The following is a 263,153-nucleotide window of genomic DNA, read 5'->3' on the forward strand; positions in this document are numbered from 1 at the left end:
CCTCTCTCGCGCTCTCTCGCTCCCTCTCTCGCGCTCTCTCCCCCTCTCTCGCGCTCTCTCGCTCCCTCTCCCTCTCTCGCTCCCTCTCCCTCCCTCTCTCGCTCCCTCTCCCCCCCTCTCTCGCGCTCTCTCGCTCCCTCCCTCTCGCGCTCTCTCGCTCCCTCCCTCTCGCGCTCTCTCGCTCCCTCCCTCTCGCGCTCTCTCGCTCCCTCTCTCGCGCTCTCTCGCTCCCTCTTCCTCCCTCTCTCGCGCTCTCTCCCTCCCTCTCTCGCTCCCTCTCCCTCCCTCTCGCGCTCTCTCCCTCCCTCTCTCGCGCTCTCTCCCTCCCTCTCTCGCGCTCTCCCTTCCTCCCTCTCTCGCGTGCGCGCTTTCTCTTTTTGCCAAAGTAATTGTGAAGTATTAAGTAAAGACCGAGTGCTGAATAAAATTCAGTGTAACCTTTTTGTTTCCGTTCGGAGTGTTTCTCTGTCCAGTAAATATCCTGTGTTTCATTGGGCTCCTGTAATCCCGCCAAAGGAAGGCGCCTGTATATTGACCTTCTGAGTCAGCGTTATGTAAGGTGGCCATTAACGTTTGGGTTTGGGTTCGGGTATTTTATCCTCCACAATATTCCGCGTGGGAATTTAAACTGGGGGTGGCAGCGTTTTTTTTACGAGGTCGAGTTGCGAGCTCGATATCAACCCTTCATCTCTGGCCGGCAACTCCTTCACCACTTGTGGAATCAGCCGGGGCTTATCTCTTGGTAATCCTGAAATTTTTGTTTTAGAAACATTTCGCAAGTCAAGTAAACTGTTAAATCAAATATACAACCCTCAGATTCATTTCCTTGTGAGCATATATAATAAATATAGAATAATAACCAAAATATGTTTAACGAAAGACCGCCCAACTAGGGCGTTCAACCAGAGTGCAGAAGACAACGAGTTGCAAATACAAAAGAAAGAAATATAAATAAATAATCAGTAAATATTGAGAACATGAGATGAGTCCTTAAATGTGAGCCCATTGATTATGGGAACGTTTCAATGGTGGGGTGAGTACAGTCATCCCCTTTTGTTCAAGAGCCTGATGGTTGAAGGGTAGTAATTGTTACTGAACCTGGTGGTGCGAGTCCCGAGGCTCTTGTACCTTCTTCCTGATGGCAGCAGTGAGAAGCGAGCATGTCCTGGGTGGTGGGGATCTCTGACGGTGGATGCTGCTTTCCTGCGAGAGCGTTTCATGTAGATCTGCTCAATGGTTGGGAGGGCTTTACCCGTGGTGTACTGGACTGAATCCACTACCTTTCGTAGGATCTTCCGTTCAAAGGCATTGGCGCAGCCAATCCATGTACCCTCCACCGCACATCTACAGAAGTTTGTCAAAGCTTTCGATGTCATGTTGAATTTGCAGAGACGCCAAAGGAAGTAGAGGTGATGACTTCCGTGCTTTCTTCGCATGCTGGGTCCGGGACAGGGCTTCTGAAATAGTAACACCCAGGAATTTAAAGTTTTTGACCCTTAGGTGGGAGGGAATTGATGTTCCTTCACGTCTGGCTGGCAACTCCTCATCACTTGTGAAATCTGCCAGGCCTAATCCATGCATCTTCCCGTAATTTTTAACAATTCAAAGTACATTTATTATCAAAGTATAGATGCAGTACAGAACCCTGAGATGGGGGGGGGGGTGTTGATGTCCCTGAGCAGAGCTCAGGGTCTCGCCGGGTACCGGTCTAGACGGTGACTGCAGTCTTGAGGGAGTGGTGCTGCACCAGCGGGAGGTGTCGCGTAAATCAAGGCTGGGGCGCCAAGCAGGCAGCTTCCCCCAGTGAACCGCTCAACTCCCATCTGCAGAAATAGTTGTACTGGTTACTCTCTGTGTGATAGTATAAATACAATAATAAATAAACAGGCAATAAATATTGAGAATATGAGATGAAGAGACCTTAATTCCTGGGATGTCCGGACTGTCTTACGCAGAGAGGTTAGAGAGACTGGGCTTGTACACGCTGGAATTAAGGAGATTAAGGGGGGATCTGATTGAGACATATAAGATTATTCAGGGATTGGACAAGATAGAGGCAGGAAATATGTTCCAGATGCTGGGAGAGTCCAGTACCAGAGGGCATGGTTTAAGAATAAGGGATAGGTCATTTAGGACAGAGTTGAGGAGGAACTTCTCCCAGAGAGTTGTGGAAGTGTGGAACGCACTGCCTCAGAAGGCAGTGGAGGCCAATTCTCTGGATGCTTTCAAGGAGGAGCTAGATAGGTATCTTATGGATAGGGGAATCAAGGGTTATGGAGACAAGGCAGGAATCGGTTATTGATAGTAGATGATCAGCCATGATCTCAGAATGGCGGTGCAGGCTCGAAGGGCCAAATGGTCTACTTCTGCATCTATTGTCTATTGAAAGTGAGTCCATAGGTTGTGGGAACATTCCAATGATGGGGCAAGTGAAGTTATTCCCTCTGGTTCAAGAGCCCGAGTGTTGAGGGATAATAACTGAACCTGGTGGTGTGGGTCTTGAGGCTCCTGATGGTTGAGGGGTAATAACTGTTTCTGAATCTGAAGGTGTGGGTCCTGAGGCTCCTGTACCACCTTCCCAATGGCAGCAGCGAGAGAAGAGAGCATGTCCTGGGTGGTGGGGTCCCTGATGATGGATGCTGCTTTCCTGTGACAATGCTCGCTGTAGATATGCTAAGTGGTGGGGAGCATTTTACCCATGATAGGCTGGGCCATATCCGGTACTTTCCTGCAACAATGTTCCATGTAGATGTGCTCAATGGTGGGGATAGCTTTACCTGTGATGGACTGTATCCACGACTTTTTGTAGGATTTTCCATCATAGGTACAGGTGTTGATACCTGAATTATATGAATTGTAAATAAGACAAGTTATTATGAGCCAGCCAATCCACTATTTATTCAACTAAACACTTTAAAATTAGTCATAGTCATAGTCATACTTTATTGATCCTGGGGGGAATTGGTTTTCGTTACAGTTGCACCATAAATAATAAATAGTAATAGAAATAGTAATAGTAATACTATTATTAGTAAATAGTTAATAGTCATAGAAATAATAAATAGTAATAGAATAGTAGTAGAAAATAGTAATAAATAGTTAGATAGTAATATGTAAATTATGCCAGTAAATTATGAAATAAATCCAGGACCAGCCTATCAGCTCAGGGTGTCTGATCCTCCAAGGGAGGAGTTGTAAAGTTTGATGGCCACAGGCAGGAATGACTTCCTATGACGCTCTGTGTTGCATCTCGGTGGAGTGAGTCTCTGGCTGAATGTACTCCTGTGCCCAACCAGTACATTATGTAGTGGATGGGAGACATTGACCAAGATGGCATGCAACTTGTACAGCATCCTCTTTTCAGACACCACCGTCAGAGAGTCCAGTTCCATCCCCACAACATCACTGGCCTTACGAATGAGTTTGTTGATTCTGTTGGTGTCTGCTGCCCCAGCACACAACAGCAAACATGATAGCACTGGCTACCACAGACTCGTAGAACATCCTCAGTATCGTCCGGCAGATGTTAAAGGACCTCAGTCTCCTCAGGAAATAGAGACGGCTCTGACCCTTCTTGTAGACAGCCTCAGTGTTCTTAGACCAGTCCAGTTTATTGTTAATTCGTATCCCCAGGTATTTGTAATCCTCCACCATGTCCACACTGACCCCCTGGATGGAAAGATGGGTCACCGGTACCTTAGCTCTCCTCAGGTCTACCACCAGCTCCTTAGTCTTCAGAGATTTGGTAGATTTTAAAATAATACAAATTATGTATAAAGTTAAAAAAATGGACAGCTACCACAAAGTATCCAAAGGTTGTTTAAAATGAGAGAAAGTCAACATGATTTGAGAGGAACATGTATATTTCAAAAACAAAGGATAAGAACAAATGTAAAAAATCATTGTATTTCAGTCAGATGGGTGAATCTATGGAACAGTTGTAGTGAGAATTTAAAAACATGCACCACACTTAACGAGTTTAAAAAAACTATTTAAAAATAATTTAATGAACAAATATATAATACACGAATGGGAGTAAGGTAAATAAATGATATTTGGAATTGGATTTTATGTTAGAAGATTATTAATTTTTTTGTTTTGATGTGATGATTGACGTCAAATAAGTTATTGTATAAGTAAGGGGGTAGGCGTAATAAGCTGTAGCTTCAGCCTACACCCTTTCGGTCTGTTTTAAAGAATATCTGTTTTTTTGTTATAATTTTGTCCTATGAAATCATCGTTATAAAAATAATCGTTAAAAATTATGCTTTTTGTTATGTTTGTACTGACCAAAATAAATTTCATTCATTCATACCAATATAACCACTAGGGGACATACGGAACTTGTAGCCACTCTACAGACTGTGACTACTAGGGAACATACTAAACAGTTACATGTATGTAAGAACTACTTAAAATACAAGTAGATGATAATTGTTAAAACTGCAAAGAAAATAACAATTAAACAGTTTAATCTAAGAATTAAAAAGTTGGATCCAACACTCCCATGTTACAACTGTGAAGACATTGGCTGTGATAGAGTACAGGAGCAGAGACTACATCCCACCCTGTCTGCACAGGCCCGGCAGTAAATAGTCCCCATCAGCCATTACCTGGTGTGTGACAACATTGAGAAGGAATTGGAGTCCCAAAATGAAAAGTACTTGGAATATTGTTGTCAGTTCTGGAGATTTACCAGGATGCTGCCTGGATTAGAGAACATGTCTTCTGAGGAAAGGGCTTTTCTCTTTGGAGCTTAGTACAACAAGATGATAAGAGGCATAGGTAGAGTGGACCGCCAGCATCTTTTTCCTCAGGTAGAAATGGCTCATACAAAGGGACATTTATCATGACATCTAAAACTTTGACAAACTTCTACAGATGTGTATCGGAGAGTATATTGACTGTCTACATCACAGCCTGGTGTGGAAACACCAATGCCCTTGAATGGAAAATCCTATAAAATGTATTGGATACAGCCCAGTGCATCACAGGTAAAATCCTTTTCACCACTGAGCACGTCCACATGAAGCACTGTCAAAGGAAAGCAGCACCCATCATCAGGGACCCCCAGCACCCAAGACATGCTCTCTTCACTCTGCTGCCATTAGGGAGGAGGTACAGGAGCCTCAGGACTCACAACACCAGGTTCAGGAGGAGTTATTACCATCCATCCATCAGGCTCTTGAACCAGAGGGTGTAACTTCACTCAACCTCACTTGCCCCATCAGTTAAGTGTCCCCACAACCCATGGACTCTTCATCTCACCTTCTCGATATTTATTGCTTATTTATTTATTATTTTTCTTTCTTTCTTTTTGTATTTGCACAGTGATTGGACGCCCACAGTGGTGCAGCCTTTCATTGATTCTGTTATGGTTATTCTCCTATAGATTTACTGTGAGAAAATGAATCTCAGAGTTGTATATGTACTTTGATAATAAATTTACTTTGAACTTATGAACATAATTTCAATGTGGTTGTAGGAAAATATAGGGAACATGTCAAAGGTAGGTACTCAGAGCGGTGGGTGTGTGGAACGCCCTGCCAGGGGTGGTGTAAAGATAGATATATGAGGGGTATTTCAGAGACATTTAGATAGGTACGTGGATGATAGAAAAATGGAGGATTATGTTGGAGGAGGAGAAAGTGATTAACCTTGGAGTAGGTCAATAGGTTGGCACAAGGGGTCTGTACCGTGTAGTATCAGGTTTCTCTTGTGATGCAGAGAAATTGCTGAACCGCAGTGTTGAGTTAGAAACAGTCCTGCAGCTGTTACCTACCTACACCTTCCCTCGACCTGTTGCCCAGCAACCAGAGTCAACAGTGAGGCAGCCGGAGGCGGGAACCTTCTGCTCAGGCGGACTGCTCGTTCAGAAGTGAAGTGAAGTGAGAATTACTGACTGATCTGTGAAGAGAGTTCAGTGAACGTTCTATCAGACAGTTGTCACCCCCTCATGTTTGTCACAAACCCTCAGCAGACACCAGAAGGTCTGCTTTGCCTCAGCTGGTGACAGGTGGGAGGAATGGCAGCTGGAGAACCTGGAGGCTGGCCAACCTTTGAGAAGAACCCCCTTGAACTCACTGTTGACGATGTCTATGAAATCTCCTACGATGTTGGTTGCCAGTTCAGGGAAGTGAACGCCTCGAATAGTTCAAGGGCGGTTTCTGAGTTGAGTTTCAAGATACTGAGAGTTTTAGAAATGTTAGAAGCTCTCGTCAGTAAAGGACCGGTGACTCGAGAGGAACTGAAATTGGAGCGGGACCACCTGAAGGTCGAAGCAGAGAGACTCGTCAGAGCAATACAGGACAGAGAGACAGACACTGAGCACGAGGTATGGACAGACTTCAACCCCTGCCATACCTGAGCTTCAGCCAACCCTATGTTTAAACCCATGTCGCTGGCCAAGCTCTGTACGTGAGCAGCTCTTTGCAAAGTCTCTGAACCCTGAGAATTGGACAAATACCATAAGATTTATGAACAACAGCAGAATACAGCAGGTTTCCCTCTCTAACACAATGATGGAGTTCCAACAGTCATGTCTGTAACTCATAAAATCACTGGGTTAGAGGATGTGCTATAACGAGAGGTTGGACAAACTTGTGTTGTTTCTCTGGAGTGGTGGCGACTGAAGGGAGATCTGATTGGGGTTTATAAGATTATGAGAGCCATAGATAGAGTGGACAGGGAGTATCTTTCTCCAAGGGTTGAAATGTCTAATCCCAGAGGGCGTGCATTGACGGTGAGAAGGGGTAATTTCCAAGGAGATGTGGGGGTGTTTTTCACAGAGAGTGGTGGTACCTGGAATGCACTGCATGAGGTGGTGATAGAGGCAGAAACATTAGAGAATTTGAAGAGACATTTAGATAGGCCCAGTCCATCACAGGAAGAGCCCTCTGCACCATTGAGTATATCTACATGAAACGCTAGTGCAGGAAAGATCTTGAATCAAAGGGGATAACTTGATTTGCCCCGTCATTGAAATATTCCCACAGCCAATGGATTCACTTTCCAGGACGCTTCCTTTCATGTTCTTGATTATTTATTGCTTATTTATTTATTATTATTATTTCTTCCTGTTTGTATTTGCACAGTTTGTTGTCTTCTGCACTCTGTTTGAATGCCCAGGCTGATGCGGTCTTTCAATCCTGATGGCAGCAGCGAGAAGAGAGCATGTCCTGGGTGGTGGGGATCCCTGATGATGGATACTGCTTTCCTGTGACAGAACTCCTTGTAGATGTGCTCAGTGATGAGGGAGGGCTTTACCTGTGATGGACTGGGCCATATCGACTACTTTTTGTAGGATTTTCCTTTCAAGGTCATAGGTGTTTCCATACCAGGCCATGATGTGGCCAGACAGTATATTCTCCACTATACATCTATAGAAGTCTGTCAAAATTTTAGATTTCATGCTGATTCTTCACAAGCTTCCAAGAAAGTAGAGATGTTGCCATGATTTCTTCATAATTGCACTTATATGCTGGGCCCAGGACAGATTCTACGAAATAATAACACAGGGGAATTTAAAATTTCTGACTCTCCCACCTCTGATACCTCGATGAGGATTGGTTCAAGGACCTCCAGTTTCCTCCTCCTGAAGCCAATAATCAGCTCTTTGGTTTTGCTGGCATCGAGTGAAAGGTTGTAGTTGTTGTGGTACCACTCAGCCAGATTCTCAATCTCCCTCCTAAATGCTGATTCATCACCATCTTTGATTTGGCCAATGGCAGTGGTGTTGTCAGCAAACTTAAATATACCATTGGCGCCTCACAGTCATAAGTATAAAGTGAGTAAAGTGGGGGGCTAAGCACACAGCCTTGTGGTAAATCTGTGCTGAGGGAGATTGTGGAGGAGATGTTGTTGCCAATCCGAACTGACTGGGGTCTGCAAGTGAGGAAATTCAGGATCCAATTGCACAAGGAGGTATTGGGGCCAAGGTCTTGAAGGTTAGTGATTAGTTTTGAGGAGATGATAGTATTGAATGCTGAGCTGTAATGGATAAAGAGCATCCTGATGTGTACACCTTTGCTGTCCAGATGTTCCGGGGTTGAGTAACGAGCCAATGAAATGGTATCTGCTGTGGACCTGTTGTGTTGGTGGGCAAATTGGAGTGAATCCAAGACGTTCCTCAGGCAGGAGTTGATATGTTTCATCACCGACCTCTCAAAAGACTTCATCACTGTAGATGTAAGTGTTACTGGACCATAGGCATTTGAATGAGCAAGGCACAGAGGGAGATGTCTTAATGCAGTCAGTGGGATTAGTGCAAATAGGCACAATGTTGGATCAGACATCATGGATTGGTTCAATAAAAGTGGAACCCATCCTAGCCCTGACTAGCCAATCTCCCTGGCCTTTCCTCAGAGTTCTTTGCAATCTCTTACAAATATTCATTCCTTTTTGAGGGTTCCTTTGCATAAACAGGTCCCAAGACACAACAGGTCTCTGTGTAAAACTTTCTCCTTCCCTCTGGTTCGTTTGCAACCCCTGTCCTCTGGTTTAAGACATGAACTGAGTTTCAGCTGCCTTGTCTGTGAAATCAGCAGCTCCCATCTGCACTCTGCTGGCACAGGCTGCAGGGTCTGACAATCCATCCAGCAGGGACTGTGGGGGAAAGTACTTGTCTCACGTCAGAGGCCTCGCTGGACTCCACAGAAATCCCGACTAGGGTCTGTGCTTGGGATTCAGGTTTGGGCATTTGAGTTGACTGTGTAAGGGTCTCGTGTTCATACAGTTTAAAGTAAATTTATTATCAAGTACATACTACCGTATATATGTCACCATATACAACCCTGAAATTCATTTTCTTGTGGGCATTCACAGCAAATAGAGAGAAACACAATAGAAAAACCATGCACGACAGAGATGGCCAAACAACCCATGTGCAAAAAACAACAAACTGTGCAAATATAAAAAGAAAATAATAATTATAGAGTGATAGTCATAGAAAAGTACAGCACAGAAACAGTCCCATCGACCCGCACCACAGCCCTCCATACCCCTACATCCATGTACCTATCCAAGCTTAAACATTGAAATCAAATTCACACACACCATTTGAGCTGGCAGCTCGTTCCATACTCTCACAACCCTCTGAGTGAAGAAGTTTCCCCTCATGTTCCCCTTAAATGATTCACCTTTCACTCTAAACCCATGGCCTCTAGTTGTACTCACACCCAACCTCAGTGGGGGAAATATCTACTTCCATTTACCCCTCATAATTTTGCACACGTCTATCAAATCTCCCCGCAATTTTCTACACTCCAGGGAATAAAGTCCGAACCTACTCAATCTTTCTTATAACTCAGATCCTCCAGTCCTGGCAATATTCTTTAAAATTTTCTCTGTACTCTTTCAACCGTATTTACATCTTTCCTGTAAGTAAATAACCAGAACTGCAGGCAATACTCCAAATTTGGCCTCACCAATGTCTTATACAACTTCAACGTAACATCCTATCTCCTGTACTCAATAAGAAAATAAGAATATTATACAATATTAATTGTCCAATTACTTGTTTACAAATTATATATAAAATAGTAACATAATGCATCTCCCAGCTAAACACCACTCACTTGGATAACCAGATCAGGCTTACAGAAGAGCAGAAAGGATGCCCATAGGGGTATGAGAGGATGTGAAGAACAACTGATGATAGATTCCATAATGCTAAATCAAGCCGGGTGGAAAAGCAGAGATAATTCATGTTGCTACATTCACTAGCAAAAGCCATTTGATTCTTCCCCACAGTCATGGTTAATAGAAGTTCTTAATATATATAAATTAACCCCAATACTTGTGAAATTCTTGCAACATCTGATGAAGCCTTGGCATACTATAATCACTCACCAAAAAGAACAACTACCATTATCAAAATTAACCGAGGCATTTTCCAGGGCTACTCCCCAAACCCACTATGGTTTGTCTAGTTTTAAACCTGCACTCTAATTTACCTAATTTGATGAAAATGGGGTATCAAATCAGACAACCAAATGAATTATATCTTGACACATCTTGTATACATGGACGATTTGAAATTATATGCTCCTTCATCTGTAAAGCCAAAGCAATTAATTGAAATAATATTAGAGCTATTATCTAAAGATATAAACATGAACTTTGGACTAGATAAGTGCAGAACGTTAAGCATAAAGAAAGGTGCCATAGAGCTAGTAGAATACAAAGCAGAACAGCAGGATACAGTACAACCGATGGATGAATATGAAACATATAGGTATCTGGGATATCAACAAGCAAAGAAAATAGATCATAGTGCGATAAAGGAAAAACTTCCGACAGAATTTACTTCAAGGCTTAAGAAAATCTGCCAAACAGAGCTCAATAGTAAAAATATAACCAAGGCAATAAACACTTTTGCTACACCCATATTAACGTATTCTTTTGGCAGAATATCTTGGTCCGAAACCAATCTGGAAAGTTTACAAAGAAAAATAAGAACTAAAAAGACAAATTTCAGAAAACACTATGTGCACTCGAACACACTTAGATTAACACTACCTAGGACAGAACGGGGAAGAGGAATAACAGGCATTTACAAATATTTACACAACAATCAGATAAAACTTCTAAGGATAGATTTTCATCAATAAAAACAGGATTCAGCACTCAACGCGAGCATGTACAACTCTGATAAGTACACACTGCTAAATGAAAGCACGGCCCAGAAAAATGAAGAAATTATCCAATAGTTAACCAATGGAAGAGCATGAGTCTCCATGGAAGACATCCCCACATTTCTCAGCAGACAAGATATCGACGAGGACACGTCAAATGCCTGGCTCAGAGTTGGAGATCGCTTCCCAAAAACAGAGGTGTTCCATGTGGCAATACAGGACCAGGTGGTTAACACAAAAAAATGTCAAAAATACATAATAAAAGACAAACAAATTCATGATGATAAATGCAGAAAATGCCAAGGGAAACCAGAAAGAATCCAACACATTACAGGGTCCTGTAGCAGTTTAACTCAATCTCATTACTTACACCTGGCACAATCAAGTAGCAAACTTCATTCACCAAAAACTTACTTTAAAATACAACTCAATAAAGACACCATACCTTACCATAAATACAACCCTGAACCTGTTTTAAAGTCACAATCCTGCAAATTATATTATGACCTATCCATTATTACAGATAGAACAATCCATAATAACTATCCGGATATAATATTACAGGATTATCAAGCAAGAACAATTTACTTAATAGATATAGCCATTCCAAACACGCATAACATATAGAAATCAGTAAGTGTAAAACAACAGAAATATGCTGAATTAAAAACACAAAGCTGTATACTTTGATAATAAGATGAACCTTTGAATACCAAACACCACTGGAATAGTCTGAAAGTTCCTAGCAATTAAGAAATGAGTATGCTTGGCTATGCCCGTACCTCAGGTTTTAGACTATAAAACATAGGAGCAGAATTAGGTCATTTGGCCCATCGAGTCTGCTCCACCATTCAAACATGGCTGATCCTTTTTCTCCCCTCCTCAGCCCCACTCCCGGCCTTCTCCCTGTAACCTTTGAGGCTGTAGCCCAACGGTCCCCAAGCACCGGGCCGCGAGGAAACGATATGAGTCAACTGCACCTTTTCTCATTCCCTGTCACGCCCACTGTTGAGCTTGAACGCACACGAGGACATTACGCACGCGAGGACATTACGCACGCAAGGTCATTACCCACGCGTCATCCATGTCAGCGCGGGAAGGAGATCAACTCCTCGAGCTTACAAATGACGGCGGGCTGAAAAGTATGTTTGACGTAACATCTCTGCCAGCATTCCGGATCAAAGTCAAGGCTAAATATTCTGAGATAGCCACGAAAGCACTGAAAACGTTGCTTCCATTTCCAACATATCTCTGCAATGAATACAACAAAAACTAAACTGCCGTATAGACTGGACATAAGGAACCCCCTTCGAGTATCGCTGTCTCCCATCACCCCTCGACAGGACGGTGTTGTTGCAGGGAAATAAGTCCACGGCTCCCACTGATGCAGCGATATTGGTGTGTTGCAATGATTTTATATGTTCTGTCATGAACCCCGTGATAGGAATAAAGAACCAGCAGAGATGGAAAACACTTTGGAGTCCAGTATTGCTATAAACTAATAATATTTATTAGTGACTACGCAATACAGTAATATAAATGTAGATAAATCAAACAGCTTAGCAATAATTATATATATAAGTAAGTATATCAGTAAGTGTGGAAATATGTGTATGTAAAACCAAGCTTCTTTAAGTCTCGGGGTAAAAAGATACAGTCTTACGATGATGAGTAAAGTTCAGTTCAGTTCAGTTCATGGTATTGAGTTGAGTGGCGATGGAGAGAGAGGGAGAGATTTGAGTCTTCAGGTGAGCTGACACCGTCAATCTTCTCGTTGTCCTTCGAAATCCTTTACAAGTCACTGACTGTGACTTTAACAAGGGGGACCGGTTTTCTTTGGTGGAGCGATCCCCCAGGCGAGGGTGGACACATGGACAACTGCCCACCAGTCAACCACTTTTCCTTCCTTCCACTGTTAGAGCGATGGATCGATATGCCTGATCGATCCTCCAAACCCCACTTTTTCTGCGGGCACAACAATGCTCATTCAGTGTCCAGATCATGTGTCTGAGGTCTGTATCATCTGACCTCCTATTTATCTCACCGTACTGGGTACCACCTGTCATTCAAATAACTCCTCCTTCCTCTCTGTGAAGAAATGCGCAAGCAGGCGAACTGTCCTTGAACAAGTATCAACAACCTGCCTTCGGTTACCATAGCAACTTTCCAGCTGCTCAGTGCTGTCTCCAACTCCAAACTCAGTAGAAATCCAAAGTTACTTCCAGTGCCTTAAAGTGACAGTCCAACCGTTAATCTTCATCTCTCTCTCTCTCTTTTACAAACAAGCTGTTAAATAGCTCTCTCTCTCTCTCTTTTCAAAAGCACAGTTCATAGGGGTACCTCAGGATCTCCTCACAGTTCATACTGGGAAAATATGCGCTGTGTGTTTAATATCCAAACGTTATTTAAAATCTTACGATGTTATTGACCTATAAGTGACTTATAATTGACTTATCACTACATTCATGCGAGGAAAATATGCGCTGTGTGTTTAATATTAAATTCGTTAGATAAACTCTTTTAGAAACGAAATTGAGTGTATTAGCCACTTATCACCTATTTTCCGGTTGTGATTAACACCCCCCCCCCGAACAGAATCGCCAAAAACGATTTGTAGCAAAAATCGGCACGTACACGCATGCACACTGGTGCTCGCGCAAGGCTTCATGGTCATGGTAGTCTTTCTTGGGGTAAACACAACGTATTTGACTGCTACTCTAGTCCATTGGCAACCCTACCCTCCTCCCCCACCCCTCGGTCGGCCGGTCCGCAAGAATATTGTCAATAATAAACCGGTCCGCAGTGCAAGAAAGGTTGGGGACCCCTGCTGTAGCCAATCAAGAACCTATCAATCTCGGTCTTAAATACACATAATGACCTGGTCTCCACAGCTGCCTGTGGTAACAAATTCCACAAATTCACCACTTCAGGCTAAAGAAATTTCTCTGCATCTTTGTTTTAAATGGATGCCCCTCTATCCTGAGGCTGTGTCCTCTTGTCCTCGACTCTCCCACCATGGCAAACATCCTCCCGTGCCTACTCTGTCTAGGCCTTTCAACCCTCCTCATCCTTCTAAGTTCCAGCGAGTGCAGGCACCTGAGCTATCAAATGTTCCTCGTATGATAACCCTTTTATTCCCTGAATCATCCTTGAAAACCTCCTCTGAACCCTGTCCAATGCCAGTACATCTTTTCTCAGATAAGGAGCCCAAAACCGTTCACAACATTCAAGGTGAGGCCTCACCAGTGCCTTATAAAGCCTCAGCATCACATCCCTGCTCTTGTATTCTAGACCTCTTAAAATGAATGCTAACATTGCATTTGCCTTCCTCACCACAGACTCTACCTGCAAGTTAGCTTTTAGGGTGTTCTGCACAAGGACTCCCAAGTTCCTTTGCATCTCAGAGTTTTGGATTTTCTCCCCATTCAGAAAATAGTCTGCACATTTATTTCTTCTACCAAAGTGCATGACAATTCATTTTCTTGCCCATTCTCCTAATCTGTCTAAGTCCTTCTGCAGCCTTCCTGTTTCCTCAACAGTGCCTGCCCCTCCACCAATCTATCTCTCTATCAAGTTTCAAATTGAACTCAATGATATTGTGATCACTTGCTTGTAAGTGTTCCTTTACCTTAAGCTCCCTAATCGCCTCTGGTTCATTACATAACACCCAATATAGCTGATCCCATTGTAGGCTCAACAACAAACTGCCCTAAAAAGCCATCTTGTAGGTACTCAACAAATTCAGTCTCCTGAAATCCATTACCAACCCGATTTTCCCAATCTACCTGCATGTTAAAATCTCCCATGACTATCATAACATTGCCCTTTTGACACACCTTTTCTGTTTCCCATTGTAATCTGTGGTCCACATCCCAGCTACTGTTTGGAGGCCTGTATATGAATGCCATCAGGGTCCTTTTATCCTTATCGTTTCTGAACTGAAACCTCAAGGATTCAACCTCTTCCAATCCTGTGTCACATCTTTTTAATAAATTTATGCCATTCTTTACCAACAGAGCCACGTCACTCCCTCTTTCTATCTTCCTATCCCTCCAATACAGTGTGTAACCTTGGACATTCAGCTCCCAACTACAACCATCCTTCAGCCATGATTCAGTGATGGCCACAACATCATACCTGACAATCTGTAATAGTGCAACGAGATCATCCACCTTATTTCTTATACTCAGTGCATTGAGATATAACACTCTGAGTGCTGAATTTGCTACCCTTTTTGATTCTGCTTTCCTAACACACTGATACTCACCCTGCTGGCTGCAACTTTGTCCTATCATCTGCCTGGCCTTTCTGACAGTCTAACTGCACACAATTTTTGTTTTGTTACCAACCATCCTATCCTTGAGTCCTTTCACTCCAGTTCCCATCCCTCTGCCAAATTAGCTTAAACCCTCCCCAACAGCCTTAACAAACCTGCCTGTGAGAATATTGGCCCCCTCAGATTCAGGTGTAACCCCGTCCCTTTTGTACAGGTCATACCTCCCCCCATGATCCAAGGACCTGAAGCCCTGCCCCCTGCACCAGCTTCTCAGCCACACATTTATCTACCATGTCATCTTGTTTCTACCCTCAATGGCACGTGGCACAGGTAACAACCAGAAATTAATACCCTGGAGGTCCTGCTTCTCAGCTTTCTACCTAGCTCTCTAAATTTTCTCTTCAGGACCTCTTTGCTTTTCCTTCCTGTGTCATTGGTACCAATATGCACCAGGACATCTGGCTGCTCTCCCTCCCCCTCCCATGTGTGGACACAATCTGAGACATCCCTGAACCTGGTACTTGGGAGGCAACGTACCATCTAGATGTCCCATTGGCATCCACAGAATCTCCTGTCCGTTCTGAAGTTGCAGAACCTGGGCCTCTGTAAATCCTTCTGCAATTGGATCCTCAACTTCCAAACCGAAAGACCACAGTCTGTGTGGATTGGTGATAACATCTCCTCCTCACTGGCAATCAACACTGGTGCACCTCAGGGATGTGTGCTTAACCCACTGCTCTACTCTCTATATATACCCATGACTGTGTGGCTAGGCATAGCTCAAGTACCATCTATAAATTTGATGACAATACAACCATTGTTGGCAGAATCTCAGGTGGTGATGATAGGGCATACAGGAGTGAGATATGCCAACTAGTAGAGTGGTGCCACAGCAAGAACCTGGCACTCAACATCAGTACGACGAAAGAGCTGACTGTGGACTTCAGGAAGGGTAAGATGAAGGAACACATACCAATCCTCATAGAGGTATCAGAAGGATACCTGCAAGGAAAAAGGGAAACTTAACAGAAACTTGCCTGGACACTCACCCAGAGCCAAAGCCTCTTCTGAGCCAAAGCCTGACACTCCCACTCTCCCCACTGGCCCACTCCAACAGAGGCCGCTCCACTTGTCCCTTCTGTATTTTTATTTACTCCCCTCTGCACTGCTCCAGCCACTGACTGGGCTGCCAGAATGACACCAAGTGCCTGCGAAGCTCTCCTTTTAAGCAGCTTTACCAGCTTGAGCTGAGAAAAAACAACAATAATAAATAAATACGCAATAAATGTCGAGAACACGAGTTGTAGAGTCCCTATGAGTGAGTTCATAGATTGTGGAATCAGTTCTGTGTCGGGGTGAGTGAAGTTGAGTGAAGTTATCCCTCTGGTTCCGGAGCCAGAATGGGACGAACACAACAGTAGTGGTCTCCTGTACCTTCTGGTTCCGTCACTCTTGATTTCGGTGTCTGGTTTCTCCCAGGAGATTCAGTATTCCACCACTGTGCTCTCTGTTTCACTTCTCAGAGATTGTTCGTCCATGGACTGCTTCACCCACTTAATGTTGTTTGGTTTCTGAAAACAGACCGGTGGAGTGGCCAAGAGCATCACAAGTGTAGAGGATCCGAATAGCCCACGGTTCACCTTCCAAGAACTGCGCGACGTGCTGGAGGATCGCAACAACCTTAAAGCTCGGCTTCTGACTACCCAAGCGGCCATCCAGGGTTATAAAAGGTGGGTCTAGTGAGGGAGATTTCCCTCCAGCTACACGATAGGCTCATGTAGACAAACCTCTGTCAGGAGCGTCTCCTGAAACGTCGACAACCCAAGAAGTTTCCCTCTCCACCATTTTTACTTCCGATATTGACATCTGCAGCATTTTAGTTCTGAGTCAGGCTCTGTGGAAGGGCCTGTGTTCCCATTACCAGGACCACATGTCCCAGTGAAAGGCCTGTGTTCTCATTATCGGGACAGCACGTCCCAGTGAAAGGTCTGTGTTCCCGTTATCGGGACAGCGCATCTCAGTGAAAGGCCTGTGTACCCGTTACTGGGACAGCATGTCCCAGTGAAAGGTCTGTGTTCCCATTACCAGGAGGGCGCATCCCAAAGAAAGGTCTGTGTTCTCGTTACCGGGACCACATGTCCCAGTGAAAGGCCAGTATTCCCGTTACCGGGAGGGCGCGTCCCAGTGAAAGGTCTGTGTTCCCATTACCGTAACGACATGTCCGAGTGAAAGGCCTGTGTTCCTGTTACCGGGACAGCGCGTCTCAGTGAAAGGCCTGTGTTCCCGTTACTGGGACGGCACGTCCCAGTGAAAGGCCCGTGTTCCCGTTAGCGGAACAGCACATCCCAGTGAAAGGCCTGTGTTCCCGTTACCGGGAGGGCGTGTCTCAGTGAAAGGCCTGTGTTCCCGTTACCGGGACAGCACATCTCAGTGAAAAGCCTGTGTTCCCATTACCGGGGCGGCGTGTTTCAGTGAATTCACTCACAGGACGTGAGCCGAGCTGGGAACCGGGGCAGTGATTGGTGAAGGTGCCTGACGGGAGCAGTTCTCATTCCTGATCACTGCCACACAGTCACAGAGCTCAGAAAAAGGCCCTTTGGCCCATCCAAGTTAGTCCCATTTGCCCATGTTTGCCCTCCACCCCCCCCCCATATCTCTCGGAGTCTGTCCTATCCATATACCCGTTGAAATGTGAGACCATAAAGACTTAGATCAAGTTTTCTCCTATTTGATTGTGACTAATTTCGTCCACCCCCCCCCCCAACCCTATATTCAATGGGTTTGAATGAGATCCCCTCCAGCGAGTATGGTCCCAGAGCCGTCAAGAACTCCTCATACGTTAACCCTTTCATTACCAGAATCGTGAAGTGGTGGGGTTGCGACAGGGAGACTGATCAATTGTCTTCCTCCTGAGGGGCAGAGTGGAGTGTTATTTGAATGTAGGATGTGACCAGAGAAGAAGCATGCCATGTAGCAGGAGACAGGCACCTCTGATCAGTAATGTAGAGCTGACGTGTTTCTGCCTCTTCCAGTGGAATCCCCATTCAGGAAGATCAGCACGAGGCGGAAACTGAAGACAGACCACGTCCGTGAGCTGGAAGCAGCTAAGCTACATCCACAGAGTCATACAGGACAGAAACAGGCCCTTTGGCCCATCGTCTGTGCTCTAGCCACCGAGCATACATTTACACTAATGCCATTGTCCGACACACCACCTGGCACTTCATCTGAATGACGTGAGGGTCACTCCCTCAGGCAGTGAGTTCCTGGCTTCAATCACCTTCTGCAGGGAGAAAATCCTTAAATCAGAATCGGTTTAATATCACTGGCATATGTCGTGAAATTTGTTGCATGCAGCAGCTGTACAATGCAATATATAGCACTAAAAACTGTGAATTACAGTAAGTGTATATATACCTTTAAAAAGTTAAATTAAATAAGTCATACAAAAATAGAAATAAAAAGTAGTGAGGTAGTGTCCAAGGGTTCAATGTCCATTCAGAAATCTGATGGCAGAGGGGAAGAAGCTGTTCCTGAATTGTTGAGTGTGTGTCTTCAGACTCCTGTACCTCCTTCCTGATGGTAGCAATGAGAACAAGGCATGACCAGGGTGATGGGGGTCCTTAATGATGAATTAGCCATGATGGAAATGCCAGAGAAGATTCAATGGGCCAAATGGCCTAATTTTGCTCCTATGTCTATGGATCAAAGGGCCTGTTTTCATGCTGTAAGACTATAATTCTTCATGTGGAGGATCTATCGCCAGGGCAACTTCAATAAGCAAAAGACACAGCGGAAAGAAGTTCTGTGAATCTGCTCATCTTCTCCCCCACAAATGGGAGAGCTGCCTTTAGCTGGGAAATCATTTAATTTGCATTGAATGTGTGTGGGTTTCACTTGTTTAAGACGAGTTGGCATAAAATCATTGTATAAATGTGGTAGGTGTGAGTTAATTTCAACAATTACTAATATATATTCAGAAAAAAAACCTAATATCTTGAAAATGGCTCATATAAAATAAAAACTGTACCTGCTTCAGGAAGAACTGCTTTTCTACAGAAACAGAGAAATTTCTGAATCTAAATTGGGGATTTCAGAGCAACACACTGTGGATAAAGATGGACGTGGATGAAGATGGGACATAGATGAAGATGGGATGTGGATGGAGATGGACTGTGGATGAAGATGAAACGTGGATAAAGATGGGATGTGGATGGAGATGGACATGGATGAAGATGGGATGTGGACGAAGCTGGGATGTGGATAAAGATGGGATGTGGATGGAGACGGGATGTGGATGGAGACGGGATGTGGATGGAGACGGGATGTGGATGGAGATGAACATGGATGAAGATGGGATGTGGATGGAGATGGACATGGATGAAGATGGGATATGGATGAAGATGGGATGTGGATGGAGATGGACATGAATGAAGTTGGGATGTGGATGGAGATGGATGAGGATGAAGATGGGACATGGATGAAGATGGGATGTGGATGGAGATGGATGTGGATAGAGATTGATGTGGATGGAGGTGGATGTGGATGAAGATGGGACGTGGATGAAGATGGGACATGGATGGAGATGGCCATGGATGAAGATGGACGTGGATGGAGAGGGACATGGATAAAGATGGGATGTCGATTAAGATGGATAAGGTCTGAGGATGTACCACAACTGGTCAGGACATAAGATTGTTTGTACTTTCTGCACCAACCTCCCCAGCATAGAAACCATTCACATTCATCCACATTCACAGTGGTAGATGTCACTGATGATGATATTAATAGTCCTTTATACAGAGACTTTTTCCAGGGCTACTATGTATTACAAAAAGCATGCACTTTGGTAGAAGAAATAAAAGTGTGGACAATTTTCTAAGTGGAGAGAAAATTCAAATATCAGAGGTGCAAAAGGACTTGGGAGTCCTTGTGCAGGATTCCCTAAAGATTAATTTGCAGGTTGAGTCGGTGGTGAGGAAGGCAAAGGCAATGTTAGCATTCATTTCTAGAGGACCAGAATATAAAAGCAAGTATGTAATGCTGAGGTTTTGTAAGGCACTCATAAGGCCTCACTTGGAGTATTGTGAGCAGTTTATGCTCCTATCTAAGAAGGAAGGTGCTGACATTGGAGAGGTTTCAAAGGAGGTTCAGGAAAGTGATTCCAGGAACAAAAGGGTTACCATATGAGGACCGATTTATGGCTCTGGGCCTGTACTCACTAGAACTCAAAAGAATAAGGGGGGAGGCTCTCATTAAAACCTATCAAATGTAGAAAGGCCTTGATAGAGTGGATGTTTTCTATGGTGGGGGAGTCTAGAACCAGAGGGCACAGCCTCAGAAAATGAGATTTATAACAGAGTTGAGAGGAATTTCCTTAGCCAGAGAGTGGAGAATCTGTGGAATTCATTGCCACACGGCTGTGGAGGTCAAGTCCTCTTTTAATTTAGCATATTTCTGGTATTTTTCACTTACCGATTTCTGTAAGTTGTGTGTGTTTGGAATAGCTATATCTATTAAATAAGTTGTCCTTGCTTGCTTATCCTGTAATATTATATCCTGATGGTTATTATGGATTGTCCTATCTGTCACAACTGATTGGTCATAATATAATTTGTGGTATTCTGACTCTAAAACTGGATCAGGCTTGTATTTATACTAAGGTGTGATTTCATTTATGAGTTTGTATTTTAAAGCAAGATTTTGGTGAATGTTGTTTGCTACTTGATTGTGTCTGTGTAAGTAATCTGATTGAGTTAAACTGCTGCAGGATCCAGTAATGTGTTGGATTGTTTCTGGTTTCTCTTGGCATTTTCTGCTTTTATCATCTTGAATTTGTTGTTCTTTAATTATGTACTTTTGATAATATTTTGATGTTACTCACCTGATCCCGTATTGCCACAAGGAACCCTTCTGTTCTGGGAAGTGTCTCCAACTCTGAGCCAGGCATTTGATGCTTCCTTATCAGCATCTAGTTTACTAGAAGTCTTCCATGGAGAGTTATGCTCTTCCCCTGGTTGACTTTTTGTTCTATGGTGATAATTTCTTCACTTTTCTGGATTGTTGTCTCATACAAGTTTACTGGTGTGTACTTCTTATCAGAATTGCATGGAGAACTGATTCCAGTTTCCGATGATGAAAGCATATCCTTAGAAGTTTTATTAGACTGTTATGTAGATTTTTAGTCTGATATTCTTCTTCCCCTTTCTATCCTAGGTAGTGTTAATCTAAGCACATTCAAATATACATAATGTTTTCTGAAATTTGTCACTTCAGTTCTTATTCTTTGTAAATTTTCCAGATCAGTATCAGACCAAGATATTATGCTGAAAGAATACATTAATATGGGTATAGCAAAAATGTTTATTGCCTTTGTTATACTTTTACTGTTGAGCTCTCTTTGGCAACTTTTTTTTAAAGCCTTGAAGTAAATTCTGTTATAAGTTTTATTATTATTACTTTTTGTATTTGCACAGTTCATCATCTTTTGAACACAAGTTGATTGCCCAAGGTGTGGTCTTTTATTGATTCTGTTATAGTTTTTATTTTTCTATAGATTTATTAAGTATGCCCACAATTAATCTCAGGGTTGTAGATGGTGACATATGGAGTTTGATAATAAATTTACTTTGAACCTTGATTGACATGATGAGTTGGGCTGAGGGGACAGTTTATGTGCTATAGAGCTCTACAAGTCTATATTCTCCAAGGACAGGGTGCTAGCAGAGTACAAAGAATATTCTAGAACAAATTGCATTTAACGCTTTCTCAACCTTGCTTGTATTCTCAGTGTCATTTGCTCCATCTCCTCCCCCTCAACGAGATGGCCATCGTCACCATCTACTTGCCCTGCACTCCAACTATAAATGCAACACAGGACTCTGCATTGTTTTCTTTTTTCTACCTCGATACAAGTACGTACCACAGGCTCAGTAAGAGCTGCAGCAAGTTGCAAATTCTGCCAGCTTCTTCATTGACACTAACCTCCCCTGCATCAAGGAGATCTTCAAATGGCAATGCCTCAAAAAGATGGCATCCATTATGAAGAACCCCTATCACCCAGGACATGGTCTCTTCTCATCGCTACCGTCAAGGAGGCAGTACAGGAGCCTGAAGATGCACACTCAAGGATTCAGGAACAGCTTCTTCCACCCTGCCAGATTTCTGAATGGACAATGAACCCATGAACACTACCTCAATATTTTTTCTTCTTTTTGCACTATTTGTTTTTAAATGTCTTATTGTAATTTATATATTATTATAACAAATAACAAATCTCACAACATATGCCTGTGCTTTTCACTGTATCTCTGTATGTGTGACAATAACAAAACAATTCCAGTCACCTCTCACTCACTTCCTCTGACAGAAGTCTATGCTGATACACAGCACTTGGTACAGTGGAACACCACAGCAGATCAGTCCCAACCCACCACTGAGCACATCTACACGGAGTGCCATTGCAGGAAAGCAGCATTTATCATCAGGGACCTCCACCACTCAGGAAATGCCCTCTCCTCCTTAAATTGCAGGCTGAATTTGATCACATGGCTCCTGAGGGTTCCTTTACCTTAAACTCCCTAATCAAATCTAGTTCATATCACAACACCCAATCCAGAATAGCTGACCGCCTAGTGAGCTCAAACACAAGCTGCTCTAAAAAGCCATCTTCTAGGTATTCTACAAATTCTCTCTCTTGGAAACCATATCAGCACTAACCTGATTTTCCCCAATATATCTGCATATTGGAATGCCCCATGACTGTTATAACTTTGCCCCTTTAACATGCATTTTCTGTTTCCTGTTGTAATTTGTAGCCCACATCCTGGTTACTGTTCAGAGGCCTGTATACAGCTCCCAGAGTCTTCTTACCCTTGCAGTTCCTTAACTCTGCCACACCGTTCCATACCTTCTGATTCCATGTCACCTCTTTTGAAGGAGTTGATTTCATGTTTACCAACAAAGCCACTCCATCCCCATCCCTTTGCCTACCTGCCTGTCATTTCAATACAAGGTGTATCCTTGGATGTTACGATCCCAACAATACTCTTCTTTCTGTCACAACTCAGTGATTCCCAAGTCATACCCACCAATCTTTAACTGCGCACAGTCTCAAGGCTGTAATTGCATCTACTCAATATTGATTTGAAAGCTGGAGGGAGGGGTGAATACTTGTGCAATCAATTATATTGTGTTTCATATTTGTATTCAAAAATCTTTTTTTGATGATCAGTGTCAAAAAAGTCAAATTAAATCCACTGTGATTCGATGTTATAAAACAATAAAACATGAAAATGCCCAAGGGGGAGGGGGAGAGGAATACTTTTTAAATAGGCATTGTACAACACTTTCAGTCCTGCGTTTGTCACGGCCATGTTAAACACCACATCAGATCTGCTGCTGTGCTTGTGTTGGCATTTGCTCATTCCCTTTGGAGACAGTGAATCAGCTCTGCCAGATCCTCTTTATATTTCCACTTCCTCTTCCAGTGAATCTACACCAGCTCCTAGCACAGCTCTGACAGGAAGCAATCTGGAGTTATGTGGATATTAATTCAAACAAGAGGCAGTCTTCACTTCTTAATGTAAACGTAAACAAGTTCAGTACACTTGCAATTAGCTTTCATTTTTCATTGTTTACTTCAATTTACAATGTCACTGTAACCATTGAAATTGTATTGCATCACCTGCTGTTGTTAACTTTGATCTTAAGGGTGTAAAAGATGTGCTACACCTTGGGTTTGTGAGCCTCTCCTGCCAGTCTCCAGAATGATGCCTGCTTGCTATGATGAATAAATACTTTTATATCATTAGCTTCAATGTCTCTCTGATCACAGTCACAAGCACCATCTCCCCCATTCTCACCTGCATACCCACTTACCATTCACCTACACAGAATTTGCCATTTAAATACCAGTGTACATTTTTGGGATGTGGGAGGGAATTGGAGCATTTGAAGGTCCCAGGGAGAACGTACAAACTCCACACAGAAAAGGGGGTTGGTATTGGGTACAGGAGGCCAGCACTGAATCTGTTGCTCCCAGAGGCCAGCTCGACTTGCTGCTCTGGAACGGTCCTTCAAATCGGTCTATTCCAAAGCCTGAAGGGCAAAGCCAGACGTCCAAGTGCAGAGCTCAGAGATTCCAGGGGCAGGAAGCTTGAAGACCGGTCAGCGAGTCTGGAGGCAAAGTTTGCGACACTGGAGGTTGCCAAGTTCCACCGTCTGCTGGTTTGAGGGGCCAGAGTCAAAGACTGGAGGCCTGTAGGCAGCCTGCCAGGGGTTGGAGGCAGGTCTGTGTGAGCGAGGGAGAGGGTGGAAAGGGGGCTCGAGTTGTTCTGCTGAACACTCTGGGCACGCTATGTTGGTAATGGAATGTGTGGCAACACTTGTGGGCTTACCCCCAACAATCCTCAGGTGTGTTAGTTAAGGCAAACAGCACACTTCACTGTATGTTTTGAGCTGCACACAACTAAATCCGAATCAACAGTTGCTCATTTGACCACAAGACAGAGCAGAATTAAGCCACTCGGTCTGCTTTGTCATTCCATCATGCATGATCATCCCTCCTCCTTCACATAACCTTTGATGCAATAACTAACCATGAACCTGTCAACCTCCGCTAAGACCGTAAAACACTGAGTGTGTTCCTTCAGGTTCCTGTACCTTCAACAAGCCCCCACTGCCCAGTTACACCCCTGGGACAAATTAACCTCCAGTACCAACCCGTACATTTTTGGACTGTAGGAAGAAATCCACACAGTCACAGGGAGAATGGACAAACTCCTTACAGACTGCAGCGGGAATTGAACCCCAGGTTGCTGGCTACTGTGGAATCCAGTGCCTGTGAAAGGCTCATTAAGTTTCCCCATGTACAACAGTTAACTATGGCCTTTGGCCCACCCCCACCCCCACCCCCACCCCCCCAACCAAAGGGTGTCAGAAGTTAAAAGAAAAAATGACCTGGGTATAAGATGTGGCTGACTCAGATTTACTGTACAGGAGGAGTTGGGGGTCTTGCGTGTGTGAGGTGCAGGAGTACAGAGTGATTGCACTGAGAGCAGGACCCTCTCCCTGGGGTAGTACAGAAGAGTATCACTGAGTTTGAGGCCTCTGTTGGTTGCCAGTACACAACCCCAATTGTCAGAGGCTATTTGAGGTAATAAGTTGTGTTAAAAAGTTGAAGTCTGTCCCAAGCCTTGCGGTCCAGTTTCTGTGGCGTGAAGCGACTGAGGGTACAAGACTCCCAGCCACCCCCCTCCCCCCGGATAGGACGCCAGTCTATCGCGAGGTTAACCCCAGCATTTGCCAGTACTCATTCTCAGCTGGGTGGACTGGAGCATTGTGTGGTTAAGTGCCTTACTCAAAGACACAACACACTGCTGCCCTGGCTGAGACTCGAACCCACAACCTTCAGATTGTGAGCCCAACGCCCTAACCACTTGTCCATGCGCCACACCAATAAGTAGTGTAAGGAGCCATTATTAAGGAACCATCACTGAGGAATCTTTCCAAAACCCTTGAATAGAGGAGAGAAGACAGTCAGAAATGTTGCAGTGACACATCCGGCTTCCTACCCATGGGGTAAGACCATAAGAGATATGAACAGAATTAGGCCATTCAACCCATCAAGTCTGTTCTGCAATTTCATCATGGCTGATCCATTTCCCCCTCAGCCCCAATCTCCTGCCTTCTCCCCATATCCTTTCATGCCCTGACCAATCAAGAACCTCTCAACCTCTGCCTTAAATGCACCCAATGACCTGACCTCCACAGCCACCTGTGGCAATGAGTTCCACAGATTCACCACTATGGCTGAAGAAATTCCTCCTCATTTCAGTTCTAAATCAGCATCCCTCTATTTTGCCCTCTGGTCTTAGACTCTTTCCCCCACCCTCCCCATAGAAAAAAAATCTTCCTTCACATCCACTCTATCTAGGCATTTCAACATTCAATAGGTTTCAATGCAGTCCCCCTTCCCTCTTCTAAATTCCAGCAAGTGCGGGCCCAGACCATCATTTGATGCTCACGTGCCCCGTCATTCCCAAAATCATTTACGTGAAGCTCCTCTGGATCCTCTCCAATGTCAGCACATCCTTTCTTAGATAAGGGCCCTAAAACTGCTCACCAGTGCCTCCATCTTGTTATTTCATGCTCTCGTTATTTGTTGCTATTTTATTTATAGCTGCATTTCAACAGTTCACCATCTTCGATGCTCTTGCTTTCATTGATCCTGTTTACAGCTACTATTCTATAGATTTGCTGAGTATGCCCGCAGGAAAAAGAATCTCAGGGGATGTGTGAGGTGATGTGTTATGTACTCTGATAACAAATTTAACTGTGAACTGTTAACTGTGAACGGAACTCTTCTCGCTGGAGTCTCCTGCAACACAACTGGCTTCGCTATGACTAGGTCACAGAGTTTATTTAAATATTCTTCAACATGAAGCTTCTGTACACAAACTTTAAATATCCATTTACAGCCGGGGATCAGGCACGTAACGCAGAGACCAGCTTTAAAAATGCATTTCAGTGAAAGTAATCAAGCGCTCATTGGAAACGTCCAACTGCATCTCCCAGACAGAAGGGACATTGAGTTCAGCACCCGGCACACACTGAGGCCTTCTAAAATTGGTTCGTTACTTTAGAAGTGAGACCATTCAATATCACAGTTTCTTATGCAGAGCACGAAAGCCGGCCTCAGCTGCTACTATACAAAGGAAATAGTTTATATAAAATACCAAATCTGCTTTATGGCAGCAAGACACTAAAGCACACCTGTGTGCAAGGTTTATAAAGCATTAAGATTTAAGTGTTCCTAAGATGCAAGACCAGCTCCATGGTACTCAATGAAACGATGCTTCAATGCCAGATAGAAGGTTCAGACAGCTTGAAATGCTAAAAGTAAACCCCGCCTGCCTCAGTTCTTCAGCCAGGGATGGGCTGCAATTGATGCCTTGCTCCTGTCTCCGTAATCATAAAGCAACTCCTCGCCGTCTTTGATGTCCCGAGAGGCAACTAGTATAAGGTGGGGCTTCCCGTCCACGTCGTGTAACTTGGTCTGGCAGTTCCCATTCTTACTGTGATTGATCAGACGGCCCAGGCGTGTTGTTTCCTTTGTCGCATCCACACTGAAAACCAATTACAAAACACGAGAATCAGAGGGGCAGTTTCTAAATGGATGAAGCAGACATTTCAGTTGGATTCAGTACTAGTTTTATGGGAGAAGTCACTGAGTAGTAGTAAATGGTTGACTCCCTGACGACAGACAAGTAACTCCAGGAGATTATATTATCCTCAACTAGACAGCCGACATGCAAAATGGCTGTGACGGGTTCCCAACGTGGGATTCATGGACCCCTCAGTTAATGGTAGGGGTCCATGGCATAAAAAGAGGTTAAGAACCCAATCCACAAGACATAGGAGCAGAGTTTGGCCATTTGGCTCGGAGTCTGCTTCACCATTCCATCATGGCTGATATATTGTTGCTCTCAATCCCATTCTCCTGCCTGCTCTCCGTAAACTTTGATACCCTTAAGTAGTACCCATCAACCTCAATATACCCAATGACTTGGCCTCCTCTACTGTTCTAACAGTATGTCCTCCTGTTCGGAGGCTGTGCTCTCTGGCGAGAGGCCTGTCATTTGGCACAGGGGCAGCTCTCCCAGTGCAGGGCAGAGACTCGAGCCTCTGACTGTGGATGAAATTAGGCACACCATTCTCAGGTTCTGAGGAAGGATCAGACTGGAACTGTTAACTCTCTCTCTTTCCACAGATTCCATTTGACCTGCTGTGTCCACAGATGTTTTTTGGGAAAAAAAACCCACTGATGCTGAAATCCTCTGCACCAGGGAGCTTCAGAGTCAACACCTCATCGATGATCGTCATCAGAGAAAACATTACAGACCCTTCCGCCCACCACGTGCCCACACTTCTAACCTACTCCAAGATCAATCCAAACATTTCCTCCCACATAACCCTCAACTTTTCTATCATCCACGTGCCTACAAGTTTCTTAAGTGCCCTTAATGTATCTGGCATCTACCACCACCCCTGGCAGGGTGTCCCACACACCCACCACTCTGACGGCCTCCTGATACTTTCATCAAGCTCCTTAAGGTTAACCCCCCTCCTTGAATAAGCCATTTCCATCCTGGGAAAAAGTCTCTGGCTGTCCACTCGATCTATGCCTCTTATCTTGTACACCTCTATCAATTCACCCCTCATCCCCCTTCACTCCGAGTATCAGACTTGAAGAACACTCCTTCTACACAGAGGGGTATGTCAATTATCAGCATGACACTGATGTGCAAAACCTTCACATTGCATCGTGGAGTTTTAGACCGTCAGCGGCTACGGCCACAGCACGTCGTACACAAACACGGAGCCACGAGGGGCAGGTTCACTGGGAGGGCCGGCCGGCCGGAGGGAGGGGCTTACCAGTAAGTTTTACTGAGGTACTGGAAATAATACATGTAGCAGCCAGTGGAGGGGTCCTGTGCGTACTCAGCCTCGCGGCTCTTGGCATCGGCAAATTCGATGAGGTCCCCGTGGTATTCCACCACAAACTCGCCGCGCTGGAAAGGCTTTGTGGCCATCACACCGCGACCCTTCCCGTCAATTATACTAACCTGAAAGAACAGGTCCAGTTAGGAAAATCACTGTTGACTAGAAGTATTGGGTGATCATAGGCAAGCTTCACAGAAAGCATCACACGAACTAATACATCAGTTAATGTTATGCATTTGTATTCATTATATCTCTTTAAGTTCAACTTAAATTCATTGACATTCAACCATACACATGTAAACTACCAAACAAAACCATGTTCCTCCAGACCAGTACGTATAACTCATATACATAACACAAAGTAACGAGACAGAGAGAACTAGGGTGCCTAAGATTTTTATGCAGAACTGTGGTACTTTTACATATTGCACTGTACAGCTGACATACAAAAAAAAAATTCATGACATATGCGAGTGATGATTAACCCGATTCTGATATTGTGGACTGAGGGTGGGAAGGGGGCAGGGAAAGATAAAATATAGGAGCAGAATTAGGCCATTTGGCCCATCAAATCTGCTCCTTCATTTCATCATGGCTGAACCATTTCCCTCTTAGCCCCAATATCCTGCCTTCTCCCCGTATCCCTTCATGCCCCGACCAATCAAGAATCTATCAATCTCTTGAAGCCCAGTTCTTGTGTATATTTAAGGCAGTTGCCTGAGGCAACAAATTCACAACTCTCTGGCTAAAGAAGTTCCTACTCATCTCCTTTATAAATGGACCCCACCCCCCCCCACCATTCTGAGGCTGTCCCCTCTGGTCTTAGACACTCACCATAGGAAACATCTTCTCCACATCCACTCTATGAAGGCCTTTCACCATTCAATGGATTTCAATGTCACTCCTTATTCTTCTGAATTCCAGTGAATACAGGCCCACAGCCAAACACTCCTCATATGAAGCCACACTCAGGTTGGAGGAACAACACCTTATATTCCGTCTGGGTAGCCTCCAACCTGATGGCATGAATATTGACTTCTCTAACTTCCATTAATGCCCCTCCTCCCCTTCACACCCCATCCCTTATTCGTATTTAATTTTTAAAAATATATTTAATTTTTTCCCCCTTTATTCCCTCTTTTTTTCTCTCCCTCTGTCCCCCTCACTATAACTCCTTGCCTGCTCTCCACCCTCCAGGCTCCCCTCCCCCCTTCTCTCTCTCTCTCTCTCCCCAGGCTTCCCGTCCCATGATCCTCCCCCTTCTCCAGCCTGGTATCCCATTTTCCAATCAACTTTCCAGCTCTTAGATCCACCCCTCCCCTCCTGTCTTCTCCTATCATTTCAAAGCTCCCCCTCCCCCTCCCACTTTCAAATCTCTTACTATCTCTTTTTTCAGTTAGTCCTGACGAAGGGTCCTAGCCCGAAACGTCGACGGTACCTCTTCCTAGAGATGCTGCCTGGCCTGCTGCATTCACCAGCATTTTTTGTGTGTGTTGCTTGACTCTTCATGTGAGAATCTGTTTAATCCTGGATTCATTTTCATGAATGTCCTTTGAACCCTCTCCAGTTTCAGCACATCCCTTCTAAGATCAGGGGCACAAAACTGCTCACAATACTCTAAGTGAGGCAATTACATTAACATCAAAATTACATCCTTGCTTTTATAGTCGAATCCTCTTGAAATGAATGCTAACATTGCATTTGTCTTCCTCACCACAGACTCAACCAGCAAATTAACCTTCAGGGAATCCAGCACAAGGACTCCCAAGTCGTTCAGTGCCTCAGATTTTGTTTTTTCTTCCCCCCCCAATTTAGAAAATAGTCTACCCTTTAATTTCTTCTACTAAAATGTATGACCATACATTGCTAGACACTATATTCTATTTGCCACTTCTTTGCCCATTCTTCTAATCCAATTCCTTCTGTAGCTTCTCTACTTCCTCAGAACTCACTGCCCCTCCATCTATCTTCACATCGTCTGCAAACCTTGACTCAAAGCTATCAATTCCATCATCCAAATCATTAACATGTAACGTAAAAAGAATCAATCCCAACACAGACCCCTGTGGAACATCACTGTTCACCGGCAGCTAAGCAGAAAAGGCTCCCTTTATTCTCACTCTTTGCCTCCTGCCAACCAGCCACTGCTTTATCCATAGAAACCATAGCACAGAAACAGGCCCTCTGGCCCTTCTTGGCTGTGCCGAACCATTTTCTGCCTCGTCCCACTGACCTGCACACGGACCATATCCCTCCATACACCTCCCATCCATGTATCTGTCCAATTTATTCTTAAATGTTAAAAAAGAACCCGCATTTACCACCTCGTCTGGCAGCTCATTCCATACTCCCACCATTCTGTGTGAAGAAGCCCCCACTAATGTTCCCTTTAAACTTCCCCCCCCTCACCCTTAACCCATGTCCTCTGGTTTTTTTTCTCCCCTTGCCTCAGTGGAAAAAGCCCGCTTGCATTCACTCCATCTACTATACCCATTATAATTTTATATACCTCTATCAAATCTCCCCTCATTCTTCTACGCTCCAGGGAATAAAGTCCTAACCTATTCAACCTTTCTCTGTAACTCAGTTTCTCAAGTCCTGGCAACATCCTTGTAAACCTTCTCTGCACTCTTTCAACCTTATTTATATCCTTCCTGTAATTTGGTGACCAAAACTGAACACAATACTCCAGATTCAGCCTCACCAATGCCTTATACAACCTCATCATAACATTCCAGCTCTTGTACTCAATACTTTGATTAATAAAGGCCAAAGTACCAAAAGCTCTCTTTACGATCCTACCTACCTGTGATGACACTTTTAGGGAATTTTGCATCTGTATTCCCAGATCCCTCTGTTCCACTGCACTCCTCAGTGCCTTACCATTAACCCTGTATGCTCTACATTGGTTTGTCCTTCCAACATGCAATACCTCACACTTGTCAGTATTAAACTCCATCTGCCATTTTTCAGCCCATTTTTCCAGCTGGTCCAAGTCCCTCTGCAGGCTCTGAAAACCTTCCTCACTGTCTACTACACCTCCAATCTTTGTATCATCAGCAAACTTGCTGATCCAATTTACCACATTATCATCCAAATCATTGATATAGATGACAAATAACAATGGACCCAGCACTGATCCCTGTGGCACACCACTAGTCACAGGCCTCCACTCAGAGAAGCAATTCTCTACCACCACTCTCTGGCTTCTTCCATCGAGCCAATGTCTAATCCAATTTACCACCTCTCCATGTATACCTAGCGACTGAATTTTCCTAACTAACCTCCCATGTGGGACCTTGTCAAAGGCCTTACTGAAGTCCATGTAGACAATATCCACTGCCTTCCCTTCATCCACTTTCCTGGTAACCTCCTCGAAAAACTCCAACAGATTGGTCAAACATGACCTACCACGCACAAAGCCATGTTGACTCTCCCTAATAAGCCCCTGTCTATCCAAATGCTTGTAGATTCTGTCTCTTAGTACTCCCTCCAATAACTTACCTACTACTGACGTTAAACTCACCGGCCTATAATTTCCCGGATTACTTTTCGATCCTTTTTTAAACAATGGAACAACATGAGCCACTCTCCAATCCTCTGGCACTTCACCCGTAGACAGCGACATTTTAAATATTTCTGCCAGGGCCCCCGCAATTTCAACACTAGTCTCCTTCAAAGTCCGAGGGAACACTCTGTCAGGTCCCGGGGATTTATCCACTTTAATTTTCCTCAAGGCATGCTAGAATCTTTCCTGTAACACCATGGGCTCGTAGCTTTTTAAAGCAGCCTCATGTGTGGCACCTTGTCAAAGGCCTCCTGAAAATCCAAATACACATCAACTGATTCTCCTTTGTCTATCCTGCTTGTTATTTCTTCAAAGAATTCCAACTGATTTGTCAGGAAAGATGTTTCCTTGAGGAAATCATGCTGGCTATGGCCTATTTTATCATGCACCCTAAACCATATCCTTAACAATTGACTCCATCTTCCCAAACACTGGCCTATAATTTTCTTTCTTCTGCCTCTCTCCCTTCTTGAAGGGTGGAGTGACATTTGCAGTTTTCCAGTCTTCCAGAACCATTCCAGAACCTAGTGATTCTTGAAAGATTATTACTAATGTCTCCACAATTTCTTCAGCCATCTCTTTCAGAATCCTGGGGTATACACCGTCTGGTCCAGGTGACATATTTACCTTCAGATCTTTCAGTTTCCCAAGCACCTTCTCCTTAATAATGGTAACTACTCTCATATGTGAAGCCAAGCAGAGCTGCAGAACGGATGATGCTAATGAGAGAGATAATGAAAGACAATGGAGAAACATTCAAAATGCTAATAAGAGAGAAGAGAGAGATTAACGAGAAAGAGACACAATTCAGATGTTGGCATCTGCCACAGACCGTTTGCTTTGAACCTGAACTGTTTGAAGTTTGATGGACAGGTGATACCCCATCAGGGGGATAAAAATAGTGGGTTTGCTAAGGCACGACACATACACGCCACGAGACCCTGGAAAGAGCAGCGTGCCCCACAAGTTGGTGGGAGTTTGGAGGACCGGTTCGCGGGAATCGGTCAGAGGCTCACAGGGTGTAAAGGTACAATTGGTGGGAACCCGGTGTGTGTTCGCCCTTGCCTGGGTGCCAGGTTCACCATGGTAGAACCATCACATCCGGAATGGAGGGGTCACAGTCGGTGACCACAGCTGGATCAGAAGGCATCGAAAGGTTTGCCTGAAACCAACTGCATCTCTCACTCTCTCCCCCCCAACGGTACAACAACAGCGAATGCTTCGAACTGCACTAGACTAAACTGAACTCTGCTTCACCTTAAGACTGATCATTTTACCCCCAGACTGCGATAGAGCTTGGTTGATTCCTATTAACCTATTTCTGTGTATATGTGTATACTATCATTGCTAACCCGTTACATTTATATCCTTGCGGTTAGTGTACTGTATTACCTATTTCTTTAATAAAACTTTATTTGTTCCTAGTAATCACAGAGTGTTCCATTTCTGCTGGTTTGGCAACCCAGTTACGGGGTACGTAACACCACACAGTTCATGACACCTGGAACTTCCACCATCCTGCTTGTGTCTTCTACAGTGAAAACTGATGCAAGATACTTGCTCAGTTCATCCACCAATCCCTTGTTCCCCACTTCTACCTCTCCAGCATCTTTTTCCAGTTACCGATATCCATTCTTGCCCCTCTTTTACACTTTATGCATCTGAAGAAACTTTTGGCATCCTCTAATATAATTGGCTAGCTTACTTTTGTATTCCATCTTAACCTTCTGAATGACTTTTTAAATTGCCTCCTGCTGGTTTTTAAAAGCTTCCCAATCCTCCAACTTCCCACTAAATTGGCTTTTATGTTGGCTTTGACTTCTCGTCAGCCATGGTTGTCTCATCTTTCCTTTAGAATACTTCTTCCTCTTTGGGATGTATATACCCTGTGCCTTCGGAATTGCTTCCAGAAATTCCAGACATTGCTGCTCTGCCATCATCCCTGCCAGTGTTCTTTTCCAATCAATTCTGGTCCATTGCACGACACCTAATTCAGAATAGTGGATCCCCTACTGGGCTCAATCATGAGCTGCTCTAAAAAGCCATCTCATAGGCATTCTAGAAATTCCCCCTCCTGGAATCCAGCACCAACCTGATTTTCCCAATCTACCTGCATATTGAAATCCCCCATGACTATTGTAATATTACCCTTCTGAAGTGATTTTTCTGTCTCCCATTGTAATTTGTAAGGCCACATCCTTGCAACTATTTGGGGATCTGCATACATCTCTTACCCTTTTACTCTTGCAGTTTCTTAGCTCTATCTGCAATGACTCCACAGCCTTCCAACCCTATGTCACCTCTTTCCAGTGATTTAATTTTATTTTTTTTGAGCCAACAGAGCAATGCTGCTGCCTCTGCCCTCTTGCCTGTCCTTTCAATACAATATGTATCCTTGGACATTAATCTCCCAGCTGTAATCTTTCAGCTATGATTCAGTGAAGCCTATATCATACATACCAATCTGTAACTGTGCTACAAGATCATTTACCTTGTACCGTATACTGTGCGCAATCAAATATAACACCTTCAGTGCTGTATGCATCCTTTGCAATTTTGTCTGGGCTGTAGGAAGTCTGGGAGATCTCCAGACAGAGTACAGAACACTGCCCCTGGAGACATTCTTACTGAACGATTATGTCCTAATAGTTGAGGAATGAACAAATGTACAGAGAGAGAGCAACTTACAAGACAAGTTACCTCACTCAGGCCCAAGCTCGATGAGCCAAAGTCAATCTAAAGACTGGCACACTCCAAAACAATGGCCGCTCCAAGAACCATGGTTGAGAAAAGGGGAAGAGAGCAGGAAGCATGAGAGACACACATTCTGTAATGATTGATAAACCAATTGTTTGTAATCAAATGACCTTCCCCGGTGTCTCAGGGCTGGTTGTGTCTGGACCTTTACCATCCCTTGCCCCGGCACTCCTCTGCCAGCTGTCCCACAGCCCTCCTGTGGCACTCCACCCTCACCATTCCCAACATACTTTGCTCCTGCCAGATTTACAAACTCGCTCTCCGCTCCACATTGACAAATACAGTACCGTGCAGCAGCCTTAGGCGTTGTAGCTATATACATGTGCCCAAGACTTTTGCATAGTACCGCACAGCAAGAGTCAAAAGGTAAACCGTATGATGCCTCTGGTGTTTCATAAGTGATCAGACCTGGATGATGGCAGAGAGTTCAGTAGTCTCACGGCCTGGGGGAAGTTGTTTTCCATCCTAACAGTTCTTGTCCTAATGCTATGATACCTCCTGTCTGATAGTGGGGCGGGGGTGGCTTTAAAGAAATTGTTGGATGGATGGGGGGGGGATCACTGACAATGCTAAGGGCCCTGCATATGCAGCGCTCTGGATAAATCTCAGATAAGTGTAATAGATACTCTCAGCAGTCCTCGCAACCCTTTGTAGGGTCTTGCGGTCAGATGCCTTGCAATTCCTGTACCAGATGGTGATACAACTGGTCAGGACACTCTTAACCGTGCTTCTGTAAAATTTAGTTAGAATTGGCGGGGGGGGGGGGGGGAGAGAATGCCTTGCTCACCTCAATCTCTTCAAGAAGTGGAGATCCTGCTGTGCTTTCTTGACAAAAGAGGCAGTATTGAGGGGCAGGGTGAGATTGTCCATTACGTAAACACTCCTGATAAATATCTCCAATGGGTGGAAGACAGACCTCACCATTTCCCATCCCAACAGTCCTACGGTACCTCCTGCCTGATGGTAGGGGGTCAAAGAGTTTGTTATTCCTTACACTTGTGTTTTTTAGGGCTACATCAGATCTGGAGTAACGATTATTTTGCTCTTTACACCTTTGTACTGGAAACGACATTAGACAACCTTGACAAATAACTCCTGCCACCCAAAACAATCTGGTCTCCAACTCCGCAATAAAAAAAATGTAAACTGTGTCAGGGGGATGAGATTGCTCCCATTCCTGTTCACCGCCAGTGTGGAGATCCCAGCCCTGACTGGCTCAAATAACTGAACCCAGATGTGAAGCCTAGCCCAGAACGTCAAGATTAACATAATACCTTCATTCCTTCTTCCTTCCCAGTCCGAATCAACTCATCAATTACTTTCTTTTCTTCTGACTGTTGGCAGAATAGAAGTGAATAAGTCAACAGGTCGCTGGAGGATTATGGGCCTCCGAGCCAACAACCAGTGAGAGAAACACTCAATCTCACTGGGCATGTTCCTTTTACCTTCAGTACTTCACCTCTTCCACCTATCCCTTCTCCCCCAACCCGGTCTCAACTGTCACCTTAAGGCTCATTCATACTTGTGAGTTGGTGTGTCTGCGTCACTGCCAAAACGCTAGTTGGTGAAGGGGTTTCTATGCCACTGTGTTGAGTTTCTTCATGTTGAAACTCAACACGAAGAAACTCAAACTTCAAACAATGGCGACTGAAACTGAAGGAGGGTGAATTTTCTGTGTTTGTCCGGCCACAGAGACATGGACAAGGAAATACATTTCAAATATTTTCGGATGACGGCAGGTAGATTTGACGATTTGGTTCATCGTCTCCAACCATTTATTTCGCATCAGTGTACGCACAGTATACTCAGAGACTGGCAGTCACCATTCAAGTTTTAGCTTCAGGTGGAAGTCAGCAGGCTGTAGCAGCCAGCTACAAACTGGCGTCAAGCACAGGGTCCTCCATAATTTCGGAGGTCTGTAAAGCTTTATGGAAAGCATTGCAGCCAGAGTTCCTTCCCTGCCCTTCAGTCGCCCAATGGGAAGCTATTGCAGCGGAGGAGGAAATGCAATGCTACCAAGCAGACCAATCACAGTTGTTCGGTCTGCGTCGCCGCGACACGTAGTTACATTTTGGGAGAGGTGCACGTTAGGCTACAGCGTAGGGTTCATGGCTACGCCATACCTACGGCGTACATTTGACGCACAAGTATAAATCAGCCTTTAGAGTAACCCCATCCCTCCCCCCACCCTTCTTATTCTGGCCTCTTCCCCCTTTCCAGTCCCGATAAAGGGTTGCAGTCTGAAATGTCAACTGTTTATTCATTTCCATAGATGCTGCCTGACATTAAAGAAAGCTTTTGGCACATTGGCCTTCATAACTCATGTATTGAGTACAGGAGATGGGATGTTAAGTGCGTGGTGATAAACTGCGAGATGCAGGTTATAATTTCATATGTCGTTTGTAAGTAAGAGGACCATTAATATAGTATTTTTATTCTTATTGAGTACAGGAGATGGGATATTATATTGAATTTGCATAAGACATTGGTGAGGCCCAATTTGTCTGTGCACCAACCTAGAGAAAAGACGTGAACATGGCTGAAAGAGTACAGAAAAGAAGGTACAAGGATGTTGCTGGGCCTGGAGGACCTGAGTTATGAGGAAAGACTGAAAACGTTAGGACTTTATGCAAGGTTTTTTCCACTGACACTGGATGGGACTACAATGAGAAGTCATGGTTTAAGAGTGAAAGGTTTTAAGGGGAACATGAGGGGAAACTCCTTCAATCAGAGGGTGGTGAGAGAGTGGAACGAGCTGCCAGTGCAAGTGGTGCATGCGAGCTTGATTTCAATGCTAACAGAAGCTTAGATAGGTGTATGGAGGGCTATGGTCCCAGTGCAGGTCGATGAGAGTAGGCAGTGTAAATGGTTCTGCATGGACTAGATGGGCTGAAGGGCCTGTTTCTGTGCTGGACTTTTCTACGACTTTATAACCTGCCAAGTTCCTCCTGCACTGTGTGCGTGTGTTGCTTTGGGCAGATGCTGGAAATCCAATCTCGGCTTACCTTCAGCTGCCCTTCACACTTCCTATGGCTCCTCCGGATTGGGAAGTAATCAGTGACCTTGCGGTACCTGCCCCCTGGGCTTTTCACACTGGGAGAGACAGAGGAGAGCATTCAATCCCAAAGCAGCAACAACTCCGGTGCAGAGAGTAATCAGTAAATTTTAATATCAAAGTGCATGTACGTCACCACACACAACCCTGAGATTCATTTTCTCACAGGCATACTCAATAAATCCAATAACTACAGAATCAATGGCAGACCACACCAACAGGGTGCACAACTAGTCTGCAAAAGACAACAAACTCTGCAAATACAGAAAGGAAAAAATAATAAGCAATAAATAGAGAACATGAGATGATGAGAATTTGAAGGTGAGCCCATAAGTTGTGGGGACAGTTCAGTGACGGGGTGGGGGTGGGGGGCGGAAGAGAAGAAATTAAGTTGAGTGAAATTATCCCCTTAGGTTCAAGAACCTGATGGTTGAGGGGTGGTAACTGTTCCTGAACCTGGGGATGAGAGCCCTGAGGCTCCTGTACCTCCTTCCTGATGCAGCAGTGAGAAGAAAGCACGGCCTGGGTGATGGGGGTCTCCGATGATGGATGCTGCTTTCCTGCAACAACGTTTCATGTAGATGTACTCAATGATGGGGTGGGCTTTACCCATGATGGACTGGGCCATATCCACTACTTTTTGTAGGATTTTCCATTCAAGGGCATTGGTGTTTCCATACCAGGCTGTGATACAGTCAATATACTCTCCACCACAGTGCAGATGTTTCAGTCCTGCCTCCCTCAGCCATAGCAGCAATGACCAGAGCCAGTTCAGTTCAGCCACAGTCAGACAGATGGCACATTACCTGACTATTCCATGTTATTTTTATTAAACCCACAACCCACTTTCAATTCAAGATGTTACACTGTATCACAATAAATTGTCCCAGGAGCAGGTGGAGGGGGAGGCATGAGATTGGGGCCATTACCTTCAGAATCAGAGGCTAAGCTATCACTTTCGAGTCCAGGGGTTCCCAGTCTGGGGTCCACTGACTCCTCCGTTAATGGTCGGAGTTCAATGCATCTGAAAGGTTGGGAGCCCCGGGTTTAGACCACAAGACACAGGAGCAGAATTATGAAATTCAGCCCATCAAGGCTGATCTGCCATTCCATCACGGGCAATTTATTATCCCTCTCAGCCCCATTCTCCCCATAACCTCTGACACCCTGACTAATCTAGAACCCAGCAACCTTCGCTTTAAATATACCCAATGACTTGGCCTCCACAGCCAAAATTCACCACTCTCTGACAAAAGAAGTTGCTCCTGGTCTCTGTTCTAAAGGGACGCCCTGTATTCTGAGGCTGTGCCCTCTGGTCCTAGACTACCCAATGATAGGAAATATCCTCTTCATGAATATTCTATCGTGGCCTTTCAATATCCGACAGGTTGCAATGAGAAAGGGGATGTCAGAGGCAAGTTCTTCACACAGAGCGATGGGTGTGTGGAACACACTGCCCAGTGGAGGGTAGAGACAGATACCACACATTCAGGACATTTAAGACAGTCGAGGCACACGGATGGCAGAAAAATGAACGACTACGTGGAAGAGAAGGGTCAGGTTGACCTTAGAGTAGTTTAAAAGGTTGGCACAACACATGGGCTGAAAAGTCTGCACCGTGCTGCAGCTGGACAGATTATCCGAGTTTTACTCTACAACACGGGAATGTGAGAGCCCACTCTGGGGGAAAATAAGTGGACCAGACAGAGCACCAAGGGCTATAGGCCGAATACTGGTAAATAGGTGAGCAGAGATGGAATATGGGTCACCGTGGATAGGTGGGCTGTGCTATGATTATGAAAACGCAAGTTACTTAAAAAGAGAACGAGACAAACTGTTGAGTAGAAAAATACCCTGGGTACATTAGAAAAGCAGGAAGGACACCACAAAGAGCAGGGAGATTACAATCCAACATTAGAGGCACTGGAGAGATCACACTCAATAATGTGCACCATTTTGGTCCCACATTTAAGGATATTGTTATACTTAAGACGGTTGTGCAAAGCGACCCATGCAGTCCTGTGGATCACTGGAACGGAAGTGTTGAACCCACCCTCAACTGTAGAGACATGGGGAATTGACAAGGTGGTGTTCCCCCTAATGGGGGTATCTGATACCAGGGCACCGTTTCAGCTTAAAAGGGTGCCCATTTCAGAATGAAGAGGAATTTCGTCACTCTGAGATTTGTGACTCTACCAGAGAGCTTTGCGGGTGAAATCATTTGAGAGCTCGAGTGACTGGAAATTTTAAACTGCAGAGTGTCAAGGGGCATGGAGAGAGAATGGTGATACTGATGCCAAGGTCAGTCTCGATGGTACTGACCAGCAGAACAGGCTTGATGGGATGAAGAGTATTGTCCCACTGCTCTTTGTGATATGGTCCCTTTAGCCATGATATTGTCCTGACCCTTCAACCGACTCTGAGCTCAATCTAACCCTTCCCTTCCCCCTCAAACTTTTATTTTTTCCTTCCATAACAAACCTTAATCCAAATGATCAGAAACCAACTCGGCGAGGAGGAAGAGCCCAGGCACAACTGAGGTGCAGAATCACAGGGTGATGTAGTGGTTAGCCAATGACGCAGGTTCAATCCCCACCATTGTCTGTAAGGAGTCCGTACATTTCCCCCGTGGCCGTGTGGGTTTCCTCCCACACTCCAAAAGACCTACGGGTTAGTAGGCTGATTGGGCAGTGCAGGCTCATTCAGGAAGGGCCTGTTACCGACCCATACCTCTGAAACAAAAATACATAACAAAATCAATGTGCAGAGTTTAACTTACGGCGTGCGTTTCCGAGGCTTCCCGATACACTTTGTTGGGACACGTTTTGCATTTGCTTTTGTGCTTTTGCTCCTCCCGGGAGGTTGAGCAGCAGGTTTGCTCTTTTTCAGGGATTTGCCCCCAGCGAACGAGGCAGTCGCTGCAGTGTCTGCTCTTTCCTCACTGGCACTTTGCTCCCTGCTCGTCTCTTTAGCAGACTTTGTGGAATCTCCAGCAGTGGGTATACAAATCGTTTCTTCACCTGCAGTAACAGGGTATTTAAATACAAACATGTACTGTCTTTAAACTGTCAAACAAGGGTTTTCTCCATAAGTACAAGAGAACAAAACTAGACCAGTTGCAGTTGCCTGTAGGATATGAAGAAACGATTGATTACAGAGATTCAATCATGAATTTCTGTAGATGTACCATGTAACTGGCTACCTCACTGTCTGGTGTGGGGTGGGGCAGGGCACTGCACAGGATCATAAAAAAGCTGCAGAGAGTTGTAAACTCAGTCAGCATCGTCACGAGCTCTGCTCTTCCCAGTATTCAGGACTCCTTCAAGGAGCCGTGCCTCAAAAAGATGGCATCCATCATTAAGGACCCCCGTCACCCAGGTCATGCCTTGTTCTGATTGCTTCCATTAGGAAGGAGATGAAGGAGCCTACAGGCCCACACTCAGTGACTCAGGAACAGCCTCTGCCAGATTTCGGAATGGACACTGAATTCATGAACACTACCATACTATTTCCCCCTCTTATTTATACACACACAATGCAAGACATAATAAAAACTGTAAATTACAGTAAATATATAAATATGTACACAGACACTTACTGTAATTTAGTTTTATTATGTATTGAATTGTACTGCTGCCACAAAACAACAAATTTCACGACATATACCAGTGGTATCAAACTAGATTCTGACTGGTTCCGCTGAAGAGCCAAAAAGACACGCTGCGCTGATGGGCAGCTGCTGAGGTAATCAGATTCAATAAATTTAAACATTTGTACAAACGCAACTATCCTCTTGTGGACCCAACATGAAACCAACAGGCAAAATCTCAAACTGTTGTTCAGAGTTAGGTCACTCAATAGTTGTTGGTTTGAGCAGAGATGTGAAACAATTACAGGCACAAAAACAGAAGTGGACAGGCTGGAGGCGGGGGGCGGGGGGTGGAGGTGAGAATTATTTTACTCTGCAAAGATTTCTCAGACTAAATCAGTTACTTCACTTGCAGTGAGTAACAAAGTTTCAGTAGTCGTTATTACTGTCTTTGCGGGATCACATAGTCAAGCTAACACAAGTCAGTGCACTGCCCAAGGCCCAAGCAGGAATGTCAGCCTGCTTCTGCCTAGTTTCCCTGCAGGAGGTTAGGCCACTGTTTTTACTCATCAATCACTAACTAAACACTAATTAGCAGTTTGCAGAGATTTGGCATGACATCGAAAACTTTGACAAGCTTCTATAGATGTGTAGAGGAAAGTACATTGACTGGCTGCATCACAGCCTGGTATGGGAACACCAATGCCCTTGAAGGGAAAATCCTACAAAAAGTAGTGAATACGGCCCAGTCCATCATGGGTAAAGCCCTCCCGACCACTGAGCACATTTACACGAAACACTGTCACAGGAAAGCAGCATCCATCATCAGGGACCCCCACCACCCAGGACATGCTCTCTTCTCGCTGCTGCCATTGGGCAGGTGGTACAGGAGCCTCAGGACCCACACCTCCAGGTTCAGGAACAGTTATTATCCCTCAACCATCCGGCTCTTGAACCAAAGGGGATAACTTCACTCAACTTCACTTGCCCCATTATTGAAATGTTCCCATAACCTACGTGGGAACATAGTCTTTATGTTCTCGATATTTATTTATTTTTTGCATTAGCACAGTTTGCTGATTTCTGTACTCTGGTTGAACGCCCTAGCTGGACATCCTGATTGGTCCTGTTATGGTTATTATTCTATCGATTTATTGAGTATGCCCACAGGAAAATGAATCTCAGCATTATATATGGTGACATACAAGTACTTTGATAATAAATTTACTTTGAACTTTAATGAGCTGGAAATTGGATGAATGAATGTACTATCAATTGCTACAGAGCTGTTTCGAGGAACATGGCTGGGTAACTTGATTGTAAAGTGCGTTAGCTGGTTAGGGAATGTGTGAAATAGACCTCTGTTCGAAGTGGCAATGTTTCACTGCGCCAGTGCAGGTAGAACTGTGATCATTGCTCCAGGTTCAACCCTGTGTTGTGTGTTACTCCCGTGACCATGCATGTGTTAAACACGAGATTCTGCAGACACTGCAAATCCAGCACAACGCACAAGTCCCTCTGTTCACTACTATTTACTGGGCATGTCCTCGCCCCAGTTGACTCCCCAGATTCTACAGATGTTGGAAATCTTGAGCAAATCTGCTAAATTCCTCCAGCATTGTGTGCATGTTTCCCAAAATACATCTCCTCCTACTTGACAGAATTAAACCAGACTTCAAATTCACACATCACAATCCAGATCTTTGAAATGACAATGGGATTTCATGAAATAGAGACACTATTTCTCCCAATAAACCGGATTAAAAAGATTAAGGCGTCAAGGCTGAAGGCAAAGGACGAACCAGTGTTCCGCTTACTACTCCGCGAACCTTTACTTGCCTCAGTGCTGAACTGTCTGTTAGAGACTCTGAGGTTCACATTGTGTGCAATTTGCTTAGTTACTTTAAAAAAAAATTGTTTGCACGATTTGTTCTTTCTTTGCACATTGGACGTATGACTGTTTGTGGCATCGTGATTTCTATTGAGATTCTTTGTTTTTTGCCTGCCTTCAAGAAGGTGGATGGATGGATCTCTCACCCTCCCCCCAACTTACACCCCTTCCCCTGTCTTTGGTTCTGTCTTCACTAAGGAGGACATAAATAATCTTCCAGAAATAGTAGGGGACAGAGGGTCCAGTGAGATGGAGGAACTGAGTGAAATACATGTTAGTAGGGAAGTGGTGTTAGGTAAATTGAAGGGATTAAAGGCAGATAAATCCCCAGGGCCAGATGGTCTGCATCCTAGAGTGCTTAAGGAAGTAGCCCAAGAAATAGTGGATGCATTAGTGATAATTTTTCAAAACTCGTTAGATTCTGGACTAGTTCCTGAGGATTGGAGGGTGGCTAATGTAACCCCACTTTTTAAAAAAGGAGGGAGAGAGAAACCGGGGAATTATAGACCGGTTAGCCTAACGTCAGTGGTGGGGAAACTGCTGGAGTCAGTTATCAAAGATGTGATAACAGCACATTTGGAAAGCGGTGAAATCATCAGACAAAGTCAGCATGGATTTGTGAAAGGAAAATCATGTCTGACGAATCTCATAGAATTTTTTGAGGATGTAACTGGTAGAGTGGATAGGGGAGAACCAGTGGATGTGGTATATTTGGATTTTCAAAAGGCTTTTGACAAGGTCCCACACAGGAGATTAGTGTGCAAACTTAAAGCACACGGTATTGGGGGTAAAGTATTGATGTGGATGGAGAATTGGTTAGCAGACAGGAAGCAAAGAGTGGGAATAAACGGGACCTTTTCAGAATGGCAGGCGGTGACTAGTGGGGTATCGCAAGGCTCAGTGCTGGGACCCCAGTTGTTTACAATATATATTAATGACTTGGATGAGGGAATTAAATGCAGCATCTCCAAGTTTGCAGATGACACGAAGCTGGGTGGCAGTGTTAGCTGTGAGGAGGATGCTGAGAGGATGCAGAGTGACTTGGATAGGTTCGGTGAATGGGCAAATTCATGGCAGATGCAATTTAATGTGGATAAATGTGAAGTTATCCACTTTGGTGGCAAAAATAGGAAAACAGATTATTATCTGAATGGTGGCCGATTAGGAAAAGGGGAGGTGCAACGAGACCTGGGTGTCATTATACACCAGTCATTGAAAGTGGGCATGCAGGTACAGCAGGCAGTGAAAAAGGCGAATGGTATGCTGGCATTTATAGCGAGAGGATTCGAGTATAGGAGCAGGGAGGTACTACTGCAGTTGTACAAGGCCTTGGTGAGACCACACCTGGAGTATTGTGTGCAGTTTTGGTCCCCTAATCTGAGGAAAGACATCCTTGCCATAGAGGGAGTACAAAGAAGGTTCACCAGATTGATTCCTGGGATGGCAGGACTTTCATATGAAGAAAGACTGGATGAACTGGGCTTGTACTCGTTGGAATTTAGAAGATTGAGGGAGGATCTGATTGAAACGTATAAAATCCTAAAGGGATTGGACAGGCTAGATGCAGAAAAATTGTTCCCTATGTTGGGGAAGTCCAGAACAAGGGGCCACAGTTTGAGGATAAAGAGGAAGCCTTTTAGGACCGAGATTAGGAAAAACTTCTTCACACAGAGAGTGGTGAATCTGTGGAATTCTCTGCCACAGGAAACAGTTGAGGCCAGTTCATTGGCTATATTTAAGAGGGAGTTAGATATGGCCCTTGTGGCTACGGGGATCGGGGGGGTATGGAGGGAAGGCTGGGGCGGGGTTCTGAGTTGGATGATCAGCCATGATCATAATAAATGGTGGTGCAGGCTCGAAGGGCCGAATGGCCTACTCCTGCACCTATTTTCTATGTTTCTATGTCTCTTCCCACCGCCGCCCCCAACCTCACAGTCTCCTCCAGGATCTGCCAGCCCCTACCTGCCATCTTCCCTTTGCAGTTCCCTGACCCAGAAATCACAGCGCTACTGACCCACTGAGTTCCTCCAGCAACTTGTCTCTTGCTCCCAATTCTGGTGGTCTGTTGTCACGGAGTTATAGCTTGCATATCTAATTATACCCAATGCCTGCCCTGGCAGGTGAAATCAGCTCTGGCAGACCAGGAGGTCAGACCCAACAGCAGGAGGGCGGTTCTGCAACGCTCCGTGGAGAGCGAAAGGCACGATAAGGCGCATAGACATCCACTGCAACCAAGACCCCAGTTTGCGATGGCTACTTGTACCACTGGATCCGGACTTCAGAGGTCGAGGGAGTGCAGCTGTCCGCAGTCCATCGTTCTGCCCTCTTTAAAAACTCTCCCGCCCAGGTTTCCTGTCATCGTCGGATAGGACAGACACCCACTATCGAATTATCTAAAACATCAGAGACCGAACCTGCTTGTGAAAGATGCACAGGTGAAGATTTGACATACCTCCTTTCTGCCTCCCAGTTTCACATTCAACGGTGTACTTCACTTGGACCTTCATTTGATTCGAAGTTGCAGAGTTTTCATCTTGCAGTGGGACACGTTTAGAACGGGTTCGCATGGAGGTGAGGCGCAGGGTCTTTAGTTTATCGGGTGCAGGCAAGGGAGAGGAAAAGAAAAGGAACACTTATTAATCATTTCACTGGGATATTGCAAAGTGCCATGCCATCAATTGTCTCTTAATAATTTTAATGTAGATTACAGATTTAAATCTACATTAAAGATCAGCTTTTATTCTTTACAATTTGCAAACAGGAGTCACACCTTCACAGTAATAGTGTAAGTGAGTTGCACGTCTGAACAGCTGCAGATTGGTGGTCGTGAACGGAGCATAGTGAGGTCAGAAGTCACACTACACATACAAAAACTTTGAGAATGAGGTTTAAAGTGTATGGTCAAGCATTCTGATGGACGAAATGAAAGTGCAGACTATTTTCTAAATGGAGACAGAATTCAACAATCTGAGGTGCAAAGGGACTTGGGAGTCCTCGTGCAGGATTCCCTGAAGATTAATTTGCAGGTTGAGTCGGTGGTGAGGAATGCAAATATGATCCTAGCATTTATTTCGAGAAGACTAGAATATAAAAGGATGTAATGTTGAGACTTTATAAAGTATTGGTGAGTCCTCACTTCGGAGTATCGTTGAGCAGTTTTGGGCCCTTTGTCTCAGAAAGGACGCGCTGACACTGGAGAGGGTCCAAAGGGGGTTCACAAAAATGATTTAGGGGTTGAAAGGCCTGTCATACAAGGAGTGAGTGATGGCTCTGGTCCTCTACTCTCTCTCTGGAATTCATGAGAATGGGGGGGGGGGGGGTCTCATTGAAATCTATCATGTGTTGAAAGGCCTTGATAGAGTGGATGTGGAGAGGGTGTTTCCTATGGTGGGGGAGTCTAGGACCAGAGGACAGCCTCACAACAGAGGGACGTCCATTTAGAATGGACCTGAGGAAGAATTTCCTTAGCCAGAAAGTGGTGAATCTGTGGAATTTGTTGCCACAGGCAGCTGTGAAGATCAAGTCATTGGGTATATTTAAGGCAAAGGTTGATAGATTCTTGATTAGTCAGGGCATGAAGGGATACGGGGAGAAGGCAGGAGATTGGGGCTGAGAGAAATGGGTCAGCCATAATGAAATGGCAGAGCAGACTCGATGGGTTAATTGGCCTAATTCTGTTCCATATCTTATGGTGATACCCTAATGAGTGGCTTTTGTATGCCAAAGTTAGGACGTTAGGGTCCCACGATAGGTCACAGCACAAATATCAAGAAGTAAACCGGATGCGCATGAGGGTCAAACAGTAAGCAGCTTGCTAAAGTCATTTTGCCTAAATGTCAGCTTCCATTTTTTGTGGGGAGCACCAAACCAAAACACAGACACTTGGAACTTTATTGATTATATTCAAAGATTCAAGGTACATTTACTATCAAAATATGTATGCAGTATACAACCCTGAGACTCATCTTCCCCAGACAGCCACAAAACGAAGAAAACCACCAACTGTTCAAAGAATGTTAAACTCTTCCCCCACTGAACATGCAAAAAAAGCAACAAAACACAGTATAAAAACACAAAATCAAGAGAGTCCAGATATAATCAGTGTATCATAGTTCTAGTGCTGTCATGCACCATCGCCCTGACCAACACACCACGGCAATTTGCTAATACATGTAAATGTATCTGGCAAATAAAGGTGATCCTTAATAATTATTCTGAAGATCCTAGAATAATTATGTTTCAATGAGATTTTTTTTCAACTCCAATCAGCACAGACACAACCTGCTCAACTTTTCCCTTATGTCAACACTTTCACTTCAGGAATCAACCTGGTCTCTTCACCACCTCCAAAACAGGTCAGATTTCTAACCAGCAGTTTCAGTAACATCCTGTCATTGCACGTCATCTAAAACTTCAAACTTCTATAGCTGCACAGTGGACATCATCCTGACTGGCTGCATCATTGCCTGGTTATGTAAATATCAATGCCCAAGAACAGAAAAGCCTACAAAAAGCAGTGGATACAACCCAATGCATCATATGAAAAGCCCTCTCCACCATTAAGCACATCTCCAATGAGCACTGCCACAGGAAAGCAATATCCATCATCAAGGACTCCCGTCATCCAGAGGGCCATGCTCTCTTCTCGCTGCTGTCACTGGCAAGGACTTGGGTCCCACACTATAAAATTCAGGTACAGATATTACCCCTCTACCATCCGGCTCTTGAACTGGTGTGGATAGCTTCACTCAGCTGGTCACTGGACTCACTTTCAAGGACTCCACAACTCACGTTCTCAGTATTATTTATTTTCTCTTTTTCTGCTTGTCCAGTTTGTCGTCTCTATGCATTGGTAGTTTGTCAGTATTTGTGTACAGTTGCTCAAAGGAAATTTATTATCAGAGTACATAGACATCACCTTTTCTTGTGGGCATACTCAATAAACTTTATAGAATAATAACCATAAGAATCAATGAAAGACCGCCCTTCTAGGGCGTTCAACCAGAGTGCAGAAGACAACAAACTGTGCAAATCCAAATAATAACAGATAAGCATCAAATATCCAGAATGTGAGATAAAGAGTCCTTGAAACTGAGCCCATTGGCTTTGGGAACAGTTCAATGATGGGCAAGTGAAGTTACATAAGAAACAAGTGAGTGAAGTTATCCCCTTTGTTCAAAAACCTGATGGTTAAGAGGTAATAACTGTCCCTGAACCTGGTGTTGAGAGTCGAGGTTTCTGTACCACCTTCCTGATGGTTGCGAGTAATAACAGTCCCTGAACCTGATGGTGGGGCCCTGAGGCTCCTGTACCACACTCCTGATGGCGGCAGCAAGAAAGCATGTCCTGGATGGTGGGGGTCCCTGATGATGGATGCTGCTTTCTTGCGAAAGTTCATGTCAAAATGCTCAATGGTGAGGAGGGCTTTACCCATGATAGTTTTTCCACCGATGGTATTGTATTCCTTTGTTTCTACTGTGAACGACCACAAGAAAATTAATCTCAGGTGACATAATAAATTTACTCTGATCTTTGTAAGGTTGCTTCAAACCTTCCTTCAGTATTCCACAACCCTTGTATTATATTAGACTTAATTATATGTCAGCTGTACCACAGGTCAACCCACTGGGCTTCACACAATAGGCCTTCCAGATTCCTAGGTACCAGAACAGCTTTCATGTAGTGTGTACTGTTCCTTGAACTTACACGGGCTTTGCTGGAACAGTGGAGGAGACCAGACCAGAAGTAGGATGGGAATTAAAAAAACATTAGGAAAAGCTCAGGGTTAGTATCTTTACAATGAGCAGCATCCCTCAGTTGCTTACTTGAGGAACATTTCTATCTTACAATCAGATAATATTAGCTTTTACTTGTGCATTGAAACATTGTGAAATACATTGCCTGCACTGTATCAGCCAGGATTGCGCTGGGCAGCTGGCAAATGTTGCCAAGTTTCTGGCACCAATAGAGTTGCTCACAACTCACGGACCCGACAGAGTACATCTCCAAAAGGTGGGAGGAAACCCAAGTTGTCAGGGATGAGCATACCAACTCCTTACGGACAGCGAGGAGAATTGACTCCCGATCTTACAGCTACACTAACCGCTTGGCTGCCGCGTCACCTTATGTCTGGGTATATTGCCGCCCTTGGATTTCTACACTGAATTTGACCAGGATAGTGGTGAATACTGGTAACTCGGGTTGAGGCATTTGCCGAGCTTGACAACGACTTGCAGGTGACATCCTCAGGGTGAAGTTGTTGGTGTTTCTGTCTGGGAGTGCTGACATTTATTTGCACCCCTCCCCCCAATTCACTCGCTCCAGTCCCGATTCAGTTAACCTTTGCCAAAAGAAAAAGAAAGCCAATAGAATTCAAAAATCCCAGTTTGCATTAGGACTGGTCAGCTGTGTACCATCAATCTGGCCAATGCTCTCTGACCTGACCACCACCCTTTAATCTCACATTACCTTCAGCTGCTGGGTTCTGCGTCTCCAAGCTATGATATATTCTTTGCCTCATGTGAACTCCAGAAAGATCAGATTAACTACAGCACTCATTTCGGCCTCTTTGATGTGACTTAAAGCAAAGGTATCACCTGGGCAACCTTAGTCTCTACACCGTCACAGACACACCCACTGTTGTCTTCACTGACATCTTACAACTTGCTCAAGCTGTGACATGCATTCTCACTTGCCCAATTCTGACAGAGGTGACTGAACTGAAACATCAACTTTATTACTCACTCCACAGGGGCTGCCTGACCCAAGCACCACCCAGCATTCTGGTTTATTTTATTTCAGATTTCCAGGGCTTTTTTAATTGGTCTTTGCTGCTATTTGAGTCTCACTGTCCAAAATTCATCCAGAAGATATTAATTAGTGGATATAGATTAAATTTAAGCCATCACATGGGCCCAGACCTATCAAAGAAACAATTGCTTATGCTGGTAAGAAAAAAATATTAATGACAAAACTTCAAGGTATCAATCATTTCTACATCACATCAAATGAACTGAAGAACAAAGAGATCCCAACCATATAACCATATAACAATTACAGCACGGAAACAGGCCATCTCGGCCCTTCTAGTCCGTGCCGAATGCTTACTCTCACCTACTCCCACCGACCTGCACTCAGCCCATAACCCTCCATTCCTTTCCTATCCATATACCTATCCAATTTTTTTTAAATGACAAAATTGAACCTGCCTCTACCACTTCTCCTGGAAGCTCATTTCACACAGCTACCACTCTCTGAGTACCACTCCTCTGGGATAAAAATTGAGGCAATGCATGCCCCAACTGAGACCATTACCCCGACGCACCATTAAATCAGCAGACTAGCAAAGCATCAACCACCTCGGCTGCAGAACCATACTGGCACTAAATACCACTGCATCACATGTTGCAAGGTAGGCCAGGGCTGCCTAACAGCCAAATGTTCACCAACATACTTTATATAAAAAAAATATGGGGCAACTATTTTAGAATTGTTAATTTTACTAATTTTCCTAATGATGAAACTTTTGTGTTTAATGGGATTTCTCGTTTTGAGTGCAATTTTACCACACTGAAAAAGTCAGTGTCTGGACAGATCCATTAAGAGCTCACCAGCCTAATTTGACCTTGCTGCATGAACCAAGGGCGGGAGAGAGAAAGCAGAGAAACAGACCGCTTAGCCTGACAGCAGAGTTTATGAAAACACCACAAAAGAAATGAAAACAGGACAACTAGAGGATAATAATGGAATTGGGCAGAGTTAACATGAATTTAGGACCTTGGAGGATAATAAAAGCCACTGAGAGGATCACCAGGATCTCCCTCTTCCCCATTTGTGACATTTACCGGGATTGTTCTCTATGAACGGCACGAAGCATTGCTGAGAATCCCTACCCACCATTCACAATCTCTTAGACCCACTACTGTCTGGGAGGTGATACAGGAGTATGAGGACTAGAACTACCAGAGGTAACAGCTTCTTTCCTTAGGCTGAGGGAGGAATGATCACCCTGCCACCATCGAGATCTCGTCACTAGGACAGTGAGTGGCTTACTGGTTATCCGTGCTGTGCACTTCACATCCATTTTCAATATTTTACTGGCTTACTTGTGGTAATATTTTGTTTCACGTGCTGTGTGGGTGCACTGTAGTCCGGAGGAACGTTGCTTCGTTTGGTAGTATATTATGAACTTGAACTTTGAATGAAAACTGGTTACACAGTTAGAAACATGGGTCCTTGTCAGGCTAGAAACATGGAACTCGTGGAATATCCAGGAATCTGTTCATGGTTTTCAATTGTTTGCTAATTGCATTAATGACTAGGAGTCTGCAGAGATTTGGCATGACGTCTATAACTTCGACAAACCTCCAAAGATGTACAGAGGAGCGAGTATTGACTACCTTCAGCACCGCCTGGTTTGGATGCCCTTCAGTGGAAAATGCTACAAAAAGCAGTGCGATACGGCCTAGTCCGTCACGGGGAAAACCCTCCCAACCGTTGTGTATATCAGGGGTCAGCAACCTTTTTGCCTCTGTGGGCCGGATCGCGTATTAATGAGCAGACGGTGGGTCAGATAAATGCCATAAAAAAAAAACTCGAAATATGGGGAATTATCCATTTAAATATATCTAGTTATGTTTTGTCTCAAATTAATGAATAACGCATGCTAGAAAATAGTTTGTGCTTAAGGCTGCCTACCCTTGGTGTATATCTAATCGCAAGAAAAAAAAAGTTTGTCAACCTTTGAAATTACTTGGTTTTCTGCATTAACTACTCAAAACATGGTCTTATCTTATCTAACTCAATAGATAAACACAACTTGTCTAAACTAATAACACAAAACACAATTGTACTTTTCATGTCTTTATTGAACATATTGTTTGATCATTCACAGTCCAGGCTGGAAGTAGTAAGCAAGCCCTTGAATTTAGTAACTGGTAGAACCTCCTTTAGCAGCAATAACCTCCACCAAACCTTTCCTGCAGCTGCTAATCAAACTTGCACATGGCGAGGAGGAATTTTAGACCATTTCTCTATACAAAACTGTTTCAGTTCATCAATATTTCTGGGATACCTTGCATGAACATCCCTCTTCAGGTCATGCCACAGCATCTCAATTGGGTTAAGATCCGGGCTCTTGACTTTGCCATTCCAAAACACAAGTTTTCTTCTTTTTAAACCATTCTGTTGTTGATTTACTCGTGTTTTGGTTCATTGTCTTGTTGCATCATCCAACTTCTATTAAGCTTCAGGTAATGGACCACCACCCTGGCATTCTCCTGTAAAACGTCTTAATACAATTTTGAATTCATCGTTCACTCAACAACTGCAAGCTGTCTAGGCCCTCAGGCAGCAAAGCAGCCCCAAACCATGACACTCCTTCCACAATGGGATGAGGTTTTGACGTTGGTGTGTAGTGTCCTTTATCATTTCTGCCAAAAAGTTCAACTTTTTGTCTCATCTGTCCACAGAACATTGTCCCAGAAGAGTTGTGGAACATCCAGGTGGTCTTTTGCAAACTTGAAATGTGCAGCAATGTATTTTCTTGGAGAGCAGTGGTTTCCTTGGTGGTGTCCTTCCACAGACACTATTCTTATTCAGTGTTTTTCTTATAGTGGACACATGAACAGAAACTTCAAGTTCTAGAGATTTCTGCCATTCTTTTCCTGTTACCCTGGGGTTCTTTTTCACCTCCTTCAGCATTGTACATCATGCTCTTAGTGATCTTTGCAGGATGCCCACTCCTAGGGAGAGTAGCAACAGCACTGAATCTCTTCCATTTGTAGTCAAAATTTCTCTTACTATGGACTGATGAACAGTCATTTAGAAATGCTCTTGTAGCCTTTTCCAGCTTCATGCCTCTATAATTCTTCTTCTAAGGTCCTCACAAAGTTGTTTTGATTAAGACATGGTGAACATAAACAGATCTTTCTTGAGAAAAGCAGGCTCTGTCAGCAACCTGACTTTGTGCGTCTTTTTGAAAAAACTATAGGGCAGGGCACGTCTACAACCCATACCTCCAATCTCATCTCACTGATTGGAAGACTTGACTCCGAATAGCTTTTGTAGAAGGTATTACCCCAGAGGCTCACCGTGTTTTGAACCAATAATGATTGTTTAAATGATGTACTCAGTTATGACAAGAAGTACAATTGTTTGTGTGCTATTAGCTTAGGCAGATTGTGTTTGCTTATTGTGACTTAGATGAAAATCAGACCACATCTTATGAGTAATTAATACAGAAAACCAGATAATTGCAAAGGGTTCATAAACTTTTTTCTTGTAACTCTACATGAAACTGTGTCACAGGAAAGCAGCATCCATCAAGGACCCCCACCACCTAGGTCGTGCTCTCTTCTCACTGCTGCCTTCAGGTAGAAGGTACAGAAGCCTCAGGATTCACCATTAGGTTCAAGAACAGTTACTATCCCACAACCACAGGGCTCTTGAGTAAAAGAGGATAACTACAGTCACTTGCCCCATCACTGAAATGTTCCCACAACCAATGATCTCACTTTAAGGCACCTTTATCTTATTCTTGTTATTTATTGCTATATGTTATATTTGCATTTGCACAGTCTGTTGTCTTCTGCACTCTGGTTGATCTGCCTGTTGCAGTTACTATCTATAGATTTGCCAAGTATGCCCGCAGGAAAATGAATCTCAGGTGTTGCATATGGTGACATACGTACTTTGATAATTAAAACTTGATTGAACTTTGGAACATGAGGTTTCCAAGTTCGCTGATGAGATGAAAATCTTGGAAGAGCACGTTGTGATGAGAACATCATGACTGTAGAAGTGGATACAGGTAGTGACTGAGCAAGAAAATGGCAAACGGGAGTCAGAATCAGACTCATTATCGCTGAATTATGTTGCGAAATTTGCTGCTCTGCAGCAGCAGTACAGTGCAAAGACAAAAATACTAACGAAACAGAGCAGAACAGGATCAAGTAGCTTTCGTGGACCATTCCAAAATCGATGGCATAGGGGAAAGAAGCCATTTCCTGAATCTTTGAGTCTGGGTTCTCAGGCTCCTGTACCTCGTCCCTGATGGCAGTAGTAAGAAGAGGTCAGACCCCAGGTGGTGATGGATGATGCCCTCGAGGCATTGCTTCTCAAAGATGTCCTGTCCGGTGGGGATGGCTGTGCCCGAGCTGGAGCTGACTGAATCCACTTCTTGTGATCCTGTGCACTGGAGTGTACAAACTAGGCTGTGATCCAACTTCAGCTGCATTCCGCTAAAGATCAACGCGAATTTATCATCCACATACATTCACATCACCATACTCAACCCTGAGATTCACTTTCTTGTGGGCATACTCAAAAATGTACAGAAGAGTAACCATAACAAAAATCAATGAAAAACTGCCCAACTTGGACACAACCGGAGTGCAGAAGACAACAAACTGTAAACAAGATGAAAAATAAATACAGCAATAAATATTGTGAACACGAGACGAACAGTCTTTGAAAGTGAGTGCATAGGCTGTGGGAACAGTTCAGTGTTGGGGTAAGTGAAGTTATCCCCTCTGGTTCAAGAACCTGATGGTTGAGAGGCAATAACTATTCTTGAACCTGCTGCTGTGGATCCTTCTTCCTGAAGGGAGCCTGGCCTGAGTGGTGGGGGTCCGTGATGATGAATGCCAATTTCCTGCAACAGCATTTCATGTATCTGCACAATGGCTGGGAGGTTTTCCCTGTGATGGACTGGGCCAAATCTGCTACTTTTTTTTCCCCCTATAAATCTATAGAAATTTGCTAGTCTTTGGTGACCCACCAAATCTCTTGAAATTCTAAGTGAAGAACTTAACACATCAGCCTTTAGTAACTCAGTTTTCTTTCTCAGCATCATTTTCTTGTAAGAACTGAAAACTTCCAGTTTCTCCAGCTTGCACACTTAGTCAGAGAATTCCCAGGAATAACCACAATGAGTGAAAGGAAATTCCTCTTCAAGCCTTGTTTTCAAGGAACGAAATCTTCAAATTTGCTGACTATTGTTGTTACCAAACCACAGGTGGTGATGAACCAGCTGACTGAAGTGTGACAAGTCACCTAGTCGAGTGGTGCTACAATGACAACTTCTTGTTCAGTGTCAGCAAAATTAAAGAGCTGATTGTTAACTTCAGGAAGAGGAAGGAGGGCAAATGTGTGCAAAGCTACACTGTGAGTATAAAAAAAACGGCAGAGGAGGGAGACAGCTGCTTTCAATTCCTGAGCACCAACATATCACTGACCTGCCCCAGATGTAACCATAAGGAAAATGTTTTCTTACAAGGTTAAGCAGGCTTGGCTTGTCATTGAACAAACAGACTTCTACAGATGTATTGTATAACCTAGCCCTTCCCATTCCTTCTTGCTGATCCTTGCCTGCATTGGATATCCATCTCCCCTTGGACTTAAAAAAAACTTTTTGCTCTAATTGTTCATGTTTGATTAATGCATTTCTTGTGAATGTTGCTCATCAGATGCTCTGCACCTGTGATACTGTGACCAGTAAGTTTTCATTGCACCTGTGCATGTGCGGATATGGGCAGGTGACAATAAACTCCACCGTATCGTTTGGTTCTAGACATCACGGACTGAGCAGATGAGATGTTATGTTGAAGTTGTATCAGACATTGGCGAAGCCTAATTTGGAGTATTGTGTCAGTTTTGGCAACCTATCTACAGGAAAGGTGCAAATAAGGTTGAAAGAGTACAGAGAAAATTTTCAAGGACATCACTGGGTCTGGAGGACCCGAGTTTAAGGAAAGATTGAATAGATTAGGACTGTACTCTTTAAAACACAGAAGACTGAGAGGGGATTAGATAGAGGTATACAAAATTATGAGGGGTATAGATAGAATAAATGCAAGCAGGCTTTTCCCATTGAGTTTGGGTGGGATACAACCAGAGGTCATGGGTTAGAGGTGAAAGGCAAAATGCTCAAGGGAACAGAGGGGAAACTTCTTCACGGAGGGTCATGTGAGTGTGGAACCAGCTGCCAGTGCAAGCTGTACTTGTGATTTCGATCTCAACTTTCAGGAGAAATTTGGATGGGAGGGTTACAGTCCAGGTGAAGGCCAATGGGAGTAGGCAGTTTAAATGGATCAATACAGACGAGATGGGCCAAAGTTCCTGAGCTGTAGTTTTCTATGACCACGGTATCCTGAGGAGAAGCAAAATTTCAAGAACCATTCTGTCACACTCCACAGAAACTTTCTATGGCTTCCTCTACATGATTATCTTTCATTCTTCCAAACTCAATGGTGGGCCAGCTAGCCCAGCAGGACACAGCACAAAGCCAGCCTCCACCACTCAGGGTGGGGCGGAGAGAAAAAAAAAACACACACAGATCTAATCATGGCTCAAGATACCCTTCCCTCTTGACCTTAGAATTGCTTTGAACTTGGAATATCTTTTAAATGGCTCAGCCTTTGCAGCTGAAAGGTACACCTTCAAAAGACGATGCCTCAAAAAGGCTGCATCCATTACGAGGGACCCCCATCACCCAGGAAATGCCTCTTCTCGTTGCTACCATCAGGTGGGAGATACAAGAGCCTGAAGGCACACTCAGCAATCCAGGAACAGCTTCTTCCCCTCTGCCATTAGAATGGACAACGAACCCATGATCACGTCCTCACTATATTTCTCCCTCTTTTTGCACAACTGATTTAGACCGTAAGACATAGGAGCAGAATCAAGCCATTTGGCTTATCAAGAATCAGGCCATTTGCCTTTGAGAAGGTCCCGCATGGGAGGTTAGTTAGGAAAATTCAGTCGCTAGGTATACATGGACAGGTGGTAAATTGGATTAGACATTGGCTCAATGGAAGAAGCCAGAGAGTGGTGGTAGAGAATTGCTTCTCCGAGTGGAGGCCTGTGACTAGTGGTGTGCCACAGGGATCAGTGCTGGGTCCATTGTTATTTGTCATCTATATCAATGATCTGGATGATAATGTGGTAAATTGGATCAGCAAGTTTGCTGATGATACAAAGATTGGAGCTGTAGTAGACAGTGAGGAAGGTTTTCAGAGCCTGCAGGGGGACTTGGACTAGCTGGAAAAATGGGCTGAAAATTGGCAGATGGAGTTTAATACAGACAAGTGTGAGGTATTGCACGTTGGAAGGACAAACCAAGGTAGAACATACAGGGTTAATAGTAAGGCACTGAAGAGTGCAGTGGAACAGAGGGTTCGGGGAATACAGATACAAAATTCCCTAAAAGTGGCATCACAGGTAGATAGGGTCGTAAAGAGAGCTTTTGGTACATTGGCCTTTATTAATCAAAGTATCGAGTACAAGAGCTGGAATGTTATGATGAGGTTGTATAAGGCATTGGTGAGGCCGAATCTGGAGTATTGTGTTCAGTTTTGGTCACCAAATTACAGGAAGGATATAAATAAGGTTGAAAGAGTGCAGAGAAGGTTTACAAGGATGTTGCCAGGACTTGAGAAACTGAGTTACAGAGAAAGGTTGAATAGGTTAGGACTTTATTCCCTGGAGCGTAGAAGAATGAGGGGAGATTTGATAGAGGTATATAAAATTATAATGGGTATAGTAGATGGAGTGAATGCAAGCGGGCTTTTTCCACTGAGGCAAGGGGAGAAAAAAAACCAGAGGACATGGGTTAAGGGTGAGGGGGGAAAAGTTTAAAGGGAACATTTGGGGGGCTTCTTCACACAGAGAGTGGTGGTGGGAGTATGGAATGAGCTGCCAGACGAGGCGGTAAATGCGGGTTCTTTTTTTACATTTAAAAATAAATTGGACAGATACATGGATGGGAGGTGTATGGAGGGATATGGTCCGTGTGCAGGTCAGTGGGACTAGGCAGAAAATGGTTCGGCACAGCCAAGAAGGGCCAAAGGGCCTGTTTCTGTGCTGTAGTTTTCTATGGTTCTAAGTCTGCTCTGCCATATCATGGCTAATCCATCTCCCTCTCAGCCCCAATCTCCTGCATATTTAAATAGACATACTGCACACTGATACACTTATTTTAATTTTTAAACCTTGTATTGCAACACACCTCTGCTACAAAACAACAAATTTGATGACATATGCCAGTAATATTAAATCCAATTCTGAATTTATATTCGTGATCTTTGCATGAGTTCCTCTCGTTGCCTTTTGGACACACCACACCCTATTCTGACTCTGTACTTTCTATTCCTAGAACTCCCCTCAGGGACTTTCTCCCGGCAGGATGCTGGCTGCCGATCAGTCTTTAAAAAAAAAAGGAAACACAGTTCAAACTCCTCCAAGAGACACCACCTCCTGTAGCTACGATTTTGCAATGTGGAAAAGCCCCTGCAGCATTCCAGGGTCCTACACATTTACAGGGTGAGCATTTGAAGGTCTGAGCTGTGCAGACATCATCCGTCCCTCATCACACTTCACACTCCACATGAAATGCTGTCGCAGGAAAGTAGCATCCATCATCAGGGATCCCCAACACGCAGGTCATGCACTTCTCTCTGCTGCTGCCTTCTGGTAGAAGGTACAAAAACCTCAGGACTCGCACCACCAAGGAAGAGTTATATTATCCCATAACCATCAGGTGACTGAACCAAGGGGATAACTTCACTTCCCCATCATTGAAATGTTTCCACAACCCCTGGACTCGCTCTCAAGGATTCATCATCTCATGTTCAATATTTGCTGCTTAAAATTTATATTTGCACAGTTCGTCATCTTTTGCACTCTGGTTGATCTTTCACAGATTCTGTTATGGTTACTATTCCGTAGATTTGCAGAGAACACCCACAGAAAAATGAATCCCAGAGTTGTATATGGTGACATACATGTATTTTGATCAATTTAATTTGAACTAAAGGGATAATTAAGCATCAATCACATTACTGGCCCTGAATTACTGAGGTGGCGGCGGCTAGGCAAGGATGACTGATCCCTTTCCTTCAATTGCATTAGTAAATAAAACAAATTTTGCAGCATCCCAAAAGCTTCCATCAATGATTACTGATGACTGCTTTTGAATTCAGAAATTTGCTATTCCTTGGATTTAAACTGTCGAACTTACAATGCTGAGATTTGTTGTACATGAACACCAAGAGCAAGGGTTTCCAACCTTTACTATGCCAAGGACCAAAACCATTACCACTTTATGGTGGCAGAGGCAAATTCATTAGAGGATTTTAAGACATTCGGACAGGTTCGAGTGTGAGGAAGATGGAGGGATATAGGCATGGTGTAGGTGGGAGGGATTAGAGTTTGGGTGTTAGCTGGTTCGGTACATCATTGTAGGCCAAAGGGCCTGTTCCTGTACTGTTCTATAAATTCCCAGTACCTGTCATTACTTGAATTTAAATTGTTCAACGACAGTCAGATTTGGTGTACACACATATACACACACATCAACATTCACCTAGAGCAGGGGTCCCATCCTTTTATTAAAGCCATGAGGCCTTTAATGCCTGGTATGGGGGCCGAGGCAAATACATCGTAGGCTTTAAAGAGATGTTGAGAAAGGTGCATAAATAAGGGGAAGATGGATGGATATGGACATTGTGCAGGTAGCAGGGATTAGATTAAAAAAAAATACTTTTTAAACTGTACTATTCTATGCCTATGTCATTACTGAGGGATCCGTGGACCGTAGCTTTAGAAACTCTCAATGTCCGCTCACTGATTTTTCCCTTCAACTGCAATTCAGTTCTCCAACAACTTATGATTACCGATGACCGCTTTCGGATTCCAGCTATCTATCAGTACTTGCATTAAAATTATCCAACTACAGTGCCGCGACATGGTGAAAACACCGATATTCTCTCGATGCCCACGAACTTCGCCAATGGACCACCCAACCCTTTCACACCACCGTAAGGAAGCAGCTTGAAGCTAAACCATGTGAGAGCAGCTGGAAAACCAGAGGCAAGGGGGTGAATAATGGGTCTCCGAGCGAGGAGAGGCCACCGCCCAATCCCACGTACCTTGTTCATGGCTGACTGCAGATGCTGTTGCCTCTGGTTCTCCTTCACCGCCGCGGCCAGGCCTCTGGCCGGTGCTCTCGCTTTCCCTGAGGATTAGAACACATCAAAAGCAAACTCAAGCGTGCTGTGGGAGAGGCGGTGCGAGGCCGGGCTGGGCCGGGCCGGGCCGGGCCGGAGACTGATCGGAGCTTGGCTAACAGCAGGCCACATTCGCCATCTTCTCTACCGTATTCACTGTAAACACGCACCACTCTAACATCAACACCAATTACCACATAGGAATTAAATACATTACCCATTTTATTGAAAGCCAATCCAATAAATGCACAAAATATATAAATTAAAAACACAGCTTTTAACTACAGGCCAACCAACTTTTAAACCAATCCTCTCAGCCAAACTTCGGTCAATAATTGGGCGATGCATCCCCCTAATTTTGATTGGCCCTAATTTATCGGCAACGGTGCTGCCTTTGTACGCTTTCAATGTCTATTGGATTAGGAAGCTGCCAATCAAAACACTACGGCTATCAAGTTGGGATGATTCCACCGCGGGGCCCCAGGGATTTTAAATTACGCACTCGCTTTCTATTGGCCGCTCTGACGTCGGCACGGTCGCCAATTGGCTGGCCGGCGATGATGTTTGCCCTGCGGGGAGGAGGCAGGGTATAGGTCACGTGACACGGATTCTTCCCCCCCCCCGGAGATTTGGGGATTTAAAAAAAACGCAAATTCAATAAAATTATGCTAGATTTTCTACTTGTTTACAGCCTGGTCTGATTCTGGTGGTGAGCGCGAATCGGTCGTCAGGCAGTTGGAGGAGGCCCTCGGCCCGGGGGTCACGTGACGGGAGATGGCGACGGGGGCCTGACATGGCGGCGACTAGTTAGCGAGCTGAGTGCCGCGCCTCTGGTTCTTCCCTTCGTCTCAGTGCAGCGGTGAGTATGCGAACGCAGTAAACCCGCCCGTCGGCCTCTGCTCCTGATGCCCCTCCATCCCACCGGCTGCCCCTCTCTCGGTTACCGTCGGCCTGAGGTAAAATTTCCCGGGAAAACAAAGGCCGATTTCTACAGCAGCCTCCTCTCCTGGGAGCCCGGGGCGCATCGTGTCCGGCAGTGTATTTCTTTTAAATCCATCTCTTATTTAGGTATATTTTGAGTTTGATTTCAATGTTTAAGAGAAGTTTGGATAGGTACATGGATGCTAGAGGTATGGAGGTCTATGGTCCCGGTACAGGTCGATGGGACTAGGCAGTTCAAATGGTTCGGCACGGACTAGATGGGCCGAAGGATATATTTCTGTGCTGTTCTTTTTTACAGCTCTGTAAGGAACGATAGAGAGAGACGGTGTTGTGAGGAACGGTCAGGCGCCGGGATCGGACAGGGTCTGGGCCTCCCCGGTGCCTGAGTGTGGGAGCAGCAGCAACCGAGGGATTTTGTTTTATTTCGGTTTCTCTTTCTCCTCTGCCTTGCAGATCTTAGTTGTTTTCGTTCACACTTGTCGTCAAGCCACCATTACGCAGCCATATAATAACCCGGAAGTTTCTTTCTTAACTGAGCACGTGTTCCAAGCAGAAGGTTAAGGTTTCACTCTTTTTAAACCACCCCTTCCTCTCTCCCTGCGTTTTATTTTCCTCCCGCTCTGGCCATCTCAATGTAGGTTAAATTATTTCCCTTTCCTTCAATTAGCCGTTCTGAGAATCTCTCTGTCTTTGTATTAAAGTCTTGGGTTCCAGAATCAGGCAGCCGCTGGTGTTGTGGCAGGGCATGGGGGGGGGGGGGGAATACTTTGAAGGCCAAAGTGTAAAGTTTAAAGTAAATTTTTATTATCAAAGTGCATATACGTCACCATATACGACCCTGGGATTCATTATCCTCTGGGCGTACTCAGCATCCATAGAGTAGCAACTATAACAAGATCAATGAGCGATCACCCAGAGTGCAAAAGACAACAAACAGTGCAAATACAATTATAAGTAAATATTAATAAATAATGAGAACGTGGTATAGAGTCCTCAAAGTGAGAACATTTCAATGATGGGGCAAGCTAGTATAGTTATCTCCTTTGGTTCAAGATCCTGATGGTCGAGGGGTAGCAACTGTTTTTGAAGCTGGTGGTGCGAGTCCTGAGAAGCCTAAAACGCTTAATTTCTTTCTGGTAGTGAGATGAAGATCCTTTTCGGAACTCAATTTAGAACTGTCAATGCATTTCCGTGCTAGTTTTCACCTCATCTTGCACCCTGGCAAAGAAAATGCACTATCTAGCTGTAAAATGGCTTTTAGAAAGAAATGGGGGGAAGAAATTTCAAGGAAGGTCTGAATTTTGACAGCTTGGGCTTTGTTCACTTTAAACAGCATTTTCACTTCTGTGCCTTTGACCTTTGGAAGGTATGAAACAATGTGCTTCACAGAATATTGTAACAAACCAAGTTATTGAAGATCTTGTACTCAACATCGAGACCACATATTGTAATTGATTTGCTCTTTTCACGGAATTACTTTATCTGTGATCAGCTGGGCACTGGTTAATTTCAGTCCTTTTAAGTGATCAAGAGCCGGCAAGCTTTAATTGCAGTTGAGATGTTTTCTCCGGACAATAACTTAAGTTGCTGTTCCATCAATTACCTTTTGTTATTCTTTTGCTTTGGTGATTCTACAGCAGCTAATCTTTTTAGTTTTGTTTAATTTCTCTTCCCCGTTCCAAAACTTAAATGTCATTTTGTTTTAGAAAAGGCAATTCGGCCGATAACGCTTTGATTTGTGAGGGATGTATTTGATTTCGATGCAAAGTTTACAGCTGTTTGAGATGGTGACAGCCTGGGGTCAAGGGGAATTAGAATTAGGTTTAATATCACCAGCAGATGTTACCAAGTTTGTTGTTGTGAGGCAACGGTATATTGCAATACAATAGCATAATAATTGCAGTATGTGTATGTATAGTTAAGTAGTGCTAAAATAAAAGTAAAAGAAGTAAGATAGCATTCATGGGTTCAATGTCCATTCAGAAATCTGATGTCAGTGGAGAGGAAGCTTTTTCTGAATTACTGAGTGTGTGCCTTCAGGCTTCTGTACCTCCTCCCTAATGGTAGCAATGGGAACAAGGATTGTCCTGGGTAATTGTGGTCCTTTATGTTGGACGTCGCCTTTTTGAGGCATTGCTCCTTGAAGATGTCCTGGATACCACAGAAGCTCGTGCCCATGATGGAACTGACTAAGTTTACAACTCTCTGCAGCTTATTTCGATGCTGTGCAGTAGACCACCGCGCCCCCCCCCCCCCACAACCCAGACAGTGTTGCAGCCAGTTAGAATACTCTTCACGGTATGTCTGTAAAAATTTGTGTCTTTGGTGATGTACCAAATATCCTCAAACTCATGAAATATAGTCGCTGATGTGCCTTTGTAGCAAACTTAAGTCATCCTGATATTTTGGTGTGCGTTCTGCCATTTCCATTGTTGAGTTTCTGCCACAGCTGGTGTGGATTTAAAATGGTCTCGGTACACAATATTTGATCAGTCAATCTCGTGGATTGATGGGGTGATTCTTACTGTGGCTGGTTTTATTTGAGTTGGGTTTACAGTGTTTATATTTAAGTAAAAGTCAATTCATTGTTAAAATTTGCTCTGGGTGTTCCCTGGGGCTCAATGTTCAGTCCATTACTATTTCTATCAATGATTTTGATCAATTTGTATTGGGAATAGATGGTAAGTTTGGGGATGACAACTGTAACTTGATAGAGATGTACAAGAGGAAAGAGTGGACAGCCAGAGATTTTTCTCCAGGGTGGAAATGGCCAGTACCAGCGGGGATAATTTCCTGGTGTGGCCTTCTCTACACTGATGAAACCTGTGGTAAATTAGAGGCCGTTTCATTGAGCACCCCCGCGTCTTCCGCCACAAGTGGGACTTCCCAGTGGCCGAACATTTTAATACCCATTCCCAGTTGGACATGTCATTCCATGGCCTTCTCTTGAGCCAAGATGAAGCCACCCTCAGGAGGGAAGAGAAGCACTTTATATTCTGTCTGGGTAGCCTCTGGCCTGACAGCATGATATCAATTTCTCCTTCCGGTAAACTACACCCTCACCACCCCCCCCCCACCCCCATTCCCCACTCTAACTTTTTGCCTCCTCTTGCCTTCCTATTACTTTACCTTGGGTCCTCTCCTCCTTCCCTTTCTCCTATTGTCCACTCTCCTGTCCTATCAGATTCCTTCTTCTCCAGCCCTTGGCCTTTCCCACCCATCTGGCTTCACCTATCACCTTCCAGCCAGCCTCACTAGTCTCTTTGCCCTCCCCTATCTTCTTATTCTGGCTTCTTCCACCTTCCTTCTCAGCCCTGAAGGAGGGCCTTAGCCCAAAACGCCGACCATCCATTCATTTCCAGAATTAGGTTTATTATCACCAGCATGTGTCGTGAAATTTGTTCCATAGATGCTGCCTGACTAGCTGACTTCCTCCAACATTTTGTGTGCGTGTTGCTCTGGGTTTCCTAACACCTACAGACTTCCTCGTGTTTATAATTGAAAGGTGTTTGGAGGAAACTATAGGGGGGATATTCTTTACACAGACAGTGGTGAATGCCACTGGAACACCCTGCATTAGGAACATCTAAGAGACTCTTGTGCACATGAATGAAAAATGAAGGGCTATGTGGGAAGGAAGGGTGAGATTGATCTTTAGGTTAAATGTTTGGCACAATATTGTAGACTAAAGGGTATGTAGCGTTCTATGATGCTAAAATATAGGACTAGATGGGCCAAAGGGCCTGTTCCTGTGCTATACTTTTCTACGACAGGTAAGTGGTGTTTTAGACAGTGAAGAGAGTTTTCAGGGATTACCGTGGAATCTCGATCCGTTGAGTAAGTGAGCCGAGGTGTAGCAAGTGGAGTTTAATTTGGAGAGATGCGAATATTTCATTTTGGGAAGACAAATCTGCAAGGTCCTGAGTTGTGTGTTGTCGAACAGAGGGATCTTGGAGCACAAAAATTCCCTAAAGTGGTGTCGCAGCTGAAGCTGGAAAGAGTACAGATGAGATTTCTGAGGATGTTGGCAGGACTCAGATGACTGGGTTATGGAAAGATGGTCAGTCGGCTGGAACTTCCTTCATTGGAGCGTAGGTGATTGATGACCTTATGAAAATATATAATATCATGAGGTGCAAAGATAGGCTGTGTGCAATGCACACAGTTGTTTTTCCCCTCAGGGTAGGGGAATGTAGAACTAGAGGACAGAGGTTTAGGAGGGGCAATGTTTTCACCCGGATGGAATGAACTGCAAGAGGAAATGATTGAGGCAGGTACATTTAACAAAATTTAAGACGTTATAGACAGTTGCTTGAAGATTACAGCACAGGAACAGGCCCTTCAGCCCATCATGTCCATACCAAACCAAATATATCTTAAACATTGAAATTGAGCTCGCCCTAACACTTGTGCTTGCAGCCACCATCTGAGTGTATAAGTTTCCCCTATTGTTTCCTTTGTTTCACTTTTCACCCATAACCTCTGTTGTAGTCCCATCAGACCTCAGTGGAAAAAGCCTGTTTGCAGCTACCCTATCTGCACTCCTCATGATTTTGTATACCTCTATTAAATCTCCCCTTAAAATTTTATGTTCCAAGGATTAAAGTCCTAACCTATTCAACCTTTCCCTCTAACTCAGGTCCTCCAGGCTCAGCAAATTTCTTGTATATTTTCTCCGTACTCTTTCATCTTATTGACATCTTTCCTGTAGGTGGATGGCCAAACCTGCACACAATCCTCCAAATTAGGTTCACCAATGTCTTACACAACTTCAACAAGGCATCCCATCTCTTGTACTTAATACTTTGCTTTGTGAAGGCCAATGTGCTAAAACCTTTCTCCATGATCTTATCTACCTGTGATGTCACTTTCAATGAAATAGGGACCTGTATTCCTATATCGCTTTGTTCTGCCTCACACCTTGGTGTCCTGCTGTTCACCGTGTAAGTACAGGGGTCCATGGCATAAAAAAGGTTGGGAACCCCTGGTTTAGAGTGATGTGGGCCAATGCAGGTAAATGGGACTTTAATAGATGGGGGTCATAGTCATACTTTATTGATCCCGGGGGAAATTGTTTTTCATTACAGTTGCACTGTAAATAATAAATAGTAATAAAACCATAACGTTAAATAGTAATATGTAAATTATGCCAGGAAATAAGTCCAGGACCAGCCTATTGGCTCAGGGTGTCTGACCCTCCAATGGAGGAGTTGTAAAGTTTGATGGCCACAGGCAGGAATGACTTCCTATGACGCTCTGTGCTGCATCTCAGTGGAATGAGTCTCTGGCTGAATGTACTCCTGTGCCCACCCAGTACATTATGTAGTGGATGGGAGACATTGTCCAAGATGGCATGCAACTTGGACAGCATCTTCTTTTCAGACACCACCGTCAGAGAGTCCAGTTCCATCCCCACAACATCACTGGCCTTACGAATGAGTTTGTTGATTCTGTTGGTGTCTGCTACCCTCAGCCTGCTGCCCCAGCACACAACAGCAAACATGATAGCACTGGCCACCACAGACTCGTAGAACATCCTCAGCATCGTCCGACAGATGTTAAAGGACCTCAGTCTCCTCAGGAAATAGAGATGGCTCTGACTCTTCTTGTAGACAGCCTCAGTGTTCTTTGACCAGTCCAGTTTATTGTCAATTCGTATCCCTAGGTATTTGTAATCCTCCACCATGTCCACCCTGACCCCCTGGATGGAAACAGGGGTCACTAGTACCTTAGCTCTCTGCAGGTCTACCACCAGCTCCTTAGTCTTTTTCACATTAAGCTGCAGATAATTCTGCTCACACCATGTGACAAAGTTTCCTACCGTAGCCCTGTACTCAGCCTCATCTCCCTTGCTGATGCATCCAACTATGGCAGAGTCATCAGAAAACTTCTGAAGATGACAAGACTCTGTGCAGTAGTTGAAGTCCAAGGTGTAAATGGTGAAGAGAAAGGGAGACAAGACAGTCCCCTGTGGAGCCCCAGTGCTGCTGATCACTCTGTTGGACACACAGTGTTGCAACATCGCTGATCAGTTGTACCGCAGGGTTTGTGTCTTTGATGTATAACTCACCAAAAGGATTGGAGAGGACAGGGCTGTAGATAGGGACAACATCAAGGCATTTGACAAGATCTTGCAAGGTAAGATCCTGGCTTAGAATGTGAGATCACAGAGGATCCAGGGTGAGTAGCCAACTGGACACACAATACACTTGATGCAAATAGTCAGATAGTTGTTTATTATTCAGATTTTAAGCCTGGGATTGGAACTGGCTCCTCTGTTGTTGTGTTCGAAATGTAGTATGCTGCTATCACCGCAAAAATCTGCATTTTCATGCTCAATGGGTATGCGTGTTTTAAACATAACTTTGCTGGGTCAAATAACGACAGCACAAAAAGATTGTTACTTATCTTTTCACCCGTTTATTTCTTTGAGCTCAGCCAGGGAGTGAACTTGGACCCGACATCAGGGAGAGACCCTTTCTCATCTCCCTGGCGGTTCTACTGCCTGATGTCAGAATTGTCAGAAGTTATAAGGCCACCGATACAAAAGAACAATCAATTTGATAACCATTCCGGCCAAGTCAATGGACTATTGATACAAAGAACAATCAATTTGTTAGACACTCCAACCACCTTAATTAAAGAAAAGAATGTCCTACCTGGTTTGCTGGAGCCACAACTTAATTACAAAGATAAAAATATCCATCAAATTTATGCTTTAAATGAAAAGGAATGTTCTGTCTAATTTCCATCAGGTACTGCTTTTTGTCAAAATCAACAGGTGTGAAAAGCCCAGAGACATCTTATGTGGATCTGGGTGAACTTCAACCCTCATCTTGCTCCAAAGAAGGCAGCTGTGAGACATTATTAAAACACACTGCAGTCACAGACATAGTCAGTACTGAATCCATTGTTTACAGGAATCTGAGAATGCCCCATTCCCTTAAACTTTATCAGTGTCTATGACAATAAACTGGTTGTGTGTCATATATTTCATAATTTGAATGAGAATGAATTGTGGATGACACCAAAATTAGTGTTGGGTGGAATGTTATCTCAGACTGCAACGAGATCCAAATCAACACAGAAAATGAGCTAAGGGATAGTAGATGGAATTTCACACAGGCAGGTGTGAAGAGATAGGAAATGAAGCCAGGACAGCACATAGATGGTGAATGACGGGGCTCGGCGGAGTGTTCCAGAAGAGAGACACTGAGGGTTATACTGAAAGAGGCAACACTGCAGGTAAACTGGTGAAGAAGGCACACGGACAGTGAATGACAGGGCTCTGGGGAGTGTTCCAGAACAGAAAGAGAGATCTATGGTTATACTGTAGTTCCCTGAAGGAGACACCACTGAGGTAAGCTGGTGAAGAAGGCACTTGGCATTCTTTGCCTTCATTGGATGGGCATTGTGGCCAAGAGTTGGATTGTCATGTTACAGCTGTGCAAGATGTTGGTGAGACCACATCCAGTATTTTGTGTGCATTTCTGGCCTTTGGGTTGTGAATAATTAGAGTGAGTGCAGGAATGATTGACATGGATGTTGCTGTGATTGAGGCCTTCAGTTATTAGGACATTTCTCTGTAGTGAGGAAGGTTGAGTGGTGACTTATCAAACTTTTGAAAAGTAAGAAAAATAAGATGTATTGTCAGTCTTTTCCCCATGGATAGTGGGATCTGAAACTAGATGACATACATGGGTTTAAGGTGTGAGGGGGAAGATTTGATGGGGGGCTGACAAGTAAGTTTTTTGCACAGAAATTGGCCATATGGAACAAGTTGCCAGAGGAAGTGGTGGAGACAGGTGCGATTATGATGTTTGAAAGATATTTGGACAGGTATATTGACAGCAAAAGTTAATCTTTGTTTATGCTGCGAACCCCTGCCATTAACCAAGATTGGACCATGGACCCCAGGTTGGGAAGCAATGGTGTAGAGGGATATTTATTGTGGGACGGTTGACTTGGGTGGTGAAACTTCTTGAAATTTAAAATTAATGAGGAAAGCAACATAGTTGTGATTCAAAGCTTGGGCTGATGATTTAGTGTTTTGTTTACATTATTGTTTGGATGGGCTCATTGCCTTGAGAAAGTCGGGTTTAGTAAGTTGGTTCGTTATTGTGACTTGTACTGAAGTACAGTTTAAAAAAAAGTTTGTTTTGCATGTTGTCAATACAGATCCTTTAATCACATCAGTGCATTGAGAGTACCAGGGAAAACTGTAACAAAATGCAGAATAAAGAGTTACAGATATTAGATGAAGTGCAGTGTAGGCAAATTAATAAGGTGCAAGGATATAAGAAGGTAGATTGTGAGATCAAGAGTCCATCTTGTACTAGGAGACCATTCAATAGCTTTATCAATGAGACATAATCTCTCTCAGCCTGGTGATATGTGCTGTCAGGCTTTTGGTGGTTGATGGGAGGAAAGAGAAGGGAGAATGTGCATGATGAGTGAGGGTCTTTGATTAACTTTCAGTGGGGCAGCAATTAAATATTGGTGAGGGCCAAAAGGAGCATGCCAAATTTCTTTAGCCTCCTTAGGAAATAAAGGTGATGGTGAAGTTTCTTGGCGTGGTGTTTTTGTGGTTGGCCCAGGATTGACTGTTACTGACGTTCATTCCTAGGAATTAGAGGCTCTCAACCTTCTTGAGCTTAAGACCATTGATGTAAAACAGGACCATGTGCGCTGACACCTCCCCACTTTCCTGTACTCTAACATCATTATTAGAGATTCAGTCCACTATGGTGGTATCAACTGGAAGCTTACTAATGAGTTGGAGCTGAATCTGACCATGCAGTTGTGAGTGTACAAGGGAGTACAGTCAATGGCTGAGGACACAACTTTGTGGTTCACTGGTGTTGAGGATAATCCTGGTGGAAGTGTTCCTGCCTAGCTTTACTGATAACGGTCTGTTGGTCAGCAAGGCAGGGATTCAGTCACCAAGGGAAGTGTTGAGTTTCAGGTGTGGGATCCCTTCTGTAGGTATCTTACATTACTCCTTGATCTGCTTATCCCTCGCTACTCACTCCTTGACCCTGTCCCCTGCAAATGCAGCAGGTGCAGAACTTGTTCTTGCCCTTGCTTCCTTGCCACCACCCAGGGCCTTGAACAATCCTTCTTACTCCAGTCCCAGTCTGATCTGTCCGCCTCTGAATTGTGGAGACATGCGCAGACCGGGTGACCAATTTGCAGAGACCTACCTACGCCTGGTCTACAATGGCCATGTTGAGGTTGAGCTCCCTGTTGCGTGCCACTTCAATTCCCCGTCCCTTTCCCTTTCCCACATTGACTTTGGGTTTCTTTGATGCCAGGCTGGGGTCCAACACAAACCTGAAGAACTACATTTCATAGTCAGTCTACTACCCACCTCCCCCACCCACTTCTATAACTCAGTTTTGTTCCCGTCCACCTATTCCATTCACGTACTGGTGCACATTTCTTCCGCAGAAGCTGCCTATTTGCCCTCACAGGTTCCCTAATCATTCCCATGATCACCTTACTGATTGAATTCCAACATTTGTAGTCTGTGTTTCATCTATTATTGTCCTACAAACTGACAGCACTTTTTCTCTTACCTGACTTCATCTGTCAGGCCTCCTCCTTCTGACTTCAGTCTTATCATCTCCTGGCCCCTGATGCAATCTTCACTCTCCCCTCCTTCCCTCTCCATTCTCAGTCTTGATACAAGGTCTCTCTCAGCCCAAAACATTGACAGGGTTTTTCTACCCATGATATTCCTTGTCCCATTAAGTTATTCCTATAGTTTGTGTGCCTTTTTTTTGCCAATCATACTATATCTTATAATCAAATATCTATCATTGCCGGCACTTGTCTGTGTCAGAGGTTCAAATATTCATCTACATACTGTTTAAATTTTGTGGAAGTGCTGTCTCCGTCAAAGTTCAAGGTACATTTATTATCAAAGTACATACACATAAGAAGTGATAGACAGGAGCTACAGAGAGGTAGTCACCCCGAGGTTGCAGGACAGATAACTGAGTGACTGTCATGAGAACGAGGGGAAATGCACAGCCAGTGCAGAGTACACCTGTGGCAGTTCCCCTCAATAATAAAGTATGCAACTTTAGATACTGTTCAGGGATATAACCTACCATGGGGGAGCCACAGTGACCGGGTTTCAGGCACTGTCTGGTGCTGTGGCTCAAAAGAGCAGAGAGGTGAAGAGGACTGCAATTTTGACAGGAGATTCCTTAGTCAGAGGAGCAGAGATGAGGTTCTGTGGGTGCGACAGAGATCTACAGATAGGAAGGCATGTTGCTTCTCTGGTGCCATGATAGGGATGTCTTGGATTGAGTCCATGGCATTCTCAAGGATGGGGGTGAGCACCCAGAAGATTTGGTGCATATTGGCACCAATGACGGGTAGAAAAGGTGCAGAGGTCCTGAAGAGAGATTTTAGGGAGCTAGGTAGAAAGCTGAGAAATGAGACTTCAGGGTAGTTATCTCTGATTGCTGTCTGTGCCACACGCCATCGAAGGTAGGAATAGGATAATTTGGTAGGTGAATGCGTGGCTGAGGACCTGGTGCAGGGAGCAGGGGTTCAGATTTATGGATCTTCTGGAGAAGGTATGACCTTCACAAAAGGGACAGTTTACACATGAATCTGAGGGGGTCCAATATCCTTGTGGGCAGGTTATCCAGAGTTGTTCAGGAGGGTTTAAACTAATTTAGCAGGAGGATGGGAACGAGAATGATAGTGCTAAAGATAAGGTAGTTAGTTTACAAACAGAGGCGATGTGTAGTGAGACTCTTAGCAAGGAGAGGCCGAAGATAGGGCAAATTGCAGTCAACAGGATGAGTTGCAACATAAAAGGGATAAAATTGAAAAGAGTGAATGTATGACTGAAGGTGTTATATTAGAATGTGTGCAATATATGGAATGAGGGATCAACGAACTTGTAGCGCAGTTACAGATTGTCAGGTATTGTTCACAACAGGGGGATGGGAACGAGTGCAGAGAGACAGAGGGGTGTAAAATGAGGGTAGAAGCAAAAAGTAGTAAGGTGAAAAGTAAAAGTGGCAGGCCAGCAAATCCAGGGCAAAAATCAAAAAGGGCCACTTTTCAACATAATTGTATAAGGGCTAAGAGTGTTGGTAAAAGCGAGCCTGAAGGCTTTGTGTGTCAGTGCAAGGAGCATTCATAACAAGGTGGATGAATTAAAAGTGCAGATTGTTATTAATGAATATGATATAGTTGGGATCACAGAGACATGGTTCCAGGGTGACCCAAGGATGGGAGTTCAACATTTGGGGATATTCAATATTCAGGAGGGATAGACATGAAAGAAAAGGAGGTGGGGTAGCATTGCTTGGTAGAGAGGAGATTAACGCAATAGAAAGGAAGGACATTAGCCGGGAGGATGTGGAATCGATATGGGTAGAGCTGCATAACACTAAGAGGCAGAAAACGCTGGTGGGAGTTGTGTACAGGCCACCTAACAGTAGTAAGGTTGGGGATGGTATTCAACAGGAAATTAGAAATGTGTGCAATAAAGGAACAGCAGTTATAATGGGTGACTTCAATCTACATATAGATTGGGTGAACCAAATTGGTAAGGGTGCTGAGGAAGAGGATTTCTTGGAATGTATGCGGGATGGTTTTTTGAACCAACATGTCAAGGAACCAACTAGAGAGCAGGCTATTCTAGACTGGGTATTGAGCAATGAGGAAGGGTTAATTAGCAATCTTGTCGTGAGAGGCCCCTTGGGTAAGAGTGACCATAATACGGTGGAATTCTTCATTAAGATGGGGAGTGACATAGTTAATTCAGAAACAAAGGTTCTGAACTTAAAGAAGGGTAACTTTGAAGGTATGAGATGTGAATTAGCTAAGATAGACTGGCAAATGACACTTAAGGGGTTGACGGTGGATATGCAATGGCAAGCATTTAAAGATCGCATGGATGAACTACAATTGTTCATCCCAGTTTGGCAAAAGAATAAATCAAGGAAGGTAGTGCACCTGTGGCTGACAAGGGAAATTAGGGATAGTATCAATTCCAAAGAAGAAGCATACAAATTAGCCGGAAAAAGTGGCTCACCTGAGGACTGGGAGAAATTCAGAGTCCAGCACAGGAGATCAGTGTGCAAACTTAAAGCACACGATATTGGGGGTAAGGTATTGATGTGGATAGAGAATTGGTCGGCAGACAGGAAGCAGAGTGGGAATAAACGGGACCTTTTCAGAATGGCAGGCAGTGTCTAGTGGGGTACCGCAAGACTCAGTGCTGGGACCCCAGTTGTTTACAACATATTATTGACTTAGATGAGGGAATTAAATGCTGCATCTCCAAGTTTGCGGATGACACAAAGCTGGGTGGCAGTGTTAGCTGTGAGGAGGATGCTAAGAGGATGCAGGGTGACTTGGATAGGTTAGGTGAGTGGGCAAATTCATGGCAGATGCAATTTAATGTGGATAAGTGTGAGGTTAGCCACTTTGGTGGCAAAAACAAGAAAACAGATTATTATCTAAATGGTGGCCGATTAGGAAAAGGGGAGGTGCAACGAGACCTGGGTGTCATTATACACCAGTCATTGAAAGTGGGCATGCAGGTACAGCAGGCGGTGAAAAAGGCGAATGGTATGCTGGCATTCATAGCAAGAGGATTCAAGTACAGGAGCAGGGAGGTACTACTGCAGTTGTACAAGGCCTTGGTGAGACCACACCTGGAGTATTGTGTGCAGTTTTGGTCCCCTAATCTGAGGAAAGACATCCTTGCCATAGAGGGAGTACAAAGAAGGTTCACCAGATTGATTCCTGGGGTGGCAGGACTTTCACGAGGCTTGTACTCATTGGAATTTAGAAGATTGAGGGGGGATCTTATTGAAACGTATAAAATCCTAAAGGGATTAGACAGGCTAGATGCAGGAAGATTGTTCCCGATGTTGGGGAAGTCGAGAGCAAGGGGTCACAGTTTGAGGATAAGGGGGAAGCCTTTTAGGACCGAGATTAGGAAAAACTTCTTCACACAGAGAGTGGTGAATCTGTGGAATTCTCTGCCACAGGAAACAGTTGAGGCCAGTTCATTGGCTATATTTAAGAGGGAGTTAGATATGGCCCTTGTGGCTAAAGGGATCGGGGGTATGGAGGGAAGGCTGGTACAGGGTTCTGAGTTGGATGATCAGCCATGATCATATTGAATGGCGGTGCAGGTTCGAAGGGCTGAATGGCCTACTCCTGCACCTATTTTCTATGTTTCTATGTTGTAGGCATCACTGAAACATGGCTGAAAGAAGATTATAGCTGGAAGCTTAATGTCCAAGGATACACATAGTATCAAAAACTCCCACAGGAAGGGAGAGGCGGCAGCATTGCTCTTTTGGTTATAAAATAAAACTAAATCATGAGAAAGGTGACAGGATCAGAAGGCTGTGGAGTCATTCTGGATAGAACTAAGAAGCTGCAAAGGTAAAAGACCTTGATGGGAGATGTATACAAATCCCCAAGCAGTTGTAAGGATGTGGCCTACAAATTACAACGGGAGATAGAAAATGCATTCCAAAAGGGCACAGTAATGGAAGATTTCAATATGCAGGTAAATTGGGAAAATCAGGTTGGTGCTGAATTTCAAGGGGGGCATTTCTAGAATGCCTGTGAGATGACTTTTCAAAAAAGCTTGTGATTGAACCTACTAGGGGATCAGCTAGTCTGGATTGTGCATTGAACCAGAATTGATTAGAGAGCTTAAAGTAAAAGAACCAGAGGGGCAAGTGACTATAATATGATCGAATTCACCCTGCAATTAGAGATGGAGAAACTTGTCAGATGTATCAATATTATTGTGGAGTAAAAGAGAGAAGTTGGCCAGAATTGATTGGAAAAGAACACTGGCAGGGATGACAGCAGAGCGGTAATGGCTGGAAGTTCTGGAAGCAATTTGGAAGGCACAGGATATATACATCCCAAAGAGGAAGTAGTATTCTAAAGGCAATATGACACAACTGTGGCGAGCAAGCAAAGTCAAAACCAAAGAGAGCGCATATAATAGAGCAAAAAATAGTGGGAAGTTAAAGCATTGGGAAGCTTTTAAATACCTGCAGAAGGCAACTAGAAAAGTCATTAAGAAGGTAAAGATGGAATACGAAAGTAAGTTAGCCAATAACATGAAAGATGATACTGAAAGTTTCTTCAGGTATGTAACGTGCAAAGGAGAGGTGAAAGTGAATATTGGACCGCTAGAAAAGAATGCTGGATACGTAGTGATGGGGACAAGGAAATGGCAGATGAACTGAAGAAAGCATTAGTAATGATCTATCAGAATCACTAGATTCTGGAATGGTTTGGAAGACTGGAAAATTGCAAATGTCACTCCACTGTTCAAGAAAGGAGAGAGGCAGAAAAAGGGAAATTATAAGCCTGACCTTGGGTTCAGAAAATGTTGGAGTTGATTGTTAAGAATGTGGTTTCAGGGTACTTGGAGATACATGATAAAATAGGCCGTAGTTAGCATGGTTTTCTCTGGACCTGTATTCACCAGAATTCAGAGGAATGAGGGGTGACTTCATTGAAACCTATCAAATGGTTAAAAGCCTTGACAGAGTGGATGTGAAGAGGATGCTTTCTATGGTGGGAGTATTTAAGATCAGAGGTCACAGCCGCAGAATAGAGGGGTGTCCTTTAATAACAGATGAGGAATTTCTTCAGCCAGAGAGTGGTAAATCTGTAGAATTCATTGTCACAGGCAGTTCCGGAGGCCAAGTCTTTATGTATTTTTAGATAGCTAGATACTTTATTGATCCTAAAAGAAATTACAGGCAGAGGTTGTAGATTCTTAATTGGTCAGGGCATGAAGGGATACGGAGAGAAGGCAGGAGATTGAGGCTGATCGATCAGTTGGGATGAAATGGTGGAGCAGACTTGGTGGGCCAAATGGCCTAATTCTGTTCCTATATTTTATGGTCTTGTACAACCTTGAGATTTTTTCCTAACAGATAGCCAGAAAACAAAGAAAACCCGAAAGAACCCATCAAAAATAAAAATTGTCAAGCATCCAATTTGAAGGGGGAAAAAAAGCCATGTAAGTAATGGACACAAGCAAATAGCATTCTGAACTGAAGTCCACAAAGAGAATCCATCCACAGACCCTTGGGTCAGTGCAGAACGAAGCAGTGAGCCGAACTGGCTGGTCCTTGACCTTTCCAATTCGGCTGAGCGCGTAAATCATCATCCAGACATCGGGTTCAGTAACTTGGTACGCTCTGGGACCTGGACCCCCGCCTCCTCGATTCATCTGTACCTGACCTTTCCAATTCAGCCCGGTGACTTGCCTCACCTCAGTCTGGCACATCAGATTCCCTCTCCAGTCCAAAAGGAAGTTACAGACTATTGCTTGAGATGATTGTTTACTAGAAAACAAGCGATTAATAAAGTAATTAGTTGTTTTCCTTGTTTCATCGGCCACCAGCCTGAAGTTGCTGAGATTCACCAGCGCTATCTTAAACCATCTTACACCCACTCAGGCATGTGTTCTGGATAAGTGATGAGAAATTCTTGTTCAGATCCCCCTTAAACCTCTTTTTCCACTTCCCTAGACCTCTGGGCTTTAGTTTTACAGATCTCTGTTGTGGGAGAAGAGTTTCCTCCCATCTGTGAAACCAAGGTTGCTCATAATTCTGTGTACCTCTGCCAGGTCCATTTCAGCCTCTGCTTCAAGGAAAACAGATCTAGTTCCATATTGTTATTATATCTAATCTCCAACTTCTTTGTATATCTAGTTTTTCTAGGATGCTGCCTTTGCTTTTCACTTTGCACATTGACCTTAAACTCTTGCTGTTTCACTTTTAAAGACTCCCACTTGTCAGATGTGGACTTGCGTGCAAGTAGTTTCAATTGGTCAACTTTAGCAGGTCCTGTCTTATTTTGAAATTGGGCTTCACCTCTTCCAAATCTGGACATTGGACCGTCCTTATTCCTTTCCATAATTACCTTTAAGCCTGTAGAAACACACACAAAATGCTGGAGGAATTGGTCAGTTCAGGCAGCATCAGGTGGGACGGTACGGTAGCATAGTTGTTGGCATAATGCTTTACAGTACCAGCGACCCAGATTCAGTTTGCATGTTCTCCCTGTGACTGTGTGAGTGCTCTAGCTTCCTACGACAGTCCAAAGATGTACAGGTCAGTTGGTTAATTGCTCGTTGTAAATTGTCCAGTTTTTAGGCTAGATTTAAATCAGCGGTTGCTGAGCAGCGGGGTCTGAAGGGCCTATTCTGCATTGTATCTCAATAAATTTTTTTAAACATCTGTGGAGAGGAATAAACAGTCAATGTTTTGGGTCAAGACTCTTCATCAGGAAAGGTCCTCCAGCATTTTGTGTGTGTCAGTCTAGATTTCAAGTATGTAAAGAATCTCTTGTGTTTGTGATTTGAAACCTATAGAGCTTCGCCCAGAAGCCTGTCTGCTGCCCACACAAACAACTTCTTTGTTTTACCATCAGCAGCTCCCTTCATTTAAATCATTGATGTGGATTTGTATTGGTGGTGAGCAACCTCTTTGAACTGCAGTCCGTGTGCTGAAGATACTTGTATGATGCTCTTAGAGAGGAAATTGCATTAATTAGACCCACCAATAATGAATGAGCGATGATGTGCGGTGGATTCTGGTTAATTGGGCCATCAGTTTATCGGGGCAGGTGCTTATTTAGGACAACTCTTGAAAGAACAAGAACAAATCGAGAAAGTAGCTGGGATTCCCTTTGTTTATTTGGAACACTATTCCACTTAATTGTGACAGGTAGCTGTTGCCAAACAGTTTCTAACTAGCTTCAGTCATGTGGCTGCTGGACACTACCACGTTTAGAGTGAACAATAGTAAAAAGTAGCAACTTTTGTCATTGATGGTTGGTAAGTAATAAGCAGTAAGACAATTCAAGCTACACACATCAAAGTTGCTGGTGAACGCAGCAGGCCAGGCAGCATCTCCAGAAAGAGGTACAGTTGACATTTCGGGCCGAGATCCTTCGTCAGGACTAACTGAAAGAAGAGCTAGTAAGAGATTTGAAAGTGGGAGGGGAAGGGGGAGATCCAAAATGATAGAAGACAGGAGGGAGAGGGATGGAGCCAAGAGCTGGACAGTTGATTGGTAAAAGAGATATGAGAGGATCATGGGACAGGAGGCCTAGGGAGAAAGAAAAGGGGGAGGGGAGGAAACCCAGAGTATGGGCAAGTGGTACAGTGAGAAGGACAAAAATGAGAGACAGAAAGAAGGAATGTGTGTATATAAATAACGGATGGGGTACAAGGGGGAGGTGGGGCATTAGCGGAAGTTTGAGAAGTCGATGTTCATGCCATCAGGTTGGAGGCTACCCAGACGGAATATAAGGTGTTGTTCCTCCAACCTGAGTGTGGCTTCATCTTTAGTCTGTGGTAGATTGTTTCACTGAACACCGACGCTGTGTCCGCCAGAGAAAGCAGGATCTCCCAGTGGCCACACATTTTAATTCCACGTCCCATCCCATTCTGATATGTCTGTCCACGGCCTCTACTGTAAAGATGAAGCCACACTCAGGTTGGAGGAACAACACCTTATATTGCGTCTGGGTAGCCTCCAACCTGATGGCATGAACATTGACTACTCAAACTTCGGCTAATACCCCACCTCCCCCTCGTACCCCGTCCGTTATTTATTTATATACACACATATTCTCCCCCTCCCCCTCCCCTCCTCCCCCTCCCCCTCAAATTTTTCTGCAGAAGTGGTTTGTCATTGCCTTCTCCTGGGCAGTGCCTTTACAAAGATTGGCGACCCCAGCCATTATCAGTAGTCTGCAGAGATTGTCTGGCTGGTGTCAGTGGTCGCATAACTAGGACTCACTGGAACTCAGGAGTATGAGGGGTGACCTAATTGAAACCTACTGAATGTTGAAAGGCCTTGATAAGGGGTTTGGAGAGGATGTTTCCAATGGTGAGGGAGTCTAAGACCAGAGGGCATAGCCTCAGGATAGGGGGAGGTCCATTTAGAATGGAGATGAGTAATTTCTTAAGCCAGAGAGTGGTGAATCTATGGAATTTGTTGCAACAGGTGCCTGTGGAGGCCAAGTCATTGGGTATATTTAAAGCAGAGGTTGATAGGTTCTTGATATGAAGGGATTGGTCAGGGTATGAAGGGATATGCACAGAAGGCAGGAGATTGAGACTGAGAGGAAAATGGATCAGCCATGATGAAATGGCGGAGCAGACTCAATGGGCCAAATGGCATAATTCTGTTCCTATATCATATGGTCTTATATGGTCTTTTTCTACAGAAATAGTTTGCCATTGCCGCCTTCTGGGCAGTGTCTTTACAAGAGCCAATTATCAGTACTCTTTGGAGATTGCCTGGTGTTGGTGGCCACATCACCAGAACTTGTGAATGTACCAGTTGCTCATATGACCTTTCACCACCTGCTCCCACCATTTCACGTGACGGTGATCCGGGATGGCGGGGGGAGGTGGGTTACTAAGCTGGTGCGACACCTTGCTCAAGAGTGACCTGCAGGCTACTGGAGGGAAGGAGCACCTCCCACCTCCTTTGGTTGAGATGCATCTCCACCTCGCCACCTAAATAACTACTACCTCTTTACATCATGCCTGATAAATTCTGAGTTTATGGCAGTGCATATGAGAATAGAACCATGCGTAATGGAGGTGGAGAGAGTCATGGATAGAAATGATTTCACACTGGTCATTCCTGGCAACGCTGTTATGGACAGGTGCATGTTCAGCAGGTGGCCTGCACTATTTGCTGCAGACCCAGTATAGCATTTGTGTTTAAATTGTTAGTTACTTTAAGTAGATGTATTGAAACAGTTACGTATACTGCAAAAATATTGAGTAGAGAACTGAAAAGTAGCTTGGTGAGGCAAATCCCTTTCTCAAATTTCCCTAAACTTCACTTAGAAGCTTTGGAGAGGGTTCAAGATGCTTAGCAGGGTGTTGCCTGGATTAGTGGGCACGTGTTATAAAGAGAGGCTGGACGAACTCTGTTCTCTTTGAAGTGGCGAACGCTGAGCGGAGACCTGATGGAAATTTATAAAACTCAGAGGAGTCGATGACCTGGTATCTTTCTCCCAGTTCTGATGTCTAATACTAGAGGGCATGCATGAGTTGGAGGTAAATTTTGTTTTTCCACAGCAGGTCTTGGGTGCTTGGCATGCATTGCTAGGGGTGGCAGTGAAGACAAGTATAGAACTGTTTGAGGGGATTTTAGGTAGGCACACAAATGTGCAGAGAACTGAAGGAATATGTACATTGTGTAGGTGCATGGGAGCAGTTATGTTTCTCATAGAACGTAGCACAGAAACAGCTCGTAATGTTGTGCATTAATCAAATGCCCAACTGAAATAATTAATAATCAAATCCCCAACTAGATTCACTTACACCATCTTCCAGAAGAAGATGGTGCCAGCGAACAACGGAGACAAGGGCAACATCCACCAGTTGGTCAAGAAACTACTTCTTTTTCATTCAAATATGGTTCTGCTACTATTGGAGCCTAACTATCACTGACAATTTAGCGATATGTTTCCCGGGCCAACTGAGCAATCTGGCGCTTTGCTCTCTCTGAAGTTGTTTAGTGCAAAATGCGAGATCTCAAGGCCAAGAAGCCTGGAGATGGGGCTCGAGCTCATGATTGACTCCATTTCTCGCCAATCTCACCACTTAAAGCACCGAGAAAGATTGCAATCATCAAGGTAGTTGTGGAAGGTGAGCAGGTGTTCAGCGCTGTCTTCCAGCCTTTTAATTGATGCTGTGGGAGGAAGATGTCTGCATGTGATGTCTCTCTCTCCTTCTCACTTGCTGCTCCTGTGGAAAGTCCTTGCGTTCGAGTAATCTCTCTGTCCCTTGTTTTTGGAGGATGGTGCCGGAATCCTAGATTTAATCGACACAGTTTGTGGATTGGACTCGAGTTCATTTATGATGTGTGTCTGATTTCTGGTTGCTCCTTTTTTTTTGCAGTTTTAGGTGATTTCTGAATCAGGGCGGCCTGCAGATAATGAACACTAAGCTGAAATGTATATGCTTGGACACTTTTGATTCTGTGTTTTGCGCTCTTTTTTTTCGTGTTGCCGTTTGCTCGATTTGGTTTTTGTGTGTGTGGGGCGGGGGGTGCTGGTGATTCATGTTTATTCTTTGAACGGGTTCCATGGTTTTCTTTGTTTTGTGGCTGTCTGTGGGAAGAGGAATCTCAGGGTTGTTTACTGCATACATACTTTGATAATAAAAGTACTTTGAATCTTCGAAACTAACCCCCTCTAACTACATGATCTCCAAATCCTCCCATTTCATGCACATTCCTGTGCCTATCAAAGAGTTTTTTGAACATCTCTAACATACTTACTTTGAATGTTATCCCTGGAAGCACATTCCAGGCATCCAGCACTCTGTGAAAACAACAAACTTGTCCTGCACATCTCCTTTAAACCTGTCCCTCTCACTGTAAATGTGTACTCATTTAATTAGTTTGGCACATCATGGGTGGGCCTGTTCTTGTGCTCTATTGCTTCTTCATGGTTTGTCATCTGTGATTATAGTATTGTTCACTCATTATGTACTATGTTGTATGACGTGGCACAACATGGTCTTTCCATGAAAATGATTGCTCTTGGCAAATTTTTTCAAATTTTTCTACAGAAGTAGTTTGCCATTCCCTTCTACTGGGCAGTGTCTTGACAAGACAGGTGACCCCAGCCATGATCAATATCCTTCAGAGATTGTCTGCCTGGTCTCAGTGGTCACATGACCAGTACTGTGATATAACACCGTAAGATATAGGAAATGAGAGCAAGGCCATTTAACACCGTGTCACATGGATGATCCAATTTTGTCCTCAGCCCCAATCTCCTTCCTTCTCCCCGTATCCCTTCATGCCTTAACCAATCAAGAATTTATCAACCTCTGCCTCATATATACGAAACAACTTGGCCTCCACATCTGCCTATGGCAAAGAATTCCTCAGATCCACCACTCTCTGACTAAAGGAATGCCTCTTCATCTCTGTTCTAACAGGATGCCCCTCTATTCTGAGGCCGTGTTTTCTGGATTTAGACTCTCCCACCATAGGAAACATCCTCTCCACATCCACTCTATCAAGACCTTTCACCATTTGATAGGTTTTGATGAGGCCACCCTTCTTTCTTCTGAATTCCAATGAATACAGGCCCAGAGTCATCAAATGCTCTTCATGTGACAAGCCGTTCAATCTTGGAATCATTTTCATGAACCTCCTTTGTACTGTCTCTTTATAGTACTCGCAAATCTCAATCAATTCCCGCTGCTGCTTGTAAGGAGTTTGTATGTTTTCCCCGTTACTGCATGGGTTTTCTCACATAGTTGAAAGATGGTAGGCTAGTTGGTCATTGTAAACAGTCCCGTGATTAGTTTAGGATTAAATTGGGGGAACTGCTGGGGGCCGCGGCTTGAAGGGCCAGAAGGACCTATTCCGCATCTCAATAAGTAAGAACACCCTGCAGTAAAAACAACTTGCCACCATATTCTCAAGGGCAGTTTGAGTTGTGAGTTACATGTTTTCTGCTCACACATAGATTTAGAAAATCGCTTTGGTGTGAAGCAGACTGGTTGATCGTGCTTGCTTCCTGATACTGGATGCAGTGTTGAAGGGGTAAAATTCTTTTCAGATGAGATTTTACTAGAGACATAACGCTGGTTCTGGGCTTGGACAGTTATTCCCCAGAACATGTCAAGGAATGTGAAGTGATTTAATGTCTTGGATTGGTTATGTTCTGATGGAGGTTGGGGCTGCAGCAAACAACCATTTAGTTCCTCTTCCTCATTTTAGGAGAAGAGGAAACAAATTACAATATCCTCATTCAAAGAAAGCTGTGAGTTGGGTCTACATTACATACAAATGAGGCATAAATGTCAATTCGTGGATACTTAAAGACGGAGAGACCAGTAAATACCCAAATCTTGGTTGCAAAAAGTCCAGACTCCCAGCAATTAACCAAACCGTCATTCAGAAAAAATACGAAAGCCAAAAGTCGAATCTTAGCTGCTGTTCTGTGTTTTGTTAATCTCTAGATGACAGACCCAGGCCAAGATCTTCTGCTTGCTGCTTTGAGCGAAAGTGGGATTAGCCCTAATGACCTTTTTGATGCAGATCCACTTGACACTGGCTTGATGTCGCCTTTGTCGTCCAGTGGCAGCTTGCAGCAGGTAAGATGGTTTTTCTTGTTTTATAATTTATATTCCTTTCTCTACCTTGAGTGTGACTCTTTGCTATAATGTTTAGATTGTAATGTGTCTTTTTGCTGTAATGTATGTAATGGAAGTTAGGGTTGCATATATTCAAATTGAATGTTGCCTCTGATAACTGTGGACAACAAGCTTTTTTGAGAATGTCGCTTCCTCAGAATTTTTGTTTGTTCATTGATAGACTACAAATATAATTTCAGACTACTTGTATAATGTAGGAATTTGCAGGAAACAAGAAATTAACCTTTATTGAACATAATGTATTTAATTGCATAACAGTGCAATTGTTTAAGCAAAAATGTTTTGTTGGTAATTTTTGTTTATACTCAATGTCTGAAACAATAATCAGCTTTGATGGATCCCAGTTGCCCTGATACCGTTTCTCCATAACCACAATGTCCTGGGGAAACCTTCCACCATGCTCTTCACTGGTGGTGCCAAGATTTGCAGGGAAGAAGTCTAAATGGGAATTCAGAAAATGAATCTTTGGTGACATGTTGCACTTGTGTTGGGCACGTGGCCAAGTGGTTAAGGCATTTGTCTAGTGATCTAAAGGTCGCTAGTTCAAGCCTCAGCTGTGGCAGCATGTTTGTGTCCTTGAGCAAGGCACTTAACCACACATTGCTCCAGTGTCTGTGTGAGGAGTGGCGCCCCACACAGACTTCCAATCTGTGCCTTGTAAGGCATGAAAATGCCCAACACAAGCCTCTCATGGTCTGAGTCGACGTTCCCCCTCCCCCCTGCACTTAATGGTTTTGTATACTTGAAGCATGTTGTCAACCAGCTGTACATAGCTGGACATGAACATTTTCTGCAACATTCTTGAATGCGATTTTCTCCAGTCCCACTAGAAGTTCTTCGAATTGCCTGTCGTTGATGTCCTCTTTGTCTTGTGGATGAAAAAACAGCCTTAGTTATGGCATCAGTAATTCTGACTTGTCAATTGAATTGTCAATTGAAATACAAAGTATAGATGATTTCAAATAAATGATGTGTGATAGGGAAATTTCACGGTAATTTTCATGATCATTAGCCCAAAATCCATAAGATACCCCCAGAAGTATTCAGGAAGTAAAATCTTTGTTGTCCAGTGATATTGACACAGGATTCTTATGCTTATGGTGCAGAAGTGTTTTGGTGCAAAGTTGGGCTAAATTGTCTCAAACTTTAATGTTTTGTGTATTTCTTAGATTATACTGCTCTTTGTGTGGTTGCATTCTAAGGTTAAGTTTATGGGATTGAGCTTTTTATAGTTTGCTTCATATCAAGATTACTTTATATCAAGTGTTCCCAACCTTTTTTCTCAATGCCATGGAGCCCTACTATTACCTGAGGGGTCTGTGGACCCTAAGTTGCAAACCTCTGCTTTAGACATAGCTGTGGTTTCAAGTCAAGTTAAGTGAAGTTTATTGTCAGTTAACTACATACATGTATATAACATGTATAACCATATAACGTATATAGAAACGAGGCAACATTTCTCTGAACCAGGAGATAAAGCACTACTACACATGCCACACATTACACATGATAACTTATGAAGGTAAGGATAAAATCTACAGATGAATCACACATAAATAACAAACTGAAGTGCATAAACTAAATATTGTAAGGTACGGAACAGATTAACTAGTGATACTTCGAAGGGGGTGCGACAGGGAGTTCAGAAGCCTGTTGGCCTGAGAGAAGAAACTGTTTCCCATTCTGACTGTAACACACATCAAAGTTGCTGGTGAACGCAGCAGGCCAGGCAGCATCTCTAGGAAGAGGTACAGTCGACATTTCGGGCCATGACCCTTTGTCAGGACTAACTGAAAGAAGAGCTAGTAAGAGATTTGAAAGGGGGTGGGGGAGGGGGAGATCCAAAATGATAGGAGAAGACAGGAGGGGGAGGGATGGAGCCAAGAGCTGGACAGGGTGATTGGCAAAAGAGATATGAGAGGATCATGGGATAAGGACGAGGGAGATGTCCTCCTTTTTTAAAGAAAGGGGCTTCCCTTCCTCCACCATCAACTCTGCTCTCAAACACATCTCCCCCATTTCATGCACATCTGCTATCACTCCATCCTCCAGTCACCGCACTACGAATAGGGTTCCCCTGGTCCTTACCTACCACCCCACCAGCCTCCAAGTCCAACATATTATTCTCCGTAACTACCGCCACCTCCAACGGGATCCCACCACTAAGCATATCTTCCCCCCCGCCCTGCTTTCCGCAGGGATCGCTCCCTACGCAACTCCCTTGTCCATTCGTTCCCCCCCCCCCACCATCCCTCCCCACTGATCTCCCTCCTGGCACTTATCCTTGTTAGCGGAACAAGTGCTACACGTGCCCTTATACTTCCTCCCTTACCACCATTCAGGGCCCCAGACAGTCCTTCCAGGTGAGACGACACTTTACCTGTGAGTCGGCTGGGGTGATATACTGCGTCCGGTGCTCCCGAAGTGGCCTTCTATATATTGGTGAGACTCAACACAGACTGGGAGATAGTTTTGCTGAACACCTACGCTCTGTGTGCCAGAGAAAGCAGGATCTCCCAGTGGCCACACATTTTAGTTCCACGTCCCATTCCCATTCTGATATGTCTATCCACGGCCTCCTCGACTGTAAAGATGAAGCCACACTCAGGTTGGGGGAAGAACACCTTATATTCCGTCTGGGTAGCCTCCAAACTGATGGAATGAACATTGACTTCTCTAACTTCTGCTAATGCCCCACCTCCCCCTCGTACCCCATCCGTTATTTATATACACACATTCTTTCTCTCTCTCTCTCTCTCTCTCCTTTTTCTCCCTCTGTCCCTCTGACTATACCCCTTGCCCATCCTCTGGGTTTTTTTTTCCCCTCCCCCTTTTCCTTCTCCCTGGGCCTCCTGTCCCATGATCCTCTCATATCCCTTTTGCCAATCACCTGTCCAGCTCTTGGATCCATCCCTCCCCCTCCTGTCTTCTCCTATCATTTTGGATCTCCCCCTCCCCCCCCCACTTTCAAATCTCTTACTAGCTCTTCCTTCAGTTAGTCCTGACGAAGGGTCTCGGCCCGAAACGTCAACTGTACCTCTTCCTAGAGATGCTGCCTGGCCTGCTGCGTTTACTTGATGTGTGTTGCTTGACTTTCCAGCATCTGCAGAATTCCTCGTGTTTACCCATTCTGACTGTTCTTATTTTTATGCATTAGAGTCTCCTGCCTGATGTTAGAAAGTCGAAGGGGATGCTGGATGGATGGGTGGGATCCTTGATAAAGGATCAAAACTAAAGGCCCTGCATATGCAGCACTACTGATCAATGTCTCCGATGGGTGGTAGGGAGACCCCTATGATCCTCTCAGCTGCTCTCACAGTCCTTTTTTCTGGACTTCCGGTCCGATGCTCGACTGCTCCCATACCAGATGGAGATGCAGCTTGTTAGGACAACCGCGGTGCTGCTTCTGTAAAATGCAGTTAAGATGGGGTGGGGGTGGGGGGGGCCTCGCTTGCCTCCATCTCCTTAGGAAGTGCAGGCACTGATTATCTTTATTTGTCACATGTACATTGAAAGATACAGTGAAATATCTTTGTGTTAACAACCAACAGAGGCCGAAGATGTGTTGGGGCAGCTTGCTGGTATTGTCACGCTTCAACATAGCATGCCTCAACTTATTAACCCTATCCTGTCTGTCTTTGTAATGTGGGAGGAAACCAGAGCAACAGAGTAATCCCATGTGGTCACATGGAGAATGTACAAACTCCGTACAGGCAGTAACAGGAATTGAACCCCGATCGGAGTTGAATTGACTTTAGAGTTTTAGATTAATTGAATGACAATTCAAGTGCATATTTTTTTTAAAAAGCTGCAAGTACTGATTGGGTTCAGCAAGGAGCACGGTTGCGTAGCATAATGGTTTATAGCACCAACTGTAAGATCCGGGTTTAAATCTCACAGCTGCTGCTCTAAACCGTTATGCTATATAACTGTGCTCCTCGCTGAACCCATTCAGAACTTGCAGCTTTTTTAAAAAAAAACAATCTGCATTTGTATTGTAATTTCCTGCAACCTTCAATTGAGCCAGAACTCTACAATTTCTTCAGCTCTGTCCTTCAGAGAGTCTCCAGCTTTCTTAGATTGTGAGACTGTCTGAGTTGTAAGGTCTGTAATTTTGTACTAATGGAGGGTTTCAGTGTCCAAAATATACAAACGTTTGTAGATTGGAATTGCAACAGCACTGGAAGAAGAGAGGGGGTGATTGTCATCAGGAGGATCTTCCTGATCAGTGTGCATATGGCCAACTAAGGAAGGTGGTATTACTGGACTTTATTGTGGGAAATGATCTGGGTCAAATAGAGCAAGTATTAGTGGGAAACAACCAAGGAACAGAAATGATAATATCAAGTGGTTTGAAATAGCAGTAGAAAGGACAGAGACCAATCCAGAAACACTGAGAAAGAGGCAGTTTCAGTGGCTTGGGAACAGATCTGGCCTTTGTGGAATCAGAGCTTAACATGCAAAAGCAATTAAGCATTAGGAGGACTTTAAAATGGAGATAATTTTAGATATTGTGAGGCCTCCGTTGGTCAGGGTCAACCATGGATGTTGCTTCCTATCCATTTACATAGTTGACATGTAAAGCAGGGCAGTACGATACGGAGAGCGACCTGTTGCCCATACAGCTGGCTCCCCTTCTCCGTGCAGCTGATGACTGCGAAGGAACAGCAGAGACTGATACAGTTTGCCACCAGCGCCACCGCAGGAGCTGCCAGTCAGGTTCACCTCAGGGAATCCAGCTCCTGATTTTTCCCTCAGGGTTTACTCCCAAAGCCTTCTCCGTGAATGGGTATAGCCACAAGGGAGCGGAGGTTTGAGATCAGAGTTTTCCTTCTAGATGACTTGCCAACCACGGCTGATGAAACCCAATTGTATGAACTTTAGATACATTCTAGCTGTATTCCCATGAAGAATGAGAATAGGGAATTAAAGGTGGGCTCCCTAGATAACCAAAATTGAGAAAAATGGAAGAAGGGGAATAAAAGAGAGGTTGGTGTTGCGGGGGGAGGGGGGAGTGTTAACGCAAATCAGACCCAGACTGATTTACGGAAAGGAAAAAGGAAAATGAGATGAAGAATGAGCATGAGAAAAAACAAAAAAAGGAATCAATTTTGAAATGTGAAGATGAAATGATTGTAAGGGATAGGGGCTGAGATTTAGGACTGGAAAATCTATTTATTCATTGAGATACAGCATGGAATAGGCCCTTCCAGCCCTTTAAGCAGCACCACCCAGCAACTTACCCCAAGCCTAATCACAGGACAATTTACAATGACCAATTAAGCAACCAACTGGTAGATCCTTGGTCTGTGGGAGGAAAACAGAGCACTTGGAGGAAAATCCACATGATTACGGGGAGGTAGTACAAACTCCTTAAAGGCAGTGGCAGGAAAATTGCTAACATTATACCTGTGGGCATAAATCTGGATGTGACCCACTCAATCAATTTAACCTTGATAGTGGAGTAGTCCTAGAAACAACTGGGGACAAGATAAGCAGTCACTGAGTCAAGAATGAATTTATTAAAGTAAAATAAAAATTGGAGGAAATTTATAAGTTATCAGAATGTTGAGGTTGAAGGACTTGTTCCTATGCTGTACTAAATTCTAACCAGCATCTATTTGTTAAAAGCCAGTCATATTTAATTTAATTAGAATGCAGCACAGAATAGACCCTTCCAGCACTGAGCCATGCTTCCCAGCAACCCCCAATTTAACCCAAGATGAATCACCGGGCAATTTACAATGACCAATGAACCTGCTAACCGGTACATCTTTGGACTGTGGGAGGAAACCGGAGCACCTGGATGAAACCCTCAAAGTCGCGAGGGAGAATGTATAAATTCCTTACAGACAGCGGTGAGTTTGAGGAAAGAAATTATTTGTCAGTGATTTGGATGATGGACTTCGTGGCTTTGTTGCAAAGTTTGCAGACGATATGAAGATAGATGGAAGGGCAGTTAGTTTTGAGGAAGTAGAGAGGCTTCAGAAGGATTTAGATAGATCAGGAGAATGGACAAAGATATGGCAGCTGAAATACAGTATCAGGATGTATATGGTCATGCACTTTGGTAGAAGAAATGAAAGGGTTGACTATTTTCTAAATGGGGAGAAAATACAAAAAGCTGAGGTGCAAAGGGATTTTGGAGTCATTGTGCAGGATTCCCTGAAGGTTAACTTGCAGGTCAAGTCTGTGGTGAGGAAGGCAGATGCAATGTTTGCATTCATTTCAAGGGTATTAGAATGTAAAAGCAAGGATGTAATGTTGAGACTTTATGAAGCACTGGTGAGGCCTCACTTGGAGCACCGTGAACAGTTTTGTGACCCTTATCTTAGAAAGGACATGCTGAAACTGGAGAAGGTTCAGAGGAGGGTCACGGAAATGATTCCGGTATTTTGAATAGCTTGTTATATAAAGAGCTTTTGATGGTTCTGGGCCTCTACTCACTAGAATTCAGAAGAATGATGAGTAACTTCATTGAAACCTATTGAATGATGGAGTGATAGAGTGGATTTGGAGAGGATGTTTCTTATGGTGGGAAACTCTCAGTCCAGAGGACATAGCCTCAGAATAGAGGGGCATCCTTTCAGAACGGAGATGAAGAATTTCTTTAGCCAAAGTGTGGTGAATCTGTGGATTTTCTTCGTCACAGGTAACTGTGGTGGCCAGGTCTTTATGTATATTTAATGCAGAGGTTGATAGATTTTTGATTAGTCAGGACATGAAGAGTCAGGGGGAGAAGGCAGGAGATTGGGGCTGAGAGAAAGATTGGATCAGCCATGATGAAATGGCAGAGCAGACTCGATGGGCCAAATGGCCTAATTCTGCTCCTGTATCTTATGGTTTTATGGAATGCAGGTTGCTGCAATATGCAATATATTGACTTGTAAAAGACATTTGCTGAGGTGCCAAATTCGTCATCAAGATGGATGACTCTGGAATAAAAGTGGCTGTTGTAGTTTTAATCAAAAACTAGTTAAATACTAGGGATCTAGTCAAAGTGGAAGGTAGCTATTTCATACTCATGGAAAGTTTACAGTGGAGACCCTCAAGGAATGAAATTGTGAGTTATTGTTCCTAAAATGAACTTGAACATTTTCTAGAGCTGCAGTGACATCGGGGTGGGGGTGGGGAAATGAATGATAAGAATAGTGACAAACTATTCAAGGCGATAAGGCAGCTTGGCCAATAGATGCAGATGAAATATGACATTGAGAAATGTGAAGTGTTACATTTGAGTAGGAAGAGATGGTTTAACTAGAGTATTGTAACACACACAAAATGCTGGAGGTACTCAGGCTGGGCAACATCTATGGAAATCAGTAAACAGTCAAGGTTCTGTGCCGAGACCCTTCGCCGGTACTACAAGACTGGGGTATTGTTCCAATTTTGGCTACAGGATGTTAGGCTAGATGTGAAAGCTGAAGTGCATATATAGAATAGGTTCATAAATTACTCTGAGCATGTTGAACTTCAGTTATGTGGATAGAAACTTGAATTCCTCTCCCTAGAGCAAAGATTTTTCAACCTTTTTTATGCCATGGACTACTACCATCAAGCAAGGTGTCCATGGATCCCAGGCTGGGAACCACTGCCTTCGAGTCATTTGGAAGGAGGTATGATTAGAGTTATGAAGGCAATTGCCAATGGACAGAGGTAGTTTCCATTGGCACAGAATGGAGGTGATTGGCAAAGTACCCCATTGAACGTGAGCAAAAACATTGATACTTTTTGGGTGTTTGAGGTCTTGAATCTATACCCAGGTAAATATGAGAGTTTCTACAGATGCTGGAAAACCAGATTGTTGTGTATTTCAATCACAAACAAGAGAAAATCTGCAGATGCTGGAAAGCCTTCCGAGTTCCTCCAGCATTTTGTGTGTGTCGTTGTGTATTTAATTTTTCAGTAATATTTGAGTAATCTTGTAGTATGTATATTGATTAACCATTCTTGTTCATTTAAATAATTATGGATTGTATGTAAGAAAATATGTGAATTACATATGTCATCACGCTACCATGTGACATGTGCACACCTTGCTTAAAGTAAACACGAGTTTAGAATCACATTCCAGACTCTTGTGTCCTTCTTTGAATTAGTTTAATGTTTTGAAGTTACAGAACATGGCATAGAGTACCACACAAAATGCTGGAGGAACTCAGCAGGTCAGGCAACATCTATGGAGAGGAATAAAGAGTTGATATTCTGGCTGAGACCCTTTATCAGGACAGCCAGGGATAGTATTGAGTCATAGTATTGTGCAGCAGAGAAAAAAAACATTTGACCCAAATCACCCATGCTCACCATAACCTGCAAATGCTAGCCTCATTTCTCTGCTATAGGCTACATGTCCTTCCTATAGTGAGGTGACTCCAAGTTCAGTCTAACTATTGTTCTCGTGTCAAGGTGACTCCAAATGCAGCCTATCCATCATTCCTGTGTTGAGGTGATTCCAGATGCACTCTAACCAGCATTTTATAGAGCTGCAACATGACGCACTAAACTTATTCTCAGTGCCTTGGCTTATGAAATTAAGCACACTGCTCCTAAGGTTCCTACCATTGCTTCTGGATGTCCTACCAGAATGTGATTCAGTTTTATTGTACAAAAAAAACATCTGGACAAGGATGTAGAGGAGCATCACCTTTACATTCACTGTAGGTAGCCTCAAACATGATACCATGAACAACAGGAATTCTGCAGATGCTGGAAATTCAAGCAACACACATCAAAGTTGCTGGTGAACGCAGCAGGCCAGGCAGCATCTATAGGAAGAGGTACAGTCGACGTTTCAGGCCGAGACCCTTCGTCAGGACTAACTGAAGGAAGAGTGAGTAAGGGATTTGAAAGTTGGAGGGGGAGGGGGAGATGCAAAATGATAGGAGAAGACAGGAGGGGGAGGGATAGAGCCGAGAGCTGGACAGGTGATAGGCAGAAGGGGATACGAGAGGATCATGGGACAGGAGGTCCGGGAAGAAAGACGGGGGGGGGTGACCCAGAGGATGGGCAAGAGGTATATTCAGAGGGACAGAGGGAGAAAAAGGAGAGTGAGAGAAAGAATGTGTGCATAAAAAAGAGTAACAGATGGGGTACGAGGGGGAGGTGGGGCCTAGCGGAAGTTAGAGAAGTCAATGTTCATGCCATCAGGTTGGAGGCTACCCATACGGAATATAAGGTGTTGTTCCTCCAACCTGAGTGTGGCTTCATCTTTACAGTAGAGGAGGCCGTGGATAGACATGTCAGAATGGGAATGGGATGTGGAATTAAAATGTGTGGCCACTGGGAGATCCTGCTTTCTCTGGCGGACAGAGCGTAGATGTTCAGCAAAGCGGTCTCCCAGTCTGCGTCGGGTCTCACCAATATATAAAAGGCCACATCGGGAGCACCGGACGCAGTATATCACCCCAGTCGACTCACAGGTGAAGTGATGCCTCACCTGGAAGGACTGTTTGGGGCCCTGAATGGTGGTAAGGGAGGAAGTGTAAGGGCATGTGTAGCACTTGTTCCGCTTACACGGATAAGTGCCAGGAGGGAGATCAGTGGGGAGGGATGGGGGGGACGAATGGACAAGGGAGTTGTGTAGGGAGCGATCCCTGCGGAATGCAGAGAGAGGGGGGGAGGGAAAGATATGCTTAGTGGTGGGATCCCGTTGGAGGTGGCGGAAGTTACGGAGAATAATATGTTGGACCCGGAGGCTGGTGGGGTGGTAGGTGAGGACCAGGGGAACCCTATTCCTAGTGGGGTGGCGGGAGGATGGAGTGAGAGCAGATGTACGTGAAATGGGGGAGATGCGTTTAAGAGCAGAGTTGATAGTGGAGGAAGGGAAGCCCCTTTCTTTAAAAAATGAAGACATCTCCCTCGTCCTAGAATGAAAAGCCTCATCCTGAGAGCAGATGCGGCGGAGACGGAGGAATTGCGAGAAGGGGATGGCGTTTTTGCAAGAGACAGGGTGAGAAGAGGAATAGTCCAGATAGCTGTGAGAGTCAGTAGGCTTATAGTAGACATCAGTGGATAAGCTGTCTCCAGAGACAGAGACAGAAAGATCTAGAAAGGGGAGGGAGGTGTCGGAAATGGACCAGGTAAACTTGAGGGCAGGGTGAAATTTGGAGGCAAAGTTAATAAAGTCAACGAGTTCTGCATGCGTGCAGGAAGCAGCGCCAATGCAGTCGTCGATGTAGCGAAGGAAAAGTGGGGGACAGATACCAGAATAGGCACGGAACATAGATTGTTCCACAAACCCAACAAAAAGGCAGGCATAGCTAGGACCCATACGGGTGCCCATAGCTACACCTTTAGTTTGGAGGAAATGGGAGGAGCAAAAGGAGAAATTATTAAGAGTAAGGACTAATTCTGCTAGACGGAGCAGAGTGGTGGTAGAGGGGAACTGATTAGGTCTGGAATCCAAAAAGAAGCGTAGAGCTTTGAGACCTTCCTGATGGGGGATGGAAGTATATAGGGACTGGACATCCATGGTGAAAATAAAGCGGTGGGGGCCAGGGAACTTAAAATCATCGAAAAGTTTAAGAGTGTGAGAAGTGTCACGAACATAGGTCGGAAGGGATTGAACAAGGGGTGATAAAACAGTGTCGAGGTATGCAGAAACGAGTTCGGTGGGGCAGGAGCAAGCTGAGACAATAGGTCGGCCGGGACAGGCAGGTTTGTGGATCTTGGGTAGGAGGTAGAAACGGGAAGTGCGGGGTGTGGGAACTATAAGGTTGGTAGCAGTGGATGGGAGATCCCCTGAGCGGATAAAGTCGTTGATAGTGTGGGAGACAATGGCCTGGTGCTCCTTGGTGGGGTCACGATCGAGGGGTAAATAAGAGGAGATATCCGCGAGTTGTCGCTGTGCCTCGGCAAGGTAGAGGTCAGTACGCCAGACTACAACAGCACCCCCCTTATCAGCGGGTTTAATAATAAGGTTAGGATTAGTGCGGAGGGAGTGGAGAGCAGAGCGTTCCGAAGGAGTGAGGTTGGAATGGGGACAAGGTGCGGTGAAGTCGAGACGGTTGATGTCCCGTCGGCAGTTGGCAATAAAGAGATCCAGAGCAGGCAGAAGACCAGAGCGGGGTGTCCATGAAGAAGAGGAGGGTTGAAGACGGGAGAAGGGGTCATCGGTGGGGGTGGAAGAGTCCTTGCCGAAGAAGTAGGCTCGGAGACGGAGACGGCGGAAGAAAAGTTCCGCATCATGGCGAACACGGAACTCGCTGAGGTGTGGGCGAAGGGGGACAAACGTGAGGCCCTTACTGAGAACAGAGCATTCTGCCTCCGACAGTTGAAGGTTTCTGCATACCTCGACACTGTTTTATCACCCCTTGTTCAATCCCTTCCGACCTATGTTCGTGACACTTCTCACGCTCTTAAACTTTTCGATGATTTTAAGTTCCCTGGCCCCCACCGCTTTATTTTCACCATGGATGTCCAGTCCCTATATACTTCCATCCCCCATCAGGAAGGTCTCAAAGCTCTACGCTTCTTTTTGGATTCCAGACCTAATCAGTTCCCCTCTACCACCACTCTGCTCCGTCTAGCAGAATTAGTCCTTACTCTTAATAATTTCTCCTTTTGCTCCTCCCATTTCCTCCAAACTAAAGGTGTAGCTATGGGCACCCGTATGGGTCCTAGCTATGCCTGCCTTTTTGTTGGGTTTGTGGAACAATCTATGTTCCGTGCCTATTCTGGTATCTGTCCCCCACTTTTCCTTCGCTACATCGACGACTGCATTGGCGCTGCTTCCTGCACGCATGCAGAACTCGTTGACTTTATTAACTTTGCCTCCAACTTTCACCCTGCCCTCAAGTTTACCTGGTCCATTTCCGACACCTCCCTCCCCTTTCTAGATCTTTCTGTCTCTGTCTCTGGAGACAGCTTATCCACTGATGTCTACTATAAGCCTACTGACTCTCACAGCTATCTGGACTATTCCTCTTCTCACCCTGTCTCTTGCAAAAACGCCATCCCCTTCTCGCAATTCCTCCGTCTCCGCCACATCTGCTCTCAGGATGAGGCTTTTCATTCTAGGACGAGGGAGATGTCTTCATTTTTTAAAGAAAGGGGCTTCCCTTCCTCCACTATCAACTCTGCTCTTAAACGCATCTCCCCCATTTCACGTACATCTGCTCTCACTCCATCCTCCCGCCACCCCACTAGGAATAGGGTTCCCCTGGTCCTCACCTACCACCCCACCAGCCTCCGGGTCCAACATATTATTCTCCGTAACTTCCGCCACCTCCAACGGGATCCCACCACTAAGCATATCTTTCCCTCCCCCCCTCTCTCTGCATTCCGCAGGGATCGCTCCCTACACAACTCCCTTGTCCATTCGTCCCCCCCATCCCTCCCCACTGATCTCCCTCCTGGCACTTATCCATGTAAGCGGAACAAGTGCTACACATGCCCTTACACTTCCTCCCTTACCACCATTCAGGGCCCCAAACAGTCCTTCCAGGTGAGGCATCACTTCACCTGTGAGTCGACTGGGGTGATATACTGCGTCCGGTGCTCCCGATGTGGCCTTTTATATATTGGTGAGACCCAACGCAGACTGGGAGACCGCTTTGCTGAACATCTACGCTCTGTCCGCCAGAGAAAGCAGGATCTCCCAGTGGCCACACATTTTAATTCCACATCCCATTCCCATTCTGACATGTCTATCCACGGCCTCCTCTACTGTAAAGATGAAGCCACACTCAGGTTGGAGGAACAACACCTTATATTCCGTATGGGTAGCCTCCAACCTGATGGCATGAACATTGACTTCTCTAACTTCCGCTAGGCCCCACCTCCCCCTCGTACCCCATCTGTTACTCTTTTTTATGCACACATTCTTTCTCTCACTCTCCTTTTTCTCCCTCTGTCCCTCTGAATATACCTCTTGCCCATCCTCTGGGTCACCCCTCCCCCCCGTCTTTCTTCCCGGACCTCCTGTCCCATGATCCTCTCGTATCCCCTTCTGCCTATCACCTGTCCAGCTCTCGGCTCCATCCCTCCCCCTCCTGTCTTCTCCTATCATTTTGCATCTCCCCCTCCCCCTCCAGCTTTCAAATCCCTTACTCACTCTTCCTTCAGTTAGTCCTGACGAAGGGTCTCGGCCTGAAACGTCGACTGCGCCTCTTCCTATAGATGCTGCCTGGCCTGCTGCGTTCACCAGCAACTTTGATGTGTGTTGCATGATACCATGAATATCAATTTCTCTTTCTGGTAAACAAATTTCTCCCCTCCCCTCCATTCCCACTCCAAGCTTTTATCTCTTCTCATTTGCCTATCACTTGTAATTCTCATGTGGTCCACTGTCCTCTCCTATCAGATTCCTTCTTCTCCAGCCTTGACCTTTCCCACCCACCTGGCATCACCTATCACCTTCCAGCTAGCCTCCTTCCCGTCCCTCCACCTTCTTATTGTGGCGCCTTCCCCATTCCATTTCAGTCCTGAAGAAGGGTCTCAACCTAAAACGTGAACTATCTATCCATCATCAAAGATGCTGAATTGCTCCAGTGTTTTGTGTGTGTTGGTCTGGATAAGGATCTTGATCTGTAAGGAATTTGGGTTACTATAGAGAGTGGGCAGGGGTATGCTGCCACCAAGATTGCTCTTGTACAGAACTGATACAGACTTATCAGGCCAAATTGTTTCTGATTCTACTGTAATCGTTGTCAGTTCCCTCCTTTTATTATCCACCTCTGCCCTTTTTAAAGCTTCTGTTTAAGACTTCTGCGGCCTTTAGTTGAACCGTCTGAAGGTTGCCCAATGGGGGCAGCACGGTAGCATAGCGGTTCCAGCACTATGACAGCACCAGCGACCCGGGTTCAGTTCCCGCCACTGTCTGTAAGTATGTTCTCCATGGGTTTCCTCCAGGCGATCCAGTTTCCGACCAGATTCCAAAGATGTCTAGGTTAGTAGGTTAGTTTGTTTCATGGGTGTAATTGGGTGGTGTGGGCACGTTGGCCAAGAGGGCTGTCACTGTGCTGTACCTCTACATCTAAAATCTAAAAACTTAAAGCAATTGCTTTCATGTTAGTGTTTAACCGTGAAGCACCTTGCTGATTTTATTGTGAATATTCTCTATAAATGTAGCCACCATTTTGATTTAATTTTTTTACTATGATTCATAACTCCATGAACTTATTTCAAACTTATCATTCCAACATGAGCTCTGACAGAGAAGTTGACAAATATTCTGAAGTCGTTATTTCAATGAGCTGCATGTATTTTTGTTTTTCTCCAAGAGGAACAACTGGCAACCAGTAACTTTCCTCTCTGCAGTGTTCAGTGCTACGAAATCTTAATCAGGGATGTTTGTTTTGCTGGGGAAATGGTGTGGGAGAATATATTCATGGAAATATAGAACCACTTGTTTGATGAGCTCTACATTTAATAGCCTGTTATTACTTGACTTTGAGGTAATTTTAGTCTCGAGTGGTATAATTTTGATGAATACAGCTTATTTCCACATGTTATTTCTCTGACTGGCATGATTTTAACTTCTATACATTGGAAAAATGCGCTTTTTAAAATTTTATGGTTCTGTAACTTCAATATCAATCTGAAGTATGGTAGTGCATTTGGATTTTTTTTGTATTTGCATACTTTGTGATTATTCCAGTGCATTATTATCCTGGTACAGAAAATTTGTGCTTTCTCTTGAAATATAATACCTTGACATTTTCCTCTTATTGATATTAGCTCAGAGTATTGATTGTGGTGATGCTTGATCTGTTATTTTTAATAATTGCAGAAATTGAGCATGTTTCCCATTCTCCCTTTTAAGTGACAGTGAAGCATAAATCAGACAGGAATTGTTTGTAGGTGTGCCATTAAGTTTTTAATGGTGATGACCATTAACCATGAAGCCATGCGTGAGTTGCAAGAGCCAAGAAATTTTTCTATGTGGGGTTTTCATTTCAAAGGTTGCTTGTCATATTGAGCACTCCAAGTCTTAGAATGGTTATAGTAAGGTTGTCGATCAATGGCATCTGTTCCGACTGTTTGCTCGTCACACTCCCTGGATCTGGAACTTATTTCCTTATTAGGTAATTATCCACCTCCCGTTTGATGACTGAAATTGAAACCGCCTTCATTACTTTTCCTACTCTTTGGAACCAAACCATTGAGAACAAAGTGTTTCATAAACCCACTTAGAGTAATATGGCACAGTTTAATTTATTATTAGAATATTTATTCAATGCTTATCATTTCTAGTATAGCAGCTTTTTCTTTTCCCTTCAGACTTGTAGGTTTTTAAAGCTGTTCATTAATGACTGCGTGGCGGGATGGAGATATACTTCTACCAAAGGACTTCTAAGGGCTCCTTCCTCCACGAGCCTGCAGGACATCCTTGGGCAAGATGTAGCATCTGCTCTGCCCCCAATCAGGGTCACGTGAAGCCATGGGAGTAGGTGGTGGATGGTCGTTTGAGCAGCTGGTACATGTCACAAGTCCTGGTTATGCGACCACTGGCTGACAATCTCTGAAGAGTAGTGATAATGGCTGGGGTCACCCATCTTGTAAAGATGCTGCCCAGAAGAAGGCAATGGCAAACCACTTCTGTAGAAAAACTTCTCAAAAAAAACGATCCTGGTCATGGAAAGGCCATGGTTGCATATACGTCATACAACATGGCACATAATAAACAAGTGAATTAGTAACTAAACTGTGCTAATTGGTTTACTGATACTAGGTGGGCATTGTCTTGCATGCAGGTAACAAGCATGAATTATGATAACAAAGAAGCTTGACACTGATCTTATAGGAATAATTATGATGATGTTCAGTGATCTTTTTTGGAAGAGTAAATAAGGAGAAACTGTTTCCAGTGGCTGACGGTGAGATACATTCCAGGATGCACTGGGGCACATCAGACACCCTCGCCCAGGCAATCCAGCCAGGGTTGATCAGTCCCCGGCTTGTGTCCCAGCAGAACTGGTCCATGGGTCACACCTGTTGATCCATAGCCACCTGGATGCTCGCTCAACAGCCTCTGTGACAGTCTGGTTGGCTTTTTTCTTTGCAGCCCCCATAATGTCAAGGAGAGAGCAGGTTCTGCACAGTGAGCAGCCAGCAAAACCTCTACACCCCACCTCTATAGGCTCACATCATGCCCTCCAACTCTGTCTCTGGCCTGGCACTGCTCTCCCAGCTCCTGGGATTTGGCTTTCTTATGCTCAAATGCCTCCTCAATCCAATCTTCCCAAAGAACTGTCAGTCCTACCATGACCAACTGCTTCAAGGTTTCTGATAGAATGACCATGTCAGGCCTTGGACAATGATGCAAGGAAGTTGGGGACTTTCGCTACTTGTCAAGATTGACTTTCAGTTGCCAGTCAGAAGAATTAGTGGTACAAAGTCACATAGTCACATAGTCACATAGACTAAAGAACCAGTAAGGAGACAAGAGAAGGTGATGGGTGACATGAGGTATTATTTCCAAAGTATCGTGGTCAGCTGTGGATGGCAGCTCATCTTGGAGAAGAAAAACTGATCTCAGCCTCCACTGCCGTGCAGCTATATTCACTCAGGACAGCTTTGGAAGTAAACCACAAAGGAAGAATCCAGAGCTGGAGTCCCTAAGGCAGTCTTATGTTGAGTTCAATGCTGATAGATAACTCCTGTGGTGCTGCTGGTGCCAAATTGTATCTGTTTGCTGTTCCTTTGGCGTCATCAGCTGTGTTGAGATGGGAGTCTGCAACTTGGAACAGCTCGCTCTCCATATCTTACTGCCCTGCCTTGTCTATCTAGATGGCTAGGGCACAACAAACATGATCGACACCAAACGACTGATGCCTCGCTAAGTAGTTACAAAAAACTATTCTGGAACAGTATGTTTAGATCAAGAAGGCTTTTAAAAATATTGAGTTACCCATTTAAGGCAAATGACATGATGTTTTTTCTCAGACAAGGTTGATAATTTGGAATTCTCTAAGGATGGCAGAATCAGCTTAGAAGATTTTATACGTGTGTATGGATAGGTTTTTGATAAGGAGGTAAGGCGGTATTTGGGGTTCAGTAGCAGGAGGCCACAGACTTAAGGGTCCAGTAGCCTCCTGCAAATTTGTTTGTATGCTTCTGCATTTCAGTTTTGAGTTCCTTCCTCTGGATAGGTTGCCATTAATCCTAGTGCTGATGATTTACAAAGTATACACTCTTCATTTCCTGAACTGTGGTTCATATTCTATAAAATACAGCTATGTGCAACTCGACTATTGATTTCCCTGCACTGCTGAAAGTGTTATCTACAGTGCTGACGTTTTCAAGGTCAAATTCAATGTGAACGCGCTGTTTTTAGGATCCCATGCTCCATCTGCTCAAACTTGTAAATGCAATGTGTTGAAATGTTGGCTCAGAGGTAGACATTTGAATTCAGTTGAGTTGTTTGACATATGTGTACACTCTTACACTCACTCACACTCATACTCTTACTCAGAGTCCGATCAGAACCAGATTTTACTTATTGCAATCTTATGATGTGAACAGGTGGCGGATGGAGATGTGCTTTTACCAAAGGAGGTGTAAGGCGCTCCTTCCTTCCGCCCGCCTTCAGGTCACCCTTGGGTGAGGTGTAGCACCTGCTTAGTCCCCGATCAGGGTCGTGTGAAGCCATTGAAGCCATAGAAGCAGGTGGTTGATGGCTATATGAGCAGCTGGTGCATATCACGTCCTGGTTGTGTGACCACTGACACCAGATGGGACAATCTCTGAAAAGTTTTGATAATGGCTGGGGTCAGCCGTCTTGTAAAGACACTGCCCAGAAGGTGGCAATGGCAAACCACTTCTGTAAAAAAAATTTGCCAGGAGCAGTCAAGGTCATGGAAAGACCATGATCACCCACGTCATACAACCACGGCATATTATGGTGATGTGAAGTTTGCTTTCGGCAACAGTGGGGTAACATTAAATTACTATAAATTACAAAATAAATAATACAGTGAAAGGTATTAGGTTCTGTTCATGGAAAATTTAGAAATTTGATGGAGGAGAGAAGAAACTGTTTCTGAAACATTGAGTACGGGTCTTTAGGAGTGGAGTGTTATCCCCAAGCTTCCCCTTCCTGAAGCCCACAATCAGTTTTCTAGTCTTGCTGATTGTTGCTGCGATACCACTCAACCAGTTGATCCATATTGTTCCTGTATGCCTCCACATCGCAATCTTGAAATGTTACCAACTGTGACTTTATGGGTAGTATTTGAGCTGTGCTTCGCAGCACTGTCATGGGTGTTGAGAGAAAGTGAGTACAGCAGTGGGTTAGGCATGCATTCTTGAGGTGCACCTGTGTTGAGTGTCAGCAGAGAGATGTTATCACCAATTGCTGCTAACTGTGGTCTTGCAATAAGACAAATAGCATCAGATACAGGACATTAAGGAAAACACAAATTTCACATTTATTTTACAAGAAAGAACATGATTAGAACAAAAAGATCAGTGTATTGCAGATTGGTCAAAGTGGTCATAGTGTTGCGATACTGAAGTAGTGATTAAGGTTTTGCTGTTTGGTTCAACAACCAAGTGCTTGGATGTAGAGATCAAAGTCCTATGATTGGGGAGTCCTGGGAGCAAAATCAGAGGTCATTGAGGCTTGGAGATGTCGGGGACTTCCGGTAGCGCTCATGGAGTGAAGTCGCGTTCTTGACTCGCTCCATTACCTCTGAGTTTTTTTTTCTCTATGGTCAGCTATACTTTAATTAACCATTAAGGCATCAACTCTTACAATACTTTGAATTAAACTGAATTCTCCGACAACTGGATGGAACTTAGATCTGCTATGTCTAAGAACGAGAAAGACGGCAAGGATGGTAAACCTCCGGTTAAACCGAAAGCTACGGATCTCCCTCCGACTGAATCACCGGTGACTTTGAAAGCGATAGCGGAGTTAATTCAGAGGGAAATTTCAACCTCTGTTAGGGAGATGATTCGTACGGAAATTGCAGGCCCTGTTAAAGACCTGATTCATACGGAAATCTCAACTAATTTCCAGAAAATTGCCGATTTAATTGATAAGATGCAAACATGTATTGCGGAACATCAGTCGGCTATATCTGATCTTCAAAAATTCGCGCAACAAAGTGAGCTTAAGATGGGGAAAATCGAAGAAACAATTAATGTAATGAAGAAGAAACTTGACTTTTTGACTTTTAAAAACTCTGACTTGGAATCTAGAATGCGACGGCAGAATTTACGAATGATTGGCGTGAGGGAAGCCGCTGAAGGTAACAACCCCATGAAATATTTCTCCCAACTTTTAAAAGATGCATTCCCTACTGTATTTCCTGACCAACCACCGCTACTGGATCGTGTTCACAGAATCCCATCATACTCGTCTAGGTCAGATAGACCTAGGCATGTTATCTTACGTTTTCATTACTTTCAAGACAAGGAGAGACTGTTTCGATTCGCTCGATCTAAAGGCTTCATTGATTTTTCGGATCTTAAGTTCCGATTCGTGGAAGATTTCAGTAAGCCAATCTGGGACCAACGGGTCCGTTACAGATCCGTGATGTCGGAATTCTATAAGAGGGATTTAAGACCAGCGCTGCTGTACCCTGCACGTCTAAGGATTCGCATGTCAGATGGAGCCCTTCGTTTTTTTGATTCTCCATCGGATGCCCAGAGTTATCTGGATCAACTTTCATCTCCAACATCTTAATTGCTTTCTTTTTAATTTTCTCCGTTGATCGGAGGCTGTGAATTGGTTGGTTTTAACTTTTCTGTGCCCTATTTGGGCAGAAAAGTTTACTTTCGATTTCTTAATATGGCTACTAAACTTTCTTTTTAACTGCGTCATTTCTTTCTTTTCCCAGGGGATTCTGGGTGGTTACTTCCCTTTTGTCATCTTACGTATTTCCTGTGCGGCCTTAAATTTTGTAGTTTTTGTTTAAATTTTATTCTGTTTTGCTTTTTATAATCACTTTATGTTAATAATCCTATTTTTTTTGTTGCTGTGTCTATTCATGAGTTTGAGGTTTATTGTGGTTTTTTTTTTAATATATATTTTCCGGCTTTTGTTCTGTTCTGTGTGTATTCTAATTGAGCTAACTTTTTTTTTTACTTATTTTTTTACTGTTTTACAATTAGCTGATCCTTTTCATATTTATACCTTTTTTTTAGGGAGCGTATACCGGAAGTCATGGGGGTAGTTTTAGCGCTTGCTTCTTTCTGGCGGGTCTGCTTTAGATTTTGCCTTGGGGTGTGGGGGTGGGGGGTGGGGGGTGGGGCTTCACGTTTTAGTTTGTTTTTCTTTGGGCTATATACATTATTGAAGTACTGGTTGCGTCCTTTTCCCCGGTATCTTTTGTATGTTCTGTTTCCTCTCCGGGTTTGTGGGTCGCGCCTATTGTCAATCCTCCTTGTTGTGGGTTGACTTTAGGATTTATGGAGTCTATTATTAATTTTGTCTCCTGGAATACTAATGGTCTTAATCATCCTATTAAAAGAAAAAAAGTTTTTAAAGTGTTCCGGAGACTTAAAGCACAAATTTTATTTTTACAAGAGACCCATGTACGGAGGGGGGACAGACTACGTTTTTTCAAATTCTGGAAGGGACAACAATTTCATTCGAACTCCAATGCTAAGATTCGAGGCGTCTCTATTTTTATAGATTCCTCAGTTACTTTTATACAACAGGATATTATCTCTGATCCGAATGGTAGATTTTTATTGGTTAGTGGTTTACTATTTAATAAAAAAGTAGTTTTGGTTAATGTTTATGCTCCTAATATGGATTGTCCGGAATTTTATAAATCATTGTTTGATCAGTTTCCGAATTTGAACGAGTTTTCATTGATTTGGGGCGGAGATCTTAATACCTGTTTATCTCCAGCTTTGGACCGTTCGGCTCCTTTACGGACTTTACCTAATAAATCTGCAAATTTGATTAATTTTTTCCTTTCTGATTCTGGGTCGATGGATATTTGGCGTTTTCTGCATCCTCAGGAAAAAGATTTTTCCTTTTTTTCACATGTTCATCATTCCTATTCAAGAATTGATTATTTTTTTATTGATTCTCGTCTCATTCCTTCAGTGATTAAATGTGATTATGATTCTATAACCATTTCGGATCATGCTCCACTTAAGCTTTCTATTAAAATTATGGCCAATATACCAAACAATAGACAATGGCGTTTTAATTCGCTGTTGCTTCAGGACTCGGACTTTGTTAATTTTATGAATGAACAGATTGAGCTTTTTTTTATAATTAACCATACAGAAGATATTTCGGTTAACACTCTTTGGGACACTTTTAAAGCCTATATTCGGGGTCAGATTATTTCGTATTCCGTTGCTTTGAGGAAGAAACAGAAGCAGGAGGAGATGGCAATTGTGGACAAGATTAAAGAAATTGATAAGAAATACGTTATGGCTCCTTCTGAGGAGCTATACAAACAAAGAACTGAACTTCAAATGGAACACAGTTTACTACTCTCGTCCTCGATTGTAAACCAATTAAAGAAAACAAGAAGTGATTTTTATGTTCACAGTGATAAAATTGGCAAGCTGCTGGCTAATCAATTGAAATCTAATTATGTTAAATCTCAAATCAATCAGATTTATAACCAAAATGATCGATTGATATTGGATCATGTGGGGATTAATCAAACCTTTTGTGATTTTTATTCTTCTTTATATCAATCAGAGTCTCCTCGAGATTCTAAATATATGAATGATTTTTTAGATAAGTTAGACTTTCCTCAGATTTCACAGGATATGTCTTCTTTATTAGATACTTCCATTACAATGGATGAGATTAAGAATGTTATTTTTTCTATGAATCTGGGGAAAGCTCCTGGCCCTGATGGGTTTACCGTTGAATTTTATAAATGTTTTGCTTCTTTATTGATTCCTTGGCTCTATAAGGTTTTTGAGGCTTCTTTGAAACTTGGTAAACTTCCGGAATCTTTTAATAGAGCATCAATTTCTTTAATACTAAAGAAGGATAAAGACCCTGCTCAATGTGCATCTTATAGACCAATATCTTTATTAAATGTTGATTCTAAAGTTTTTTCTAAGTTATTAGCAAATAGACTAGAAAAAGTACTTCCTTCTATTATTTCGGAAGACCAAACGGGTTTTATTAAAGGTCGTTACTCTTTTTATAATATTCGTACATTGTTAAATATCGTTTATACTCCCTCACAAAATGTTCCTGAGTGTGTTATTTCTTTAGATGCCGAGAAAGCTTTTGATAGAGTAGAATGGCCTTATTTATTTAAGGTGCTTGAAATGTTTAATTTTAGCCTGAAATTTATATCCTGGATTAAACTGTTATATCACTCCCCTGTAGCCTCGGTTCGTACTAACTCTTTAAACTCACCTTTTTTTCCTCTCTTTCGTGGTACTCGACAAGGCTGTCCTCTTAGTCCCCTATTATTTGATATTGCATTAGAACCTCTTGCAATTGCTATTCGAGAATCTTCAAATATTACTGGGATAACTCGGGGATTAAAGTCCCATAAATTATCACTCTATGCTGATGATTTACTTTTATATATTTCTAATCCTGAGAGATCTATTCCTGCTGTTTTAGAGTTATTAGTACAATTTGGTCTTTTCTCAGGTTATAAATTAAATCTTAGTAAGAGTGAACTTTTTCCGATTAATAAACATCTTCCCTTATATTATAAATTTCCATTTAAATTGATTAATAATTACCTTTCATATCTTGGGATTAAAATTACTTGTAAACATAAAGATTTATTTAAGACTAACTTTTTACCATTAATAGACCATATTACTCAACTTTCATCTAAATGGTTTCCTTTATATTTAACTTTGATTGGTCGTATTAATGCAGTTAAGATGTTTTTTTTGCCAAAATTTTTATGTGTTTCAGGCATTACCAATTTTCGTTCCTAAATCTTTTTTTGATAAAGTCGACTCTAAAATTTCTTCATTTATTTGGCAGAATAAGAATCCGAGACTGGGTAAAATACATTTACAGAAAGCTAAGAGAGATGGAGGTTTAGCATTACCTAACTTTAGATTTTATTATTGGGCTATTAATATTCGACATATGAAATTTTGGTTACTTGACCGGGATATACTATCTATTCCTAAATGGGTAGCATTGGAATTACAATCTGTTCAGGGTTATACACTTGGTTCTATTTTAGGTTCATCTCTTCCTTTTGATTCGAAACGCCTTAAGCAGGTCTCTAACCCGATCGTTAAATATGCTTTGCGTATTTGGTTTCAATTCAGAAAATTTTTTGATCTTAATCAATTCGGGTTAGCGATTCCTATTTTAGGTAACATATTTTTTCCTCCCTCTTTTACGGATCGCGCTTTTCAAACTTGGAAGACTAAGGGTATTTTACGGTTTTTGGATTTATTTTTAGATGGTTCCCTTATGTCTTTTGAACAATTATCTAATAAATATAACCTATCAAGAATACATTTTTTTAGATATTTACAAGTTAGAAATTTTCTAAGTACTATACTTCCTTCCTTTCCAATGCTTCCTCCTATATATATTTTAGATTCGATAATTAACCTTAATCCATGTCAGAAAGGTGCATCGGCTATGATTTATAATATTATTATGAAACTCAGGAAAGCTCCATTTGATAAGATTAGGGTAGATTGGGAACAGGAATTGGGGCTTACCATTTCTGTGGATGATTGGGGGCAGATTTTACAATTAGTTAATACTTCCTCTATTTGTGCTAAACATTCCCTAATTCAATTTAAAGTGGTGCATAGAGCACATATGTCCAAAGATAAGTTAGCGCGTTTTTACTCGCATATTAATCCTTTCTGTGATAGATGTTCGGGGCAGATAGCCTCTTTAACTCATATGTTTTGGTCTTGCCCTACTTTGGAAACTTTTTGGAGAGATATTTTCAATATTATTTCTAAGGTATTAAATATAGATATCTCTCCTCACCCTATTACTGCTATCTTTGGACTACCTAAAATTTCTAGTAATCTTTCCCCTTCAGCCCGTAGAATGATTGCATTTCTTACTTTAATGGCGAAAAGATGTATTTTACAACATTGGAAAGAGCTTAATGCTCCAACTACCTTTTTTTGGTTTTCTCAGACGATTTTATGTTTGAATCTGGAGAAAATTAGAAGTAACCTTTATGATTCTTCATTTAAATTTGAACAGATTTGGGGACCTTTTATTCGATATTTTCATTTAATGTAATATTTACCCTTCTTGTTTTTTTTTCACTGTTTTAATGGAGGTCGGGATTGAGGACGTGATTTTAAGTTTAACTCTGTTTGGTTTCAAGTTAGCCCATTGCTTTGCTTTGCTTTTAGTTAGTTGCACGGTGGGTTTTTTTTGGGGTTTTTTTTTCTTTTTTTCCATTGATATATATAAAATCTAGTATACTATTATGTTATTTTGGTTTCTTATGCTTAAATTACATTGTTTGTAGTATTTTCTTTTTGGTATTGTTATCTTTTGGAATTTTATTATACTTTAACATTGTATTAATGTTTATATGGCTTACCTTTTTTGTATACTTACTCAATAAAAAAGATTTAAAAAGAAAAAGAGGCTTGGAGATGTCTAGAGATTGATGAGTCCAGAGGCCGAAGACCAAAATTGGCGAGTCCAGAGGTTAAGATCCAAAGATTGAAGCCCCTGGGTTGATGTGGAGGTTTGATGTCTGCAAGTTTGGGCCAGGGACTAGAGGTTGAAAGCTAGATGTTTAGAGTGTGAGAGTCCAGGGCTAATGATTGGATGTCGGAGGTGGAAGTCCTAGGGTTGGATGGCTGTCTGTGTGTGAATGGGAGGATAGGAAAGGGCTTGTCTTATTGTGTTGTTCTGCAGTTTGAGAGGGAGACGATCAAGTCAGATGTATGAGTATTAGAGAGGAGTAAAGGAAATTACAGAAGCATGAGAGAGGAGCTGGCCAAAGTTGATTGGAGGGGATGACGACAGAACAGAAATGGCTGGAGTTTCTTGAGCACTAGTTTTCCAAAGGGAGGATGAGGCAACTATGGCTGACAAGGGAAGTCAAAGACAGCGTTAAAGCAAAGGAGAGGGCATAAAATATAACAAAAATTGGTGGGAAACTAGAGTCACCTCTCATCATCGGTCATTCCAAGGAGAAAAGGCCAAGTTCACTCAACCTATTCACGTAAGGCATGCTCCCCAATCCAGGCAAGATCCTTGTAAATCTCCTCTGCACCCTTTCTATAGATGTGGTGGCATTGGAAAGGGCCCAGAGGATGTTCTTGAGAATGATTCTGGGAATGAAATGGTTAACGTATAAGGAGAGTTTGATGGCTCTGGGAGTGTACTTGGAGTTTAGACCATAAGACCATGTGATGCATTTCACTATATGTTTCGATGTACATGCGATAAATGAATCTGAATATTAGCGTGGGTCTTTGAGCTTCTGTGCATGGTAGCTGTGTAAAGGTGGCATAGCCCTGGGATGATAGTGGGATTCTTTGATAGATGTCGCCTTCCTGAGACAACACTGTGTGTGGATATTATCAGTTTTGATGAGGGAAATGCATGTCATGTGTTGGGCTGAGTCTCTTACTCTCTGGGACTTCTGCTCCCAAATGCATCCCATAGTTCTCCTCAATATTGTTATTCTGCTCAGTTCCTTCATTAATGGTTTGGGATCTTTCTGCCCAATGATGGTTTTATTTGTTTCCCTCTGCCAGGCTGTCCTTGATCAGAAAGGATGTGATTTATTGCTATCATGGCTATGAGAGATGCTTTCTGCTGTGTTCCTGATGTTCACCTGAACTAATTGAGTCTATTGGATGGCTTGAGCCATTGCAAATGAACTAGACGCTTGCTGGTTTTTGATTTGCAACAGGAGGGTTAGCAAACGCTACATTTCTTAGAGCATATTACAATGCAAATGTAATCCAGTCTGAAATTGGGACTTATCATGAAAAACTAGATTAACATGTTCTCAGGTGCTTTATTACTTTGATCTGTGTTCAGTAGTTTTGTTCTCATTCATGAAAAATGCATTTCAGTTATGAATTGAAAAGAAAATTCATTAATTGCATCTTAAGAACTCTGTGTGAATTAAGTATACTTAAATACAGCAACACAAACAAAATGCTGGAAGAACTCAGCAGGTCTGGCAATGTCTACGGAAATAAATAAACGTCGATGTTTCGGGCTGAGATTCTTCTTCAGGACAATTTAAGTAAAGTGTCGTCACTGTTGTAATGTAATTAAATTATGACCAGGGTTTTTTTTAAAGGCATTGGGCGTTGGAGAACTCTTGGCTCGGATCATCGAGGCATGCTAAGCTGGCGTCAGACTGTGTGGCAATGCTTTTGGGCAGCAAGTTGTGTTGGTTGTTAACGCAAACAACAAATTTCGCTATCCTTCAACGTACATGTGAAAAATCTGAATTTGAAACAAAAATCTCTAATGTTCTTTGAATAGGGCCATGGTAACTTTTACAAGGTTGTCATGTTATTCAAAATACAGCATCATACTGTTGAGATCCTCTGCACCACTGAGTGAAAAGTGGCATGGTGGTACTGCAGGTGTTGCAGCCAGTTCGCACCTCCAGCTGTTCTCTTTCTGTGTTGTGTGTGTGCATGGAGTTTGCACATTCTCCCAGTGGCTGTGTGGGATTTCAGTTCCCCTAGCTACTCTAAATTTACTCTTAAATGCCAGCATTGAACAACTGTAGTCTCCAGGGTATTGGTATACCCACAAAACTGTTCCAAAAGGTTCCAGAGTTTTGACTCGGTGACTGTGAAGGCATGGAGATATTTCCAGGTCAGGATGGTATGTAGTTTGAAGGACAACTTCCAGCTGGTGGTGTGCCCCGTGCTTTTCTGCCCTTGTCCTTCTACCTGGTCGAGGTTGAGGATTTGGATGATCATGTCGAAGTCTTAATGGTTACATCAGGGCATCCTATGTCCACTCCATCTGGGATGGGGTGAGTGAGTGGTTGTAGATGGGGTGTCTATTAAGCTGACTCTACTGTATATTGGTGGTGGAGTGAGTTGTGGTTGGAGATGTAGTGCCTATCAGGTTGACTTGACAAGGTGGTGTGCTTCTTGAGTGTGCTTGAATCTGCTCTTTTTCAGCTATCTCGATGTAGCTTGGTTATTCTAATGAATCAATACAAATGTAATTTTGTATGCCTGTTTTAGTTCTAGTATCAGGCAATCCATTTCCAGTATACAACCCTGCGAGCAGAAAGACTTGAGTTACAAAAAAATTAAAACAAATAATAATTTTGCCCATGTCCCTGAGCATCATGGTCTGTAGATCGAAGATGCATGGATGTTGTCCTGGAGCCACGTTTCTGTAAGAACAAGCCCACAGCAGTTTCTTGTATCATTTGATGCACTGTACAATTTTCAATTAATGAATGATTTTGAAACTATAATTCAATTTGTGTGGGGTTAGAATGAAGCCTTAGGAATAAATTAGTGTGGTGTTGAGCTGTTAACCTATCTTAAAGTATTCCTTTAATGAAACCCGCTACCTCTTGATAATTTAAGTGCTTCTTGGCCGAGGTACATGGGCCAAACCCGATGAAGCAGTAGCAGAGGAACACTTGGTCTTTGCTGAAAGGAAATTCCACATCATTGTTTTAAGTGTCTCAGATGCATGTTCAAATGTTATTAGCTTTATTTGTTGTAATGCAAGTCCTTCATGCTAAATGTAATGTATGATGTCACTCTAGTACAGATTTCATTTTCCACAAGTGAAAATTGGTTTTACTTGGACCCAGCATAAACAGAGGTAGAATAACACTGGGCAATAAAGATTTTGCTTCCTGAATACATTTGTATCTTATGAATTTTGGCCTGCTGATCATGAAACTCGCCATGAAATATTCCTATCAAGCACCATTTTTTAAAAATCACTTATTTGTTATTTCAATTCATAATTCAAGCCTGAATAACTGATGCCAAGATTAAGGAAGGCATTTTTATTGGTCCATATATCAAACAGGTTATCAATGACAGGCAATTCAAAAAACTTATATTGGGACCAGAGAAAATCGCATGGAAAGCATTCAAGGCTTTCGAAAATTTTCTTGGCAACTGCAGAGCACTAAACTACTGCAGCTGGTTGACAACATGCTTCAAGCACACAAAACCATGAAGTGCAACATGTCACTAAAGATTCATTTTCTGCATTCCCATTTAGACTTCCCTGCAAATCTGGGTGCTGTCAGTGACAAGCACGGTGAAAGGTTTCACCAGGACATTGTGGTTATGGAGGGAAGGGTATCAGAGCAACTGGAATTCATCAATGCTGGCTAATTATTGTTTGAGGCGAGAAGCCTCAGACACTGAGTACAAACAAAAATGATCAACGAAACATTTTTAGCTTAGTTGAACTATTGCAAAGCATCAGCACCATTATTCAATTAGCAACAATCACAACACGCTGGAGGAACTCAGCAGGTCAGGCAGCATCCTTGGAAATGATCAGTCAACGTTTCGGGCTGGAACCATTTGTCAGGACTGAAGAGGGAAGGGGCAGAGGCCCTATAAAGAAGGTGGGGGGAGGGTGAGAAGGAGAAGGCTGGTAGGTTCCAGGTGAAAAACCAGTAAGGGGAAAGATCAAGGGCTGGGAGAGGGGATAGGTAGGAAAGGTGGAGAAGGAATAGGGGAAAGCACAATGGGTAGTAGAAGGAGGCGGAACCATGAGGGAGGTGATAGGCAGCTGGGGGAGGGAGTTGCTCCTCCAACCTGAGTTTAGCCTCATCATGGCAGTAGAGTATGGACATGTATGGACATATCCGAATGGGAATGTGAAGCGGAGTTGAAGTTGGTGGTAACCTGGAGATCCTGTCCGTTGTGCCGGATGGAGTGGAGGTGCTCGACGAAGCGATCTCTCAATCTGCGTCGGGTTTCACTGGGAGCCCAGAGGAGGCTGCACTGGGAGCACCGGATGCAATAGATGACCCCAACAGACTCACAAGTGAAGTGTTGCCTCACCTGAAAGGACTGTTTGGGGCCCTGAATGGTGGTAAGAGAGGAGGTGTAGGGGCAGGTGTAGCACTTGCGCTTACAGGGATAGTGCCGGGTGGAGATCCGTGGGGAGGGACGTGTGGACCAGGGAGTCGTGGAGGGAATGATCCCTGCGGAAAGCGGAGAGAGGTGGAGAGGGAAAGATGTGTTTAGTGGTGGGGTCCTGTTGAAGGTGGCAGAAGTTCTGAAGGATAATGTGCTGGATCCGGAGGCTGGTGGGGTGGTAGGTGAGGACAAGGGGAACTCTGTCCCTGTTGTGGTGATGGGAGGATGGGATGAGGGCAGAAGTGCAGGAAATGAAGGAGATGCGGTAAGGGCATCATTGATGACAGCAGAAGGGAAACCACGATCCTTAAAGAAAGAGGACATTTGAGATGTCCTGGAATGGAAAGCCTCATCCTGGGAGCAGATGCGGCAGAGAAGGAGGAACTGGGAATAGGGAATGGCATTTTTGCATGTGGCAGGGTGGGAAGAGGTATAGTCGAGGTAGTTATGAGAGTCAGTGGGCTTATAGAAGATGCCAGTGGACAGTCTGCCTCCAGAGATGGAGTCTGAGAGATCCAGAAAGGGGAGAGAAGTGTCCGAGATGGGCCAAGTGAATCTGAGGGCTGGGTGGAAGTTAGAAACAAAGTCGATGAAATTGACGAGCTCAGCATGGGTGCAGGAAGCAGCAGCAATGTAGCGAAGGAAAAGTTAAGTACCAGTATGGAATAACAGCATTTTGGCATGAACATTGACTTCTCTAATTTCCGTTAATGCCCCTCCTCCCCTGCTTACCCCATGCTTATTTATTTATTATTTCCTTTTTTCTCTTTCTCTCTTTTTTCTCTCTCTGTCCCTCTCACAATCACTCCTTGTCTGCTGTCCATCTTTCTCTGGTGCTCCCCTCCTCCTTTCTTTCTCGCTAGGCCTCCCGTCCCATGATCCTCTCCCTTCTCCAGCCTTGTATCCCTTTTGCCAATCAACTTCCCAGCTCTTAGATCCATCCCTCCCCCTCCTTTCTCCTATCATCTCAGATCTCCCCCTCCCCCTCCCACTTTCAAATTTCTTACTATCTCTTCTTTCAGTTAGTCCTGATGAAGGGTCTCGGCCCGAAATGTCGACTGTGCTTCTTCCTATGGATGCTGTCTGGCCTGCTGCATTCCACCAGCATTTTGTGTGTGTTGCTTGAATTTCCAGCATCTGCAGATTTCCTCGAGTTTGTGTTGATTCCAAACAATTGGTTTATTAGTCATTACAGAATATCTTTCTGGTGTTTCCTGCTCCCTCTCCTCTCCTTTCCCCCTTTCTTAATCATGATTCCCCTTTCCTTACTACAGTGCAATGCATAAAATTATTGCAGTACTGTGCAAAAAGTCTTAGGCACCCTAGTTACCTAATGTACCTCAGCCTTTTGCACAGTACTCTACCCCTCTGTGTTTAAATTAAAGTCAACATAATGACAACATTCAAGTCCAGCAAATTAATCATTAATTTAAGTATTCAAGTTGCTTTTTGTTGTATATACAGGCATTGCTCCACTTTGCATTTGATTATTATGGCTTGAATTTCAAGCTTGTGGAAAGGTTTTTGTCCACCAGTGTTTGAAAACTCTTATGTAAAATGCCTTTCCTAGCAATAACAGTCCAAGTTCTGTGGAAGATGGGGTATTACTCTGGACAACAAATTTTTTCGAGTGTTGCTTCCTCAAATTTTCTTTTTTGGTATATGATAGACTGCTTGAAGCTGAACACAAATATAATTTCAGACTACTTGTTTCATGTAGGAATTTTGAAAAACAAGAAATTAACTTTTATTGAATCTAATTCATTTATTTAATTGCAGAACGGTGCTGACACTTTGCAGTAGTTCAACAAAGATAAAAAATGTTTTGATGATTTTCATTTGTACTCAGTGCCTGAGTCTTCTGTCTTAAGTGTCCGACAATAATTAGCCAGTTGTCCTCATACTGTTTCTTCATGACTATGATGTTCTGGTCAAACTTGCACCAGGCTTGTCACTGATAGTGCCAAGATTTGCAGGGAAGAAGTCTAAATGGGAATGTAGAAAATGAATCTTTAGTGACATTTTGTACTTTATAGTTTTGTGTGCTTGAAACATGGTGTCATTCAGCTGCATGTACTCTGGTGCTCTGCAGTTGCCAAGAAAATTTTCAACCGCCTTGAATGCCTTCCATGTGATTTTCTCTGGTCCCAATAGAAGTTCTTTAAATTTCCTGTCATTGATTACCTGTATGATATGTGGACCAACAAAAATGCCTTCCCTAATCTTGGCATCAATTATTTTGGCTTGAATTATGAATTGAAATAACAAATGTAGGTGGTTTTTTTTGAAAAGGTGCTTGATTGGGAAATTTCATGGTGAATTTCATGATCAGCTCAAAATCCATAAACTACACCTAAAAGTATTCAGGAAGCAAAATCTTTGTTGTCCAGTGTTATCTGCTTTCTCTTAATGCTCCTTAATGTTTTTTATATGGGATTCATTCAACTGGCTTTTAGCAAAACATAGTTTGCGTACAGTTTATTGACAAGAATTATATTTGGTTTTGGGCATTGTTATATTGCACTGAATTTGGGCACCTGAAATTTTATTTTCTATACTTTTTTTTTCTTGACAGCCGCCTACAGCTACCACCTTTGTGTTAAATCAGTTGAATCAGCTGCCAAACCTTGGAACGACATTAATTGTGACAAAAGCACCTGTAAATGCAGTCTCTCGTCCCACAGTTACTGTCGCCAAGGTTGTGCAGAGCAGCTCAATAGCTCTGACCTCTACCGCTGCCCCAGCGGCGGCCACAGCTTCAACCAAGGACCAGATCCAGCTGAAGGACTTATTGAAAAGCAACAGCTTATCGGAACTGATGAAGATGAAGCCACCGTCCAATATTGTTCAGCCCATTTCAACAGCAGCCAGTAAGTCGTTTTCATTTAAAACCATTTTGTTTGAATTTGCGAATTTCATCTAGTTTTAGGAATATTCAAACCAATAGTAAACACTGATGTCTCAAAAAAGTTGATGTTTCTGCACTTAAAAAACGAACATATGATACGGGAGCAGAATTAAGCTATTTGGCCCATTGAGTCTGCCTGCCATTGGCTGATTTATTATTCTTGTCAACCCCATTCTCCTGCCTTCTCCCTTAATTTTTGACACCTTAATCAAGAACCTATTTAAATATACCCAGTGACTTGGCCTCCCCAGCCATCTGTGGCAGTGAATTCCATAGAATCACCTCCTTTGGCTAAAGAAATTCCTATTCAACTCTGTTCTAAATGGATGTCCCTCTATTCCAAGGCTGTGCCCTCTGTTCCGAGACTCGCCCATGATAGGAAATATCCTGTCCACATCCACTCTATCTAGACCATTCAATGTTCCATAGGTTTCGATGAGATTTCTTCTCCCCACCCCCACCCCCACCATTCTTCTAAACTCTCCTCATATGTTAACCCTTTCATTCATGGGACTGTTCTCATGAACCTCCTCTTTTCAGCCCATCTTTTCTAAGATTAGGGACCCACAACTGCTCATAATACTCAGAGTGTAGACTGACCAATGTCTTATAAAGCCTCAGCATCACATCCTTGCCTTTATATTTTAGTCCTCTCGAAGTGAATGCTAACATTGCATTTGGCTTCCTGAGCACCGACTCAACATGCAAGTTAACCTTTTGGGGATTCTGCACAAGGACTCCCAAGTCCCTTTGCACCTTTGTTATGGTCTCTGCATTTGCATCATTTAGATGTTGGTTTGGAAAACTTTGATCATTGTAATGAGTTGTTCAGTTGAACTTGGATTCATGTTGGTACTATCGACAATCTAAACATGGAACAGTTGTATGTTTATTTTGTTGAAACCTCAAGGAATGTGTGTATGATTTACTGAAAATCAATGGTGCAGGAATACAAAAACTTAAATTCTAAACCAGTTTTTAAAAAAAGCAGGAAGAGATCATTCAGCAACCCTTCCTCCATTTCTGTCACTGCCTTTCAATAAGTCCTCTGTAAATCCTTTACCTGCACTTTCCCCTCATCTCTCAATTCATTTCAAGGTCAAGTGCAAGCTTAATTGTCATTCCAGCATACACATGAGTACAGCCAAATGAAACAATGTTCCTCTGTGGCCACAGTACAACAGTCACACACAGCACTAGTAATCACAATAGCAGAAAAACATAGTTACAAAAAAGAACCAAAATAATATAGCCCACTTGCCTGAGTGTCATGGCCTGCAAATTGGTGTTATCTTGAGCCATATTTCTGCAAGAACAAGCCTGCAGCAGTTGCTCATTTCATGCAATGCAACTTGTGAGCACTGTCCGAGTGAACATTGGAGAGCAGCACCGACAGATGGGGCCAGCGCGGCATCCAGCCTGCCCTGGCATCTCCTTTGCCAACGGCTACAGGCAGCCTGAGATTGAGCCTCCACAGCCCTTTTGTGTGGAGAATCCCAGTGATACATTTCCTGAAGATTTTCTCCTCATTGGTTCCAAATGGCCAGCTCTTTTGGGTATGGGGCTACTGTATTTGGTACTCCAGCCAGCGATGTCATAGTCTCTACCTTCTCTCCATATGTTGCAATGTCGCCTATTTTGTTTACCCTCTTCAAAACACATTCCTCATTTCAGGAGCTGTGTGCAACTGTTGTTGCACTCCCTTGATTGTAAGCATATCCTTGCAGCAAGTGAGAATATTGCAGGTTCTGCTGAATCAAGACATCTCTGCTCTTGTGCTCAAATACCATTGCATTAAAGACCAATGTATTTATTACCTTCCAGGGATTTAAGCAAAAACACCCAGTTATCTCTGGATGTTGACAGTAGCACTCACATAATGCCAGAGGAACTCAGCAGGGTCAGGCAGCTTCGTGGAAGTGAATAGATAGTCGGCATTTCAAGCCAAAACCCTTCTCCAGAAGAAAAGGGTGGCAGGAGGGGAAGGAGGCTATCTGTGATAAGTGAAGCTAAGTGGGTGGGAAAGGTAGAAGAATGGACAGGAAGGAATCTGATAGGAGAGAGAGTGGACCATAAGAGAAAGGGAAGGAGGAACATTGAACATTGAAGGAGGAACTCAGTGGGAACATTGACTTTGTTTGGTCTACCACCATTTAAAATGTACTGTAATTTTTTTCAGCTCAGTGGCTCAGCTCACATTTTCCCACGATCTTTATTTTCTAGTTGCTGTGTTCTTCACACCAGATTCTCGTTGAGATAGTTCTGAATTCTTCTCACAACCACATAGTTACTTTGTTTTGTCTCATCATCAAATTTGGATATTTTGAACTTGGTCCCCTTATCTAAATGATTGATAGAGAATGTGAACAGATGGGGCCCCAGCATGATTTCCTGCAGCATCCAGAAGTTCCAATTGGAGCATAAATCCTTTTATGTTATTTTCCTGATGGAAGCTTTTGGTCCAGAAGATGATGATGATCTTCCCCCTGTACAAACACAGACACAGAGTTCCTTCAGCAGATTGTCTTTAACTCATTTATCCTGCTATTTCACCAATTTGTGAATAAATCCATTCTACCAAAGCCAGTTCCAGCATTTAGACTTAGTTGCAATTTAATAAGATGATTTCTGACTGAGCTAAAACACTAAAACACTTTCAGTCTTTCTGTAGAATCACATGGCTGTCCACCACAAGCAGGACTTCCTGGTGACCAAGCACTTTAATTCTGATTCCCATTCCCATTCTGACATGTCAGCCCATGGTCCCACCTTGTGCCAAGATGAGGCCACCCTCAGGATGGAGGATCAACACCTTGTATTCCTTCAGGGTGGCCTCCAACCTAACAGCATGAATATTGATTTCTTCTTCTGGTTTAAAAAAAATCCTCCCCTCCCCTCTTCCTCCATTTCCCACTCTGGCCCATTTACCTCTTCTCACCTGCCTATCACCTCCCCCTTTCTCCTATGGTTCACTTTCCTCTCCTATCAGATTCCTTCCTCTCCAGGCCTTTATCTTTCTGACCCATCTAGCTTCACCTATCACCTTCCAGCTACCCTCCTTCCCATCCTCCCAACTTTTTATTCTGTCATCTTCCCCCTTCCTTCTCACTCCTGAAGAAGGGTCTCGGCCTGAAATGTCGACTATCTATTCAATTCCACAACTGCTGCCTGACCTGCTGAGTTTTAGTTTGCGTTGCATGTGGTCACTTTTCCCTAAAGGCCTCTCACCTACCAGGCCCTCAGATAATCCTTTCTTATCACTCAATACTGGACCTATAGTATCCCGTGCCCTTTTTGGCATCGCCTCATAAACTCCATCAATTCACTCTCCCTGCTGTAAATCTGCAGACCCCTCAGTTAATGGTAGGGGTCAATGACATTAAAAATGTTGAGAACCCTCCTGTTAATAAGGGCTCCAGCTTTTCAATTGCACATAAGCTGATCATTTTCTTAGAGATTTTTTTTACAACAAAGAGGAATGTTGTGTTTTACTGTCTGCTTCATGCCCTCTGATTCGCACTGTAGTCGAGTTGCTGTTTCTAAGCCCATCTATTCCATGCTGAACTATTAATCTACCTCATCCCTCCTTGTCTGTAATGTTGTCACTTAACCCCTTCTTAGTCTTTACAAAAAGATGTAAGTTTATAACAATTTTGATTCCTCTTATTAGATGCAATTAGTCCGGAAAAAAATATTTGGAAAGATATCAGCAGAAAATAATTTGAAACGTTGACTGCAGAGTTTTAATGTTAACTCTTTGATGTTCATGATGCAAGGAAATTGAGAGACTTTCTTAAATGCTGTGGAACCCTTCTCACCCCCCCCCCCACCCCCACACAATTAACTTCCTGACAGAAATGATACTACTCAGTTCTAAGATGTCAAATAAAGCAGGTAAGTTGGTAATATCATCAAACCGGAAGAAATCAACAGAGTGGAGGCACGTGGTGGAGGAATGACTAAATATGATCGTGCAACATTTCTTGAAGGTTGATTTATTTTGAAATTTGGCCCAGCACATCCTCTGGTGTTCATTGTGGGGGCACTTTGGCTAAAGATCTCATATTAGAGGTTAGAATTATTTACCATTCCTCACACTGGCGGTCTTATGCATGGGACGATGTTGCACTGTTGGTAAATTTTCTCTGTATTTCATCTCTGGGTATCACTTTCCTATTTAGTGCTTGAGCATCTTGTACAGCATGTGTTTGCATGTTGGTGTGTGGGTGAGGTACATTTTTTCAAGTTAGTTTTACAGAATTATATGGTATTTATTCCCAGCAACATGTTTTACACACCCCAGTAATCTGGAAAGAAACTGCATTGTTTCATTTCAAGCAGCACCGATGCTGGAGTATGGAACACACTACCAATAGTGAATAAAACTGCAACTCTACTTTTAAACTCAAAATCAAAGTCAGGTTTAGTGTCACTGGCATTATGTCATGAAATTTGTTGTTTTGCAATACATAACAATACTAAAAAACTATTTTACAATAAGTGTGTATGTATTACAGGAAAGATCCTAGCATGGATAAAGCAGTGGCTGACTGGCAGGAGGCAAAGAGTGGGAATAAAGTGGGAGCCTTTTCTAGTTGACTCCTCGTGACTAGTAGTGTTCCACAGCGGTCTGTGTTGAGACTGATTCTTTTTACGCTATATGTCAATGATTTGGATGATGGAATTGATGGCCTTGAGTCAAAGTTTGCAGATGATATGAAGATAGGTGGAAGGGCAGGTAGATTTTGCAGAAGTAAAGAGGCTACAGAAGGACTTAGACAGATTAGGAGAACAGGCAAAGAAATGGCAGATGGAATATAGTGGCAGGAAGGCGCTTTGGTAGAAGAGATTAAAGTGAAGACTGTTTTCTAAATGGAGAGGAAATACGAGATTTGGGAGTCCTTGTGCAGGATTCACTGAAGGTTAAATTGCAGGTTGAGTCTGTGATGAGGAAGGCAAATGTGATATTAGCATTCATTTCAAGAGGACTAGAATATAACAGCAAGGATGTAATGTTGAGATTTTATAAAGCACTGGTGAGGCCTCACTTGGAATATTGAGAGCAGTTTAGAGCCCTTTATCGTAGAAAGGATGTACTGAAACTAGAGGGGGTACAAAGGTGGTTCACAAAAATGATGCCAGGATTGAACAGCTTGTCATACGAACAACATTTGATGACACTGGGCCTGTATTCACTGGAGTTCTGAAGAATAAGGGGTGATGTAATTGAAACCTATCAAATGGTGAAGGGCCTTGACAGAGTGGACATGGAGAGGATGTAGGAGTGTCCAGAGGATACAGCCTTAGAATAGGGGGCGGCCTTTCAGAACAGAGATGAGGGGGAATTTCTTGAACCTGAGAGTGGTGAATCTGGAATTTATCTGTAGAACTAATTAAGTTGTTAAAGGGAAATATTTGTAAGGTAATGGTGGGTGACAAGTCATCCTTGTAGGATTAGGACTCTGGTGAATAAATACCATCAGACTCGGCTGGTTGATGCTGTACTTACCATACATTCTACGTCCTCTGTATAATTTGCACTATCTTTGACCCTGTCTGGATACAGTGAGCAAGAATTGCCAACATTAAAAATACCATTTTGATTTAAATGTCCCATTTACATTCCATCTGAAATTAGAACTTTGAAATTGTACTAATGGTAAATTAAATTTTAGCTTTGAGTGCTAAGATGAAACCATAGAAACATTACAGCACAGAAACAGGCCTTTTGGCCCTTCTTGGCTGTGCCGAACCATTTTTCTGCCTAATCCCACTGACCTGCACCTGGACCATATCCCTCCGTACTCCTCTCGTCCATGTACCTGTCCAAGTTTTACTTAAATGTTAAAAGTGAGCCCGCATTTACCACTTTATCTGGCAGCTGATTCCACACTCCCACCACTCTCTGTGTGAAGAAGCTCCCCCAATGTTCCCTTTAAACTTTTCCCCCTTCACCCTTAACCCATGTCCTCTGGTTTTTTTCTCCCCTAACCTCAGTGGGAAAAAACCTGCTTGTATTCACACTATCTATACCCAACATAATTTTATACTCTATCAAATCTCCCCTCATTCTTCTACGCACCCGGGAATAAAGTCCTAACCTATTCAACCTTTCTCTGTAACTCAGTTTCTCAAGTCCCGGCAACATCCTTGTAAACCTTCTCTGCACTCTTTCAACCTTATTAATATCCTTCCTGTAATTAGGTGACGAAAACTGCACACAACACTCTAAATTCGGCCTCACCAATGTCTTATACAACCTCACCATAACATTCCAACTCTTATACTCAATACTTTGATTTATAAAGGCCAATGTACCAAAAGCTCTCTTTACGACCCTACCTACCTGTGACACCACTTTTAGGGAATTTTGTATCTGTATTCCCAGATCCCTCTGTTCTACTGCACTCCTCAGTGCCTTACCATTAACCCTGTATGTTCTACCTTGGTTTGTCCTTCCTCACACTTGTCTGTATTAAACTCCATCTGCCATTTTTCAGCCCATTTTTCCAGCTGGTCCAAATCCCTCTGCAAGCTTTGAAAACCTTCCTCACTGTTCACTACTCCTCCAATCTTTGTATCAGCAGCAAATTTGCTGATCCAATTTACCACATTATCATCCAAATCATTGATATAGATGACAAATAAGAATGGACCCAGCACTGATCCCTGTGGCACACCACTAGTAACAGGCATCCACTCAGAGAAGCAATTCTCCACTACCACTCTCTGGCTTCTCCTGTTGAGCCAATGTCTAATCCAATTTACTACCTCACCATGTATACCTAGCGACTGAATCTTCCTAATTAACCTCCCATGCGGGACCTTGTCAAAGGCCTTACTGAAATCCATATAGTCAACATCCACTGCCTTCCCTACATCCACTTTCCTGGTAACCTCCTCGAAAAACTCCAATAGATTTGTTAAACATGACCTACCATGCACAAAGCCGTGTTGACTCTCCCTAATAAGTCCCTGTCTATCCAAGTACTTGTAGATCCTATCTCTTGGTACTCCTTCCAATAATTTACCTACTACCGATGTCAAATTTACCAGCCTATAATTTCCTGGATTACTTTTTGAACCTTTTTTTAAACAAGGGAACGACATGAGCTATCCTCCAATCCTCCGGCACTTCACCCGTGGATACCGACATTTTAAATATATCTGCCAGGGCCCCTGCAATTTCAACACTAGTCTCCTTCAAGGTCCAAGGGAATACCCTGTCAGGTCCTGGGGATTTATCTACTCTGATTTGCCTCAAGATAGCAAGCACCTCCTCCCTCTTCAATTTGTATAGGTTCCATGACCTCACTACTTGTTTGCCTTGTTTCTGTTGAGTCCATGCCAATTTCCTTAGTAAATACAGACGCAAAAAACCAATTTAAGATCTCTCCCATTTCTTTTGGTTCCATACATAGCCGACCACTCTGATCTTCAAGAGGACCAATTTTATCCCTTACTATCCTTTTGCTCTTCGTATACCTGTAGAAGCTCTTTGGATTATCCTTTACCTTCACTGCCAAAGCAACCTCATGTCTTTTAGTTCTCCTGATTTCTTTCTTAAGTATGTTTTTGCACTTTTTATATTCCTCGAGCACCTTATTCTATACATGTTATACATCTCTCTCTTCTTCTTCATCAGAGTTCCAATATCCCTCGAGAACCAAGGTTCCTTCTTCTTACTCACTTTGCCTTTAATCCTGACAGGAACATACAAACTCTGCACTCTCAAAATTTCTCCTTTGAAGGCCTCTCACTTACCAATCACATCCTTGCCAGAGAACAACCTGTCCCAATCCACGCTTTTTAGATCCTTTCTCATTTCTTCAAATTTGGCCTTTTTCCAGTTTAGAACCTCAACTGAGTTAAAATCAGTGTGTTGGTTAGTTCTGATCTGGATGGAGTGTGGATAACATTTTCCATGAATGCCCCAGAACAGAAACCGAAGAGAACGTGTTGAACATTCCTGTGGGCAATTCCATTGTAGAGAATGGACGTTTTAAATCTATCTTGGCAGGAAACTGTACAGGTAGAGGGATTGGATGCCATTAGTTTAAATGGTTCAGCACCTCATTGTGTGCATTAGGGTTGAATGCATTGAGCCTGTTTAGAGTCAGAAGCACCATAGCACAGAAACCGGTAAACTGTTCTGTTTCTTTGTTGAATTATTGAATGTTTTATAAATTAATGTCGAGAACTTTGCTGGAGACACTAACTAACTTTTGGATAATGATTGCCCATGTTCTGCTGAGCTCTGCTTTGAACATGTCTGTGGGTGCTTCCAGGAACATCAATAGAATACTATTTAGTCTGTGGGTGAATGCACTGTGTGATCAAAGAATCTTGGTTAACCTTGCCCTCATCAACCTCAGCTTTGAGGGTTGAAATATCTAATACCAGCAGGCATTCATTGAATGTGAGAGGGGGTAGGTTCAAAGGGGATCGGAGGGGAAGTTTTTTTACTCAGAGTGGTGAATGCCTGGAATGTGCTCCCTGGTGAGGTGGTAGAGGCAAATACATTACTAGTTTTTAAGAGGCATTTAGATAGGCACATGAATATGAGGAAGATGGAATATGAGGACATTGTGTAGGTAAGAGGGATAAGTTTTGGGGGTTTTTGATTTACTGTTTAGCTAGTTTGGCGCAACATTGTGTGCCGAAGGGCCTGTTCCTGCGCTGCACTGTTCTGTGTACTATGAAAACTTCTAGTGGGCAGTGCAGAAGTTTTATAGATCATTAGCTTTCTATCTTGTACGTTTACAAGAGGGCACAGCCTCAGAACAGTCTATCTATTCAGTCTATCTCTATCTATTTAGAACAGAGATGAGGAGAAATTTCTTTAACCGGGGGTTAGTGAATCTGGAATTCATTGCCACATATGGCTGTGGCCAAGTCATTGGGTATATTTAAATTGAAGGTTGATAGATTCTTGATTAGTCAGGGCATCAAAAGTTGCAGAGAGAAGGCAGGAGATTGGGGTTGAGAGGCATAATAAATCAGCCATGGTGAAATGGTGGAACAGACTTGATGTGCTGAAAGGCCTAGTTCTGCTCTTGTATCTTATGGTCCTTAAAATGGAGGTTTGGAAACAAATAATCATATTGATTATTATAAACCTTGTATAGATTTGAAAAGTTTATTTTTACATGGAAAGACACTTGTTTTGATAGCTCTCTTTGTAAAATAGCTCAATTACTGCAGTGTGGTGAAGTAGAAAATAATAAGCCAAATGGGTGTGGTAAATTTGCATCAATAAGCTTTCATGCAAGTAGAACCATGTTACTGGAAAACCAAAATTAAATGCACAATGCCAGGTTGGTCAGGCAGCATCTCCAGAGAGTGAATTAATGTCTCGTAGCTGTCAATGCATTAGAAATGTTGTTTTTAAAGCGGAGGTCTGAAATGCTAACTGATTTTCTCTCCACAGATTCCCTCTCTGACCCCACGGTTTGCTTCTTGTATTCTCTGATTTTTGTTTGTCAGCATTTCCATCCTGAACACATTAAGAGCTGCTGTGCAACTTTCCTGAGCATAATCACGAAAATGGGTTATGTTGCTTCATTAACTTGGACCATAAGACATAGGAGCAGAACTAGGCCATTTGGCCCAACAAATCTGCTCCACCAGTTCATTATCGCTGATCCATTTACCCTCTCAGCCCCAATCTCTTGCCTTTTCCCCGTATCCTTTCATGCCCTGAGTAATCAAGAATCTATCAACCTCTGCCTTATATATACCCAATGACTCAGCCTCCTCAGCAGCCTATGGCAATGAATTCAACAGTTTTACCAGTCTCTGGCTAAAGAAGTTCCCCCTCATCTCCACTCTAAAAGGACGCCCCTCTATTCTGAGGCTGTGTCTTTTGGCCTTAGACTCCGCCACCTTAAGAGACATCCTCTCTGAATCCACTCTGTCGAGGCCTTTCAACATTCGATAGGTTTCAGTGAGGTTACCTCTCATTCTTCTGAACTTAACCCAAGAACTTCCTGATTACTGCACGTGTGTCATTCTGTCGCCACCCCAATGAATAGAATTGACCCCTTTGTTGCTAATCAGTGCATTATTGCTACCTAAAAATTCAGACATAACGAAACATTTAGAAATTAATCTTACTTCCTTTATTTGCAGCTGACCTTAACAATGGTGTTGTGAAGAAGGAATCCTTGAGTAAAGAGGTAACTCGAATATGGGTCAATGAAGACATCAAAGTGCGGAGCTTTTCTCCCACACCAGTAAGTACATGTTATCCTGGAGCTTTACATTTCTCACCCTGTTGTCAGTAGAGACCTGATCTTCTTGGGCATGTGCTATTGACAGTTCCTTTCAAGACCTGCCTGCACTTGTACAGTAATTATGTGCTTAGTAGTCCAATATTGCTTGCGTCGAGATCCTTCCTCGGCCTAGCCAAATAACTAATAAATATCCGGTTAAGTTGATGCTGCTTCTCCATCTCCGAGCACCTCGGAAGCAGATTTGCCAGATTCATCCAGATTTTAGCCACCCACTGAGTGGGAGGATGTCCGTCCTCAGAACCCAGCAAAGTGGTGAGTGTGACACTGTTACAGGCCAGGGCATCTGATTGCAGAGTTCAGTACTGACGTCCTCTGTAAGGAGTTTGTACCTTCCTTCCAGTGTGCCCATGGGTTTCCTCCAGACTCCGGGTGCTCCAGTTTCCAAAGACGCACCGTTGTAAATTGTTCTGGTTTATTTTAGGTCAGGGTTAAGTCAGTGGGTTACTGGTGAATTGGCTTGTTGGGTCAGATGGGCCTGTTCGGTGCTGTATTGCTAGATAAAATAAATAAATAAATAAACCCTTCCAAACCATTTGCCTGTGCACTCGAGTCTTAGATACCTTACATGGTAAAAGCTCCGCCTGATCATGCAGCACGATAGTGTAGTGGCTAGCATAACACTCTGCAGCACCAGCAACCTGGGCTCAATTCCGTTTGCTGTCTGTGAGGAGTTCCTCCCAGTGGCCACGTGAGTTTTCTCCGGGTGCTCCAGTTTCCTCCCACAGTCTAAAGACCTACCGGTTGGTAGGTTAATTGGTCATTGCAAATTGTCCCATGATTAGTCTAGGATCAAATCGGGGGATTGCTGTGTAATTTGGCTCGAAGGGCCTATTCCACGCTGTAGCCAATTAAATTATAATTTTGTATACCTATGTTGTACACCTTTAGCTACCTCCACTCCAAAGAAAGAAGATTAGGCCTATCAGTCCTTCCTCTAAACTGAAGAACCCTTGCCAAGGCAACATCCCGGTGAATCTCATCTACTCCCTTTCCAGTGCAATCTGTCCTTCCCAGAGCGTGGCAACCAGAACTGCATTCATCTGCCAAACTATAGAATCATTTTTCCATCAACGTAGTCTTCAACACAACCTTGCTCTCTCCATCATTCCCCTTCACCCCATTGCAGATAGTTTCTTTGAATTTTTGATGGTGACTGTTATAATGTGATGCTTACTAATAGGGAAAGATCATGTACAAGTGGTATTGGACAGGACACTGGAGGAACTCGGCAGATCAAGCAGCATCTGTCTATGGAAATCAATAAACTGTGGACATATCGGGCAGAGACCACCATCAGGACTAGAAGGGAAGGGGGAGAAATCAGAATCAGATTGTATATCACTGGCATACGTCATAAAATTTGTCTCTGCAGCAGCAGTACAATGCAATATATAATAATAGAGAAAAACATTAATTACAATAAGTACATGTATGTTTAATAGCTAAATTAAATCAGTAGTGCAAAAAATAGAAATAAAAAAAGCAGTGAGATAGTGTTCATGGGTTCAGTGTCCATTCAGAAATCAGATGGCAGAGGGGAAGAAGCTGTTCCTGAATCACTGAGTGTGTGCCTTCATGCTCCTGTACTTCCTCCCTGATGGCATGCCCTGGGTAATGGGGGTCTTTAATGATGGGCACTGCCCTTTTGAGGCATCACTCCTTGAAGATATCCTGGATGATGAGGAGGCTAGTGCCCATGATAGAGCTGACTCTATAACTCTCTGCAGCTTATTTCAATCCTGTGCAGTAACCCCACCACCTCCCATACCAGAGAGTGATGCAGCTAGTTAGCATGCTCTCCACAGTACATTTGTACAAATTCCATATTCTGTAAGGTTTTCCATAATGGACATTCTTTATGGAACAGGTATTCCTTAATAAATGCTTCTGGTATTTCCTTCCTCAAATTAAACTAGAATGTTAGATTTAAATCAAAACAGAGTATTTATTATTGAAGTTAAAATTCCCCCTTTTTTCTGGTATCAAATAAAAACTGTCTGTGACTTTTGTTAATCAATAATGCATGCCAATACTTGTGAAAACTATTTGAAAGCTTCCTTTAGAAGTTAAAAGGTGTGGTTTATCGTAGATGATGAGTGAACAATGCAGATGCTTCTGTTTGTTGTGCCTATTTTTCCTGAGATGCAGGAGACTGCAAATCCAGAATCTGGAGCAGTGCTGGAGGAGCTCAATAGGTCGAGCAGCATCTGGTGGTCGTGGGGGTGGGGTGGTATGACCCATAAAGTTTCTCAACCTGAGATTCAACTGCACTCTCCTCCTCTCCATAAGTGCTTCTTCCTTCAACAGTTTGTTTGGAGTTCTACCTGTCTTTTGGCTAATAGAACTTAAGTGCTTTTTTTTTCATTTTCTAATCCAAATCTCTGTTTTGTAATATTTGATAGAAATTGCCTCTGAAGGATGAAGAGGAAGCTGAAGAGGAGGACGATGAGGAATTGGGACATGCAGACACTTATGCTGAATATATGCCAATGAAATGTAAGCTTTTTCTTCAAGTCCCCAGCTTCTTTGTCTGCATCTACATTTCCTTTCTGTTTTCATTTAGGAATTGGTCCTTTATGAAACAAATTCTTGTTCTTCTAGTTCAATGCTAATTCTATTGAGTTGCATTATGTCTACAAACAAATAATAAGAATTTAGAATCTGGGAATAAATTTACAATAAGTTTTCCGTCACAGTGCACTTTCATGGCCACCTTTTATGACAGCTCTGATTTTTTTCCCCCTAACTTAAATACAATAGGAATGATGTAAATAAGTTTAAAAGAGTGCAGAGAAAATTTACAAAGATGTTGCAGGGACTGGAGGACCTGAGTAATAGGGAAAGGTTGAATAGGTTTATTCCCTAGAATGTAGAAGACTGAGGGGAGATTTGATGGAAGTTTTCAAAATTATGGATAGGATAAAAGCAAGCAGGCCTTTTCCACTCTGGTTGGGTGAAACTACAATTAGTTTTCATGAATTAAGGATAAAAGGTGAAATGTTTAAGGGGACCATGAGAGGGGAAACCTTCACTCAGAGAATGGTGAGAGTGTGGAAAGAGATGCCAGCGCAAATGGTGGATGCAATTTTGACTTCAATGTTAAGCGAGGTTTCGAAAGGTACATGGATGGCAGGGTTATGAAGGGCTATGGTTCGGGTGCAGATCGATGGCAGTAGTAGTTTAGATGGTTTGGCAGGGACTGGGTGGACGGAAGGGCCTGTTTCTGTTCTGTACTTTTCCATGACACAATGACAAGTACAAAGCACCTGTGTGCTCTGGTCCTACGGATTGTGTTCTGAAGTAAGCAACCTTTGTAAATTGTCCATGACACAAAGTTACAAACTATAATGTCCTCAGTTGCTGATTAAGACCATAACATGTAGGAGCAGAACTAGGCCATTTGGCTCATCGAGTCTTCACCATTTCATCATGACTGATCCAATTTCCCTGTCAGCCCCAATCTCCTGCCTTCTCCTTGAATCCCTTCATGCCCTGACCAATCAAGAATCTTATCAACCTCTGCCTTAAATATACATAAAGACTTGGCCTCCACAGCTGCCTGTGTTAACGAATTCCACAGATTTACCTCTCGCTGGCTAAAGTAATTCTTCTTCATCTCCATTCTAAAAGGATGCCCCTCTATTCTGAGGCTGTGTCCTGTGGTTTTTTGACTCCCCCACCATTGGAAGCATCCACTCTATCAAGGCCTTTCACCATTTTATAGGTTTCAATGAGGTCACCCCTCATTCTTCTGAACTCCAGTGAATACAGGCCCAGAGCCATCAAACACGCTGCCTTTTACGATGTATGTCAGTGATTTGGACAATGGGATTAATGGATTTGTGGCTAAATTTGCTGATGATACAAAGATAGGTGGAGGAGTGGGTAGTGTTGAGGACACAGAGAGTCTGCAGAGAGACTTAGATAGTTTAGGGGAATGGGCAAAGAAATGGCAAATGAAATACAATGTTGGAAAGTGTATGGTCATTCGAATTGGTGTAAGAGATAAACGGGCAGACTATTATTTAGATGGGGAGAGAATTCAAAATGCAGAGGTGCAAAGGGACTTGGGAGTCTTTGTGCAGGATACCCTAAAGGTTAACTTCCAGGTTCACTTGGTGGTGAAGAAGGCGAATGCAATGTTGGCATTCGTTTCTTGAGGTATAGAATATAAGGGCAGGGATGTGATGTTGAGGATCTATAAGGCAATCGTGAGACCACACTTGGAGTATTGCGTGCAGTTTTGGGCTCCTTATTTTAGAAAGAATATACTGACTTTGGAAAGGGTTCAGAGAAGATTCACCAGAATGATTCCAGGAATGAAAGAGTTACCATATGAGAAATGTCTGGCAGCTCTTGGACTGTATTCCTTGGAGTTCAGGAGAATGAGGGGGGATCTCATAGAAACATTCTGAATGTTAAGAGGCCTGAACAGATTAGATATGGCAAAGTTATTTCCCATAGTAAGGGATTCCAGGACAAGAGGGCACGACTTCAAGATTGAAGGACGTCCATTTAGAACAGAGATGCAGAGAAATTACTTTAGTCAGAGGGTGGTAAATCTGTGGAATTTGTTGCCATGAGCGGCTGTGGAGGCCAAGTCATTGGGTGCATTTAAGGCAGAGATAGATTGGTTCTTGATTAGCCAGGGCATCAAAGGGTATGGGGAGAAGGCAGGGGAGTGGGGATAACTGGAAGAATTGGATCAGCCCATGATTGAATGGTGGAGCAGACTCAATGGGCCAAATGGCCTATTTCTACTATATTTTGTGGTCTTGTGGTCTAAACGCTCTTCTTATGACAGTCCATTTAATTCTGGAATTATTTTCATGAACCTCATTTGAACCCTCTCCGATTTCTAAGATAAGGGGCCCAAAACTGCTCACAATACTCCAAGTGAGGCCTCACGTTTTTTTTTAATAAAGTCTCATCATTACATCCTTGCTTTTATATTCCAATCCTCTTGAAATGAATGCTAACATTGCATTTGCCCTCCTCACTACAGATTCAACCTGCAAGTTAACCTTCGTGGAATCCTGCACAAGGACTCCCAAGTCCCTTGGCACCTCTTTTTTTTCTGTACTTTCTCTCCATTTAGAAAATAGTTAATCCTCTCAGTTCTACCAGAATACATGACCGTACACTTCCCAATATTGTATTCAGTCTGTCTAAGTCCTTCTGTAGCCTCTCCACTTCCTCAAAACTACCTACCCCTCCAGCTATCTCGTCTTGTCTGTAAACTTTGCAACAAAACCATTGATTCCGTCATCAAGCTCATTGACCTATAATGTATAAAGAATCGGTCCCAACACAGACACCTGTGGAACACCACTCGTCACCAACAGCTAACCAGAAAATTTTCCCTTTATTCCCACTCTTTGCCTCCTGCCAATCAGCCACCGCTTTATCCATGTTAGAATCTTTCCTGTAATATCACGGGCTTGTAGCTTGTTAAGCAGCCTCATGTGTGGCACCTTGTCAAAAGCTTTCTGAAAATCCAAGTTCATGTCAACAGGTTATAGAACATAGAAATCTACAGCACATTACAGACCTTTCAGCCTGCGATGTTTCAAAGGTTTCAAAGGTGCATTTAATGTCAGAGAAATGTATACAATATACATCCTGAAATGCTTTTTTACTTTGCAACAGTCCATGTAAACAGAGGAGTGCCCCCAAAGAATGAATGACAGTCAAATGTTAGAACCGCAAAGTCTCCCCCTCCCCGCTTCCCTCCCTCCCGTGTATAAGCTACAGCAAGCAACAATCCTCCTCCCCCCACCAGCAAGAAAAAAATATTGGCACCTGCCATCGAGCACTCAAGCGTGCAAAGCAACAGCAAAGACACAGACTTGCAGCACTCCAAAGACTGTTCACCTGGTATTCGACATACCACAGACTCTCTCCCTAATAAGGGAGAAAGGGGTGTCTCCGTTTCACTTTGAGAGGGGGGACGTAATAAACAACTCACTGGCTTATGATTAAAGTCCTCTGCATCGCTTTTTCTGAGCTCTGTGCCCAAAGATCTCGGGTCTCTGGGCAACAGCCTTAAATCTTCCATTTCCCATGACACACTGATCCCCCCACCCCATCTCCAGAGCCACGAAATCTCAAACCTCTGAAGGCAAGCAAAGCTCTTAGGCTGCGCCCTTGGCATGCCAAATAATGGCCAGTTGTGAAACCCTGTTCCCAAAAAGAACTGTAGTCAGCATGTAACTCCAGATCAGGGTCTTCAAAAGAACAATGTTGTATCAACCATGTAGTCTACTCTAGAAACTGCCTAGAATTTCCCTAGCGCATAGCCCTCTATCTTTCTAAGCTCCATGTACCTATCTAAGAGGCTTTTAAAAGACCCTATTATATCCGCTTCTACCACCACCACCGGCAATGCAATCCATGCACCCACCACTCTCTGTGTGGAAAAACTTACTCCTGACATCCCTTCGGTACCTATTTCCAAGCATCTTAAAAATATGCCCCCTTGTGTTAGCCATTTCAGGCCTGGGAGAAAGCATCTGGCTATCCCCCCCATCAAAGCCCCTCACCATCTTATACACCTCTATCAGGTCACCTCTACTCAGGCAACATCTTTGAAAATCTCCTCTGCACTCTCTCTATAGTATCCACATCCTTCCTGTGGTGTGGTGACCAGAATTGAACACAGTACTCCAAGTGGGGTCTGACCAAGGTGTTATATAGCTGTAACATTACCTCATGACTCTTGAACTCAATCCCACGGTTGATGAAAGCTAACACACCATATGCTTTCTTAACAACACTTTCAACCTGTGCAGCACCTTTGAGTGTCCTACGGACACGGACCCCAAGATCGCTCTGACCCTCCAAGAGTCTTACCATTAATATTATATTCTGTCTTAAAATTTCAGAATGAACCACTTCACATTTATTTGGGTTGAAGTCCATCTGCCGCTTCGCACAGTTCTCCTTTGTCTATCCTGCTTGGTATTTTCTCAATGAATTCCTACAGATTGTCAGGCAAGATGTTGCCTTGAGGGACTCATGCTGACAATGGCCTACTTTATCATGTGCCCCTAAGTATCCTGAGACCACATCCTGAACAATGGACTCCAACATCTTCCCAGCTACTGAGGTCAAACTAACTGGCCCATAGTTTCCCATCTTTTGTCTCTCTCCCGACTTGAATAGTGGTGTGACATTTGCAGTCTTCCAAAAGTATTCCAGAATCTAGTACTTCTTGAAATATCATTATTAATGCCCCCATGATCTCTTTATCTTCTTCTTTCAGAACCCTGGGGTGTACACCATCTGGTCCAGGTGACTTTATCTGTCTTTTGACCTTTCAGTTTCCTAAGAACCTTCTCTCTAGTTATGGTAACTTTATACACCTCATAACCTCTGACACCTGGAGCTTCCACCATATTGCTAGTGTCTTCCACAATGAAGTCTGACACAAAATACTTATTCAGTTCGTCCAACATTTTGTTGTCACCCATGACTACCTCTCCAGCATTGTTTTTCAGTCTGATATCCACTCTCGCCTCTCTTACTCTTCATGTATCTGAAGATCTTGGTATCTTCCTTAATGTTATTGGCTAGCTTACTTTAGTATTTCATCTTTACCTTTATGGCTTTTTTGTTGCCTTCTGTGGGTTTTTAAAAGCTTCCCAATCCTCTAACTTCCCATTAATTTTTGCTCTATTACAGTATATGCCCCTCCCTTTGGCTTTTATGTTGCCTTTGACTTCTCATCACCCGCAGTTGTGTCATTCTGCCTTTAGAATGCTTCTTCCTCTTTGGGATGCAGATATCCTGCTCCCAGAAATTCTGGCCATTGCTGCTCCGCCGTCATCCCTGCCAGTGTTCTTTTCCAATCAATTCTGGCTAACTCCTCTCTCATGCCTCTATAATTCCCTTTACTCCACTGTAATACTAATACATCCTATTTTAGCTTCTTTTCAAATTTCAGCATGAATTCGATCATATTTTGATCATTTCCCCTAAGGGTTCCTTTACCTTAAGCTCTCTAATCAATTTTACACAACTCCCAATCCAGAATAGCTGATCCCATCATGGGCTCAACCACAAGCTGCTCTAAAAAGCCGTCTTGTCAGCGCTCCACCAACTCCCCCTCCTGAATCTAGCACCAACCTGATTTTCCCAATCTACTTGCATATTGAAGTCCCCCATGACTATTGTAACGTTGCCTTTTGGCATGCATTTTCTATCTCCCATTGTAATTTCTAGGCCACATCCTTACTACTGTTTGGGGGTCTGTACAACTCCCATCAGGGTCAATTTACCCCCTTGCAGTTACTTAGCTCTATATACAATGATGCAACTCCTTACAACCCTATTTTGCCTCTTTCTAATGATTTGATTTCATTTTTTTACCAACAGAGCAATGCCGCCCCACTGTCTTCCTGCCTGTCCTTTTGATACAGTGTGTATCCTTGGACATCAAACTCCCAGCTATAATCTTCTTTCAGCCATGATTCAGTAATGCCTACAGCATCATACCTACCAATTTGCAATTATGCTGCAAGTTCATCTACCTTATTCCGTATACTGCGCGCATTCAAATATAACACCTACGGTTCTTTATTCAGACTTTCCAATTTTGTCCAGCTTTTACGTCACAGCTCATCCTGTTGACTACAATTTTGCCCTATCAGCAGCTTCTCCTCACCACACATTGCCTCTGTTTGTAAACCAGCTACCTCATCTTCAGAACTATTTTCCACCTTTCCTATGATATTTCTTACATTGAAATATATGCAGCTCAGCACACTAGTCGCAACAAGTTCAACCTTTTGAATCCTAACTTTGAGGTCTTACCATCATCTGCCTCCACAACCTCTCCATTAATCCATTTTAATCTCTGGTTGGTTGCAAGAGATTCATCTTTTGTATTGAGAATTTTTCTGCCAATTACCTAGTAGAGAGCACTTCAGTGGTTTAAAAAAAAGAGTTCCCTTCATTTAAATCTTGCAGTGTTCCTCACGTTGGGATCATGGTCCATTCTGGTGGCAGGTAGCAGAATCAGATTTAATATCATCGGCATATGTCGTGAAATTTTTATATAAGTAGTGCAAAAAGGGAGAAAAAATATTAAGGTAGTGTTTATGGGTTCATTGTCCATCAGCAAACTGATGGTGGAAGGAAAGAATCTGTTCCTGAATCGTTGCATGTGTGTCTTCAGGCTCCTGTACCTCGCCTCTAATGGTAGCAAGAAGAGGGCATGTCCTGGGTGTTAGGGTTCCTCGATGAAGGTCCTACCTTTTTGATGCCTCACCTTTTGAAGATGTCCTCAGACTAATGCCCATGATGGAGTTGGATGAGTTTACAACTTTCTGCAGCTCTTTCCAAACCTGTGCAAGGTCCCCTCTGTACCAGCTCTTCACATTATAAGCATTGTGACATTGAAGGGGGCCATTTTTCTCATTAAGTCCTATTAGCTTTTTGCACTTAAACATTTCATCCTGTTATCCTGCAAATTACTCTCCCTGGTGCTCATTTAATTCCTTTCTGAAACCCCTGAGCTTTGTTCACACCATTTCTGTGAAAGAACTGAATTGGATAGTCTGTATTCACCTGAATTCAGAAGAGTGTGAGATGATTTCATTGTGGCAGACTAGATTCTGACGGATTGAGAAGATAGATGTTTAAAGAAAATTTATTATCGAAGTATTTATTTGTCTATCAATCTATCCAACTAACCCTAACCCTCCTGCAATAGGCCCTTCTGGCCCTTTGAGCCACGCCAGCCGGCAATCCCCTGATTTAGCCCTAGCCTAAATACGGGACAATTGACAATGATCAATTAACCTCCCGACTGGTATGACTTTGGACTGTAGGAGGAAACCAGAGTACCAGGAGTCACAGGGAGAACATACAGACAGCAGCAGGAATTGGTCCCAGATCACTGGTACTGTAAAGCAGTGTGCTGCCCCATATATGTCACCATTTTCAACCCTGATGTAGTGATCACTTGAAAACAAGCCACAACTGCTGAAAGACTGAGAAGGGTAGTTGACACTGTATGACTCACTTCCAAATACTGAGCTCCAAGTCATTACTTCATTATGAAACCAGCAAAGGCAAAAATAGCAATATAACGTAAAAAATGGTCAACAAAAAATCTCTCCCCCCCCGTTCAATTAGATTAAACTGAGCAAAGCATGTATACATAACTATTCATTTGCTTCTGCCACCCCCACCCCCATTCATGTGACAAATTATCCATAATAAACTCAACACAAAATACAGTACAATCAGACAGAAAATAGGTACGTGGCTCCTATACCTGAGATTCATTTTCTTGCGGAGATTCACAGTAAATACAAGAAATACAATAAAATCAGTGGAAGACTGCGCCCAAAAAGACATGATGTGCAAATACAAAAGAAAGAGGGGAAAAAAAGGAATGATGATCAGAATAAATATAGAGAATGTGAGATGAAGAGCCCTTCATCTTACCGGGACGGCCTGCAGATAACGAACACTGTGCTGAACCGAATAAGCCTGGTGTCTTTCAATTTTGTGTTTTCGGTCATGGGGTGAGTGAAGTTGAGGCAGTTTCCTCAATGTCAACAGTGATGAGGCATCGAGGTATGATGGTTAATTGTTTAGAACTGAGATAAGAAATTTGTTCACATTGTTGTAAGTTTAAGGATGTGATCATTAACCTTTTGAATTCTGTCAGCATCAGGTGGGGAAATAGAATTACTGCATGGACCTTTACAGGTGGAAGCACCAGGAACTAATCTGAACTGTTTCTTGGGTTCAAGTATTTTGTGTCCGTAAAAATTAACTTTCTGAAATCTACTAGATCTGGATTATCATGGTTACTAAAGCAGAGTTCAATACGTTATGTTTACCAGTAAATGTTTTGTGTAATTCTGTTCACAGTGAAAGTTGGATTGCGCCATCCCGACCCCGTGGTGGAGACCAGCTCCTTATCCAGTGTGACACCTCCTGAAGTTTGGTATCGATTGACTGTACCAGAGGAGACCGTTGACAGTGGGTGGCTATCTGCTCTGCAGCTGGAAGCAATCACCTATGCTGCTCAGGTACTGAGTTTTTTTAAAGCTACTTGGGAAGACATTCAGACCCTTTGCTCATATCTTTCATGGTGCATAGCTGTTACTAGATCAGGTACATTCTTTGTTACTTTGATCCACAGCAACATGAAACATTCCTCCCCAATGGGGATCGTGCGGCCTTCCTGATAGGGGACGGGGCTGGTGTGGGTAAAGGACGAACCATTGCTGGCATCATCTTTGAAAACTACCTTCTCGGTAGAAAAAGATCACTATGGTAAGTAGAAATTGAATATTAACCCAAATAATCGAATGGATATTTAATGTCATTGGCTTCTGCTAACATTCTCTGCTTAATTCCAGGTTTAGTGTATCCAATGATTTGAAGTATGATGCTGAAAGGGATCTGAGAGATATCGGAGCAAAGAATATCCAGGTCCATGCACTGAATAAGGTACAGTAATGAACTTTTCTTATTTCTGAGCAGGTACCTTTTTGTTGGATGCCAGCCAGTCTGTTTTTGTATCAGAATCAGGTTTAATATCACTTTCATATACAGTGAAATCTGTTGTCTTGTGGCAGCAGTACAGTGCAATACATAATAAGAGGAAAAGAGAAAAGCTGAAGTACTGTGTGTGTGTGTGTGTGTGTGTGTGTGTGTGTGTGTGTGTGTGTGTGTGTGTGTGTATCTATCTATGTGTGTGAAGAAGCTGTTCCTGAATCATTGAATGCCTCTCTCCAGGCTTGATGAGAAGAGGGCATGTCCTGGCTGATAGTAGAGATATTTAAAACATCCTTAGCTACAGGAGTGGTGCTAGAGGACTGGAAGATAGCCAGTGTTCCGCTGTTTAAAAAGGCTCTAAACAGAAACCAGAAAATTATAGGCTGGTGAGTCTGACATCAGTTGTGGGAAAGTTGTTAGAAGGAATTCTAACGGACCTGAGACATAAGTATTTGGATAGTTCTGGACAGATTAAGGATTATCAGTATGGCTTCGTGCATGGTAAGTCATGTCTAACCAATCTTATAGAGATTATCCACTAATGTTACCTGGAAAGTGGATGAGGACAAGGCAGTGGATGTTGTCTACATGGACATTTGACAAGGGCCCACATGGGAGGCTGGTCATGAAGGTTCAGTTGCTCAGCATTCAGGGTGAGGTCGTAAATTGGATTATGCATTTGGCTTTGTGGAAGAATCTGTAAGACCATTAGATATAGGAGCAGTATTGGGCCATTTGGCCCATCGAGTCTGCTCCGCTGCTTTTTCATGGCTGATCCAATTTTTCTCTCAGCCCCAATCTGCTGCCTTCTCCTCGTATCCTTTCATGTCCTGACAAATCAAGAATCTATCAACCTCCGCCTTAAATATACATAAAGATTTGACCTCTAAGCTGCCTGTGGCAAAGAATTCCGCAGATTCACCATTCTCTGGCTAAAGAAATTCCTCCTCATCTCCGTTCTAAAAGGACCGCCCTCTGTTCTGAGGCTGTGTCCTTTGGTCCTAGACTCTCCCGCCACAGGAAACATCCTCTCCACATCCACTCTATCAAGCCCTTTCACCATTAGATTGTTTTCAATGACATCACCTCTCATTCTTTTGAATTCTAGTGAATACGGGCCAAGAGCCATCAAATGCTCTTCATAACACAAACCATTCAATCTTGGAAGCATTTTCATGAACCTGCTTTGAACCCTCTCCAGTTTCAGCACAGAGTGGTAAAGGCGTCTGACTAGTGGTGTGCCCAGGGATTGGTTCTGGTTGATAATGTTGTTAACTGGATCAGCAAATTTGTGGATGACATCGAGATTGGGGTTGTAGTGGAAGGTTGTCATTGCTTGCAGAAGGATATGCATCAGCTAGAAAAATGGGCTATGGGCTGAAAAATGGCAGATGGAATTTAATGCAGACGAGTGCAAGGTTTTGCACTTCAGTAGGACCAACCAGGGTGGGTCTTACACAGTGAATGGTAAGGCACTGAGCTCTGTGGTAGAACCGAGGGGTCCATAATTTGTTTCAACTGGCATCACAGATAGATAGGGTTGTAAAGAAAACTTTTGATGCATTGGCCTTCACAAAACAATGTATTGAGTAGAGAAGATGGGATGTTGTGTTGAAGTTGTATAAGACATTGGTGAGGCCTAATTTGGAATATTGGTCAGGCAATTGAATACAGAACCAGGGAGTTGTGCTCCAACTTTAGAAAAACCTCAGTTGCATTCTGTGTGCAGTTCTGGTCAGCATTCTACAGGAAGGATGTGGTTCTTTGTTCTTTGTTTATTTTGCAAACCTAAATAGTAACAACTGTGGGTTTTGGAGTCATCCCATCTGAATCCAGTCAGTGTTTGAAATCACAGTTTCTGAACATCAGAGAGGATCATTACTAGCCAGCAGGAACCCTTGCGATCTTTTTCGTTTAGCAAGCCTGGGAAGCTGAGACCAGCTGTTAGATTAGTTGGTCCGTTCAAGGCCTAGAATCAATCCCTTGTTCTTGCAGCGCTCATGAATCGTTTCCAAACACACGTTGTTTGTGTACATGATAGTCTGATGTGCTTGTGACGTTGCTGTGACTAAAACCGTTTCCAAACACTTTGAGTAAACAATAGTCTGATGTGTTTGTGATGTTGCTGTGACTAAAACCGTTTCCAAACACTTTGAGTAAACGATAGTCTGATGTGTTTGTGAGGTTGCTGTGACTAAAACCGTTTCCAAACACTTTGAGTAAACGATAGTCTGATGTTGCTCTGACAGAACAGTTTCCAAACACACTGTTTGAGTAAATGATGGTCTGATGTACCTGTGATTTTGCTGTTTCTGAACCATATCCAAACACACTCTTGAGTAGATGATGGTATGTGCCAGTGATGCAGAATGATTTAAAAAGAAGAAAATTTGTGTTTTGGAATGACCAAGTCAGAATCCAGACCTTAACCCAATTGAAGTGCTGTGGCATGAACTGAAGACGGCTGTTCATGCAAGGTATCCCAGAAATATTGATGATCTGAAACAGTTTTGAATGGAGGAGTGGTCTAAAATTCTTCCTCACCCTTGTGCAAGTCTGATCGGCAGCTACAGGAAACATTTGGTGGAGGTTACTTCTGCTAAAGGATGTCTACCAGTTACTGAATATAAGGGTTCACATAATTTTTCCAGCCTGGACTGTGAATGATTGAACAATGTATTCAATAAAGACATGAAAAGTACAATTGTTTGTGTGTTATTAGTTTAGACAGATTGTGTTTGTCTATTATTAAGATAAAGATCAGACCACATTTTATGAGTAATTAATGCAGGAAGCCAGGTAATTGCAAAGGGTTCACAAGCTTTTTTTTTGTAATTGTATATATAGCTAAGGTGCCTAAGACATTTGCACAGTACTGTAATAATTTTATGTATTGCACTGTACTACCACAAAAATAAAAAAATTCATGATATATGTGAGTGGTGATAAACCTGATTCTGATATGGGTCTCTATTGCAGACAAGAGTGGGAAGGGAAAGGGAGACAGGAGGGAGCGGAGAGCACCAAGAGGCATTCCGTAATGTTAAATAAACCAATTGTTTGGAATCAAATGACATCGCCTGGTGACTCAGGACTGGGTGTGTCTGCACCTGTGCCACCTCATCACCCCTGGCATTCCTTTGCCACCTGCTCCACACCCCTCCCGTGGTGCTCCACCATCACCATTCCCAACATCATTTGCTCCTGCCAGACTTATAAGCTTGCTCTGTGCTCCACATTGACAAATACAGTACTGTGCAGAAGTCTTAGGCATCCCAGCTATACATGCCTGAAACTTTTGCATGGTACTGACTCTCGAATCGCTGATGGAATGGAAGCTGGTGCCACAAAGGGCCCTTTTTATGGTAGGCGAGGAAATTAGAAACAGATCTTGTTTCTAACAGGACTCTAGTCCTGATGAAGGGTCTCAGCCCAAAACGTCGACTGTACCTCTTCCTAGAGATGCTGCCTGGCCTGCTGCGTTCACCAGCAAATTTAACGTGTGTTGCTTGAATTTTCAGCATCTGCAGAATTCCTTGTGTTTGAATGCTCTGAGTTGATTTGATCGGAGACATTTCTCTCGCCATTATTTGAATGAATTATGCATTGACCTTGGTGCTTGTATAACATGTTCATGTTTGTAGCCCTTCACATTACTTGGATCTTGGTAACCAGTTCTGGAAATGTGTAGGTTAATAATGTCACCATAGTCGGCAGAAGGCTACAGTGAGAGTTTTTGATCATAATCACTTTTCAAATGTTAACAATATGGCTTATTGTTTTACAGTTCAAATATGGAAAAATATCTTCCAAACAAAATGGAAGTGTGAAGAAAGGCGTCATTTTTGCAACCTACTCTTCACTAATTGGTGAAAGTCAATCAGGTGGAAAGTATAAAACCAGGTTAAAGCAGCTCTTGCACTGGTGTGGGGAAGACTTCGATGGAGTGGTATCCTTTTTTGTTAGTACAGAAATAGAAGTATTAATGTAGCAGGTTCCGTTTCTATGGTTCCATTTAATATCGGAGAATGTATACTGTACACAACCTGAAATTCTTACTCTTTGCAGACATCCATGAAACAGAAGAAAAGCCCCAAAGAGTGAATGACAGAAAACTTTAGAACCCGAAAGCCCCCTCCCTCTCCCATGCACAAGCAGAAGCAAAGTATCAACCCTCCCCTGCCCTTCCCCCCACTTATTCCAAAGAATCATCAGCCCCCCCCTCACCATGCAAGTAGTAGCAAAGCCCCCAAAGAGACCATGATCTAGAGTCGATCAAAAACTACAGTCCATAACCCAGCACTTTTTGACATGCCCCAGGGTCTCTCTCTCACTGACAAAGGAGGGAAATATCACTCCTTCCATAGCAAGAGAGAGACCAACAGCTCACTGTCTGGATGTTACAGTCTGCAGCATCACTTTAATTCAAGTTCCCCAATTCGAGAATTAGTAGCAAATTCCCCTTCCTCCACCACCATTGTGTGAGAGAGAGAGAGTGATCACTCATGTGCAGAGGCCTCCAAAAGCCGCACTCACTGTCTTGATGTTCCAATCTCCCGCAACGCTTCAGTTGGCGACACCAGTGAGGAATCAGGCCCCAAAGGTGCACATCTTCCAGGCCACTCCTGGAGCTAATGAAAATGCTCGGCCACTCAGCGAGCTCTAAGACCCACCACCATGAAGAACCACAGTTTGAATTCAGCTGTAGATCCTCCCCTTCTGCAAGTCACAAAATCAAAATTAATCGCCAAGCAATTACATCAGAAATTACGAGTAATTTCCGCAGTTACCTGCTTCACGAGTACTTTTTTTTAACAATGTAGTGTGATTATTTTTGTCTGTGACAGAGCTTTTTTCTTTTGATACACGTTTAAGGACTTTAATGTGACATTACTCTCTGTAGTCTGGTGAATCTGCCCGTGTCCAGTTCTATTCTTGCCTATCCGACTGTAATCAAAGGCCTTTCTTGTTGTTCTTCTTTTGGCTATGGTACGCCCCAAGGATTCCTCATTGCAGCGTTTCAGTGTAATATTTATTTGTTCATTGAGATAGTGTGGAATGAGCTGTTCCGCCCAACTTCAGGCACCGCACAGCAGCCCCAGTTTAGTCCTAGCCTAATCATGGGATAATTTACAATGACCAATTAACCCACCATCTGATCCATTGTCGGACTGTGGGAGGAAACTAGAGTACCCATAGGAAACCCATGTGGTCACGGGGCAAACATACAAACTCCTTATAGACGGTGGGAATTGAACCCAGGTCACCAGTACAGTAAAGCATTGTGCTCACCACTATGCTATCGTACCACACTGAAAGTGATAATGGTTCTTGGTCATGGAGCTAGGAGTGAACTTGAGTATATACCTTCAGATTGGTCCACCATCTACTTCATTAAGCCATCATTTGGCTTATACCAGAAGGTTCAAAGTACATTTATCATCATAGTATGTATACCATTTACAACCTTGAGATTCATGTTCTGGCAGGCACACCATGGCTCCAAGTTAATATCTCTTTATGGTTTAGAGAATCTCTATTACCATCATCTTGTGACTCAGATTCCTTCTGTGGCTCCCTCCTGCCTTCTGCTACTGGGGTCTAGTCTCTGGAATTCTTTCAGCATGTCTGGAGATTTATGGAAAAGCCTTTGATCCACTAACGTAAAATTTTTGCCATTGTCGGTTTCATAGTTATAAAGCAATACACCATGGAAACAGGCCCTTTGGCCCAGCTGGACCACAGCGTCCTCTCTGCTAGTCCCAGTTGCCATTGTTCAGCCTATCTCTCTCCAAGTCCCCCCTCTATGTACCTGTCCAAATGCCTCTTAAATGTTGCAGTTGTCGCTGCCAAGACCACTTGCTCCAGCACCTCATTTCCAGGTACTCATTACCCTCTCTGTAGAGAAGTTACCTTTCACCTCTCTTTTAAATCTCTCTCCCCTCTTATCTTGTATCTGTGCCTTCTAGTTTTGTCTCCCCAACCCTGGGGGAAAGACTGCTCAGTACACATTCATAGCTCTCAGAATTTTATCAGCTTTGAGGTTACCTATTTTCCTGTGCTCCAAGGGAATAAAGATTCCATTGTGCCTTGCATTTATGCACCTATGCTGTACAGAACCAATGACCCGGGATCACTTCCAACAGGTGTCTGTATGGATTTTGTACAGTCTTCCCGTGACTGCGTGGGTTTCCCCTCTCAGTCCAAAGACATACTGGTTGGTTTGGTTAACTGGCCATTGTAAATTGTCCTGTGGTTAGGCTCGGGTTAAATAGGTTGCTGGGCAGTGCAGCTCTAAGGGCTGGAAGGGCCTGTTTCACGCATGTATCTCAATAAATAAATAAATCTCTCCCCTCTTATCTTGCATCTGTGCACCCTAGTTTTGGACTCACCAACAGAGGGGAAAGACTGCCCTTTATGCAGTCTTAAATGAGTTTATTAAAAAGTACAAATGATTAAAATACAACTTTTTTACAATAGTGGTTTCCAACACCCCTGTCTGTGGGCATTTTATGCACTCATTTGCAGTTCATTTGCATGTTTTATGGCACATTCAATGAAGATTGGAAGCTTTTGATGTAACCTCACTTCTTAAGCATAGAATTATCATTGTAGTATGCTGGAGCTACTGTACATAAGACTAGCACTAATAAATACTTACCCAGTTCTGCTTTGTACAAATCAGATTTAAAACTAGAGGTGTATAGTTGATGCTGTTCCTGAGGCTCTCCATTTGGTCAGGGTCGACCATGGATATTGCATCCCAGATGTCTATGTAATATGCAGCTAGTACACAATCAAGCCAGGGCAGTACAATATGGAGAGCAAGCTGTTACCCCTGCAGCAGGCTCCCCATTGCTACACAGCTGACAAACCCAAAGGAACAGCAGAGGCCAATGTAGTTTAGCACTAATGGCGTGGCAGGAGTTGGCAGTCAGCGTTTGAACTCAATGTCGGACTGCCTTAGGGACTCCAGCTCCAGATTCTTCCTTGGGGTTTACTTCTGCAGCCTTCCCCATGAGTGGGTGTAGCTGCAAGGCAGCAGAGGTTTGAGATCAGAGATTTCCTCCTAGCTGAGCTGCCAGCCACGACTGATAAGCTCTATCTACCCTGTCCATGCCTTTCATAATGTTCCATACCTCCTCAGCCTCCTTCACATACAGGACCACAAACCTGGCTTCTCGAATTTCTTCAACCCAGGTAACCGCATGGTGAATCTCCTCTGCCACGTCCCACCAATACTGTACATAAGACTAGCGTTAATAAACACTTAACTACTTCTTTGTTCAAATCAGATTGCTATGCTATTTACAAAAGATGTATTTAAAAATATTCTTAACTGGTTTATTGAAGATAGTATTTGATGAATGCCACAAAGCCAAAAATTTGTCCCCTGTTGGTTCCTCAAAACCCACGAAAACTGGACTAGCAGTATTGGAGCTGCAGAACAAATTGCCAAAGGCTAGGGTAGTGTACGCCAGTGCTACAGGTATGCAAAATCCTTTATTTGGTTAAATGATGGAAGTTTAATTTTTTTTGTGATCACTGAATTAAATTTATTCTCTTGTGGGTTGGGGGGAACCTTGATCAAGTGATTGTAAAGTAAAATCCACAAATGTGGAAATGCGAAATAAAAAAACGGAAAATGTTAGAAATGTGAATCAGATTCGGCAGCAACAGTGAAGAAGTAAACAGTTAAACGTTCAGGTTAATGACTTTTCATCTTTCTTACTAACTTTGTCCAGTCTTTTCTCATATAAATTTGTCACACTTGTGATGCTCTCCATTTCTTTCACAGTTTCTGCTTTCTTGGTACCAAATGACCCACCTTCTGCATAGTGTTAAAATTCCTCTGACACCAATGCATTCTGAGGACTCTTTGTTCCTTCCTTGAACAGAGCCCCAACCAGTTGCTCACTCTTGTTCTCATACAGCTGGCTGAAGTCATTCTAATACTGCGCAGCCTCTCTGTCAAACTTATAACCATAAGACAGAGGAGCAGAATTGGGCCATTTGGTCCATCGAGTAAGCTCTGCCATTCCATCACGGCTGATTAATTATCCCTCTCAACCCCATTCTCCTGCCTTTTCCTTGTAACCTTTGACATCCCTGACTAATCAAGAATCTTATCAACCTCTGCTTTAAAAAAAATGCCACTGATTTGCCCTCTACAGCTGCCTGTGGCGATGAATTCCATGGAGTCACTACCCTCTGGCTAAAGAAATTCTACCTTGTCTCTGTCCTAAATGGACATCCTTGTATTCTGAGGCTGTGCCCAATAGTCTTAGATTTCCCTGCTGTAGGAAACATCCACTCTATTCAGGTCCCTCAATATTTGATAGGTTTCAATGAGATCTCCTCTCATTCTTCTAAACTTCAGTGAGTATGCTTGAATGACAATTGAGCTTGAATTTGAAATTTGCCTTGAACTTGAGTACAAGCCCAGAGCCGACAAATGCTCCTGATACATCAGTGATCTGTCATAACCTAATGGACTGACAAAACAGGGTGAAGGAACTTTAATGTGCTAATTATTCAAAGGTTTCAGTCAATTAATGTACAGGTCCTTTTGTTTTTCCATATACGTCAAAGGTTTTAACTTAAAACTACTAAATCCTTTAAGGCTGATAGTGGAAGGAGGATTTGGATGACTTTTGATGACTTATTCTTCCATTACACTAACACTGTCATCCAGGTGCGTCAGAACCTCGCAATATGGCTTATATGAATCGACTTGGAATCTGGGGAGAAGGTACACCCTTCAAAGAGTTCAGTGATTTCATTCAGGCTGTCGAGAGGAGGTAAGTTATAATCCGAACACTGAAATATAATGGTAACAATATGTGTGCTGAAATTAGATGTCCTTTAATTCCTTATACTCGTGTCTTGGCATACGACTGTCAATTGCTAGAAGTGTAACTCGTGATTTTGTTTCTTTGAAACAGAGGTGTTGGCGCAATGGAAATTGTTGCCATGGATATGAAGCTCAGGGGCATGTACATAGCAAGACAACTGAGCTTTTCTGGAGTAACCTTCAAAATTGAAGAAGTTCCCCTCAGTCAAGATTATATAAAGATGTATAATAGAGCAGTTAAGCTGGTAAGTTTGGCAAGCTTTCAATCTTTTCAGTGTATTGATGTGAGGGTACACCACCCTGGGATTCATACACACCACTGTGTTCACATGAGGTTCTTTAGCTCTTGTTAGAATTGAAGATTAAACAACCATAATGTTGGATTTGAGCTTTGAAGTCCTTCATTTTCATATCTTAACTGTGGGCTGATAAATCCATCAGACCAAAAGCTTTGTATAATTTCAAGTCTTCCAACAACATATCAATGCAGCTACAAAGAAGGCACGACAGTGGCTATATTTCATTTGGAGTTTGAGGAGACTTGGTCTGTCACCAAAACACTTGCAAAATTTCTACAGATATACCATGGAGAGTATTCTAACTGGCTGCATCACCGTCTGGTATGGGGGTGGGGGCTACTGCATGGGATCGAAGTAAGCTGCAGAGAGTTGTTAACTTAGTCAGCTCCTTCATGGGCATCAGCCTCTAGTTTCCAGGACGTCTTCAAGAAGTGATGCCTCGGTAACGTGGCATCCATCATTAAGGACCCCCAGGTCATGCATTGCCCTCGTTGCTACCATCAGGGAGGAGGTACAGAAACCTGAAGGCACGCACTCAACAATTCAGGAACAGGTCCTTCCCCTCTGCCATCCAATTCTGAATGGACATGGAACCCATGAACACTACCTCACTACTTTTTTTTCTATTTTTGCACTACTTGTTTAATTTAGCTACTTAATGTATAAGCTTGCTGTAATTCATGTTTTTTCTATTATTATGTATTGCATTGTACTGCTGCCACAAAGACGACAAATTTCCTGACATACAGTTTGAAAAAGTTGTGAACCTTTGTGAACCTGGTTTTCTGCATTAATTACTCATAAAATGTGGTCTGATCTTCATCTAAGTCACAATAATAGACAAACACAATCTACTTAAGTTAATAACACATAAACAATTGTACTTTAGATGTCTTTAATGAACACGTTGTTTAATCATTCACAGTCCAGGCTGGAAAAAGGTATGTGAACCCTTGTATTTAGTAACTGGAAGAACCTCCTTTAGCAGCAATAACCTCCACAAAATACTTCCTGTAGCTGCTGACCAGATTTGCACAAAGGCGAGAAGGAATTTTAGACCATTCCTCCATTCTCTGACATCCTCCCGTAAAATGTCTTGACGCAATTTTGAATTCATTGTTCCCTCAACGGTTGCAAGCTGTCCAGTCCCTGAGACATCAATGCAACCCCAAACCATGATGCTTGTCCTTCCACCATGCTTCGCAATTGGGATGAGGTTTCAGTGTTGGTGTGCGATGCTCTTTTACATCCAAACATAGACATGTGCACTTCTGTCTCACCAGTCCACAGAACGTGGTTCCAAAAACATTGTGGAATGTCAAGTGGTCTTTCGCAAACTTCAGACGTGCAGCAATGATTTTTTTTTAGAGAGCATTGGTTTCCTCCATGAACGCCATTCTTGTTCAGTGATTTTCTTATAGTGGACACATGAACAGCGACTTCAAGTTCTAGAGATTTCTACAGCTCTTTGGCTATTAGCTCATTCAGCATTGCACGTTGCGCTCTTGGTGTGATCATTGCAGGAGGCCCACTCCTTGCAAGGGAGCAACAGTACTGAATTTCCTCCATTTGTAGACAATTTATCTTGCTGTGGACTGATGAACACTCGGGTCTTTACAAATACTTTTCTAGCCTTTTCCAGCTTCATTTATCTCACCAATTCTTCTTTTAAGGTCCTCTGAAAGTTATTTTGTTCAAGGCATGGTGTGCATAAACAGATCTATCTTGAGAAGAGCAGGCTCTGTCAGTAACCTCACTTTGTGTGTCTTTTTTATAGGCAGGGCACCCTACAGCCCACACCTCCAATCTCATCTCATTGATTGGAACACACGACTCCAAATAGCTTTTGTAGAAAACATTACCCCAGAGGTTTACATACTGTTTTAAACCTGGACTGATTGTTCAAATGGTGTACTCAGTAATGACAAGGAATACAATTGTTTATTTGTTATGAGTTTAGGCAGATTGTGTTGGTCTATCATTGTGACTTAGATAAAGATCAGGCCACATTGTATGAGTAGTTAATGCAGAAAACCAGGTAACTGCAAAAGGTTCACAAACTTTTTTTGCAACTGTATGCTACGAATGTTAAACCTGATTTTGGTTTAGATTCTGACAATATGATCATTTGAGTTGTTTATGCAAAGAAAAGCATGATATGGGTATTGCTTGATGCTGAATCTTGGAGCAAATCAGTTTCCCTGAATACCAACAACATAAATGTACTCTACACCTGATTCTGAGGTAGTAGTGGTAAGCTTCCCAGAGCTGCTGGTCTTGGAATTGCAAGCAGATAATTGTAGAGCTGTTTGTCGAACAGGAATAATCCCAATAGTTTGCATGTTGGACTTGTGTTACGTGGATTTGGTGCTCCAGTGAATGAACAAAAAATGAAGAACTGTGTAATCGAGGTGCTTGATTAGAGCTACAAGCTCAAATAAACATGATTTTTAAACACTTATGTCTTTTCAGTTCAACCGTGCATTTAGTGAAGTGAGAGCTTCGATGAGCATTGCAGAGAACATTCACTCTAATTCTGTTTAACAGCTGCACAGACCAACCATTGCTCTGAGCATAGCCTGAAAACTGTGTCGCACTTCCAACTGTTTTTTATATAATATGCACATCAAACAAACACAAACCACAACTCAACACAAGTAAACAATGTCAGGCAGTCAAAACAATTGAATGGCACTCGGGGAAAAATGAAATGTTTTGACTAGATGGCAACACTGTTGTGTTAATTGTTACAATTTGTTACAGTGTTATAACTTGAAACATTGACAATGTAAATAAGTTGAAACTCTAAGATCATTCTAAGTTAAGATTGTGGTATGTTTATAATTTAGAAAATGTACGAATTATAGTCATTAACACATTAATTGTAAAGTACTTCACAATTAACATAGATTTCTAAATTATGTCAGCCTAATTTCAAAGTTATATAAAAGGAAGTTCCTGCTGCGAGGCAACAAAGAAGCATTTCAGTTACTGCACGGCCATGCACCCGCACAGCTTAAAGGGAGTCAGCATTTTTGGCTATGTTTAATTTTTGGTTTGGATTTGGTTATCTGACATTTCACTTGGGCATAGTTGACATGCTACAGCTGCCACTGATGTTCCCAAGGTGGTGAGTGGGACCACTGTAGCAGAAGTGTGAATGAAATTTAATCTTGGCAATGAAGCTCCATTGGTCAGGACCAGGGTACTAATATCTCAGAATCAGGTTTATTCTAGCTAGCATATATTGTGAACTTTGTTATTTTGTGGCAGCTGTACATGTGTGTTAAACAAGTAGTCAAAAAAGAGTGGGGGGAAGAAAGAAATCTGATGACTGAGTGGAAGCAGCTCTTCCTGAAACTTTGAGCGTGTCTCTTCAGGCTCTTTGATGGTAGCACGTGGATTTACCTTTAGGAGCACAGAAAATTAATGAAAATATCTGGCTCATTCTTGTCCCCACACCCATGCAAGAGTCCAGGTGATAATTAAATCTGTTTTTTTAGAGGGGTCGGTAACTGGAATCCTTCACAGGTGTGCAGATTGAGAGGAAGTATACTTAAAATGAGTCTGAGAATCTCTAGCCTTGTAGTTTGTGCCAGACGGAGCAAGCAAGGAAAAGGGAAGTCAGGACCCGAAAGAGAGAGACGGTGGAAACTGGCAGCAGAAGTGACAGCATTTTCATGTTCTGAGTGAATGGAGGAAGCAGTGGCAGTCTGGTCATCAGCAGACTGGGGAGTGACTAGTACTGAAACTGTTCCACAGTAGGAACTGGTTTAGTATTGTTACACATATCAACGAACAGTGAAAAACTTTCGCACGCCCATAGTTATCATTTCATCATATCAGTACAAGAGAAAACAGTAACGGAATCCAGGAATAATAAGGTTCCCACAGCTCTGTCTTGAATCTAATGAATATGACTTGTTGAAGGTTTTTGTGTGTGCATTAGCACAGCTAGCCGATATGAGTAGACTGACCTTCAGGGAAAAAAGGCAATCACATTAAAACATACAATTTGCAGGGTCAGTGTTTCCCCTGTCTGGGCTATTCAGGATGATGGCAGTAAGAATCTCTTCACCTCAGTGTTTGGTATTCTCTGTCCACGAAGACTGTAAAAGGCATGGTCACTCAGTATATTCATGAAAGATGTTGAGAGACTTTAGGATGTTAAGAGAGTCAAAGGTTATAACAGGGAGAGTCAGTCCTGATCTGCTTCAATGTGACCACAGAAGCAGGTTTATTATTGAGGAATCTGTTGTTTTGTGGCAGCAGTATAAAATATACTATAAATTATAATAAGAAATGTACATTTAATAAAAGGTTAAGTACGTAATGCAAAAAATAGTGAAGTTTGTTCCATTCAGAAATCTGATGGGGGAGGGGAAGAACTTGTTAATAAAACATAGAGTGTATGTCTTCAGGGTTCCTGACCCTCCTCACTGATGGTAGTAATGAGGAGAGGGGCATCCTGGGTGATGAGGCTTAGGACAGTACAGGCCATTTGGCCCTCGATATTGTGCTGACCTTTCAACCTACACTAAGATCACATCCCTCCCAAAAGCCTAAAACCCTCCATTTTTCTTTCATCCATGTGCCTATCTAAGAGTTTCTTCAATGCCCCTAATGTATCTTCCTCTACCACCAGCTGTGGCAGTGTCAGATACACACCACACTCTGCGTACATTTAAAAAAAACTTCTGACATCCCCTCGTACTTTCATCCAGTCACCTTAAAATTATGCCTTTTCGTATTAGTCATTGCCACCCTGGGGAAAAAGTCTTTGGCTATCCGCTCTGTCTATTCCTCTTGCCTTGTCCACCTCATTTCCTTCTCCCGTGCTCCAAAGAAAAAAAGCCCTAGCTCGCTCAACCTATCAAGGTACTAAATGGCATGATCCCATTTATGGTCTTATTAAAGGTGGTTCATTCTGTGGTCAAATAACTTGAGGTTATTTGTTTATTAAGATTTTATGTATGGTTTAAAATCATAACAGTATCAAGAGCATTACTGCAGCACAGATAGAGTTAGCATTTTCCTTTCCCATGAAGCGTAAAATAGCTTTGAATTGTTTCTTTAAAAAAATTGATTTTTGTATGTTGACTTTTTAAAAATCTTTTCAGTGGGTGGAGGCCAGGGAGAAATTTCAAATGTCAGCAGAGCTGATTGATGCAGAGCAGCGAATGAAGAAGTCCATGTGGGGGCAGTTCTGGTCAGCACATCAGCGTTTCTTTAAATACCTCTGCATAGCTTCCAAAGTTAAAAGGATCGTGCAACTTGCCCGTGAAGAGATCAAAAATGGAAAGGTAATGATTGATAAACAGCTTCTTTAAATGGGATGATTCATGTGTGGGTCCATTACTAAATGTGATAGAGTAGCCTCTTTATCTTGAGCTGGTTTGAATGTGGGATTCACTGCTACAGAATGTGGCTGAGCCAAATTCATTGAGATCGCTCTGTGCTAGACTGAGGCCATCGGAATTGGCATCTGTGGATTTCTGAATGGGCTGCAGTAATGTCTGCTGTTGCGAACTTTGGTTTTGAATGCTTTTTGCTTACTTTATTATTTGCATGATCTTTTTTCTCTCTCCGCACATTGAGTGTTTGATGGTCTTTTGTTTTTAATGGGTTCCATTGAGTTTCTTTGTTTTATGGCTGCCTCTAAGGAGATGAATCTCAAGGTTGTACATACTTTGATAATAAATGTACTTCAAACTTTGAAAATAACAGGTGGGCCATGAAAAGTTGTAGAATGTAATTCTGCTTGGATGAAAGTGGGAAGGGTCTCATAAGGGTTAAAATGGTCTAGGTGGGTTTGGATTGTTCATTTTTGTAGTGTGTACAAGGTAACTGAAAAGCATAGTCAAAGTTCTGTATTTTGAGAAACAGAGCCAGTAGTAGATGGAATTAAAGGCAAGTTAAAATAAGTATATTGTTCTCATTAGGATTTATTTTTATTTTCAAAAAGAGGAGGGACAGACTGAGAGACTGAGAGCTGAAAGGGTATGAGAGCAAGCCAGAAGTGTTGAACAGCAGTATCACCCATTAGTAGCTCAAGCAATACTTCAATACTCCAGTGATGCCCACTATTAACGACAGCATCACTTGGTTTATTAAATTCAATATTGCCGACAGCCTTTTGAACCGTTGCTTACGACAGCCAATGGGCGCACTGCAAATGGTCTAGCAAGTCGTTTGCTGGGGTAGATTTAAAATAGGCTTAAATTTGGTTCAGAGATACAAATATTTGTGCAAAGTTGATGCTATGCTGCTTAATTGGGACTTCTGAACAGTTCCTAACTAGCGTCAGTTACGTGCACTTGTGTGGCCATTAGTTAGACACTACTCGGTGCTTGAGCGACCAACTTTTAAATGGCATCAGTTGCATGTGTTTGTGTTCAAAAAGACAGTGATTTTGGTCGCTGGTAGTTGGTGAGAAATAAGCAGTAAGGCAATTCAGAACTGTTTTGCTCACTGCAGTTTCAAGCATTCGAGCTTGGAGATGCCAGAAACAGCCGGGAGTGAAAATAAAGCAATTTCACTGCTTCAACAAGTTAGGAATTAAGAAGAATTTGGAGGTACCAAAAGTCATCTTGTATGTTACAATGACAATGAAGATTTGGAGGATGCAGTCGTTGAAAGCATTGTGTGAAGGCAGTCCATTATCTGCACTAGGTGTCTGCGTTGATTTTGTTCATCTACAGTCAATCAAAAAGAACACAGTGTACTAGTACACAGTTTTATAGTACTGTAGTAGTATTAGTTGTGTTCTAATGTGTTCTGTATTTCAAGTAAATAGAAATTTGTTACTCAGTTAAGTAGTTGTTTGTCTTTGTTATATCTTTTAACTATTTCCATGAACTTCGACTGATTGGGCCAAAATGTAATTGGGTCTCGATGTGTCGCAGTTATCCAGAATCCACCGTACTTTATTAATGAAATGTTATCTGCTTTTTAAGCTCTAGACTTCAGATATATAAGGGATATTGTTGGTACTTGAATGGACAGGAAGAAGGAGATTTCATGGAAAGGCTCTGGGTAAAGGGAAATTTTCTTTTAAGAAGAGTTATTAAAAATAGAGGTCGGGAATTTTTCTTTGAAAGCGTTGTGAGATCGTAACTTAGTTTGCCACAGATGTTGGGAAGTGAACAAATGTTCTTTTATGAGATAATTGTGTGAATCGTGAAGTGGAAAATTTGCAGGGCTGCGAGGAGTGAACTCGTCTCCAGCAAGTGCCAATAGAGATGGTTATCTATGAGTCATCAATGTGCCCCTAAGTGTTTGTGGTTTTTCACACTTCAACATGCTCATAATTGCCCACAATAAATTTATGTTCAGATAGGGTTACGGACCTTTGTGTGACCATGTATTTTCTTTTGATGTCTCCAGATCTGGTTGTGGAGTTTTCATTGTAATGGTTTCACTAACCTTAACAATTGGGTCATTCAGTGACTGCAGTGTGATTTGTGTCAACAGTGATGAGATTAGTGTGATCTGTGCTTTTAATGAAGGTGCGACCGTAACCAATAACCTTCAGCATACTGTAGAGTCTTGTGACATTCTGATTGATACTGGTTCAGGCCTTGTCATCTTTTGTTTTCCTCCCTGCAGTTGTTAATTTGCTGCTCTGAACAGCAGTTTAACCATGTTGTTGAACAGAAAAGAGATTGTTTAAATTCAATCTCTGAAGTTGTATAAGATGTTGGTGAGGTGGTATCTGCAGTTTTGGTCACCTACTTATGGGAAAGATGTAAATAAGGTTGAAAGAGTACCCAGAAAATTTTCAAGGATGTTGCTGATTCTGGAGAACCTGAGTTATATGGAAAGATTGAATAGGTTAGGACTTTATTCCTTGGAATGTATAGATTGAGAGGAGATTTGACAGAGGTATACAAAATTATGATAGAGGTGGCATTAAGGTAATAGATCTCAATGGATATAATTCCTTTATTTTTCCAGCATAGTTGAATCTGACCCATCGCTGACTTAAGTCTCTATTTGTAAATGAAGTTCAAAGTATCAAAGTATGTATACACTATACAAGCTTGAGACTTGTCTCCTAATAGGCAGCCAGAAAACTAAGAAGCACAAAAGAACCAATAAAAGACCATCGAACACCCATTGTGCTAGGGGGGAGAAAAACAAATGGTGCACGCAAATAACATTCTGAATTGAAGTCCACAAAGAGCACATCCCCAGACCCTAAGTTCAGCACAGAACCAAATAAATACCGTGGAGCGGCGAGCTGAACTGGCTTATCCTTCACCTTGGGCCCAGGCCTTTTCAATGCGGCCCAGTGCTAAAATTGTCATTCAAACATTGGGCTCAGTCACCTCGATCCACTGTGGGGCCTGGATCTCGATTCGGCCTGTACCCATCCAATCAATCAAACCTAAGGTCTTGCTCTCGTGATGAGCCTGCTGCCTCACCTTACCTTAGTTCCGCCACATCGAATTGCCTCCAAGTCCAAAGGGAAGTTACAGACTATTGCTTGCAATGATCATTTACCAGAAAAAGAGTAATTAACAAAGTATTTAGTTGTCTCCCTTGTTTCATCAGCCGCCAGTCAGAAGTCGTTGAGGTTCACCGGTGTCATCTTAAACCTGAACTAAATCACAGAAAATCCAATTAGCAGTGAGATAAATCTACAGGGCAAAACAAAACAAAATTTAACACTGCTATTGTGTCTGAAGTCAAAAAGATAATGTGGGAAATGCTGTTTTGGATGCTATTCTCCCCTTTGGTTTAACCATGTTGTTGAACAGAAGAGAGAATGTTTAATTTCATTCTAAGTGAGTGAGGCTTCCATTGGTCAGAGTCAACCATGGATGTTGCATCCTACCTGTTTAGATACGAAAGCCTGGGCAGTACAATATGATGACGCCCAAGTAGCAACCTCCTCCTCCCCTCTCCACTCATCTGATGAACCCAAAGTAACAACAGAGACCAATACAATTTGGCATCAGTGGTGTCGTAGGGATTGCCAGTTGGCATTGAACTCAATGTAGGACTGTCGTAGGGACTCCAGCTCTGGATTTTTTCCTCGGGGTTTACTCGCAAAGCCTTCCCCATTAGTGGCTGCAAGGCAGCAGAGGTTTTCCTTCTCCTAGATAAACCGCCAACCACAGCTGATGAGCCCCATCAGCCTGAAGCGACTGGTTTTAAGGCTCCAGTAACCTGCCTTTGTCCCTTCTCCTGTCAGTTGAAACAGTTCCGCTAGGCTTAATGGTGAAGCCACACATGAAGGCCAGGAACTGGACTTGGTTGTTAGAAGCTATTTGAGACACACGTGATTGGGAACATTTAATAGGTTGTGGGAGCTTTTCCCCAGTACCACCCCGGCTATGACATCCTGTAGGAACCAAATTCAATCTCTACCTCACCTCAGTGATTACCATTGTTATATAGGTAAATCAGAGCACTACATAGAATATATCCTTGGGTTTCAACCCACAACCATTCACACAATCTGACCCAACAGTGGATTTACGTCCACTCAAAATTCCTTTCTTTGTTAGTCCGTTTCTAGCAGCTTAAGCCTGTTAAAGGTATATAAAACCCATGTCCAATTGTATCCAGAGTAGTTCTGACACCATCATTTAGTAAATACATGCAACCTCTATTTATCCCTGGAATTAAATGACATAATCTAAGTATATGTTTTAAAGAACTTAGAATGTTTGTGGTAACTTGATGGAGGCAAGTTTTCAACCTGTTATGGAGAACTTGAAAGGAGTATAGGGATACCGTTAAGGGGAACAACAATCTAGGGTCTCACAGTTAAAGACCAGAGCGTGAGGAAAAATACTTCTTAAAAATACATGTTTGATTGATTAATTTCAAATTGGAGTTTTTTTTGATTAACCAAAGATATAGAGGAGTATTGAGCAAAGGTGAGTTTAAGCAGGTAGATGACCTTGTGGTCATGGCCACACCTGTGTGACAAACAAGGCTTGAGCTGGCCTATGTTCTCTTGTTCACCCTTTTCTAGCTTCCTTTTGCATTCTTCTAGCATCTAGAACAGGGGTTCCCAACCTGGGGTCTGCAGAACCCTCGCTTCATGGTGTTGGTCCATGGCATGCAGAAGGTTAGGAACCCTGCCAATCAATTTTTGTAACCCACGCAAAGTGCCGGAGGAGATCAGCAGGTCTGGCAGCATCTATGGAGAGGGAAAACGAGTTGATGTTTCGGGCCAAGACCCTTCATCAAGACTGGAAAGGAAGGGGGGAAGATGCCAGATTAAGAAGGTAGGAGGGTGGGAGGAATGGGGACAAGCTTGAAGGTGATAGGTGAAGCCAAGTGAGTGGAAATGAAGTAAGAAGCTGGGAGGAGATAGGTGGAATTGGTAAAGGACTGAAGAAGAAGAAATCTGATAGGAGGAGAGTGGACCATTGGCAGAAAGGAAGGAGGAGGGGATCGGGGAAAGTGAATAGGCGGGTGAGGCCAGAGTGGGATATTGAGGGAGAGAAGGAGGAGGGGGGAAATTACCAGAAGTTGGAGGCTAACCTCTGGTTAGGGAAAATCTGAATGAACTTTCGTAGCTTTTATGTTGTATTTGTGCGGCCACTGGTTTTGCTTTCCTTGTCCTAAGTAAAGCAGAGGCTACTGTAGCAACCCCTTGTTTCTGTGTCAATAATTGTCCTCTCTTCATAAGGTCAGAAGTGCACATGTTTTCCACTGATAGCACTGTGTTCACTTTCTCTTCTAACTTATCAAGTGATGCAGACCATGCCTGTATGCAGCAACACCAAAATACTATTTGATAATAAATTTACTTTGAACTGAAACACGTATGTCACCATATACAACCCTGAGTTTTGTTTTCTTGCAGGCATATTCTGTAAATCCAAGAAATGAAATGGAGTCAATGAAAGACCACACCCAAACAACCAATGTGCAAAAGATAACAAACTGCAAGAAAAAAAATAACAATAATAAATTTCTTCTCTCCTCAGGCATAGGCTGTTAAGTGACAAATCGTTAATGCTAATGATGAGCAACAGTGGATCCACCCCACCAATGTGGCACACTATCTGTAGACCAGGTGTCTCAAAATTCACCCTCTAGTACCACCCTCTCCCTCCTACCACCAACCAGCTTAGTGTCCAATTGGCTAGCTCACCCGAGCTCCCTTGAAATGTACCTTTCCAGGCCATACCATGCAGGACCTTGTCCCAAAGTCCTTGAGTGACAAGGAGAGGCATTGCCCAGCCTTGTCAATCCTCTTAGTCACCTCTTCAAAATAAAATTCCATACATTCATGAGACTCTTATTTCCCATGCACAAAGCTATGCTGACAATGCCTAATCAGACCTTGCCTTTCCAATTGCTGGTTGACACTGTCCTTCCAGTAACTTTCCTAATACTGGTGTGAAGCTCACCTGCCCCTGGTTCCTCGCTGCGCAATCTTGGCTCAGGAGGTTGACCATTCCATTCCTCTAAGAGTTACTGCTCAACCCGCTGAGTCTCCCCGCCAATTAATTTGCTGTTCCCTGGCTTGCCCTTGCAGCTCTTGAATAAAGGCACAATGTTTGCCACCTTCCTCTCTCCACATATTTCACCCATTTCTACTGATAGCAATATCTCTACCAGGGCCCAGTAATTTCTTCCCTGGTTTTCCACATTGTCCTTGGATACGGTTGTTCGGGCCCTCGGGATTTAGCCACCTTTTGATTTTTAAGACTTACATCGCCTGCTCCTTTGTAATGTGGATGTGTGTTAGATACATGGTTTACGACCTAAGAGAAGAATGACTTCAGTGCGAGGGTGTTTATTAGGTGCATCAAAAATCAAAGTTACAAAATTTAGTGAAAAGAAAACTGCCATTATTTACAAAACTGTATTTACCAGAAAACACAATAATAGCTTCATACATATTTCTTGTCCAGGGTGAACTGCATGCAACCCCTGTCTCTCTTGCATTGAGGGCAATGAGCTTTTTATTCAAGACGTACCATCTTTAATTACCCACAAAGTTAACTTAAGACTACAGGTGAATTAGAGTACGATCCTACACCCCACAATGTAGTTACAATCATATTACACAATGAACAAAAGCATCTACATTAGATACAGTATACGAACAACAGATACACATTTACACATCTCCAATACTAAAGAAATGGAATATTCTGTCATGTACGCTGTCCATCACAATGTGTTTCCAGACATGAGTATTCTCTTCCTTGAGCTCCATAGCTTCCCTAGGGCACAGAAATGATTCTCCAGGATGTTGCCTAGACTGGAGGGCTGTCTATGAGAGATTGGATAGGCAGTAACGTTCTCATTGGGAAATGGGAGGCTAAGGGGTGTCTGCATAGAGATTGACACAATTGATGGACATAAATAAGACAGTTTATTTCCCAGGAAACAGAGGGCACAGGTTTTAAATTGAGAGGAATATGTTCTTCAGAAGGTGCTGAATATTTGAAATGAGCTGCCAGAGAGGTAGCCAAGGCAGATACTACTGCAACTTTTAGGTGAATTTATTTCTCACTCTGTACATCGAAATGCACAGTGAAATGAGTCATTTGCCTTAACAACCAATGCAATCTGATGATGTGCTGGGGGTAGGCTACAAGTGTTCCCACTGTCATGGTGGGGGGTGGGGGGTTTGGCTTATTTGCCAGTTGAAAGCTGCTTCAGCCGTGTCATTCGTTGATTGGCCCATTTAAAGGACACAGCCACTCTTTCCCATTGGTTGGTTTGGGTGCCGTGGCGCCAGTTTCCGGTTCCGGTCACCTTGAGGGTATAAGAATAGCACGTGTGGGTGGCCTGGTCTTTTTCTTTTGTCTCCAGGGCCTGCTGTGGGTTGAGGTTGCAACCAGCACTGAAGAACCATTAGAAAGAGTGTTGCAGGCATAGGTGCCCCTCCCTCCCGCCCCCCCCAGCTTTTGTTTAGTTAAGAATTAATTTTATAGCACGCTTAGTTCTTCAGTTTCATGGCTTGGAGGGATTTGATGGAGTTACCTGTTCAATTAAAGGGTGACTGAATGTCCAACATTGTGGTTTTGTGTAGTTCAGACTTGTTTAGCTTGACGCCTGGTTTAGTGTTTCACTGTTCATTTTCAAATAAATACTTAACGTGCCCATTCTCAATCTGCGTCTTCCGTTTCACTCACTCGATCCTCGAATCTGCATCCACATACAGTACTCACAGCATGCCCACAGTGTCTACGTACTCACATGTGGGGTTCCTATCCAAACTGAGTTGTTTGGACTGGTTGTTGGTTTAGGAAAGGAGGGCAGGCATAATGAGAGTAAGATTGGCATAGGTGAGCACCGTGGTTGGCATGGGCACAGTGGGACGTTTCTGTGCAGTAACTTTCTGTGACTAAGTGGCATCTGTCCTGCCTTGTGCACTTGTGTCAGATCGTCTCTCCTTTATTGACATTGCATTATGTTCCAGTTATTCACTTTGCTTGTTCCTTTTCACGCCTTGTGGCCCACCAAGCGACATTTTTTTGCTGTTTCCATAGCATTTTGACTGTTTTTGTTTTACAAGCTCGAGTTGCTAGCTCGTCACTCAACCCAGCATAGATGGAAAGCATTCAAGGGGCTGGCCATATTTGAACTCTGGACCATTTGCCTCAAGGCCTGGTGCTGGTGCTACTACACCAATGGCTGGTTCACTTTGCTTAGCAAAATCTAATGGCTAACACATTGAAGTTGATTTGCTACATTTATGCCTGTTCTACATGTGTGTAGTCTTTTGTAATTTTATTTCAAAGTTCAAAGTAAATTTATTATCAAAGTACATATATGTCACCATATACAACCCTGAGATTCATTTTTCTGTCAGCATACTCAGAAAATCTTAGAAGAGTAACTATAACAGGATCAATGAAAGTCAACCAGAGTGCAGAAGACATCAAACTGTGCAAATGGAAATATAAATAATGAGAACATGAGATAACAGGATAGAGTCCTTGAAAGTGAGATCATTGGTTGTGGGGCAAGTGAGTGTAGTTATCCCCTTTGGTTTTAGGAGCCTGATGGTTAAAGGGTACTAACTGTTCTTGAACATGGTGGTGTGAGTCCTGAGGCTCTTGTACCTTCTACCTGATGGCAGAAGCAAGAAGAGAGCTCGGACTGGGTGGTAGAGTTCCCTGATGATGGATGCTGCTTTCCTACAACAGCACCGTAAATAGATAAATATTTATTTATTTGTTTGTTAAGCTACACCATGGTATAGGCCCTTCGAGGCCACTCCACTCAGCATTCCCCCAATTTAACCCTAGCCTAATCACGGGACAATTTACAATGACCAGTTAACCTATCTTTGGACCATGGGGGGAAGTACAGTGAAGCTGAATTTGGAGTATTGTATAAAGTTTTGGTCACCAACCTACAGAAAATATGTAAATAACGTTGAAAAAGAAAATTTTCAAGGACGTTGCAGGGACTGGAGGAACTGAGTTACAAGGAAAGATTGAATAGGTTAGGACTTTATTCCTTGGAATGTAGAAGATTGAGTGGATATTTAATAGAGATGTACAAAATTGAGAAGTATAGATAGGGTAAATACAAGCAGGATTTTTCCACTGAGGTTGGGTAGGACTGCAACCAGAGGTCATAGGTTAAAGGTGAAAGTGAAAAGTTTAAAGGGAACATGAGAGGAAACCTCTTCACAGGGTGGTGAGAGTGTGGATCAACCTGCCAGTATAAGTGGTGCATGCAAACTTGATTTCAATGTTTAGGAGAAGTTTGGATAGGCACATGGATGGGAAGGGTGTGGAGAGCTATGGTCCCAGTGCAGGTTGATGGAAGTAGGCATGGACTAGATGGGCCAAAGGACCTGTTCCTGTGCTGTACTTTTCTGTGACTATGACTCAGAACAAAACTTTGTCACTTAAAGGGTGGTGAGAGTATGGAACGAGCTTCCAGCGCAAATGGTGCATGCAAGCTCGATTTCAGCTTCTGTGCTGTACTTTTCTATGACATTGTGACTCTGTCTAATCTGTTCTCATGGCTTAATTTTTCTATTTACTTCTAGTGTGTGGTGATTGGTCTTCAGTCCACTGGAGAAGCAAGGACCCTGGAAGCTCTGGAGGAAGGTGGTGGTGAACTGAATGACTTTGTTTCAACTGCTAAGTACGTTTGCGCGGTATAAATGAATCTTTTACTGAATATCTTGTTTGACAGGTTGTGGCAGTACAAAGCTACGTGTATTATTGCTACTATATAAATGGAATGTGGGAGTTTCTGTCTTCCTGAAATGCTCTGCCATTGTCATCTGGAATTTCATTCTTTTGCTACAGGTGTCTATACCCACAAACTACTAAATTAAGCGAGGAAAACTGTGGAAGGTAACCATAAGATATAGGAGCAGAATTAGGACATGTGGCCTATCGAGTCTCGCTGATCCATTTCTCTCTCAGTCTCAAACTCCAGCCGCCTTCCAGTATCCCTTCATGCTTTGACTAATCAAGAATCTATCAACCTCTGCTTTAAATATACCCATTATCTTGGCTTCCACAGCTGCCTGTGGCAACGAATTCCACAGACTCACCGCTCCCTGGCTGAAGAAATTCCTTCTCATCTGTGTTCCAAATGGACATCCCTCTATTCTGAGGCTGTGCCCTCTGGTCTTGGACTGCACCACCATTGGAAACATCTTCTCCATATCCACTCTCTCTAGGCCTTTCAGTGAGATACCACCACCACCCCACCTCCAATTCTTCTGCATTTCAGTGAGTACAGGCCCAGAGCCATCAAACGCTCCTCATATGATAAGCCTTTCAATCCTGGAATCATTTTTGTAAGTGTCCTTTCAACATTCAGTAAGTTTCAATGGTACTCTCCCTCACTCCCCCTTCCACCTCCCATTCAAATGGGGCACGTTTATTGCTTTTCTTTCTCTGGTGAGCTAGCAAGCTCCAGTGTGATGTTTCCTAGATGTGGTCAGGCTCTATAAATGCATGATCCAGGAAAGTTCTGAAGTACTATGGTTTAGACGTCAGATTGGTTCTTGAGCTGTCCTAATTAAAACACGGTGCAGATAGTTTTAAATAAATTTTTGTTAAAGAATCCATTTAAAACTTCTAACAGCTCAGTTTGAACTATTATGACGTGGCAGTTTAAAGATATGAAGCACTGAAAGCAATTACTACATGTAACTGGTTTCATGAATAGCAGCTGTGTTGTTTTGCCCATGTTCCCAAATGTCATGCATCAGGAGGATCAGGGAGATCTTGGGGTCCGAGTCCACAGGACACTCAAAGCTGCTGTGGAGGTTGGCTCTGTGGTTAAGACAGCATACAGTGCATTGACCTTCATCAATCATGGGATTGAGTTTAAGAGCCGAGAGTAATGTTGCAGTTATGTAGGACCCTGGTCAGACCCTACTTTGAGTATGGTGCTCAATTTTGGTCACCTCACTACAGGAAGGACGTGGAAACCATAGGAAGGGTGCAGAGGAGATTTACAAGGATGTTGCCTGGATTGGGGAGCATGCCTTATGAGAATAGGTTGAGTGAACTCGGCCTTTTCTCCTTGGAGCGACGGAGGATGAGAGGTGACCTGATAGAGGTGTACAAGATAATGAGAGGCATTGATCGTGTAGATAGTCAGAGGCTTTTTCCAGGGCTGAAATGGCTAGCATGAGAGGGCATAGTTTTAAGGTGCTTGGAAGTAGCTACAGAGGAGATGTCAGGGGTAAGTGTTTTTTTTTACAAAGAGAGTGGTGAGTGCGTGGACTGGGCTGCCGTCTGCAGTGGTGGAGGTGAAAACAATAGGGTCTTTTAAGAGACTCCTGGATGACTACATGGAGCTTAGAAAAATAGAGGGCTATGGGTGAGCCTAGGTAGTTCTAAGATAAGGATGTGTTCGGCACAGCTTTGTGGGCTGAAGGGCCTGTATTGTGCTGTAGGTTTTCTATGTTTCTATGATATAATCTGATGAACCCAGCAGTGGTCACCTGAAAGTGGACTGTTAATATCAGTTCTTTAGTAGAATTTACATGTGTAACAGCCTTTCAATTTCTAAGATCAAAGACGCAAGAGATCCTGCAGGTGTTAGAAATCTTGAGCAATAGACAAAATGCTGGCGAAACTCAGCAAGTCCTCCCAGTATTTTCTGTCTGTTGCTTCAGATCAAAGAAACTGCCTTTTCACACAAACTTTTACAATGAAAGTAACAAATCCATTGTGAAGAAAAGGAAACATCTGTTTGTTCTTTACACTTAAGTAAAGTCATGGCTTGGTAGTAGCTCGAAATTTCTGATAAAGAATTTTTACTTTGGATTTGTGTATTTCATTGGATGTGGCCATCTCCTTGGTTCGGTACTGGCGTTCCTAATTGAGCTCTCCAAGGGCTGATGTAAAACTAGGCAATTTGGAGCTGACAACCGATACTCAACTCTCTCGTACTGAATCTTTACCCTACTGGTGTCTGGTCTTTGGGCATAAAGGAGTTAATGTTTGAAATATTTGAGATCATTGCCTTCTGGAGTTAACAGGATTTGTAAGCATAATTTATTTGCCGACAAGCATTGTTAACACAAGCAACACGTGCAAAGTCCTGATGAACACTCTCGGCCCAAAATTTCAATTGATTATTCATTTCCATAGATACTGCCTGACCTGCTGAGTTCCTACAGCATCTGCAGAATCTTCTGTGTTTATTGTTAACAGAAGCTATTCATAATGTAGTTTCAAGGTTATTTTTTTCACTTGCAGAGGTGTTCTTCAGTCTTTGATTGAGAAACATTTCCCAGCACCTGACAGAAAGAAGTTGTACAGTTTGTTGGGTATAGAAATGAATGCGCCAAGCAATCAAGACTCTCCTAATGACAGTCCATCAAGGCAGAACAAAGGGAAAAAACGGAAAGGTATGATCTTCTCTCACACTGATATTGGTGAGTGTGTTGTTGGAGTATGATATCCACGACCGTCCCTCACACTGATATTAGTGAGGGTGTTGGAGTACAATGTCCACCACTGTCTCTCACACTGATATTGGTGAGTGTGTGATGGAGTACGATGTCCACAACTGTCCCTCACACTGTTATTGGATATTGCTTGTTTTAATGTGCTAGATCCATGAAGTCCGAGGCTGGAACAAGATCTTGTCGGTATTCCCCATTGTGTACACTGTGGAATCCTTTAGGATCCTGTGCCAGGTGGGACTTAGTGTAGAATCTTGTCAGCCAATTGATTCCGATGGGCATTGTTGAATCTTGAGGATAAGGCAAGCTTCTTTACAATTATACGTGGTTTAATTAATCTTTATCATACCCAAGTGGTTTCAAGCTTATGATTTATTTTATTTTTAACTTTTATAATTAATTTCTAATTTATTTCATTATTTTTACACATGTGAGTGGGAAGTTTACTTGGCTTTCAGTGAATGGGGATTGCTCAGCCTACCTGCATCATTCATGTTGATTGATCAAGGCGTCACGGCAGCTCATTGTCCCTATCACTGACCTTTAGCGCTGCCTTGAACTACTTGGGCAAATGGATTGGTCTTTTGGATGTGGCTTGTTAAATTAGACGAGTGTGGGGCCTTGTCTATAAAACCCAGGTGATTTTCAAAGAATCAGTGCTGATTATTTAGCGAATTTATTTCCAACAAATGTTAAATATACAAGTTGCGTGATGTTTCTTGGTCCCCTGGTTTCATATCTACGTGGGTAGGATAAACAGAGATTGTTTCATTATGTTTTACTGGGCCACTTTGAGTCTCTTATCAGAATGGAAGAATGGATAAAGCTGCGGCTGATCAAAGCACCGATGTATTGGTGGGGCTGCTGCTGGCCGAATCACTGGTGTATTGGTGGTGTTTGGTGATGAAGGCTGAGGCAGAGCATTAGCAGTAGGGTTAACGTATTGGGCTGGATGACAGGTTTGAGTTATGAAAGCTTTGTAAGAAATTCTCCAAGGTAATTTTGAAAATAAACTGTGGCATTTGATTAGATAATCTGCGCTGGAAATAAAAGTGTATTGAAATACTGGTAAATGTTTGAGATAATACACCTCAGATTACATCCACTATTTTCAGTTTACTGCATTGTTGGTAATTTAGAGATGGTGCAGTAGCAGACCCTTTGTCCGGCTTAATCCACACACATTGACACTAATCCTATGTTAATACTACCTCTTTTATTCCCGCTGCATTCTCATCAACTAGTCCTAGGTTTGACTATTCATCTGCACAATTAGCCTGTCAATCTCCTCACTGTTGTTGTGGGAGGAAACCCACACAAGCATGGGGAATTTGCAAAGTCCACTCGGCCCCTGAGGTTGGGATTGAACCTGGTGCTGACCTGCAGTGCCTCTACTGGCTGCACCATTCCCAAGCACAGCTTCCATATCTGAAACGCTTGTATATCCAAAATCAGCTTCCCAAACCTCTTCCATATCCAAAACCAAATGGAATTGCCCTTCACAATGCAGTAAATTGAGAAAGTTGATTAATCTGAGGTGTATTAAGGAATGCGTCAGTGCTTCTCTGGCCCGTGCCATTTACTCAACATGTCCTACCAACACTTAATTTGTCCTGAGTACATCAGCTTACACTTGTCTGGATTAAATTCCCTCTGCCTCTATCCTGTCCAACTTTTCCAGTTGGCCGAAGGGGATGTTTCCTTTGGTAGGGGAGTTCAGGACCTAAGGGCACAGTCTCAAAATAGAGGAGCAGAGATGAGGAGGAATTTCTTTCGGCAGAGGGTGATGAATCTGATATTCATTGCCACAGGTGGCTTTGGAGGCCACATCACTGGGTGCATTTAAGGTGGAGGCTAGTATGTTCTTGATTAGTCAGGGTATGAAAGGCTATGGGGAGAAGTCAGGAAAGCGGGGGTTGACAGGGCAATGAATCAGCCATGATGAAATGGGGAGCAGACTCAGTGGGCTGAATGGCCCAATTCTGCTCCAGTGTCTGACAGTGTCCTGTCCCCCTCTATCAATAAAAGCCATGACACCAGTGCCACTACCTTCTGCCACTAAACCTATTTTGGATCCAGTTTGGCATCAGATACCTTGTTCCTTGATCTCTGTGCCATCCTTCCATGGTGGAATGTTGTCAGAAATCTTACTGAAGTCTTGGGGTCCGAGTCCATAAGACACTCAAAGCTGCTGCGCAGGTTGACTCTGTGATTAAGAAGCCATACGGTGCATTGGCCTTCATCAATCATGAGACTGAGTTTAAGAGCCGGGAGGTAATGTTCCAGCTATATAGGACCCTGGTCAGACCCCACTTGGAGTACTGTGCTCAGTTCTGGTCACCTCACTACAGGAAGGATGTGGAAACCATAGAAAGAGTGCAGAGGAGATTTATAAGGATGTTGCCTGGTTTGGGGAGCATGCCTTATGAGATGGGTTAAGTGAACTCGGCCTTTTCTCCTTGGAGCGACGGAGGATGAGAGGTGACCCGATAGAGGTGTATAAGATGATGAGAGGTATTGATCGTGTGGATAGTCAGAGGCTTTTCCCCAGGGCTGAAATGGCTAGCAGGAGAGGGCACAGTTTTAAGGTGCTTGGAAGCAGGCACAGAGGAGATGTCGGATAAGTTTTTTACGTAGAGAGTGGTGAGTGCATGAAATGGGCTGACGGCGGTGGTGGTGGAGACTCCTGGATGGATACATGGAGCTTAGAAAAACAGAGTTCAGAGTTCAAAGTTCAATTTCGTGTAAGGAGTTTGTACATCCTCCCCATAACTAAGTGAGTTTTCTCCGTGTGCTCCAGTTTCCTCCCACTGTCCAAAGATGTACCGGTTCGTAGGTTTATTGGTCATTGTGAATTGTCCCATGATTAGGCTCGGGTTAAATCGGGGGATTGCTGCGCGCTGCCATTCGAAGTGCTGGATGGGCCTGTTCAGCGCTCTATCTCAATACTTTAATAAATTCTACTGCCTCAAGAGGAATTAAGTCGTAAAGCACTAACAACTTAAACACAAAAATTATCTCATATCGATAAGAATTTTTTTAAAAAACATGACTATTTATATTGAAAAGTTCTCATGTCAATTTACATGGAGCTCAAAAGTAGAATGCCTTCTACCTCCTGGTATTTGTACAAGTGAGACAGTGATTGTTCTCTGAGAACGTGATCATCTCTGGAATAAAGTGGCTTACTGTATCTGTCACTGTGCAGTTCCCACCCTGGTATATTGAATGTACTTCATTATCACATTGGAGAGAAAAGTTTTAAAATACAGAATTATAAATCCCATTGCAAGCAGTGTTTGAATATACTGTTCCTTATGAATCTTGGCTTTGTGCCCACATGTCTGCAATCTTTCATTCCCTAATGTCTTTCCAGTATGTTGACATTCCTCTTTCAGATGCCTTTGAAGCGATACCTCCTCAGCCAAATGTAGTCAAAGCCAGGATTGTGGCGGCCATTTTGTGTAAAGTACACAATATGGAGGGGGGGTTGGTGGAGGGGAATAGAGAGGAAAGCATGGTGGATTCAGTCATTAGAAAGAAACATGTAATTCTGGGGCCATTACTGTTCTCCGTGGTGATCTAATGCCTTTCTGGTACCAGGGGCAAAGATTTTGACGGAAGACTGCAGCACATCCTGAAAGGGGAGGGTCAGCAGCCTGAAGCCTGGGTCCATTCTGCTGCCGATGGCCTATGTCCATGGCGCTGCCAACGATAGGTGGGAGAGGAAGGTGGCATCTTGCAGGCGGAGTTTTGAGAGCTGGGAAGTGATTAGAAAGCAAGACTTCCAACTCAGGATTATTCTCAGTGCCATGCATAGAAATTGGGGAATAGAGCACATCTATGTGTTGGTGGGCAGAAGTGAGGGCTTTCGATTTGAGGCAGAGGGACATTTCTAAGGCAGGTGAAACATACACTACTCGGAAGGGTTGTAACTCAGCAGGGCCAGTATCCTTGCAGGAGGGAGTGCTGTTGTTATTGGGAAAGGTTCAGCTAGTTTGGCAGGAGCAAGCTGCAGAACTAAGGAAAGACAGACAAATCAGGAAAAGCAAGGGAGAAAACCGACAAGAGCAAATGTGCATCAAAAATTTGAGCAACTGGTCTGAAGCACAGGTGAATGCTTACAATGACAAAGACACTGTAAACAAATGTGTCCACACCATTAGATTAGATTAATTCAAGGCACAAAAAGTATATAAAATCTCATTGCTGTTACACAAAAGTAACTCAGGATGACCAAAATGGAGCTAAATTAGTGCAGATACCTGGTCCAAATAATGGACTGCCTTCATACAATGCAATTGATGATTGTCTCCTCCAAATCTTCATTTTCATTGTAACATTTAAGATGACTGTCAATGTCTTCAAATTCTGCATAGTCCCTAACTTGTTGAAGTAGGGAAATCATTTCATTTTCACTCTCAGCTGTCTGTGGCATCTCTACAACTAAATACTTGAAACCGCAGTGAGCAAAACCGTTCTAATTTGTCTTACTGCTTATTTCTCGCCAACTATCAATGACAAAAATCACTGTTTTATGAACACACACACACACAGCTAATGCTATTTAAAAACTGTTCATTCTGAGCATTGTGTAGTATCTAACAGCCACACATGTGCTCACGACTGACTCTAGATAGAAACTGATCAGCAACAGTCTCCTGTCTCAATTAGCGGCATAGTGTCCAAAATAAATGAAGGGAATCGCGGCTATTTTCTCAATTAATTTTTGTTCTTTAGGAATTGTCCCAAATAAGCGGCTGCCCCCAATTAACTAATGGCTCAATTTACCAGAATCCACTATATTTGACATTTGGGAAGAGCGGGGTGCTGCTGTAGAACTGTTATTTAAGGGGGTGATCAGTGATGAGGAACAATTTTGTCATGATAAATCACGTAAAGGCATAATTACTTTTTGGATCAAACCAAAAATTGGCAAAGGGCAGGAGAGCTTGGCAGGGACTACCATATGGGTACAACACAGGGCATGGTATAAATCATGTGGTTAGAGGTTCATGTGTTATAGGAGTCTAGAGAGATCAAACCTGCTGCAGTATGTTGAATTTATGGAAATATTTAAAACTGTTCTGCATCAGTACCTTGAGGAATCAACCAGCTAAAAAGCTATATAGGGTCTTGAGGTTAGTGCAGTGAGAAAGGGCTATTAGGTTACCCTAGGGTCGAGGGCCTTTTGTGAGAGAGTGGCAGTAATATGTTTAGAATTTTATTTAGAATCTCATCACCTACAAATTTGATATAAAATTTGGATGTTACATCTGAACTGAGGAATCTGTGAAGGTATGAGGGGGGAAGTTGAGAGTATATGATTAGGAGAATACATTGAAAGGGGTGACAGCGGCTGAGCCATATTTTCTGTGCCTGAGCAGCTTCTGATGATACAACAGCTTGAGCATGAGAGGTGGGGAGTTTACATCAGAAAACAGAAACCTCTTCACTGAGGATGGCGAGCCTTTGGAATTCTCAAACATGAAGGGTTGTGGAAGCCCTTTTCATTCAAGATGGAAATCAATAATTCTGACTGTTGAGGGCCACAGGGGGTCTGAGAATCGTGCTGAGTTAGAATATCAACCTCGGGCATGTATTTTAGAGTAGCTGTGTGGCTTACTACTCAGATTAAGCTGAGTCTATGCCTCCCTTAGCTCACCTTCAGTTGATCCCAGCAGCTATTAAACTGCAATCTTTATGTATTATTGTAACTCTCTTTAAAAGTCTATCACTTGGACCAAACCTCCAGTAAGATGTTTGCCTAGACAGTACTTAGCTTTCCTGTTTATCAAGGACCCAGGGGGTGCTGAAAGTTTTGACTAGAAACTATGCATTTGAAAAATGACAAGTTTGATTAACTTTCTTCTTTGAAAACTTTTAAATGTGACTTGTTATTTTTCAGCCAACGAGGACAAACGAGAAGCTAAAAAAGTTCGCAAGAGTAAAGGGCTTGCTGGGAGCAGCTCTTCAGGGAGTGAATCTGAAGTGTCTGAAAGTGAAGGCAGTGATGCAGAAAGTTTTCACTCTGTCAGCTCTGCCGACGATGACTTCAACCCTTTCAGGGATGAGTCTTCTGATGAGGAGGATGGTAAGTTGGTGACAGATGAACAGCATTCCTGTTCTAGACTAGTGTCTATAGAGCCCAGAATAAGAAAGGACAATTTATGCAGCCGGCAGTGAGTGGTGTAATGTAAGTGTGGTTAACTGTAATGTGATCTAGGTCATTACCTCTGAATATTGCCTTCTAGAGCTCTGCTGTGGAGACCAAGTCAATGTTCAAAGTAAATTTTATTATCGAAGTTGCAAGAAAAAAATTTGTGAACCCTTTTCAATTACCTGGTTTCCTGCATTAATTATTGATAAAATGTGGTCTGATCTTCATATAACTCACAATCTGCCTAAACTAATAACGTGCTCACAATTGTACTTTTCATGTCTTTATTGAACACATTGTTCATTCATTCACAGTCCAGGCTGGAAAAAGTATGTGAATCCTTGTGTTTAATAACTTGTAGAACCACCTTTAGCAACAATAACCTCCACCAAACGTTTCCTGTAGCTGCTGATCAGACTTGCACAACGGTGAGGAGCAATTTTAGACCGCTTCTCTATTCAAAACTATTTCAGTTCATCAATATTTCTGAGATATCTTGCATGAACAGTCTTCCTCGGGTCATGCCACAGCAACTCAATTGGGTTAGGGTCTGGACTCTGACTTAGCCATTCCAACACACATTTTCTTCTTTTTAAACCATTTTGTTGTGATTTATTCTTGTGTTTTGGATCATTGCCTTGTTGCATCATCCAACTTCTATTAAGCTTCTGGTGACAGACTGCCACCCTGGCATTCTCCTGTATAATATCTCGATACAATTGATTGGAAGCTGTTCAGGCCCTGAGGCAGCAAAGCAGACCGCTTTCCACCATGCTTCACAGTTGGGATGAGGTTTTGGTGTTGATATGCAGTGCCTTTTTACTTCCAAATGTAGCAGTGTGCATTTCTGCCAGAAATTTCAACTCTCATCTCATCTGTCCACAGAACATTGTGCCAGAAGTTTTATGGACATCCAGGTGTCTTTTGCAAACCTGAGATGTGCAGCAATGTTTTTTTTGGAGGGCAGTTGTCTCCTCCATGGTGTCCTTCAATGAACACCATTCTTGTTCAGTGTTTTTCTTCTAGTAGATGCATGAACAGAGACTTTAGCAAGTTCTAGAGATTTCTGCAGGTCTTTTGCTGTTACCCTTGGGTTCTTTTTCACCTCACTCAGCTTTGCACATTGTACTGTTGGTGTGATCTTTGCAGGATGCCCATTCCTAGGGAGAGTAGCAACAGTCCTGAATTTCCTCCATTTGTGAACAATTTCTCTTATTGTGGACTGATGAACACTGAGGTCTTTAGAAATGCTTTTGTAGCCTTTTCCAGCTTCGTGCATCTCTACAATTCTTCTAAGGTCCTCCGAAGGTTGTTTTGATTGAGGTATGATGCACATAAACAGATATTTCTTGAGAAGAGCAGGCTCTGTCAGTAACCTGACTTTGTGTATCTCTTTTATAGGCAGGGCACCTCTACAACCCACACCTCCAATCTCATCTTATTGATTGGAACACTTGACTCGAAATAGCTTTTGTAGAAGGCATTATCCCAGAGGTTCACATACATTTTTTGAATCTAGACTGTGATTGTTTAGATGCTGTACTCAGTATTGATGAGAAAAAGTACAATTGTGTGTATGTGTTATTAGTTTAGGCAGATTGTGTTTGTCTCCTATTGTGACTAAGATGAAGATCAGACCACGTTTAGTGAGTAATTAATGCTGAAAACAGGTAATCGCAAAGGATTCACAAATTTTTTCTTGCAACTGTATGTCACCATATACAACCCTGAGATTCATACTCTTGTGGATATACTGAGATTACTGTGTTGGTCCTAGGACACATCCTGTGAGGTGCTGGTGCCCAGAAACTTGAAACTGCTCATCCTTTCCACCACTGAGCCCTCAGTGAGGACTGGTGTGTGTGCTACCAACTTCCTGTTTCCTGATTTCAATGAAAGATCAAACCAGTGTACAGAAGACAACAAACTCTGCAAATGCAAATAGAAATAAATAAGTAATAAATAACAAGAACATGAGATAATGAAATAAGGTCCTCAAAGGGAGATCATTGGTGGTGGGAACATCTCGGTGATGGGGCAAATGAGTGTAGTTATCCCCTTTTATTCAGAAGCTTGATGGTTGAGGAGTAGTAACTATTCTTGAACCTGGTGGTGGTCATTGGGTATGTTTAAGGCAGAGGTTGATAGATTCTTGATTAGTCGGGTATGAAGAGTTGCGGGAAGAAGGCAGGAGATGGGGCTGAGAAGGAAAATAAATCGGCCATGATAAAATGGCGGAGCACACTCGATGGGCCAAATAGCCTAATTCTGCCTGTGGTCTTTTGGTTTGCTCCAATTCTCCCAGCAGCCACTTACTGGCTCTAGATATTCAATGTGTCAACTAGCACATGCTTAAGATTTGAGGTCGGACATAGGGTGAAAAATTGACAATATCTGTGTCATGACGAAGAATGTGCAAACTCCATGCAGGCAGGTGGCACTACACTGGAAGCATGTTGAGGTTGTAAAGCTCACCATCACATTGTACTGACATCCATTCTTTTCAGGCAGATATTAGGTTTGTTATCTCTTGTGGAACTAGCAGTATTTGAATGTATGGTATAGAATTACTACAGATCACAAAGAACTAGTGCAAAATAAAAGGATTGTTCATGCACCCTTCAGAAGTTTGATGATGGAAGGCCAGAAGTGAATCCTGAATCACTGAATGGGTCTTGAAGCTCCTGTACCACCTCCCTGGTGGTTGTTAAACACCAAGGGGCAATGTCCCAGATGGGAGTCTTAAATAATAGAGGCTGCCTTCCTGAGGCATTGTCACTTAAAGATGTCCTTGATGGTGGGGAGGGTTGTGCCTGTGCAGCTGGCTATATCTCCAATCCTGTACACTGGAGCCTCCACACCAGGCCATGATGCAACCAGTCAGAATGTTCTCCACTGTACTTCTGTAGAAATTTGCAAGTGTTTTTAGTGACATACCAAATCTCTGTGAACTCCTAACAAAGTAGAGCCACTGGCAAGCTTTCTTCATGATTGCATCAGTGTGCTGGTCTTTGGACACCTTCTCTGAGATGTTGGTTCCCAGGAAATTAAAACTGCTCAGCCTTTCCGCACCGAGCCCTCAGTGAGGACTGGTGTGTGTTCTACTAACTTCCTGTTTCCTGATTTCATTCTCTCAGCAAGATGTATGTTCCACATCAATAAACCGTACTCTGTGCTAAGTCCTGACCATTATTCAGTCTGACAGCACACAAAAATTCAGTGAACTAAATGGTGATCTCTGTCTTCAGTCTGTACAAACGTCATAAGTCAAAAGTATTAATTGGAAAGGCATGCGGAAGCAGGGGTATTCTGGAGAGTGGTGTGAATTCAGTGGGGGATGACAATGATAGAGTTGAGTGGTCAGGAGATTTGGGACATTGACTGTAATGGATTCTAATGAAGAGCTGAGATTGGGGTATTTCAGCCATGGAGCTATTGGACATATTAACTGAAACCTTGTTGTGAGGGACTAGTTGTAACTGCTGAGGCAGCTGGAGAAGATTCTGTTATAGCTTTCTTTGGGCTTGAGGCTCAGGAATTTCTTCAGACAGACTGGTGAATCTGTGGAATTCATTGCCACAGACAGCTGTTGAGTCCAAGTCATTAGGTATATTTAAAGCAGAGGTTAATGACGTTGAGAGCCATGATGGGGCATCAGAGCAGACTTGATGGGCTGAATAATTTGAAAATGGCAGAAATGAAGGAGCCTTTGTGTAATGATTTAGTGGTAGGGGGATGCCTTGGGCTTGTGCAGAGAAACGTGAGATTTCTGCTCCCAAACCAGATGTTGTCACACCCCATCCCCCACACACAACAGTATTTATGACCATTCTCCTTTTGGATTGGAACAGATCCTTGGTTAGTGAGGAAGGAGAGGAAGAAGGACAAAGAGAAGAAGAAGAAGAAGAAAAGTATTGATCCCGATTCTATCCAGAGTGCCTTACTAGCATCTGGTCTTGGATCGAAAAAGCCCAGTTTCTCTTCAATCAGCTGCACAACCAATAATGCACTTCCTTCAGGTAAAGGGGTTGTAGCAAAATGTGAATGAAATTGCATTAATGTATGTTCTTTTATCTTGCTCTGTAATCAGACAAGGATTAGAGTCTATTTTGAAAAATAAATAAACTCCTGTTACTTAACTTGTTCCATTTTTCCTCTGATTAAAACTCAAGGTAACAGTAGCCATAGTATTGTAGCCAGCCAGGACGCAGTGGAAAGAGCCCAGCAAATGAAACGAGAATTACTGGAGAAGCTGGACAGACTAGCTGAAGACCTACCTCCAAATACGCTGGATGAGCTCATAGACGAGCTGGGTGGCCCAGATAATGTAGCGGAGGTCAGTTCCAAGAAAGTGTCGGTGTAAAATGCGCATATCCATAACTATGACCTGCTTCTGTCATGGTGATCACTCCTGTGATACCGAGCAAAACCTGAGTCACAAGATAATCTCCATAGCATTGAAGGTTTGATGAAAAACCAGCAGTAATTTTAAAACAATGGTGGGATTACAGTGGAGGAAAAAATAGGTCTCAAATATGGAGGTGAGAGATTAATGCAACAGAGTGGCTCAAACTTTGGGAGCAGAACTTTGGAAGAGCTGAAGGTTATACGTGTCTGAGTGTGATGTAAAAACCAGAGTCATAAAAAAGTATAACAGAAACAGACCCTTCAGTCTATCTAGTCCGTGCCGAACCATTTAAACTGCCTACTTCCACCGGGAGTATCGCCCTCCATACCCCTACCATCCATGTACCTAGGAAACCTCATCTTAAATGTTGAAATCAAGATTATAGGAAGAATTCAGGGTCATTTATTATCAAAAAGTATGTATGCGGTATACAACCCTAAGATCTGTCTTCCCCACAGACAGCCTGAAAACAAAATCCATGGAACCTGTTCAAAGAATAAACATCGAACAACCACCACTATGCATTAAAAAAATATAAACCGCACAAACAAAAAAGAGTGAAAAACACAGGATATAAAACACAAAATCAGAAGGAGTCCAGGCATATTCAGTTCAGCTCAGTGTTCGTTATCTGCAGGCCTCTCCGATTCAAAATCACCTAAAAATAGCAACCAAAAAAAATGACACGGTTGACAAGGGGGAGGGCTGAGACAATTCACTGGGATCGTGTTTCAGTTATAGGGAGAAATTGGATAGGCTATGTTTGTTTTCATTCTGCTGGAGAAAGCTGAGTTGGTGGAGACGCCTGGCTGAGATGATCTAATTTAATATTAGATGTTGAGGAACTTCTCCCTCTGAGCCTGTAACCGGGAGACAAATATTTACAGTAAGGTGGGGGCAGAGAGAGGAAGGATTTTTTTCACTCAGCTTGCGTGTGGGAGGTGGAGACGGGCAGTCCCCAAACCTGAAATACCATAACATAGCAGGCTCTAGGACGAGTGCTGGAAAGTGGAATTAATAGATCATGGTACTTGATGGTCAGCACAGAGATGGTGGGCTGAACAGCCTGTTTCCATGTTGTTGTCATCATTATGTGGCATGTCATATGATGTAGGCAATCATAGACCATGATTGTTCTTGGCAAATTTTCTAACATAGTGGTTTGCCATTGCCTTCTTGTGGGCAGCGTCTTTACAAGATGGGTGACCCCAGCCATTATCAATACCTTCGAGATTGTCTGCCTGACATCATTGGTCACGTACCCAGGGAGTGTGATATGCACCGGCTGCTCATACGACCATCCACCACCTGCTCCATGGCTTCACGTGACCCTGACTGGGGGGCCTTGCCCATAAGTGAGCTGCAGGCTAGCGGAGGGAAGGAGCGCCTCGCACAACAGTAGGGACATCTGATGGGGAAAACCAGATGCTGGTGTGGAAGGCATCAATATTTAGCAACTTTGGAGAGAAAGAGAAGGTTGGTGATGAGATGATAGTAGTTATGGTTGGCTTGTCTGTGGGAGAAGGTTGACTGAAGATTTGAAGGGAAACTTACAGTACTGGAGAAGAAGGAAGTTAAAGTAGAACTTGTTGTCACCCCTAAAGTGTATGTCCCAAACCTTTGTGTAAAATGTAGCATTTCAGCTGCAGAGAAACAGCAGGATGTCTCAGTAAAAATGATATCTTATGTTCTTATAACGAAATATGTGAAAAATTAGGCATTTCAGTAATATGTTCTTCCACTTGCCAATATGCTCGACACTGAATGGAACACCTTTCTACATTAAATAGTTCTTCCTTCCATAGATGCTGCCTGGCCCAGCATTTTCTATTCCACACTGCGGAATAGGCCCTTCTGGCCTTTCAAACCGTACCACGAGCAACCCCTGATTTAACCCTAGCTTGATCACAGGACAATTTACAGTGACCAATAGCACCCGGAGAAAACCCATGTATTACACAGGGAGGTATACATATTCCTTGCATACAGTGCCAGAATTGACCTCTGAGCTCTGACACCCCAAGCTGTAAGAGCATCGCGCTAACGGCTACACCACCGTGGCGTCTGAGTATGTCATTTGCATTAACAACCAGCATCTGCTAGGGGTAGCCAACAAGTGTAGCCCCACTTTCCAGTACCAACATAGCATGCCCACAATGTTCAGCAGGACAACATGAACAACAAGGATGGATATTGGTTTTTCGTATTGACAGCAGTGTCTGGCAGCAGAATCAATGATGTGAGTGTGGAGGCGACTGGGTGGGGAGGAGGAATGCTCTTCCCATTGAAGGGAGGGGGTGCTTTTTCAGTCAGTTTATTTGGAGAGTCAGCATGTCCCCTGCACTGAGTGGGCTGTGTTAGTAGGTTAATTGGTCATTGTAAATTGCCCCGTGATTGGGCTCGGGTTCAATCGGGTGTTGCTGCTCGGTGCAGTTCAAAGGGCTGGAAGGACCTATTCTTTACTGTATCTCATGTTCGTATGTTAACAGCAGTGTCTGGGTTCTGTGAATCAATTAGGTGAGTGGGGAGGGGAGGGTGGGAGGAATGCTCTTCTCGTTGAGAGGAGGGGTGGGGGTGCTTTTTTATCTAGATGGCTCTAATTTTATTTTGAGAAGTCTCACCCATCTCTCTGAACTACTGAGTGGGCTGTGCATCTTCTGCCTCCTCATCTTTATTATTGACCCCACCACCCCAAAATTAAGTAGCTGTGAATCTACTGAATTGTCTTTATTAATTACCAGAACTGTACTGATTTCCGAAAGTAAGCTTGTAAGTTGGCAAAATGCCACACTTACTTGAGGTAAGGCAGTATTCTGCGTATGAATTTGGTTTGTAGGTTTGGACTCAGATTCAGGGTTATGGTGTGTTCAAGTTCCGGTTGCTCCTCTTTTTGTTGCTACTTTTGGGCGATTTCTGAATCGGGGCAGCCGGCAGATAATAAACACTGAACTGAACTGAAATATGCCTTGTGATTTTGTGTTTTAACTCGTTTGTCTTGCGGTCTACATGATTTTTTTTGTGTGTGGGGTTTGATGTTTATCTTTGAACATGGATTTCTTTGTTTCATGACTGTTGGGAGGACTAATTTTGGAGTTGTATGCTGCAAACACAGCTTTGATAATAAATGTACTATGAATCTTTAGTTATACAGAGGACTGGGTAACCCATAATGCATCTCTAGTTATTGTTATTCCTTGCTTGATCTGTTGAAATGTTCTGTTGTTGGACTTGCTCAGTTGAGGTTTTGTTTTCCAGATGACAGGCCGGAAAGGCAGGGTTGTGAGCAACGATGATGGCAGTATATCTTACGAATCCAGATCTGAACTTGATGTTCCTGTAGAAATCCTCAACATCACAGAGAAGCAGCGGTTTATGGATGGAGAGAAGGTGAAAGCAATTCACTTCAGCTGTTTGCTTTGGGACAGCAAGCCCTGATTTCTGGTTTTTAATTTATGATTTTCCTTTTCTCTGGCCATTAGAATATTGCAATAATTTCAGAAGCAGCCAGTTCTGGGATTTCATTGCAAGCAGATCGCAGAGTTAAGAACCAGCGACGGCGTGTGCACATGACGTTGGAGCTGCCCTGGAGTGCAGACCGTGCGATTCAGCAGTTTGGTGAGGACCTGCCAGCTTCCACTTTGTTCCCTGGTGTCTCTTCATGGAAGATCTGTGAATGTGTGTTAGATTGATGGTGGTTAGCATCTGACAGTGCTAATTGAATGCCTTTCCATAGCCTCCTCTACTATCATCTAATACATTTGTACTAAGGAGGTGCCAATATCAGGGAAGTTGAAGTCACCCAAGACGGCCTATTATTTTTGCACTTTTCCAAAATCTGACTCTCAATCTGTTCTTTAGTGTCTCTGTTGCTATAATTTACTTCGAACATTACGATAATCCCTAATTACAGTTTCCTTTAAATCACCTAGCGAAACATTCAAAGTAAATTTTATTATCAAAGTACATATATGTCACCATATACAGCCCTAGGATTCATTTTCTTGTGGGCATACTCAACAAATCTACCGAATTATATCCAAACAGAATCAACAGAAGATCACTGAACTAGGATGTTCAACCAGTAGGCAGAAGATGACAAACTCTTCAAATACAGAAGGAAGAAATCAGTAAGCAATAAATATCGAGAACATGAGATGAAGAGTCCTTGAACGGGAGTCCTTCGGTTGTGGGAACATTTCAATGATGGGGCAAGTGAAGTTATCCCTTTGGTTTGAGAGCCTGGTGGTTGAAGGGTAATAACGGATCGTGAACCTGGTGGTGTGAGTCCTGAGGCTCCTATACCTTCCTGATGGTAACAGTGCGAAAAGAGCACATGAAATTATTGACCTATATTGGCTACACTGTACATTTTCCGTGTTGTTTCTGTGTAGCTGAAGTCAAGTGTCAAGTCAAAGTTTATTGTCATTTAACTATATGCATGTATATAATGTATATAGCCAGATAATGTATATAGAAACAAGACAACGTTTCTCCAAACCACGATGTAAAGCATTTAACACCCAATAGCTTATGAAAGGAAGGATAAAATCTACAGATGAATCACACATAAATGACAAACTAAAGTGCATTAAGCTATATAAGACCTTGGTCAGACCCACGTGGAGTACTGTGTTCATTTCTGGTCACCTCACTACAGGAAGGATGTGGAAACTATAGAGAGGGTGCAGAGGAGATTTACAAGTATGTTGCCTGGATTGGGGAGCATGCCTTATGAGAATAGGTCGAGTGAACTTGGCCTTTTCTCATTGGAGCGACGGAGGATGAGAGGTGACCTGATAGGTGTATAGGATGATGAGGGGCATTGATCGTGTGGATAGCCAGAGGCTTTTTCCCAGGGCTGAAATGACTGACACGAGAGGGCATAGTTTTAAGGTGCTTGGAAATCGGTACAGAGGGGATGTCAGGGGTAAGATTTTCACACGGTGGGTGTGTGGAGTACTCTGCTGGTGACTATGGTAGAGACGGATACAGCAGGGTCTTTTCAGAGACTGTTAGGTAGGTACATGGAGTTTAGGAAAGTAGAGGGCTATGAGTAATTCTAGGCAGTTTCTAGAGTAGGGTTACATGGTCAGCACAACATTGTGGGCCGAAAGGCCTGTAATATGCTGTAGATTTCTTTGTTCTATGTTTTAATATTAAATATTATAAGGTACCAAACAGATTAGCCAGTGACACTTCGAATATTATGTGGCCGGGAGTTCAGAAGCCTAATGGCCTGGGGGAAGAAACTTTCTCAACCCTGTTTTTGTGCATCAGTCTCCAGCCTGATGATAGAAAGCCAAAGAGAAGGCTGAATGGGTGAGATCTTTAATAATACTAAGGGCCTTGCGTATGCAGCACTCCTGGTAAATGTCCCCAGTGGATGGTAGGGTGATCCCTATGATCCTCTCAGCTGTTCTCAGTCCTTTGTAGGGACTTCTGGTCCATGCTCGACTGCTCCCGTACCAGATGGAGGTGCAACTTTTCAGGACGCTCTCAGTGGTGCTCCTGTAAAACACAGTTAAGATGGGGCTGAGAGCTTTGCTTGCCTCAATATTCTTAGGAAGTGGAGGCACTGCTGTGCCTTCTTGTTCAGGGAGGTGATATCAAGGGACCGGATGAGGTCATCCATGATGTGAACTCCCAGAAACTTGGTGCACTTAACTCTCTATGGAGGATTCATGTATTGGCAGAGGGGGCTGGTTTGTCCACAGTGATATCCTTCGTCTTCTCCACATTCAGGCTCAGATTGTTCTTCTCACACCAATCCACAGCCACTCCACTTCCTCTCTATGCTCCGTCTCATCAGCATTCTTGTTATGTCATCTGCAAACTGGATGACACGGTTTGAGCCGGATCCTGCAACACAGTCATGCATCAGCAGGCTGAGCATACAGTCTTGGGGAGCATCGGTGCTCAGCGTAGTGAGACAAGAGATGTTGCTGTCCCCACGGACTGACTGTGGCCTTATTGTTAAGAAGTCCGGTATCCAATTGCAGAGGGAGGATGTGGAGACCCAGCGAGGAGAGGTTTACCACCAGTTTCTGGGGTAATGCTGAACTGAAGTCTATAAACAGCAGTCTGGCATATGAACCCTGTTTTCCAGGTGGGACAGGACTTGGTGGAGGGCAAAGGCTTGTGCATCATCAGTGGATTGATTTGAGTGATAAGCGAACTGGAAAGGATCTAGTGCAACTGGGCAAAAGGCTTTAATGTGCTCCAAGACCAGCCACTTAAAGCATTTCATAATGGTTGATGTTAGTGTGACAGGTTACTGTCGCCTTCTTCGGCACTGGTATCATGGTTACCACCTTGAAAACCAAGGGGACAATGGATTGCTCCAGAGAGGTGTTGAATACATCTGTAAGCACTTCTATCAGCTGGGCTGCACGGCCTTTCAAAACCAGACCTGGTATATTATTGGGCCCCGCAGCTTAGCTCTGTGAACAATAGCTCTTGTTGGGTGCCATGATTATGTGTTCTTTGTCATGACCTGTCAGTGGTGTGTCCTGGGGCACTTTGGATTGGCCTGTTTAGACAGCAAAGGTTGGGCACAGCTTGTTCTCCCTTTTAGGAATGGAGGGGTTTAGGGCACATTGGGGTATGGGGTCATGTTTCCTACTCCAGCTTGGGGGAAGAGAGATAGACCACAAGGCATAGGAGCAGTATTAGGCCATTTTGCCTATTGAGTCTGCTCTGCCATACCATCACGGGTGGTTGATTATCCCTCTCAGCCCCAATCTCCTGCCTTCTTTCTGTAACCTTTGACTCCCTGAGTAATCAAGAACCTTCAATCTCTGTTTTACATATACCCAATGATTTGGCCTCCACAGATGTCTGTGGAACCAAGTTCCACAAATTCGTCACTCTCAGACTGGAGAAATTCCTCCTCATCTCTATTCTAAATGGATGCCCCTCTATTCTGAGTTTGTGTCCTCTGGTCCTGGACACCCCGACTATAGAAACATCCTCTCCACATCCTCTCCGTCTGACCCTTTCAATACTCGATGGATTTAAGTGAGATTCTCTCTCTCTTCTCCCCCACCCCACCTCCCCGGCCCCATTCTTCTAAACTCCAGTGTGTACAGGTTGAGAACCAACAAGCAATATTCTGCTCCTATGAATTATGGTCTAATATTCAATTGTAATTGATTTGTGACGTTTATGGGGATCAGGACATGAGACATCCATCAAAGTCCCCCACCATGCAATCCATGATCTCTTCTCACTGCTGCCATCAGGAAGAAAGTACAAGAGCCTCAGGATTTGCACCTTTGTGTTCAGGAACGGTTATTACCTCTCAACCATCAGGCTCTTGGACCACTTGCCCATCACTTCCCACAGTCTATGGACTCAGTTTCAATGACCTGTCATCTCATGTTCTCAATATTTATTGCTTGTTTATTTATTATTATTTAAATTTATTTTCGTATTTGCACAATCTGTTGTCTTTTGCACAATGGCTGTTTGTCTATCCTGTTAGTTACAGTCTTTCATTGTGTTTATTTGTATTTACTTTGACTGCCCACGAGAAATTGAATCTCAGGGTTGTATATGGTATCATATGTACTTTGATAATAGATTCAATTTGAAAATCCATTAAAGGAAATACCTTTTAAGATTAGCTTATCTTGTGTAATTGTGGTTGCTGTTTTTACTGGAACTGTGTTTATTAATTTATCTGCAGGTCGAACACATCGATCAAACCAAGTGACCTCACCTGAGTATGTTTTTCTAATATCGGAGTTGGCAGGTGAACAGAGATTTGCTTCAATTGTTGCAAAAAGGCTTGAAAGTTTGGTAAGTTCCTGGCTTTCAAACAAGAGTGTGTTTCCTGTTCCTCACCAAGACCAACCATTAGTAGAGAACAAAAAGTCCCCAAAAATGTTGCCAAACCTGATTCAGTTTTAGATTGGTTGTCTTTGTTCCTCAGAATGACTCACTGACTGAGTAGGGAGGATCTTTAATCTTTAAATATCTGGTGTATCTTTTTATTTTCTGTTAAGGGCTTTATTTGTCATGAATGCATCAAAGTTGGGTGGCGGGGTGGGAATACATCAGGAGGTGTGTGGCAGTCTTTCCCTCCGCTAGCCTGCATGTCACCCTTGGGCAAGGTGTGAAGGTGTGGCACCAGCTTCCCCCCACCCCCACCCCCAATCAGGCCATGGGAGCAGGTGGTGACGGTCGTTTGAGCAGCCGGTGCAGATGACCAAGTCCTGGTTATGTGACCACTGACACCAGGCAGACAATCTCTGAAAAGTGTTGATAATGGCTAGGGTCACGCTGCCAAGAAGAAGGCAATGGTAAGCCACTTCTGTAGAAAAATTTGCGAAGATCACCCACGTTATACAACATGGCACATGATGAGTGAATGAACATCATAATGTTAAAACATACAGTCATTTGCATCAACAACACTTGGAGGATGTGCTGGGGGCAGGCTGCAAGTGTCATCATTCTTCCAGCGCTAACCTAGCATGCACACAACTTACAGCCCAAACCCGTATGTCTTTCGAATGTGGGAGGAAACCGGAGCACCTGAAGGAAGCCCGCGTGGTTGGAGGGAGTATGTACAAACTCCTTACAGACAGTGGCGAGAATTGTATTGTACCCTGATCGCTAGCACTGTACACATTACACTCACTAAGCTGCCACCCCAAGTTCTACTAGCAGCACAGTGGCGTAGTGATTAGCACAACATTTTACAGTACAGGTGACTTGGCTTAAATTCCCACCGCTGCAGGAAAAGGAGTTTGTACGTTCTCCCTGTGACCACGTGGGTCTCCTTTAGGTGCTTGGTTTTCTCCCACAGCCCAAAGAAGTACTGGTTGGTAGGTCAATTGGTCATTGTAAATTGTCCCGTGAATAGGTTAGGATTAAATCAGGGGATTGCTGGGTGGTGCAGCTCGAAGGGCCAATTCCACACTGTATTCCAATAAATAAATCAATACAAGTTATACAAGTTCTTGAAATGACCATTAGCCTTGGTAAACTGCATAAAGTGGGTTCTGTGAAAATATGTCTGCGCACCTATGTCAACATAAGCTGTGGGAAGAGAAGGGAGTGCACCTTGTCTCTGATGTTAATGATATGTAGGTTTTCCTGCATCTCCAAACAGCCTGCCTTCACCATACATGCACGTCCTGCGGTCCCTCCAGATTATTCTTGATGTAAATGAATTTCAGGGTAGTATATGGTGACATTTATGATAATAAATTTACTTTTAACTTTGACTCAGTGAACGTTTCCCATGTTTTCTGTTTCTCTTGGCAATTTCTAGCATCTGTGGTTTTAATTTTCATTTTTCATTTTCAGTCATTGATTTTTGTTTTACTTTTTGAACAGGGTGCTCTTACACACGGCGACAGACGTGCCACTGAAACCAGGGATTTGAGCAGGTTTAACTTCGATAACAAGGTAACGTTGCAGTTATCCAGGTGAAAAGTGGTGGGATTTTATGGTTCATTATTTTATATTTAGTTAGTTTTATCTAAGTTGCTGCCTGCCTCACAATTGAAATGCCAGAAATAACATGAATTGTCACAGTAACCTAAATGCATCAGAGAGACAGGATGTCGTAATACTGAGCTGTGTCAATTTACTCTATCTATCTAATCTACAGTATCTATTTAAACTGTAATGTGACACTGGGCTGTTTGACACTTTTACAGTATGGCCGGAATGCCCTGGAAATTGTAATGAAATCCATTGTAAATCTAGACAGTCCACTGGTGCCATCACCCAAAGAATACACTGGGGATTTCTTCAAAGGTACAGTACAGATTCCCGTTTAGCTCCTGATCAGTTTGGGTCAGTAACAATGAAATTTGTAATATTATAATTTAAAATTGTTATTTTCTTGGTTTAAGATATTTTCTGCACAGTCCAAGTGCAGCAATTTCAGCAAATTAATTTTTTTATGCCTATGTTTTGCTCAGGGTGATCAAGTGGGGATGTGTCTTGTTGGATCTCTGTTTATTTTCTGATCCTTGGATTCTTCCAGGAGTAAACTAAGTAAAGAGCTGAGAAAAAGCTGAGCTAAGAGGGGAATTAATGCTAAAGATGACATTTCTGAAAGGTCTGTCAGTTTTATAGATAAGAGAAATTCCTTAGAGATAAATTAGTTAATAGGCTACATAATTAAAACAACTACATCATGTGGGTAATGTGCTAATACTTAGCCAATGAAAAATGAGTTAGTTTAGCTGCTATACCGCTTTCTGCCGGTGAGTGTGGAAAAAATATGAGTTTATTAAAAAGTACAAAACTTATCAAAGGTATTTTTTTTTAGTGGTTTTTAACAGTCTCTACCAAAGGAGAGATGCAAGGTGCTCCTTCCCTGCACTAGCCTGCAGGTCACACTTGAGCAAGATGTAGCATCTGCTTAGCTCTCTCCCCCCACCCCCCCAAGAAAAAATCAGGGTCACGTGAAGCCATGGGAGCAGGTGGTGGATGGTCATTCTTGGCAAATTTTTCAACAGAAGAAATAAAAGACCATGATCACCTACATCATACAACATGGCACGTAACGATGATGATGTTTTTCTATTCATGACGCTCTTAAGTCTGAATTAGAAAGTTGTGAGTTCACACTTCACACACGGGATTTGAGCACATGAGCTTCAACTGGAATTACTGAAGGAATCCTTGCAATGATGAAGCATATTCAGACCCTGCCTGCCTTTGGAAAAAGCACAACTTAAAGCAAAGCAAGTTTTCCAGTACCGTATCTACATTGAACTAATTTGTTTGCATGAATGAACTCAACATGTATTGCTGGATTTCATTTCACTGTAATAACTACTTCAAACAACAATTACCCCTCTCTGTGAAATGTACTGTGTTGTTGAGTGTGAGATTTCCCAGTAGCCAATCATTTTAATTTCAATCTCCATTCCCATTCCAACATATTGGTCCTTGGCCGCCTCAAATGCCAGGATGAGGCCACCCTCAGGGAGAAGGAGCAACAACTTGTATTCCGCCTGGTTAACTTCCAACCTGATGGCATGAACATCAATTTCTCCAACTTCTGTTAGTACTTCCTCCTCCTGCTTCCCTCTTCTTCAGAAATCTCATGGTGAAGGGGAAGAAGCTGTCCCTGAAACATTGAATGTGTGTCTTCAGTCTCTTAGCTGGTAGTAATGAAGAGAGGGTATGTTCTAGATGGTGAGGGTCCTTCATTATGGATGCCACCTTCTGGAGGCATTGCCTTTTGATGATATCCTCGATGGTGGGAAGTCTCGTGTCTACGATGGAGATAACTGAGTTGACAGCCCCCTGCAGCTTTTTCCAATCCTTTACATTACCCCCCCCCACCATACTAGATGGTGATGCATCCAGTCAAAGTGTTCTCCAAAGCATATCTGTACAAATTTGCTACAGTCTTTGGTGACATGCAAAATGTCCTCAAATTCCTGATGAAATATAGCCGCTGTTGTGCCTTTTGATAATTACATCAATATATTAGGATACTAGATCTTCAGAGATGTTGACACCCAGGAACTTGCAACTACTCACCCTTTCCATCACAGATCACTCAGAGAGATCTGCTGTGTGACCTCCTGACTTCTTCCTGAAGTCCACAATCAGTTCCTTGTTCTTTCTGATGTTAAGGGTGAGGTTGTTATAATCTGCTGATCTCTGTCACTCTTGTATGCCTCCATCCAAGATTCTCCCAGTTACAGCTGTGGCATTAGCGAGTTAATAGATGGCATTTGAGCTGTGCCTAGCCATGCTCTTAACCGAGCTATGGGCCTTATATGGCTCCTTGCTTGTTCACTATGGCTTAATTTTGTATTTTTGCTTGTATCAGCACCAAATTTAGTGATCCAATGAGCACAGTTTGCTACATCTTGTCAAACTGACAAAGATCCATTTGTGCCCATCCTAATGGCCACTCCCTGAGATTTTCACTTCAATGTGATATATTACACTGGACAACAAAGATTTTGCTTCCTGAACACTTTTGAGTGTACCTTACGGATTTTGGGCTGCTGATCATGAAAATCGCCCATAGAATTTCCTATCACACACTATTTTTTTAACAATTATCTATATATGTTATTTCAATTCATAATTTAAATCAATTAAAATGTTGCCCACAATGTAAACTGAAAAGTTTTCCAGGCATGCTTGGGGGCATGTTTAGACAGGGCAGATGCTGCGTGGCAGAACAGGCTTTAGAAAGGCTATGAATTTACGTGAAGAATTTTGATAAGTGGGAGGTGGTGCTTTAGCACTGCTGGCCCACCACCTCAAGGGAGTCTTGATCATAAGTGGGCCAAAACTCCTGAAGACAGGTGGCAGATCAACTGATGATCCCACTGGTGATAGCACAGGACAGTTGAGATCTTAATCCAAGTGTATTTTCAATTCTGAGATAGATGTTTCCCAGAATAACTAATGCCAAGATTAAGGAAGGCATTTTTGTTGGTCCACAAATCAAACAGGTCAATGACAGACAATTTGAAGAACTTCTTGTAGGACCAGAGAAAATCACATGGAAGGCATTCAAGGATATTGTCGAAAATTTTTTTGGTAACTTAGAGCACCAGACAACGTGCCGCTGGTTAGCAACATGCTTCAAGTGTTCAAAACCATGAAGTGCAACATGTCACGAAAGATTCATTTTCTGCATTTCCCATTTGGACTTCTTCCCTGCAAATCTTGGTGCTGACAGTGACGAGTGTGGTAAAAGGTTTCACCAGGACATTGTGGTCATGGAGAAATGGTATCAGGGCAACAGGAATCCATCAATGTTGGCTGATTATTGTTGGGCACTTAAATGAGAAGCCTCAGACACTGAGTACAAATTGAAATCAACAAAACATTTTTAGCTTGGTTGAACTACTGCAAAGCGTATTATATTCAATAGAAATTAGGTTGTTTCTCCAAAATCCTACATGATACAAGAAGTCTGAAATTATATTTGTGTTGAGCTTTACACGGTCTATCATATACCAAACATGAACAGAAACAAATCTGAGGGAGCAACACTTCCAGAAAAAAATTGTTGTTGTCCAGTGTTATTCCACAAATGTACTTCTCAGCTTGCTTCTAATGCTCTTATTTGTTAACCTCATTAAGGTTCCCTTAAGTTTATTTTTGTTTTTGCTCTGGTTCACTTAGTGAAGTTACCCTAGTTTTGGAGAAAATTATTTTTAGAAAATATTTAGAGTGAATCCTGTCCAACACGAATTGTGATTTTCAGTGCTGGCTGCATACGTTTCTGTTCTGCTCTTGCACCCGCTGCCTTCGATTCTGATTCTCTCAAATCCTCAGCGTTGGCTAGGTGTCAACTGCTGCTCCTGAACTGGTTGGGTTTGTTCAGATTTGCCTCACTGTGTTCTGCTAGGCCTGGTCACTGCTCCTGTACGCTGTACTCACCACCTGCTGTTTTCCCTTTTCACTTTCCTTGAGACAGCACTGATCGTTCATTAACTATATTGCTTGGAACCAGAGCTGTTTATTGGTCATCTTGCCCAATGTGGAAGGTCTAAAGGAGCAAATACATTCAAGTATTTCAGTAGTCAGCCTCTCTACTGGTGCTAATTCACACATTTCCTGCTTTATTAATTTAACTTTAGAACTTGAGCCCTGACTTTAAAAATAACTTTGCATTATTTTTAAACTTGAACACTTTACAACGTGGTGTAGGATTTCTTGTTGTTCAGAAATTGGCTTTACTCACTTGTATTATGAGAGAGCTTTACCAGAGGGTGCCTATATTTTGTTTACATCTCTGATGCACTCATTCCATTTAACGTGCCTATGCTTTTATTCTCTAGATGTTCGACAGGGATTAATTGGTGTGGGTTTAATAAATATGGAAGACCGTTCAGGACTCCTCTCGCTTGATAAAGGTAAGATTTGGATTAGGAATCAAACTCATTAGCCAGTCATCTGGCTTCACGCTACCCCCTCATTTTCTTCTGGCATCTTCCTCCTTGCTTTCCAGTCCTGATGAAGGGTCTCAGCCAGAAGCATCAACTGTTCATCCCTGTTCATCCATTTCCATAGGTGCTGCCTGACTTGCTGAGTTCCTGCAGCATTTCCAATGATTTCAATGTACGGGGGTGTCTAGAGTCTAGACTATATACAAACCCCATTTCCAGAAGAGTTGAGATATTTTCCAAAATGCAATAAAAACAAAAATCTGTGACATGTTAATTCACGTGAACCTTTATTTAACTGACAAAAGTACAAAGAAAAGATTTTCAATAGTTTTACTGACCAACTGAATCGTATTTTGTAAACATACACAAATCTAGAATTTGATGGCTGCAACGCACTCAACAGAAGTTGGGACAGAGGCATGTTTACCATCGTGTCACATCACCTTTCCTTTTAATAACACTTTTCAATCGCTTTGGAACTGAGGATACTAATTGTAGTAGATTTGCAATTGGAAATTTTGTCCATTCTTGCTTGATATAAGACTTCAGCTGCTCAACAGTCCGTGATCTCCGTTGTCAGAGTCTCCTCTTCATGATGCGCCATACATTTTCAATAGGAGATAGATCTGGACTGGCAGCAGGCCAGTCAAGCGCACACACTCTGTGTCTACAAAACCACACTGTTGTAGCCTGTGCAGAATGTGGTCTGGCATTGTCCTGCTGAAATGAGCATGGACGTCCTGGGAAGAGATGTCGCCTTGATGGCAACATATGTCTCTCTAAAATCCTAATATACGCCTCAGAGTCAATGACACCTTCACATACATGCAACTCACCCATGCCGTGGGCACTGATGCACCCCCATACCATCACAGATGCTGGCTTTTGCACCTTTCGCTGATAACAATCTGGACGGGCGTTTTCATCTTTGGCACGGAGAACTTGACGCCCGTTTTTTCCGAAAACTAGCTGAAATGTGGACTCACCTGACCACAGCACATGGTTCCACAGTCTTTCTTTCAGTCCATCTGAGATGAGCTCGGGCCCAGAGAACTCGCCGGTGTTTCTGCATAGAGTTGATGTATGGCTTCCTCCTTGCGTAATACAGTTTCAAGTTGCATTTCTGGATGCAGCAACGGACTGTGTTGAGTGACAATGGTTTTCCAAAGTACTCCCGATCTTGCGTTGAGAAATGTTCCTTTTGAACTGACTAACAATTCTCTCACGAATTTTGGCACAAAGGGGTGAGCCGCGACCCATCCTTGCTTGCAAAGACTGAGCCTTTGATGGACGCTACTTTTATACCCAGTCGTGATACCTCACCTGCTACCAATTAACCTGCTTAATGTGGAGTCTTCCAAACTGGTGTTACTTGAATATTCTGTGCACTTTTCAATCTTATTTTAACTCTGTCCCAACTTTTGTTGAGCGTGTTGCAGCCATCAAATTTTAAAGTTGTGTATATTTACAAAATACAATTAAGTTGGTCAGTAAAACTACTGAAAATCTTTTCTTTGCACTTTTGTCAGTTAAATAAAGGTTCACGTGAATTAACATATCACAGATTTTTGTTTTTATTGCATTTTGGAAAATATCCCAACTGTTCTGGAAATGGGGTTTGTAGATGTACATCCTGCGTCATTGTAGTTTACTGATATTCTGTATGTGCTTGTTGCCTTGCATGAGTGAGGGCTGGGCCTCAAGTTGAGGTGTCACCTTGGGGAAGTGGGGTAGGGACGGTGTGGTGTGGTGTCCAGCTGGACTCGGTGCTGCCCTCCAGTGTTCACTCGGCAGGAGACCGGCTCTATTGTGCTCATCTGTGGATTGACGGCACGAGTTTTGGAACTCTTATTGTGTGGTTGCTACCTTGCATGTGTTTTGTGCTGTATGTGACTGTTGGTGCTCTGTTTTGCACCTTGACCCTGCAGTAATGTTCATGAGTATTCACATATGGTTGAATGATAATTAAAACTTGAGTTGAATTTTGAGTATGTTGCTCATTACTTGTTTGTGCTGTCCATACTCCCCTTGGCTGAGGTGATTGCTCCATTTCAGATTACAACAATATCGGCAAATTCCTGAATCGAATCCTTGGTATGGAGGTGCACCAACAGAATGCTCTGTTCCAGTACTTCTCAGACAGTTTAAATGCTGTCATTCAAAATGCTAAAAAGAATGGAAGATATGATATGGGAATTCTAGGTAAGTCCTTGATCTTATATTATCCTAATTACAAGTGTAGTATTTCACACCTACTGACTTGCATCTGTTTTTGGACAGATCTGGGTTCTGGGGACGAGAAGGTGAAGAAACTCGAAGTCAAAAAGTTCCTTACTCCAGGGTATTCAGTATCAGGACATGTCGAACTGTATACTGTAAGTGGCTGGCCATTTGGTGAAGTGGTTTGTATGTTGTATTGTTGGTTGTTTTCCCTTTCCTTTACCTGACCCGAGGTACAACTTGAAGGCTCTTGAAGCTTGGCTTGGTGCATGCTGCCAGAGGGAATTACTGGACAGCCATTATGTGGTGGAGCCTTCCAGCTTTGGAACCAGAGACCATTTGTAACTCACTCCTGCTTATTCTAGGATCACCATTGAACATGAATTCATCCTGCGATCTACCAGTTCATAAAAACTCTGCTATTTACTGATTTCTCCAAAGGGGGAGAGTTTCTGATTCCCAAGCAGGAATGGGGTGCAACTGGGGCACATGGTTATCAAAAACATCTTTAAAGAGAACGTTGATGTTTCAGATATCTAGAAGAGCTTTGTAAAGCTTTGATTTACCATAGTTTTGCTCTATGGGATGTTCGAGCCCCTTAAGAAAAGATGTGCTGGCTTTGGAGAAGGTCCAGTGGGGGTTCACGAAAATGATTCCGGGAATGAAAGGGTTAACATATGAGTAGTGTTTGCTGGCTCTTGGCCTGTACTTGCTGAAGTTTAGAAGAATAAGGGGGGATCTCATTGAAACCTATTGAATATTGAAAGGGCTAGATAGAGTGGAGGATATTTCCCATAGTGGGACCAGAGGGCACAGCCTCAGAATAGAGGGACTTCCATTTAGACAGCGATGAGAGGAATTTCTTTAGCTAGAGGTTGGTGAATCTATGGAATTCATTGCCATGGATGGCTTTGGGGGCCACGTCATTGGGTATATTTGAGTTGATAGGTTCTTGATTAATCAGGGTGTCAAAGGTTATGAGAAGTCAGGAGAATGGAGCTGAGAAGGATAATAAATCAGCCAAAATGGAATGGCAGAGAAGATTCAATGTGCCAAGTGGCCTAATTCTGCTCCAATGTCTTATGGTCTAAAATATTTATCTTTTGTAGATAAGTGTTGAGCGAGGCATGTCCTGGGAAGAAGCTACAAAGTTATGGGCAGAACAAGCAGGAGCAGATGATGGATTCTATCTGTCAATGCAGGTATGTAATAGAAGTGCACACTGCAGTAATTTGTTCCAGGAAATATATTGTTCGTTAGATTTTGATTCTACATCATAAGAGTTAACCCTTAAGCGAGACTGATTCAGTTGAACTAAATCATGTACTACCCATCTCTCCTTCCAACCCCCGCCCCAGCAGGAGTTCCCAACCTTTTTTATGCCATGGGCCCCTACCATTAACCGAGGGGTCCATGGACCCTGGGTTGGGAACCCTGCACTAAAGCAACTCCCTGTTTCCTCTGCCAATCATGAAAGTATTGAAATTTAGCGGTGAATTGTACGGAGAATCCTGCAATAGCCAGGTAGTCAGTCTGCCTGGTTTACAATTCAGGGGCAGATTCACAGAGGTTGTCACCTTCCAGGCTTCCATTCTTATGTTTTCTAACTTCAAAACATTAAACTAATTCAAAGAAAGACAAGGGAGTCTGGGATTGCAGGTTTAACTTCGTCTTTAAGCGAGGTGAGCTCGTATCACGTGATCGAGTCATGATGCTTGTAATTCATGTATTTATACATATAACCCGAAATGAATTACTTAAAGGAACAAGAATGCTTAATCAACATATCTATCTATCTATATACACACATCTATATATATATATATATATATATATATATATATATATATATATATATATAGACACACACACTGTGGATTCATAGTCTTGGAGATTAACAAGTGCAGAATCCTGCAGGGCCCAGTTAGATACACAAAATGGGTTTGTCCCAGCCTCGTTCAGTTAATATGGGTGGAGAGAACAAATCAGCTGATTTTTATAAAAATCCTTGTATGATCATCATCACCATTATGTTCAGTGTCGTATGACGTTGGTGATCAGGGTCTTTCCATGACCACAATTGTTCTTGGCAAATTTTTCTACAGAAGTGGTTTGCCATTACCTTCTTCTGGGTGGTGTCTTTACAAGACAGGTGACCAAGCCATTATCAATACTCTTTGGAGATTGTCTGCCTGACATCAGTGGTCCCATAACCAGGACTTGTGATGTGCACCAGCCGCTCCCATGGCTTCACCTGACCCTGATCAGGAGAGTGGGGGGGCTAAGCAGGTGCTACACCTCGCCCAAGGGTGACCTGCAGGCTAACAGAGGGAAGGAGTGTTTTACACCTCCTTTGGTAGAGACATGCCTCCACCCCATCACCCAACCTTGTATAATAGTGTGTTTAAAGCATCCAACAACATAATATTTTCAATCTCACAGTTCACTTTGGTTAGCATGAACAGTTTGATATTGAACATTGCTGGAATATGTTGGTTTGCAAAGATAATGAGAGGAAACAGGAATTTGAATGTGAATTATCACAGCAAGAATTGCAGGCCCACTGAGATCTCAGCGTCACCCTGCAGGTAAGTACTATGCTTAGTCTGACTAACACTGGCCACCATTGTTGGATCTCTGTTTATTTCCTGATCCTTGGGGTTCTTCCAGAAGTCAGGAATGACGAGTAGTTTTAATTCTAATGATTGTTTATTTTAGAGTACAAACAAACATACAAGTACTATGCAAACTAAGTAAAAGAGCTAAGAAACGATGCTGAGGTAACTGAACAGCAAAGAACGTGAAGACAAAAAGATGGCACTTCTGAAAATTCCTTAGTTAAGATGAGTTATATTCCTCAGATTAATCAATTACACCATGTGGGAAATGTCCTCATACTTAGCCAATGGAAAATGAGATAGGTGATGAACTATTAGTTTAGCTGCTATACAGTTTTCTGCTAGAAATTGGGGATAAACCGCCACATGCTGAAAAGTACATAAGTTTGTTAGGGTGTAAAAATAATTAAACTACAACTTTAGTCTTGTATTAATTCATCTTGTAAAATCTATTTAAAAATAGTGGTTTCCAATGCCATCATTGGATGAAAAACAACGACATCATTCACAACACATAGAAATCTCATTATTCATCTTTTGCACTGTCAGATCTGGTGACTTTTTGATCCTCAGGAACTTTTAGGAGTCCAAGAATGAGCGAAAACTTGTTCCTTCACGTTCGTTTATTTTGAAGTTTAAACAAAGGAACAGATACGGAGCATATGAAACTGAGTGAGGAGCTGAGAAACAAAGAAAGCAAAGGCTGGCACTTTTTTATTTCAGATAAAACAAATTCCTAAGATAAGAAGGAACCAATTAAAAGTTGCACCACAGCACAGCAATGAAAAATGAAAAGGTAACAACCCGTTAGCTAGCTACTGTTCCTCTTTTCTGCCAGTAGGTGGAGACAAACACCACATATTGTGAAAAACATGTCAGTTAAAGCATATTGTGTTAGTAAACGTACGATTTTAGTCGCATTCATTCAACTAGTATCTTACCAAAAGCATAAAACGAATAATTCCAATGCACTATTTATTTTTTAATTTATAGTAATTTTTGTTTTGTACTAATCTGCTGACATAGCACATAACGAAGGGACTGTGCTACTGCCACAATACAAGATTTCACAACATGTTAGTGATAATAAACCTGAATCTGTTTCTAATTGGAGAAGAGCCAGTCATTCTAGAGCTATTAATTTTCAAGTTGAAGCAGCATTATTCTGATTTCTGAATGAGATGTGTGAACACAACAGTAGAATGTTTTTTGCAGGTTGAATGAATTTTAAGAATCTCAGCTTTTCATCTCAGGACTATCATATTATCAAAGTATTTTGTTTTGTTTAGTAATACAGCATAGAACAGGGCCTTCCAGCCCTTTGAGCTGCATCACCCAGCAACCCAATTATTTAACACTAGCCTAATCATGGGCCATTGGGCACGTGGCCAAGTGGTTAAGGCATTCAAATAGCGACCTGAAGGTCACGAGTTCGAGCCCCAGCCGAGGTAACGTGTTGTGTCCCTGAGCAAGGCATTTAATCACACATTGCTCTGTGACGACACTGGTGCCAAGCTGTAAGGGTCCTTGCCCTTCCCTTGGACAATATTGGTGTCGTGGAGAAGGGAGACTTGCAGCATGGGCAACTGCTGGTCTTCCATACAACCTTGCCCAGGCCTGCGCCCTGGAGAGTGAAGACTTTCCAGGCGCAGATCCATGGTCTCGCAAGACTAATGGATGCCTTATAATCATGAGCCAATTTTTAATCACCAGTTACCCTACCTGGTATGTCTTTGGACTGTGAAAGGACCCAGAGAAAGCCCACACATTTCACAAGGAGAGCGTGCAGCCTCCTTACAGATAACATCAGAACTGAACTCCAAATTCTGTCCCCTAGCTGTTCGAGCATCACGGTAACTGCTTTGTTACCATGGCGCCCAATATCAAGACTGTAGATCTGAACAGAATTCCACCTTGGGCCTATATGTACCTCAAAAGGTATGATCAGTCACTAATATGAGCGGTGAATGACCATATCTGTTCAGACTCGTGGCCATCAACAAGTCCCCACCATCATTGCCAGTGGCAGTGATGATAAGGACATAAAGACTTGGGTATTTACTGAAACCCATCACCCCTTCTGGGGCATAGGTCTCTGACAGTAGCTCACCAGAGTCCTCTGTCCTGGGTCAGTCTTTCATGTTGACCCCAGGAGGAGCCCATCTTCTTGGTGTATCCGGGGATGAGGTCTTTGGAGCTACTATTGGTGTTTCTGTATCGCTGTTTTTTTATGCGAGGGGGTTTCTTGCCCCATGTCCACCCCTCCTTTCACAGCTGGGCTTGGGCCATCACTGGCAGAGCTTCTCGAGCTAGAGCCACAAGACATTTAGATTAGATTATGAGAACACTCAGTCCTCTTTTATTGTCATTTAGAAATGCATACATGCATTAAGAAATGATACAGTGTTTCTCTGGAGTGATATCACAGAAAAACAGGACAAACCAAAGACTAACACTGACAGAACTGCATAATTATAACATATAGTTACAGCAGTGCAAAGCAATACCATAATTTGATGAAGAACAAGCCATGGGCACAGTAAAAAAAAAGTCTCGAAGTCCCCGAGTCGATCGACTCCTGAGTCCCTGATAGCAGACGGCAAAATGGAGAAACTCCCTGCCATAAACCTCCAGGCACCGTCAACTTGCCGATGCCTTGGAAGCAGCCGACACTGAGTCCATCCATCCGAAAACTTTGAGCCTCCAAACAGCCCCTCCGATACAGCCTCCCGAGCGCCTTCGACCTAGCCCCGGCCGCCGAAACAACGCAAAGCCGAGGATTCGGGGCCTTCTGCTCTGGAGATTCCGGTTAGCACACAGTAGCAGCGGCAGCGAAGCGGGCATTTCAGAAGTTTCTCCGTACTCTCATGTCTGTCTCCATCAAATCAGAATTGTGCACGGTCCCCTACTCGACAGATTACAGATATCGTTCACCGGAGAGGCCGCGCGCACTGCCGTTGCGCTGCCATCTTCTTCTCCTCCTAACATTTGAGTGAAGAAATTCCTACCCTTCTTGAGTAACTCCTTTTCTGACTGTGCCCCATGTTTCTAAATACGCCCATTAATTCTCTGTATCTACACCATCAATCACTGTAAAATCGTGTATGTTTCAATATGATCACCTCTCATCTTCTTCTACTTCAATGAGTCAAAGCTGCTGAGACTCTCTCATTGGCCACTCCATCCCGGGAATCAACCCTGTGAACGTTCACTGCTCCTGCTCCTGTCTCAATATTTTCTTCCTTAAATACTGAGACAAAAGTACCAGTGGGCCTGCATGTAAGGTGACAAGGGGTAATTTTAAAGGAGATGTGAGAGGCAAGTCTTTTCCACAGAGAGTGGTGGGTTCCTGGAGTGTTGGGGTGGTGGTAGAGGCAGAGACATTTAAATCTTGCATGTGATTTGTAGAGACTTTTAAGAGAAGTTTAGATAGCTGCATGAATGTGAGGAAGATGGAGGGATATGGATAGGAGAAGCTCGTTGGCCATTTAATAACTAATTGGTTCAGCAAAGCATCTTGAACTGAAGGCCCTGTTCCTGTGCTGTACTGTTCTGTGTTCCAAAAGTGTCCACAATACTCAGTACATCAGACCTGATCTTGCCTGAACTTTAAAAAGATGAGAACTCTGACATATGTATGTGACTGTGGGGGCTGTGTACCCTCTGGTAAGGGATCCATCTCCTGACATGTTCTCCTTCATGTTTCCTGTCAGGCACAAGTTTGTCATATAATGGATTGCCTTCCATTTACCTGTGTAATCACGATGCCAATCTGTTCTACACAGTCGGTCTCTTCACTGTAGTTGCTGCAAGCTGTGTGTTGCACTGGCAACATAATGTACCCTACACTACAGACAGTGTCTGTGGGAAGGGCAGCTCTGTTTCTGGTCAACAATCATAACTTGTTAACCTGAAACTGTAACAGTTTCTCACTCTCCTCATGTACATTCATGTTCCATTTTAATTTCAGATGTTATGTATCCACACTGTGTTCCTTTTCCTTTACACAATGTCCAGCCACCACTTGCTCAAGATTTAGCAGCTCCTCTCTCATCCTGGATTTCCAGTTCATAAAGGCCGAAGGCAGCAGGAGGGGTGGTGGGGAGAGTGTCAGCTGCAAGTCACCTCCCAAATATCCCATCACACGGACTTGCAGATGTACCGTCATTCCTGGAACTGCTAATGCAGAGACACTGAACAACTATTACCTCATAGACTGCAGAGTTTTAAAACTCTCCTCCACCCCCTCAGCAGTTAGAAATGAGGATTAAATGTTGGCCCCATACCAATTACTGAAAGGCTGAGATAGAGTGGGTGTGGAGAGGATGTTTCCTATAATTGGGGTGGGGGTCTCGGACCTGAGGACTCAGCCTCAGAATACAATGAAGTTCCTTCAGAACAGAGACGAGGAATAATTTCTTTAGTGGAGTGGTAAATCACTGGAATTCATTGCCACAGGCAGCAGTGAAGGCCAAGTAACTGGGTTTATTTAAAGCAAAGGTTGATAGGGTCTTGATTAGTCAGGGCGTCAAAGGTTGCAGGGAGAAAGCAGGAGAATGGGGTTGAGAGGGATAATAATTCAGCCGTGGTGGAGTGGCAGAGCAGACTCGGTGGGTCAAATAGCCTAATTCTGCTCCTCTGGTCTTGCTGTTAAGGAATAATTGGCTTTGTAGGATCAAAAATGACACAGCTGAACCTTTGGACAGGGTGACAGTTTCTGCTTTAAATGGGACTGACTGCTGGGCAGACATTTCCAATTGCAGACTGTAGCGCAGTTTCCCCTTGTGTGACATTCTGTCCCCTTGGAGAGCTACAGCCACAACGCAAGGTCAGATCTTCACCATGGAGCTCAACTTTAAATGCAACGTTATAACTTTCCACCGCAGAAGCTATTGAATTACTATTTAGAACATACAGTACAGTGCAAAAGTCTTTTTGTGTGTGTGTGTGTGTGTGTGTGTGTGTGTATCAATACACCAATTGTTTAGAATCAAATGACGTTGCCTGGTGTCTCAGGGCTGGATGTGTCTGCACGCCCGCCACCCTCTCACCTTTGGCACCCCTGCTCTGCCACCTGTCCCGTGGCACTTCACCCTCGCCATTCCTAACATCCTTTTGCTCCCACCAGATTTACAGATTCGCCCCTTGCTCCATGTTGACAAATACAGTATTGGGCAAAAGTCTTAGGCACCCTAGCTATATATGTGCCTTAGACTTTTACACAGTATTGTAACTGCTGTGACCATTTCAGGGCAAGTTCAGGTGTATTGGAATTACTTGGGCGTTAATGCCTGGGGTTAGAATAAAGAGAAATGGAGATCCATTTGTGACGAATTTTCCAATCCCGAATCCTTCATTTTTTGGAACAATGAAAAAGTTGTAGCTCACATTAGAAACAATAAATTTCCTTTGCATCCCCAACATGCTTCAGAGTCAGACAACATGTTTATAAGAAGGTTAAAAAAAATGTTTATTAACACCCAGCACAAAACAGTGCAACTCGTTGCTACCGTGAGTTTTGAGGAGGTTTTGTGCTCTTTTAGATTAGATTAGATAATGAGGACCCTCAGTCCAATTTCCCCCAGGATCAATAAAGTTTGACTATAAAGCTATGAAACTATTGTCATTTAGAAATGCAGGCATTAAAATATGATCCATCGTTCCTCCGGTATCATATCACAAGGAACAGAGGACAAACCAAGACTAAAACTGACAAAACCACATAATTATAACATATAGTTACAACAGTGCAAAGCAATACGGTAATTTGATAAAGAGCAGACCACGGGCACGGTAACTCTGCTTTTGGAATGTTTGCCATGTTTGGCATTTCAGGAAAGTGGTACTTACAGAATTTTCTACAAGTTTTTATAAGTGAGTGTGTTTGTGGGTATCTGTTTGTGCTCAGCAAAGATCACATAGTGAATTTTCCCTCCATAATCCTGATATTTCTGGAAAAACAACAAAAAGGAGAAAACCTGCAGTCCTGAAGAAGGATCTCGGCCCGAATCATCGACTCTTTATTCATTTGCATGGATGCTGCCTGACCTGAGCCCCTCCAGCTTTTTGTGTGTGTTGCTTTAGTTGTGTATGCTTGCAGTGTAGTGGAAGGGACCAATGTTTTAAATAACAAATTTATTTATGCCTTTTTGTTCTAGGTAAGAAATAACAAGAAGACAGCAATCCTTGTCAAGGAAATTAACAATAAGAAGAGACTATTCATGATGTACAGACCAAACACTGGCAAACAGCTCAAACTGGAGAACTATATTGACCTAAAAAAGAAATACAAAAAGGTGAAGGAACTTGGCAACGTGTAGATCTGCTGGGTGGTATTGCGGTTGCTCCTGAATGACCTCATTTCCATGGGCAGCACAGTCGGAGCTGCCTCATTGTTCCAGGGACACTGGTTCATTCTGTCTGTGGGTCCCCTGCCCACTGGTTAGTGTGGACGTGGAGGGCCGAGTGGCCTGTTTATCAAGGGTGTGCTTGGAGGTTCATTGGGAATTGCCCCTGGGGTGGGTGACAGGAGACGGAGGGAGGGGGGGTAAGTAGTTGGCCATGAAGGAGAGGTTTCTCTGGGATGTTCTGACAGCAGCAGAGTCTGAAAGAACAAAGAGTACTACTGTGTAGTGCAGGCCCTTCAGCCCACACTGCTGTCCCGACTGCTGTGGCCTCCTGTGTTGTGAGAAACATGTGAAGAGGCTGGTGTTGATGAACAGTGTTCTTGCCTTAATTGATGCAGAGTGTTTGTCAGTGCCTCCATTATGAAACTAATGGTTTAAACTATAACCTCTTGTGACCCTATCACAGGTATCCTCTGGGGAAGCAGAGTTGCACTGGGTGGAACAGTACAAGTCTTCCGCAGACACGTGTACTCATGCATACTGGTTAGTACGGCCGTTAAAAATGCTTTAATATTTGTACTGTACTGTTACCTGCTAGATCCTTCAGGTTGCCTTGATATAGAAACATAGAAACATAGAAAATAGGTGCAGGAGTAGGCCATTCGGCCCTTCGAGCCTGCACCGCCATTTATTATGATCATGGCTGATCATCCAACTCAGAACCCAGCCTTCCCTCCATACCCCCTGACCCCTGTAGCCACAAGGGCCATATCTAACTTCCTTTTAAACATAGCTAATGAACTGGCCTCAACAGTTTGCTGTGGCAGAGAATTCCACAGATTCACCACTCTCTGTGTGAAGAAGTTTTTCCTAACCTCGGTCCTAAAAGGCTTCCCCTCTATCCTCAAACTGTGACCCCTCGTTCTAGACCTCCCCAACATCGGGAACAATCTTCCCGCATCTAGCCTGTCCAATCCCTTTAGGATCTTATACGTTTCAATCAGATCCCCCCTCAATCTTCTAAATTCCAACGAGTACAAGCCCAGTTCATCCCAGTCTTTCTTCATATGAAAGACCTGCCATCCCAGGAATCAATCTGGTGAACCTTCTTTGTACTCCCTCTATGGCAAAGATGTCTTTCCTCAGATTAGGGGACCAAAACTGCACACAATACTCCAGGTGTGGTCTCACCAAGGCCTTGTACAACTGCAGTAGTACCTCCCTGCTCCTGTACTCGAATCCTCTCGCTATAAATGCCAGCATACCGTTCGCCTTTTTCACCGCCTGCTGTACCTGCATGCCCACTTTCAATGACTGGTGTATAATGACACCCAGGTCTCGTTGCACCTCCCCTTTTCCTAATCGGCCACCATTCAGATAATAATCTGTTTTCCTATTTTTGCCACCAAAGTGGATAACTTCACATTTATCCACATTAAATTGCATCTGCCATGAGTTTGCCCACTCACCCAACCTATCCAAGTCACCCTGCATCCTCTTAGCATCCTCCTCACTGCTAACACTGCCACCCAGCTTCGTGTCATCCGCAAACTTGGAGATGCTGCATTTAATTCCCTCATCCAAGTCATTAATATATATTGTAAACAACTGGGGTCCCAGCACTGAGCCTTGCGGTACCCCACTAGTCACCGCCTGCCATTCTGAAAAGGTCCCGTTTATTCCCACTCTTTGCTTCCTGTCTGCTAACCAATTCTCCACCCACACCAATACCTTACCCCCAATACCGTGTGCTTTAAGTTTGCACACTAATCTCCTATGTGGGACCTTGTCAAAAGCCTTTTGAAAATCCAAATATACCACATCCACTGGTTCTCCCCTATCCACTCTACTAGTTACATCCTCAAAAAATTCTATGAGATTCGTCAGACATGATTTTCCTTTCACAAATCCATGTTGACTTTGTCCGATCATTTCACCGCTTTCCAAATGTGCTGTTATCACATCCTTGATAACTGACTCCAGCAGTTTCCCCACCACTGACGTTAGGCTTCCGACTTCAGCCTTCCTCCTGTTCCAGGTGTTAAAGGTATAAGTGCTCGATTCCTTGTTGAATTTTCCCTTCTGGATTTGCATCCCCGGTCTCTTCCCCCCCCCCCCCGCCCACTTCCCGTCCTCCACCCATCCCCATGCAATCTGACAGAGCTTGAGCCGTTTTGTAAAAAAGAATGGGGAAAATTGCAGTGCCCAGATGTGGAAAGCTGATAGAGACCTATCCACACAGACTCAAGGCTGTAATTGCTGCCAAAAGTGCATCTTCTAAATACTGGCTTAAAAGGGGTGAATACTTATGCAATCAATTATTTTGTGTTTTTGTAATTAATTTAGATCACTTTGTAGGGATCTGTTTTCACTCTCAAAGAATTTTTTTCTGTTGATCAGTGTCAAAAAAGCCAAATTAAATCCACTGTGATTCAGTGTTGTAAAACAGTAAAACATGAAAACTTTCAAGAGGGTGGTGAGTACTTTTTACAGGCACTGTACAATGGATGATGTGGACTCTTGCAGATTGTTTTTAATCCATAATTTGGTTAATTATCCTTCATTAATCCTCAATAGACTTAAGACATCACTCCATCAAATCCTACATTATGTTCATTTGTACACTCTCAAAAACACTGCATATCTAAAGGTATTTGTATGGCACATTTAAATCAAAGGCAATGTTGGAGTGTCTGCTCTCAGTCTCAAATAGAAATGTGATGAATCAGTTCCAAACAATATTTACTCAAAGTCTGGTTCACACTGAGATAGTTCTGTGGAGTCTTTGGCACAAGGACAACGAATAGTATCTGGATGTTTTACTGTGACAAGGTGGTGCATAATGTTCAGTGTCTTGGTGGATGTTAGTAGACAGCTGGGCAGTTGAATTACAACAAGGTAAATGTTTAGAGTTTAATGTGTTGCTGCAGTGGATGTGAGCAGCCTCTCTGACACCTGGTGGAGCAAGGCACAAACATCATACAGTCATTCCTTCACTCAACGATCGGCGTCTTCTCAAGCTGGCTTGTAGAATTCCCTCTTCAGAAACAGGCTTTGTGCAAGGTTAGAATAATGAGGGAAGCAGTCGCTGTATGAGACTCCCAAGATTCATCCTCATCCAAAACAAAGATCATGGTTGTTCCTGTACCAAGACCATTTCCCCACCCAGTTTGCATGTACTAGATAAAGGGGTTCCCACTTTAATGGTAAGGTTCTATGGCATAAAATAGTTTTGGAACCCCTGTAATAGATTATACTAGATTTCAAAAATCATGGGTGCTCAGTGGCACTCTGAGACCATAAACATTTCGAAAGTTCAAAGTAAATTTTATCATTGAAGTGCATATATGTCACCATATACAACCCTGAGGTTCATTTTCTTATGGGCATTCACAGTAAATACAAAGAAACACAATAGAGTCAAAGTAAGACCACATGCAACAGGACAGATGGACAACCAGCGTGCAAAAGACCACAAACTATGTAAATACAAAAAGAACTAATAAATAAGCAATAAATATTGAGAACGTGAGATGAAGAGTCCTTGGAAGTGAGTTCATAGGTTGTGGGAACAGTTCAGTGATGGGGTGGGACATGGGAACAGAATTAGGCCATTCAGCCCATCAAGACTGCTCCACTATTCCAGCATGGCCGTTCCATTTCCCTCTCAACCCCATTCTCTGCCCTCCCCCCGTAACCTTGATGTCCTGACTAATCAAGAACCTATCACCTTAAAATCATGACCCCAGTATTGGTCATGTCCGCCCGGGAGAAAGAGTTTAATTTCAGGGAAACATTTATTTCTCTTGCCTTTAATTTTTATTAGGAGGTTTTTGGGTACAAGATTTCAAGTTTCAGAGATGTTCTCTTCCTCGTTTTCCTGCTTTAGCGTCGTTTCTCCCCCCCCCCCGCCCGTTTACAAGGGTTGCACTTTTCATCTGCTGCCTGTGACTGTGTAAGAAATGAGGATTATTGTCCAGCCTCTGTATGATGGGTGCTTGGCAGATATCAATCCATCTGATTAATACTGTCACTATTTTATCAGCTTTGTAATTCTGTGTTAGTGGAACGAGGGTTGTGATTGGATTGACACGGTGGGAGGTGGTGTCTGCGAAGGACAGGACTGATGATACTGATGCAGTGTGCGAGCCATCAGGAAATGAGCCAGAGCTGCCTTTGTTTATGGAGCTGTTGATAGTTTTCCTGCTGTCTCTCCGTAGGCGCGGGAACTGCAAGAAGGTGAGCCTGGGAATGGTTTGTGAGATCGGGCTGCGGTGCCGTACCTACTACGTCCTCTGTGGCTCGGTTCTGAGTGTGTGGACTAAAGTGGAGGGTGTCCTTGCTTCAGTGAGTGGGACCAATGTGAAAATGCAGATTGTGCGATTGAAAACTGAAGATGGGCAAAGGATTGTAGGTGAGTTTGTGCAGTGGGGTTAGCCTTCTGCGAAAAGTGTTACATTATCATTTCTTCATTTAAACCAGGGTTTCCCAACCTGGGTTCCCACGGACACCATGGTTAATGGTATTGGTCCGTGGCATAAAAATGGTTGGGAAGCCCCGACTTAAAGATGCAGCACAGTATCAGGCTCACAAGCCCACAGCACCCAGTTACACCCATGCTGCTAATTAACTTACTAACATGTATGTCTTTTGGAATGTGGGAGGATCCACGGGTTCACAGAGAGAACATCCAGACAGCGACGGGAATTGAACCCGGGTCACAGACTCTGGTGCTGTAATAGTGTTTTGCTAACCATCCATGGGTTCACTGTCCATTCAAAAATCTGATGGCAGAGAGGAAGAAGCTGTTCCTGAATTGTTGAGCGTGTGTCTTCAGGCTTCTGTACCTCATCCCTGATGGTAGCAATGAGAAGAGAGTGGTGGGGGTCCTTACTGATGGATGCCATCTTTTTGAGGCATCGCTCCTTGAAGATGTCCTCGATATTATGGAGGTTAGTGCCTATGATGGAGCTGACTAAGTTTACAACACTCTGATCCTGTGCAGTAGCCCCCACCCCACCCCACCCCCCATACCAGACAGTGATACAGCCAGTTAGAATGCTCTCCACTGTATATCTGTAGAAATTTGGTGACACACCAGATCTCCTCCAACTCCTAATGAAATATAGCCGCTGTTATGCCTTCTTTGTCACTGCATTGATATGTTGGGCCCAGGACAGTTCCTCAGAGATATTGACGTGGTCAGTATTCTGCGTTTGTGTAGTCTGGGAGATATCAGACTGTCCTTGAGCCCAAAATGGGTTGCAGAGAGCTGGGGCAACTCGTGGGTCAGCCGGTATCTGTAGAGATGAGGTGTATGGGTGGCATTTCAGCTCAGAGCCCTGAAGCATGAATGTGTTAGAAACCCAGCTCAGTACAGCACCAAGAACTGAACAATGGGTAAAGAAAGTTTCGAGTTAAATTAGGGAGAGACACGAGTCTGTTAGAAAGCTAAAGCTGATGCAAGGATGACCCAAGAAAGATGTAGTTGTGTAGGGGTACAGATTCCAGCTATGTGACTGGGTTCCTTACTCGATACTGTGCCTTCATTAATGGGCAAGGATAGTGTTGTTAACGTCTCTGTAAAGCCACAGTAAATTGAGAATAACAATAATCATAAGTACTTTATTGATCCCGGGTGGGAAATTATTTCATTACAGCAGCAACATTTAAAAACACTTTGCAATAACAATAAATAATAATAAATATAATGTATGAAATAATAAACAGAGACTATTGTACTATGATGTGTGTTCTCCTGTCACACAGAGATGAACTTTTGTAAATGCTTATTGCATTTGGTAGGAAAGATTTTCTACTAAAAAAGACAATTGTAAAGGAAATTTTTGGTGGAGAATTAAAATCTGTGAGGACTCCTGAACCTTGATTTGAAAAGAAACCTTGGTTCAGATAGTGCTTGTTTCCTTGCTGTCCTTCAGGGTAAACGTCAAGGCCCTGGTGCAGAAGGTGTTTATCACTGTGTTCCAAGATAGCGGAGCACGTGCAGAGGTTTGAAGATACTGACATGGTACTCCCTGGATTTAGAGTACATTGAGTGCTGAGTGGGCAGAAATATTCAAAACCGTGTCCAATGGGACTGGTTTCCAGCAACAGCAGTGATTTAATGTAACTGTTCTCATTGAAACCTGTTGAATCGTGAAAGGCCTATATAGAGTCGATGTGGAGAGGATACTTCCTGTTGTGGGAGAGTCTAGAACCAGAGGGCACAACCTCAAAATGGAGGAATGTCCATTTAGAACAGAGACGAGGAGGAATCCCTTTAACCAGAGGATGGAGAATCTGTGGAATTCATTGCCACAGACTACTGTGGAGGCCAGGTCACCAGGTGTAATTAAGGTGGACGTTGACAGGTTCTTGATTAATCAGGGCGTGAAAGGTTACGGGGAGAAGGCAGGAAAATGGGGCTGAGAGGGAAATGGATCAACCATGATGAAATGCCAGCGCAGACGCAGTGTTGCTAAATGGTGAGAAGGCGGGGGAATGGGACTCAATGGGAGAATGGATCAGCTCATGATAAAATGGTGGAGCAGACTCGATGGGCTGAATGGCCGACTTCTGCTCCTTTGTCTTATGGTCTAAATGGCCTAATTCTGCTCCTGTGTCTTATGGTTTAAGTGACTGTCGTCAGCCCTTTTGCAGAGAAATTTGTTGCTCTCTAAGCAGACAAGCCTCCTCCGTGCTACCTGGAATGATCAACTGTACTTTAGAGCTCTGTTAACACACATCAAAGTTGCTGATGAACGCAGCAGGCCAGGCAGCATCTCTAAGAAGAGGAACAGTTGACGTTTCGGGCCGAGACCCTTCGTCAGGACTAACTGAAGGAAGAACTAGTAAGAGATTTGAAAGTTGGAGGGGGAGGGGGAGATCCAAAATGATAGGAGAAGACAGGAGGGGGAGGGATGAAGCCAAGAGTTGGGCAGGTGATTGGCAAAAGGGATATGAGAGGATCATGGGACAGGAGGCCCAGGGAGAAAGAAAAGAGGGAGGGGGGAAAACCCAGAGGATGGGCAAGGGGTATAGTCAGAGGGACAGAGGGAGAAAAAGGAGAGAGAGAGAGAAAGAATGTGTGTATATAAATAAATAACGGGTGGGGTACGAGGGGTAGGTGACGGGAGGATGTGCGTGAAATGGGGGAGATGCGTTTGAGAGCAGAATTGATGGTGGAGGAAAGGAAGCCCCTTTCCTTAAAAAAAGGACATCTCCCCGTCCCTCCTTTTTTAAAGAAAGGGGCTTCCCTTCTTCCACCATCAACTCTGCTCTCAAACGCATCTCCCCCACTTCACACACACCTGCTCTCACTGCATCCTCCCGCCACCCCACTAGGAATAAGATTCCCCTTGTCCTCACCTACCACCCCACCAGCCTCCGGGTCCAACATATTATTCTCCGTAACTTCCGCCACCTCCAACAGGATCCCACCACTAAGCACATCTTTCCCTCCCCCACCCTCTGCTTTCCGCAGGGATCGCTCCCTATGCGACTCCCTTGTCCATTTGTCCCCCCCATCCCTCCCCACGGATCTCCCTCCTGGCACTTATCCTTGTAAGCGGAACAAGTGCTACACATGCCCTTACACTTCCTCCCTTAGGGCCCCAGACAGTCCTTCCAAGTGAAGCAACACTTCACCTTTGAGTCGGCTGGGGTGATATACTGCGTCCGGTGCTCCCGATGTGGCCTTCTATATATTGGCGAGACCCGACGCAGACTGGGAGATTGTTTTACTGAACACCTACGCTCTGTCCGTCAGAGAAAGCAGAATCTCCCAGTGGCCACACATTTTAATTCCGCATCCCATTCCCATTCTGATATGTCTATCCACAGCCTCCTCTACTGTAAAGATGAAGCCACACTCAGGTTGGAGGAACAACACCTTATATTCTGTCTGGGTAGCCTCCAACCTGATGGCATGAACATTGACTTCTCTAACTTCCACTAATGCCCCAGCTCCCCCTCGTACCCCATCCCTTATTTATTTATATGCACACATTCTCTCTCTCTCTCCCTCTCTCCCTCCCTCCCTCCCTCCCTCCCTCCCTCCCTCCCTCCTCCTCCTCCTCCTCCTCCTCCTCCTCCTCCTCCTCCTCCTCCTCCTCCTCCTCCTCCTCCTCCTCCTCCTCCTCCTCCTCCTCCTCCTCCTCCTCCTCCTCCTCCTCCTCCTCGTCCTCGTCCTCGTCCTCGTCCTCGTCCTCGTCCTCCTCGTCCTCCTTCTTCTTCTCCCTCTGACTATATCCCTTGCCCATCCTCTGGGTTTTCCCCCCTCCCTCTTTTCTTTCTCCCTGGGCCTCCTGTCCCATGATCCTCTCATATCCCTTTTGCCAATCACCTGTCCAGCTCTTGGCTCCATCCCTCCCCCTCCTGTCTTCTCCTATCATTTTGGATCTCCCCCTCCCCCTCCCACTTTCAAATCTCTTACTAGCTCTTTCAGTTAGTCCTGACAAAGGGTCTTGGCCCGAAACGTCGACTGCACCTCTTCCTAGAGATGCTGCCTGGCCTGCTGCGTTCACCAGCAACTTTGATGTGTGTTGCTTGAACTTTCAGCATCTGCAGAATTCCTCGTGTTTTAGAGCTCTGGTGCCTGGCTCTGGTTACCCCAGTCGGGAAAAGACATCATCCCTGCATTTACAATGTCGGTCCCTATAAGTAAGTTCAGTGAAATCACTTCTCAGTGACATGAAGCGTACCAGTCTCATCAGCTGCCCTGGTTCACAAAGCAGTTGCATTTTGCTGGCATTGCTGAAGATCTGCTTTGGCTGGCTGAGGTTTGACCTTTGGTCTGTAGAAGCAACATGTTAATACACTGAGAGGATGGGTTTCAAACCAGTGTTCAAATCTTGCAGCTCAGTGTACGTTGTTGGCTTTCTTCCTCTCCTGTAAAGGGAGATTCCTCCTCATTGACCAGTCACTGACCAGTGAGGGACACTCCTGCTTCAGGTCTGTGGCCCACAAGATCGATCTACATCTGTCTCTAGTGTTCATGCTTGGGCGGTGAGCTTTCTTTGGTGAAATGACTACAAAACTGGACACAAGGCTTAAGCACAGTTCCATAAAACCCTGGTTAGACCACACTTGGAGTATCATGATCAGCCCTGGTCATCTCACTGACTGTGGAAGCTTTAGAGAGGGTGCGGGGTGCTGTCTGAATTGGAGAGCATGTCTTGTGAGGATAGGTCAATGAGCTAGAGCTTTTCTCTTTGTAGGACGAGGGATGACTTGACAGAGGTGTATAAGATGATGAGAGGTGGAGACAGAGTGGACAGTAGAAGCTCAGCTTATACCAGAGGGCATGATCGGATGAAAGTGTGGGAGATGTCAGAGCTAGGGTTTTATACAGAGTGGTGAGTGCATGGAATGCCCTACCAGAGGTCGTGGCACACAGATACATTAGGGACATTTAGGAGACTTCTTGATGGGCACATGGGTGATAGAAACATGGAGGGCCATGTGGATTGATCTTTCTTACTTACTGGGCCCTTAGCTTCCACGAGGCATAGGCCATCAGTGACCTCCCATATGGAGTTCTTCATCGCTTCTGCAATCCATTGCATCCCACTGTACAGGGGATTGGCTTATACAGCTTCACCAGAGCCCTGTTGGCTGGTCTTACCTGATTCCACCTCTCACGACAGGGACGTAGGGTTGACTTGGAAAGGCTGGATTGATCTTGGGATTGAAAGGTCAGCACAACATCATGGGCTGAATGGCTTTGTAGTATAAGAGGAGAAAATCTGCAGATGCTGGAAATGCAAGCAACACACACAAAATACTGGAGGAACTCAGCAGGCCAGGCGGCATCTGTGGAAAAGAGTAAACAGTCAATGTTTCGGGCCAAGTCCCTTCATTAGACCAGTCCTGACGATGCGTTTAATTGCATTACGGTGGTGACGTAGACAACTAAGCTGAAAGTGTTTTGTTGATGGTTTCTATTTGTACTCAGTGTCTGAGGCTTCTCATTTAAGTGTCCAAGAATAATCAACCGGCATTGATGGATTCCAGTTGCCCTGGTATCTTTTCTCCATGACCACAGTGTCCTGGTGAAATCTTTCACCGTGCTTGTCACTGACAGCGCCAAGATTGGCAGGGATGAAGTCTCTAAATGGGAATGCAGAAAATGAATCTTTCGTGACATGTTGCACTTCATGGTTTTGTATGCTTGAAGCATGTTGTCAACCAGCTGCACATAGTTTAAAGTTCTGCAGTTGCCTTGAAAATTTTCACCAACATCATTGAATGCATTCCCAGCAACTTTCTCCAGTTCCACTAGAAGTTTTTCGAATTGCCTGTTTGATTTGTGGACCAACAAAAATGCCTTCTTGGCATCTTGGCATCAGTTATTCTGACTTGAATTATGAATTGAAATAACAAATATAGGCAATTTTTTTAATGGTGTGTGATAGGGAAATTTCATGGTGATTTTCATGATCAGCAGCCGAAAGTCCATAAGATACTCCCAAAAATATTCAGGAAGCAAAATCTTTGTTGCCCAGTGTGCCCTTCACCAGGTCTGCACGAACGTTCGGAGAAGGTGCATCTGCTTCAGTGTTTTAACTTAAAAGTCAGTCAGTGGGTGTTTGGGTGTGGAGCACATAGAACGTGAAGCTCTGGTTTCCAACCGTTTAACACTGACTTTGTCATCTCTGCAGGTTTGATCATTCCTCAGAACTGTGTCTCACCACTGGTGAACATTCTGTCAACGTCTGACCAGTCGCAACAGCTGGCACTGCAACAGCAGCAGATGTGGCAGCAGCTTCACCCCCAGAGTCTCAGTCACCTGAGTAACACATAGTCTCGGCCACCGGCACTGGGCCTGACCACACTCGCACTGTCACCGACAGTCCTGCACCACGTCACCGTCACTGTTTCCAGGAATTCAGGGTCGCGCTCCAAAGAGGTTCCTCGATTAGTGATGTATTGATGAACTCTGGAAATGCCTGTAATTAAATCAGAAATGGGTTCTGATTAATCAATGGGTGATCGTCAAAGGCCTACACATAGGGACATTTTCACTCGTTTTATTCTCTCCCCCCACCTCCCCCTGCCCCCCAGTCTGTGTCAGCACTTTGTTCTCCTCTGACACCAGCTGCCACCATTGTCCACCTTCATTTCAGCGATGGAAGGGAGTTGGCAGATTTCCTGCGCTCCCAATATTTCACCATCAGTCCTGTAGCATCAGTGAGGACATCCTGCAGCTTGTTACAAGTGGGGGGCTGGAGCCTACGCGACTTTGAATGTTTCCAGCTTCATGGAATTGCAATCCAGTAATTTGTGTGATTCTGGTCTGGGTTTGTTGGCCCTGAAGTCTTAAAAGTGAACAAACATTCAGGGTTCAATTATCATGTTACATCCTTGGAGCAGGATGTAAGTACAAAGCAAAAAAAAAATCCCAGCCTATTTAAAAAGAAAGATGGAGTATAATTGAAGATTTCTGATGGGAGGTGGGTTCTAATTGCTTTATATAAAGTTCTTTTGAAGATGTTGATATGCTTCCTTTCTCCAATCTGTAATTTCTGGGTAACTAAAAAATGTATGTTCTGTATTTCAGTGTTTAATGGCACAATCTTAAATTATCTGCTGATTTTTTTTATATATATTAAAATTCTCCGAACCACTTCAGCTCCATATTTAATCACTCCCCGACTATTGGTTACTTGCTTGCTACCCAAATCTTTAGTTTAGAATACATACTTCAACATTCTGCAGGAGAAACTTGATGCGTGAATCACAGTGCGACGATACAGATGACGGTCATCTCACGTGTGGGAGCATGGTGGCTGTGGGAGCTTTACCCACTGCCAATCAGGAGAAGTATTGAAGTAAAGGATGTCCATCTTGTCCTGCACACATTCTACATACTGGTGAATCCAACTGCTTAGTCGGGGGGTGTCAAATGTATGAGGGGAGCCTTTGGAGACAACTGCACTGTGTGCGGTGACCTTGTGCTGTTCACAGTTCTAACGCTGTTAACTATTTAACAGAGTGTCTATATTACTTCAGTTAGCAAACCTGTACTGTACAAATGTGTATAGTCTCGGCTACAATACCAATTCTTTGTTTTGACTATAAATAGTTTCGTGAACCTTTATCAGAAGAGAGAAGGAAGTTTTGCCATGTCATACGGGCTCAAGTTGCACTACTGATGATACTCGATTGTTTATAATTGTATATTTAAGTTTAGAATTGTCAACAATAAGTTACTGCGAGACCCGGGACTCTTGCAGGAAGCTGTTAATAAATCATATTGTATTAATGGAAACTGGTGTATAATTTTTAAAAGCTGGGTGTATATCCGTAGGAAAAACACAGGGCAACTGTGTGAGACTGACTGAACAAAAAACGTGACAGGTCAGAAAGTTCCTGCAAACTGGTGATGTGTCAGAACTCTGAGCTGTGTGGGGAAAACATCCTCATTTGTCAGCTTGGGAGGGAACAGTCATTGAGACTTGGACATTGTCACCATTTTTCCGGTATGATTGGCCAAGTTCAAGTTCGTTCTCGTTCAACTGTACACACGTATTCCACCAAATGAAGCAACATTCCTCCTGACCAAGGTGTACAACACAGTACATAACACTCTCACGCACAACATACAGTAATAATAATGAGGTGCATTTACAATATGATTTAAGTTAAAAGTGAGCAGTATAACACTACTGGCACTCGATGCATGGTGGCAGGGAGTTCAGTCATCTCACAGCCTGGGGGAAGAAGCTGTTTCCCGTCCTAACAGTTCTTGTTCTAATGCCATGGTATCTCTTGCCTGAGTAGGGCGTCAAAGAGATTGTTGGGTGGATGTTCAAGTTTAATTGTCATTCAACCATACACATGTACACAGCCAAATGAAACATCGTTCCTCTGGGGCCAAGGTGCAAAACACAGTGCAAACACTCACCAACACACATCAAAGTTGCTGGTGAACGCAGCAGGCCAAGCAGCATCTCTAGGAAGAGGTACAGTCGACGTTTCAGGCCGAGACCCTTCGTCAGGACTAACTGAAGGAAGAGTGAGTAAGGGATTTGAAAGCTGGAGGGGGAGGGGGAGATGCAAAATGATAGGAGAAGACAGGAGGGGGAGGGATAGAGCCGAGAGCTGGACAGGTGATAGGCAAAAGGGGATATGAGAGGATCATGGGACAGGAGGTCAGGGAAGAAAGACAAGGGGGGGGGACCCAGAGGATGGGCAAGAGGTATATTCAGAGGGAGAAAAAGGAGAGTGAGAGAAAGAATGTGTGCATAAAAATGAGTAACAGATGGGGTACGAGGGGGAGGTGGGGCCTTAGCGGAAGTTAGAGAAGTCTATGTTCATGCCATCAGGTTGGAGGCTACCCAGACGGAATATAAGGTGTTGTTCCTCCAACCTGAGTGTGGCTTCATCTTTACAGTAGAGGAGGCCGTGGATAGACATGTCAGAATGGGAATGGGATGTGGAATTAAAATGTGTGGCCACTGGGAGATCCTGCTTTCTCTGGCGGACAGAGCGTAGATGTTCAGCAAAGCGGTCTCCCAGTCTGCGTTGGGTCTCACCAATATATAAAAGGCCACATCGGGAGCACCGGACGCAGTATATCACCCCAGTCGACTCACAGGTGAAGTGATGCCTCACCTGGAAGGACTGTTTGGGGCCCTGAATGGTGGTAAGGGAGGAAGTGTAAGGGCATGTGTAGCACTTGTTCCGCTTACACGGATAAGTGCCAGGAGGGAGATCAGTGGGGAGGGATGGGGGGACGAATGGACAAGGGAGTTGTGTAGGGAGCGATCCCTGCGGAATGCAGAGAGAGGGGGGGAGGGAAAGATGTGCTTAGTGGTGGGATCCCGTTGGAGGTGGCGGAAGTTACGGAGAATAATATGTTGGACCCGGAGGCTGGTGGGGTGGTAGGTGAGGACCAGGGGAACCCTATTCTAGTGGGGTGGTGGGAGGATGGAGTGAGAGCAGATGTACGTGAAATGGAGGAGATGCGTTTAAGAGCAGAGTTGATAGTGGAGGAAGGGAAGCCCCTTTCTTTAAAAAATGAAGACATCTCCCTCGTCCTAGAATGAAAAGCCTCATCCTGAGAGCAGATGCGGCGGAGACGGAGGAATTGCGAGAAGGGGATGGCGTTTTTGCAAGAAACAGGGTGAGAAGAGGAATAGTCCAGATAGCTGTGAGAGTCAGTAGGCTTATAGTAGATATCAGTGGATAAGCTGTCTCCAGAGACAGAGACAGAAAGATCTCGAAAGGGGAGGGAGGTGTCGGAAATAGACCAGGTAAACTTGAGGGCAGGGTGAAAGTTGGAGGCAAAGTTAATAAAGTCAACGAGTTCTGCATGCGTGCAGGAAGCAGCGCCAATGCAGTCGTCGATATAGCGAAGGAAAAGTGGGGGACAGATACCAGAATAGGCACAGAACATAGATTGTTCCACAAACCCATAGTCGATATAGCGAAGGAAAAGTGGGGGACAGATACCAGAATAGGCACGGAACATAGATTGTTCCACAAACCCATAGTCGATATAGCGAAGGAAAAGTGGGGGACAGATACCAGAATAGGCACGGAACATAGATTGTTCCACAAACCCAAGTTCTGCTTCCTGCACGCATGCAGAACTCGTTGACTTTATTAACTTTGCCTCCAACTTTCACCCTGCCCTCAAGTTTACCTGGTCTATTTCCGACACCTCCCTCCCCTTTCTAGATCTTTCTGTCTCTGTCTCTGGAGACAGCTTATCCACTGATATCTACTATAAGCCTACTGACTCTCACAGCTATCTGGACTATTCCTCTTCTCACCCTGTCTCTTGCAAAAACGCCATCCCCTTCTCGCAATTCCTCCGTCTCCACCGCATCTGCTCTCAGGATGAGGCTTTTCATTCTAGGACGAGGGAGATGTCTTCATTTTTTAAAGAAAGGGGCTTCCCTTCCTCCACTATCAACTCTGCTCTTAAACGCATCTCCTCCATTTCACGTACATCTGCTCTCACTCCATCCTCCCACCACCCCACTAGGAATAGGGTTCCCCTGGTCCTCACCTACCACCCCACCAGCCTCCGGGTCCAACATATTATTCTCCGTAACTTCCGCCACCTCCAACGGGATCCCACCACTAAGCACATCTTTCCCTCCCCCCCTCTCTCTGCATTCCGCAGGGATCGCTCCCTACACAACTCCCTTGTCCATTCGTCCCCACCATCCCTCCCCACTGATCTCCCTCCTGGCACTTATCCGTGTAAGCGGAACAAGTGCTACACATGCCCTTACACTTCCTCCCTTACCACCATTCAGGGCCCCAAACAGTCCTTCCAGGTGAGGCATCACTTCACCTGTGAGTCGACTGGGGTGATATACTGCGTCCGGTGCTCCCGATGTGGCCTTTTATATATTGGTGAGACCCGATGCAGACTGGGAGACCGCTTTGCTGAACATCTACGCTCTGTCCGCCAGAGAAAGCAGGATCTCCCAGTGGTCACACATTTTAATTCCACATCCCATTCCCATTCTGACATGTCTATCCACAGCCTCCTCTACTGTAAAGATGAAGCCACACTCAGGTTGGAGGAACAACACCTTATATTCCGTCTGGGTAGCCTCCAACCTGATGGCATGAACATTGACTTCTCTAACTTCCGCTAGGCCCCACCTCCCCCTCGTACCCCAGCTGTTACTCATTTTTATGCACACATTCTTTCTCTCACTCTCCTTTTTCTCCCTCTGTCCCTCTGAATATACCTCTTGCCCATCCTCTGGGTCACCCCCCCCGTCTTTCTTCCCGGACCTCCTGTCCCATGATCCTCTCGTATCCCCTTTTGCCTATCACCTGTCCAGCTCTCGGCTCTATCCCTCCCCCTCCTGTCTTCTCCTATCATTTTGCATCTCCCCCTCCCCCTCCAGCTTTCAAATCCCTTACTCACTCTTCCTTCAGTTAGTCCTGACGAAGGGTCTCGGCCTGAAACGTCAACTGCGCCTCTTCCTATAGATGCTGCTTGGCCTGCTGCGTTCACCAGCAACTTTGATGTATGTTGCTTGAATTTCCAGCATCTGCAGAATTCCTGTTGTTTGCAAACACTCACTCACAGCACAGAGTTACAATAGCAGAAACAGTCACAGACTATTAGCCCAAGTCCCTGAGTGTCGTGGCCTGAACATTGGCGGAGTATGGGCTATTGTCCTGGAGCCATGCTTCGGCAAGATCAAGCCCGCAGCAGTTCCTCATCTCGTGCTGTGTCGGCCCCAGACAAAGACTATCCAGCTTGTCTGCCAGGGAGTGAACAATGGAGAGTAGCACCGACGAGAAAGCCAGCCCAGATTCCAGTGTGTCCATCCCTGAGTGACTGTGTGACTGTGAGTGTGTGTTGCCTCTGCAACTTAACTCCAGCCCTCGTTCTCGGGTCACTGGTTCTCATCTTAGTTCAGGACTTATCCATGAGAATGATTACCTGCTTTTGCCTTTTACAACATCACTTGTATGAGTACAATCCAGTCATAGAAAAGTATAGCGCAGAACCAGGCCCTTCTGCCCGTCTGGTTGGTGCCAAACCATTTAAACTGCCTACTCCCATCAATCTGTACCAGGGCCATAGCCCTTCATACCCCTGCCGTCCATGTACCTATTCAAACTTCTCAAACATTGAAATTGAATTTGCAACCATCACTTGCACTGGCAGCTCGTTCCACCCTCTGAGTGAAGTTTTCCCTCATGCTCCCTTTTGCCTTTCTGCCTTTCACCCTTAACCCATGACCTCTAGTTGTAGTCCCACCCAACCTCACTGGAAAAAAACCTCTTTGCATTTCCACCCCTGACCTCCAGACTCTCAGACATCGGGTCTCTGTAACCTGCAGTTCGCAGTTCTCTGGTTTAAATTCATTCATCCTCCCCCCTCCCCCCCCCCAAATAACCACTGAACAGTTTAAAAAAAACACAAAGAAAAAGCTAAAGATATGTTCTACAGCTAGCAGCAGTCTTGTTTCCTCCTGCCCTTCCCCAACATGTCCTCCGAAGGGACCACACCCTTGTCTCGTAGGGTTTGGAGGCTTGTGCCTCAATGACCCAGAGAGCTATGTTGGCTGGCCTTGTACTTTGGCCCTTGGTAAGGTCACTCATGCCAAGCAGGTCCAAGAGTAGAGGCCAGACAAGAGTGGTCCAGCAGTCTTCCAGGTTTGGGGCTTCCACTCAGGACTAACAACCCTGACTGGTCAAACAGAACTGTTATGGAAACAGCAATGAAGAATCCTACATCTTTCAGGTCAAGTCAAGTTCATTGTCATTTAACTACATGCATACCACCAGATGAGACGTTTCTTTGGACCAGGGTGTAAAGCACAGTAGTGCATATAACACACAAGAATTAAATCTACAAGTGAATTGTGCATAAATTAAATACTGTAGGGTACAGAACAAATTATCCGGTGACACTTCGAATATAATGTGGCAGGGAGTTCAGAACCCTAATGGCCTGAGGGAAGAAACTGTTTCCCATTCTGACTGTACTTTTCAGGACACTCTCAATGGTATGAGTGGCCTAGAACACACAGATTAAGGACCTTCATTGCTGCCCTAAGCACCAGTGGCAAAATGAGCAGCAAGTTAGTTCCCAAAAATATGGGTAACGTGATATGCAAAAGTTGAGATGAACCTACACAAGAATAAAGACTTTAAGGCACCTTGCGAATAACATAAACTGGTTTATTTCTGTCAACTAATAAAAGACTCCGATTTGATAGATCAGAGTAAGGTTTATATGGTGACATACAGTGGTATGCAAAAGTTTGGGCACCCCAGTCAAAATTCCTGTTACTGTGAATAGCTAAGCGAGTAAAAGATGAACTGATTTCCAAAAGGCATAAAGTTAAAGATGACACATTTCTTTAATATTTTAAGCAAGAAAACTTTTTTATTTCCAGTTTCATTTATTTACAGTTTCAGAATAACAAAAAAGGAAAAGGGCCTGAAGCAAAAGTTTGGGCACCCCGCATGGCAGTACTTAGAAAAACACCCCCCTTTGGCAAGTATCACAGCTTGTAAATGCTTTTTGTCGCCAGCTTAGAGTCTTTCAATTCTTGTTTGGGGAATTTTTGCCCATTCTTCCTTGCAATGAGATTCTTGGCCCGTCTTGCATGCACTGCTCTTTTGAGGCCTATCCACAGATTTTCAATGATGTTTAGGTCGGGGGACTGTGAGGGCCATGGCAAAACCTTCAGCTTGTGCCTCTTGAGGTAGTCCATTGTGGATTTTGAGGTGTGTTTAGGATCATTATCCTGTTGTAGAAGCCATCCTCTTTTCATCTTTGGCTTTTTTTTTACAGACAGTGTGATGTTTGCTTCCAGAATTTGCCGGTATTTAATTGAATTTATTCTTCCCTCCACCAGTAAATGTTCCCCATACCACTGGCTGCAACACAAGCCCAAAGCATGATCGATCCACCCTCGTGCTTAAGGTGTTCTTTTCATGAAACTCTGCACCCTTTCTTCTCCAAAAATACCTTTGCTCATTGGGGCCAAAAAGTTATTTTAACTTCATTAGTCCACAGGACTTGTTTCCAAAATGCATCAGGCTTGTTTAGATGTTCCTTTGAACCTTTTGAATAGAACTTTTTGGCTGCAATGAGCAAAGGTATGAGCATTAGGGCCGCGGTGAGGAGTGAGGTGGTCACATTGGGTGTCAACGGTGACCGCCTGAAGGGTGATGAGAGCATTGTACACAGTGAGGAGGAAGAGGTGGACCCTTTTGAGGCCAAGATGACAGACTTCCTTATCCCCAGCACCGGGTCACAGCCTGTCTCTCTGGAGGAGATCCAGCAGCTCGTGCGGGATTACTGGAGGAAACCTTTCAAGGCCCAGTTGGCCACTGATTGCTGGTCGGGTCTGGGAAGGGTCGTTCAGTCTATCCTCCAAAGGAAGGGGAGGGAGCTGAGGTGACCTGCAAGGAGCGGCGTCAGTCCCTGGAGAAGGGACACAGGGCGGAGGAGAGCTCCATTCCTTCGTCCAGGGGCTCTGGTGAGGGGTCTCAACAAGAATGTGCCATGAAGTTCAGTGTCGTGACCCTGAACATCAATGGTGGTCGGAGGGCTCTCCGCAGATTCCGCCATCTCTCTGTCCTCCAGGATGGGAGATATGCAGTGAGCTTCCTGCAGGAAACCCGTACTTTTCCAGGAGATGAATGCACCTGGCTCCTGGAATGGCGAGGTGGGGGGGGGGGGTCCACATGAGCCACCTCGGCTCTTCTTCCAGCGGGTTTGCACCTTGCTGCACCTTTTTTTTACCAGCCTGAAATAGTGATGTTCAGGAACTTGTGCCTGGCCGACTGTTCCACCTCTCCGTGCGTCAGGATGGAATGTCAATGCATTCTGTAAATGTGTACGCCCCTGAGCCCGGCCCAGTGTCTGCGTTGCTGGGGTCCATAGATTGCAGCCATTGCATTATCCTGCGGGGACGATTTCCATTGCACCCTCGAGGGAGAGGGGTCACACCGTCCCCAGAGTAGCCGGGCGTCGGTGAGGCTGCTCCAGGAGCTGGTCGTGTCATCGGACTTGGTTGATGCCTGGCGGAGCCTTCACCCTGACCTCTGCTTTCTCAAGGAGGTACAGAGGGGGTGGAGGCTCGCGGGTCGACCAACTCTGTATGTCCAGGGCACAGGGGTCCTGGGTGTCGGCTGCCTCCATGCGGCCGGTTGTGTGCTCGGACCACCACCTGCTGTGGGCAGAGCTGATGCGCTGCCCGCGTGGGTGGGATCTGCCTCCTGGCATTTTAGCAACTGGCTGCTGGAGGACGGCCTGTTCTGGGATCGGTTCCAGCAGTTCTGAAGGACCTGGCAGGAAGAACGGGAGCTTGACACCCAGTGCCTTTCTTCAGTGTGGAGTACCGTGTGGCCCCGGTAGTGGCCAATCATCCGGGCTCCGCTCTGGTGCAAGTGGTCAACTCTGACCGGTCCGACACGTCCCTGGGGTGGTCGCTCCAGGTCGTCCAGGATCTGAACTCCCTGTGCCAGGAGGCCGGTCTGTTGGTCGTCTTTCTCTCTTGACCAAGAGAAGGGGTTTGACATGGTGGGCCACGTGTACGTCTGCGAGTGTCAGGGCTCGCACCACGTTTTGTGGCCTGTGTCTGACTGCTGTCCACCGCCGCAGAGTGCCTAGTTCAGGTGAACAGGTCCTTGACAGCGCCCTTGTGCTTTGGTGGGGTGGGGGGTGCGCCAGGGGTGCCCCATGCCAGGGCAGTTGTACTTTGTTTGAGTGGAGCCAATCCTGTGCCTTCTCCACAGGAGGTTAACGGGTTTGGTTCTGCGAGAACCGGACATGGAGGTCTCGTCCTTTCAGCTTGTACTGATGACATCCTCCTCATGGTCACCGACCCGGTTGACCTGCCGAGGATCCGAGACTGCCAGCAGACCTTCTCAGCGCTGTCCTCTGCAAGGGTCCACTGGGAGAAGAGTGTGGACCTCTTGGTGGGTCAGTGGCAGGTGAACTCCCTAACGGAGAGGTACAGAGATCCAGTCTGACCCAGACTGACCACAGCGTGGATGGTCAGAGAGATCCCATAGCACTCCGACTGAAAACAGTGTGGATGGTCAGCAAGATCCAGTCTGACCCAGACTGACCACAGCGTGGATGGTCAGAGAGATCTCATAGCACTCCAACTGTACACAGTGTGGATGGTCAGAGAGATCCCATAGCACTCCGACTGAAAACAGTGTGGATGGTCAGAGAGATCCCATAGCACTCCGACTGAAAACAGTGTGGATGGTCAGCAAGACCCAGTCTGACCCAGACTGACCACAGCATGGATGGTCAGAGAGATCTCATAGCACTCCAACTGTACACAGTGTGGATGGTCAGCAAGACCCAGTCTGACCCAGACTGACCACAGCATGGATTGAATTGAATTGACTTCATTTCTTACATCCTTCACATACATGAGGAGTAAAAATCTTTGTGTTATCTCTCTGTCTGAATGTGCAATGTGCAAATTATAGTAACTTGTAATAAATAGTATGTACAGTAAGATGTACAACAGAACAGTCAACATAACATAGAAATACAGTTGTGTCCCCGTGAGTTAATCAGTCTGATGGCCCGGTAGAAGAAGCTGTCCCGGAGCCTGTTGGTCCTGGCTTTTATGCTGTGGTACCATTTCCCGGATGGTAGCAGCTGGAACAGTTTGTGGTTGGGGTGATTCATGTCCCCAATGATCCTTCAGACCCTTTTTTACACACCTATCTTTGTAAATGTCCTGAATAGTGGGAAGTTCACAACTACAGATGCGCTGGGCTGTCTGCACCACTCTCTGCAGAGTCCTGTGATTGAGGGAAGTACAGTTCCCATACCAGGCAGTGATGCAGCCAGTCAGGATGCTCTCAATTGTGCCTCTGCAGAAAGTCCTTAGGATTTGAGATCCATACCAAACTTCTTCAACCGTCTGAGGTGAAAGAGGTGCTGCTGTGCTTTTCTCACCACACAGCCGGTATATACAGACCGCGTGAGATCCTCAGTGATGTTTATGTCGAGAAACTTAAAGCTGTTCATCCTCTCAACCCCAGATCCATTGATGTCAATAGGGGTTAGTCTGTCTCCATTCCTCCTGTAGTCCACAACCAGCTCCTTTGTTTTTCCGACATTGAGGGAGAGGTTGTTTTCTTGACACCACTGTGTCAGGGTGATAACTTCCTCTCTGTAGGCTGCCTCGTTATTGTGTGAGATTTGGTCTGACTCAGACTGACCTACAGCGAGATCCGGTCTCACTCCAACGGAGCCCTGTGTGTATGGTGGGTGGGATCTGGTCCCACTCAGACTGACCCACCATGTGGATGCTCCGTGAGAATGATCACTGTAGGTGGTCCGTCAACGACTGCAGGACGATTCACCAGGACATCTGAATACTGGTAGCCTGTCATGGTCCAACCACTTTGATGCCAAGAAAGTTCACCAGAGCCTCAACTTTTGCAAGAGTCAAGAGAGATCTGACATCCTGTCGACCTTTACCAATGTTGACCACAACCAATGGATTCACTTTCAGTGACTCTTCATCTGATGTTCTCCATATTTATTGTGATTTATTTATTATTATTATTTTTACTTTTTATATTTGCACAGTTTGTTGTCTTCTGCAGGCAGGTCGAATGTCCAAGTTGGTGTGCTATTTCATTGATTCTGGTAAAGTTACTATTCTATAGATTTATTGAGTATGCCCACAGGAAAATGAACCTCAGGTTTGTATATGTCATCTTCATCATCAGGTGCCGTGCCCAGTTTGAGCTTTGCCTGCCATGGCCCACACATTCCTGTTTCAGGTCAAGTGGATCAATTCATTGGTATTCATTTCCAGTTCTCTGGCTGCTGTCTCCATCAGCATTTGTCTTTGTCTTCCTCTTGCTTTCTTCCCTTCAATCTTTCCCATAATTACTGTGCATTCTAACTCCTCTTTCCTCATCACATGTCCAATGAAGTTACGTTGCCTTTTCATGATCTCATTACATTATTTCTCTTTTTGTGTTTGCCCTGTTCATGACATCCTCGTTAGATATTCATTTTGTCCATGATATTCTTTGCATCCTCCTCAAAAACCACATCTCTGCTGCTATAATTCATTTTCTCATGTTACTAGATATTGTCCAACATTCTGAGCCATATAACATAACTGGATAAACGTAACTCTGTACTCTGTTCAGTACTCTGAGGAGGGTTGTCATGCCTAGTTTAGTGTTGGTCAGTATACTCTTCATTCTCGTAAAGGTGGCTTTTACCATCCCTATTCTTCTTTTGATGTCCATGTCGCACCTGCCATCTGATGTCACCCAGCTTCCTAAGTAGCAAAAGTTCTGTACTTGTTTTATGTCTTCCCCGTTTATTCTCAGCCTGCAGATAGGATTCTCCTTCTTTTTGGATATCACCATACATTCTGTCTTTTTTGCAATTGATAGATAGACCCATTTTTGCACTTTCTTCAACAATTATATCAATTAAGTTTTGTAGTTCTTCCTCTGTACTTGCAATTAACACAGTGTCATCTGCATATCTGAAATTATTGATGTTTTCACCGCCAGCTTTGATTTCCAAGATGATTCAAAAAGCATTCTGTCTGGATGCGTATTGAAGTTCAAAGTAAATTTATTATCAAAGTATATATATGTCACCATATACAACCCTGTGATTCACTTTCTTGCTGCATTCACAATAGAACAAAGAATTTTTTGAAAAATGCATCTCACGAAGCTTGGGTTGCTAGCCTCCCCATCCCGGTTACCACCTTCCTGGGCCGTCAACTGTCTCTCCAGTTGTCACCACACCATTCGTCGTTGTCAACCAGTCTGTTCCTGGTCCTCACCGGTAGCTCCAACTTAGTGATATAGAAACACAGAAAACCCACAGCACAATACAGGCCCTTCAGCCCACAATGCTGTGTCGAACATGTCCCTACTTTAGAAATTACCGAGGGTTACCCATAGCCCTCTATTTTTCTGAGCTCCATGTACCTGTCCTGGAGTCTCTTAAAAGACCCCATCGTATCCACCTCCACCACTGTCGCCAGCAGCCCATTCCACACACTCACCACTCTCTGTGTAAAAAAACTTACCCCTGACATCTCCTCTGTACCTACTCCCCAGCACCTTAAACCTGTGTCTTCTTGTGGCAGCCATTTCAGCCCTGGGAAAAAGCCTCTGGCTATCCACACGATCAATGCCTCTCATTATCTTATATGTCTCTATCAAGGCACCTCTCATCCTCTGTCACTCCAAGGAGAAAAGGCCGAGTTCACTCAACCTATTCTTGTAAAGCATACTCTCCAATCCAGGCAACAAATGAACAAGTCCTCCCCTCCTTCCCATTCTAGTTCCCCCTCACCCCCTTCTCACCCTGCTGCTCCTCCTTCCCTTTGTCCTGTGGTCCACTCTCCTGTCCTATCAGACTCCCTCCTCTCTATGAAGACTACGTCTCACCATGCTCGGATCACATCAACACTGATGTAACCTGATTGGGTCATCGGGTGTTTCGGGTCTTTCAGTATCAGACACCCTCACCCCGGACACCCAGCCGTGGTTGACCCAGCCACGACTTGTGTTCAGGGAACATGGGCCGCAGGTCCCCATGGATTTGCTCTCTTCGTCCAGAGGCATCTGGAGACTTTCTCCGCTGCCTCGGTGATGTTGCTGATGGCTCTCAGCCCAGTACTCTGAGGACTCTGTGAAGGGACAGTCCAGTGAAGCTCTGGCAGCCCACTCCCAGGGGCGTGCGCTTTGCCCTTCCATCCCCACCTCTGACAGTTGCTGACCAGCTCCTCATATCCGGCAAATTCCAGACACTGCTCCCGGGGCACTGACAGCACCAGCAGGGTGACGTGTTTTGCTGCCTCAGAGACCAGGAGGATGCCTGGTCTCAAGCTGGTCTTGATGATGTGCTGTGGGATCTTTACTTGTTTCCCCAGGTCAACGAGACTCTGCACACGAGCAAAGACTGACAAAGGGCCAACGTGCAAAAGTCCAAAACTGAGCAAATACAAAACTAAACAGATAAATAATACTGAGTATGGCACATGACTTGTAGAGTCCTTGGAAGTGAGTACAGAGAGTTCTGGGATCAGGTTGGAGTTGAGCAGATCACAAGCAGTTTGGTATGACAGCAACACAAGAGATTGTGCAAATGCTGGTCAGCAGAGCAACACCACACAGAACGCTGGGGGAACTCAGCAGGCCAGGCAGCATCTATGGAGAGGAACGAACAGTTGACGTTTCAGGCCAAGACCCTTCTTCAGGTAACTGCTCCGCCTGTGCCAGCATAATCAAAGACCTTACGCACCCTGGGCACCCTCTGTCATCCCCTCTCCCATTAGCCTGAAAGCACGTGCCACCATGATCTCGAACTGCTTCTTCCCGCAGTTCCCTCCTGCCATCAGGCAGACCCTCGACCTTACAATCTCCCTCCATTCTTGCATGGCTTATTCAGAATCAGGTTTCATATCACCGGCATGAGCCATGAAATTTGTTGTTTTTCAACAGCAGTACATTGCAAAGCATAATAACAATCACTTAAATTACAGTAAATATATATATATATATATTTAAATGTTAAGTTAAATAAGTAATGCAAAAATGAAATTAAAAAGTAGTCAGGTAGTGTTCATGGGTTCAGTGTTCAGATGGCAGAGGGGAAGAAGCTGTTCCTGAATCACTGAGTGTGTGTCTTCAGGCTCCTGTACCTCCTTCCTGATGGCAGCAATGAGAAGAGGGCATGACGGGTGATGGGCATTCTTAATGATGGATGCCGCCTTCTTGAGACATTACTCCTTGAAGATGTCTTGGATACTACAGAGGCTGGTGTCCATGATGGAGCTGGCTGAGTTTTCAACTCTCTGCAGTTACTTTGACCCTGTGCGGTAGCCCCATCCCCACCACCATACCAGACGGTGTTGCAGCTAGTTAGAATGTGGTACATCTGTGGTCCGGCAGGCACCCGACGCTTGGCTGGGGCCGTGGTTGAGTGGTCGGCGACTTAGCCGGCTCCCCCACCGGACTTGGTCTGGTGAGGAGGGTGTGAAGACACCCAGCAGGACTAAAACAAAGACCTGACAAAGGGCAGGTGAGCTCCTTGTGAGCCAACGGCCATCTTCCGTGGAAGAGATTAAAGCCTCACCACGTATCTACGAATCGTATGCTATGCACTTAGTTAGAAGAGACATGATGAACTTGGGCGCTGCACCGTGTGCCTGGACCTGCCCAAGGCCTCCGCCTAAGGAAAGGCTGGGCTCAAAGAAGTGGCCGCGACTGGAGGCCGTTATGGCCTCGGGCTCGAGCTCGAGCTCGGCAGGGGCTGCGGCGGGCAGTGCCAAGGCAGCCAGCGAGAACAAACTGGAGGAGAGGCTGTACTGGGTGCTGTCGCAAGATCGAAGAAGATGGAGGTGCATAGCCACCAACCCCAGATTCGGGACCGCACCCACTGACTGACTGACATCTGTAGAAATTTGCAAATGTTTTTGGTGACATACCAAATCTCCTCAAACTCCTAATGAAATCTAGCTGCTGTCGTGCCTTCTTTGTAACTGCATCAATATGTTGGGCCCAGGACAGATCCTCAGAGATACTGACATCCAGGAACTTGAACTTGCTCACTCTCTCCACTTAGATAACAGATACTTTATTGATCCCAAAGGAAATTACAGCTTCACAGTTGCATTACAAGTTCACACATATACAAATATACAAATTTTAGAAGAGAAGCAGAAAGAATTAAAAAAAGTTACCTCAAACAGTCTAGCAGGAGGGAACCATCACTTCCCCAGCTACAGGTTGACTCATTATAGAGCCTAATGGCTGAGGGTAAGAATGACCTCATACAGCGCTCTTTGGAGCAGCACAGGTGCCTTAGCCTGTTACGAAAACTGCTCCTCTGTTCAGCCAAGGTGGCACGCAGAGGGTGAGAAACGTTGTCCAGAATTGCCAGGGTTTTCCGTGGGGTCCTTCATTCTACCACAGCCTCCAGTGTGTCCAGTTTGACTCCTATAACAGAGCCAGCCTTTCTAATCAGTTTATTGAGCCTATTGGCATTAACCGTGTTGATGCCATTGCCCCAGAACACCACATCATAGGAGATTGCACTGGTGACAACAGACTGGTAGAACATGTGAAGGAGAGGCCTACATACTCCAAAGGACCTCAGTTTCCTCAGGAAGTAGAGGTGACTCTGGCCCTTGTACACAGCCTCTGTGTTGGTGCTCCACTCCAGTCTGTAATCCAGGTGCACCCTAGGTACGTGTAGCTCCTCACCACATCTATATCCTCACTATCAGGAGTAGGCAAGGAGCAGTGCAGGGTTAGTCTTCCTAAGGTCCATCACTATCTCCTTTGTCTCACTGATATTGAGCTGCAGATGATTCAGCTTGCACCATCTGACAAAGTCCTCCACCAGGATCCTGTATTCATCCTCCCATCTTCCCTTCATTCACCCAACTATTCCTGAGTCATCGAAGAATTTCTGCAGATGACATGACTCAGTGTTGTATTTAAAGTTCAAGGTATACAGGGTAAACAGGAAGGGAGCCAATACAGTCCCCTATAGGGCCCCAGTGCTGCTTACAGCCATGTCTGACACACAGCTCTGAAGCTGCACAAACTGTGGTCTGCAGTTATCCCGGATACAATGGAAGTGCCAACCTGCATCGAGTGGAGCTTCCCCCCCCCCCCAGCAATGAGAGCTGTGTGGTATTGAAGAAATACTTCCTTGAGAAATTAAAAAAACATGATCCTCACAGTGCAGCCCTTCTTATCCAAATGGGAGCAGGCTCCGTTCAGCAGGTAGATGACAGCATCGTCAACTCCAGTGTACTCCTGGTAGGCAAACTGCAGGGGATTGAGGGCTGATCTGACTGGGGTCGGAGGTGAGCCAGGACGAGCCTCTCTAGGGTCTTCATGATGTGTGAGGTCAGGGCCACTGGACAGTAGTCATTCAAGACTTTCAGTTGGCCCTTCTTGGGTACTGAGACCGCACGGGATATTTTCCATACAGTTGAGACCCTTTCCAGGCCGAGACTCAGATTGAAAATGCGCTGGAGAATTCCACACAGCTGCTCAGCACACTCCTTCAGGACCCTGGGGTTCACACCATCCGGTCCCAAAACTTTGCCGTGTCTGGGTTTCCCCAGATCTCCTCTCTCCTGCTCAGTAGTGAAAGTGAGTCCATGATAACTGGGGAGTTGGTGGAAAGTGGGCTGAGGGAGGTAAAGATTGGGACGATAGCATTTGGTATGTGGAGGTGTGGATGGTAGGTGCAGGGATATGGACTGTGATAGCCTGTGTTGTTCATCCGTGTGTTGAACTGGAGGGGGGAGGAGGGTAGGGCCCTGGTGCTGAGGAAGCATTGGGTTGCTTGGCACCTGGACTGGTGTGCTGAGGACAATTGTCAAATATCTTGAAGAATTGGTTTAACTCATTAGCCCATTCACGGCTGCATTCTGAGGCTCTACAACTAGGCTGATTGAAGCCAGTGATGTTCCTCATGTCTCTCCTCACCTCCCGTGTGCCTCTCTGCCGAAGCTTGATCCCCAGCTCCCTCCTGTGTTCCTCTTTCGCCACTTTCATCTTCTCCTTTAGCTCGTTGGCACACGTTTCAATTCCTCTCTGTCTCCTGATCTAAAGACTCTTTTTCTGATCCCTCTGTGAGGATTGGTGTGTGTTCCCTTGTCTTACCCTTCCTGAAGTCCGCGATCAATTCTGTGGTTGAGTGCGAGGTTGTTGCTGGGACACCTCTCAACCAGCTGCCCTGTCTCGCTCCTGTACGCCCTCCCGTCACCATCTGAGATTCTGCCAACAACAGTTGCGGCAAATTTACAGATGGTGTTTGAGAGAGAGCAGAACAGAACATGCATTGTTGAGGTGCGCCAGTGTTGATGCTCAGCAAGGAGGAGATGTTATTTCGGATCCGCGCCGACTGAAAAAGCAGGAGTACAGTGTATATACACATTGTAATGTCATTTATAACATGTATTGCATTGTCCTGCTGCACAGCAACACATTTCTGCTCATATGCCTGTGACATTAAACCTGATTCTGCACGTTCTCTGTAACTATAACACACTCCGTTTTACCTCGTTCTATCTCAATGCATACCGCAATGATCCCATCTGAATGTTCGGATGGAGAATTGAGCTGGGGCTGTTTCGCATCGCTGCTCCAAGACGTTTACCCGGTTCTGCGCTGAACTGTGGGACTCTTGCGGACTTCAGACCAGAAACGCTATCTGCTAGCGGTTACTATTTGCATTGTGTTTTTTTTACACGGCACCTTGGGTGTTTCGTCTTTATTATGGGCTATTTTATTTTTTAATGGATATGGAATGTGTATTTTTCTCTACACATTGGATGTTAGACAGTCTTTGTTCACGTAGATGGGGTTTGTTTTGGGTTTCTTGTTTCCTGGCTGCCTGTTAGGAGACGAATCTCAGGGTTGTATTATACTTCGACAATAAATGTACTTCGGAACTTTCAATAAACAATATGCTCGGTACCTGTGACACTGACATAACCAGATTAAGAACACAAACACGAAAAAACTGCAGATGCTACAAAATGCTGGAGGAACCCAGCAGACCAGGGATCCTTGGAAAAGAGTAAACAGTCGACGTTTCGGAGTGAGACCCTTCTTCAGGACTCACTCAGCCTGAAACGTCGAATCAGGCTGACTCTTTTCCACGGATGCTGCCTAACCTATTGAGTTCCTCCAGCATTTTGTGTGCGTTGCTTTCAGATTAGGACAGGAGGTGTCCCGCTCTCAGTGACCGAGAGCCTGAACACGTGGTTGGGGTCGCCAGTGAGCCACGGGCGGTAGGACCCGGGGGCTACCCCGCTTGTGTCGCCCCCAGACCACGTGGCGTCAGGGTCCCGGCATGCAGCGCGGAGGAGACATGAGGGCGGCGACGCGTCGGAAGTGTTGGTTGAGATGGACGGAGGGAGGTCGGAGGTGAGAGGTCGCGGTCCGGAGGCCGGTGGGGCCGCTGGGGACTCGTGTGTCCGGCCGGTGGGGCTCAGCCCCGGGGGAGGGGACGGTGGTCCAGTGCCGCGGACTGGGCGAGAGAGGGGGAGTCGGGCCGCTTTCCCCACCGGTACCTGGTCCGCACACCGGGGGTTCCCTTTGTCGCAGTTCCCGGTGCCTGAGCGCGATGGGCGGCCTGGACCCGGTGACTGGGCTGGTCACAGGGTCGCTGGTGTGTCGGAGCGGCCTGGACCCGGTCCCGGGATACCCGGTGTGGAGGAGTGGCGGGCGGACCGGACTGGTCACAGGGTCGCTGGTGTGGAGGAGTGGCGGGCGGACCGGACTGGTCACAGGGTCCTCGGTGTGTGGGAGCGACGGGCGGCCTGGACCAGGTCCCGGGGTCGCCGGTGTGGAGGACCGGCGGACGGACCGGACCGGCCCCAGGGTCGCCGGTGTGGGGGAGCGGCCTGGACCCGGTCCCGGGGTCCCCGATGTGGAGGACCGGCGGATGGACCGGACCGGCCCCAGGGTCGCCGGTGTGGGGGAGCGGCGGGCGGCCTTGTCCCGGTCCCGGGGTCCCCGGTGTGGGGGAGCGGTGGGCGACTTGGACCCGGTCCCGGGGTCCCCGGTGTGTGGGAGCGGTCTGGAGCCGGTCCCTGGGTTGTGTGGGAGCGGTGGTCGTCCCGGACCAGCCCCGGTGTTTGAGAGCGGCGGGCGGCCTGGACCCAGTTCCGGGTAGAGCCTACAAAACCAGGGAATAGCGTAAACGCCTGTCGTTTGCCAACCGACGGTGTCTGGACCCGCAGCGACCACGGGCTGTCGGGAGACCGGGGGCCTTTCCTCCTCTGTGGGTTTCTCACGCGTCCCATCAGTTCGCTACCGAACCTGTTTCCCAGAGGCTGTCCGGGGCAGACTCTGGTACAAATCCCTCTGACCCTCCGCTGCCCAGTCCCTCCCGGTACGGATTCGGTATCACGGAGCTATTCCTGCTGCGCAAGGCTCCTCCGGCTCCGATCAGATCAATTTACTGGAGAGATTTAACCAACTGAGGCGAGGCTGAGAGAATTTGCCCGACAGTCCCAGGGTCCGTGAATGCGGCATCTCGCACCGGGTCCCTAAACTGTGGAACTTAATACAGACTCAGTTGACATTTTTAACCTTCAGCTCAAAACCTATTAATTTAACCTTGCTTTTAACTAGCATATTTTTGTCTTTTATTTTCATGTTTGCACTTTATCCCACTGTAAAGCACTTTGAATTACATCTGTATGAAAAGTTCTCGATAAATAAGATGATTATTATTCAGAGTTGGATCATAGATCCCCGTCCAATCCTTGAATGTTCCAGCTGCGTGCACATTTTCCGCACCCTCCCCTCTGCTGCCCGTGTTCTGTCCTGTCTGTCTGTCTCTCTCTCTGTCCTATTACTCATTCCCACACTCACACTCAGCTGCCAGTTCCCCGTTTGTCATACGCGCTGGGTGTGCACACAACACACACATTGCAAAGAGGTTTTACTGGGCAACATGATGCTTGTTCACCTGGCAATCTCAGATCGTCTGGCTGGAGGAGGTTAAACGCCCTCTTCGGGGCTCTTGCTGTAGCCTGCGTTCAGGTCCCACTGTGCTCTCAACTACCCTCAACAGAGACCTGACAAGATACTTGTTCATTTAACCAGAGAGTGCAGAATAGGCACTTTGAGTTGTACTGCCCAGCAACCCCCGATTTAACCTTGGCCTAATCATGAAACGATTTACAATGACGAATTGACCTACTAACCGGTAGGACTTTGGACAGCGGGAGGACATACAGTCGTCCCTCCGAATCCGCAGGAGATTGGTTCCAGGACCCCCCCCCCCCCCGCGGATACCAAAATCCATGGATGCTCAAGTCCCTTATATAAAATAGCATAGTATTTGCATATAACCTATGCACATGCTCCAGCATATTTTAGATCATCTCTAGATTACTTATGATACCTAATACAATGGACATGTGATGTAAATAGTTATACTGTATTGTTTAGGGAATAATGACGAGAAAATAAAAGTCTGTACATGCTCAGTACAGACGCAACCATCGTAGCTCTTCTGGGAACGCTGATGCTGCCTGGGCATCAGCCGATGCTGATTCTCCCGTGATCTTTAAGTTCTTGAGGCTGTGGCGCTCTACATAGCTAGCCAGCCATCCCTTACTAGCCTTAAACTCCCTCCTCCCACTCACAACACAAGTAGCGAATGAAGGAGACGCGAGGCGGACAATGCTCAGACAAGGAGTGCTGGACAGAGACTGAGGATCTGTGAAATGGCGGGAGGCCACAGCAGGGTTTGCCCACACATCACTTCATTTGCATGAATTCAATGTAGTGCTCGGTGCGGGGCAAATTCAAGTTTTGCTCTTTGGAGCTTTTTGGAGTTTTTTTTTCCCGCTGAATATTTTTAATCCGCGGTTGGTTGAATCCACAGATACGGAGGGCCGACTGTACAGACTTCGCATGTCACAGTTCTCAAGGAGACGCAGGATTGTTTAGAGGGAGAGCGAGTTTAAAAGCGCGGGAGGGGGGCAGTCAGCACATTTTGCGCACTGCAGTTCCCGAGAGGTAATTGAATTGTGCATAATTAGACACCTGACAAGGTCCAATAAAGCACAATTGGGTTTAAGTGGAGCGGCCATTGTGTGAGTGGGCCAGTGTTAGAGTGGGAGAGGTGTAGGTCAGGGGTCGGCAACCTTTTTGCCTCTGTGGGCCGGATCGCGTATTAATGAGCAGATGGTGGGCCAGATAAATGCCATAAAAAACTTGAAATATTGGAAGTATCTATTTAAATACATCTAGTTACATTTTGCCTCAAATTAATGAATAACACATGCTAGAAAATCATTTGTGCTTAAGGTTGCCTACCCCTGGTGTAGGTCATAGGTAGATTTTTTTCTGCCCCTGTTATTTATTCTTTTGTACACTTACCACAGTGGAGATGTCAGGAGAGTGAAATCTCCTCTTGCGGGATGTAGGGAGGCAGGGAGATCTCCAGTGTCCCTGATGACTACAACTGCAAGAAGTGCATCCAGCTGCAGCTTCTAACAAGCCACGTTAAGGAGTTGGAGCTGGAACTGGGTGAACTCTGGATCATTCGGGTGGCTGGGGGGGTGGGAGATGGGACATACAGGGAGGTAGGTGCAGGACACAGGTGGTCATCAAGAGGAGGAAAGGGAATACGCAGCCAGTGCAGGGTACCCCTGCGGCCGTTCCTCCCAACAGCAGTTCGTGTCCTCAGCCTTTGGACACTTGGGTGGGGGAGGGGTGACGACCAAGCAGAGCAAAGCCACAGCAGTCAGGTCTCTGGCTGTGTTTGCCGGGAGGGAAGGGAAGGGGGCCAGGAGGAGCTGAAGAGAGAGCTGTAGTGATAGGGGAGCAGAAAGCAGGTCCTGTAGCCGAGGTTGGGAATCCCGGATGGTTTGTTACCTCTCGGGTGCCAGGGTCCGGAACATCTCGGATCGAGTCCTCAGTATTCTTACATGGGAGGGTGATCAGCCAGAGGTCGTGGTCCATGTTGGTGCCAATGACGGGGGTAGGAGGGATCTGCAAAGTGAGTTCAGGGAGTTGGGTGCTAAGTTAAAGGGCAGGACCTCCAGGGTTGTGATCTCAGGCTTGCTACCCATGCCACATGCTAGTGAGGCCAGAACTAGGAAGATTATACAGTTTAACACTTGGCCAAGCAGTTGGTGTAGGAGGGAGGGCATAAGATATTCCAGGGAAGGTGGGACCTGTGCAGAAAGGATGGTTTGCACCTGAACTGGAGGGGGACTAATATCCTAGTAGGCAGATTTGCTAATGCTGCATTGTTAATCCGACATAGGAAGCCAGGGATCAAAAGGTTGAGCACGGAGGGACTGATGTTCTGAGCTGCGTATATTTCATTGCAAGGAGTATCACAGAAAAGGTAGATGAGCTCAGGGCATGGACCAACAGTGGGAAATATGACAGTGTAGTCGTTAGTGAGGCTTGGTTGCAGGAGGGGCAGGACTGGCAGCTCAATATTCTGGGGTTAGACGTAACAAAGTGGGAGGGATAAAAGAGAGAGGGGTGGCGTTACTAGTCAGGGAAAATGTCAAAGCTGTTTTCAGTCAGGACAGACTGGAGGATGTCTAGTGAGGCATTATGGGTAGAACTGACGAATAAGAAAGGTATGACAATATAAATGGGATTATATTATAGACCTAAGGTAGTGGGTAGTGGCTCCATATGTCACTACTACAGGGCGTGACGACCCTGCCTTACACGAGTCCTGGGCCCAGCTGGCTCCGGCTGACAGTACCTGGTATGGGCCCCTATCCAGGGTTACGGATCCCACTGCCTTGGGAGTATCTTCGGGAGAAGAGAAGGCTAAGGAGTAAATCCTACACAAATCCGGAGTGGAGCCCCTGAGGCGGTTGGATGACGTGTCACGTCCCCTCCCGGCAGCTCCTGCAGCCAAGCTGATGCCAAATGTACTACTTCGCGTTCCTTTGGACCACATCTGCGAGGCCGAGAGGGGGATCTTGATGTCTGGGCAGCCCAGGATCTCCATATTCATCGCCTGGGTCTCCGCCCCAGAACGAGCGCACCCATTGTCTACTTAGACAGACGGAGCCATGAATGAATATTATAGACCACACAACAGTCTGCAGGATAGAGGAACAAATGTATGGAGAGATCATAGACTTGCAAGAAAGATAAAGATGTTATAGTAAGGGATTTTAACTTTTCACATATTGGCTAGGACTCCCATATTGTAAAAGAGCTGGAGGGATAGTTTGTAAAATGTGGTCAGGAAAGTTTCCTTAATCGGTTCATAGAAGTCCCAATTAGAGAGTGTGTGATAGTTGATTTGCTATTAGGGAATGAGACGGCAAGTGACAGAAGTTTGTATTGGAGAACTTGATGCCATTAGTTTCAAAGTAATTATGGAAAAGACAGGTCTGGTCCTCAGGTTAAGAATAAATTGGAGAAAGGCCAATTTTGATGACATCAGGAAGGATCTGGCAAGTGTGGATTGGGACAGATTATTTTCTGGCAAAGCTGTAGTTGGGGGGCCTTCAGAAATGAAAATTTGAAGGTATAAAGCTTGTATGTGCCTGTCAGAATAAAAGGTAAAGAAAACAGGTTGGGGAACTTTGGTTGTTGAGAAATATTGAGGCCCTGGTTAGGATAAAGGAGGAGGTGCTTGGCAGGTATAGACAGGTTAAAAAAAATTAGGTACTTAAAGGAATATAATAAATGCAAGAGAACTAAAAAAAAATAAACCAGGAGGGCTAAAAGAAGACATGAGGTTGCTCTGGCAGACCATCAGATATCATCATCATCAGGTGCCGTGCCCAGTTTGAGCTTTGACTGCCAAGGCCCACACACTCCTGTTTCGGGTCAAGTGGATCAATTCATTGGTATTCATTTCCAGTTCTCTGGCTGCTGTCTCCATCATCATTTGTCTTTGTCTTCCTCTTGCTTTCTTCCCTTCAATCTTTCCCATAATTACCGTACATTCTAAGTCCTCTTTCCTAATCACGTCCAACAAAGTTACGTTGCCTTTTCATGATCTCATACATTATTTCTATTTTTGTGTTTGCTCTGTTCATGACATCCTCGTTAGATATTCGTTTCATCCATGATATTCTTTGCATCCTCCTCAAAAACCACATCTCTGCTGCTTCAATTTGTTTCCTCATGTTACTAGATATTGTCCAACATTCTGATCCATATAACATAACTGGATAAACGTAACATTTCAGTACTCTAAGGCGGGTTGTCATGCCTAGTTTAGTGTTGGTCAGTATACTCTTCATTCTCGTAAAGGTGTCATAAAGCTAACGGTATAGTGAAGGACCCCACACACCCCTCACACAAACTCTTCTCCCTCCTGCCATCCGGCAAAAGGGACCGAAGCATTCAGGCTCTCACGGCCAGACTGTGCAACAGTTTCTTCCCCCAAGCCATCAGACGACTCAATACTCAGACATCTACATCATTTATTATTATATTGTAATTTGTCCTCTACTCTGCCTATTGTTTATTAATTATTGTACTGTTTTGTGCACTTTATGTAGTCCTGTGCAGGTCTGTAATCTACTGCAGTTTTTATGTTGTTTTACGTTGTCTAGTGTAGCCTTGTGTTGTCTCACATAGTCTAGTGTAGTTTTGTGTTGTTTCATGTAGCACCAGGGTCCTGGAGGAATGTTGTTTCATTTTTACTGTGTACTGTACCAGCAGCTTATGGTCGAAATGACAATAAACTTGACTTGACTTTTGCCATCCCTATTCTTCTTTTGACATCCATGTCGCACCTGCCATCTGATGTCACCCAGATTCCTAAGTAGCAAAAGTTCTGTACTTGTTTTATGTCTTCCCTGTTTGTTTTCGGCTTGCAGATAAGATTCTGCTCCTTTTTGGATATCACCATAAGATATAGGAGCAGAATTAGGCTATTTGGCCCATGGAGTCTACTCAGACATTTCATCAAGACTGATCTATTTCTCTTTCAGTCCCCGTCTCCTGCCTTCTCCCCGTATCCCTTCATGCCCTGACTAATGAAGAAATTTATCAACCTCTGCCTTAAATATACTCAATGCCTTGGGCTTCACAGCTGCCTGTGGCAATGAATTCCACAGATTCACCATTCTTAGCTAAAGAAATTCCTCCTCATCTTCATTCTAATGGACGTCCCTGTCTTCTGAGGCTGTGTCCTCTGATCTTGGACTCTCCCACCACAGGAAACATCCTCTTCACATCACTCTAATGAGACCTTTTAACATTTGATAAGTTTCGATGAATTCTTCTGAATTCTAGTGAGTACAGGCCCAGAACCATCAAACGCTCCTCATATTTCAACCCTTTCAATCCTGGAAACATTTTCGTGAACCTTCTTTGAACCCCCTCCAAAGTCAACACATCCTTTCTTAGATAAGGGGCCCACTTAGACAAGGTGAAGGAGAATTCTAAGGGGTTCTACAGATATGTTAAGAGCAAAAGGATTGGAAGGGACAAAATTGATCCTCCGGAAGATCAGGATGATAATCTATGTGTGAAGCCGAAAGAGATGGGGAAAATCCTAAATGGATTTCTTGCATCTGTATTTACTTGGGAGACAAAACAGACCCTGTAGATGTGAGTCAATGTGGTAGGGAGTCATGGACCCTATACAGATAGACCAGGACTGATTAGGGATAGTCAGCATGTCTTTGTGCATGGTAGGTCCTGTCTAACCAATCTTAGAGTTTTCGAGAAAGTTACCAGGAAAGTGAATGAAGGCAAGGCAGTGGGTGTTGTCTACGTGGACTTTAGCAAGAACTTTGAAAAGATCCCACATGGGAGGCTGGTCAAGAAGGTTCGGTCACTTGGCATTCAAGATGAGGTAGCAAATTGGATTAGACATTGGCTTCACAAGAGAAGCCAGAGACTGGTAGTAGGTGGTTGCCACTCTGACTGGAGGCCTGTGACTAGTGGTGTACCATAGGGATCGTTGCCGAGTTTTGTTGTTTGTCATCTAAATCAATGATCCAGATGATGTGGTTAACTGGATCAGCAAATTTGTGGATGACATCAAGATAAGGGATGTAGTGGACCGTGAGGAACACTATCATGGCTTGCAGTGGGATCAGGACCAGCTAGAAAAATGGGCTGAAAAACGGCAGATGGAATTTAATGCAGACAAGTGCGAGGCTTTGCACTTCAGTAGGACCAACCGGGGTAGGTCTTACACAATGAATGGTACAGCATTGAGGGGTGTGGTAGAACAAAGGGATCTGGGAATACATTGAAAGTGCTGTCACAGGTACATAGGGTCGTAAAGAAAGTTTTTGGCCTTCATAAATCAAAGTATTGAGTACAGGAGATGGGTGTTATGTTGAAATTGTATAAGGCGTTGGTGAGGCCTAATTTGGAATTTTGTGTGCAGTTCTGGTCACAGGAAAGATGTAAATAAGGTTGAAAGAGAGCAGAGAAAATTGACAAGGATGTTGCTGGGACTTGAGGACCTGAGTTATAGGGAAAGGTTGAGTAGGTTAAGGCTTTATTCCCCAAGTGGTCATGGGTTAAGGGTAAAAGATTAAAAGTTTAAGGGGAGTTTTGGGGGGAAACTTCTTCACTCGGAGGGTGGTGGGAGTGTAGAATGAGCTGCCAGTGCAAGTGCTGGATGTGAGCTCGATTTCAATGTTTAAGAGAAGTTTGTATAGGTACATGGATGGTAGAGGTATGGAAAGCCATGGTCCTGATGCAGGTCGATGGGAGTAGACAGTTTAAATGGGTTGGCATGGACTAGATGGGCTGAAAGGCCTGAGCTGTGGTGTTCTATGACTCTTGACTCCTTACAGAGGACGTCAGAATTGAACAGAACGCACTGAGCTGTAATAGCATCGCACTGACTGCTACGTAACTGTGACGACCCCTTCCCCTCACCTCCGTCACAAAAGGAGTTAGGGAGGGGAGTTCCACTGTCCACTTCAGAACTCGTCCATATAGTCCTGTGGCTCAAGCCTGCCCTTCTCAGTATCAATATCAATAACTCATTGGCCATTTCTCCTCTGTCTTCATCCAAATTGTTTGTTCATGTCCAAATACGGTGTTCTGATGGACATTATGGTTACTGTTTTTTTTGGCGTCTGCGTGTCCGTGCGTGCGTCCGTGATGTCTTTTTCATGACTTTTACAAGGCGCGGAGCGAGAGAGAGAGGGAGACTGTGTGGCGTGCCACTCCCCACACAGATATTTTCGCAGTATTTTCCCTTTTATTTTTACGAGGTCGAGTTGCGGTCTCGACACTCAACCCGGCACGGATGGACAGCGTGCTTGGGAGCAGAGCCGACCGGTTTTGAACCGGGGAACCTCCGCTCCCGGTTCCGGCGCCGATGTCGTTGTGCCACCAGCCGGCCCTTGGTTACTGGTTTCCAATCACAAATGCAGTCCTCCACAAGTTTTGATCCAATTTGTCTGCTCACCTTGAATCTGCCCAATGCATCACTGGCACTAGCTGGACCGCCATCAAGGACATAGATACAGAAGGGTGTTGGAAAAGGGCCAGGGACATCATGAAGAATCCCACCCACCCTACTCATGGACTGTTTGTCCCACTCCCATCAGGGGAGGAGGCTACGTAGCATCCACACCAGGACCACCAGACTCAAAAACAGTTACTTTCCCCAAGCAGTAAGGCTGATTGACACCTCCACCCTTCCACAACCCCAACCACCACTACTTTATCATTTCCTGTCAGTCACCTTATGTACAGGCACTCCTGTGCCGAGCGTCACCCGTCTTGTAAAGACACTGCCCAGGAGAAAGCAATGTCAAACCACTTCTGTAGAAAAATTTACCAAGAACATCATGGTCACGTCAGTATGTCACGGCACATCATGATGATGATGATGACTGGAAATGACAGTAAACTATCTTGAATCTTGGAATCTCATGGGCTCCAATGTTGTGGGACCTTACCAGAGGCATGACTGAAGTTCCTGTAGTCTACATTGATCAGGCTATGTTTTATTACCTCTGATCCAGGATCTACCCCTCCCCTCCCTCGGCCTGGTGTGTTACCTGCTCCATTCACCCCCCCTTATCGACCGTGACAGAACAGTTGGGGGTCAGTGTATTTGTTTTTTAACCCTTTGTCTCCTGTGTTAGACGATGAACAACGGCCAGGCACCACAGAGTAAATATGCGGAACTGCTGGCTATAATTGAAGAGCTGCGGAAAGACGTTCGGCCATCGTACGCTGGGAATAAAAGCGCAATGGAGCGTCTAAAGCGAGGTAATGGCAGCACGGTGGAAAGCCGAAACAGACACGGGGCTGACTGCTCGTCAGGTCAGGCTGTGTCTGTGTAGAAAAGGGACAGTTAACGTTTCAGGTTGATGAGCCTCTCAGGAGAGCCACGTGGACCACAAGACGTTGAAGCAGAATGAGGCCATTCAGCCCGTCGAGTCTGCTCCATTATGGCTGACTTATTATACTTCTCTCCGCAGATGGTGCCTGACCTGCTACTTGGAGAATGTTTGGATTTTTAAATAAATGATGTTTCTTAGAGTTTGTAATGGTGAGGAGTCCTTTAGCTGAGTTAACAAATTGTTTAAAGGACACGAGGGATGCTTGACCAGACCTTCAGCCCACAACACCTATGCTTGGATGTCAGACCTGCCTTTCCTGGATGGTCCCAGATCCGAAATGTTGTGTTATCAGATCATAGAAGAGTACAGCACAGAAACAGGCCCTTTGGCCCACAGTGTTGTGCTGAACCAATCAAATTACTATTCAAATAACCAACAGAACAAAGTCTTCGGCCTGCACAGTGTCCATATCTTTCCATTCCCCTCTCGTTCATGTGTCTGTCTAAACGACCAGTGTTTCTGTCTCCAGCACCATGCCAGGTACCCCCCACTCCCTGTGTTTTTTTTAAATCAAAGAAACAACCTTGCCCCTCACATCCCCTTTGAACCGACCCCCTCTCCCCTTCAATGCCCTCTGGTATTAGACAATTCAACCCTGGGAAACAGATGCTCCCTGTCCACTCTGTCTGTGGCTCTCTTAATCTTACAAACCTCTGTCAGATCTCCCCTCAGCGTCCCGCGCTCCAGAGGACACCAGATTTATTATCACTGACATACAGTGTGTCTTGAAATTTATTCTGTGGCAGCAGTACGGTGCAAGATGTAAAATCAACGAAGTTATAATGAAAGTTTAAGGGGAACACGGGGAAATTTGTTCACTCAGAGGGTGGTGAGAGTGTGAAACGAACTGCCAGAACAAGTGGTGGATGCCATCTCGATTTCAACATTTATGAGAAATTTGCAGAGCTGTGTGGACGGGTGTGGTGGAGATACATGTCTATCAAAGGAGGTGGAAGGCGCTTCCTGCAGGTCCCCCAGACGTAGCGCCTGTTTAGCACCCCCCCCACCCCAATCAGGGTCAGGTGACCATGGGAGCAGGTGGTGACGGTCATTTGAGCAGCTGGTGCAGATCACAAGTCCTGGTCATGTGACCACTGACACCAGGCAGACAATCTCTGAAGAGTATTGATAATGGCTGCGGTCACCCGTCTTGGAAAGACACTGCCCAGAAGGCGGCGATAGCAAACCCCTTCTGTAGAAAAATTTGCCAAGAACAGTCACGGTCGTGGAAAGACCATGATCGCCCACGTCAGACAATATGGCACGTAATGAATGGACAAGCTGGATGGGAGGGGCATGCAGGTCAATAGTTCAGCACAGTCTAGATGGGCCAAATGGCCTGTTTCTGGGCTGTCGTCCTCTTGGACTTTGGCTGCACAAGTTCCATTTGCCGGCACTGTGCCGTGACTCGTTAAATGTCTGTCCAAATGCTTAAATGTATCTGAGTTCACCACGTCCTGATCTGGTAATGTTCCCATTATCAACCACGCTGTTCTTAATTAACACAAGCGCCTCAGATCTTAACCTCTACCCGCTTACTTTCATACCTGAACTCTGGAGGGAAAAGATTCGGACCATCTCCCTGCCTTCTGGAGGCCAGGGTCGACCATGGATGCCGAGTCCCAGCTATCTGTGATACACGAGCCAGGGCAGTACGATATAGGGAGCAAGATGTAGCAGGCTAGGGAATCCAAAGGGAACTGCAGAGACCGATGCAGTTTGGCACCAGCGGTGTGGCAGGAGTTGGCAGTCAGCGTTTGAACTCAATGTCGGACTGCCTTAGGGACTCCAGCTCCAGATTCTTCCTTGGGGTTTACTTCTGCAGCCTTCCCCATGAGTGGGTGTAGCTGCAAGGCAGCGGAGGTTTGAGATCAGAGATTTCCTCCTAGCTGAGTTGCCAGCCACGACTGATAAGCTCTATCTACCCTGTCCATGCCTTTCATAATGTTCCATACCTCCTCAGCCTCCTTCACATCCAGGACCACAAACCTGGCTTCTCGAATTTCTTCAACCCAGGTAACAGCATGGTGAATCTCCTCTGCCGCGTCCCACCAATAGTGCAGCGACCAGACCTGCACGCAGTATTCCACCTGTGGTTGTATGAGATGTTGGTGAGGCCTAATTTGGAGTATTGTGTGGAGTTTTGGTCACCTACTGACTGGAAAGATGTAAGTAAGGTTGAAAGAGTACAGAGAAAATTTACAAGGATGTTGCTGGGTCTGGAGGATCTGAGTTAATAAAGCAAAATTGAATAGGTTGAGACGTTATTCCTCGGAACATAGAAGATTGAGAGGAGATGTGCTGAGGTATACAAAATTATGAGGGGTATAGATAGGGTAAATGCAAGCAGGCTTTTTCCACTGAGGTTGGGAGGGACTACAACCAGAGGTCATGGGTTAAGGGTGAAAGGTGAAAAGTTTAAAGAGAACATGAGGGGAAACTCTTTCACTCAGAGGGTGGTGAGAGTGTGGAACGAGCTGCCAGCACAAGTGGTGCATGTGAGCTCGATTTCAATGTTTAAGTGAAGTTTGGATAGGTACATGGGGTGTGAGGGCTATGGTACCGGTGCAGGCAGTTTAAATGGTTGGGCACAGACTAGACAGGCCAAATGGCCATTTCCTGTGCTGTACTTTTCTATGACTGTGTTCTCACCAGTGATTTGTAAAGTTTCTAATCTTATCCTTTTGCATTCTAAGTTTAGTTACTGTTTCTGCTCTGGGGTCCAGTGGCAAGAACATTTCACAACTTTAATTTGGCACCTGGAGCTCGCTGGTGCTGAGTCAGGTCATGGGCTGTTACATCATCTCAGTCACACTTCTGATCAGATGGAGTCCAGCCACGTTGGTTCCTGACCTGCTGTTGTGAGGAGACTCCTGTGTGCCTGCTCAGTGTGGTCCAGGAGCTGAGGGTCATAGAGCAACAGGCCAGCCAGTCTATCCAATCATGGTGCCCACCTGTTTCCCGCATTCGGCCCATATCCCTCAAAGCCAAGGCTTAATGGCAATGGTCCATGGTATGAAAAAGGTTGGGACCTTTTCAAGTGCTTCTTCAATGGTACCCTAACTTCCTCTGGCCACTCTCTGGACAAAAATGCTGCCCCTCAAGTTTCTTTTAAACCTTTTCCCTCTCACTCTAAATCTGTGCCCCCTAGTTTTGGACTGCCCCTACCCTGGGGGAGAGTCTCGTCCATGCCTCATCATTTTAAATGTTTCTGTAAGGTCACCCCTCATTCCCGTGCTCCAAGGAATAAGGACCCAGCCTGGCCAACCCCAACCTGTAACTCAGTTCTCAGGTCCTGGCAACATCCTTGTAACTCTTTCCAGTTTGACCACATCTTTGCTATAACAGCATAACTGAAACACTACACAGTGGATGTAATGTTGAGGCTTTGTAAATCACTTGGAGTATTGTGAGCAGTTCTGGGCTCCTTGTCTGAGAAATGATGTGCTGACACTGGAGAAGGTTCAAAGGAAGTTCACAAAAATGACTCCAGGATTGAAAGGCTTGTCATATGAAGAGCATTTGATGGCTCTGGGCCTGTATTCACTGGAATTCAGAAGAATGAAGAGTGACCTCATTGAAACCTATCGAATGGTGAAAGGCCTTGATAGAGTGGATGTGGAGAGCATGTTTCCTATGGTGGGGGGCTCAAAGACCAGAGAGGACAGTCTCAGAATACTGTCAGCTTCAGCTTCCTTTTAGAACAGAGGAGAAGGAATTTCTTTAGCCAGAGAGTGGTGAGTCTGTGGAATTCATTCCACAGCCAGCTGTGGAGGCCAAGTCTTTGGGTGTATTTAAGGCAGAGGTTGACAGATTCTTGATTTTTCAGGGCAAGAAGAGATCTGGGGAGAAGGCCAGAGATTGGAGCTGAGAAAGAAATGGATCTGTCATGAAGAAACTGTGGAGCAGACTAGATGGGCCAAATGGCCTAATTCTGCTCCTGTATCTCCTGGAGTAGAAGTTCCCATTGCCTTCAAACCCACCAGTCAGGCCACATACATCCTCAGTGATAGTTATCCCGGCTTCCTTGCTCAGTAATCCAGAGGCTGGGAATTCAAATCCAATCACTGCCTTTAATTGGGATATGCCGATGGGTGGTTATGGGGGCAGAATTGTTTTCTGTTGAATCGTCTGTAGTGAGTGCTGGGTTGGCTAATCATTCTCCTCTTTGCTGTTTAGGGATAATGCGTGCGCGAGGACTCGTGCAGGAATGCCTCATCGAAACTGAACGCAACGCCAGATCACAGCTTTGACATCGTTTTGAGATTACAACGAACTCTCAGAAAAGAACCTCAGTAATTTTCTGTGCAACCACCTCTCGGACCACACTATTGTCGTCTTTTTTCTTATTTTTTGTATTCGAACCAAAACCATGTACAGTATATATCCGGAGAACTCTGAATATCTGACTTAATACAATCGTACTACTTTATTGCGGACAATAAGCTCAGTGTAACAAAAGGCCAGGTGATGTTGTTCAGTCTTTTGGAAATAACATGATCACCCTTGCCAGGCCAGAGTTACATTCTGGAGTTTATTGGAAGCTGGGCACAAGAATGTAATTGGAAGAAAAAGTATTTGCACACAAGAAACTGGAAGAATAGATCAGGGTTTAGTTTCATAGATTTGTACAGAAGTTCAAAGCTGCCTTTGTATTGCTGAAATAAAGCTGATTTTTTAGTACCTCCTTCGGCTTGTGAGTGGGACTGGAAGGTGAGCGTTTCACAATGAACCGTTCACATGGAGTGACACTTCAACGTAACAATACCTTGGGTCTGAACTGTGGAGAGCTTTTCCAAATAGTCCAACTTGTGTTCCTCATTGAGCAGCTGAAGACTCCTTCCTGAACTTTTAGACCACAAGATATAGGAGCAGAATCAGGCCATTTGGCCCATTGCGTCTGCTCTGACATTTCATCATGGCTGATCCATTTCCCTCTCTGTCCTGGCCTCCTACCTTCTCCCTCGTACCCCTTCGTTGCCCTGACAATCAAGAATCTATCAACCTCTGCCTTTAATATACCCAATGACTTGGCCTCCACAGCTGCCTGTGGGAGTGAATTCCACAGATTCACCACTCTGGCTAAAGAAATTCCTCCTCATCTCCGTTCTAAATAGACGTCCCTCTGTTCTCAGGCTGTGTCCTCTGATCTTGGACTCTTCCCCCCCCCCCCCGACCTGCCAAATCATAGAAACATCCTCTATACATACACTCTACTGAGGCCTTTCATTATTCAATAGGGTTCGAAGGTTCATTTATTATCAAAGTATACAACTCTGAAATTCTTCTTCTCCAGATAGCCATGAAACTAAGAAAGAAAAGAACGGCAGCACGATCATTAACCCCTAAGGTCCCACCCTCCCTGCATCAACCCCTAAGGTCCCACCCTCCCTGCGTCAACCCCTAAGGTCCCACCCTCCCTGCATTAAAAAATAAATGAACAAAAATGGAGCAGGCACATTGACCTCCCCAAATCTCCCTCCTGTGTACACAAAAAAACTGAGAAAGATTGGGCAAAAAAAAACACAGAATATAAAAAAGCTATAAGACTTAGGGAGAAAAGGTCCATATTCGTATCCAGATCCAAAACACAGAAAACCTGGGTAACATTCTCTAGGCACAGTCACATCCTCTCACCTTTCCAGCAGTGAGCAAAAGACAGTCTCCCCCCTCTGGCAGCAGAGTGATCCCACCAGTTTCAATGAAATCCCCCCTCATTCTTCTGAATTCCAGTGAGTACAGACCCAGAGCCATCAAATGCTCCTCATATGCCAAGCCTTTAAATCCCAGAATCATGTTCGTGAACCTCCTTTGAACCCTCTCCAATGTCAGCACATTATTATGCTTTAAGCTGTCAAGATCTTGCTTCTGATTCAGTGCAATAACAGCCAATTAGACAAAAAACAGGAATAGAGTGAATTCATTGGGGATCAGAGATGGAGAAGGTCAGCAACTATAAATTCCTCAATGGGCCCAGCGAGTGAGTGTAATTAGAAAGAAAGCACCACAATGCCTCTACTTCCTGAGGAGTTTACAAAGATTCGGCATGACATCTAAAACTTTGACAAACTTCTATAGATGTGTAATGGAGAGTATATTGCCTGGCTGTATCAGAGACTGGTATGGAAATGCCAATGCCCTCGAATGGAAAATCCTACAAAAAGTAGTGGATATGGCCCAGTCCATCGCGGGTAAAACCCTCCCCACCATCGAGCACATCTGAGTTGGAGCACTGTCACAGGAAAGCAGTGTCCATTATCAGGGACCCTCACCACCCAGGACATGCTCTCTTCTCACTGCTGCCATCAAACAGAAGGTACAGGAGCCTCAGGACTCGCACCACTTGGTTCAAGAACAGTTACCACCCCTCAAGCATCAGGCTCTTGAACTAAAGTGGGTAGCTTCACTCAACTTCACCGAACTGTTTCCACAAACAACTGACTCTCTTTCAAGGACTCTTCATCTCATGTTCTCGGCGTTCATTGCTGATTTATTTATTTATTTATTATTTTGGTATTTTTTTCCTGTTTTGTATTTGCAGTTTGTTGCCTTTTGCACACTGGCTGTTTATCGGTCTTTGGTGTGTGTAGTTTTTCAGTGATTCCGTTGTGTTTCTTAGTAATTATTGAGAATGCCCGCAGGAAATTGAATCTCGGGGTTGTACACGGTGACATGTATGTACTTTGATAATAAATTTACTTTGAACTTTGAATTAATTCCAATGGGTGGACAAGGGAAGAGAATGTGTTTGTTACCACTTGGAATTGCTTCTCTGTGGGACAAATCATCCAAAAGTTGATAATTCCAGTTCTGAACCAGAAGCAGGTTTAATATCAAAGCATGTAGCGAAATTTGTTGTTTTATGGTAGCAGTACACTACAATACATAATAATGATTATAATTATAAATTACAATAAGTATATAAAAAATTAACTAAGTAGTGCAAAAAGAGAAGGAAAATACTGAGGAAATTTTCACTGTCCACTCAGAAATCGGACGGCAGAGGGGAAGGCACTGTTCCTGAATCGTTGAGTGTGTGCCTTCGGGCTTCGGTACCTTCTCCTTGACGGTAGCGATGAGAAGAGGACAAAGGTCTCTTCATAGAACTACTGAGAAGTGGAAAGAAAAATTCCAAAACTGCACCAGGCTCTATACTTGGCTTTAGAGTCATAGAACAGTACGACACAGAAACAGGCCCTTCGGGCCATCTAGTCTGTGCCAGACCATTTAAACTTCCTGCACCGGGACCATAACCCTCCACACCCCAACCATCCACGTACATATCCAAACTTCTCTTAAACATTGAAATAGAGCTTGCAACACCACTTGTGCTGGCATCTCGTTCCACACACTCACTGAGCGCCTCCTATCTTAGTCAGTAAATATCCCTCCCTACTTTGTATGGCATGAGGGCGAACGGAGCCGAGACCACGTCCTAAATATTCATGCCCAAAGGCCTGTCTGAGTGATCCCAATAGCTCCAGTAACTTTCCATCTCCCATTCTCCATCTATATCTGAAACTGAACGCAGTTTAAAATGCGCAAATGTGCCGACAGCTGTCTGTTACTTTACAGTGACAGAATCGGAACGTTCACGCCGCGTTGTCTATAACAACATTATCAAACAAACAATGTGTAATTTGCAGAACGAATTCCACCCTGTACCCAGATAACAGCTTCTTCAGTCTAAATAAAGTAATTCTCCAGATAAGGCATCACCCTGAGGTTAGTTTTAAGCTTGTTCCGTCAAAGTGAGCAATCCTCTTATCAGAAACAGCCATTATCGGTACAAGTTGGCTCTGAGACAAGCAATTTGACAGTTAATAAATGCATCTCTTCCGTTCATCCGAAACCAATCGCTTCAGGATAATTGCCATTGCCAATGGAAATCTGGAGAATATAAATAGAAATATGAAAAACTTTTTCACCCAGAGAGTGGTGGATATATGGAATGCTCTGCCCAGTAGGCTGTGGAGGCCAAGTCTCTGGATGCTTTCAAGAAAGAGATGGACAGAGCTCTTAAAGATAGCGAAATCAAAGGTTATGGGGATAAGGCAGGAACTGGATACTGATTGTGGATGATCAGCCATGATCAGAGTGAATGGCGGTACTGGCTCGAAGGGCCGAATGGCCTACTCCTGCACCTATTGTCTATTGAATCAAGGATTAGTCTTCCTGAGTTAAGATATTCCTTTTTCTTCAAACTTTGTCCTTTATTAAACAAAACTGATATTTTTACCTCAACTGAAAGCTGCCAAAATTCCAACCTGTTCCTTGTTTTATTTCTACTGGATGATTAATTGCACGTGTCACACACTAAACGTGACAATTCCGGTCTTCAAAGTAGTTTATTATCGAAGTATGTATTCGCTCTGCAACCTCCAGTTCTGCCTTGATTCTCGATCACAGCGCGGAGAGGTGGTTGGAGTGTGGGCTGCTGCTGGAAGCTGGCTGTGTTTTGGAACCTGTTGAGGGAAAGAGAGTGGGGAAGGAACGGGAATTGCTGGGAGGGGGCCGTGTGGGTCCGGTAATGGCGGACAAGATAAGAGGCGCGGTTGAGGGAAAGAAAGTGGAGAAGGAGAGGGATAGAGACTTGGGACCAGAGGTAGGCAGCTGGGGAGAGGTGGATTATTGTGAAGGAAGAAATAAAGGGAATGAGGAGGTAGTGAGGGGTCGGATGAATAAAAACCAAGACAATGGGAATAAAAGAATAAGAAATGATGGTGGAGAAAGCTCTGAAAGTGAGGAAGATGAACAAGCTCAGAGAGGAGGTGTTGTCATAATTAGGTTTAATGAGAAGGCTCAGGGACATATGAAGAAAATTAACCCGTTTGTGCTAACAACAACTCTGACAAATAAGATAGGGGAAATAGTATTTGCAAAAGTCCTTAATGATGGCAACTTATTGGTAAGATGTGCGAATGAGGAACAACTTGAGAAAGCACTCAAGCTAAAAGAGATAGGAAAATGCAAGGTGGAATACACTGGGAGGGTGGGAGCACAAAACAGTGGTTGTAAAGGAGTGATCACGGGGATACCAATGAGTATAAATATGGAGGAGATCAAGAGGAATATCAAAGGAGGGAAAGTAATGAATGTTCAAAGACTGAAAACAACAAAGGAGGGAATGAAAAAGGAAAGTGAATCGGTATTGATTGAATTTGAAGAAGAAAGAGTGCCAAGGAAGGTGTTCCTGGGTTTCATGAGTTACCCAGTAAGGGCGTATGTGCCAAAGCCATTGAGGTGCTATAATTGTCAAAGGTTTGGATACGTGGCTAAAAACTGTAAAAGGCAGAGGAGATGTGCTAGATGTGGGGGTGATCATGACTATGGAAAGTGCGGAACAGGAGTTCAACCAAAATGCTGCAATTGTGGAGGAGCTCATAATGTTGCATATAGTGGGTGTGAGGTTGTGAGACGGGAGACTAAAATTCAAGAAATAAGAGTGAAAAGAAAGATCACTTATGCAGAAGCTGTAAGAATGTCAAGAGAACAGAATAATGCTCCTAATGAACAGGGAGCAATAGGGATACGAGAGATGCAACAAAGAACAAATGACAGGATTTATGTAGACAAAAAGGCTCTAGTAACATTCATTGCAGGAGTGATTAATAGTACTGCTGAGGTAAAGTCAAAAAGTGACAAAATTCAGCTGGTGGTAAAAGCAGCAGTAAACCATTTAGGGTTAGTAGGACTGACATGGGAGGAAGTGAGGGAGAACCTCAGTAATCAGTCAAGCCAGGAAGTGTCATGTGTTGGTTAATACTAATTATGGTGATTCTTTTACAATGGAATGCAAGGAGCTTACTGGCCAATAGCCAGGAATTCAAGCACTTTATTAAAGAAATGGTTGTAAAACCGGATGTAGTGTGTATTCAGGAAACTTGGTTGAAACCAACTTTAGACTTTGTGGTATATGGGTATACAATGATAAGGAAAGATAGAAATCTAGGGGGAGGAGGGGGTTGTGCTATGTTAATCAAGCAAGGTATACCATATAGGGTACTGGAGAAAGGAGATGATCAGGAATACATAGTGGTGAAAGTGTGGGAGAGAGGGGAGGGAGTGGTTATAATTAACTACTACAATCCATGTAAAAGGTTGGATTTGGACAGCCTATTAAAGATACAAGGACAAAACAGACATAAAGTAGTGTGGTGTGCAGATTTCAATGCTCATAGCACAATATGGGGGGATCAGATTACAGATCCAAATGGAAAGGTAATTGAAGATTTGATGGAAGAAAGGGATTTGGTGTGTATGAATGATGGTAGCGGCACAAGGATAGATATAACAACAGGAACTGAGTCAGTGTTGGATATTACGTTAGTGTCTAATACCTTGGCTGGCATTAGTAACTGGGGAGTTTGGACTGCTTCAACAGTAGGCAGTGATCACTACCCAGTTTTGTGTTCAGTGGGTGAAAGAGTTGAAGTAAGACCAGGTGGCGGAACCCCAAAGTGGGTGTTTGAAAAAGCTGTTCCAGAACAGTTCCAGAAGTGTTCCAGAAGTTGAGTGAAGAAGGGTTGACAAAGATTGATATTTCTGGAAATGTAGATGAATTAAACAGTCAGGTGACTTCAGCAATTATCATGGCAGCAGAAGGATCTATACCTAGGAGTAAAAATAGGATGAATAGAAAACTGGTACCATAGTGGACAGAGGAATGTTGTCAGGCTGTAAAAAACAGAAATAGAGCATTCAGGCTAGTTAAAAGAACCCATAATATGCAGCATTTTGGTTCAATATAAGAAAGCACAGGCAGTGGTGAGAAGAACTATACGTCAAGCTAAAAGGGCAAGTTGGAGGAGTTTTTGCGACAAGGTAGGAAGAACAACACCTGTGGGAGAGATATGGGGAATGATTAAGAGGATGGGAGGAGATAGAAGGGAATGGGACTATCCAGTAATGATATCTGAGGAGGAAACTGCAGTCTCCAGTAGGGATAAGGCTGAGGTCATGGCCAAGTCATTTGTACTGATACACAGTTCAGAAAATTTGTCTGAAGAAGGGAGAAGGAGGGAAAGAATAATGAGCCAACACCCAGGTGTGTTAAGCAGGAGGGAAGGAACAGATGATATAATTGATGATCCATTTACATTAGCAGAAATGGTGAGAGCAATAAAGAGATTGAGACCAGCCTCCCCAGGGAAAGATCTAATATGCTCTGTGATGCTAAAAAATCTAGGAGAAGGAGCGCTCTCTTGAAGTTGCTGCATTTTTATAACAGAGTGTGGGAGGAGGGAAGATTACCAAGTGCATGGAAAGAAGCAGTAGTAATTCCAATAAGGAAGCCTGGCAAGGATCTGTCAAAACCCACTAGCTACAGACCAATTGCATTAACATCAAGTATATGTAAGATAATGGAAAGGATGATAACAGAAAGGTTATCATATGAGCTTGAGAAAAGGGGAATGCTGGCAAGTTATCAGAGTGGTTTTAGAAAGGGAAGGAATTCCATGGACTCAGTGATTATGTTAGAGACTGAAATAAGGAAGGCCCAGGCAAATAGAGAGTCAGTAGTGGCAGTGTTCTTTGACATTGAAAAAGCCTATGATATGATGTGGAAGGAAGGATTATTAATTAAACTGCACAAGATGGGGGTTGGTGGGAGAGTTTTTAATTGGATTAAAGATTTTTTGATTGGTAGAAAAATTCAAGTTTGGATTGGATCAGAATTATCAAAACAGTACATAGTGGAAAATGGCACACCTCAAGGTAGTGTGATTAGCCCGTTACTTTTCATCATTATGATCAATGATGTCTTCACAAAGGTACCAGTGGATATAGGTAGGTCACTGTTTGCGGATGATGGGGCCTTATGGAAAAGAGGCAGGAACATGGACTATATAATCAGGAAACTACAAGAAGCAATTGATGAAGTGATGGAGTGGGGTTATGATTGGGGATGTAGATTTTCAGTAGATAACACTCAAACTGTATTTTTTACCAGGAAAAGGGTTGAGGTAGGGAAGAAGTTAAGGATGTATGGGGTTGAATTAGAAAGGGTTGCATCATTTAAATTTCTGGGAGTTATATTTGATTCACGATTAACATGGGCAGACCATATCAGGAAAGTTGAGGAGAAATGTAAAAAAGTAATAAATGTGATGAGATGTTTGACTGGTAGGGAATGGGGAGCAAGTTGTTCAGCTTTGAAGAGAATGTATGTGGCTTTAGTAAGATCTGTATTGGATTATGGAAATACAGTATATGGATCAGCAGCTAGGTCTCTTATAAGGAAACTGGATGTGATTCAGGCTCAGGCCTTGAGAGTGTGCAGTGGGGCTTTTAAAACATCACCAGTGTCAGCCCTACAGGTAGAAATGGGAATAATGCCTTTGGAACTAAGAAGGATGCAACTGATGGCAAACTACTGGGCAGTTCTGCCTTATTGCAGGTAGCCACAAAACACAGACACCCCAAAAAGACCCATTAAAACAGTTAAACACTCAATATGCAGAACAAAAACAAGTCGTACAAACAATAAAAGGAGGCAAAAAATTTTCGGAACTGAAGGTCATGAAAGTGAGTCCACGGCCGTGAAGACAGTCAGCATTGCAGCGGGTCCAGGAGCCCGTTAGTTGCAGGTCTCGGGTCGTGGAGTGGCGTGTTGAACACCAGCCCATTCCTCGCCTCCGGCCGTGACACTCTGACCTTCTTCAATCTGGCTCGGCGCTTAAATCGGCCATACCCCGGTCATTCCTTTTCTCGGATCGGATCGGACCGGACCGGGACCTGCTCCCTCAATTCAGCCCATAACCGACCTTTCCAATTTGCCCGGTGCTTAAACCAGTCAAATCTCACCTTGTTCCTCGCTCTTGGGTGCAGGCACCGCCGCCTCGAATCACCTCCGAGTCCATTCCAACAGCCAAACGTTGTCTCTTTCCCCGCTCTCGGGCCCAGGCCCTAGTGCCTCAGTTCGGCCCATACACACCACAACCAGCCTGCACCTTCGAGACTTCAGTTCGCACTGCAAAAATACCATGTCGACCTGGGTCAACTCCGCTCAACAAAGCTCAACTCTGAAAGGAGGTTACAGGCTATTGATTGCCGTGACTGATTTAATGCAGTGTTAATGTGTTATGAGGTTATCTGTGGTTTGATTTAATTGAACAGGTAAGGAAAGGTTAATGTGTCATCATGAAATTTATAATCTTCTTTCTAAAAGCATATTGTGAGTTTTCTTCGGGTATAATAATCTTCATCGTCAGAGACATGGCTTCAAGTGGCTAGGGCCTGGGAAATTAATATTCAGGGGTATATGTCCCATCGAAAGGAGAGACTGATGGGCAGAGGGGGTGGGGTGGCTCTGTTGGTGAGGAATGATATTCAGTCCCTTGCGAGGGGGGAAATAGAATCAGGAGATGTAGAGTCAGTATGGATAGAACTGAGTAATTCTAAGGGTAGAAAGACCCTAATGGGAGTCAGCTACAGGCCCCCAAACAGTAGTCTGGATGTAGGGTGTAAGTTGAATCAAGAGTTAAAATTGGCATGTCGCAAAGGTAATGCTACAGTTGTTATGGGGGATTTCAACATGCAAGTAGACTGGAGGAATCAGGTTGGTGTTGGACCCCAAGAAAGGGAGTTTGTGGAGTCCCTCCGAGATAGATTCTTAGAACAGCTTGTACTGGAGCCTACCAGAGAGAACGCAATTCTAGATTTAGTGTTGTGCAATGAACCGGATTTGATCAGGGACCTCGAGGTAAGGGAACCATTAGGAAGTAGTGACCATAATATGGTAAGTTTAAATCTACAATTTGAGAGGGAGAAGGGAAACTCGGAAGTGTCAGTATTACAGTTGAACAAAGGGAACTATGGTGCTATGAGGGAGAAGCTGGCCAAAGTTCAATGGAACAATACCCTAGCAGGGATGACAGTGGAACAGCAATGGCAAGTGTTTCTGGGAATAATGCGGAAGGTGCAGGATCAGTTCGTTCCAAAGAGGAAGAAAGATCCTAAGGGGAGTAAGGGGAGACCGTGGCTGACAAGGGAGGTAATGGACAGTATAAAAATAAAAGAGAAACAGTGTAACATAGCAAAGATGAGTGGGAAGCCGGAGGATTGGGAAACTTTTAAAGAGCAACAGAAGGTAACTAAAAAGGCAATACGCAGAGAAAAAATGAGGTCCGAAGGTAAACTAGCCAAGAATATAAAGGAGGATAGTAAAAGCTTCTTTAGGTATGTGAAAAGGAAAAAAATAGTTAAGACCAAAATTGGGCCCTTGAAGACAGAAGTGGGTGAATTTATTACGGGGAACAAGGAAATGGCAGATGATTTGAACAGGTACTTTGGATCTGTCTTCACTAGGGAAGATACAAACAATCTCCCAGATGTAATAGTGGCCAAAGGACCTAGGGTAATGGATGAATTGAAGGAAATTTATATTAGGCAGGAAATGGTGTTGGATAGACTGTTGGGTCTGAAGGTTGATAAGTCCCCGGGACCTGATGGTCTGCATCCCAGGGTACTTAAGGAGGTGGCTTTAGAAATCGTGGATGCATTGGTAATCATTTTCCAATGTTCTATAGATTCAGGGTCAGTTCCTGTGGATTGGAGGGTGGCTAATGTTGTCCCTCTCTTCAAGAAGGGAAGAAGAGAGAAAACAGGGAATTATAGACCGGTTAGCCTGACGTCGGTGGTGGGAAAGATGCTGGAGTCAATTATAGAAGATGAAATTACGACACATCTGGATAGCAGTAACAGGATTGGTCCGAGTCAGCATGGATTTACGAAGGGGAAATCATGCTTGGCTATTCTTCTGGAATTTTTTGAGGATGTAACTATGAAAATGGACAAGGGAGAGCCAGTGGATGTAGTGTACCTGGACTTTCAGAAAGCCTTTGATAAAGTCCCACATAGGAGATTAGTGGGCAAAATTAGGTCACATGATATTGAGGGCAGAGTACTGACATGGATTGAAAATTGGCTGGCTGACAGAAAACAAAGAGTAGCGATTAACGGGTCCCTTTTGGAATGGCAGGCAGTGACCAGTGGGGTACCGCAGGGTTCAGTGCTGGGACCGCAGCTGTTTACAATATATATTAATGAATTAGATGATGGAGTCAAAAGTAACATTAGCAAATTTGCCGATGACACAAAGCTGGGTGGCAGTGTGAAATGTGAGGAGGATGTTATGAGAATGCAGGGTGACTTGGACAGGCTGGGTGAGTGGGCAGATGCAGTTTAATGTGATAAGAACGGGAAGGCAGATTATTATCTAAATGGAGTCAAGTTAGGGAAAGGGGAAGCACAACAAGATCTAGGTGTTCTTGTACATCAGTCACTGAACGCAAGTATGCAAGTACAGCAGGCAGTGAAGAAAGCTAATGGCATGCTGGCCTTCATAACAAGGGGAATTGAGTATAGGAGCAAAGAGGTCCTTCTGCAGCTGTACAGGGCCCTGGTGAGACCACACCTGGAGTACTGTGTGCAGTTTTGGTCTCCAAATTTGAGGAAGGACATTCTTGCTGTTGAGGGAGTGCAGCAGAGGTTCACAAGGTTAATTCCCAGGATGGTGGGACTGTCATATGTTGAAAGATTGGAGCGACTGGGCTTGTATACTTTGAAATTTAGAAGGCTGAGAGGGGATCTTATTGAAACATAAGATTATTAAAGGATTAGACACGCTGGAGGCAGGAAGCATGTTCCCGCTGATGGGTGAGTCCAGAACCAGAGGCCACAGTTTAAGAATAAGGGGTAGGCCATTTAGAACAGAGTTGAGGAAAAACTTTTTCACCCAGAGAGTGGTGGATATATGGAATGCTCTGCCCCAGAAGGCTGTGGAGGCCAAGTCTCTGGATGCTTTCAAGAAAGAGATGGATAGAGCTCTTAAAGATAGCGGAATCAAAGGTTATGGGGATAAGGCAGGAACTGGATACTGATTGTGGATGATCAGCCATGATCAGAGTGAATGGCGGCGCTGGCTCGAAGGGCCGAATGGCCTACTCCTGCACCTATTGTCTATTGTCTATATGTGTCGTGTTGTATGACAGGGTCGATCATGGTCTTCCCTGTAAGGCATCTTCTGAAAAACACCCACCGATTCCCCTTTTATCACCACCAGCATGTGTCGTGTCACATGATGTGCCCAATCATGGTCTTATCCATGACCATGATTGTTCTTGCCACATTTTTTCTACAGAAGTGGTTTGCCTTTGGTTTTACAAGACAGCTGATCCCCATCCCCCAGCCATTATCTATTATGTTCAGAGATTGTCTGCCTGGTGTCAGTGGTCATATAACCATGTCTTGTGATATACACCACCTGCTCCCATGGCTTCACGTGACCCTGAACAGGGGCAGACCAGGGACGGGAGGGGGGGCTAAGCAGTGGCTACACCTTGCCCCAGGGTGACCTGCAGACCAGGGGAGGGAAGGAGCACCTTACACCTCCTTTGGTAGAGACATATCTCCACCCTGGCACCAACTTAAAATATACAAAGGGGAATCTACTCAACTCAGTACCTACTCTGATGCACTGGAGTGTTCTTCAGAGAATTACAGTTCAATTTTGCCTCATCTTTGGATGTTTAAACTATCAAAAATCCGTTTAACATCCACTTCCTCACGATTGGTGTCAATGAGAAAGCTTCACCCTGGGCAGCTGAACTCCTATTTCACACACTGTATTAGAAAAACCACAACAACGTGCCAGGATTTTCCTGGAAGGAATTCTTAGTAGAAAAATTGTCAGCCAATCTCCAAACCCATGGATTAAAAGGGCCTGGAAGGTAGCAGGCTCCGGGTTATCCCAGGAGCAATGTGCTGGTCGGGGCAGGAATGGAAAGGCAGAACAGATTCGAGATTCAAATCATATTTATAATCAAAGTATGCATGTGGGTACACAACCCCAAGATTTCTCTCAAACAGACACGAAACAAAGAAAGAAAACCATGGAACTGTTCAAAGAAAAATATCAAACCCCCAAAGCACAAAAACACAGAATATAAAACATCAGACCACACAGTCAATGAAACAGTGCGGGAATGTTCAGTTTCAGTTCAGTTCAATCTAGTGCTCTGCGGTTTATTATCTGCTGGCCCCCCCGATCACAATCACACAAAATAGCAACAAAAAAGGAGCGAGCAGAAACTTATCATAACTAGTCCAAAGACGTACTGGCTGGTAGGTTAATTAGTTGTTGTAAATTGTCCTGTGATTAAGCTTGGATTAAATTGAAGGTTACTGGGCGATGTGGATTGAATGGCTGGAAGGGCCTATTCCGTGCTGAGTGTCAACAAATACATAACATGAACGACAGGGTCCAATCCACGCACTGTGTCGATTAAACCTTGCCCAGGACCCAGGACTGCAGCAGCATCGAGCAAGAGACCGACTGAATGCAGGGAGCAGCGTGAGAGTGGGAGGGAGATCGGTCACTTGCAGCCAGATGGTGCCGAACACCCATTTTTCCATCCGCTCTGATACTTGTTCGTTCCATTCTTCCTTGACGTTTAAATTGGCAATATTGGTGAGAAATGGAGTCGACCACGGCCTCCAGGTCGGACACTTTACACAAAACCTTACCAAACTCCCTCAGAGGCAGTAAAGTGTCAGATTGCGCATTCAACCCGAAAACTCACCATCAAAATGTAAACCACAGACTCCAACAGTGGCAGAATCATCTTTTACAGAAGTAGTTTCATGAAATTTCTGAGGGATGTCGCCTTTGGTTGTATTATTCGCCGGCACCATCTTCTCCAGCTAAATGTGTAGTTGAGGAGCTGGTGCTGGGGCCAAGGTTTCCGATTCTTGGATCCTTTCCAATGAGGAGCAGGTTGCACCTTGACTGGGGGGGGGGGTGAGAACCAAAATCCTGGCCTGAAAGTTCACTGCTACAACTAGTTTGACAGGTGAGAGAGAACCAGAAATCCAGATCCGAGTGTGGAAGGAAGGCGGATATTGTGACCAGTAACTCTGTAAGGAAAGACAGGCAGGAGCAAGATAATAGACACAATTGTTACATAGAAACATAGAAAATAGGTGTAGGAGTAGGCCATTCGGCCCTTCGAGCCTGCACTGCCATTTATTATGATCATGGCTGATCATCCAACTCAGAACCCTGCCCCAGCCTTCCCTCCATACCCCCTGATTCCCGTAGCCACAAGGGCCATATCTAACTCCCTCTTAAATATAGCCAATGAACTGGCCTCAACTGTTTCCTGTGGCAGAGAATTCCACAGATTCACCACTCTCTGTGTGAAGAAGTTTTTCCTAATCTCGGTCCTAAAAGGCTTCCTCTTTATCCTCAAACTGTGACCCCTCGTTCTGGACTTCCCCAACATCGGGAACAATCTTCCTGCATCTAGCCTGTCCAATCCCTTTAGGATTTTATATGTTTCAATCAGATCCCCCCTCAATCTTCTAAATTCCAACGAGTACAAGCCCAGTTCATCCAGTCTTTCTTCATATGAAAGTCCTGCCATCCCAGGAATCAAACTGGTGAACCTTCTTTGTACTCCCTCTATGGCAAGGATGTCTTTCCTCAGATTAGGGGACCAAAACTGCACACAATACTCCAGGTGTGGTCTCACCAAGGCCTTGTACAACTGCAGTAGTACCTCCCTGCTTCTGTACTCAAATCCTCTCGCTATAAATGCCAGCATACCATTCGCCTTTTTCACCGCCTGGTGTACCTGCATGCCCACTTTCAATGACTGGTGTATAATGACACCCAGGTCTCGTTGCACCTCCCCTTTTCCTAATCGGCCACGATTCAGATAATAATCTGTTTTCCTATTTTTGCCACCAAAGTGGATAACTTCACATTTATCCACATTAAATTGCATCTGCCATGAATTTGCCCACTCACCCAACCTATCCAAGTCACCCTGCATCCTCATAGCATCCTCCTCACAGCTAACACTGCCGCCCAGCTTCGTGTCATCTGCAAACTTGGAGATGCTGCATTTAATTCCCTCATCCAAGTTATTAATATATATTGTAAACAACTGGGGTCCCAGCACTGAGCCTTGCGGTACCCCACTAGTCACTGCCTGCCATTCTGAAAAGGTCCAGTTTATTCCCACTCTTTGCTTCCTGTCTGCTAACCAATTCTCTATCCACATCAATACCTTACCCTCAATACCGTGTGCTTTAAGTTTGCACACTAATCTCCTGTGTGGGACCTTGTCAAAAGCCTTTTGAAAATCCAAATATACCACATCCACTGGTTCTCCCCTATCCACTCTACTAGTTACATCCTCAAAAAATTCTATGAGATTCATCAGACATGATTTTCCTTTCACAACTCCATGCTGACTTTGTCCGATGATTTCACCGCTTTCCAAATGTGCTGTTATCACATCTTTGATAACTGACTCCAGCAGTTTCCCCACCACCGACATTAGGCTAACCGGTCTATAATTCCCCGGTTTCTCTCTCCCTCCTTTTTTAAAAAGTGGGGTTACATTAGCCACCCTCCAATCCTCAGGAACTAGTCCAGAATCTAACGAGTTTTGAAAAATTATCACTAATGCATCCACTATTTCTTGGGCTACTTCCTTAAGCACTCTGGGATGCAATTGGTCTGCCATGTCCTTGCTCCCCATAATCAATTTACCTGTTTCTGTCTGTAGGGGACCTACATTTGTCTTAACCAATCTTTTTCTTTTCACATATCCATAAAAGCTTTTACAGTCAGTTTTTATGTTCCATGCCAGTTTTCTCTCATAATCTTTTTTCCCCTTCCTAATTAAGCCCTTTGTCCTCCTATGCTGAACTCTGAATTTCTCCCAGTCCTCAGGTGAGCCACTTTTTCTGACTAATTTGTATGCTTCTTCTTTGAAATTGATACTATCCCTAATTTCTCTTGTCAGCCACAGGTGCACTACCTTCCTTGATTTATTCTTTTGCCAAACTGGGATGAACAATTGTTGTAGTTCATCCATGCAATCCTTAAATGCTTGCCATTGCATATCCACTGTCAATCCTTTAAGTGTCATTTGCCAGTCTATCTTAGCTAATTCATGTCTCACACCTTCAAAGTTGCCCCTCTTTAAGTTCAGAACCTTTGTTTCTGAATTAACTATGTCACTCTCCATCTTAATGAAGAATTCCACCATATTATGGTCACTCTTACCCAAGGGGCCTCTCACAACAAGATTGCTAATTAACCCTTCCTCATTGCTCAAAACCCAGTCTAGAATAGCCTGCTCTCTAGTTGGTTCCTCGACATGTTGGTTCAAAAAACCATCCCGCATACATTCCAAGAAATCCTCTTCCTCAGCACCTTTACCAATTTGGTTCACCCAATCTACATGTAGATTGAAGTCACCCATTATAACTGCTGTTCCTTTATTGCACACATTTCTAATTTCCTGTTGAATACCATCCCCAACCTCACTACTACTGTTAGGTGGCCTGTACACAACTCCCACCAGCGTCTTCTGCCCCTTAGTGTTATGCAGCTCTACCCATATCGATTCCACATCTTCCCGACTTATGTCCTTCCTTTCTATTGCGTTAATCTCATCTTTAACTAGCAACGCCACATCACCTCCTTTTCTTTCATGTCTATCCCTCCTGAATATTGAATATCCCTGAACGTTGAGCTCCCATCCTTGGTCACCCTGGAGCCATGTCTCTGTGATCCCAACTATATCATAATCATTAATAACAATCTGCACTTTCAATTCATCCACCTTGTTACAAATGCTCCTTGCATTGACACACAAAGCCTTCAGGCGCTCTTTTACAACTCTTTTAGCCCTTATACAATTATGTTGAAAAGTGGCCCTTTTTAATGCTTGCCCTGGATTTGTCGGCCTGCCACTTTTACTTTTCTCCTTTGTACTTTTTGCTTCTACCCTCACTTTACACCCCTTTGTCTCTCTGCACTGGTTCCCATCCCCCTGTAGTGAACTAACCTCCTCTCGCCTAGCCTCTTTAATTTGATTCCCACCCCCCAACCATTCTAGTTTAAAGTCACCTCAGTAGCCCTCGCTAATCTCCCTGCCAGGATAGCGGTCCCCCTAGGATTCAAGTGTAACCCGTCCTTTTTGTACAGGTCACGCCTGCGCCAAAAGAGGTCCCAATGATCCAAAAACTTGAATCTCTGTCCCCTGCTCCAATCCCTCAGCCACGCATTTATCCTCCACCTCATCGCATTCCTACTCTCACTGTCGCGTGGCACAGGCAGTAATCCCGAGATTACTACCTTTGCGGTCCTTTTTCTCAACTCCCTTCCTAGCTCCCTATATTCTCCTTTCAGGACCTCTTCCCTTTTCCTACCTATGTCATTGGTACCTATATTGTACCACGACCTCTGGCTCCTCACCCTTCCACTTCAGGATATCTTGAACACGATCAGAAATATCCCGGACCCTGGCACCAGGGAGGCAAACTACCATCCGAGTCTCTGGACTGCGTCCACAGAATCGCCTATCTGACCCCCTTACTATCGAGTCCCCTATTACAACTGCCCTCCTCTTCCTTGCCCTACCCTTCTGAGCTACAGGCACGGCCATTGTCGCTTCCCCCGGGTAAGCTGTCCCCCCCAACAGTACTCAAACAGGAGTACCTATTGTCAAGGGGCACAGCCACCGGGGTACTCCCTATTACCTGACTCTTCCCCTTCCCCCTCCTAACCGTGACCCACTTGTCTGCCTCCCGTAGCCCCGGGTGACCACCTGCCTGTAACTCCTCTCTATCAACTCCTCACTCTCCCTGACCAGACGAAGGTCATCGAGCTGCAGCTCCAGTTCCGTAACGCGGTCCCTTAGGAGCTGCATCTCGATGCACTTGGCGCAGATGTAGACGTCCGGGAGGCTTAGAGACTCCACTACCTCCCACATCCGACACCGACAACAACAAACTGCCCTCAGACTCATCCTGCCCCTCTCCTCAAATAACAACAGAAAATGAACACCAAACCTTCCTCGCCTCGCCCGTTTCCGCCTAAGCCCGTTGAGCCGTTGTTAAAGTGTGAATACTTTAATGCTGGGAGTATTAAAGGTCATGGTGATGAACTTAGGGGACGTCCACACTACGCCGGATAATTTTGAAAACTAAGCTTTTTCTCTTCGTTTTGCCCTCCCGTCCTCACTGAGCCGGCGTTTTCAGCCCCCGAAAATGGAGATTTCGAAAACACTCTCCAGAGTGAATAAATCTGAAAACGCTTAGTATCCGGCGTAGTGTGTACGGGGTAACCGGAGAGATTTTCAAACGCGGTCATGACAACACAACAACAATGTTTTTTTCTGCTTCTGCTTGGTACTGCGCAAGCTGTTATAACGCGCAGTCGGTGCGAACGGCGTGAGAGTTAAATTGTAAAGTGAGCTTTTTTGACTATTTAAAAACGCTTTCATGACGTGCAGAACAGATGTTCGTTGTTTTCTTGAACGCCACCACCGAACAATTTCAGAACAGACGGACGAGACTGAAGCCAGTTGACCCATAGCTTACTGAATAAATAAGTATACTCACTTTGCCCTGTTTTCTGTCCTTGCTTGTATGAAGGTGGTTTACCTACTTATGCAAGTACTTCTCTGACAATAGATGTGTAACAGCCTAATGTAACATTGTATGGAAATACAAGATAACGCTGATGCAGACGTTTTATACATTTAACAAGGTGCTTTATTAATATAACAGAGTTAGTTTTTCAATGTTCGTCGTCAGCTGGGTCATACTGTCCGTGAACTTCCTGTCGGTTGCCTCCATACGCTCCAGTTTTCTTTAAGTTTTAAGTCCTCCTGACAAACTCTCAAATTTCAACACCATTCCAGTTAAAAAGGTCAACTGGACAAGGTTGTCCATTATCACCTGCTTTATTTGTACTGCCGATAGAGCCATTAGCAGAACTAATCAGAATTGATCCAGATATTATGGGTTTTAGAGTTAATCAGGAGGAATATAAAATTAATCTTTTTGCCGATGATGTTTTGATCTCTTTAACAAACCCACAACATTCGTTACATAAATTATCTTCTAGATTGGATGAATATGGGAAGGTATCAGGTTACAAAATAAATTGGGATAAAAGTGAAATTTTACCTCTTACTAAAGGAGACTATAGTCAATGTCGATTAGTAACCCAATTTAGATGGCCGGTAAATGGTATAAAGTATTTAGGTATAAGACTTGATAATGATGTAAAGAATTTATATAAATTTAATTATTTACCATTATTGAAAAAAATTCAAGAAGATTTTGACAAATGGATGATACTACCAATAACATTAGTAGGCAGAGTCAATGTTGTAAAAATGAATATATTTCCTAGATTACAGTATTTGTTTCAAACATTACCAATACAATTGCCACAGAATTTTTTTCAAGAGTTAAATAAATGTGTGAGAAAATTTCTTTGGAAAGGTAAAATGTCAAGAATATCATTGGAAAAATTGACATGTAAATTTGGGTTAGGAGGGTTACAACTTCCAAACTTTAAAAACTATTATAAAGCAAATCAACTTAGATTTATTGCCTCTTTCTTCGATGATCGAAAACCAGCATGGATTAAAATAGAATTAGACAAGATAGGAGAAAATAGACCTGAAGATTTTATATATAAATGGGAATCTAAATGGATACGGGAAAAGAAAGAATCTCCTATATTAACACATTTGATTGATTTATGGAATAAGATAAATGTTGATAATGAAACACAGAAATCTCTATTAGCAAGGAGACCTTTGTTCCAAAACAGACTTATTCCTTTTACAATGGACAATCAACTTTTATATAATTGGTACCAAAAAGGGATTAAATTTATAGGAGATTGTTATGAACGAGGTATATTGATGTCATTTGAACAATTAAAGGATAAATATAAAATATCAAATAATACTTTCTTTTGTTACCTTCAATTAAGGGCTTACTTCTTACTTAAAAGGTAAGCTGGGTCAAACGATGTTTTTGCCAAAACCTAATGAAATTGAAATTTTAATTCAAAAAGGGAAAATTAAAAAATTTATTTCTTGTATGTATAATTTGATTCAAGAACAGACAATTAAACAAGGAACCCATAAGTCAAA

At 43.9% G+C, this 263,153-nt stretch overlaps 4 protein-coding genes across 5 annotated transcripts; 3 read left to right on the top strand and 1 right to left on the bottom strand.

Moving 5' to 3' along the window:
* The first annotated feature begins 6,025 nt into the window (after positions 1–6,025).
* Positions 6,026–18,125, top strand: rilpl2 (Rab interacting lysosomal protein-like 2). Its single transcript, XM_063073204.1, has 3 exons — positions 6,026–6,334; positions 16,492–16,640; positions 17,943–18,125. The coding sequence occupies exons 1-3, from the start codon at positions 6,026–6,028 to the stop codon at positions 18,001–18,003; spliced, it is 519 nt and encodes a 172-aa protein (XP_062929274.1). The 3' UTR covers positions 18,004–18,125.
* An 8,170-nt stretch (positions 18,126–26,295) lies between these two features.
* On the bottom strand, positions 26,296–60,628 carry LOC134359697 (N-lysine methyltransferase KMT5A-like). Its single transcript, XM_063073205.1, has 8 exons — positions 60,500–60,628; positions 60,205–60,290; positions 45,729–45,861; positions 40,576–40,816; positions 37,747–37,834; positions 36,016–36,075; positions 28,348–28,538; positions 26,296–27,038 (listed from the first exon to the last, which is right to left on the bottom strand). The coding sequence occupies exons 1-8, from the start codon at positions 60,501–60,503 to the stop codon at positions 26,828–26,830; spliced, it is 1,014 nt and encodes a 337-aa protein (XP_062929275.1). The 5' UTR covers positions 60,504–60,628; the 3' UTR covers positions 26,296–26,827.
* Positions 60,629–60,910: 282 nt separating this feature from the next.
* Positions 60,911–212,094, top strand: sbno1 (strawberry notch homolog 1 (Drosophila)). 2 transcript variants are annotated; one of them, XM_063074016.1, is made up of 32 exons: positions 60,911–61,141; positions 83,264–83,398; positions 114,999–115,293; positions 119,187–119,225; positions 125,463–125,566; positions 128,029–128,122; positions 136,514–136,674; positions 136,788–136,921; positions 137,008–137,098; positions 140,934–141,095; positions 144,500–144,635; positions 145,842–145,947; positions 146,092–146,245; positions 151,420–151,602; positions 161,292–161,389; positions 163,975–164,126; positions 170,092–170,277; positions 174,195–174,362; positions 174,516–174,679; positions 178,007–178,138; positions 178,231–178,366; positions 182,439–182,551; positions 184,097–184,168; positions 184,423–184,522; positions 188,539–188,613; positions 190,702–190,848; positions 190,927–191,021; positions 191,976–192,068; positions 199,643–199,780; positions 200,298–200,374; positions 204,052–204,245; positions 210,493–212,094. In XM_063074016.1, exons 2-32 carry the CDS (start codon positions 83,264–83,266, stop codon positions 210,633–210,635), a joined length of 4,077 nt encoding a protein of 1,358 aa, XP_062930086.1. In that variant the 5' UTR covers positions 60,911–61,141; the 3' UTR covers positions 210,636–212,094. The 2 variants fall into 2 exon arrangements, with proteins under 2 accessions (XP_062930086.1, XP_062930087.1); XM_063074017.1 differs by lacking the exon at positions 119,187–119,225 and having other exon boundaries at positions 60,913–61,141.
* A 16,949-nt stretch (positions 212,095–229,043) lies between these two features.
* LOC134359698 (cyclin-dependent kinase 2-associated protein 1) lies at positions 229,044–244,006 on the top strand. Its single transcript, XM_063073206.1, has 3 exons — positions 229,044–229,252; positions 238,912–239,038; positions 243,352–244,006. The coding sequence occupies exons 1-3, from the start codon at positions 229,232–229,234 to the stop codon at positions 243,423–243,425; spliced, it is 222 nt and encodes a 73-aa protein (XP_062929276.1). The 5' UTR covers positions 229,044–229,231; the 3' UTR covers positions 243,426–244,006.
* Positions 244,007–263,153: the final 19,147 nt, after the last annotated feature.

This window comes from Mobula hypostoma, chromosome 21 (assembly GCF_963921235.1).
Source record: "Mobula hypostoma chromosome 21, sMobHyp1.1, whole genome shotgun sequence".
Classification (NCBI taxonomy): Eukaryota; Metazoa; Chordata; class Chondrichthyes; order Myliobatiformes; family Myliobatidae; genus Mobula; species Mobula hypostoma.

Coding starts and splice junctions, on each gene's coding strand:
- rilpl2 (XM_063073204.1), top strand. CDS start 6,026: ATGGCAGCTGGAGAACCTGGAGGCTGGCCAACCTTTGAGAAGAACCCC. Junction 6,335..16,491: donor AGACAGACACTGAGCACGAG/GTATGGACAGAC, acceptor TTCTGAAAACAG/ACCGGTGGAGTGGCCAAGAG. Junction 16,641..17,942: donor GCCATCCAGGGTTATAAAAG/GTGGGTCTAGTG, acceptor TGCCTCTTCCAG/TGGAATCCCCATTCAGGAAG.
- LOC134359697 (XM_063073205.1), bottom strand. Junction 45,862..60,204: donor TGCAGTCAGCCATGAACAAG/GTACGTGGGATT, acceptor GATAAACTAAAG/ACCCTGCGCCTCACCTCCAT. Junction 28,539..36,015: donor GGAAGGAAGAAGGAATGAAG/GTATTATGTTAA, acceptor CTGTTCTTTCAG/GTTAGTATAATTGACGGGAA.
- LOC134359698 (XM_063073206.1), top strand. CDS start 229,232: ATGGACGGAGGGAGGTCGGAG. Junction 229,253..238,911: donor TGGACGGAGGGAGGTCGGAG/GTGAGAGGTCGC, acceptor CTCCTGTGTTAG/ACGATGAACAACGGCCAGGC. Junction 239,039..243,351: donor AATGGAGCGTCTAAAGCGAG/GTAATGGCAGCA, acceptor TTTGCTGTTTAG/GGATAATGCGTGCGCGAGGA.
- sbno1 (XM_063074016.1), top strand. CDS start 83,264: ATGACAGACCCAGGCCAAGATCTTCTGCTTGCTGCTTTGAGCGAAAGT. Junction 83,399..114,998: donor CCAGTGGCAGCTTGCAGCAG/GTAAGATGGTTT, acceptor TTTTCTTGACAG/CCGCCTACAGCTACCACCTT. Junction 136,922..137,007: donor GGTAGAAAAAGATCACTATG/GTAAGTAGAAAT, acceptor GCTTAATTCCAG/GTTTAGTGTATCCAATGATT.